This window comes from Eubalaena glacialis, chromosome 8 (assembly GCF_028564815.1).
Source record: "Eubalaena glacialis isolate mEubGla1 chromosome 8, mEubGla1.1.hap2.+ XY, whole genome shotgun sequence".
In the NCBI taxonomy this organism is placed as follows: Eukaryota; Metazoa; Chordata; class Mammalia; order Artiodactyla; family Balaenidae; genus Eubalaena; species Eubalaena glacialis.
Genome location: NC_083723.1, coordinates 110,168,584 through 110,416,687, shown reverse-complemented (window position 1 = coordinate 110,416,687; position 248,104 = coordinate 110,168,584). Strand labels below are relative to the sequence as shown.

General features: G+C 42.3%; 3 protein-coding genes and 1 long non-coding RNA gene across 13 annotated transcripts; 2 read left to right on the top strand and 2 right to left on the bottom strand.

The window, feature by feature from the left end:
- Positions 1–9,835: 9,835 nt before the first annotated feature.
- BPGM (bisphosphoglycerate mutase) lies at positions 9,836–42,566 on the bottom strand. The gene is made up of 3 exons (XM_061198066.1): positions 42,454–42,566; positions 31,013–31,674; positions 9,836–11,933 (listed from the first exon to the last, which is right to left on the bottom strand). The coding sequence occupies exons 2-3, from the start codon at positions 31,611–31,613 to the stop codon at positions 11,755–11,757; spliced, it is 780 nt and encodes a 259-aa protein (XP_061054049.1). The 5' UTR covers positions 31,614–31,674; positions 42,454–42,566; the 3' UTR covers positions 9,836–11,754.
- A 203-nt stretch (positions 42,567–42,769) lies between these two features.
- On the top strand, positions 42,770–160,453 carry LOC133096472 (uncharacterized). Of its 10 annotated transcripts, none has more exons than XR_009701786.1 (12): positions 42,770–42,973; positions 69,712–69,844; positions 79,795–80,009; positions 84,042–84,142; positions 84,839–84,930; positions 85,318–85,693; positions 86,419–86,551; positions 87,855–87,903; positions 90,812–91,030; positions 104,945–105,100; positions 131,660–131,795; positions 160,189–160,453. It is a non-coding gene; the product is annotated as an uncharacterized LOC133096472 (long non-coding RNA). The 10 variants fall into 10 exon arrangements; XR_009701784.1 differs by lacking the exon at positions 87,855–87,903 and adding an exon at positions 87,606–87,716; XR_009701789.1 differs by lacking the exon at positions 87,855–87,903 and having other exon boundaries at positions 85,514–85,693.
- LOC133097038 (aldo-keto reductase family 1 member B10-like) lies at positions 93,281–103,329 on the bottom strand. The gene is given in 12 exon segments (XM_061199022.1): positions 93,281–93,328; positions 93,431–93,530; positions 94,065–94,132; positions 94,292–94,310; positions 94,709–94,815; positions 94,985–94,996; positions 95,103–95,213; positions 98,698–98,814; positions 99,877–99,945; positions 99,947–100,035; positions 101,004–101,009; positions 103,260–103,329. Coding segments are annotated over 12 exon segments (816 nt in total).
- Positions 160,454–165,630: 5,177 nt separating the features above from the next.
- On the top strand, positions 165,631–182,602 carry LOC133096471 (aldo-keto reductase family 1 member B1). The gene is made up of 10 exons (XM_061198065.1): positions 165,631–165,802; positions 173,671–173,838; positions 174,571–174,687; positions 175,692–175,769; positions 176,073–176,195; positions 176,710–176,816; positions 177,137–177,218; positions 177,780–177,863; positions 179,528–179,610; positions 182,198–182,602. The coding sequence occupies exons 1-10, from the start codon at positions 165,737–165,739 to the stop codon at positions 182,238–182,240; spliced, it is 951 nt and encodes a 316-aa protein (XP_061054048.1). The 5' UTR covers positions 165,631–165,736; the 3' UTR covers positions 182,241–182,602.
- Positions 182,603–248,104: the final 65,502 nt, after the last annotated feature.

Here is a 248,104-nt window from a genome sequence, read left to right as displayed (position 1 = left end):
ATTTTTATAAAAGGTGTAAGTGTCCGACTTCATTCTTTTGCATGTGGATATCCAGTTTTCCCAGTGCCATTTGAGAAGAGACTGTCTTTTCCCCACTGTGTAGTCTTGGCACCATTATCAAAAATCATTTGGCCATATGTGCAAAGGCTTATTTCTGGACTCTCTATTCTGTTCCATTGGTCTCAACATCTGTCTCTTTGCCAGTCCCAATGGTCTTGATTACTGTTGCTTTGTAGTATGTTTTGAAATCAGGAAGTGCGAGGCCTCCAAATTTGCTCTTCTTTTTCAAGATTGTTTTAGCTATTGAAGGTCCTATGAGATTCAGCTTTAAGATTTTTTTTTTCCTACTTCTGCAAAGAATGCCATTGGGATTTTGATAGAGATTGCACTGAACCTATAGATCTCTTTTGGTAGTATGAACATTTTAACAACATTAAGTCTTCCCATCCATGAGCACTGATAACTTTCCATTTATTTGTATCTTCTTTGATTTCTTTTAGCAATATTTTGTAGTATTCAGTACACAAGTCTTTCTTCTCCTTAGTTACATTTATTCCCAAGCATTTTATTGTTTTTGATGTTACAGTAAACAGAGATTGTTTTTTTAATTTCCTTTTCAGATTGGTCATTATTAGTGTATAGAAACACAAGTGATTTTTATGTGTTGATTTTGTATCCTGCAACTTTGTTGAAATAATTTCTTAATTTTAACCATTTTTTTTGTGGACTCTTTAGGGTTTTCCACATATAAGATCATGTCATCTGTGAACAGAGATTATTTTACTTTTTCCTTTCCAATTTGGGTGGCTTTTATTTCTTTTTTGATATCAGAGTAATGCTGCCCTCATAGAATGAATTTGGAGTGTTCCGTCATTTGAAATTCTTTGGAAGAGTTTAAGAAGAATTGGTATTAATTCTTCTTTAAATGTCTGGTAGAGTTCTCCAGTGAAGGCATCTGGTCCTGGACTTTCCTTTGTTGGGAGGCTTTTGATTATTGATTTAATCTCCTTACTAGTTACATGTCTCTTCAGATTTTTTAATTTCTTATGATTCTGTGTTGGTAAGTTGTATGTTTCTAGGAATGTATCTTTTTCTTCCAGGTTATTCAATTTGTTGGCAAATAATTGTTCATAGTACTCTGTTATAATCCTTTTTATTTCTGAGACATTCTGAGTTGCAATGTCCCCCATTTCATTTCCAATTTTAGTTATTCGAGTCTCATTTTTTTCTTAGTTATTCTGCCTAAGGGTTTTTCAATTTTGTTGGTCTTTTCAAAAAAAAACCAGCTCTTATATATCTGGAGAAAACCATAATTTGAAAAGATACATGCACCCTAATATTCATTGCAGCACTATTTACAATAGCCAGGACATGGAAGCAACCTAAATGTCCATCAACAGAGGAATGGATAAAGAAGATGTGGTACATATATATAATGGGATATTACTCAGCCATAAAAAACGAACGAAATAATGTCATTTGCAGCAACATGGATGGACCTAGAGATTGTCATACTGAGTGAAGTAAGTCAGACAGAGAAAGACAAATATCATATGATATCGCTTGTATGTGGAATCTAAAAATGGTACAAATGAACTTATTTACAAAACAGAAATAGAGTCACAGATGTAGAAAACAAACTTATGGTTACTGTGGGGGAAGTGGGGTAGGGATAAATTGGGAGATTGGGATTGACATATACACTCTACTAGACATAAAGTAGATAACTAATAAGGACTTACTATATAGCACAGGAAACTCTTCTCAATACTCTTTAGTGACCTATATGGGAAAAGAATCATAAAAAGAGTGGATATATGTGTATGTATAACTGATTCACTTTGCTGTATGGCAGAAACTAACACAACATTTTAAATCAACTATACTCCAATAAAAATTTTTCAAAAAGCTCTTGATTTTAATTTTTTCTATTGTTTTCTATTCTCAATTTATCTCTGCTCTAATCTTTTTTATTCTCTTCTTTCTACTAACTTTTGGTTTAGTTTGTTCTTTTCTAGTTCCTTGAGATGTAAAATTAGGTTGTTGATTTGAGATTTCTTCTTTTTAATGTAAGCATTTGCCACTAAAACTTTCTTATTACTGCTTTCACTGTATTCCATACATTTTGGTATGTTGTGTTTTCACTTTATCTCCAGATAGCTTCTAAATTCCCTTGTGATTTCTTCTTTGACTTGCTGGTTGTTTGAGTCAATTATTTATTTCCACGTTTAGTGGATTTTACTGTTTTCTTCTTGCTATTGATTTCTAGTTCCATTCCATATGGTCAAAGAAGATATTTTATATGATTTCAACTTCTTAAATTTGTTAAGACTTGTTTTGTGGATTAACATATGGTCTATCATGGAGAATGTTCCATATGCACTTGAGAACATATTCTGCTGTTTGGGGTGGAGTGTTCTGTATGTGTCTGTTAAGTCTAATTGGTCTAACTGTGTTGTTCAAGCCCTCTGTTTCCTTATTGATCTTCTGTCTGGTTGTTCTATCCATAGCTGAAAGGAGGAATTAAAGTCTCCTACTATTATTATGTTGCTGTCCATTTCTCCCTTCAGTTCTGTCAATGATTCATACATTTGGGAGCCTTAATCTCTCTTTAAATAATATAGGATTTATGATTCTTATAGGGATTATATTTCTCAACAGTGGAATGTAAATGTTGCCTTGGGGAGAAAGTGTGTTCACGTAGCTGAAGCTCTTCAGTGGCAGTGAGGGCTTGGGCCACTGGACCACTCTTCTGTTTAGAAGAACTTCTGTATCTTCCATACACCCCACCATGGCCCAGTCTGGCTTCTGTCTACTTCTCCAATCCCATATCATGATGCTTCATTGCTCATAACCATTCTCGAGCTGTCCTGATATTATCTGTTATCTGTTTCTTAAACACCTTTTTCTGCCTCAGCACCCACACATGCATGCATGTGTACACACACATGCATGTGTACACACACACACATACACACCTCATTCAAGGTTTATTTTTGTTATGAAGATATATTTGTAAAGGTACATAAAATGTTAGCTTGATTGATATTTTAAAATATTTGGACAAATAGTATTGGGCCTCATAAACATTCAGGAAGGGCTTGGAGAGAAGTTATATGAACAGAATTAGTTATTATAGCAGAACATTGAAAGCATCTCATCGTTTCCCTTTGGGACATTTAAATTCTATCCAAATAATGGAATGGTATTTATCCATATAATAAGATTGTTTGAAGCCCATGAAGCATGGAGAAATGCTTATGATGAAGAAAAGCATACAAAATCAAATCTAAATTAAGAATATATCTATGTGAAAATGCATATAAGAAAGAAAAAAATGAAAGTTCTCAGGATTGTAGGATTAAGGAGTTTTCTCTAGTTATTTTCAAAATATTTATATTGCTACATTTAACTCTATAATTTGAATAAAAGGCAAGAACAGAACTCATTAAATAACCTGTTTCCACACCATTATAGCAGCTGCCTATGGAGAAATGCTCTGAGATGAAGGACTACTCAGCCTCACTTGCCTTCCTATCCACCAGCAGCAGGGTTTCCAGCTTTGCTTCCATGGATTCACACAGTGGGAAGACAGCCACAAAGCACAGGACAGATTAAGGTCAAATATCTCTAGACAAGAAATATTTTAAAATAAATCTACAAAAAAATGGACAGTTTAATGCTCAAGGGAGATAAATTTGGGGGATTCTTTTTAAAAGTTTTTTTAAAGTATTTATTTATTTTATTTATTTAGCTGTGTTGGGTCTTAGTTGCGGCGCACGGGATCTTCATCGTGGCGTGCGGGCTGCAGAGCACGCTGGCAGGCTTCTCTCTAGTTGTAGTGCATGGGCTCCAGAACGCACAGCCTCAGTAGTTGCGGCACGCAGGCTTAGTTGCCCTGTGGCATGTGGGATATTAGTTCCTCTACCAGGGATCAAACCCACATCCCCTGCATTGGAAGGCGGAGTCTTAACCACTGGACCACCAGGGAAGTCCCTGGGGGATTCTGAAGAGTAAGTTTGCATGACCTTGTCTGGCACCCAGCTTCATGAGGCAGAGAACTTGAATTAATTCAATTCTTCTGCCAGTGAAAAGACAAAGGAACAGGTGAGATCCAGCACAGGTAAATCACAGGCATCCATGGGAGGCTAAGAGCTCTGAGGGATAAGCAGATGTTAGACAGGAAATAAAAAGAAGGCAAAGTGGGGCAGGCGATGGAGGGGAGATGAATGCAAAAGCAGAGCCTTAAAAAATGCTCGTGTCTCTGAAAGTCTGCGTGAAGTTCTGTGTGGTAGACCTTGTGAAAAGTCACCCTGACAAATCTTGGAGAGGACTGGAGAAGAGTAAAAGCAGAGGCAGGAAGATCATCTAGAAGACTGTTGAAATGTTTAAGGAGAGACAAGATGAGGATGTGACTCAAGGCCTGAGCAATGGGGACAGAGAGGAGATGAATTTGAAAGGTATGAGGAGAGAGAACCAGCAGGACTCAATAAGTAATCAGAAGAAGGAAGGTCAAGGATGATGGCCAAATCCTGCCAAACATCTGAGTGCATCCGTAGGAACAACGTTGCCAGACAAGTCTCCAGAAACCAACAAGGACTTGGTATTAGTTTGTATTTTAGATTGAAAACTGTCTGCATCTTTCCCAGGTTACAATCCCATGGGGATCCACGATGTTTATATTTACACTTTATGTTTACCTAGGCTGAGCTCTGTAGTTACATAATCAGCGAAGGAAATCCCACAATCAATTCCAGGACTCTTTAGACATGACCTTTTGTAAATAGCCAGAGCTAGGTTTGCAGTCAAACCCAGAGGCATTTATGAATAAATACTGACCCCTAGTGTCTAGGTGCAGAAATAAAGATTAAAAATAAAGATAAAACACCAAGACTCTTAGGAGAGTACCTGGAATTCCAGCTACAAATAATGCTCCCTGCAATCCAATTCAGAATCCTGGGGTGCTTCAGAAACAAAAATACTGACTAGTATTTTACTATACCGATGGCTAGTGGCTGCCAGGAGAACTCTAGTGAATGTTCTATAGAATAAGTGTCAGAATGGATTTGGTCTCAATCATGGGTGTGTAACTATGTGATGGTCTTGGCCCTCTCTGCTCCAAGGTCCAGGTTTAACTACTCCAAAGAGTCTTCTCACTAAAAGAGTAGATTTTTATGCAATTAACTTGACTGATACAAACTCCAGCTGTGTCTTATTCCCCACCTAGGTCAGCATTACATCAAATGAAGTTTCCTCTCAAGTGGATGCAGGACAGTGTGGTTGGTGGATGTGCCCTTTTCAGTATGTGTGTGGCTAGAGTGAATTCATAAGAAATTCCTGAGTAAACTCTCTGCAGCAAAATAGCTCCTTCTGGACTTCCCTGGTGGCGCAGTGGTTAAGAATCCGCCTGCCAATGCAGGGGACACGGGTTTGAGCCCTGGTCCGGGAAGATCCCACATGCTGCGGAGCAACTAAGCCCGTCCACCACAACTACTGAGCCTGCGCTCTAGAGCCCATGACCCACAACTACTGAAGCCCGCACGCCTAGAGCCCGTGCTCTGCAACAAGAGAAGCCACCGCAATGAGAAGCCTGCATACTGCAACAAAGTGTAGCCCCGCTCGCCGCAGCTAGAGAAAGCCTGCGCACAGCAATGAAGACCCAACACAGCCAAAAATAAATAAATAAATTTATAAAAAGAAAAAAAAATAGCTCCTTCAGCTGCAGTTGCTGTCAAATGGCATATGTTTTTTGAAGACTGGAAATGGGGCACTGGCTGTTTGGAGACAAGCTTATGTCACTTTCTGGTCTATGCTGAAGTTTTTAAGAACTTGGCTTTGCAGAGAATTAAATGAAGCTGTCTTGAAAAGGTACAGTTTCCTTCATGAAAACACGATCGTTTTCGTGAATGTTGTTTTTAAAGTAAGAATAGACTTCAGGCTTAAGTGGTCAACCACAACATAAATAAAAGGCCAATCTTTAGTGCCAACAGAACCTATTTGACTTCTGCTTTGGGCAATGAGAAGCATTCACTACAGGCTATTGACCCTCAGCAGTCTTAGTAGAAGGAAGCATGGAGCAGCAGTAGAAATCATGGCTGCTTTGAGGTCACATGGATTCAAGCTGGGCGATGACACTGAGCTGAGTGACACAAGGGACACGGGAGGTGGCCGCTGCAGGGAGCTAAAATCGAAGGAAACGGAGGCCCAGAGATTAAGTAGAGTTTAGGAGCCAAACGGTGGCATTAAGAAGGGATGCCATCCTAAGGTACTAAAAGATTAAAGTAGAAGGTTTTGTATCAGGAGAAATTCTATTTGTTCAGCTACAAGGTGATGGCAATCATAATCCTATTTTTGACTTGTATTAGCAAAGAAGCTAATTGTCTGATACATAACTGTAGCACTAGACCTAGTAGAAAAAAATGAGTGTACAACTTGTTTCTTGACAATACAGACTAAAGAAGTTTTTCCTTTACTAACAAAAACTGAGATTTCAATAATAAAAAGTATAGAAACCAGGCACCTTTATCCAGTCACTGCATATAGCAAAACATGTTTTAGTGACTGTACTTAATACAAGGTTGTTTTAGTTGCTTCTTTGTCAATATTTATTTATTTGGGGGGGTTTTATCTTGGAAAATGTCAAACCTACAGAACAGCTGGAAGAATAGTACATTATTAACTCTTTCCTCATCAATTATAACATTTACTATATTTGTTTTCTGCGTCTCTTTAAATATATAGAAGCAATCGTGTTGGCTCAAACATTTTAATGTGAGCTGCAGACATAATGACACCTCACCCTTAAATTGTTCAGGCCCCCAAAATATCCTTTATAACTTTTAATTAAAATATCGAATTAAGGTTCAAATGTTAAAACCCTAATCCCCAGTGTGATGGTATTTGGAGGTGGGGCCTTTGGCAGGTGAGCAGATTTAGATGAGGTCGTGAGGGTGGATCCTTCATGATGAGAACAGTGTCCTTATAAGAGGAAGTGACCAGAGCCCCCTCCCTCTCTACCACGTGAGGACACAGCGAGAAGGTGTCTTTCTGAGCCCCAGAAAGAGGGTCCTTATCAGACACTAAATCTGCCAGTGCCTGGATCTTGGACTTCCCAGCCTCCAAAACTGTGAGAAATGTTTGTTATTTAAGCCACCCAGTCTGTGGTTGTTTTGTCACAACAGCCTGAACAGACTGAGACAAATGTTCTATAACCCATTATTGTTATTCTTTTCTTTCATCTCAAACGGTCCCAGATTTGGCATTTGAAGCCAATTTTTGTGTCCCACCAGTCTTTGGGCATTTTTTTCTTTTCTGACTCAAGATGTTCTAAGCTCACCTTATACTTCATCTGCCTCCAACCTGGAATCAACGATTTTCCCAAACATGCCTGGGTCTGTGGAACAGTATTTAGAAAACAAGATCAAGGGAACTACGTGTGCTCATTATTACTAGGTCATGGCTTCTAGGCCCTTTCAGAGCACAGAGCCAGAGCTGGGGTTGGGGGGTGGGGGAAAGGTGGGGTGGCGTTGGGAAGAAAGAGAGAGGAAAATGCACACACATTCCTACAGGTATCTCCAGCTCAAAACTAGTAACACGGGGGTCTTCTTTATCTTCCTCCACTTTCTATCTCCCTTCTCCCATTATGAGTAACCTAATTTACAATAACATCAACACATTTGCTCAATTTTTTAAATCTATGAGATTCAGAATTACATCCTAAAAACAGTCTCCGGAACATTTTCATCTTTAAACACTTGAATTTAACATCAGCGGTACCATATCATCCCAAATTATCCCGCAGAAGTCACACAGAGCAGACCAACAGCTCTTTAAACAGCAACGAGAGATAATGCACCTATATATAGGACTCGAATTGGACAACTTAGCAATGGCTGTTTCTTGAGAGGACCAAAGAGGACAAATTTAGAACAGATTACTGTGGCTTCTGCTTTAATTGGTTGAAGACTATTTGAGGTGTTTTCCTTTTCAAAATTTATCTTGTTTGATGTTTGGCATTTGTTTCAAAGCAATCCAGTGGACAGTGTGAGAAGATACACATACTGGTTAATGAGGTGGTAGTGGCTGATTGGTGAGTGTTCTTTGTGTTATTTATACTCTCAGCTCTTGTGGATGTTTAAAATTTTTTATAATAAAAAGATTTTTTAAAATACATTCCTGTCAGAGTAAGCATAAGCTTAAATGGCTAGCCCCAACTCAAATAAACGGCAAATAAGATGTGGCTCTATTATGTGAAAATACGAAGTACTGATGACAATCTAGCTTATCTTTAAAAAATTGTCTAAGGAACTTTCATTTTTTTTGGACTTAAGTTCCGTGTCTTAAAGGCTAGTCTACATAGCTAGATTATCCTCCAATAAATAAAACTTCACCAATTGTGGAAAGAGATTGACTTAAATTCTGCCTATCATTTTGCCAAATAGCTTTGTCACTAGAGGGAGATTGTATGATTAAAATATTCTTATAGTATGGATGTTTCATATTCCCCTTGGGATCAAAGTCCCCTCACAGACCGATGTGGAAACCATCAGGCTACAGCATAACATGGCATCTGCCACAGCCAGATCTTCTGAGAGCCCAGGCATGATTTAATACAACGAATAGTGTTACATAAGTGAGCCCCAAACTTGCAAAATCCAACCATGCAGAAGACAAAAACAGGAGAAACGATCAGGGTCTGCAATGTTGAGGCAATTTGAACATATGAAAGACTTTCCAGGTAAGAGGAAAGCTGAACTTTGAAAAGAGGCTTGCCACTTTATGTAAAAGCATAAAAATAATTAAAAATGACGCCGGGGATGATGAATCTTCTGTCTAGTAAAGCTGGTTCCCCTACCTCATTTTGTCATAAACACAAAGGAGCTAGAAAAATAAAAAACTATAACTACATAGTAGGAATGGGGGGAAATGTACATGACCTCTGACTTCTCTTTCCTGAGACTGTCATCATGATCAGGAGGATTTCTGCTTCTGGCCACCAAGTTGGCCAACTGCTGTCCGATGGGGATTGGCTTTAACCAGCTCACACACTGACCAAAAAAAAGCATTTTCACAACAAACCTATAGAGCCTGGGGAGGCTTCCCAGGCCGGAAGACAAATAACCACTGCCATTAATGTGCACATGGAGGGACTGCATTTTAATAAAAGTGGTCATGACCCAAGATGAGAAATAGTCTGCAAATTTGGAGCAAAAGAATCTGGCTGAGCTTGGAAATAGCCAGATCATGTTAAGAAATTTGCCTCGTACATCTTATCAAGGAAACATACACAACATTATGTACTCTAACCGAGGATGCTTTGTTAATTCAGTGCTCAAATTAGTACTGGATGATGCAAGAACTTCCATTTTCTGAGGCAGAATTTCTGTTCTTTCAGAAAAACAAAGTCTGAGTGTACTGGGATACACTACGCATCTGAGATATTTAAAAATTAAAACTCTAGGAGTAGCATCTTGCTATGGCTCTTTATCTTACCACACTGGACCTGCATGAAACAATCATTACAGCCTGGGCAAAAGAGACATGTCTAACTGGCTCCAGGGCAAGCCCAACCTGGCAGCAGGATGGGCTGCCCTCTCCAAGGACCAAATTTCTGGATAAGCTGTCTATCATTTTTTAAATTAAAAAACATCCCCATTTTTTGGTCCCAGCTTGACGTGGTACAGAAGGATGCCAAAATGAGGATGCAGGTTAGGCAGATTTCAAGATACCTACTTCAAAAATTCTGGATCCCTTGTAAGCCATGCAAAGAAAACAGATTCACTAGGTGGTCTCAAGGTTGAAGTGCTGGAGTCGTTAAAAATAATTTTACATCAAGTTTTCATAAACATCTCTTCATTTATTTCAGCCAAGATCTCAAAAACCAAATTGTACCAGAAAGCGTCAGCAAAAATGATCCCTCTCTTAGGAAGTCTGTAAGATTCCAAAGTGACTGGGTGTGAGCACAGCTGTGTGTGCAGGAGCACATCATGCTGCCAGGTGTCCACTGGAGGTGGATATCTAGATGCAGGACAAGGGAAGAATCCAACTCTAGGCTCTTGAGCTGTGTTAAGACATGGTCACTTCTTGGGCTGGAAAATTCAGACGCCAATTCCAGAGATGAAGCTGTTCAAAAATGGTCTGAGTTGAAGCTTAGCCATAGGTTTGGAATTCTAGGAAGATCTGGTAGTTGTATTCTTGGCCCTGATCTCTGAATTATAAACAGTGTTATTTGGTTAGGCAACAGAACTGTGAAAAGAAGGACTATGGCAAAAAAGCCAGTAGTTGGTCAGGAACGTCAAGCATCCACATTCCATGTCCTTATGCATCACAGATGCAGCCAGCTGTGAGCAAACCAGGTTCATTTCTTCTTTTCAGCCATCTTCATCAGCTGATGCTCTAAGTCTTGATTTAAGGATCAGTAGAGACCAAGCAGTAGCAAGGGTTTTAGAATTAGTTTCCTTCTAATGACAGTTTTACTATAAAATGGATACAAATAAACCAATCCACCAATGGAAAACCATGAAAAACTGGTGATATCTGTAACAGCTTTTATAGTTGTAAATTGTTTACATGACTTTATCACTGAAATATATGTCACTTGCTCTGAAATAAGGCAGTAGCTTAAAGAAATGATCACTTACCTATCTCCAGCATCTAAAAACATCCTATATCATTAAGATTGATAAGCAGTCAATTCTGTCTGTGGCCTACCCTGAATACTACAGACTACGTACCATAATGTTTTGCCCTCAGCAGATAAAGAACAAATGTATGTGACAAGTGCGAATATACCATTTCCCCTGTTCAAGTGAATAAAATTACACCCACTATATTCTACCTTCCCCCGACCCAAGCTTCAATTTTTAGAGAATTAGGCATGTCTATGTGTTGAAATAAGTACAACTCTTTGTGTTATAGGAAGATAACAGCAGAGAATAATTCAGCAGCCTATACTTAATATTTATGAATCATATGGAAATTCTTGGGATGGTACCATTTTCAGTCACAGAACTTATTTTTAAATTAATTTTAAAGACCCCAAAATTAAAGTTTAAAAAGCAAAAATAAAACAAAAAGAGAACACGAACAGCTATAGCTGTCTATATGCTGCTAATTCTAGCAGCCAGAGAGGAATTCCACCAAATGTCATGAGGCAAAGGGCCTTGGTGTTTGTTGTTGGCTGTCTTGGAGGAATCCATCCGTGACTCTCCCATTTAATGGGCCTCTGGTCTTAACCTATCAAAGCATCCCTTTCCCTAGAGGAAAAGACTAGTAATAAATACTTAAGTATAGTGTGTTATCTAACGCCCTTTATTATCATCCTAGAAAGTCTCAGTAAATATAAATGTGAACTACTTATTGGAGTAAGTAGTGCCTGTCAGTGGTCACTCTATACTGATTTATTGAATAAGGAATACCTTGAACTTGACCTCCACTTGTTGCTCCCCCATCTCGGAAACTCATGGCATTGATTAAGCCCCAATGGTGACTAACTTAGTGACTAATTCAAACAGGGCCGGCAGGGGCTAACGCATAAGGCTTATGACATTAGCACTCAGGCATCCTAAAGCCTTTATCTGGGCCAACATAAGTTACCTAGTTACTTATACAAACTCTACCCCACAGCCTAGATCTGGGAAAATCAGGAAAAATCAGCGGGGGGGGGAAAAAAAAAAAAAAAGCGAGATCAGCACCCATAACACACCGCATACCACTCCTTCTGCAGCTATCCCTAGCTAGCACGTGGGAAAGATTTTATTTGTCAGCGCGTTTCACTTTTCCTTGATCCTCTACTTTCTTAATGGCTGCTTGGATAGCCTCTTGGTTGCCCAGGAACTGGTGAGGTCCAACGGCATGCAGGTTCTCGTCCAGTTCCAGGAGAATGGGGACTCCAGTAGGAAGAGTAATGTTGATAATGTCTTCATCTGAGATACCTGGAGATTAAGGGAGGGAGGAGCAAGGCGTTAAAGACAACCCAGGAGGAAGCTGTGTTTACTTATTTAACTACACATTCACTTAGTCCCATATTAACTGCATGTCTGGAACCACACCAGGTACTGTGAGGGACTCCAGCTATAGTTGCTGGAAGCCAAGGGCATCCCAGAAGTTTTATTTATTTATTTACTTATTTATTTGGTTGTGCCAGGTCTTACTTGCTGCAGGCGGGCTCCTTAGTTGCGGCATGCGAACTCTTAGTTGCAGCATGTGGGATCTAGTTCCCTGACCAGGGATCAAACCCAGGGTCCCCTGCATTGGGAGCGCAGAGTCTTATGCACTGCGCCACCAAGGACGTCCCTCAGAAGTTTTTTTTTCTAAAAAAAAAGCTAAGACAGAAATTCAAATTACATTAAATCTTGGGACAGTAAATACCTTTTGGGGCAAATTGTTCCTGGTTGTTTCCTATCTAAATCTTAAAGGAATGAAAATTATTCTCTCCATGCTCACATGTGTGCTACTGGTTTTCCACAGAAATCAATCTTGAAAAATCTGAAAGTGAACTAGGGGGGTTTTCCAGTTTTTTTCCTTTTATATGTTGTCCCCAGGCTGGCTAAAATTAACCTCAAAATCTAGTTCAATTGATTAGAAAGTGGCTGGTTTTCCAACACTGAGTGAGCATGGGATGCCCTGGGCTAGACCCAGTCAAGGAGGAACCCTCCCCTAGGTGCTCAGGAAACACAATCAAGAGGAATCAAAAGAAGGTTGATCGACGAGCCTTGTAAACAGGTCTCGTTCTCCTGCTGTCCCTTAACAGCCCAACTGCTTGGACAGCAAGGTATGTGTAATGGACAAATCACCTTCAATTCTTTTTTTATTTTATTTTTTAAAATTTTTATTTATTTATTTACTTACTTACTTATTTATTTTCGGCATGCTGCGCGTCCTGCGGGATCTTAGTTCCCTGACCAGGGACTGAACGCACGCCCGAGGCAGTGAAAGCGTGGAGTCCTAACCACTGGACCACCAGGCAATTCCCTCAGTTCTTTTTTTTTTTTTTTAAACTTTGGGTTTATTTATTTATTTATTTATTTATGGCTGTGTTGGGTCTTCGTTTCTGTGCGAGGTCTTTCTCTAGTTGCGGCAAGCGGGGGCCACTCTTCATCGCGGTGCGCGGGCCTCTCACTATCGCGGCCTCTCTTGTTGCGGAGCACAGGCTCCAGACGCGCAGGCTCAGTAACTGTGGCTCACGGGCCTAGTTGCTCTGCGGCATGTGGGATCTTCCCAGACCAGGGCTCGAACCCGTGTCCCCTGCATTGGCAGGCAGACTCTCAACCACTGCGCCACCAGGGAAGCCCCCCTCAGTTCTTTTTTAAATAGCCTGAATCAGGGAATTCCCTGGTGGTCCAGTGGTTAGGACTCCGCGCTCTCACTGCCAAGGGCCCAGGTTCGATCCCTGGTCGGGGAGCTAAGATCCCACATGCCGTACAGTGCACTCCCACAAAATTCTTTTTAATAAATAGATAACCTGAATCATAGGTTGTTCAATTTTGACCAGAAGAGCTGGAGTTGTAGCAAGGGTGGTAGCAGCAGTGGTCGTGATAAGGTTTCTATTATTATGAGTGTTTTTAAAAAACAATGAACAGCTAACATGTACTGAGTACATTCCGCATGCCAGGTACTCTTCTAAGCACTTTATGTGTATTAACTTATTTAATCACCGTTGCAATCCTAGGAAGATATGCACCATTATTTTTCCATGTAACAATTTCTGACACAGAGAGGTTAAGCAAACAACTCAAGGTCACACAGGCAGTAAATAGCAAAGCCTGGATTTAAACCCAGGTGTCTGTAACTAGTGCACAATGTCTTTCAAGTTTCTCTGAGTTCAAAATGGGCAAAGAGAAGAGAGGAGACCTAAAGAGATGGAGTTAAGCTAATTAAAAGGTGACTGAAAGTATTCAAATTATCTACTTTAAAAACACACCTTTATTATATAGACTTCTAAATTCTAACCATATGCTTCTGTTCTTTATTAATAGAAAGGATCCAGGGTAGAGCAAGTTCTGAGGGTAGTGCAAGGGTCCATCTTGGAAGGTGAGAATGGCAGAATAAGTTAGTAGCAGTTAGTTATCAATGCACTTTGTCATTTTAACTTTGGTCATAACTATGAGCACTAGTCACAGAATCATAGCGCTGGATCTCAACCACTGGGGTGGTTCTTTATTAGAATTTCATTTCTAGGTCCAGAAGAGCTGCCTAAGAACTCTTACGCACAAACCGTATACTCAAACAGCTATGAAACAATGGGAAGGAGCACAACTTGGAAGTCAGGGTCTATTCTAAGTACACATCCCATCTCCTCCTCTGCTAGTCCCCTTCCAAATACTAACTAGCATAATATATAACTTTAGGCAAGTAACCTCTCTGGGCCTCCACTGCCTCTGTCTAATTAAAAAAAGAAACACACACTCTTCTCTACCACTATTACAAACCGTGTGGGGCAGGAGGAATGGACTTAAAAGAGAACATACATGAGAAAGTATAGCCCAACAAGTGTTTCTTCTTTCTCTACTACGAATTCTCTTCTAGGTAGAAGACTTAAAGGGTAGGCTACTAAAACACTACTTTGCCCTGCCAAGCCCCCATCCCCACACTGCAACCCTACACAAGATTACCATCCCAAACTAAAGCTGGCAAGAACAGATAAATTCAGACCAGACAGCCAGCTGTTTAGCTGGGAGATGACTGCCTTGGATTCTAAAAGCCCTCGGGCTCTCTCAGGTCAGATCTGTCAGCTGGACGCATAGTAGCTGCCACCCGCATCCCCTGGAGATAGCCAGAGCGGAATGCAACAGCACGTGGTTTAGAGCCAGGTGACCGCTAAGGATATAGAGAAACTGAAATCCTAATACACTGTAAAATTAAGAGTATAAAATCCTGTGGAATCTTTGGATAACAGTCTGGCAATTCCTCAAACAGGTAAGCACAGAATTACCATGGGACCCTGCAATTTCACTCCTAGGTATATATACCCAAGAGAAATGAAAACACATGTCCACACAAAAACCTGTACACGAACCCTCACAGCAGCATTATTCATAATAGACAGAAGACGTAAACAGTCTAAATGTCCATCAACTGATGAATGGGTAAATTAAATGTGGTAGATCCATGCAATGGAATATTATTTGGCAATAAAAAGGAAAGAAGTGCTGATGCATGCTAAACATTGACAACCCTTGAAAACATTATGCTAAGTGAAAGAAGCCAGTCACAGAGTACATATTGTATGAGTCCATTTATATGAAATGTCCAGAATAGGCAAATCTATAGTGACATTAATAGATCTGGGGTTGCTTAGGGCCAGAGGGAACGGGAGGACTGGGCAGCTAGGTATGGAGTTTCTTTTGAGGGTAATGAAAATGTTCTGAAATTGACTGTGGTGATAGATGGGTAACTCTGTGAATATACAACTCTGTGAAAACACAGCTCTGTGAAAAGCCACTGAGCTGTACACTTTAAATGGGTGAACTGTGTGTCATGTGAATTATACCTCAAGAAAGCTGTTTAAAAAACTACTAAACAGATCCAGAGACGTTAAATAAAACTCTTCGAGTCACCAGACTGTTAAGGTAGTAAAATTAGACCTTTTTTTTAAATTCCCAAATTCCAGGACTTCAACTCTGGTCATCTGACTTGTCTATGGCTATTTCCACCGCAGCCTAAGGAGAGAGGAGAATGTGTTCATGCTCTGCCCTTGGGAAGGGCTGGGTGCTAACTGGACACCAGCACCAAGTGTTCTCATGTTTTCAAGACTAGTAAAGGGATCAACAGATTTGTCTGATCCCCTTGAAATAGCTAACACACTGGGATCATGATGGGCCAGGTTGAGGGTTTGCAGTCTGTGACCTCAGAAAAAAGTTCTGGGTCTTTGGCAGGGGGCGAGGGGCACACATGGAACTCATCTGACCATGGCCTCAGATCTAACCAGATCTAACAAGCCCTTTCTTTAAGAGCACCACTCTCAAGCTCATGCCTATGGCTTAGATAAAAACCCACTTTTGTGTGGGACCAAATGGAAGAGCCAACTAACAAAGGCCACGAGAACTATAATGTTTCACCTATAAAGAAAGGAAGGCTCAACAAAAATAGAAATGTTTCCAATAAATAAAGTTGACATTCCACTTTAATGACTACTCAAGCCATTCACACAGCAGACTAATTACTTCCAAATATTTAAAATGCTTAGACTGGTTAATAATCAGTCAATGAGACTTAAGCGACTGGCTTTTTAAAATAGCAAATGAGGAAAAACCACAATGAAGCCATTACTCATTACTCAGTTTTGGCATAAGCCACATTCTTTGTCCTAAGAGAGTTAAGCAAGCAGAACTCCTAAGGCTAGAAAAATGCATCTGCATTGGATTAAACCAAACTGAATCAATACTATATTATGTAATATCGTATTACGAATTCATTAACTGGAACATCATATGAAAGTTAAAACGCATGGCCAGATATCACATCCTCTAATAATGGCTTAGATTGTTTTATACAGCATCCAAGAACGTTCTGAAGGGAAACATCTAATCCTGCATCAACCCATCTCTATCACTGCCCCTTCACCAACCCCCAACCATTGTCTTTAATTCTTGAATCTTCATGTAGGAGCGTCTGGGAGTTAACTGCCATCCATTTAAATGATTGGGATATTTTAAGTAAGAAATAATGAAAGTTTGGTGGTAAGTCAAAGGAGTAGCTCAAAGCCAAAACAGGAAGAAATTCAAACAACTTCATTTTCTGCATACAGGACTAACTTCAGAAAGTCAAATCTGCACCTTCGATAACTCCCCTGAGTCACTGTAGCAGGAACAGGAACCACAGACAGTAATTAAGATCACTGCACATATATACAGCACTCCCACTCGCCTTCTGTTAGAAGTGGCTGAGCAAATGCTCACTTCTCCCACTGGGATTATAAGGGACCATGTTTTATACATCCTTGTGTCACCCATGCTCTCAGAACAGTGCCTTATATGCTGCAAGACTTTAGTAAATGTTTGTTCTACTGTAAGGAATTCTATCATGTGTTGCTGCTAGGATCCAGAAATGATTTAGCTTTATGATCCAATATTACAACTATATGTATTATATGAATCTGCTTCTTACATACAAATAAAGGCTATTAGGAATAAAATGTTAACTAGAAACTCTAATGCCTAAAGCCTATATGTGAAAGCACTCTGAGGACTTTCTCGGAGGTACAGTACCGGCTACGTTTCAGAAGGAAATCAAAAGGGAGATGTATGCTCCTCAAAAGTAAGGACTTTGTATGTCCAATTCTAGGTGCTGTATCCCTGTACCAAGAATAGTACAGTACCTGATTTAATGGACCCTTGGCATATAGCTGAAATGAATGAATCTGAACTCTCTGAGCTTTCAAATTAAATCCAGTCCTTTACTGTTGAAGCCTTGGTTAAAGATTGTGTTTCCTTTATTACCTTATTAAGAAAAAAAGTCAAATTAAATTTGTCTTCTATATATATTTTCCTTGGTTTTCTCCAAACTGTGTGCTCAAAATCTTTGAATATCAGGAAACAGGAGGAAAGATGTTCAGGGAGACAGATCTGTTACAGGACAAGAGGAAACCCCAATTCCATAATGCTTATTTTTGAGGATGACGGAGAGAGAGGAAAACAGCTCCGATCAAATCATTCAGCTGTGAGGTTCCACCCATGCCCCGCTTCCCTTTCCCAATTGAGTTAGTCACAATCCAAATCCCACTGATGGGTGATCTGTGATAAGAGTACTGTATTCTTCTATTGCCAAAATAAGAGCTGACAGAAGAGATTCTGAATTTCATACACAGCTTACCTATTTTTAATTATAATTCTTTTAGGTTTGAATGCTATCCATGTACAACTTAAAGATTGGCTGGGGAACAATTGGAAATGGGTTATTTGAATCATGTAACATGATGACAGTATAACAGCCTCTAATTTAGAATAAGGCAGAGAGAAGAATCCATTCTACATATAATTTTATAGTTAAGTGGCCTACAACTTTTAAAAATGAAGGTTTCTATAAATCAATTATACTTATAATAAGAGAAAGCTTAGCCACACCACTAGATAAGCATTTGCTTCACAGAAGAGAGGCCTGACTGCTACTTCAGAAAATATCCCACTACAAAATGCCAAAGGTGACTGACTGGTCAGTCCCCATCCCCACAGCAAGTCCCAGCTGACCTTTCCTCCTTGAATCTCTAATTTCACCTCATCACTTCTTTGCCTTGTTATATGTGCAGCTGCACACAGTTCTTCAGGGGTCAAGTCTGTCTTGCATGCCACTCTTACTCCAAACTTGAAACTGCCTATTCCTTTCTTGAACCCAGACTAAACAATCCACTCCTGCTGGCAAGATGCAGACTACACCCAGTGCTTCAGTTCAGTACCTGGCTTCTCCTTCAATGTGGGCCGGCAGGAAACAAACAGGAAGTGACTACGCCAACCGCAGAGAAAGAAACACACGCCTGTCTGGAGCACTAAGGAACAGGGTGTTGTTAGACACTAAGCCTGGGTTAGGAGTGTTTGTGGTGGTGCTTGGTGAGAGGTGGGCCCTGCTGTAATCCGGACTTGTTAGGCAATTGTTTCTGCTGCCACAAATCAGTAAAGCAGTCCCTTAAGCAGGAATTTTCTCACTATATAATATTTCATATGTCGGTTTTAAGTCTTCTTTCTTCTGAAGGGATTAAGAACTACTATCAAGTTAAAAGTAAAGCATTCCATGGGACTACACCAAACTAAAAAGCTTTGGCACAGACAAGGAAGCTATCAACAAACCAAAAGGCAGTATTCTGAATGGGAGAAGATATTTGCAAACGATATATCCGATAAGGGGTTCATATCCAAAATATACAAGGAACTAATATACCTCAACATCAAAAAACCAAACAACCTGATTAAAAAATGTGCAGAGGACCTGAATAGACATTTTCCAAAGAGGAAATGCAGATGGCCAACAGACACATAAAAAGATGCTCAACAGTACTAATCATCAGGGAAATGCAAATTAAAACCACAATGATATATCACCTCACACCTGTCAGAACGGCTATCATCAAAAAGACAACAAATAACAACGGTTGGCAAGAATGTGCAGAAAAGGGAACCCTGTGCAATGCTGGTAGGATTGTAAATTGGTGCAGCCATTATAGAAAGCAGTATGGAGGTTCTTCAAAAAATTAAAAATAGAACTACCATATTATCTAGCAATTTCACTTCTGGATATTTATCCAAAGAAAACAAAAACACGAATTCAAAAAGATACATGGAATTCTCTGGTGGTCCACTGGTTAGGACTCTGCACTTTCACTGTCGAGGGCACGGGTTCAGTCCCTGGTCAGGGAACTAAGGTCCCACAAACCATATGGCGCAGCCAAGAAAAAAAATTTTTTTTTCAAAAAGACACACACACACCAATGTTCACTGCAGCATTATTTATAATAGCCAAGATATGGAAGCAACCTAAGTGTTCATTGATGAATGGATAAAGAAGATGTGGTGTATATATACAATAAAATATTACTCAGCCATTAAAAAAAAGAAAGCTTGCCATTTGTGATAACATGGATGGATCTAGAGGGTATTATGCTAAGTGAAATCAGAGAAAGGCAAATACCATACGATCTCACTTATATGTGGAATCTAAAAAACAAAACAAACAAACAAAATAAAATGCAAACAGTCAACAATTGCTCAAATGAAATTTAAAAAAGTGACTTAGCTACATTAAATAGCAGAGTAAAACAAAGTATTGAACAAAGTAAAAATACTGAACCATAGCTTTCCAGTGAGTTCAGAGACTTGTTCTAGTTCCTACAAGAAACACGATACATATGTAAAATGCCTAGAACTGCGTTTAGCACACAGTGTGCACTCAAAAAAGGGCCACCTGGTATAGCTATACTAGGGAGTGTCATTCACAGACCACAATGTTAGGGTAACAGCAATAATAATGTACGACTCAATTAGTTGCATGAAATTACCTTTTTATGGTTTACTTGCCAAAGATACTCTTGACTCAGCTTCTCACAACATACTATTCCAAACAGAATAGATAAACGTAAGGGCTACTTTTTAGAAAAAATTTAAAACAAAACAGCCCAGGCGGTAATTGTGTGTGGAGACTCAGTGAACTGGGTTTAGGCGGAGTTCATGACTCCAACTACTTATCGTGACCATGGCTAAGCCATCTGAGGTCTGTCTGGGTTTCATTTTCCTTCAACAGCATCTGTCTTCTTTCCCACAAATGGAAGAAGCGTCAGGCAGGACTTGACTGACTATAGGGTAAAATCATAGCACCAAATATTTGAAAAACAAAATAACATCTAAGGAACCAACAATACTCTCCACTGTTGAGGTACATACACTCTAGAGTAAATGAATAACTCTACTATACTCTTAGTCAAAGATCTTAAGGCACTTGGAGACTTCAGGGTAGACCAATTTCTTAATTAGCTATGTGACTGGGTCATCATTCTTCCTACTTCAAAGTTACAATAAAGTATTTTTAGGATAGGACAGTATGCTGTCATTGATGCTATCAGTTACCACACTCCTCCCCAGCAGAAGGTAAGATGCTTGAAGTCTGTCAAGCATTTTAAGGACAATATGGGGAAAAATTGCCCACTTCCTTGAAAGATCCTGTTTATACGGGAGAATCTTACATAAACATATCTAGAAAACATGACTAGGAATCAGATCAGTCTACAACCACATGCATTTTTACTTTTGTGATCAATGCAAAGAATTTAGCAACTTTCATATTTATAGGGAATATGCAATCTGGTCACACCCATTTCAAAGATTCATTCTTAATACAGATGAAAGCTAACTTCCTTATAACGTGACCACATAATCCTCCAAGCTGGGCACTTTTGAAAGTGAAAGGAGATGCTGTTAATAATTGCAGTGGGATAACAGGTATTAACCAGAAAATAGGGGAGTGTGTAGTCATATAAATACACTGTAAAAATAAATGGGCAATTAAGATGTTACACTTTATGACTTTTTTAACACAATAAACACATACAAACAAATAAATTAGCCAGTAATCTTTCCTATAAAACAAAAATCTATATTATCCCCTTAAAGTAAGGGAGATTCACTTAATATTTGGAGTCTTGGAAAGTCAGTATCCAAATTCAATAGGATGTTTTCTTTTAGGTTGAGAATTTGTCAAGTACCACAGGAAGCCTTCATACACGAACTCTTGAAAGTTAGACATGCGAGCAGAAGCAAGAAGAACTAAAATCTTCCAGCCTGTGGAACAAAAACCACATTCACAGAGAGATAGACAAGACGAAAAGGCAGAGGGCTATGTTCCAGATGAAGGAACAACATAAAACCCCAGAGAAACAACTAAATGAAATGGAGATAAGCAACCTTCCAGAAAAAGAATTCAGAATAACGATAGTGAGGATGATCCAGACCTCGGAAAAAGAATGGAGGCAAAGATTGAGAAGATGAAAGAAATGTTTAACAAAGATCTAGAAGAATTAAAGAACAAACAAACAGAGGTGAACAATACAATAACTGAAATGAAAAATACACTAGAAGGAATCAATAGCAGAATAACTGAGGCAGAAGAACGGATAAGTGACCTGGAAGACAGAACAGTGGAATTCACTGCTGTGGAACAGAATAAAGAAAAAAGAATGAAAAGAAATGAAGACAGCCTAAGAGACCTCTGGGACAACATTAAACGCAACAACATTCGCGTTATATGGGTCCCAGAAGGAGAAGAGAGAGAGAAAGGACCAGAGAAAATATTTGAAGAGATTATAGTCGAAAACTTCCCTAATGTGGGAAAGGAAGTAGCAACCTAAGTCAAGGAAGTGCAGAGAGTCCCATACATGATAAACCCAAGGAGAAACACGCCGAGACACATAGTAATCAAATTGGCAAAAATTAAAGACAAAGAAAAATTATTGAAAGCAGCAAGGGAAAAATGACAAATAACATACAAGGGAACTCCCATAAGGTTAAAAGCTGATTTCTCAGCAGAAACTCAACAAGCCAGAAGGGAGTGGCATGATATACTTAAAGTAATGAAAGGGAAGAACCTACAACCAAGATTACTCTACCCGGCAAGGATCTCATTCAGATTCGATGGAGAAATCAAAAGCTTTACAGACAAGCAAAAGCTAAGAGAATTCGGCACCACCAAACCAGCTCTACAACAAATGCTAAAGGAACTTCTCTAAGTGGGAAACACAAGAGAAGAAAAGGACCTACAAAAACAAACCCAAAACAATTAAGAAAATGCTCATAGGAACATACATATTGATAATTACCTTAAACGTGAATGGATTAAATGCTCCAACCAAAAGACACAGGCTTGCTGAATGGATGCAAAAAACAAGACCCATATATATGCTGTCTACAGGAGACCCACTTCAGACCTAGGGACACATACAGACTGAAAGTGAGGGGATGGAAAAAGATATTCCATGCAAATGGAAATCAAAAGAAAGCTGGAGTAGCAATACTCATATCAGATAAAATAGACTTTAAAATAAAGAATGTTACAAGAGACAAGGAAGGACACTACATAATGATCAAGGGATCAATCCAAGAAGAAGATATAACAACTATAAACATGTATGCACCCAATATAGGAGCACCTCAATACATAAGGACACTACTAACAGCTATAAAAGAGGAAATCAACAGTAACACAATAATAGTGGGGGACTTTCACACCTCACTTACACCAATGGACAGATCATCCAAAATGAAAAGAAATAAGGAAACAGAAGCTTTAAATGACACAATAGGCCAGATAGATTTAATTGATATTTATAGGACATTCCATCCAAAAACAGCAGATTACACTTTCTTCTCAAGTGTGCACGGAACATTCTTCAGGATAGATCACATCTTGGGTCACAAATCAAGCCTCAGTAAATTTAAGAAAACTGAAATCATATCAAGCATCTTTTCTGACCACAATGTTATGAGATTAGAAATCAATTACAGGGGAAAAAAATGGAAAATACACAAACACATGGAGGCTAAACAATACATCACTAAATAACCAAGAGATCACTGAAGAAATCAAAGAGGAAATCAAAAAATACCTAGAGACAAATGACAATGAAAACATGACGATTCAAAACCTATGGGATGCAGCAAAAGCAGTTCTAAGAGGGAATTTTATAGCTATACAAGCCTACCTCAAGAAACAAGAAAAATCTCAAATAAACAATCTAACCTTACACCTAAAGGAACTAGAGAAAGAAGAACAAACAAAACCCAAAGTTAGCAGAAGGAAAGAAATCATAAAGATCAGAACAGAAATAAATGAAATAGAAACAAAGAAAACAAGAGCAAAGATCAATAAAACTAAAAGCTGGTTCTTTGAGAAGATAAACAAAATTGATAAACCATTAGCCACACTCATCAAGGAAAAGAGGGAGAGGACTCAAATCAATAAAATTAGAAATAAAAAAGGAGAAGTTACAACAGACACCGCAGAAATACAAAGCATCCTAAGAGACTACTACAAGCAACTCTATGCCAATAAAATGGACAACCTGGAAGAAATGGACAAATTCTTAGAAAGGTATAACCTTCCAAGACTGAACCAGGAAGAAATAGAAAACATGAACAGACCAATCACAAGGAATGAAATTGAAACTGTGATTAAAAATATTCCAACAAACAAAAGTCCAGGGCCAGATGGCTTCACAAGTGAATTCTATCAAACATTCAGAGAAGAGCTAACACCCATCCTTCTCAAACTCTTCCAAAAAATTGCAGAGGAAGGGACACTCCCAAACTCATTCTATGAGGCCACCATCACCCTGATACCAAAACCAGACAAAGATACTACAAAAAAAGAAAATTACAGACCAATATCACTGATGAATATAGATGCAAAAATGCTCAACAAAATACTAGCAAACAGAATCCAGCAATACATTAAAAGGATCATACACCACGATCAAGTGGGATTTATCCCAGAGATGCAAGGATTCTTCAATATATGCAAATCAATCAATGTGATACACCACATTAACAAATTGAAGAATAAAAACCATATGATCATCTCAATAGATGCAGAGAAAGCTTTTGACAAAATTCAACACCCATTTATGATAAAAACTCTCCAGAAAGTGGGCATAGAGGGAACCTACTTCAACATAATAAAGGGCATATACGACAAACCCACAGCAAACATCAAAGCATATCCTCTAAGATCAGGAGCAAGACAAGGATGTCCACTCTCACCACTATTATTCAACATAGTTTTGGAAGTCCTAGCCATGGCAATCAGAGAAGAAAAAGAAATAAAAGGAATACAAATTGGAAAAGAAGAAATAAAACTGTCACTCTTTGCAGATGACAAGATACTATACATAGAGAATCCTAAAGATGCCACCAGAAAACTACTAGAGCTCATCAATGAATTTGGTAAAGTTGCAGGATACAAAATTAATGCACAGAAATCTCTTGCATTCCTATACACTAATGATGAAAACTCTGAAAGAGAAATTAAGGAAACACTCCCATTTACCACTGCAACAAAAAGAATAAAATACCTAGGAATAAACCTACCTAGGGAGAAAGAAGACCTGTACGCAGAAAACTATAAGACACTGATGAAAGAAATTAAAGATGATACCAACAGATGGAGAGATATACCATGTTCTTAGATTGGAAGAATCAATATTGTGAAAATGACTATACTACCCAAAGCAATCTACAGATTCAATGCAATCACTATCAAATTACCAATGGCATTTTTTACAGAACTAGAACAAAAAGTCTTAAAATTTGTATGGGGACTCAAAAGACCCCGAATAGCCAAAGCAGTCTTGAGGGAAAAAAACGGAGCTGGAGGAATCAGACTCCCTGACTTCAGACTATACTACAAAGCTACAGTAATCAAGACAATATGGTATTGGCACAAAAACAGAAACATAGATCAATGGAACAGGATAGAAAGCCCAGAGATAAACTCATGCACCTATGGTCAACTAATCTATGACAAAGGAGGCAAGGATATACAATGGAGAAAAGACAGTCTCTTCAATAAGTGGTGCTGGGAAAACTGGACAGCTACATGTAAAAGAATGAAATTAGAACACTCCCTAACATCATACACAAAAATTAACTCAAAATGGATTAGAGACCTAAATGTAAGACCAGGCACTATAAAACTCTTAGAGGAAAACATAGGAAGAACACTCTTTGACATAAATCACAGCAAGAGATTTTTTGATCCACCTCCTAGAGTAATGGAAATAAAAACAAAAATAAACAAATGGGACCTAATGAAACTTCAAAGCTTTTGCACAGCAAAGGAAACCATAAACACGACGAAAAGACAACCCTCAGAATGGGAGAAAATATTTGCAAATGAATCATCGGACAAAGGATTAATCTCCAAAATATATAAACAGCTCATGCAGCTCAATATTAAAAAAAACAAACAACCCAATCCAGAAATGGGCAGAAGACCTAAATAGACATTTCTCCAAAGAAGACATACAGATGGCCAAGAAGCACATGAAAAGCTGCTCAACATCACTAATTATTAGGGAAATGCAAATCAAAACTACAATGAGGTATCACCTCACACCAGTTAGAATGGGCATCATCAGAAAATCTACAAACAACAAATGCTGGAAAGGGTGTGGAGAAAAGGGAACCCTCCTGTACTGTTGGTGGGAATGTAAACTGATACAGCCACTATGGAGAACAGTATGGAGGTTCCTTAAAGAACTCAAAATAGAATTACCATATGACCCAGCAATCCCACTACTGGGCATATACCCAGAGAAAAGCATAATTCAAAAAGACACATGCACCCCAATGTTCAGTGCAGCACTATTTACAATAGACAGGTCATGGAAGCAACCTAAATGCCCATCGACAGACGAATGGATACAGAAGATGTGGTACATATATACAATGGAATATTACTCAGCCATTAAAAGGAACGAAACTGGATCATTTGTTGAGCCGTGGATGGATCTAGAGACTGTCATACAGAGTGAAGTAAGTCAGAAAGAGAGAAACAAGTATTGTATATTAACGCATATATGTGGAACCTAGAAAAATGGTACAGATGAACCGGTTTGCAGGGCAGAAATAGAGACACAGATGTAGAGAACAAACGTATGGACACCAAGGGGGGAAAGCGGTGGGGGGTGGCGGTGGTGGTGTGCTGAATTGGGAGATTGGGATTAACATGTATACACTGATGTGTGTAAAATGGATGACTAATAAGAAAAACAATAAATAAAAAATAAACATTAAAAAAAGAAAAAGTTAGACATGCAAGAGAAGAGGACAGATGTTAGTATTCTTATTCCAGTGAGCATATACATCTACAATAAATTTTAAAAGGGCTGAAATCTCACTAAATTAACAGAAATAATGGGAGAAATAACATACACTATTTCTTCTGATCTTTGGGAAAGTGACTTATGCTTAATTCTTAGAGCTGTGACATAGAATAGTTGGATCTTATTTTTCAGTACACACTGCAAGAGAATTCTATTAGTGGAGATTGGCCTTTAGAGGACCCCTAAAACAAAAGATGACAACTAATGTATGATGTGATCCTAAAATCTAGTCCAGTCTATTTCAGGCACATGAAGTAATTCTTCCATGTGAGGCATGGAAGTTACTACAGGGAATCTTAGCAACATCAAAGAATTTGATGAATCTTAACAACAGTACCACCAGGGGGTACTATAGGCCAAAAGGGAACAAAGTTGTTCTCCTCCCCAGGATGGCTGAGTTGAGACTACAAACCACTCTTATGTCTTCCTATGGACACACCGCAATCCTCACTCCACTTCGTTTGCTTCCCCAGCTATTGGCTTGTGCCTAGTGGTATATTCTGGCTTTTCTGCCCGTTTTTTTTTCCTGAATGTCCGCCATCCTCCCTGGCCACCAGCCCTACCATTTCTATTCCCTGTCTCCCTCCCATTCACTTCCCTTCTCCTCTCCTTCAGGCATCTGCCAGCCTCACACCTTTCTCTACACATACTTCCTACTCTTCATACAATTTACCTCTTCCAGTATGAACACCACTGTTTTAAATCAATTATCCCCCAAATAAAAACATTTTCTATATAGCCTATTTATAGTGATAGGGATAGGAGTTATAATTTAAGGTTGCTTCTATTTCATTAATCTCTGAAAGTTAATTTAGTTCTGTACATCCAAATTAAAAAAAAAAAAAAAAAAAAAAAAGACCTTCAGAAGAAAAGTTAAATGAAGCCTGAGGACAAATGCCTGCTTATTTCTCAGTAATCCCTGTAAATACATTTCTGCCCCAGTGGTCAAAGCTGTGTTTTAATTCTTTTCTTTATTCTATACTCCACATCCATGCATATCTCCTTTGTTATCTGTCACTTCCACGTATTTGCCCTAAACTATTGCTTTCTAGGCCAATGTCAAATCCTTTCATCTTTAAATCTCATTGGTTAAATTAGTTTGCAGCTTTAATGAGATAATTCACATACCATACAATTCACCCACTTAATGTATACAATGGCTTTTAGCATATTCAGAGTTGTACAACCATCACCACAATCAACTTTAGAACATTTTCGCCACCCCAATGAGAAACCCTGCACATATTAACAGTCACTCTTCAATCCACCCTCTTCCCCTCCACACCAGTCCTAGGAAACAAATCATCTATTTTCTGTCTATATAGATTTGCATATTCTGGAGATTTTATACAAATATAATCCTACAATACGTGATCCTTTGTGACTGGCTTCTTTCTTTCTTTCTTTTTTTTAAACAGGGCAGACTTTTTTTTTTCTTTTTTTAATAAATTTATTTACTTATTTATTTATTTTTGGTTGCATTGCGTCCTCGTTGCTGTGCGCGGGGCTTTCTCTAGTTGCGGCGAGCGGGGGCTACTCTTCGTTACAGTGTGCGGGCTTCTCATTGTGGTGGCTTCTCTTGTTGTGGAGCATGGGCTCTAGGTGTGCGGGCTTCAGTAGTTGTGGCTCGTGGGCTCTAGAGCTCAGGCTCAGCAGTTGTGGCGCACAGGCTTAAGTGCTCCACAGCATGTGGGATCTTCCCTGACCAGGGAGCGAACCCGTGTCCCCTGCATTGGCAGGCAGATTCTTAACCACTGCGCTACCAGAGAAGTCCTGGCTTCTTTCATGTAATCATGATTTCAAGATTCATCCATGTTATAGCATGTGTCAGTACTTCATTTTTTTTAAATGCAGAATGATATTTAATTGTATGGACATACCGCATTTAACTTATCTAATCACTTGTTGATGGGCATTTGGGTTGCTTCCACATTGTGGCTATTGTGAGTAATACTGCTTTGAAGGTTTGTATACAAGTTTTTGTGTGGACATATGTTTTCACTTCTCTTAGGTATTGTTATGAGTTGAACTGCATTCCCCCCAAAAAGATATACTGAAGTTAACCTCCAGTACCTCAGAACGTGACCTTTCTTGGAAACAGGTCTTTAGAGAGGTCATCAAGTTAAAATGAGGTCATTGGGGTAGGCCCTAGTCCAATATTATTGGTGTCCTTATAAATGGGAAAATTTGGACAAGAAGAAGAGACACACAGTGTCACCAAGTGAAGACGGAGGGTTGCACTGATGCATCTACAAACCAAGGAACGTTACAGATTTCTGGACTTCCCTCGAAGTCCAGTGGTTAAGCACGGTCCAGTGGTTCTACTGCAGGGGGCACAGGTTCGATCGCCAGTCAGGGAACTAAGATCCCACATGCTGCACAGCGCGGCCAAAAAAAAAAAAACATTTCTAGCAAACACCAGAAACTACAAGAGGCAAGAAAGGATTCTCTCCTAGAGTCATTAGAGAGAGCAGGACCCTGCCAATACTTCGATTTAGGAATTCCAGCTCCCAGAACTGTGAGACAATTATTATCTGTTTTTCTAAGCCACCCAGTTTTGGGTACTTTGTTACAGTAGCACTAGGAAATGAATACAGGTATGTACCTAGGAGTGGACCTGCTGGCTCATATGGTACCTCTATGTGTCACCGTCAAGGAGCTGCCAGATTGTTTTCCCAAGCAGCTATACCATTTGGTTGTTTTTCAATAAACTATTAATGGTTTCAAAACCTCCCTCAAATATAGACAGTCAGCTTTTCTATGTGTTACCTTGCCCTCGACAGGTAATCTTCCCTGCATCCCTACAATGGTGGCAGTCTTCTTCACCACCATTTGTTAAACCTTCCTATTTCTTTCAAAAATAACAGTAACAAATGGTTAAGTTACCAACACACTAATGGAAGGGGATATCTAGAATACGCTATGGTCGGGGCTGCAGAATAATCTTAGTGCTCTAAACCTGAAGATGGGTAAATGGTGCTAACCAGCAGGAAACTGTCTTTAAAAGGAGGATTTCCTAGCTGAGATGGGGAAGAAAAGAGGATCCTGAAGGAGATGATGGCCTTTTCTTAAGGGAAGGGAATCTGGCCACAAAGAGATCTAAGTCCCATCTCTGGAAAAAAGGACTTGGCATGGAGAGAGAGAATACATCTTCTGGCAGAAACTTTGAAATTCTGAATTTCAGTTTGTTGTTGTCCTAAGAGGAGCTTCAACTCTTCTTCAAACAATAAAGTACTATAATAAATCCAGTAATGATGAAGTTATATATAGATATTTAATCAAATACATGACTATTCTGAACAAGGAAGAATAATACCCTTTATATAGTTGAGTAAATAAGATATATACACATACACAAACAGATCAAGTGCCATGTCTGGCCAATGATGTTTTAAATAGCCAATAAAGCCTGTTAGATTTTAGATCTCTGCACAATGAATGGAGGTCAGGTATATGAGTAATGACTTGGCTCTTGGCCATGTTATAAAAATTAGGGGGGAAAAAAACACATGCTAAAAGGTTTACATTAAAATCTTATAAAGATCAGTTCATTTTGTTAACAATAACCTATCTTCACTTATTTCATGTGCAAGGTCAACTTTTTCATTTTTCACAGCCTCGTATAGAACAGTAAAGCAGGATGAAGAGGGAATGTTGGAGAAATGCATTCTAATGCCAGTGAGCTGACTGCTGACAGTGACGATAGACAGGAAAACACCAGACAGAGCAGATCACTCAAAATGCACAACCGTCCGCGATTATTTAGTGAAAGGGAGAGAGTGGAGGGAGAAACCCCCTGAAGGTGTCACTGTGCAATCACTGGTGCCCAAAACTGGTGAGCTCAAGTCCTCAGAGGAGTTCATTTAGTTCATGTCACTTAAGAGGAAGGTAACAACACAGTGCTTTCTAGAACATAACATCAAGGAGTTAAAAAATAAAATTAAGGCTACTAATTATCTCCAATAAGCCATCCTTTTATTTTCCTTCTCCTGAACTTTCTCCCAGTCGATGACTAAGCCTGGTCTGGAAAGAGAAGACTGGAACAAAACAATTATTCAGGAAACCTAGGCCTGAAAACACAGCAATGATTGTTTAAAGTTGGAAGAACGGGAGCAAAACTGAAGTCTATATGATTTTACTTATCTTGAAAGACTCAAAAGAAAAAAAAATTTACCTTGCATACCATTTCTACAAAAATTTCTTCCCTCCCTAGCCTCCTCTTACCTTGTTACAACAAAAGCCACAGAATCTTTTAGATCAGTGGTTCTCAAGCACTTGGAGAAGCCCAAGCATCAGTATCAGCAGCACCTGAAAATTCCTTAGAAATGCAAATTACTGGGCCACACCCCAGGCCTACAGACTGAGAAACTACAAGGGTGCGGCCAGAAACCAGTGGTGGTCCCAGCGCTCCCTCCCTCCAGGTGATTCTGATGCTTGCTGACGTTAGAGAATCACTGCTTCAGATAACACGAATGTAAAAGGCCCAGGATTTTTTGACTGACAGAACAAAAGGTTCCTGAAAAGACTGAAAGGACAAAAGGTAATAGGGAAGGAAAGTCTATTACGGAAACTGTGCATTATTAGCTTAGAAACCAGTTCCTTTCTAGATTAAGGCCCACTAGCAACCTTCAGTAAGTAGTAGCATAAAGATGGTACCTTCCAGATGTTTCAGGAGTGCCCGGCTGCTATTTCCATGAGCAGATATCAGAATGGTTTTACCACTTAATACTTCAGGAGCAATCCTTTCATTCCAATAAGGAAGGAGTCTCTCCAGAACATCCTTTAAGCTCTCGGATCGTGGCAGCTGATCCAAAGGAATGTCGCACACTTTATATCTCCGGTCGTTGTAGATTTCGTGGTAGTAAGGATGGGACTCCTCTATGGGCGGTGGGGTCACACTGTAGCTCCTTCTCCACAGCCTCACTTGTTCCTCGCCGTGATTCAAAGCCATTTGCTCCCTGTTGAGACTGATCAAGGCTCCATAGTGACGCTCATTGAGACGCCAGGAGCTTTCCACGGGAACCCACTCCTGCCCCAGCTCTTCCAGGATCAGCCAGGCTGTGTGGATGGATCGGTTCAGGATGGATGTGAACACAAGATCAAACTCAAAGTTTAGCGCTTTGAGTTGCTTCCCACAGTTCCGAGCTTCTTCCATTCCTTCACTGTTAAGTTTCTGATCCACCCAGCTACAAAAACGGTTCTCTTTATTCCAAGCACCCTCTCCATGTCTTAACATAATCAGTTTGTACTTGGACATACTGATGGCTGAGCTTCTCTAGTGCTTTCCAATGGGCCAGTGTTCAGTGACAGCAATACGTCTAGAAAGAGAAGAAACAAAAAGTATAAGTTATATTCTTCATTCAAGTAACTACCTTGGGGTGGAAGCACAACTTTTCAACAGCCAGTTTCTAAAACACACTGGAATGATTCCTTGAACAGTTCTGACATCAGACATCCGGCAACTCATACATACTATGGCACATACAGGCAGAGTCTACAGATAATTAATTACAGGGAACCTAGTTAGTTGACAAATCTTCTGATGGCTGCGTAGTAAGTTAATTGTATGGCATAAAACAACAGAACACTTCATTCTATTGGCATGCTACATTTCCACCAGATAAAAAGGCAGTTTCTGCTTACAGAAGACAGGATTTAATAGAATGAGTTGTAGGTGTCTAAAAGCATGACTTGTAGTTGGGAACTCCCAGGTCTGAGAAGCTGACTCGAGATTGAAGGCACCCTTCTCATTTTGTTTTCCCTCTGGTGGAGAAATAATTTACCATTCTTGTCTTATTATTGAAGTTATTAAACATGTTAATTCAATAAACCACCACATTCATCTGGTATGTAAATCATTGATTGGTGGCAACTAGTTCTTCAATGCCACAGGCTACACCACATACAAGAAAATCTAAGGTTCAACATTTAAACATTAAAATGATTTAAATCAACATTATCACCCAATATGGTACTCACCTAAATAATCTTTCACCTGCCTCAAGATAGAGTTTTGGGCAGGAATAAATCGGATGCAAAACAAGCTATCAAGTTAAGCAGCTGAGAGATGCTGCCTGTAGAAACAGATTACCAGGAGCAGGTTTGTAGGAGTGAGAGGAAGCACACTGATAAGGAGGCCTCCCTCTCCTTCTCCCAACCCTTCAGCTGTCCTACACATGCCAGCCACATCTCAGCAGGCGAAGACTCTAGTAAAGTGGGACAGGCAACCCTTAAGTGTTTCTGAACTTCCTAAGTGAAGCTGCCGGCCCAAAGATCTGCTGGGCCCACTCTGTCCCCTGGAGAATCTTCGGGCTGGCTGCATCAGCCTGCCTCGCTCTCCTTGCAGTGGACAGATCTACACTGACAAACGCTGCTCAGTTTACTTGCCCAGCACTTTCCACCACCAGCCCAGCACTTTCCACACTGGAGAGTAGAGATTATATGAACATCAGGGCCTGGTCTTCTGCCATTCTTGGCAACTTCTATTAACTGGAGATTTTCTGTCCCACTTAAACTGTGATTCACCCACAGTTATATAACAATCAATGACAAAGTTAATTGGAATCTAGATCTAATTTCTTCCTTTCTTTAGTAATTCCTAGAGATTCTCAAGGGGGAAAATGTCTTTAAAACAAAGCTTCCAATTTCAGTGGAGGGCCAACAGAGGACCCAAGGGAGGAAGCAGATTGAGGTGATTTGCAAGTGGTTGAAAGGCTACAATGGCTAGGTTTATGACTTCCCTTTCTCATCAGGCATCAATAAAATTTGATGCTTTATTTAGTGCATGTGGAGTGGGGAAGCATCAGGTCACTGGAAGAACCTGGGCTAAGGACTCAGGTGAAGGTACCTTGCAGAGCTAAGACTTTCCAGAGGGAAAGCAATGTCTCTATTCTCAGCCCAGATGGGCATCGGGTGGCAGAAGAACAGAGAATGGGATGAAAGACAACTGGGCAGTGTTTGGCTAGGTGATTACCAGTGCCCGGAAGAGGAATAATCATGAAACTAATGAAGCTCAAGCTTCAGGGCCCCTCACTTGAACAAACTCCTTCTAAGGCACTGGGAGAGACCAAATAATGAATTCACATGGATGAGAATGTGTGTGTGTGTGTGTGTGTGTGTGTGTGTGTGTGTGTGTGTGTGTTTAATCAGCAAAAGAAAGACACTTTTGTATTGCTTTTTTTTTTTAAAGGGCCCACCCCAATCCACTAAGTACTAGAAGTTTCAGGCCCATCAAAAACTGGATCCACGCCCATGCAACATTTACTGTTTTGTTTTTGGTGGTGGTTGAGGAGGGGGATGGAGAAAAGAGAAGCTATCAATTGTTCTCTACCTCAGCCCTTACTGTGTCTTGTCAAACAAGAAGCTCCTTAGGCTGATGAAGCTACTTTCCCTTCAAAGGAAGAAGGTGTGATGGACAAATATTATAGGCAGAGGCACTTCTCCATCATCTTTTGATTATAAACTATATGGAGGGAACAAAAAAAATGTAGCAATAATATCATGAACACTGAGGCAACTATCACCAAGCTCTGCAGTATTTTAATCTGCTCTATTTGCTTACTTTAAGAAATAAAACAATTTCTGTTTCTTCCCCTCAAAATATATATATTGGAGCAGAGAAATAGTGCTACAGCCACAAGGACTCTACAAATACACACCTGCGCCTTACTCCGGTGTACAGAGGGCGAATACAGGATAAGGTACCAAACTGGAGCATCTACCTCAGGTCAACAGGAAGTCCCTTCCCTCTCTCCTCCTTGCTATCAACTGATCTTTGCCATTTAATTAACTACTGATTATTCACAAAGGAGCTGTTGAGGTTTACAGTTTGCATTCTTTACGATTTAATCATTGTGGGAGCTGGTATGTCAAGTGTCAACAAACACAACACTGTAGTCAGTTTCATTTAAAGTTTCAGGCAGATCTGTGAGGAGCAGTGCTGCGGGGCTGCAAGGTGGCAGGAAAAGTGCTGAACTGCAGGGAACACACGCGCTTCTCTGATGGACGCAACTCGTGTGCCCGGACAAAGCATTTGTATAATCTGGTCTCGCTGAGCTAAGGGTACCATTCTAGAACTTTTCTGGAGAACAAGGAGAAGCTGGGGCTGCTGAAAACAAAGACTGGAGAGAACGCAAGACTCAGACCAGAGAGAACCTGTGGATTCTGTTTTGTTTTTAGGGTAAATAAATGTCTTTTTTTTTAATGTGATCATTTCAGCTCTTAGAAGCTCAAATGAAAAATGAAGGGAGTAGCTGCTACGTAGCTCCAGCCCATTTCTCTGTGACTAACATATGATCTATATAAAATTCTCAATGAGGTATTTTACTTTCTTTTTTTCTTAGTAAGTCTTTGAAACCTGATGTGTATTTTATACTTAAAGCACATCTCAATTTGGACTAACCACATTTCAAGGGCTCCACAGCCACACATGACCAGTGGCTACTGTACTGACTGGTGTAGCTTTAGCGCTTAGCTTAAATGTTATTTCCTCTAGGCTAGTCGTCCTCAAACTTTAATGTGCATCAGAATCACCAAGAGAACTGGTTCAAACAGGCTGCTGGGCCCCACTTCCAGAGCCTGAATGAGGAGGTCTGGGGTGGGCCTGAGAATCTGTATTTCTAACAAGCTTCCAGGTGATGCTGAGGCTGCTGGTCTGAGGACAATGCTTTTAGAGCCTCTGCAGACTTCTCTGCCCTTCTTTCCCACCCACTGGGAAGCGGTGAGGTGCCTCCACAGCCCCCTGCTTTAGGACACTGGGTGCCGTTGTGATGGGTCACTTGTGACAAATCACTTGTTCCACGTCTGTGTGCCCTGTTAGACTGTAAGCTGCATCAAGGTTGGTCTGACTCACTGCCCCATCTCTAGAACCCAGCATGACACCTGACACATACTAGGTACTTAGTAGGTGTGTTGGCTGAATCAAAGTTAGGCAAAAAGGATTAGCTTGTGCCAATAAGGCTAAGGCCTGACATTTTTAGGGGTAACTACCAAAGCAAAAACAGTCAGGCCCGAGACGTTAGGAGGCTTTAACTCAAGAATTCCAATGTATTTGATGGCAAAGGCAGAGCCAAGAATAATCATCCATTATATTTTTCTTTTGTTACAGTTTAGTATGTTCATGAACGGCCATAATAATCTCCACAGAGAAAAGAAAGACACTGATTGACTTGTCCAAAAACACACAGCCACTAAATGGAATTGGAGCTGCGATCCAGGTCTGTGCCTCTGACACCCGCACTCTTTCTACCTCACCACGGAAGATTTGTGAGTCTGGGTGTGAGCATCTAGGCTCACTAGGCGTTCCTTCACAGGAGCATCTCCAATCACAGCTTGTCTCCCCAACCCAGGCAGACATTTCATGAAATGCACACAAACAAGGTGAGTATAAAGGAGGGCTCGGCGTATGACTGCTCTTGAGAAGAACCTCAAATCACAAGGTCAAGTCAGGCAATAGTCACCCCCAACTTATAATAAGGTGCCACGCTAAGAATTAAAAACTATCCTTTTTAAAAATCAAGCTTTGTTTTTTTTGTGTTGCTTTTGGTAAAGCTCACCACGCTGGAGTTGGTTCTTAAAGGTCCTCATTTATCCGTTGGCAAGGGTTACTGGCACTTGAATTAAGCACTAATTTTAGTCAATGATTTACTTCATACTCCCAAAGGGCCACACGGGTCACTAAATTACCATACCCCAGGGTTCCTTCCTTTTTAAAGTATGGTGTGGCTCAAAGAAAAAATTTTACTAAACAAAACATATCTTTTACATGACTCTGCATCTCATCTTCCTGCCGCTTCCTCTTGGCTGTTTTTCCCTTCCTTCTGGCCATTACTTTTTTAGTCCTCTGACACCTAACTTATACCTTGCCCACTCTACTGAAATGCTCTCTCAAAAGACTGCTGATTAGTTACTTCTTACTAAGTGAAGACCATCTTCACGCAGGACTCACACTGCTTTGACCCCTCTGAAGCTGACTACTTCTATCAAGGGAAGAAAAAATCTTCTAAGATTTTGGTGCTGCATTTCTCCCAGCTCTTCTATTGTTACGTCCCGGTGTTGAATCTATATTTTCTTTTTTTTTTTTTAATTTAATTTAATTTATTTATTTTTTTATACAGCCGGGTTTTTTTTTTTAATTAATTAATTAATTTATTTATTTATTTTTGGCTGCATTGGGTCTTCGTTGCTGCACACGGGCTTTTCTCTAGTTGGGGCGAGCGGGGGCTACTCTTTGTTGTGGTGCACAGGCTTCTCATTGCGATGGCTTCTCCTGTTGTGGAGCACGGGCTCTAGGCGCACGGGCCTCAGTAGTTGTGGCTCACGGGCTCCAGGGCGCAGGCTCAGTAGTTGTGGTGCACGGGCCTAGGTTGCTCCACGGCATGTGGGATCTTCCCAGACCAGGGCTCAAACCCATGTCTCCTGCATTGGCAGGTGGATTCCCAACACTGCGCCATCAGGGAAGCCCTAGCAGGCTCTTATTAGTTGTCTATTTTATACATATTAGTGTATATATGTCAATCCCAATCTCCCAGTTCATCCCACCAACACCACCACCACCCCGCCCAGCCCCACCACTTTCCCCACTTGGTGTCCATACGTTTGTTCTCTACATCTGTGTCTCTATTTCTGCCTTGCAAACCGGTTCATCTGTACCATTTTTCTAGATTCCACATATATGCGTTAATATACGATATTTTTTTTTCTCTTTCTTACTGAATCTGTATTTTCTGCCCGCCAGCAACAGTACTATGACGATGAAGACAGCATATGACACCATAGCCGCTACCTTTCTCAGAGTGCTCACCGTGTGCTTGGGACTATTTAAATCCTCAACCACCATTGTGCGGAGAAGTTACTATGATTACTCTAGTTTTACAGATGCAGAAACCTAAGAGGTGAGGTTAACTTGCCCAAGATGACAAAGATTGTACTGGCAGAACTGGATTTCAATCTCAGGCAGGCTGGACCCCAAAGCCTATACATATGCCTTGAACCACTCTGCTCCACCGCCATATTGGCACCCAAGGCTCTGTCCTCAGTCCTTGGAAACCCAACTTTTCTCACTACTTAAATTACGTTAAAATGGATGATTTATACATTGACATTCCCAAATACTCATCAGTCTACCATGTCTGGTCAATTAACTCATTCTTCAAACTGTTACAAACTCCATTTGAACATGGCATAATGCTAGGCCTGTGAGGAATATAGAATCCAACATGAATGATGTCTCCAAGCGACTAATGGGGAAAAGGATACGTGTGTGTATCACTAAAGCAGAAAGTAAACCACAACATGAGAAACCAGTTCCTGTATAAGGGAGATGGGAAAGGAGAGATTTTTTTTCTTGAATAATGCTTCATGGACATGGCACTATTTAAGCTGGATTTGAAAAGATGTTTAAGATTCAGATTTATAGAAAAAAGAAAAGGAATTCCAGGATGATTAAGATTCAGATTTATAGAAAAAAGAAAAGGAATTCCAGCCTAAGGGAACAGTGAGTAGAGGGCAAGGGAATGGGTGTTTATGGAGAAATGGTGAGCCATTCAAACTGGTTTGCCTAGAACAGTCTTGCTTTAGGCCTGTTTCCCCAACATACTTATTATAGGGCCCCTTTCACACTTGAAGGTCCCATCTGGAAAATTGTATGATCACCTTAAACTAAGTATAGGGTATAACAAGGAAGTAGGAGGAGACTAGTCTAGAAAGATAAGGCTGAATAGTGGCCCCAAAAAGGGCCTTGTGCCAAAGAACGCAGGTTCTTCTGTAAGTACTGGGACATCATTAAAGGGTTAATAATGTGTATTTTAGGAGGATCAGGCAGCACCTACAAGTAAGAGAGATGGGAAAACCAGGGATTTGAATACTTGTGAGGCTTTTGCAACCATTCTGGTAACATTTAACGAAGACCTGGACAAGCATAATGGCTGTTGAAAAGGGATAAAGGCGATGATGTGAAAAACACTCCAGCTTAGCTCAGGTGGGGGCAACTTTTTCTGTAAAAGGCCAAAGAGTAAATTTTTTAGGCTTTGTGGGCTATGTGGTCTCTGTTACAATTACTCAATTCTGCTGAAAGCAGCCATAAACAATGCATGTATGAACAAATAAGGCTGTGTTCCAATAAACATACTGGAAACTTTTTTTGTCTTTTACATATGGACAAAGAAATTAGAATCTCATATAATTTTCATGCATGTGAAATACTGTTATACTTTGATTTATTTCAACCATTAAAATCCATTCATAGTTTGTGGGCTGTACAAAAACAGGTAGTGGGCCAGAAGGCCTTAGTTTGCCAAACCCTGGCCTAGCTGGGATTACTCAGATCTACTAATCACATCAGCATTTTGAACCTTTAAGCATCCTGTCATGGGATAATCCCAACATTATTAAATCACCTGCTTTCAGTCTTGACCAGAACTCCAAGTGCCTTGAATAATGGAATCCCATTCGTAACTGTTTTTATCCCTCACAGAAGACAGTACTGAGCACATTTAAATCAGTCTGAGTAGTTTATTTTGCTTCATCGAATTATTTAATAATGGGTTCAAGATAGAACAAGAGGGAAAAAGTTATTCATCTTGTTAACCAACTTCAAAAATATAATCTGTCATTTTGACATGCATTACTTTTATTAGACATCTTTATAAATGCTTCACACTTCAGGTGAATGTATACCTGCTCAGGAATGGGTGCTATGGAATTGCCTTGGCAAAAGAGAAACAAACAGGCGATTCGAAGAAAACACAATTTGCAGGTGACTCATATTTTCAAAGACCTTTTGAAATATATACACATATATGCATTTTTCCCCACCTAAATTGGCTACAGGGTAAAAAATATCCTTTCCATAAATGTCACCGTAAAATCGAGTTATGTTTCAAGATTAGCATCCTTTTGGCAAGGTAGGGATGGAGAGGGTGGGTAGGCAGGTAGGAGACTGGTACACATCAGGCCATTGCATTTACTGAGGTTACTTCTACAATACTTCCAGAATCTCTAGGCAGTATCAACAAACGTAGCTAATAATCTTGCTGCTGCCTCCTACACCTGCTCCTCATTAAACCATATAATTTCACGTACCTCTCCCTCACCCACCATAACTGAGTCTCATCCTCTCTCCCAAACCAATGCTCCTGGGACAGTGCTTCCTCCTTCCCTCAGGTGTTTGAAAAGTAATAATGTCTAATACTCTAGTATGGCAACTCATGAACAGGTGGGGAAAATTATAGGATAAAGTCCAGTCTAAACACTTAGTTTGTTTTCTGTTTCCAAAATTGAGTAAGAAACGTGATCAATGATATAATGTTGAAGTAATATAAAATAAGGCATGCAGAGCCAGAGTTGCTTTGAGCCAAAGCTTACCCTTAAATATTAAATATTCAAATCCTACCCTAGACCACTTGGATGTTTTCCCTGGTCCAAATCCTCACTACATACCTTTGAACAACTCTTAACCTCCACTGCATTAGGGATCTAACTCTATAAAGATAGGCTGGCTAGATTTGAGGATAGGAAAAAGAGAGGTTAACCGTGTTTCTGATAGATTAAAAAGGAACAGTTCTTAAGGGAAATGAAATCTGGAGCTCAGTTCCTTAGGGTCTTAAAATATGCCTTTCTCCAAGCCCAGCTCAATACGAAAAGTTCAAACATGACTATATCCAAAAGTACCTATTGTTCTATCATCTATTACTTTTCCTAAAGCTTTATGGTAACGTTTCCATTTGTATTTGCATTATAAGAACAACTCTTTACCAGGAGCAAACGCTATTACTTACAGGTGTTTTCCAGACACTATTACCCTGTCATTCTCCAACTTTATACCTATTAACCACTTGTTACAAAGGTAACAAACCATAGCAGGTAGACCCCTCTTCACAGGAAAGGGACACACATGTGTAATGACATATGTGTGTGCCTGGGGCATGTGGCCTGTTCCAGCCTGCGTGGCATCACCGATGTGCACAACACCCACTCATGACACCTCCTTCCTATCTAATTACTATTCTCAAGGGGCTATGAAGACTAAATGAGATTATGGTGAAGCGGTCTACCAAAGAGTGTGAGGTATTCTGGGTTGAATGGAGCAGACTTTGACTAACACATGAAGACTGACACAGACCTCAGGCCCTTGAGAGTGATCCTGCCTTGCTGATGGTATGAGCAGAAGCAAAAGCTGGGAATAAAGCAAAATGAGGGTGGCGGTAAGGAGAAAAGGTTAAATTAGACAGTGGAGGTAGGAATGCAATCAAATGTTGTGTGTTTCAGGAAAGAGGCGTTGACAGTAAGATACAGTCCTAGAAGCATACCAAATACTAAGCAATGTTCTACAATCCAAATGCTTCAGGGAAGTGGCTAACATTTATTTTACATTTTATAAACTATATTTTATCCATATTTGTGGCCAAGTTTCAGTTAAAGAGTTTTGTTATTAAGTGATACTTTTAGTCCTATTTCCCCATATAAATATCCCTTCACACCAGATTTCACTCCAAGGATGTTCAAGTGACCTAACAGTTCAGACACTGGCGTGTCCTCTGTGGTCTAGGCACCAGACACACAAAGATGAAGGCACAGCTGAATTTAGATGTCATTACTTAAAATGAAATGTGCCACTTAATTTCAACCAACCATAGAAGGCAAAAGAGGAAGAGAGACTGAAAGATCTACCCGGACACCAACAGTGGTTGCCTCTGAGTGATGGAATAAAGGATAACATTTTCTGCCACATTATACTTCTGTACAATGTTCATTCTGGACAGCGGCCAAATTTTCTACAATGATCCACTTGGTTTGGTTTAAATATGGACACAAAAGAACAGGTACTACCCTTGTAGCTGGGAACTTTTATTTGCTAACAGACTGGTTAGGAATTTACTGCAATGAGATTTTGCTGATGTACTTGTGGTGGAAAACGTCTAAGGATCTTTAGTTTAAAACAGACTTTGAACACAGGCATGGACCTTGGAAATAATCCAATGCGACTTCCACTTTTTAAAGATGAGAAAATTAAGAGCCAGAGAACTGAAATGATTTAAGATCACACAAATAGCTTCAAGACTAAAACCCAGGTGTCGTGACTGCCAACTCAGAGCTTCTTCCACGACACCATTTGTTTGAATTATGCTTCTCTCAACCCCACCACAATTGAGTAGCATCTGTGGTGTGTGAGGTGCTACAGGAACACAAAGATGGATCAAACCTAGTCCCCTGGCTTCAGGGAAGACAGTTTTAAAATAAAAGACAAAACGGCATGTGTTCTGCTTTCATTATAGAAAACCCTAGTAGCTACTGGTGAAAGATAGCATTTGATTTTTTTCCCCAAAAGTGTGCATTCAGTCAGTTAACATTCTGGTACCACTCACAAGCTATAAAGCCTCCATAATTTGGAAGGGAGGTGGTAGGGGAATGAGAGTTATAATAAGCTAACTAACAACCAATTATCCTTAAAACGTTAACTGTGAACTTCACTTCCATTACACATTTCTATTGTCCTTCTCCAGTAATACGGCCCCCATCCCTTCGAAAGGAGAAGAAATACTTACTTTTTCATTTGTAGTGGTTCGAAGAACCTCTGATTTAGCTCCAGACTAGAACTCTCCATGAAACCATTGCAGATATTCACCTTTCTCCTTTCATGACGTTCAAGTTTTTTCTATCTACTGAGACTTTTAGGGCCAGGTCTGCCATGGCCCTCAATATAGTGGCACAGCCCTGAAAACACACCGAGCTCCCTTCCAGTAGGAGCCGTACTATTGACGGGGCTCTGTCACCCCGTGCCTCAGACGTCCAGGGGAGTTGAGTTCATCACTCCCTTCAACCCCTGTTTATTCTTGCCGTCAAGGTGCCTGCACCAAGCGGAATTCTCCTTTCGGCTGTCAGACCAGAGAGGCTTATTCTGACAAAGGGACAGCTCAGCGGGACCTGGGGGATAAGTGAGGGTCGGAGCTTGAGGGGTCGACGCGCGAGTGCCAGACTCCCATCAAAGACTGAACCCGGGGAGGAAAGGAACTGGCCCTCCTGCACGCCAAAATAAACCACCACATCATTGAGAAATGGAAACGTTCGCAACAGCAATATTCCAAAACAAAACCACTCACCTGCAGAAAGACCACCAGCAGCAGCCGCTCCTCGGAACCGCCGAGCAGCCAGTGCCTCCCAAGACTCATCACTGCTGCCGGCATCGACTCTCTTTTCTAGCCCCGGAGCCAGAAGGGGCAGGCCCTATGGCTCTGACTATTGGAGGGTCAAGCTGTCACTCATTCACAGCCCCACCCTACTCCCAGGAACAGGTCGAGGGCTTTTCCGTTTTTCAAATCCCCGGCGTAGAAAGTAAGGCTCTGAATGGCTCGTTGAGGAGACGAGCACACTTCCGGACCAGTGAGGAGCTAGCTTTGACGCTAGCGGGCGGGCTTCTGCCTAGGGAAGTAGAAAAACAAAGCCGGGAGCGTCGCCACGGCAATTGGAAAACTTCAGGAGCTCTTAAGCGGTCGAGGTGCTAGAAAGTGTTTGGCGTCGTGAAGGAAATACCTGCCAACGTAGAGAAGGGTCGACGGGATCTTGGAATTGATGAGGTGATGCCTTCCTTTACTCTTGGGAAACTGCAGTCTGCGGATGAAGGTGGGCACTCCTCGCGGAGGAAAGCTCCTGCTTTCCTCTTGGTTTTAAGTCCTAAACGGTGATTAAAGCAAAAGCCTTTAAAGTGCCCGATTTATGGGCAGTAACTCGTCCTCACTCTCTCCTAGTGTTGATACTTTTATAGGGATTTCCCCCTAGGCAATCCCCTGACATTATTTTGGTTGGGGGAAGAACAGTGAACATGGAAGGCACTAAAAGCTTATAGGACAGACGAAGAGAGGATGGAGTGATATGAGAATGATAAATTGGGGGGCCACAGTTACTGAACAAGAGAAATCTATGAAAATACTCGAAGCTCGGCACAGGGCCTTGTAAGCTTCTTCAAGTAGGATTGAACTACCACACAAGCCTTTGAAGCATAAAGTGTCAGAACCTTTGGGTGGGGGTGAAAATAGTAAGGATTGGTTTGTTTGCCTGACCACATGGGTGGGAAATTCTGCTTCTTGATTTCTAAAAGCTGTCCTACCTAGTGTTTAGTATCCTCTTTTGAGTTTTTCCTATTTCATCCTCATAACAAGTCCAGTAGATACGTGATGGCCAAGCAGGTCCTCAGAATAATTAAACATAAATTTGAAAAGCTAATTTCCACGTTTTAAACCCTGTGACACATTATGTATTGAATTCGTTAAGATGTAAGCATTGGTAGTTAGTTCTGTATCTCCTTTATCCTTCTTAGAGCATAACAATTCCTCCTAGGGTGTCAAAGAACAGATCCTTACTTCTGGGAGAACACAAATCCAAGGCCTGACAGATCCCAGCAGGTGATAGGTACCATCTAGGGATAGTCAAATTAAACTTGTACGGGATTAACTAGAGGTCAGGTCAGAGCAACTGGAGGAGGCGGCTTCCGGGCTTGACTCCCAAGAATGCAGCTTCCAAATCCTATACTCTTACCCACTTCCTCTTCCTTTTCTCTGTACCAGGTGAGGACAAAGTGAGGGGAAACCTTTTCTGCTAGTGTAACATCAAAGCTTCCTACTTAGAGTGCCCACCATCCATACTCTGGAGGATAAAGACAGGATAAAGACAAGTGTCAGTCTTATAGCATTTAGCGATACTTACCTGGACTTAAGGGCTCACTGGATTTTGTTTTACTGTTACGTATACCTGTGGAATGCTGGTTTGTCACATAGAACATTAACAACATCAAACATCACCTGCCTTTTAGAATCTCCTTGTACAGGTGAGGAATCTGAAATTTAAGAAGTTTATTCAGAATTACTTAGCTGGTTGGGGGCAGAGCCTGGGCAAGGATCCAAGGTTGCTAATTCATAATTCTAGGGAAAATGCTTCCTCTCCTGCTGCCTCTTGCTCCCCCCTAGCACACACACACAAAAGCAATGTTTTTTTAAATCAAGATTACTAATTTAATAGTAATTTATTAGTAATTTTATGGAAAATTTATTTCCATTAAGACCGGTCATGAAAATTTACTTCTGATGTAGCAAACAGTATAGATAGTATGAAAATAACTCAGGGTCCCAGTTCACTACTTCAAACAGCTTTTGGTGTAGTCCCACTTTCATCCAAATAAGAAATGAAAATGCAGTAAATTATTATAGCCATGTTGTCTTTCTTTCTGTTATGTGAGTGTATCAAAAAGTCAATATTAACACATATAGTCCTTTAAGGATTAGTAGCAGATTGTCTTATTCAGAACCTGAATGAAATACAATTTTATGAAAGCCTACATACTGGGCCTAAATTTCACAGCCATTTACACAGGGCCTTTGCAGGTAGGGTTGAGCTGGTCCACCATGCATCAAAACATCATCCAGAGACCTAGGCTATTCTGCCTTGGCTCTCTCCTTCCCTCCAGCAAACTCCAGAAAGTAGTTGATCCTATATTCCCTTTACAGATTGTCTCCTTAACAATCTTATCATCATGACCTGGTTGTTTGCTGCTAGTATCTAGTCTCCCACCATACACTACCTTCTTTCAGGGTCAGATTAAAATCTGCTCCCCGTAATCTAGTGTAACAGGCCCAAAGTGTTTGGCTCCCACCATTGACCTATTCAGTACACGACCCCTCTACTGAAACCAAAAACTGGAAATGCCCTTTGGGATCAGCCATGTAGAACCTTAGAAGAGACTTTGAAGCCGTCTGTCTCTTCATTTTACAAGTTAAAACAGAATGCTCATCTCACAGAGTAGTGCAAAGAATAACTGAGGCCATTTTGAAATAGTTTTGCAATCTCTGAAGCACCTTACGTCTGGTACTTCCTTGCACTGGGAACTTAGGCACGTTGTCTGACCTCAGCCAGTGTCTTTATCTGTGAAATAGGGATAATACCTAAGTGGCCATTGTGAAAATTAAATGAGATAATGCGGATGTACACAAGGAAAGTGTTCAGTAAATGGTAGTTATTCTTAATAGCTACAGTCATTATAAATGTAAAGTGTTTTAACTACTTACACGTACTCTTGTTTTAAGAACTCAGGAAAGTCTGGGCTTTGTGCTTTCCTCCCCTTTCCCTGCTCTCTACTCACATGGAGACCTGGCCTCCTGCAGAGGCTATAGGACAGGAATTTCCTTAGTTATCTTGCTGCCACCCAGAGAGGTGACTGTCAAGATGTGATTGCCAAAGAGAGTACAGATGCACTGCGGGGCTGGGAGCCTCTGGTATTGGGAAGTCTGAACTATATGAAATTTCCCTACTGTACAACGTGGAGCATCATGGGGTGAACGAAGTTGTCATAATTTCTCCCTGTGGAGTTGTTTTTCAAATGCTATATCAGATGTATGTATTATACTTTATATTAAAAATATTATGTTTATTGCATAAGGCTTAGAAAAGAAAAAAATTTTAAACACCCACATTCCTACCACTTAGAATTTATTGTTAATTTTTATTTCCTTCTATTTTTTCCCTATAAATCAATTATTTTAAAAAGACAGGAATCCGTAGCATATATACTGGTTCATGGCAATATTTACTTAATTCATTATGAACATCTCCTCATGTCATTTAATATTCTTCTTCGATTACAATTCCATCAGGTGACTGTGCCTTTGGGTATTATGTCTCACAATTCAACCAGTTTCCTACTCTTGGGCGTTGAGGTTGTTTCAGTTTCTTTCAAAGATTCAGGGACGTAAATGGCCTGCTGCTTTCCTTAAATGACAGGGTGCTCTGGGAATGTCTGTTGAACCAAAGGTACTGGCTGCTAGCCTTCTCCGCAGAGAGGCTGATAAAGTCGCCAGGCATTCTTTTCTCTGTGCCCTGGAATTGCAGAGCTAAGAAAGCTGAAGCCAGGGAAGCCTGAAAGCTCCTGTAGGGTAGCCCCTTCACCCCTGCTCCCCCCAGAGTTTCCTGCTCTTCAACCTGAAGAAAAGGTATTGAGGTGAAAGAAATTGAGGGAAGGGTTGGAAATCAGGGCTCAATTAATAAAACCTCACAAAACTCCTGGCATATGTGTCTCCAATTTACAGATGAGGAAACTAAGGCACAGAGACAATCTGTACAAACCTGCACAGCTAATTAGAGAGTCCGAGTTTGACTTGGTTCTGAAATTTGAACTCTCCCCACCATGCTTCCTACTTCTTCTAAAAACCGATGGCTATAACTTCATTCTTCTTTTTTTTTTCTGTGAGAAATTTGTTGTCAGTCTCCTAAGATTTATTGGTTATCTGCTCCCTTAAAAAAAAAAATTCCCTCCTGACTGTCCAAGGATTTCTTCTGCCTCTGGATTTCCCAAGTTGGCTCCCTCTTTGCCAAAAGAATATATCCTCATTCTTTGATGAAGAATCAGACAACTTAGCTTTTGTTCCCCCTCCCCCCACATTTGCTAGTTTTCTTACCAAAGTGTCCTCACTATATGCATTGGAAGGTCAAACTCATAAAAGGATAGCTGCATAAAGTTAACAATGTTACACATAGTTCCTTAGCTTTTGGGATTTATAAAGTATGACTATATATAGAGCAATAAGTCTGTTTTTCTGGTTTGGTTATAACCTGGTTCTAAAGGAAGTTCTAAAAGAGGCTTTACAAAATTGTTTAGAGCCATGCAGCATCATTAAAATAGGTGTATAACCTACCAATATGACACTTTGAAGGCAGTAACACATATTTGGAAGTGTAATTTCTGGAATGTTTTGTTAAAGGCTCTCTATATAATCTAATCAGAATCAGTTTTAATCAAGAAGATACCTTTTCTCTCTTTTTTTTTGGTATTTATTTATTTATTTATTTATTTATTTTTTATTTTTAATATTTTATTTGTGCATATATCCAATATATTATCTTTTTTTTCACACACACACACACACACACACACACACACACACACACTGTATTTTATTTTTACAAGAGATAAATAGACTGACACCAAGCATTGTACATGGATGACCACAACAAAAGCAACAATGATTGCAATTGCCAAACATGAAACACACTCATACTATGTCATAATATTGACATTCAGTCCAGTAATCCTCCACTGTAACAGCTCCTTTACTTTGCAGTGAAAATTGATTTGTATATTCTTTGCCTCTGAGTCCTTGTGGGATTTTTTCTTTTTTTAAATTCAAACAGAAAGTCACAAAAATTATACTCATCCTCATCAGTTCACTCAGTCCCATGTAATTAATTTTTTTTTTATCTTGATCTTTTGTTAGCACTTTTATGAGCGCATCAGTTTTTCATTAGAGTTCTGAAAATGCTTATTCATTCAGTTCAGCAGTACAGTCAGGTACCAGAAACCTGTACTTGTCAGAGTCTTTTCCATGAATTTCCTGAAGATGAAACCCTTTTATAGGAACATATTTACAAAAGCATCAGAGTACACCCAGAACTGTCTGTAAATGACAAAAGACTTAAAAATGACCACGGTTAAAGATTTGATGAAAGTTCATAATAATGCAGTTGACAAGAAAATTAGTTATTTCTGAGATATACCTTTTAAAGTAATAACTAGGATTATGACTTATAACATTATACCAGAACATATAAGATTTTTAGAAATTTCATGTGATGTCCGAAACATTTATATTAACATATTTCCATACAAATAACCCAATGAAAGTTTAGTATTAGTTGTTTTGTTTGTTTGTTTGTTTATACTGCAGGTTCTTATTAGTCATCAATTTTATACACATCAGTGTATACATGTCAATCCCAATCGCTCAATTCAGCACACCACCATCCCCACCCCACCGCAGTTTTCCCCCCTTGGTGTCCATATGTCTGTTCTCTACATCTGTGTCTCAACTTCTGCCCTGCAAACCGGCTCATCTGTACCATTTTTCTAGGTTCCACATACATGCGTTAATATACGATATTTGTTTTTCTCTTTCTGACTTACTTCACTCTGTATGACAGTCTCTAGATCCATCCACGTCTCAACAAATGACTCAATTTCGTTTCTTTTTATGGCTGAGTAATATTCCATTGTATATATGTACCACATCTTCTTTATCCATTCATCTGTTGATGGGCATTTAGGTTGCTTCCATGACCTGGCTATCGTAAATAGTGCTGCAATGAACATTCGGGTGCATGTGTCTTTTTGAATTACGGTTTTCTCTGGGTATATGCCCAGTAGTGGGATTGCTGGGTCATATGGTAATTCTATTTTTAGTTTTTTAAGGAACTTCCATATTGTTCTCCATAGTGGCTGTATCAATTTACATTCTCACCAACAGTGCAAGAGGGTTCCCTTTTCTCCACACCCTCTCCAGCATTTGTTGTTTGTAGATTTTCTGATGATGCCCATTCTAACTGGTGTGAGGTGTTACCTCATTGTAGTTTTGATTTGCATTTCTCTAATAATTAGTGATGTTGAGCATCTTTTCATGTGTTTCGTGGCCGTCTGTATGTCTTCTTTGGAGAAATGTCTATTTAGATCTTCTGCCCATTTTTGGATTGGGGTGTTTGTTTCTTTAATATTGAGCTGAATGAGCTGTTTATATATTTTGGAGATTAATCCTTTGTCCGTTGATTCGTTTGCAAATATTTTCTCCCATTCTGAGGGTTGTCTTTTTGTCTTGTTTATGGTTTCCTTTGCTGTGCAAAAGCTTTTAAGTTTCATTAGGTCCCATTTGTTTATTTTTGTCTTTATTTTCATTACTCTAGGAGGTGGATCAAAAAATCTCTTGCTGTGATTTGGCTGTGCTGGGTCTTAGTTGCAGCACACGGGATCTTTGTTGTGGCCCGCGGGCTTCTCTCTAGTTGTGGCACGGGGGCTCCAGAGCGTGAAGTCTCAGTAGTTAGTTGTCCCGGGCATGTGGGATCTTAGTTGCCCAACCAGGGATCGAACCCGTGTCCCCTACACTGGAAGGCAGATTCTTAACCACTGGACCACCAGGGAAGTCCCAAGAAGATACCTTTTTTCCATCGTCCCTTCCCCACCCCCCATACTATACCAGCACCCTAGCCCAAACTACCATCACCTCTTGCATGGATTTTCTCAGTAGCTTCCTAACAAATCTTCCTGAATCCACCTGTGCTCTCTTTTAGCCAGGCAGGGTGATCTTTGTGATCATGGTACAGCTAATCCCCTCCTTCCCCCACCTTGAACACTGCAATAGCTTCCCACTGCCCCTGGGACTGGCCTTCTTTCCTCTTCCCTATGGCCATTAGACCTTGGCACAAGCATTTTCCCTACCTAGAATGCTCTTCCTTTCCAGGTAGTTAAAGCGCAGAATAAGAACCCAATTTTCCTAATTCCCAGGCTGAATCTCTAATGTAAGTGTGTTCCTGGGGATTAGTTGTTGTCCAGCAGGGGAAAACATGATTTGGAGGTTCAAAGGAAATTCAGTAACGCAGGGGATAAGAGTGTGGGCTTTGGGACCAGTCCGCCTGGGTTCCAGTCCAGTACTAACCATATGATCTTGGGCAAATTTTTTTTTTTAACACCCTTGCCTTATTTCTTCTGTTGTATAATGGGCCATGGTAAGGTTATCTACCTCATAAAGCTATATTGTTTAAATAAGTTAACACATGGAAAGAGCTCAGTAAATTTTAACTTTAATAGTGGTCTCAACAATAGATTAAGGGCCCAATATAATTTCTTATGTAGAGAGTAAAATCAACCTTGTTAATTTTCTCTTGTTTTCTTCTGGAGAAAAACAGATACAGCAAGCAACTGGGAGGCCCTCCTAGGGCAGCGAAAGGCTGGTCCTAGCAGATAAGGCTTCAGGGGCTGCACTATGTAGGGAAAGACGTATGATTACATAGTCAAAACAGGTGCCAGGCCACAAATGCTAGTGAGCTGAGATAACATGAAGCCTAAAGGGTTTAAAAAATACACAAGGAAAAATAAATTAAAGAAATCTAAAATAGTATTAAAAAAATCACAACAGCGGACAAAAGATAATCTGTTTACAGATGAAATCATTTTCAGCTTCTAAACTAAGCCCTGTCATATAAAATATCTTTTCCATGTATAATAAATATTTTGGAGGCTACCTGAGGTCCCAGAATTTTTTTACCAGAATGTTCTATGGTAGCTTTGAGATCTGTCATTTCTAGCTACTTCTAGGTACTATTTTGTACCTAGTAGAGAGAAGCTACTTTACCTATAGACTGTTACTCCAGCTTGAGTGAGACAAAGTTCTTTATATTCCCCATTTAAATCCTTACAGAATCCTTATTAAATAAATTTAGAAAATAGTTTGACTGCCTTCACTTATTAGTGAGTTTTCAAGTAAAGAATAATGAGAATACAGAATTTGTTACCAGTTTGGTAACCATCAGTGACTTACGGCCACTGGAGTGTCGGTCTCTTTATGCCAGTTGAGTCTCCTAACTAGTCTCTGCCATCATCTCTCTGTGAGGTCAGATAAGAGGAACAGGTAAGTCTCCTGTCGGTAGCCACAGGATATAAAAATTAGCAAGAAAGGCTATTCTCACACGTGGTGTTCTGTAGACTATTATTAGACTTACGAGTAATGGCAGAGGCTCTAACACTAGATGGTTCTTGGAGAGATGATGGGCTGAAACTCCGGTTGTTGTGATCCATGATTATTCAGTGACAGCTGAAGCAGAGAACTGCAATGCCAAATGACCTACATTTCTTCACCTTTGAAACTTTAAGCAATTATATAAAGGCCAGGCATCTATAGCTTGCTAAAACTTCCCTACTGTTGAAAATTATTTTTAGGACCATTAGGAAGGAACCTATGTTCTCAGATTCAAAGTCAGTTATATTAGGCAAAATATTAATAACAGACCAACTTTTAACAAAATATTATGGTAAATATTTCATTTTTTATCCAAAACTGGTAACTGCTGCTTATATATATATATATATATATATATATATATATATATATATATATATATATATATTCCTCTTTGCCTTAACACATATATTTTTTTATGCTTTGTTGCTTCTCTACCTTCTCTAAGATGGGTGAGAAAGAAGAACAAAAAAAGGAAAAGGAAGAAGGAGAAAATAAGTAAAACCTTCAGAAATGCACAGGTCTGGTCCCAACCAGCAAATCAATCCAAAAAGTAACCAGTTATTCATTGAATGTTGCCTAATGTTTAAGAAATTGTATTAAGAAGTTCTTAAACTTCCTAATTTTGAAATTTTGAAGGAAGAGAATTAACAATATTATTAATGCCTACCATAAGCTGTGCCAGGAGCAAGAGTTATTAAGATAAATGAAACATAATCTTTGTCCTCAAGGAGCATGGCCCAGTAAGAGAGAAACCAACTCATGAACTATGAATCACGGTCCAACAAATACATGCGCAAATGCAATCATTGAGGACTCACAGGGTGTTTTGTTTGGATGGGGGAGGGGGTGTTCTTAAGTGTGTGTGGGGAGGGGCTGGGAGTGAGAAGAGTTGGCAGTGATGTGAGAATTATAGATACATAATGGAAGAGGTAAAGTCTGAGCAATGTTAAGAAATGAGTAGACTTCCAGCCAGAATCCAAAACTGGATTGTGGTGATAGTTGCACAATTGTATTAAACTCGCTGAAACTCATTTGGATTATATGCTAAAAATGGGTAAATTTTATGGTATATAAATTATATCTCAAACTGTTGTTTTTTTCTTAAGAACACTGGCTTTAGAAACAGAAACACAGATTCCTGCAATTGGCTTGTTTCAGAGAGAAAGTGCATGAATGATCTTATCTGTAACGCCACTGCCCTTGCCCGATAGACCTCAGGGTCTAGTGCTGCCTGTCTGGGTGGATAGTCAGTCTGTCTAGGTCTGGGGATGGTATTAAGAAGCTTATTGTTGCCTCATACTTGAGCTACATTATCCAACAACTTTATCAGGCATACAGCTGATATTCTACTTCCTACCTTTATGACACCTATTTCTTTCCATACTTAGTTACCAATTTTACAACTTTGGACTGGTGAAAAATTTATGTTGAACTAAATTTAGACTGATAGAAAAGTTGCCGGAATAGTACAGAGTTTCATGTATCCTTCACCCAGCTTCCCCTAATGTTAACATGTGACATAAGCATACTACAATCGTCAGAATCAGGAAATTAACATTGGTACAGTACTACTAGCTAAACTGAAGACCTTATACAAATTTTGCCACTAATCTCCCACTAATGTCCCTTTTCTATTCCAAGATCTTATCTAGGATCTCACATTGCATTTAGTTGTTAGTTATCCTTGGTGCCCTGAGGTCTGCAATAGCTCCTCAGTCTTTCCTTGTCCTTCATGACCTTGATATTCTTGAAGAGTAGATGATTTTGCCAAATGTCTCTCAATTTGAGTTTGCCTAATGTTTTTTCATGATTGAACTCAGGTTCTGCAGTTTAGGTGAGAATACCATGAAATATTGTGTTCTCTTCACTGCATCGTATCACAGGGTTCATGATGTTGATATGTTTTATTATTGGTGGTATTAACCCTGATCACTTGGTTAACGTGGTTTCTGCCAAGTTTCTCCACCATAAAATTACATCTTTCCCTTTGTAATTAATAAGTATGTTGGGGGAGATCTTTTGAAGTCATGAAACTTTATTTCTCCTCAAACTTTTACCCACTAATTTTATCATCTATTGATGCAATTTGTCTACAACAGTTATTATTGTGATATTTCATGGTGATTTTATATTTTTCTCTTTCCTTTTACATTTATTAATTCAAGTTCTACCATAAGGAAGAGTTGTCCCATCTCTACCATTTATTTATTTCATTTATTATTTTTATCAGTGTGGACTCATTTATTTATGGATTATAATCTAATACTATAATTATATGTTTTGCTGCTCAAATTGTTCCAGCTCTGGCACTTAGGAGTTACTTTGCCCCTGTGTTTTGTTTTGTTTTTGGAGCATGTTCTTACTTTCTGGCAAAAGATGTTCTAGGCTCATCTTATATATTACCTGCCTTGGCCCTGGAATCAACTATTTCCCCAAGGAACTCTGGTTCCTTTTATTAGAGAGTGGTGTTTAGAATCCAAGATCTGAGCACAAGGTGTGAAATGGGCTAAGATTTCTCACAATTCCAGGTTGATGAAAATGGGGACTAATTGGAATTCATACGCTTATGGGAATTGGTACAATCAGTTTGGAAAACAATTTGGCATTAGCCACTAAAGCGTAGGTAGGTACATTCCATGAGTCAGTAATTTCACTGGAAGAACTCTTGCACATGTGCAACTGGAGTTGTATGCAGTTTTGTTTAGAATAACACATAACTGAAAACAACCCAAACGCCCATCAGGAGGAGAACAGATGAATAAAGTGCAGTATATTCATACAATGGAATATTCTAAAGCAGTGAAAATGAGCTACAGCTATACACATCAACAGGAATGAATCTCAGATGCATATTAGCCAAAAAGAATACAGACAGTATGATTCCATTTACAGAAAGTTCATCAATATGCAGAATAAAGCAATATAGATATTTGTAGGGATGCCTAAGTGATAAGATGATAAAACTGGAAAGAAAAGGTAACGATAACTACAAAATCCAGGATAGTGATTACAGTAGGGGGTGGAATGCATGGGGCTTCAGAAGTATTGGTAGTATCATATTTTTTAAGCTGAATGGTGGGTTAATGGGCATTCATTTTATTTAGATCAGACATATGTATACGTGAAATATTGCATAATGAAGAAAAAGGGGGAGGAGCTGGGGGAAGGGAAAGAAGAGAAAAGAAGAAAGGAAGAAAAGAAGGGAGGGAAGGAAATAAAAAGGGAAGGACAGAGGGAGGGAAAGAAAGAAACAAAAGAGCATTCCTGTACATGATGTCTTAAGATCTGGGTGGTAGTTCAGATTCTGACACCAAATATCTCTTTGGCTTTGAATGAGTCATTAAACTTTCCAGAGCCTCAATTTTCACACCAGTTAAATAGGTAAAATGTACTTTGTCCTGTGTACTTCACAGTGTTATTTTGAGGAAAAAATGAAATATGTATAGAATAGTACTTCAAAGAAGTAATAACGTATTATAAAATATAAAAGAAAAAGAAAGTTAATACCTCAAATTACCTTGCTTCCTAATGCCAGAAACCTAGTGTATCTCGATATTTATATATAATTTTATATTCAATCACTAACTTATATCCTGCCCACTCCTTGCTGAACTAACATATCAGGAGGAAAACAGATATTTTGCTTATGCCTTTCAAGAAGGTTGGTTTGCTCTTCTGACAAAATTCACAAAGAGTGGCTTAACCGGAGCATTTCTGAGGTCTCAGGCTGCAGAACTTAAGGGCATTTCTCACTTGGGAAGGGCAATGTTGATGTGCTCTCCGGTGGTCAGAGGAGAAAGCACGTGTGATGAAGGGGTTGGCGATTGGCCTCATTTTCAACAAATACAATAATAATCAATATAAGATAAGGGCTACTATGCCTTACTATGGGCCAGACTTTGTTCTAACTTCTTCATTTTCATTATCTCATTTAATTCTCATAACAACCCTGAGAGATATGTCACATTATCTCCATTTTACAGATGGGAATATAGACTCCGAGAGTTGAAGTAAATGACCCAAGGTCACCAAGTGAGTGACGAGGGCAGATTGCCTCCTCAGGGCCACCTGTAGCCAAAGCCCACTCTCGACATCTAACCCAAATGTCTGTTGATCAACTGAGTTCTCCTTAGAGATCTTAACATCTCATGGGTATAATCTCTGGGCTAATAGGACTTCTCACCACCAGCCAACTTCACAAAGAAATCTGTGATTTTATTAGATATTACTAATTTTTTTAAAATTCCAGCTGTACTGGTAGCACACCAATGGGAGCCTCATGGGGAATACTAAACAGCTTGAATTATTTGTGCTAGGAAGGATCTTCCTGTTGTAGTTGAAGGACCCCTAAGGGAAAAAGAAAAAACAACAGGGAAGATCACCAAATGTCTAATTTACAGACTCAACCTGTATACTTTAGTTTTCTCACTGTCCCTGCTGTTTGCTTGGAATAACCCTCTTCACCTGTTTTGACTGGACCCCCTGGCTGCTTCTTCAGCCTCTGATTTCTGCTATAATGACTGGTTCCTGATTTTCTGCTTTTTTTAATCTTCTATTCTATTAATAAAATTCATTGGTTGATCAGTTTATAGATATTCTAGTATTTAACTATCTTTTAATTTCTGAAGTAAAACATATTTGGGCTCACTGTGGTTTACAAATATGCCATTAGAATCAGTTGTTATATATTTTATTTATAATTTTTAGTTTATATTTTTTAAGAGGCTGTTCTACAGTTTTGAATGATTCTTGGCAAGATTTTGGTCCCGAGGTTATTCTAACCTTGTAAGATGAATTGGGAAAATGCCTTCTTTTCTGATGCTTTGGAATAATGTGAATATCACAGATACTACCTGCACTCTGAATGTTTTTTCTTTTTAAAAAAAAAAAATTAATTAATTAATTAATTTGGCTATGTCGGGTCTTAGTTGCGGCATGTGGGATCTTTTAGTTAAGGCATGTGGGATCTAGTTCCCCGACCAGGGATAGAACCCGGGCCCCCTGCATTGGGAGTGCAAAGTCTTAGCCACTGGACCACCAGGGAAGTCCCCTGAGTGTTTGATAGCATTCTTTTGATTAATCATTCTAGCTTGGAACTTTTTAGAGGGTAGACATTTTTACATACTTTTTACTCCTTCAATCCCACCTCTCACCCCTGGTGCAACCCAGTCTACTGAGGTTTTCTTTTTCTTCTTAAGTCAATTTTTGTAATTTGTGTTTCCTATGTAATCATCCATTTCTTTCAAGTTTACGGCACCAACATTTTATGTAGTGTTCTCTTAGAACATTCAGATATCTTTTTGACTGCACTTATAACCCTTTTGTTATTCAAGTTGGTATCATTTCACTTTGGCTGCAGTTACCTCCTGACTAGTCCCCCCATATCCACTCTAACCACACTCTCTCTGTGTGTATCTGCCCCATCTTTTATCATTCCCTGCTATATCCATCAGTGGCCCAATGGGACTATTTAAGTAGTAAAACAGGGGTAGTTTCTTTCTAGATGATCTGTTACAAATCCTGGCTGTGAGCTGTGGGACAGTCTTATGTCTATTCTTGGACATCCAGAGTTGTCATTATGTTACTTACATCTCTAGCTCTCCTCACCTATATATACATACACCTGTCCTTCATGGGTCCTTGCTCTACTCAGCCCAGCTGCATCTATCCTATACATCCTCCCCACCCTGCCTCCATAACTCATTTCTGTTACTGGGGAAGGAAATTAAGATGCCCTGTACATGTTCTCTTGGATTCCTAGTATTGTGTAAAACAACTGAGCACCTAATGGTCAAATGAGAGTTCATAGTGCTACAAGCAAACCCTCGACCATGTGGCAGCCTTTTACTAAAGAATCGCTAAGGAAACTCCAGTTCAGTTCTACTCAGTCTCACCATGAAGGGAGGTAGAAAATAGACAAAGATAGTGTACACTGAGTCTTCACCTCTTCAAAACTTCCCCCAAATCAGCTAAGCATATCCATCTTTTAGAATTTTAGGTCCCAGCCTGACTGCCTCACACATGTACAGCTCTTTCTTTCCCTCTTCACCTCTTTGCTATTTATGTCTCTGTCTGAGACACCGTGATTCTTATGCACAAATCAGCTCTTTCCTGATCTCTAACTGAAGTTCTATTTCTTGCTTACTCCTGGGCAGTATCCTTAACCACTGAGATTAGGAGTTGAACTATTACCAAAAAAATTTTTAAAAAATTTGGCCTTATGGTGCAAACTATTTTTTAAAAATATACAATAGAGTATTTATATTCATAGAAACTATGTGCTTCTTTCAGCAAACAAGGTTATGTATGAAGTCATCAGTTCTGTAAAAGGAAAAGAAGAAAAACAACTAGTTCAAAGAGAGGATTTTCCCCCTTCTTTTTGGTATGAAGTGCCATACACTTGAACAATTCATATTGACTCAATTCAATGATACAGTGTGGTGTAATACACAAGCATGGCCTGGAGTCAGGAGATTTGGGGTCTACCCCCACGATCTGCTATACTAGCTGTGTGACCTCAGGATAAATTGCTTAAAACTGTTATCCAAGTTATTTGTCTGTAAATTTAAGATGTTAAACTACATAACCTTTAAAGATCTTTTTAATATAGCAGTCTTGGATCCCACAGAGTACATAAGTACTTATCCTATGTTGGGGCCCTGCGTAGTATGGGAGAAATATAGTCTTTATTCTCAAGAAGCATATCATTTCATGAAAATGTGACTTGTTTTAAGTAGTCAGTTATAAGATGACATTTTTCTTTTTTGCTCTCTAGGGTGAATTTGGTTCAAGCCATTTTAGCCCCATTTATAACTAACTTTTCTTCATCTGTTCTGCTATCTCTCTTTCTAGCACCCAGAAAATGACACATGATACAATCATGGTCCAAGAAACCAAATCCTGTTATTCAGCACATCTACATGGCTTATTATTTGTTTCTCACTTCTTTTTTCTTCCAAAGTTACAACCTTCAACTGATATAGATTAAAATTTTTCTAATGCTTTTCACAGCTGAGATTATGATGGACTAGACAGAATGACTCTCCCACTACTAGATGACTAGAACCTGGATAAGTTTCAAGCATAGTTTTAATACATCACTGACATACAAGAAATAAGTGGTATCCGCATGTACCAAAAATGGAAAATGAAAACAACTAAATTTGGAATGATGAGCAGTTTAAACAAATGAAAAGGCTAGGATTGCCTTGAGGGAAAAATGTCAATACCAGCACTGGGATTAGAAAATTAAGCCTTGGGATTTCTGCAAAGTGGAGAAATAGAGACACAGATGTAGAGAACAAATGTATGGACACCAACGGGGGAAAGTTGTGGGGGGCGGGGGGGGATGGTGGTGGGTTGAATTGGGAGATTGGGATTGACACACATACACTAACATGTATAAAATGGATAACTAATAAGAACCTGCTGTATAAAAAAATAAATAAAATAAAATTCAAAAAAAAGGCATATTTCAAAAAAATAAATTAGAACCTTTATAAATAAAATATAATTATTGAAATTAATAACTCAATGGATGAAGTAAACAGCAGAATATATGCAGGTGAAGAGAGAATTAAATCTGAAGGAAATACTCAGACTATAATGCATAGAGACAAGGCAGTAAATTTGAAAGAGAGGTCAGCTACATGGAAGATATAATGAGAAAATATAACACATCTAATTGGAGTTCCAGAAGGAGAAAATAGAAAAAAAAAGGCAATATTTGAAGACACAAAGGCTGAGAATTTCCCAAAACTGATGAAAGGACATGAATCCACAGATAAGAGTCCAAGACAGAATAGATGCATAAAAAGAAAGTCATACCCAGATATATTTTAGTAAAACCAAAGAATATCAAAGACAGAGAAGATCTTAAAAACAGGCAGAGGAAAAAGGTAGATAATTTACAAAGGACAACAAGTAGATATCAGGTTCTCAATAGCAGCTATGGAATCCACAACACAGTAGAATGATAGCTTCAAAGTTCTGAAGAGAAAATAACCATCAACCTAGATTTGTAGGTTTAGCAAAACTTTTTTTCAAGGACAAGGGAAACAAAGACATAGTCAGACTGACATAGATTGAATTTACCTCCAAGAAACCTTCCTTAAAGGAACTTTTAAAAGAATGCACTTTAAAAAGAAGAAAAATGATTCTAAAATCAAGTTCAGGATACCCACATGCAAAAGAATGAAGTTGGACCCTTATCTTACACCACATACGAAAATTAACTCAAAATGGATCAAAGACCTAAATGTGAGAGTTAAAACCATAACACCTTTGGAAGAAAACATAGGGGTAAATCTTCATAATCTTGGAGTTGGCAATGGTTTCTTAGATATGACACCAAGCGCACAAGCAACAAAAGAGAAAATATACTGGACTTCATCAAAATTTAAAAATTTTGTGCATCAAAGGACATTATCAAGAAAGTGAAAAGACAACCACAGAGTGGGAGCTATTATTTGCAAATTATATAAATGATGTGTCTAGTATCCAGAATTTATAAAGAACTTGTACAACTCAACAACAAAAAGACAATCAAAAAGTGAGCAAATGAGTTGAATAGATATTTTTCTAAAGAGGATGTACAAATGGCCAACAAGCACATGAAAAGATATTCAGCATCATTAGTCATTAGAGAAATGCAAATCAAAACTGCAATGAGATACCACTTCATGCCCAGTAGAATGGCTATGATTATTTTTTAAATAAAAATAAATATCACAGGGACTCCTCTGGTGGCGCAGTGGTTAAGAATCCACCTGCCAATGCAGGAGACACAGGTTTGATCCCTGGTCCAGGAAGATCCTACATGCCGCGGAGCAACTAAGCCCGTGCGCCACAGCTACTGAGCCCTCGAGCCCGCGTGCTGCAACTAGTGAGCCCGTGCACCGCAACTACTGAGCCCAGGCACTGCAACTACTGAAGCCCGCACACTCTAGGACCCACGTGCCGCAACTGCTGAAGTCTGCACGCCTAGAGTCCATGCTCTGCAACAAGAGAAGCCACCGTGATTAGAAGCCTGTGCACCACAGAGTAGCCCCTGCTAGCTGCAACTAGAAGAAGCCCGCATGCAGCAACGAAGACCCAAAGCAGCCAAAAGTAAATAAATAAATAAACATCACAGATATAAAAAACAAACTTATGGTTATCAGGGGGAAAGCAGGGAGGGATAAATTGGGAGATTGGGATTGACATATACACACTACTATATATAAAATAGATAACTAATAAGGACCTACTGTATAGTACAGGAAACTCTACTTAATGCTCTGTAATGACCTATATGGGAAAAGAATCTTTAAAAGGGTGAATATATGTATATATATAACTGATTCACTTTGTTGTACACCTGAAACTAACACAACGTTGTAAATCAACTAGACTCCAATAAAAATTTAAAAAAAAAAACAACTATTGGTGAGGATGTGGATACATTGGAACCCTTGTACATTGCTGGTGGAAATTTTAAATGGTGCAGCCACTGTGGAAAAATGTTTGGTAGTTCTTCAAAAAGTTAAACGAAGAATTACCATATGACCCAGCAATTCCATTCCTAGGTATGTAACCCCCAAAACTGAAGACAGCTATTCAAACAGATAATTGGATACAAATGTTCATAGCAACATTATTCACAATAGCCAAAAGGTAAAAACAACCCATATGTCCATCAATGGATGATGGATAAATAGATCTGGTATATCCATACAATAAAACATTATTCACAAAAAAGGAATTAAGTACTGATGCTTGCTGTAATATGGATGACTCTCAAACACATGCTAAGTGAAAGAAGGCAGACACAAAAGGTCACATATTGTATGATTCCATTTGAAATGTCCAGAGTAGGCAAATCCATAGAGACAGCAGGTTACTGGTTGCCAGAGGCTGGGGAGAGGAAGGAATGGAGAGTAACTGCTTAACTGGCATGGATTTTCCTTTTGGGGTAGTGAAAATGTTCTGGAACCAGATAGTGATGATGGTTGCACATCATTGTGAATGTACTAAATGCCACTGAATTGTACACTGTAAAATGGTTAAAACTGTGAATTTTATGTGAGTTTCACTGTAGTAAAAAAAGTTCACAGATGTAATTAGCAAACGTGGGTAAATCCAGACATTGTATATTGTGATAAATGATTATTTGTGTTACTCTAAAAATGAGATAATAATAGTACCCAACACAACATGTGAGTTGAGAACGGGGTAATCAGTTAAAGCATTTTAAAGTCCTTATGAGACCCTATGAGAGCCATTGACTTTCAAGTGCTTTTGACTGTAATCCACAGTTAGAAAATTGCCACCCAGTGCACACACATACATATATGACTGAAACAAAAATTTCATAAAATAATGCTTGCTGTGTTATATGCTGATATTTTCTAATCTAATTAATTTCATTTTTTAAAATGCTGATTGTGTCCCATTTAAGTTGATTTCATGACCCACTAAACGGATTATAACCCACCACTTGAAAAAACTAGTGTAAAGAGCATGTGGTGACACCCAAGTAAAGATATGGGTAAGAAGAGAAAATAAAGAGAAGAAAGGGTCTTGAGCAGTTCAGTATTGACTCTAATAACTGTATCCACAAGCATCTGCAAGTGGTGAATTGGCAGTATTTTTCAAAATCTTTTGAAGATATCACCCTGTTCCAGTATTGGAATCTCCATGGGGCAAAATATTTCTACTAGTGCACTGGGAACCTTTTGAACAGTTGTGTATTTGTATAGTATTCAGTGAATTGCCAAGATAAAGTTATCTTGAGTTATTCAGTATGGATGTAGCTAATGGAAAGCATTTCATATCCATGCACATTGCCAAATAGTCTACTTCAATTTGAGGAAATCAGAAGGTCTGAGTGGTGGTCTTACACCTTGTTACCTTGGACAAGTCACTTCATTTCTCCTGGTTTCAGCTCCCTTATCTGTAAATTTTTTCCTAAAAAAGAAATCTGTAATTCACTCTAAGTCTACGGAAACCCCTGACTTCACACACTTACACATATACACACAAATGCATTGCATTGAGATTAAGGAAATTTAATGTAAACTCTTATGAACCACCCATGGCATTGGCAGTAATCTGTTTTAAAACAGAAAATGATGAGAAGTGATGATATATTAAGCATATTTTTTTCACATCTTTATTGGAGTATAATTGCTTTACAATGGTCTGTTAGTTTCTGCTTTATAACAAAGTGAATCAGCTATACATATACATATATCCCCATATCTCCTCCCTCTTGCGTCTTCATCCCACCCTCCCTATCCCACCCCTCTAGGTGGTCACAAAGCACCGAGATGATTTCCCTGTGCTATGTGGCTGCTTCCCACTAGCTATCTATTTTACATTTGGTAGTGTGTATATGTCAATGCTACTCTCTCACTTCGTCCCAGCTTACCCTTCCCCCTCCCTGTGTCCTCAAGTCCATTCTCTACATCTGCGTCTTTATTCCTGTCCTGCCCCTAGGTTCTTCAGAAACATTTTTTTTTTTTTTAGATTCCATATATATGCATTAGCATACAGTATTTGTTTTTATCTTTCTGACTTACTTCACCGTGTATGACAGACTCTAGGTCCATCCACCTCACTACAAATAACTCAATTTCGTTTCTTTTTATGGCTGAGTAATATTCCATTGTATATGTGGGCCACATCTTCTTTATCCATTCATCTGTCGATGGACACTTAGGTTGCTTCCATGTTCTGGCTATTGTAAATAGAGGTGCAGTGAACATTGTGGTACATGACTCTTTTTGAATAACGGTTTTCTCAGGGTATATGCCCAGTAGTGGGATTGCTGCATCATATGGTAGTTCTATTTTTAGTTTTTTAAGGAACCTCCATACTGTTCTCCATAGTGGCTGTATCAATTTACATTCCCACCAACAGTGCAAGAGGGTTCCCTTTTCTCCACACCCTCTCCAGCATTTACTGTTTGTAGATTTTTTGATGATGGCCATTCTGACTGGTGTGAGGTGATACCTCATTGTAGTTTTGATTTGCATTTCTCTAATGATTAATGATGTTGAGCATTCTTTCATGTGTTTGTTGGCAATCTGTGTATCTTCTTTGGAGAAATGTCTATTTAGGTCTTGTGCCCATTTTTGGATTGGGTTGTTTGTGTTTTTGATATTGAGTTGCATGAGCTGCTTGTAAATTTGGAGATTAATCCTTTGTCAGTTGCTTCATTTGCAAATATTTTCTCCCATTCTGAGGGTTGTCTTTTTGTCTTGTTTATGTTTTCTTTTGCTGTGCAAAATCTTTTAAGTTTCATTAGGTCCCATTTGTTTATTTTTGTTTTTATTTCCATTTCTCTAAGAGGTGGGTCAAAAAGGATTTTGCTGTGATTTATGTCATAGAGTGTTCTGCCTATGTTTTCCTCTAAGAGTTTTATAGTGTCTGGCCTTACATTTAGGTCTTTAATCCATTTTGAGTTTATTTTTGTGTATGGTGTTAGGGAGTGTTCTAATTTCATTCTTTTACATGTAGTGGTCCAGTTTTCCCAGCACCACTTATTGAAGAGGCTGTCTTTCCTCCATTGTATATTCTTGCCTCCTTTATCAAAAATAAGGTGACCGTATGTGCGTGGGTTTATATCTGGGCTTTCTATGCTGTTCCATTGATCTATGTTTCTGTTTTTGTGCCAGTACCATACTGTCTTGATTTCTGTAGCTTTGTAGTATAGTCTGAAGTCAGGGAGCCTGATTCCTCCAGCTTGGTGCTTTGTGATGACCTAGAGGGGTGGGATATATATCCCAATATATCCTTTGGGATAGGGAGAGTGGGAGGGAGGCTCAAGAGGGAGGGGATATGGGAATATATGTATGCATATAGCTGATTCACTTTGTTGTACAGCAAAAACTAACACAACATTGTAGAGCAATTATACTCCAATAAAGATGTATAAAAAAAATTTACAGCATGAGAAAGAAATATTATTTTCTTGGAATATAGGCACGAAGTTCCCATTGACAAGAAAGGCACTGCATTGTCTTGCTGGCTGTGCTTTGTAAAGCTCCTCCTCTGACCTGTTTCCAATGTCTTCTATGAAGACAAGCAGAAATTTTCTCAAGCCTGTCTTAGCCTGACCTTCAGTGACTGCCTGGGGGTTGAGGAGAGGCATGCAAGGATCTGTGTGGGAAGAAAGTAGGGCTGCTATCACAAAGATTACAGTTTATGCTTTCCTTATCTTGCCACCCTTTGTTGCTCTGTCCTTTTGGTTTCCTCCCATTAACAGGAAGCTTAAATAGTGTGTTTATAATCAGTTATGCCTCTGAAGTAGATACTTTTGGCACCACTCACATCCCCTTGGCACTCAGTATTCCTGTACTGTACAGGATACTGATTCCTGTATACTGATAGCTTTCTGTTGCCAGTACCTGCATCCCTTAGCCTGAGAGCTTCTCTGACCACACGAGCATGCTGGGTGCCAGGCTGACTGGAAGTGCCAGGGAGTTAACATCCTTGGGAACAGCTCCCATGACAGATGGGAGTTAGTAGCTAAATTCTCCATCTTTCTCATCCTTGGGGTGGGACAATTCTCAGGTGTGCTCTCCACCACCTCCCAGGGTTGCACAATAGAAATGAGCCCCAGTTCCCCATGGTAGTAACATACTTGTGAATGCATCCTCCTCTGGCTACCTTCCCTTCCCTGGCTCACTGACCCCTCCCCTACCAATGCTTCTGGAGATCATCTTCCAAATAAACTAGCCTCAATCCTAGTCTCAGGGTCTGTTCTGGAGAAACCTATTCTAGGCTAGTTTAATATCAAGCAAACTAATAAAATAATATTAGAATGAACATATTGGGACTTCCCTGGTGACGCAGTGATTAAGAATCTGCCTGCCAATTCAGGAGACACGGGTTCGAGCCCTGGTCCGGGAAGATTCCAAATGCCATGGAGCAACTAAGCCCGTGCGCCACAACCACTGAGCCTGCGCTCTAGAGCCCGCGAGCCATAACTACTGAAGCCCGCGTGCCCTAGAGCCCGTGCTCTGCAGCAAGAGAAGCCACCGCAATGAGAAGCCCACGCACCGCAATGAAAGAGTAGCCCCCGCTCCCCGCAACTAGAGAAAGCCCACGCGCAGCAACGAAGACCCAACACAGCCAAATAAATAAATAAATAATGAACATACTGTTAATAAATCTTCTAACAGTTTAAATGCTTCACTTCACATCCAGCAATCCTAAAGACCTAGAATTCGCTTCGAGTTTACCTGGTGTTATCCCTTAAGTATTATTGTTAGAGAATTCTTTTCAGGTAAAGACCGAGTTTAAGGAATAATCCCCAAACCAAGGAAGTCTGTCCCACATATTTGAGTTCAGATGGATAGTTAGCTACTTGCTTTCTCAAAGCAAATTCGTATAATGTATATTATTTCTCAGCATATTAAGATACTTCTGTGTATAATAAAAGACATTCTTAACGTATTGATGTTTTGGTTTTACTCACCTTTGCCCATTTTTGGAAACAAAAATGGAAAGCGAGGATAACTTTCTGAAGGAAGAGAGATGGCTGACGCTGGTGCATGTATAGGCATGTATGTATGTGTGGACCAGGAGTCCTCAGCATTCTTTGCCCTCCACGCTCTCTTCCTTCAAAAACATGAACACAGCGACAACTAAAATATCCTGGCAAGTTTAGGTTTATGGATGTGCCATGAGTTAAGTTTGGTAAACAGCTCCACTTAATATTTTTATAGGTCAAGAATCGTAAGAGTATCACAAAATTGAAACAACATCAGGGTCCCATGGCCCAAGATGCTAGAAATCTTCTAGCACCAAGATAAATTTTACTCCCCAGCCATTAAAATATTTCTTCTTCAATCCCAATCCCAAATCCAGAGATTCAGGCCTGAAGCTTAGTTCCGTAGCCCGCTTCGAATATTTGTCTTCCAGGTAATTTAATATTAATTTCACTGTTTTTTTTTAACAGTGTAATTGCTACCTGATAAGGACTGAACCTTATTCTAATTTCATGTTTAATTGAATTACATATACTCTATGGTTTATATGAAGAAGAAGAAGAAGAAAACTCCTAGTGCCACAGGTTTGTGTCATGATACTTTCAAAGAAATCCTTGAGTCAACATAGTACAGTGCAAAGATACCTACTGGTCCAGTCCCAGATTTTCTAATTCTCCATCTCTTTGCTCATCAATTCACAATGAAAGACTTTGTACGCTTTCTGTAACCAGTATCCTTGTAAACATAACACCTTTCTCGTCCTCCCTTCCCCACCCATGTCTTCTTTCCAGAGGAAACTGGGGCAGGCGTTAATAAACATCTATTCTGGTTATTGTTTGAGCCTCCCCAGATCCATTCTCTGTTCTCCTCTGCTCAGTTCTTTGTACTGGGAGGCTGGCCTATGTGAACTGTGTCACCCTCTGACCAGTGGGAGGCACCAGCAGTAGACCAGATTGTAGGAGGAGAGAGATGCCAGGGTGTTTATTCCCTCCCACTCACTCACTGCCTCAGTGTGGTTCTATCAGTGGCCTCATCACCAGAACTACAGCTGTGGTTGGGCAGTCCCCTCTTGACTCCAGCTGTCAACCAGGCTCTGGAAATAGGGTTGACTCCCCCTGCTGTTCAGGCCGGGGATTACAACAGCCCCCTCTGTCCCTAGTCTCTGGGGGAGTCTCAACATCCCTCGCTGGCTCCTCTAACTCTGCCTATATCTCTATAAATAGTTCCTTTATTGAAAAGCCTCTACACAATAAAGTTGGGTATGCTCTCTATTTCTTGCTGAGCCCCTGGCTAACAGCCTCCGACCTTCAAGTTTTCAGCAGTCCATGACACAGTGACAGATTTAGGGATCGCAATCATTTCTCTGAGCCTGGAATCAAGTAAGTACCTGTGCAAATAGGGACATCACATTTCCCTCTGAGCACTCCCAATGCTCAGAGGGAAACGATGTCAGAAATTTAGAAAAAAAAAAGAAAAATAGACCTGTTTGTCCGCAGCACACTGTGCCATTTGATCTAGAAGCTCATAGAAAAATATACTTGTATCTTTTAGGGTCAAGAATGGTATTTTCTGGGAACTGAAACAGAATTGGGGAAAATCTGGTCATTTATTTAGCTATTGGTATATATATCAGTTAGCTATGGCCCCCCAAATTCTGTGTAACAAACCACCCCAAAGCTCAGTACCTTAGAATAATAATCATTTAATCTCACAAAGCTGCAGGTCAGCTGGGCAGTGGCTCTTCACCCTCCTTAGATGGATGACTAATTAAGACATGCTCTTCTCATGGTGAAGACCAGAGGTACAAGAGGCAAGCCCAACCACTCAAGCACATTTCAAGCCCCTGTTTATGTCACATCTGCCAAAGCAAGTCACATGGCCAAGCCCAGGGTCAAGGGGTGAAAGGGAGAAGGTGTAAATATTTTTGACAATTATCTACCACAGCAGGTAAACTACAGGAAAGTCACTCAAAGGCAGGCTACAATTTGTTCAGTTAAAGGGAGGAGAATTTTGGTTTCAGTTTTCCTCTCATTCATCACAGGTGAACTAGAGTGACTTTTTAAAATAGGCTAAATTTCTTGGCATCTAGAAAGTTTCTTATTACAGAGATGATATTGCCCTAGAAATAGAGGCATTTGGAGGTTTCAAATATTAAGCAAATGTTATTGTTATGGAGGTTCCATTATCTGTTCATGACTAAACTGGGATTGCCAGACTTGAGACCTGAATCTAGCCTTGTCCATTTTTTTTTTCTTGCAAGGGTCAGATCCCAAAAGAATTACTCTCATTCTGAATCCTGGGCTGAGAATCAGCACATCGCACTGAATATCCCTGTTTGTGATTCCACAATCTGGATAGCCAAAAAGAGGTCAAAGGATCCAAAATGAATACTTTCATATCTACACAGGCTTTCCTTAATTAGTGACTAATTTGTACTATAACTGAGGTTTATTCAATTTGGAAGGGGTTAAAGTTGAAGATTCTAACAGCTCTCACCAGTTTAGTATCTACTAATCTTTCTTAGCCCAAGGAGAGGGGAAAAAGTGCTTCCCTTGCATAGTATTGAAAAGGAGCAAAAAGTCCTTAGTTATCTTGGTCATCTTTGGGAAGGAAAGAATTGTTTAAAATGGTGAGCCCAGCAAAGAAAACAGCTAGAAGATCTGCAAGAAATCTCCGTTATGCTCCCAGCACAGTGTGTGAAGCCAATGAGTGTTTATAAATGATAAGTTAATTTCAAAAGAAACATTAGCTTGGGATTCTAGCTGTCGAGGGACAGTATAGAAATTCAGAGTAGAGAGATACCAATATAGTTTGCAGTCATGACAAACCATGTAGTTCAGATGATACTGGGACTGGACTTGAATAAGTTGGTTTGAATAAAGAAAAAGGAAAATGCACTGGGAGACAGTATGAGTAAAGTTTGGAGTTATGAATAAACATGATACATGGGGTAGTCTGTAGGGGGTAGTGAGGAGACCATCTTGATCAAAATGGAGAAGCAGTCATGAATTAAGTGGGTCAGAGATTGTACTGCCAGATCGTGAGGGTCTTAATAGGTGAAGGCCATTTCGATGTTATGTGGTGGATATTAGAAGCTGTTGGATTTCTTGGTGGGGAGATTATTTAGTGCAAACATCTCCATTTGTCACAACAGGCTGGTTTTCCGTATGATGCTAGGACAGCTTTTGACTTGATAGTAATGATTGTGGTGGATGAAAAAGGAAATGATTCACATGTATTTTAACTTCTTTACAAACTTGTTTTTAGCCTGAATCATAGGAAGAGTCTGTAGCCTTTTCCCATGGTTTTTGTTGGCAGCAGCTGTATGTTCCCATGGGAACACACATACTTACCTATCCAAACCTTCCTCTTTTATTTATGCCCTCAGCTTCTGTTCACTTGGATGTTTTCATCTTTTCTATGGAGCATAGTCACATATAAGTTTAGAGCACAGCCCATTTTTCTTTTGCAACTGAGGATTCATTCTGAATATTTTCAAATATATAAAACTCCAGGTAAAACTCCAAACCAAATATGATGGGAGGAGGCATTTGGATAGACCATGGAGTGATAACATCACTTTGAACACCATCTGTGGTAAACATTTTAGCTTTCTTCAGTGACCAGATAAAGGAAAGATGGCTCAGAGTGCTTCTTTGGTGGCTAATTCTGGAAAGCCTTTGCTAAATTTTAATCCAAAATAGGAAGACTCTCCCTCCCTCGTGTTCAAGAAGCTTGCAGTGCTGGGGGTGACATTGCCCTTCTCATCTCCTGGAGAGAAGTTCTCCTCTGACCATAACAGCAAATCAGCAAACACTTACTGAACTCTTTACTCATAGAGGACACACTAATTTCTATGTTACTTTGTTCCTTGCCAAATTCCAATGGCTTGAAATCCAAAATAGATGAAGTTAAATAAGAGCAGTTGTATGTTTTCAAGAAACTCTTGAGTTTGGTTACTGTAGGTTTTCTAAGATATTGCTTTCTTTAGTTTATACCAAAAACATCTATTGAGCTAGCTTCTAGACTAAGTGCTGGTGATTCAGACATGAATAATACTTCCTCTGGAGTGTTTCAGGTAAGACAAATACATAATAAGCTATAATAAAATTTAATAAGTCCTTCAACAGAAGTGCACAAGTTCTGTGGGAATGTTGAAGAAAACAATTCCGTGGTTCCAGGGTGGCCTTCACAGAGCAGAAGGCATTTGGGCAAGTCTCAAAGGGTGAGCAGGGTCTCCCTAAGTGGAGTAGGAGCACTTAAGGCAGAGAAGAGAATGAATAAAAGCACCAGTACATCAAAGTGCAGTGCTGGCTATTATTTCTTTTCATTCCAGATGATGCAAGTCAGGAATCCAGGGAGAGACAAGTGTCTGAGAGGCTGCCCTCCTCAAGCATGGTCTTCCCAGCTCAGCCCTGCTGCAAGCAGAAATTTCAGGACTGCAGAATCAGGCTGATTAAATCATAAGGGTAGGACTTCCTGGGGAGCAAAATATTTGCAAACACTTTCATGGAAATGGGACAATGGACTCAAAATAACTGCAGGTTTTCCAGACTATCCGGAAACGTGATTTCTGGAGGAGGAGCCATACTCTTCTAGAAGGAATCTAAGGGAAATGCCACAAGGTTTTAAGAACTTCAGGTGGTCCCAGCCTCCTTCCATGGTCCCAGGAATGCTTCCTTGTGGTTTTCCTGACCATGTATTCTTCACTTTACTATGAGTTCACTCCCTGTATTGTTTTCCTAGGGCTACCATAACAAGTTACCACAGGCGTGGCTTAAAACAACAAATTTATTCTCTCACAGTTCAGGAGGCCAGAAGTCTGAAATCAAGGTGTCAGCAGGATTGGTTCCTTCTGACGACACTGAGGGAGAATCTGTTCCATGCCTCTCCCCTAGCTTCTGGTAATTACCAGCAATCCTTGGCCCTTATAGATGCAGCACTCCAGCCTCTGCCTCCATCTTCAAAATGCCTCCTTCCCTGTGTCTCTGTGTGTCTTAAAGCTCCCTCTCCCCTCTCTTTATATGGATACTAGTCATTAGATTTGGGGCCCATCCTAAATCCTGGATGATCTCATCCCAAGACTCTTAATTACATCTGCAAAGATCCTATTTTCAAGCAAGGTCATATTCACAGGTTCCAGGAATTAGAACTTGGACATACCTTTTGGGGGAACAGTATTCAACTCACTATGTCCCCCCTTTCATTGCCCACATCCGGTGGCTTCTGAGCACTTGTAGCTGGGCTGTTAGACCTTGTCCAGAAACTGGATACTGGGATGGAAAGACACAGTACCATAACTCCCATTGGCGAGGAGTAAAACAAAGGTCCAGATTATCCAGAGTTTTCTTACTAGAATCTTTGACCAGAGGCTCATCAAAGATGTGAGCTCTACCTGCAAAAGGACCAGAGTAAAAATTTTTACTAGAGAAAGGTGGGGCTACTTCCAACACACCTTTTTTGCTTTTTACAGTCTCTGTGGTTATCATATGTTCATCCTCTTGTGAATGGGAACAGATTATTTACAACACTAACAGTTAAATGGAATGTTGGCTTCTGATCCCTTAGCTAGTAGGCAGCTGCAGGGTCCACCAGAGCCAAGAGGCTCAGCGAGGAAGGCTAGTTCACAACATTTATTGAGGGTAGAAGGGTTAGCCAATTGCTTCCTGCAAAATCCCAGATCAGTTTTTGTAGAGCAACACTTTCAAAATGGATTGAGTAAAGCTACTTCTACCTTACTTTCCCACAAATCACTTTTCTCTCTTTGCTTATAGCATATTCCCAAGAATCTTGGAATTCAGGATGACTTTGCCAAGAAAGTTTTATTTCTTAGCTAATTACTATATAATTTCCTGGAGCAAAATTACAGGTTGGGGGTCATAAATAAAACCTGCTCAACCTTGGTCAAATCTAATTTCCCCTACTCCATGCCTGCATGCAACAGCTGAACATGGCTGGAGAAAGACCCAACCTTGCTGACTGCTCTCACTTTAAATTGTGATCACTAAGCTCAAGTGGGCCTTTGGTGCTACTTGGCCATCTCTCTCCATTTCTCTCATCTATTCCCAATCCTGAATGACTATCCCATACCTTCTTCTCTCTCCTCAATCCTCCAACAACTCTTCCTCCTCAATTCTGAAATACCAGCTGACTTCGTTGCTTCTGTGAAAAATATTGCAATTCAGAAGAGAATCTCTACACACTCCCCCACTCTCTACGTGGCCATAGCTTCTGCCTTCTCTCTTTTACTCTCGATGAACGTGTACTCCTAAGGAAGCCCCCTCCGGTTGTGCACTGATCCCATTCCCTCTCATTTACTAAGGATATCACTTCTGTAGTTTTCCCTCTTTTGCCTGCCTCATCAGTTTTTCCCTCTTGACTGGATCAGTCCCATCAACATGCAAATGTGCTGCAGCATTTCCCATTTTACACACACACACACACACACACACACACACACGCAGACTCTCTCTCTCTCTCTCTCTCTCACACACACACCCCCCTCTCTTTGAGCCCCACATCTCCCTCCAGCCACTGTTCAGTTTCTCCACAACAAAACTGTTTGAAAAAGTTGTCTATACAGGCTGTCGCCGATTTCTCTTCTCTTTGGAACTCACTCCCTATCCTGAAGCACACCTCCAAAATTGATCCTGCCAAGGTCACCATGGTCTGCAAATTGCTAAATCCAACCATCAGTCCTCAGTCCTCAACTTAGTTGGCCTTTCTGCAGCATGTGACACAGTCACTCTTCCTCCTGCTAGGAGCACTTTTTAAACTTGCCTTCCAGGACTCCACTCTCTTTTTCACCAGCCTCTCCTCAGTCTCCTTTGCTGGTTTCTTCTCATTTCCTTGACCTCTAAATGTTGGAATGCTATAGAGCTTTGGACAGCTTTTCTCGCTAACCTCACTCGCTTTTGGGGTGATGCTGGATCATTTCATGCTGTGGCCGCCCCACCTGTATCCCTTCAAGACTCGCCAGTACACACAGAAGGCTGCTTGTTGGCAACCTTTCTTCTGAGTCTCCCTGGGTTAGGGGAGGGGTTAATGGCCACCGGGGCGAGGGGCTCTCCTGTGAGGAAGCTGGAAGTGCTGGAGAGTTAATGCCCCCAGAGCAGCCCTCAACCGAAGATGGACGGTAGTTCGGTGGATAATTAACCTCGCTTTCCAATCCCTCAGTTAGGATACCTGTCACGGAGCCCAAGCTCGCTCTGCTCGCTGCACAACAGGCCAATAAATTGGGAGACGAGTTGTTGGGGCAAGGAATAACGACTTTAGTCAGAAAGCCGGCAGACCAAGAAGATGGCAGACTAGTGTCTCAAAAATACCGTCTTCTCTCAGTCCGAATTCGGGCTCCTTTTATACAGAGGAAGGGGGGCGGGGCCACCGGGATGCCAACCAATGGCTGAGCGGGACTGCTAACGGTCACTGGCTAACGGTCTCTTGCTAACAGTTGCTCCCTAACAGTTGCTCACTAACGGTCGCTCGTTTGGGAGAGGGGCCCACTGCGATGCCGACCAATGGCTGAGCGGGACTGCTAACATCGCTCGCTAACAGCCACGAGCCTGCCCCGCCCCTATTACATTCCTTGGAAGCCTGTTCTACACTCTCTCCCAGAATTCCACAATGGGACAAATTTCAGTTGCCGACGGAGATAACTTCTTTCGTAATGCACATTTTATTGATTCTCTTCCTTTTCCTGTCTCACTTCTCTTCTCTACTGGTAATTCTTGAACTCTCCTCACAGATAAACTACTTATGCTCAAATTCTTGTCAGGGTCTGCTTCTAGACAAGTAGACAAACTAAGACAAGTACTGTTTATATGCCCGTGACCACCACACTTACATCTCCGGTCCAAACATCTCCCAGCTCACTGTTCAATAGCCTTCCCCCACAGCTGTGTGTGGGTGTCTAATAGCCGTGTCACACTTCATATGTCCCTAAGTGAGCTCCTGGTTTCCCCTCCAAACCTGCACTCCTCAAGCTGAGGTCAGTTTGATGCCAGTCCTTCTTTCACATGCACGTATAACCCAACAACGACGTCTGTAGGCTCCATCTTCAACATAGATGCAAATCTTACCTCTCCTCTACCTGTTGGCCCTCACCCAAGCTACCTTGCCTCGATTATTGAGATAATTTCTAAACCGTTTTTTCTCTTGGTCTCTCACCCCATTAAAGTTTCTTTTCCTCACAGCAGCCACAAGGATCCTCTTAAACCATAGTCAGATCATGTCACTCCTCTGCTCAAAACTTGCCAATGACTTCATCTCAGAGCAAAAGCCAAAGCCCGTCGTATGGCATATAAAGCCCTATGTGGTCTGCTGGCCTGTCTTTCCCTCTGATCTCATCTCCTACCACTCCCGTGCTGTTTCTGTTGTAGGATCATTCGTTGCCTGTGCCCCTAAACATGCTCTTCCTAGGGCCTTTGCACTTTTTCTCCTGCAACCTGGAACATTTTTATTCCAAATATCTGCATGGTTTGCTTCTTTACTTCTTTAAAGTCTCTACTGAAATATCACCTTATTTAGAAGGGTCTTCTTTGTGTGGTATGAGGTGCATGTTCTCTGATCACGCCCTTGCTCAACTCTGCTTTCTCCTGCATGCTGCTTTTCTCAGACTCCTATGTTAGCTGGCTTCTGGTCAGATTCAATCAACTCACAAGCTTGGAGAGTTGGAGGAGGGAAAAGGGAGGGAGGGATATTTTCTCCTGTCTCAGGCTGCATCTCCAGGCAGCAGCGAGTCTCTCCTATGGCTCCAGTTCCCTTTGAACTAGCTTCTAGCTTCTTCCAGGAGACTCCAGCCTCCAGGATCTGATAGCACAGTATTTTTTGTCCCTCCATCATAGGAATGGTAGTGGCTTCCATGTGTTGCTGATTTCTGGGTTCCTTTACTCTTACTTATTTGGCATCTCAGGTCTTCCAATATCCATGTAACCAATTCTTTCCATTAAATTTCTCTCTTTTAAAATATTCAGAACTATTTCTATTTTATCCATTGAATCCTGATTGACAGCTTGTATCAGTTTCAGTCCCCAAAGGAAATTTGTAATTTGAGGAGAGTTTAATAAAAAGGACTATTTACATAGGCGTTGGTTTGGTTTTAGAAAAACAACAAGGGTTCGTACAGTAACTCTTGGCTAGTAACACGATCCAATACACAGTAAACCCTAAAGAATCCACAAAAAAACTACCAGATCTAATAGATGAAGCAAAGTGGCAAGGTACAAGATCAACACTAAAAAATTAGTCATGTTTCTATACACCAGCAATGAACAATTTGTTAAGAAAATTAAGAAAACAATTTCATTTACTATAGCATCAAAAGAATGAAGTACCTAGGAACAAATTAAACCAGAGAAGTTAAAGACTTGCCTACCAAGAACTACAAAACATTGTTGAAAAAATTAAAGAATACCTAAATAAATGAAAAGACATGTTCTGTGTTAATTGATAAATGACTTAATATTGTTAAGATGGCAGAATTACCCAAAGCATTCTACAGATTCAATGCAATCTGTATCAAAATTTTAATGACCATTTTTGCAAAAATAGAAAATCCACTTGTTAAATTTATATGGAATTTAAAGGGTCCCAAATAGCCAAAGTAGTACTGAAAGAGAAGAATAGAGTTGGAGGACTCACATTTCCCAATTTCAAGACTTATTACAAAGCTACAGTAATCAAAGCTGTGTTATTGGCATAAATATAGACAGATAGGCCAATGGAATAGAATTGAGGGTCCTTACTAAAACCCATACATCTATGGCCAATTAATTTTAGACAGAGGTACCAAGATCATTCAGTGGGGAAAGAATAAAAATCTCTTCAACAAATGGTACTGGAGCAATTTGATATCCACATGCAAAAAGATTGAAGTTGGACCTCTACCTCACACCATGTACAAAAAAATAAAATAGATCAACAATCTAAGTACAAGAGTTAAATCCATAAAACTGTTAGAAGAAAACATGGGTATAAATCTTCATGACCTTAGATTTGGCTACAGATTTGGGGTATGACACCAAAAGCATAAGAAATAAAAGAAAAAATAGATAAATTGGAGCTCATCAAATTTAAAAAACTTTGTGCATCAAAGGACATTATTGAGAAAGTGAAAAAACAATAAAGAGAATGGGATAATTTATTTGCTAATCATATAAATAATAAGAGTCTTAAAAAAAAAAAAAAAAGAGTCTAGTATCCAGAATATACAAAGAACTTTTAAAACTCAACAACCCAATTTAAAAACAGGCAAAGGACTTGAATAGACATTTCTCCAAAAAGGTATACAAATGGGGCTTCCCTGGTGGCACAGTGGTTAAGAATCCGCCTGCCAATGCAGGGGACACGGGTTCGAGCCCTGGTCCGGGAAGATCCCACATGCCGTGGAGCAACTAAGCCCATGCGCCACAACTACTGAGCCTGCGCTCTAGAGCCCTCAAGCCACAACTACTGAGCCCACGCACCACAACTACCGAAGCCTGGGGGCCTAGAGCCCGTTCTCTGCAACAAGAGAAGCCACCGCAATGAGAAGCCCACGCACCGCAACAACTAGAGAAAGCCCACGTGCAGCAACGAGGACCCAATGCAGCCAAAAATAAGTAAATAAATAAATTTATTAAAAAGATATACAAATGGACAACAAGCAAATGAAAAGATGCTCAGTATCATTAGTCATTAGGGAAATGCACATCAAAACTGCAGTGAGATACGACTTCACACCCACTAGGATGGCTATAATTTTAAAATGTAAAATAATTAGTGTTGGCAAGGATGTGGAGAAACTAGAACCCTCTTACAATGCTGGTGGGAATTTAAAATGGTGCAGCCGCTGTGGAAAACAGTTTGGTGGCTCCTCAAAAAACTAAACATAGAATTACCATATGAACCAGCAATTCCACTGCTAGGTACATACCCAAAAGAATTGAAAACATGTACTCAAATACATGTGCATGCATGTTCATAGCAACGCTATCTACAAGAGCTAAAAGGCGGGACAATCCAGTTTCCATCAGTGAATGGTAAATTGTGGATAAACAAATTGTGGCATATTCATATAATGGAATAATATTCAGCCATAAAAATAATGAAATTGATACACGTTACAACATGAATTGTAACAAAAACATTATGCTAAGTAAAAGAAACCAGGCACAAAATGTCACACATTGTATGATTCCATTTATATGAAATATCCAGGACAGATGCATCCACAGAGACAGAACACAGACTGGTGATTGCCCAAGCCTGGGAGGAGGGGGGATGGGGAGAAACTGCTTAATAGTATGGAGTTTCCTTCTGGGGTGAGGAAAATGTTCTGGAACTAGATAGAGGTGATGATTGCACAGCATCGTGAATGTACTAAATGCCACTGAATTAAAAATGGTGAATTTTATGTTATGTGAATTTTACCTCAATCGAAAAAAGTCAAGTATAAAATGCTCAGGAACTTAAAAGTTACCCCATTTTTTTTAATGGATTTTTTTCTAGTAAGAAGAAAGGTAGTAAAAAGTATTAAATTATTAATTTAATTATTTAGTGCTAATTAAGGTATTAAAATGATTTGGAAGAGGAAAGTATATGTGTGTTCATGTAAGATGGGGAGAGGGAACGGGGAGGGACAATATGGGGTAGGAGAAAAAAGGGTTATTATGGGATTATATGAAATCATCTGTGTGAAGCTTTTGAAAATTATGAAACACTATAGGGACTTCCCTGGTGGTCCACTGGCTGGGACTCCATACTCACAACGCCGGGAGCCCGGGTTCGATCCCTGATCAGGAATTAGATCCCACATGCCACAGCTAAAGATCCCGTGTGCTGTAACAAGACCCGACGCAGCCAAATAAATAAATAAATACTTTTAAAAAAGAAAATTATGAAGCACTATAGAATTTTTAAAATCTTTCATTCAAAAAAAAGTAAATAAATAAAAATATATAAATACTGGACTGTAATAAGAAATCATATGTTCTGGAGATTTAATATAGTCTCCTGAAAAAAAGTTTTGAGTCTAGCATGTTGGGAAGTTAACAGAGACTAACACTGGTGAGTTATATGGCTCGTGGGTCATTTTTGTTAAGAAAACTACAGCGTATGTCTTTTCTATGGTGTTTTGTTGTTGCTATACTCTGCTGCTAGAGGGGTTTTTGTGATTTGATGTTTTGGGCCTTAGTCTGACGTCTGTATGCCAATGCACTGCATTTAATTTTTCACTTACGTAACAAGAATTTTTATATTGTGATAGGCTAGAATGGAGAAAATTAATCTAACAAGATGGAATTTAACAGACATGAGAAGTCCTTTACTCAGATCTAGAACAACAAACAGCTGTCCAAGATCTGGGTGGGGGAGAGATGGTTTAACAGTATCACATGGAAAAAAAAAAAGGCTCAGGGGTTTCCGTTGGCTAGAAGCTGAATATGAGTCAATGGCAAGTTGTGGCTTCTTAACAAAACATAGCAAAACAAAACCCTAAAGAAATCTTAGCTTGGAAAAACGGAATTGTAGTATCTAGGCCAAGATGAAGAAACCTTTTTGTTTCTCCTTCACTAATCAGCCCGTACCTGGGGAACTGAGTACTGCTTCAGGCATTGCATCATAGAGGAACAGCATCAAGCCACAGGGGTCCAGAAGAAGGGGAAGGGAAGGTACAAGGCTCAAACCATCCACCTGCGTGTCCGCAGGAATGGCGAATATAGTGAGGGGTATATCTGCGCTGGGCAGGGAGGTTCAAGGAGGGAGTGTGTAAGAGATCAATTACCTACTCTGTGCCACTCCCTTCTATAGAAAAATGATAGAAAGGGAACTTAATATTGAGTGTCTACTCTGTGCCAGGAAGTGATAACCACTTTACACGTGCTGTCACATTACTTCCCTGCACCAACTCTCTAAGACAATTATCGATATGTTTTCAACACCTTAGCAGCATCCTAATAACTCTCTTCCATTTGAAGATCAAGTATATGCTTGCTAATGTAAGCATAGTCTTTTGATACTGGGCTCCAGTATTCAACGTGAAGGTTAAGCAATCAACTTCAGAAGAAGGCCCTTTGCTCCCAGGATCTGACACAGTGGTGTACCATTCACTTTCTGTACTCAGACCAGGAGCAGAGTGGGGCAGGGCCGGAGGTGGACTTCAAGGAGAGAGGGATTTACTGGAGGATGCCAAATCCAGAAGCAGTGCCTGAGTAAGAGGCGCCCGCCTCCTTCCACCTCAGCTGTTGCTGGCTGGTGGACAGAGACCGATCTTTAGGGCTCTCTCTGTTTGCCAGGTCATTCCCATCCGAGCGGCATGGTACAGCCACTCACCCCCCACCACCCCCCCTTCACTGCTCTGCTTCAGCAATTACCTGCCCACTGGCTCCTTAGCAGATTCTTACTCCCACTTGCTCTGTCTTGAGACTCGGTTTAAAAACAACTTGAAAATCATATTCAGGAAATTCTTTGAAAAATACTAGGGCAAGTATTTGAATTTCAATCAATCACTCCTATGCCTCCATGTGAAATATAAATCCTGCTCCCTGCTGTCCAGGACTCTCCAGGTACAAGTCAAATATGTTTTTTTCAGGCTTAGTTTTCCATGACATCCCTACGTGGATGTAATGTAATGTTTGCCATTACAGTCCTTGTTTCATCTAAATTGAATTTCTCATCCCTAGTAACACACTACTGTGCCTTTTCCTGTCGTTCGACTTGGAAAGACTTCTTTTTATATATCTTTCAAAATCATACTCAGCATTTCAAGTCCTTTTAAATATCATCTGCTTCATGAAAGCTTCTTTGACCAGCACCCGCCATATCATGGTTGAGGTTTACCCTTCATTGAGCTCCAGACCTCATGGCTAAGACCTTTGTATGGCCCTATGTCACTACTTCTCAACTTCTAAGACCGGTTCACATACTATGGTATGCAGATTTAATATATTTTGTTCCCTGTGTTTATAAAAACAGAATGCTTAGTGGTTTCACTTGCATAATGGCTCATTGTAGCCCACTTCCTAAATGGAAAAAACAACTCAAAGAACTAGAAGATAGCAACACAATTTTGCACTTCAACACTTTTGCAACTGGTTGTTTGAACCATTTATAATTGATAACGTACAATGAGGGAACTGCTCTATTTTTCTTTTACCTTTGCCTTCAAAAACACTGTTGGCTCTCCCTTCCCTCTTCCTCAGAGATACCATGGGTAGATCCAATGGCTCCCTGTTCACTTTCTATTCACTGTTGGGTATTAAATAGTCTGATTTTTCAGGTATTAAAAGGTACTCTCCGGCCAGAAACTTCAAATTGTCATCCATTTCAAAGTGTTTCCCCTCCCTCAGCTTAGAACTGATTTTGGGTTTGAGGATTTACCAGTGGGAAAAGCTATGTGGTCTGTTCTTTCACTCTCCTTGCTCTCTGCTTTCTCCTCCCCCAGCTTGTCCTAGCAAGGGCACCTGGAGCCACTCCTAATAAACTCCTGGAATATCTCCTCAAAGTTTGGGAAAAAATGATGCCTACAGTAAATGAGGTGGAGATGATGGAAATTCCTCGTCAGAGGAAGGGATCAAAGGCTCAGAAAGGCGGGCCTGTTAGAACTGACTTATTTGTGCAACACCAAAGAATCACCAGATGACTATGTTTCTCAGGAAGGTGAGTGAACTCTCTTTTCACTAAAGTAAGAAGTGATGCTTCATGAGGGAGACACTAGAACCTTAACAAACTCAGTGTTTTCTGTCCTCTGTAGGCCATGGTTGTAGGCCAAGTAGGAAATACTGCTGGGAAAACTGGGCTCCCTGGTGTCAAGGGGGATGATAGAATTCTGGAGTAGAAGAAGCAAGTTGAGAGCATATAATTGTCAGAGCGAAGGTAGGATTGGTGGAATTAATTTGCTGTGTTAATTGTTACAATAAGTCTAAAGGAAGACAGGTTGGTGTGATTATCCTAATGGATAACAAGGTCAGAGTGACGACCAAGGTGCCTTGAACCACAGGAATCTGTGCCAAAGACTAACAAACCATGGTATCCTAGGAACAAGCTATAAAGGCAGGCAATTGCTTGATTTATATATCCAGGAAAGATCTTGAGTCAGTCAGTACCACAATGGAAAATCATGGTCTCTTGTCTAGTTTCAAGAGTTGAGGCAGTTTTCAGACTCAGAATCCATTGATTGAAGAGGCATGTCCCCTTGAAGAAAGTCCCTGAAACACCATAGCAAGTAGTTATCATAGCCATGAACAATCCTTCCTCAAAAGGGCCTGCAGACATTTACCAGATTAACTACACACTGGGGAAAGTGAATATTCAGGTATTTTGAAGGCTGCGGATAAGTCAACATGAATACCAAGCAACCCAAAATAGCATCAGCCTCCTTATTAGAGTGGGGATGATTAGAGGACAATTGATAAATGGAGTCCTACCCCAAGTCAGGGGGCTGTGGAATATTTAGCAACTGGAAGAACCCTCACATTGGTTCTCTGTGGAATGAATCTTTATGGCAGGAAAGGCTAAGTGGAAACCCCTAAAAGTCCTCTCCTGATCTAAAAGATAGTAAATTGAAAGGACATCCTGCAGTGATTCATGTCACCCTCAACCACTTAAAGGATGCAGGAGTGATGCTCTCCATAGTACCCCATTCAGTTCACCAGTTTGATCATCACTTAAAGTATATAGATCATGGATGATAATGATGGACCTTGATTGCCTGGACATTCTGGTCACTGGTCCACTATATTGATGACACCATGGCAGTTGGACCCGGTAACAGCAAGTGGCAAGAGCTTTGAATGCCTAATTAAGAAATGTGCACCTCAGGTGATAGGAAATAAACCCTACAAAGATTCAGGAACCTGACAGATCTGTGGAACTTTTAGAGGTACAATGGTCTAGACCAGTGGTTGGCAAACTATGGCCTGTGGGCCAAATCTGTCTCTTTGGTATGGTCCACAAGCTAAGAATGGTTTTACATTTTTAAATGGTTTTTACAAATCAAAAGAAGAATATTTTGTGATGTGAAAAATATTTGAAATTAAGGGTTAGTATATGTAAATGAAGTTCTGTTGTAACACAGTCACACTCATTCACTTATGTATTATCTATGGATACATTTGAGTTTCAACAGCAGAGTTGAAAAGTTGCAACAGAGAGCATATGTGGAACTCTCATCACTTCATGCTTATCACTCAGTCATAACTCACTCAAAACAATGTTACAAATGCTAAGCATTTTGTTATACCATTTTATTTTATTTTATTTTGTTCTATTTTATGTTACCAGGACATATCCTTCATGTGTAAACAAGAAAAGTGGACTTCAAATGTTGCACTTTTAAATCACTGGTAGAGGGTGGTTTGTTTGTTATTGAATTATATTTATTAGGCAATGACACTATAACTGTGCTAAAATAACACAAGATATGTCAACATTTCCAGGTTAAGCACTCATCACAATATCCCAAACTCACAGGAAAGCAACAGTCGGAAAAATTAGGAAATTTAAAATGGAATACCTCTTTATAGCAGAATTTCTTCACAAGAATTAAAAATGTAAATGAGGCTGCAAACAAAGTGAGTTTCTGAGTGGCTCACTTGTTAGCAAGCAAGGAAAGCCATTTACCAATGGCAAGTTAATTAAATTGTGTTTGATCATAGAAGCTGAATAAATGTGTCCGGAGAAAATAAACCTGTTTAAGATGATCAGCCTTTTGATATGAACAGCTGTTCGGAGTTGAGGACCTTGGTAGCAACATCAATAGTTAGTTTAAAAAAAAAATGTTAATGGTTCTGCGTATTCTTCCTTGTATCTTCATGAATTGACAAGATGGTACTGATGCTGGTCAGCTGTTGTATACTTGGACGTGTCAATGCCAAGTTCGAAGTGACTGACGAACTGGCTTCTATGAATAGTCTGTGTTGAGCTACAAGCAAGAATATTTTCAAAGAAGTTGAGAAAATTTCGAATTTAGTACAACCTGCTAAGATGTATACAACTCCTGGTGATAAAAATTGGTGTGGAGCAGGAAAAGGCTTAGTTGGACAAGTTTACAAAGCTTGTGGAAAAGAAGGATATTAAAGATTGTGATTATTCTTTGTGTGACTCATCAGCAGATACTTCAAAGGCAATATTTGAATCTATCATGAGTTATTGAACCAATACTGTAAAAAAAAAATTAACTTTATTCACTCTTGTGGACTTAACACAACTTCAGTTCTATTAATTTTTGTCAGCAATAGAAGCTGAATATCCTGACTTGCTCAACTAAACAGCAGTTTGATAGCTTAGCAGTGGTAAAGTTTAATTGTGGTTTTTTTTTTCAGCTTGAAATTTTTCTGAACAAGAAAAACTACCCTCATCCACTATTTAACCCTGAATGACTCTGGGAATTTTTTGCTAATTTTTAGGTGGGAAGTGGTATTAAGAATTCTTATCTTTTAGAGATATATACTGATATATTTCCAGATGAGAGGATATGATGTTTCAGATTTGCTTTACAGTCTATTTTTTATATTTATTTATATTTAAAATTTATTTTCTTTATTTTTTTGGCTGCGTCAGGTCTTAGTTGGAGCACACGGGGTCTTCGTTGTGGCGCACAGGCTTCTCTCTAGTTGTGGCGTGCGGGTTTTCTCTCTCTAGTTGTGGCACGTGGGCTCCAGAGTGCATGGGGTCTGTAGTTTGCAGCACACGAGCTCTCTCATTGAGGCGCACGAGCTCAGTAGTTGTGGCGCACGGGCTTAGTTGCCCCGCGGCATGTGGGATCTTAGTTCCTCGACCAGGGATCAAACCCGCATCCCCTGCATTGGAAGGTGGATTCTTTACTACTGGACCACCAGGGAAGTCCCTTGGGTTTGCTTTAAAATAATCAGGGTGAGGAATGGAAAGCAAGGGGGTACAGATGAAATCATATTGGCCATAAAATTATAACTAAAGTTCAGTGATCTGTACATTACATTCAGTATACTATTTTCTATAATTTTGTATATGTTTGAAACTTTCCATGATAAAAAGTTAGAAAAAATAAACAATATCCATGATCGTATCTGACAAAGAGAGAAGTCATCTGATAGATAGGTTGGCCTGTAAAGATGTCTCAAGAATCAAGAGGCAACCAGAGTAGTCATCAAAGTGTTCACGGTAGCAGTCACCCTTCAGGCAACTAGGAGTCTGGAGAACCACTGCAAACTTTGGCTATTGAGCTAATGAGCCACAGGGAAATTAAATCAGAGGGTCAGCAAGAATGAGTCAAGCAGATGATTTGGGGCGAGCTCTCAGCAGAAATGTAGAATCCACTACGTAAGGAATTAAAATTCTCTAGAAATCGTCTACCCTTCAGGGAATAGAGAAGGGAATCCTTCTGGTTCGGCCAACGACCCAACTGACTGAGAACAGTGTGGTCAAGAGCAGAGCTACCCAGGAAGCAGAGGTACAGGAATTCCAAACTTCCCAGGAGAAGTATGGGAAAGTAGAGTAATTAACTTCCAAAAACTTTTACAAACTGAGAAAGGAGGAAAGAGGTGATGGAGTTTGAAGGGTACAGAAACTTGCCTGAGATCAAAGGAAGTCAAATTGCCTAAAGCCAGGGCTCTTCTTTCATAGGCCACACATTCCTTTAAGAATTATTACTTTTTTTTAATGAGAGAAAGTAAACAAATATTCACAAGCATAGAATTTTGCATTTGATTTCAGGGCCTCCCCAAAGCCTGGGATCCATGACCACTATGTTAAGAACGCCTGGATGAAAATCTTCCTTACAGAAAGTTCACAGTGGAAAATAAATGGCAGGGAAGGTAAGAAGGGCAATTCTGAGTGTGGTTTGCCCATTTCAGGCAATGAGCGCGTAGCAACATCGTGGATGGATGCATTCTCGCCCTAGGAGGATATACATGAAACTGTAAAGTACCACGTAAGGGGAGATTTTCCCAATGGCCATGTGTTGGAGCAGTGACTGAAAGGTTGAAAGCAGCTACTTAACTTGAGAAAGCCAAGTATTTGAAACTAGCTCAGCCAGATCCCAGTTGTCATCTCCACTCCACCCCCTGCAATCACCATTAGTGATTTTTCAACATTCAAACCAATTCAACCAACATTTTGTAGACAATGTGTTGGGAAGTGTGGGAGATGAAAAATATTATTGAAACATGGACTCTAACACAGGGACGTTCATCTCCAAGTGGAGAATGTGAATGGTGCTTGCGACAACCTGGCCATGGATTCTTTGACCTTCAACTTTATTGTCTTCAGGACATTTTTAGAAGCACACAACCACGGCTACTCCTTTGGTATTGATACTTAATACTCCTCTGTCATCAAGATTTTAAACTCTGAAATTCTGTTAGGCCACAAACTCTTATTTTTCTGTCTTTCTCATACCTACTAATTTTTTCTTTACCCTCATCATGAACTCCAGACCCCTTGAATGCTCATACCCGAGTATTCAGGTATGAGTATTCAGCTCTGTCTTGGTTTCACTTGCCTCTTCCTAGCTTGGATACCGTGGACATCTGAAGTGACCAAGGACCACCAGGTGGCAGCAGAGTCTCAACTAAACTGTCCACCAACTTGGGCATCAAGTCAGGTATGGTAATTGTTATTTATAATGGGAGCCTCAAGTTTGAAGGGGAAGTGGAATTAAACAAAGGATAGAGCATACAGGGAGATCAGCCAGCAGGGGACAAGAAGATCTTGATCCTCATATAAGTATAAACCAGAGAAGTGGCTAGACCCAAGCAATGGGGGAGACGGCAGGGTTCTCCCAGGTTCATTGTCTGTAACCATTTCATACCTATACACGTGGGTAGTCTCCTCCTGCTTTGAAACATCCCTTGCCCAACTGCTCTGCAGCTCTTTCTAGTTAAGGGTTAGTTACTTAATGTCAACAAGCCTCCTGGAATCCTTTGCTCTTAACTGCCTTGCCAATCCCCAGTGCTAGATGGAATCGACCCTCTTGTCTCTCTCCTTCCAGGCGGCCAGGTGCTCCTGCAGAAAATTACAAAAGTCTACACATTGGATCAACTCTAAATCCATAATATGTAACCTCAGTGGTAACCTCAAGGCTGCTGAAGTTTCCTCGTTTCATCCTTAGTTAATTCCTTGGGGCATTGCTCATAGAAGCAATTCTAAGCCTTCTCCACTCCCTGAAGTCCCTTTCTGCATTTCAGCTCCTCGACCACAGCAGATGACCTCACATCCTCCTTTGTCTGGAGGACTGGGACCATCCATCCAGTCCTCTGCAGGCCCTCTCCGCTGTAGACAGAGCACAAGACCTACAGAGTCCTCCATGGTACATTTCTTGAGCTGAATGGGAAAGACATCAGAAATTTCATCCTTTTCAAGGCAAAGTAAGAAAACAGCCTACATCTCATCTCAGAATCAACTTACTACTCTGAATGATATGTTACTCTCTTAGTCAGCTCAGGCTGACAAAATAACACAGCCTGGGTGGCTTAATCAATAGACATTTATCCTCACAGTTCTGGAGGCCAGGAAGTCCAAGGTCAAGGTGCCAGCCAGTTCGGTTCCTGGTGAACATCTTCTTCCTGGTTTGTAGACAGCCACCTTCTCCTTATGTTCTTATGTGGTTTTTCCTTGGGTGCATACAGAGCGAGAAAGAGGTCTCTCTCTCTCCTCTTCTTATAAGGCCACCAATCCCATCATGAGGGCTTCACCTTCATGATCTAATCTAACTCCTATGGCCTCATCTACAAATACCATCACATTGGGGATTAGGGTCTCGGCATATGAATTTGGGGGACACAAATATTTAGTCCAGAACAGTTAACAAATGTTGATGGCTGGAGTGTTTCCTAACTTAGTACTGGGGTGGCAGCTCTTACAAATCTCATCTGCAAAGACAGTGCTTTCAAACTTTTCATTGAAAAATTCACAAACTAACATAAAATCGATTCTGTCCAATTTTAATTGACCTTGTTCTTCCTGTGCAATGATTTCTGATTCATTTATTCAGTCATTCAATTAGTAAATACTTAACTGACTTGAGCCAAGACTCCTAACTACTACATACTGCCAAGTACAGACATGTGATGATGAAGCACATTTGTGGCAGATAAAGAATATTTGACAAGAAGAATCATTCATCCAGAATTTGTCAGACTCCCCCTTCAGCACTATGGAAAGAGAATCCACTCACTGGCCCACAGGCATAGGCCAGTGTGCTCAGCTGGGTGCTCAGTCAAGAGGTAAGTGCCTCAGGCTAAAGTTTTTTATAATCTTAATAACTATAAAGTTATTATAATTGCTCCCGATATTCAAGTAGTTTTCAAAGGCTTTCTATCTAATGAAAAGATAATGTGTGACTAGCAGATACATGTATGTTCTAGACTGCATGATGGGTACCTCTCTCAGAGCAGTCGCTTAGAATCCTGCCCCATTTATCTGTTTGTTATTAACTAGATTATTATGGATTATCCCAACTCAGATCACTCCTGAGTAAACTAACAAAGATGAACTTTTAAATTTGCAACACTGTAGACTAGACCTTGGCTTCAAAATGACCTCACCAATGCGCTGGCTGGCATCCTTGAAGGTTCAGCTTGATCCTTCTTGTCTCTTAAAGCTATCAGTACTAAATTAAAGACATGTCCAATTTAAACTGTATTAATTGAATTTAATTAATTTACTCTTTTGATTTAATATTAAAAATTAATTTATGAGATAATAAATTAAATTATTAAAATGAATTCATTAGTTTATTTTTTATTTTTTGAATTTTTGAATTTTATTTTCTTTATTTTTTTATGCAGCAGGTTCTTATTAGTTATCTATTTTATACATATTAGTGTATATATGTCAATCCTAATCTCCTAGTTCATCCCACTACCACCACCCCCCCACCAGTTTCCCCCCTTGGTGTCCATACGTTTGTTCTCTACATCTGTGTCTCAATTTCTGCCTTGCAAACCAGTTCATCTGTACCATTTTTCTAGGTTCCACATATATGCGTTAATATAGGATATTTGTTTTTCTCTTTCTGACTTACTTCACTCTGTATGACAGTCTCTAGGTCCATCCACATCTCTACAAATGACCCAATCTCATTCCTTTTTATGGCTGAGTAATATTCCATTGTATATATGTACCACATCTTCTTTATCCATTCGTCTGTATCAATTAATTGGTGATATTTACCCAAAACAACTGGGTATAACATAGGACTATAACAGCTATATCAAATATTTGGAGGGCTTTCACAGCATTACCAAGTCCAAACTCATACTTCTCGCTGCATGACAGGCCAATAAATTGAGAGACAAATTGCTGGAGCAAGGAAATAGCGACTTTATTCGGAAAGCCAGTAGACTGAGAAGATGGTGGACTAGTGTCCCAAAGAACTGTCTTGCCCAGGTTTGGATGCTAGTTTCTTTTATAGAACAAAGAGGGGGAGGTGAAGAGGTAAAGTAAAAAAAGCAATAAGTTGTTGCAAATATTTCCTGGTTCTGGCCAGACTCCCGAGGGGTTATGTTAATTTCTTCTTTCCTGCAGCCATTCACAGGTGGGCCTGGCCAGGATGTTTCCTGTGAGCTAAACAAAGGTATTTTAGCTTAATGCTCATTGCATGGGAGGCAGGGTTCCCAGAGATAGGCCATTATGTATATTTTAGGCTATAGGCAACATCCTTTTAGTGATTAACTTGTAGCAAAAGCAATAGAATACAAAGGTTAAAGTAAAAGAAACAGATCCAATATGGAGTCAGATTTCTTCTTCCTTATTACACAAGGATCAGGATGCTGTGTGGTCACAGCATACAGAATTGAGATCTATAGGTGGAAGATATAGGAAGGCACATTTTACCTCAGCATAAGAAAGACCTCTCTCAACACAAGATTTTTCTGAATACTAGTTGGCAGAAGTGAATTCCCGGCCACTAGAGAAGGCTGGGCATTAGCCAGACTGTGATGTTTGAAGACCTGGAAGACCTTCAGTGCCTCTAAGGCCCCACCAGCATTGATAGCCTGTGAGTCTAGCCTGGCTAGTACCAGGTGAATCTCTTAAATCAGCCCTATCATTTCTGCCACAGCCCAAAATGCACAGCTGCACTTTAGCCTTGGGGCTCCCTCAGTTGCTGTCTCTGGCGTACCTCATACACAGAAGCAGGGCATAACTCCAGGGAGACAAACCTATTTGTTCAGCAGAGCTTGTAGAGCATGCAGCTGTGAATGTGCCACTTATCCACTGGTAGATTTGCAAGCAGAAGAAGAGCAAAGAGTGTTTCACTCACCATCCAATTCTACGAATATTAACCCACTGCAGTGGCTGACCAACAGTGCATCCCTTACTTCAGACAGAAGAGACTAAGGCGATAACAGGGTGAAGAACTCTGTGCTCCAGACAGAGGAAATGAAGATGATAACAGGATGCTCTGTGCTTCTGACCAGCAGGCCCCTTAGATAGTTAGATGTATATCTCAGGAAGAACTTTAATGAATCCAGCTTCTTGCATTTTCCCATACATAGTAAAGCACTAAAATCATTGACTTGAGTTACCTGTTCTTTATGACTAGCAATCTTTTACCAAGATGCATACTTGACTGTGCATATTCCCCAGCACCCCCCCCCAAAACAAAAATCATATATGAACTAGCCTTCCCCCCTTCCTCTTCGGAGTACTTTCTCAGAGCTACCAAGAGGCCATAGTCTCCTGGGCTATAGTCCTCAGTAAGAACGTGAATATAACTTAACTCACAACCTTCACATTGTGTAGTTTTCTTTCAGTTCACAGATTCATAGTGGATGATGTTACACGGTTGATAGTTAGGATGAAGCAAATATTTAAATCCTTGTCTGGGTGCTTGGCTTCAGCTTATAGGTAGAAATGAAATAAGTTATGGAACATTAGCACACAACAGTTACAGCAGTGTTTTCTGCTTTTGAATATCACCTGTTGGTTTAGAAATAAACCAAGCAAATCTGAAAGACGCTGCACATTTGAAGTTCTGAAATCAGAGAAGAAAGAAGTAGAGGGATGTATTTTCCTGAGATCATTCTTTTTCCTCTGAAATCTCAAGCAGAAATTAAGGAATTAGTTCAGGAGTTCAAGGGCCTTTAGGACTAGCTGGTTTCAAATTTTTGCCAGGAAGTGGGAAGTGTGGGGTCCAGGAAGAGCTACGTCATCTGAGAGGCAGGCAGAAGAGAGGGAGCTTTATTTTGGCACATGTGCAATTATTAATACTTTCGGAAGAGTTGTAAGTTCTAACTTCAATCTACTAACCTGTTTCTGGACTTATAAGAAAATACTTGGTGTTTGATTTACTCTGAAGAATATATTTGGGTGATGTGTGTGTTGCTTTATTACAATAACTAACATCAGGAAAAAGAGGTTGTGAAAAGAAAGAATGACCTGGGGCTTGTGGATAATTTGATTTTCAGAGGCCTGCCGCCTCTGACTCCACTGCCCTTGCCTTGCTGGGAGAGAGAGCGACAGCCTTGGATCAGAAGGCCAAAGCCCCAGATTCAAAGACAGGGTGAGGAGGATGCATATGCAAAGTCATGGTGTGGGGAACTTGGCCAACCATGTAACAATTGATAAGGTTGTATTGATATTTGGACGTGGTAGTTAGTGCAAAGTGCAGAGAAACAATACACATAGAAAGCAGTGGGGCTGCTCAAAAAGTGGAACCTCATGACCTTGTTTCTGGTCATGTCTAGAGATTAAGGTCACCAAGACAATAAAAAAAAAAAAACAGGGTGATTTTTTTTAAAAAACAGAAACTAAAAAGTAGTCCTATGTATTTATTGCATGCTGAATTCTAGGAGAAATATGTTAAAAAAAATCAGTAAATATTAATTCCTTTTAAAATTAAAAAAAAACTATTTAAAACCCTGCTTATTGCAATATAAAGGAGTGGCCTGGGACCTTGACAAAACCCTTGGCATTTCTATGTACTTTGAAAAACATTAATTACATTCTTAATATGCTGTAGAAAGGAATACTCTATTTTTCCATCCCTTTGAGCTTCAGTTTTGCCATTTTGATACATGACCACTGATTTTGTCGAACAGCTCTCCTGATGGGATTGTTTGACGTTTCCTCATGTTTATATTCAAGTTATACAACTTTGGCAGGGATATCAGAGATGTGATGCTATCTTCTTCTCATTGCATCCTAGCAGGTGATACATAATTTCAATTTGTCCTATTACTGATAATGTTAAACTGGTCACTTGATTAAGGTGGGGTGGTAGGCAGAATTTTAGGATGGCCTTATGACCTTGGCCCGTGGTGTTGCTGCCATGATTTTGCTTAGTTATATGGCAAAAGGAAGATTATCTGGGTGGGCCTAGTCTAATCACATCAGCCCTTAAAAAGCAGAGTTTTCTCTGGCTGGTAGCAAAAGGGGAAGAAGTCAGAGAAATGCAAAGTGTGACAGGGATTCAACTCCAGGGAGGTCTATCTTGTTGAGTTGGAGAAAACCCGTGGCAAATAACTGTGATTGGCCTCCAGGATCTGAGAGCAGCCCCCAGCTGACAGCCACAGGGGAATGGGGACCTCAGTCCTACAGCTACAAGGAACAGAACTCTGCCAACAACCTGAATGAGTTGGAAGGAAAATTCTTCCCCAAAGCCTCCTGATGAAATTCCAGCCTGGCCAACACCTTGATTTCAGTCTTGGGGGACCTGAGCGCAGAACCCAGTTGGATCTGACTTACAGAGCTGTGAGATCGTAAGTGGATGTTGTTTCAAGCCATTTGTGATGATTTGTTACACAGCAGTAGAAAACTAATACCAGAGGTATCTGCCACCTTTCTCTGCCGTAAACTAACTCTTTCCCCTTAGTAACTGTTTTAGACAGCTTGGGCTACTATAACAAGTCACCATGGGCTAGAGGCGGCTTAAACAACAGGAATGTATTTCTCATAGTTCTGGAGGCTGCAAAGTCCAAGATCAAGGTGCCAGCAGATCTGGCACTTCCTGATTTGCAGATGGCCATCTTCTCATTGTATCTTCATATGGCAGAGAGCAGAGAGAGAGAGAGAGAGAGAGGGAGATCTCCTGTGTCTTCTTATAAGGGCACTAATCCCATTCATGAGGGTTCTACCCTCATGACCTAATCCCCTCCCAAAAATCATACCTCCTAATACCATCACATTAGGAGTTAGAATTTCAACATATGAATTACATAACAAACATTTAATCCATAACAGTAATTAATACAATTTATGATTAGTTGTAGAGTCCTTCATAGAATCACTTCAGCGTAGGTAGGTAGGTAGGCACCATGGGTTGTAACAATTAAGAGACCTGGTTTCAGTTTTCTCATCTGAAACATCCAGAATAAAAATAAAATAAAAATAAACAGACAAAAATTCCTGCTCTCATAGAGCTTACATTCTATTAGGTAGAAACAGAACAAGCAAGCAAGCAAACAACAAATAAATAAAATACATAATATGTTAGGTAAATAAATGCTATGGAAAAAAGGAAAACAGAGAGGAGAAAGAGGGAGCACCAGAGAAGATGGATTAATTTTAAATAGGGTGGGGAAAGAAGGGCTTCCTGAGAAGATGATAAATGAGCGGAAGACCTGAAGACTATGAGGCAGAGAATCACTCACACTATCTGAGGGTAGATAAAGCATCCCAGGCACTGAGAATAACCAGGGCAAAGGCCCTAGGCCACAAACACGGTGGTAACCTCAAACCACCTATCGTGTGTAACTTTTAAACAATGGTCAAAGTCTTCTCCTTGGTCTTTCCATCTCTCCCTAACTGACGTGGGGCCTGACCATTTTGAACCAACAAAAGTGCTCAAAGGCAGCACTTCCCTGGAGTTGCTGGGAAAACATTTACCCTACTGACAACAAATGAGAAAAAAACAAACTGGATAGAATTTTAAATACAATGTAATCAAATTCCACCCTGTAGTACACTCAGGGTGTTTGTTTTCTAAAGTTGAAAGACCAACTGAATGAAAATAACTTCAAGTAAAAATGTTTCTTTGATTTGACTTTCCCCATAGGTGTGTGAAATAACTGATTGAGTTGGATCCTTGTTATTTTTTTTTAATGCTTAAAAAATGTTTAATGTTTACATCTCTGATTGTAAACATGAATTTCCTATTTTAGAAAATATGAAAATTATGTAAGAGAATAACAAACATGAAATTCACTGGTTACCACATAGAAAAAAAAAACCTGCTTACATATTTATTTTGCTAGATAGATGTTTCTTTTATTTTAAGCTTTATTGATTTGATAGTGTAGATAGCTCATTATAATTTGCATTTTTGGTTACTAGTATGAATAACTTTTCATGTTGTTTATTGGCCAATTTTCATTCACCAACTTTTCTTTTGACATCTTAGATTTTTCTTACTGATTTGAATAAGCTTTTTTGATTGTAAGAAAATTACTCATCTGTTTTCTGTCACATTCATGGCAAATGGTTTTTTCCAAGATTCTTTACAGCCTATTATTTTTGCATGGTTTTTATGTTCAGTTTTATGTTTCACTCTTATATTCATGTGTGCTCAATATTAAAGCAAAAAAAAATGCTTATTTCCAACAATGTTCACTGATGAGGGTCCTTTCAAATTTTACTGGAAATTATTTTCTACAGGAGCCTCTCTCTAATCTGTACCCCTTTCAACTCTATAATGTATAGCAAAATCTCACCATAATGCAATAAGTAGGGTACAAAATTCTAGTCATGTAAAATGCAATTATTGCAAGTTAATGAATGACTAAAGCAGGCCTGAGAGGTTGGGCATTATGGGGTCTTATTGAGAAAGTCAAATCCCTCCAGGTCCCAGTTGGAGTTTGGCACCATCTGGCTGGCATTTACCAGATCTGACTTATTCTTTTAAATCTTCATATCCTCAAGATGGCAGAGTCCCCATGATCAAATCAGAGATACAGCTGTGCTCAGACCTGACAGGACCTCACCGGCTGCTCCCCCAGCCCATCCTTGGTCATTCATCTCAGCTCTGAGGTCAGCTCCCTGGCCTGAGAGATGGCAAGGTGCTGGGAAGGGGGAAAAGCCCACAGAAAACACAGGGACAGCATGAGAGGCCTGGTGAGGGAATCTCTCCCGTCCCCTCCTTCACTGAGAAAACCAGGACCAACCAGCTGGAATCTTACCTGAAAGTTCTCAGCGATGCGTGCTGGCGTCACAGACTTGGGAATTACGACCACGTTCCTCCGGATATGGAACCGGATCAGAACCCGTGCAGAAGGGAACGTGGTGTTTCCACTTATCTACAAGGACTGCTCCCTCTACTTTTTCAGAAAAATAAAACATCTCTGCCACTCACTGTATCTTTAGTACAACAGCTAGTGTTGACTGAGCACTTTATAACTATCAGACACCTGCCAGTCCTCTGCCAGTTATCTCCCTTAATCCTCACAACAACTCCATAATCTTCCTTTTTTAAAAATAAGGAAAGTGGCCTGGGACAGTGTTTGGGGTCATGAGGCTGATAAGTAGTGGAGCTGGGATCTGAACCCAAATCTTTTGGCTGCATAGCCATGCTCTTCTTCCTGGACAACAGGACTCAACAGAAGCCGTTAGATGCCATCCTTGTTTCAGTGATAACCATGGGATTTCCTGGAGTTCCAAACAAACAGGCTTTCAAGGAAGGGCCTTTAGTGGGCTTCCTTTCCTGTTTTTTTCACCTTCAAGGAGTTAGATGAAGACAACACAAGGAATAAAACACAAGACTGATCTGCTGGACGGAAAAGAAACTATATACCTGGTACCTGGGCTGTGGATTTTTTGTGCTTTGCAGCAATCTCCTTAATCTTGGGATCCTCCAGTAGGGAAGAGTCCTAGATTAAGGACCCTTGGCCCTAGAGGGAGAAAGATGGCTGGTGTGAATAATCATCATGGCTACCATATGTAGATGAATATTACTCCAGCGATGGTCCCAAGGCTGATCATCAATCAGTCTTCTCCATGTGGGAGACAAGGCAGGAGGATTTGAAAGCTTCATGTCTTACCCATGGGCTTTGAAGCATCAGTATTTTTGCAAAGGTTGGTCCAGTGCTGGGTGGCTGAACCGGAGTAATTCCAGAGGGTCAGGCATGTTGCTGTTTTTTTTTTAAGTTACCATATTTTCCCCACTGTTCCAATATTTATTGGAGTATAATTGGAGTATAATTTTATACTGTTTATTGGAGTATAGTGTTGTGTTAGTTTCTGCTGTACAACAAAGTGAATCAGCTATATGTACACATATATCCCCATATCCCCTCCCTCTTGAGCCTCCCTCCCACCCTCCCTATCCCACCCCTCTAGGTCATCACAAAGCGTTGAGCTGATCTCCCTGTGCTATGCAGCTGCTTCCCACTAGCCATCTGATGGCTTTTCTTAAAGAATGTCAAGAGGAAGATCAGATGCCTCGCCCAGGTCTATCTGGAGAGCCCAGAGGGCTGTAGGCCATGACAACGATGCCCTTGGACTGGCAGTACTGGATCAGTTTCTCCTGCCTGAGGAATGGGTGACACTCAGTCTGTAAAAGCGAACAATCCTCATCACTAGGAAAGTCCACCTGCTTTTTGAGCTGCTCACAGGGAGTTCTACACACAAAAAAAAGACTGTCAAGCAAAAGCCAAACACTGCCCACTGCTAGCCTGGCTAAACCAGACCCCAAGAGCTGTCTCACGTGACCAACGAAGTACCTGATGACTGACCTTCAAATGAGACTCGGTGCAAAGCATTGAACTTGCCTCCAAATGTTTAAGAAGTAATAGCGCAGGACCCTTACCCTTTACTAAACAGAATTTACCTGGTAAGCACTGGTTTGTATGTCAGTCTAGGTTTGTTCAAGAGCCTTTCGATCTGGAAGTGGTTGAAGTTGGAGATCCCAGTGTTTTTCACCAGCCCCTCATCCACCAGTTCCTCCATGGCCTGTCATAGAAAGGGACACCTTTGGGCAGTGCTAGAGGGACCCCAGGGATCCTGGCTTGGCTTAGTCCTCTCTGGGACAGGAGTACCTGGTACAGGATCCACCGTCGTAAGGATTAACCAAAGCGTGAAGAGGAATTTTCCATTCAGCCCATGGATAGAGAGGAAAGCAGGAGGAAAGGCTTTGAGGTGGGGATAAGCATGAGGTGTTCAGGGGACACTTCAGCCAGTGGTTCTCAAATGTGGCTGCAATTTGGAATCACCTGACAGCTTTAAAATATACTGATGCCCAGATCCTACCCCCAGAGTTTCTTACCAAACTGGTGTAGGATGTGGCCTCAGCGTTGGGATCTTTAAAACTCCCCAGGTGATTTTAATGCATAGAGGGCCACTAGGGGTAGATGATGTTGGTCTTCGAACTGGGCAAAAATGTTTACAATTGATGAGATCACAAGGTCCCTGAAACAACTGAGTTGGGCAATGGCACAATGTAACAGTTTCTGTGTACCATAGAGAAGGTATAGGTGGGTGTATGATACATCTTGACATCATTACACTTTTTTTCTCCCATCTGCTTCAGGGTGTTCAAGAAGGTTTCTATTGAACTGGTTGTGGGTCCACGTAAACATCAGTTGCTTCAGTCCTGCCTTTTCATCTTAGATCCTCTGACCTTGGTCATCAAAATCTTTTCACGCCCTCAAAATCTTTCATTTAGCAGTCATTCTCAAATCCATTCTAAGGATACAGCACTGTGAAAATCAGGGTACTTTTTACAGAGAACAATGACATAGTTGCCACAATGAATACTATTGTTACAAATGAGGGCAAAAACTCTTGTGGAACCAACACTAGAGGTGTGTTAGTCTACATACTCCACAAAGAATAATTCCTAAGATATTTCAGAGGTCATGTTTTACCAGGGTAATATATATGACAGAGCCTTCTCGTCAAATTTAGTGCAAAATCTGAGTCTACTGAAACCTTAGGCTATGTTGTAGGTTTTGCCACAATTTTCATTCTCAGGAATAAAACATTCATTGAGTTGAGTCCATATAATGCACATAAACCATTATATCATTCATTAAGTCATCATCGTGAAATATTTCTCTTACAGGAGGTTGTTCATGGTAGGAAAATAAATATGTTGCCTTTTTTTAAAATATAGTTAAGCACCAGAATTTGCATTTCTTTTTATGGCTACAATTTTGTCACTAGCAAAAAGAAAGTAATATATTTTCTTGAAGATCCAGGCTTAATATATTTATTTTAGTGAATATATCAAACAAGTATTTAAGACTATGTACTTGGATAATGACTTGTGTGGTCATTAAGGTAAAAATTAATATGTAAAAATAAGAAAAAACAGCATTTTTCAACTTGTAGTTTGAACCCACTTTTGAGTATGTGGGCTCAAACAGCTCATGCCTTTTACAGTAGTGATGTTCTGTCACATTTACCATGGATTTATATTTAATTATATGCTCAAGATAGCAGAATGTATGACAAATAGATGTCTTCGTAAGATTTTCCCAAGACTATTTGATTTACTTCCACGTATAGTCTCTTGCTCATGAGATATGATATTGCCAATAGGTTATTATTTAGTATGGCTCTTAATTACATAAATCATTGCTTTTTTTTTTTTTTTTTTAATTTTTTGGTTGCACCACACGGCACACGGGATCTTTAGTTCCCCGACCAGGGATTGAACCCTTACTCCCTGCAGTGGAAGCACGGAATCTTAACCACTGGACTGCCAGGGAAGTCCCTGCTCTTTTATTATTGCTAATTTTGACTTACAGAACCTAACTGCAAATGATAAATTCTTGTCGAGGAAATCAAATGGTAATTCTGAAGATCTTTATCATATGGCTCTTGATCCGGCTGGTAGTTTATGTTTCCTTTTTTGTTTTCCTTTTACATACAACCTAGAGAGCTTCATAACAGTCTTAAAAATTCACACATAGAAATTCAGGGAGTTTTCTCCATACCTCCTTTTAACAGCCTTTCTGCCGCTAGAAGGCATATTTAATGATTTACTTGCCAAAGACAATTCCCTTCAAATACATTTACAGGATTGCTCACCTTGCCATCATGAAATGATGGCTTCTCTGCCTCATAACCCTTTCCCTCCATCATCAAGTCAATTTTGCTACCTAAATTTTCTTACTGTTACTTGTTAAAATTCAAAGCCACAAGAATGCTGTGCTTACAAATAAATACCTTTGAACAAACAACCCACAGAAAAGTTATATTTCATTTAATTATAACAATTCTAAGATTTTCAGAGAGGTTAGGCTTAATACAGGTTTAACCTGTAAAACACAACACAAACTCATAATTACATGTGCCCCCAAACTGAAAGCTGGCAAAACGACACAATGAGCTCTTGGAGTTTTTGTCACTATTCATCTGCAGTTTGCTCATTCACTTTGTTATCTCCTAGCATTGGCAAGAGATAACAACGGTTTCAGAAAAAAATGATCAGAGAAAGACTTCCATTCCTTAATTCAGTTTTGAGTACGAATTAGGTGGAATAGGTCATTATTTGATCTGAGAAGCAGGACACTTCTCTCCCCTGATGTGTGAATGTGTATATTTACTGTGTGCTGAGCACCATGTTAAGGGTTTCAGTGGCTGTATTTTTGAGACAGAGACACTGCTCTGTCTCACACCATACGTGACCTGAAAAAGTCACCAATCTCTACGTCTCAATGTCCTCATTTGCAAATGAGGATGATGCCAGTAATTAAATAAGCTATGACTTCCTGCACTCCATATGTGTCAGCTATCTTAATATTTAAATTACCATATCCTAAAAGATATATATTATTAGTATCTATTAGAAGATTTTTTTTTAAGAGGCAGGAGAAACTGAGGCTTGGAGGAGTTACATAACCTATACTAGGTTACTTAGCTAATCAACACATGCAAACCCAGGTGAGAGAGCTGGGAATTCACGTCCCTCAGCCTCTCGGGCACAGGCAGGTGCAGAGCCCCAGGCAATGAGCTCTGTTTCTTCACTGAGGACTGGCTACCATACTTGGGCACGACCATACTTGGGCTCTTCCCCAAAATGGCATTCCCAGTGCTTTGGTTAATGAGAAGGTTGAGTCCTGAAAAATTATTATGTAAGAGCTGCCCTGGGAGGGGAACTCTCAGTGTGGAATCAGGACCAAGGAGACATGGCAGTTGTGGTTTGCCTGGGCTGCCAGAAATCATAGTTCTCTCAGACATAACAGAGAAAACCAAGGCACGTGGTCACCTCCACAGCAGTACATGGACTCGGCCTCCCTTTCAGGCCAGTGCCTTTCTGCTCCACTGTCGCATCCTGACAACCTTCCCATGAAGTCCTGAAGTGCAAGACCTCCTGCTTCGGCTCCCCCTGGTCTCCAGCCCCCAGCTCCCTGGCCCCCAGCCCTAGCAAAGGTGCTATTTTCCAGCACCTGCTTGGGAACTAGAGATTGGGACAGGGAGTAGCTTCAGCCTGTAATCCCTGTGGCCAGTGAATAAGATAGAGGTCCAGATAGTCCAGTTTCAAATCCTTGAGGGTCTTCTGACAGGCTTCCCTCACTAGATGCTTCTCCAAGAAGGTGGGCCACAACTGCAGAGAGCACAGCATTGAGGTATCAGCACGGGACAAAGAAGGGGCCATATCATACTCGCTCTCCCTGCTTTTTGACCTTCACCCTGATCTAACCCAGGGGCACGCTGTTTACAGCACAGTTGGTTAAGATGTACAATCCAGGGATCCAAGGTCACCAGGTCGCTCAGGAAGTCAATGACCTCTCAAGTGTCGAGGGCAAGTTATCTTTTCAACTCTCCTGGTGTTCTATGTATCTCTTACATTGCATAGCATATTTGGGCATGGATTCAGTGTTTGTTTACATGTACCTTTCTCTTCCTCAGCTGTAGGCTTTCTGAAGTCAGGAATTGCGACCAGCTTTTAAGTTCTTAAGCCTTTGGGAGCAGGTGGTCCTCTCTCTGCTCTCCCATGTGTCCAAGCCCATGGGCTCCAAGTGATGACGCTGTAAGGAGTTTATCCAGACTCAACCACTGCATACAGTGGAGTCTATTTGTCCCCCTATAGATACATGCACTTTCCAAGTACCTGTAACTAGTGCCTTTTAGCAAGTTGGATATAATACAGATTCAGTGATTCTCAACCCTCTCTCACTCAATCCCCCCACCTTTTAAATAACATTTTGTAACTTGCCTTTTACTAGACTGAACTAAAATGAAATTCATATATGACAATAAAAAACACTCCCACCATTTTCCAAAATACCTGCTGGCTGAGAACGTCTGGGCCACAACCACTGAGACCGCAGTGCTGAAAGGTGGAGTTTCAGGATCCATTTCTGACTGCAGCCTTAGCTTTTAACTGCCACGGGGCAGATGGAGCCCACTGATGGGGAACGGGGATGCTAAGGGCACTGCTATGGCTCAGTGGAGCCATCCCCACAAAGGGAAAACCCAGTCGAGATGGGTAGGGTAGCAGCAGCGTCTCTGCACACCAATACTGGGCTAGAGTGTGGATGTTTGTATCCAGGGATGTTATAAAGGCAGCAGGGGAAATGAAGATGGCTGGGGGAAATGACCAGAGTACTTAGAGCAAAGGCTGGCAGAGTTCTGGGTGCTGACCAAATCCAATACTTCCGCCTGCCTTGAAGTGCAGTCCTCCCACCTCCTGCTTCACTACCTTCTCTCGGATCTTCTCTTGGATGGCTTCCCCCCACCTCATGCTCGTTCTTGCAGGCATAAGCACAGTCCAAGTGGCGACATCCTACGTCAGTGGCCACCTTCACAGCCTCTCTGACTTTGCCTGGGGTAGACCAGAAGGAAAAAGAAAAGACCATCATAGACTCTTATCCCCAGACCACCTTCAACAGGCTCTCCTATACAGCCCAGCTTCTCCAAACCAAGGTTTCCCTGGGGTCCCCTTTTCCAGGGGACACCTGGGAAGAAAACGTGCTTTGGAAAACTTTTAAAGGAAAGTGAATTAACTTTATGATTATAGCCTCCTGTTGTATCCTAGCTCAAGCCCACTCCCTTCTAATCCAGGTTCACCCTCCAGCCAGGAAATGTCTCCAGGTGTGTGGAAGAGACTGCAAACTCCTAATGACCAGGCTGAAGGCTGGATTTTGAAGTAACTCAAAGGAATCTTCAGAGAGAGAAAATGGTCATTACTGCATAAATCCAGGCTCATCGCATACTAGGTGTGTGGCCTGAGCAGATTACTTAACTTCTCTAAACCTAGTCTACAAAATGGGAATAATAACAATAGCACCTGCCTCATGAGGTCGTTGTGTTAAGGGCCACAATGAATGTCATTTGCAGCACAGCACTGGGCACACACCTAAGGGTCAATGGATGCAAGGCATTATATAACTGTTGTTTCAGAAAAAGGAGAAATAGAAAACCTTGTAAGAACGGGGTTTATTCCTCCCCCCACCCCCACAAGGCAAGAAAGAAGAGAAAGAAAGAAAGAAAGAAAGAAAGAGAAAGAAAAAGAAAGAGAGGAAGAGGAAGAGAGAAAGGAAGAAAGAGAAAGGAAGAAAGAAAGAAAGAAAGGATGAAAGAGAGAAAGAAAGGAAGAAAGAGAAAGGAAGAAAGGGAGAAAGGAAGAAAGAAAAGAGAGGAGAGAAAGGGAGAAAGAGAGAAAGGAAGAAAGGAAGAAAAAAGGAAGAAAGAAAAAGAGAAAGGAGGGAAGGAAGGAAGGGAGGGAGGAAGGGCATTAAAAATACCACATTCTTTCTAACCTAGCAAAGCCAAACAATGAAAAAAAAGTACTTAATACTGATCTTTCACAAAATCTTTTTCAAACCTCTTCTGTCATCATGAAATAATAAACACATTCAGAAGCATCCCTGGGGACTTCCCTGGTGGTCCAGTGGTTAAGAATCCACCTACCAATGCAGGGGATGTGTGTTCCATCCCTGGTTGGGGAACTAAGATCCCACATGCTGTGGGGCAAGTAAGCCCGAGCGCTCTATAGCCCGCGCTCCGGAACCAAGAGCTCGCGCACCGCAACCTGCATGCCCCAACTAAGACCAAAAGCAGCCAAATATATAAATAAAAATAAAAGAAAGAAGCATCCCTGGATGCCCCTCCCAATCACTACACCCTACTTTACCTTCACTGGTAAACACATAAGCCATAAAAATTACATCATCCCTACGCCTTGAAAATGTTTCCCTTCATAATCCTTACATCTAATTCTGAAATTCTGAAAATAATTTTTTGGGTAAACTTTTTATTTATTTATTTATTTATTCCAGTGAAAAATCACTTATTAGAGTAGATCCAGTATTGCTTTGTAGGGCTAGAAGAAGAAATATTGACGAAGCATAGTTGAACTTAGTAATCCAACTTTTAAGTTGTCTTTTCAAAAGTAATTATTGTACAAAAATAAAGACCAAAAGCATATGGTATCTTTGATAAATACTTGGTATCAAATACTTGGCATCACATTGATTATATCTTTATACAATACTGCTTTGAGTGCTATATTCTTTTTTTTTCCGAATTTTTGAATTTTATTTATTTTTTTATACAGCAGGTTCTTATTAGTTATCCATTTTATACATATTAGTGTATATATGTCAATCCCAATCTCCCAATTCATCTAGCTTTATTTTTTTTCAGATTAGTGGGGTTTTTTAAATAAATTTATTTATTTATCTATTTTTGGCTGCGTTGGGTCTTCCTCGCTGTGCGCCGGCTTTCTCTAGTTGCCGCGTGCTGAAGCTACTCCTGATTGCCGTGCGTGGGCTTCTCACTGCGGTGATTTCTGTTGCGGAGCACGGGCTCTAGAGCGCAGGCTCAGTAGTTGTGGCACACGGGCTTAGTTACTCTGTGGCATGTGGGATCTTCCTGGACCAGGGCTCAAACCCGTGTCCCCTGCATTGGCAGGCGGATTCTTAACCACTGCGCCACCAGGGAAGTCCCCTTTTTGGGTAAATTTATACGAGGTGAGCAGATTCACTGGAGATCTGGAAGCAATTATTTGTCACATCTGTGTCAAAGTCAAAGCTCTGATTTGGAGAAAAGCAGCCCTGTTCAAGCAAGAGAAGCTGGGATGAATCAAGCTGGAATTAATCTGCTCGCCCAGATTATCCGGGAGAGCTTCCTGAGAATGACCCAGTCCCGGGACTAGGAGGGAGCCTACCTGCAAACCCAAGAGAGGAGATGAGAAAACCAGGTGCAGAGAAGGACAAAGTCAGAGGAGAAAGACTCAACAGAGGGACAAGAGAGAAGAAGGTATGTAGAGAACTGGAACTAGTTAGGATGGCGCCATCACGGACGGAAGTGAGAGCGAAGGCAGTTAGAAAATGATGGGAAGACACTTTAAACTTATCCTAAGAGAGGCTCGGGAATCTGCTTCCCTGAGCACTGGGAGTGCCTTTCTGGGTTTTGCCAGCTCACTCTAGCAACACCTGGGGAGCCCGAGCTCCCCGACTCCCAGCCCAGGCGCCCCTCTCTCTGGGACTGCCCTCCCTGTGGTCGCAGCCTTCTCAGATTCTACTATGCTCTGGAGATTGTTAAAGAACAGGTTCCAACTCAGTAGCCTGGGGTGGGGCCTCAGCTTCTGATTCTCAGCACTCTCCCCGGGAGTGCTGATGCTGCCCGGGCAGGTTCCACCCTAGGCAGCAGTGAAGTGCCAGAGCCTCCTGAGCCCTCCCAGCCCCTCCTACCAACCCCCCAGGCCACAGCAGCCAACCCAGGGCCCTCTAAGTGTCCCAGAGCCAGGGGGAGTTGAGAGGGAAAGGCTGCTGAGAGAGAAAGTGCCCAGGAAAGCAAGTGTGTTTTTTAGTCCCCAAACTGTTTAAAACTTGATACTTGCTAGCAAAGCTATCACCACTGCTGGAAAAAGCCAGTCTTGGAGCTTTGCAGCCTGAATCAGCCCTGAGAAAGCAAAGCAACCTCGGTCCTGCCTCCAGGGCCCAACATTTACCTCTCCAAACCCTTGCCTCTGAGCTTTCCCTACTGACAGGAGAAAATGCCCAAAGCCCCTCGAGGGAAGTAGGTGTCCAAATCCTTGCATACATTCCTTCCAGGTGCCCAGGCCCAAGATGGGCATCTTGGCCTTAGTACTGAGCTCCACAAAGGTTGCCATGGTGAGTGCAAAATAGTCGTGAGTGAGCAGATTAGTTGTCTTCTGCCCCGCTTAATGGTGCTGACTCTGGCTGCAGAGGGAGGAGCTAGAGGCTGGGTGTGGGCAGACACTTCCAACCCTGGAAGGAACAGGAAAGTCCTTTCAGCCTTTTGTAATACTGATTCATGTGAATGAACTTCAAATATTGCAACCTTGTGTCCAGTTCTCCCTGATTCAAAATGCATGGATTATTTTATGAGAGTGACACTTAGAGATTTTATCCATTTTTATTTTCTTTTGCTAGTTTAATAAATGGAAAATGAAAAAGGTGCATGTATTTTAATTTGTTCCTATCTAACTGCTCAACAGTTGTAAATTTTTTCCCCTCAGAACATGGAAATTACAGAAGTATAAGAATATGTTTATCTGTTAACCACCTGGACAGGATGCTAATACTCTTCGTATATTTATTTAGTGATTCTTGTCACTTCCTTAAAGAAAAAAAACTTTGTGATAACAAAATGATATATGCTCATTATAGTAAAACTAGAAAATGTAGATTATAAGTAAGGAAATATTAATCATCCATATTCTCACCACTCATGATACCATTACAAGAGTGCTGTTTCTGTGCATATATATACAGGGAAAAGAGGAAGGGGCTACGTGCTGAGGAGAGGCTTGTGGGGGGTGTGATCAGCTCATGGACATTCTTCTGATAGGGTGGTGGTGAGGAAATCGGGAGTCAACATCATCAACCTTATTGGTTCCAGCTGGTCTAGGGTCTCCGTGCTTGTGGGCGGCATACAATTAACTTCTTACACTTGATGGGGGTTTCAGTATCTGGAAAAGAGCTTGAAGGACCTGGCTCAGAACGTTATCTATAGCCCTTGAGGAGGAACTAAAGGTCCTTGACTTTGTTAAATGGTTAAACTATTATTATTGTTTCTTGCTTGACTATTTTCCTTTCTGCATCTTCTCACTTCTCTGATTAAATTTATTCTTTGGCTAAAGTTCTTCTACTGACAAGGGGCAGGCAGAGGACATGGGGGGAGGTCAGTTCCAAGAAGGCCCCATAGGGTCGTGCTCAGTTAACCATATAGTTTTAAACTTAGGACCACAAAATAAACTTTTCTATACGTTCATAAATACTCTTCTTAAAATTGTTTTTACATCAAACATTTTTAGTTGTTGTAAAAAATTCTGTTTTATGGTTATAATGTACTCAATCATTCCCCCTATGCTTAGACATTTAGTTTATTTCTAGTTTGTTTCTATTATAAATAATATTTCAAGGAATAGCATTGTGAGTAAAGCATTGGACACATTTTGATTAATTTTAGGCTTGCTCTCCAGAAGCAGGATTATGTGGTCAAAGGAAATTTGTTTTAGTTTATCATGTGAAATGTGGTTCAAAATTGAGGGGTTTTTTTTTTTTTTGCATTACCATTTATAGAATAACACACCCTACTGTTTGTGATGTTACAGTAATTATTTACAACTTTCATTTTTTAATATTATGTTCTTTGTAAAATATAAAAAGAAAAATCAGTAGAGAATGCAGAATAGATTAAGTAAGAAAATAAAACCCATCCATAGTCCCACATTTAGAGGTGATTATTGTTAATATCTTCAGGCATCTGTGGATACCCTGTTGAGTTGGGACGTCCCAAAGCAGAGGAGAACTGTGCCTCGTTTCCCGGGGTGAGGCTGTGGAGAAGACACCAAGTCTAGGATGGAATCTCCTGGTTCCCAAAACTGTCGGATTGCCACGACCACAGGAGGTGTCCAGGTGAGTGGGCCTGAGGTAGTCTCAGGGTGTCCCATGAGCCCCAGCCCAGTGCTGGGAGAGCAGCCGGGTTACTGACGTCCACTGGCAAAGTTGGCTGAAAGGAAGTGTAACCGAGCAAGTGGGGCTGTTGCCCTGTGTAACAGCAAGACCAAAAGAGGCAAAGGTCTTTTGCAGAAAGAGAAAGGCTTTATTGCAGGGCAACCAAGTGAGGAGACAGGAGGCATAGCTCAGCTCTGTCTCCCCAGTGGGCTTTTGAGTGGGGTATTTATCATGGAAGTAGGGAGCAAGACAGGGAGGGGGTTCGGAAACGATTGGTGGAAAGTAAGAGGAAGTTTCAGGAGTCCTCTCTGCAGGTGTGACTGTCCTTCATGTCTCTTCATGAGTGGCATGTGCAATATCGGGAGAGTTCCATATGTTACGCTTGGTAGATTTTCGGCATATGATGTCCAAATTTCATGATCAATCCTTCTAGTCCCTCAATGTGCCTGTGTGATGCTCAGTGGAAGGGGCTGTTAGTGCTTCCATACCTGGTTTCCCTGGTACTCTGCAAGACAAGCTTGGGGGTTTCTGTTAATTATTTTGTTTCTGCTTTATAGGCCTTGTGTGTGTAAGTTACAGGGTAAGGTTTCAGAAGGAGCGTGAGCCCCTGAACATCTCAAGGCTGAGGCTGTGAAAGCTGTGATGTGTACAAGTTCATCCTGCACATTATATTCAGGGGAGCTGGATGGAGGTTATAGAGTGGGCTGTATGGCTAGGGATTTGATGGGGATAAGGACATCTTGGATGACTGCACAAAGGGATGGATGATCACCCCTAAGCACCAGGTGTATGAGTCACATCTCACGGGAAGCCAATGTATAGATGGTGATCCACACCAGGTACCCTTCCCACTCTGTGGGATTTTGCAAGTCTCCCCTAAACCCTGCTGATACCTACAGAGAAGGAATCCTAAATGTAGTAGATTTTAATCCTGAAATACAAGGAAATCAAAGTAAAGACTTTGACCTAAAGGAGAAAGGCAGTGTAAGCTGGAGGTGTAACACAGAAAATTTTCAGAAGTGGATATAATCAGCCAGAAGCAGTTGCTTGCAGCCCATTTTTTAGTTCATGCCATCAGAAATTAATTTCAAACTCACTTATTAAAAAAAAGTAAGTTTTAGTTCCGTGATGAACCGAGGAATATCTGCTTCAGAATTTATCTCACAGGAAGAATGACGCAGGCACAAGTCTTACCTAGCTTAAAAGAAACAAGCAAAAAAAAGCCTTCATTGTCAGGTGAGGAGAGAGGTGATTCTGATTATGGTTTGCTATTATTGTTATTACTGTTAACAGGCCTGTGCTACGTAATATTACATGTATTTGCTCATTTGCTCATTTACTCTTCCAGTAGCCTCATGAGGTAGATACGTTTATTATCCCCATTTCATAGATGAGGAACTGACACATCGAGATGTTAAGTAATTTGTTCAAGGTAAATGGTGGAGCTGGGATTTGAATACAGATTATTGGGCTCTAGAGCCATTTATTTGTTTGTTTATAGTTAGGCGCTGTGCTAAGTGCCATACACATTCTCCAATTCAATTGTCACCGTGCTATAAGGTAGATATGATTATCAATCCCATTTTATACCAAGGAGAAAACTGAGAATTAAAGAGGTACAAGGTCAACTGGAAAAGCCAAGATGCAAACAGGCCTTCAGAGTCCAGAGGCTCCACGACTAACTCTTGTGCTATTCTGCTACCCTCACGCCCCAACCCCTGTATTCCACTCATTGCTACCCCTATAAACAAACACCAAAGAAGGAGAGAGACTGTAGCATCTGGTAGGGGATGGCACTGGGGATTCTTGGGGACACGATAACTAGTGGAGGTGGCTGACATGCCCAGGAGTGGTGCCAACGCCTGCAGGTTTTACACACTCATTGGACGGAGTGGTGGTGCCTGGCAGACGGCAGATGATGGTCAACAGGATGTGTCCACGAGCATGAGAAGGGTATTCTCTGCTGTATTCGTTATCTGCTGCTGCACGATAAATTATCCCCAAACCTAATGGTTTAAAGCAACACACATCTATTTTCTCATAGTTTGTGCGGGTTGATGACTTATAATGATCCATGACCAGCAACCCAGTCGTCCAAACTGATCAAGCACGTATTCAACTTTGTAATTAAGGAAGAATGAGTCATCTAGAGCATAAGAGAAAACATATTTGGGGAAAAGATTGCCAGAACAGGAGAAGGCTCTCAAGCTTCATTTCCGCTTCCCAGAAAACCATATTCTCATGAGAAGGGGTCCTCAGGTATGGGGGTCCCGGTAGTGTAGGAGGAAATCAACTGTATTGGATTCCTGAGCTTTTGTCTTTGTTTCCATAAAAAATATACATTTCTAAATATCAGTGTATGTTTTCTCATTCATGTGTTTCTGGGGGGTCAGGTGCATGAACTGACTCCATGGAATATGAACATCATTGTTTCATACAAAGCCCTCTTTGTCTGTTGGGTTTACATATTTATCCTGTTTTATTTCTATTGCTCATGCTCAGGCCATCATGCTAACATATTTGGTCAATGCTTTCATAACGCTTATTGGTATGGAGTGTGCCTGTGTTTGGAGTTTATGTAAACAGTGCTGTGTTATGCACATTTAGTCCACAAGGTGCTCCACCCCGTGCATTCACCACGTTATGCCTGCAAACTCCATCTTTATCCAGGTAAGGACACCCTTTCTTCTCAAGGAGGAAGACAGCCCAAATGGTAGAGGATCTCCTGAGAAAGTCTGTCAGGCAAGGGAGAAATCAGATAGAAGAGGAACCACCCTGGAGAAGGAGAGGAGGGATGCGGTCAGCATGATGCCGAGTGCTTTTGTGCAATTTTCCCATTTAACATCCAAAGTAACTTTACTGAGTAGACATGATTATCAACCTCCTATGATAGAGGAGGGGGCTCAGAGAGGTTAGGTAAACTGTTCAGGTCAGTCAGTTTATCTGAGGGGACAGTTTGTCACCTTAAAAGTCACACAATTAATAAGTGAAAGATCTTTGCTATAGACCCAGATTAGGCTTTTTCTAGAGCAGTGTTTCTCGACCTTAGCTGTACAATAGCATCACCTGGAAAATTCTAACTGCAGACACCTATGACCTCCCACCTACACGCGCCCACACTCACACAAGAAATTCAGATTTAACTGGACTTGGGTAGAGCCCAGACACTGACTTTTTTTGTTTTTTTTTTAGCCTTAAGTATTAATAGATATTTGGTTGAAGTTTAACATACCCTTCAAGACCGGTGCTCAGAACCTGGGCATAGGCTGATGAATTTCACACAGTGAACACTCCCATGTAACCACACCCACAGCAAGCAACTGAACATTACAGACACAGAAGCCCCCTCACGCCACCTCCCCAGACCCTCAAGGACAACCATTCTCCGCACTTCTAACACCATAGAGCAGTTGTGCCTCGTTTTGAACTTTACTTACATGTTTTAATGGAACCATACGTTGTGCATTCTTGTGTGTCTGGCCCCTTTCACCGAAAAGTATGCTTGTAAGATTCATCCATGTTGCTGGATAAAGTTGTAGTTTGTTTATTCCTATTGTTGTGTAGTATTCCACTCTTATGACATCTTGTTCCACGATTGATAAGCATTAGGATTTTTCCAGTTTGGGGATATTATGAAGTAGTGATGCTTTAAACAGTCTTGTATGTATCTTTTGGTGAATATTTCTGGTGGATATTTACATGGGAGTGGAATTGTTAAGTCTGAGGGTAAAACACTGGCATTGTAAAAAACTCCCTGGGGGATCCTAAGGTGCCCAAAAGGTGGAGAAACCCTTCCCTTCACTAGAGATTATACCTTGAGCACCATGAAGATACAGTAAGTTCCCTACATACAAACCTTCAAGTTGTGAACTTTCAAAGATGCAAACGTGGAGCTTACTAATGAAGACCTGATGGAACTGGAGGCCCAGAGAAAAGATGAAGAGAGACAAGAGAAAGAAGAAGTAACTGAAGAACCGAAGAGATTCACAACGCAGGAAATGGCAAGGGGATTTTCTTTATTTGAGGAGGCAGTGTTAGTTTTTGAGGCACAGCACCCGAACGTAGAACAGTACACGAAGGTTGCAGCAGTTGTTTAGAATGCAATCCAGTGCTACCGTGTTGTCCGTGGCGAGAAAAAAAGAGCTACTACCCAGACATCACTGGATTGTTTTTTCAAGAGGGTAGATAGAATTGAATCCAGCAAGGAACCAGAACCTGTGCCATCAACATCAGGCATGAATGAAACTGCAGCTCGCCCTCCGTCTCCTATTGCTGACGATCCTTCAGCTCTACCATCTCCCCCCTCCTCTCCCTCCTGCAGTCAGTAGCTCCTCTTGCCTGTTCACTCGATGCCAGCCCCTGTATGCCAGCTGTTATACTGTACTACTGTCCTTTTCAAGGTACTGTACTGTAAGATTAACAATGTTTTCTTTATTTTTTGTGTTTGTTTTTTATGTATTATTTGGGTGAAAAGTATTATAAACCTATGACGGTACAGTACTATATAGCCGATTGTGTTAGTTGGGTGCCTAGGCTAACTTAGTTAGACTTACGAACAAATTGGACCTATGAACGCGCTCTCGGAATGGAACTTGTTAGTATGTTGGGGATTTACTGTGTTTCTTACAATACGATCTACCAGTCACTGGCACCTAAACCAACTCAAATTCTTGTTAAAAATGAAGATTCCTGCATCTACTGAACCAAAATGGGGAGGGGGGAGGTGGTCCTTGGGAATCTACCTTTTTAACAACCCCCTAGGTGATTCTTACACACATCTAAGTTGGAGAACCACTGTATTATATCATATTGCAAAGAAGTCAGATCAGACCCAGTAGTATTTCTCGACCCAAGATCTTTTGAAACTGATGAAAATGCAACAACTAAATGGAATGATGGTTTTAATTGCCTTCAGTGAGGATTTATGGGTAAGACCTACTCCTCTCAGGCATTGCTAATTTTGAAAGTTTGCTACAAGAATGGAGACAAGACGTTTATAAGCTTTTGTAACTCATGAAAGCACTCTTTGGTTGGATTGCTTATCTCTGGGGCTGATAAAATATGCTTCATTTACTCACATAAAATGAGATGGATCTAAGTCAAGGCCGTAGCATTCTTATCTGTGATGGACGAAGAACACACACAGGTTTTCTGCCAGGAATGATTTCCTGTTTGTGTGTGTGTGTGTGTGTGTGTGTGTGTGTGTGTGAAACACAAACAACCACCAGAAGTGCTTTCCAGGCCTGTTCAGTCTCTACCCAGCCAGAGAGGAGTCTTTCCCTCTGGCATCCCCACACCCTGAGAACAGGACTCTTCTGTCTCAGCTGGTCTCTGCTTCCAGGAATCCAGCTCCCACCTGGAGGTTCCTGTGTAATTGGTACTTAATGCCTTAGTACCTCTGAGCCCAGCTTCTTATCCTACACAGAAAATACTCTAGCTTCCCACCCCCTGCCCCCAACCAGCCCCATTCTACTCCCGCTCATGCAGTTTCTAATTTGCTTTTTACCTTTTTTCCAGTAGGCTGTTTGCCCAGGCTTCTTCAAGAACAACCCCAGGCCCCTTCTTTTCTTAACAGCCCAGCTCTGTGTGAAGCTCTTAGCTCATTTCCAGCTGAGCCCCAGCCATGGAGCAGGCCCACACCCAAATTCACTGGGTATTATGTTTCACGCCCACACAGCAAGGACCTTAGTATAACATTTGTGGGCCCTGGACACTTGTGCCTTTATGAGCCCCTTCTCCCATCATATATTTTAAAGTATATTTTATGACTGAGGTGGTATAAAGCCTGGATTTATGATTATATTGGGCTGGCTGAAAAGTTCGTTCGGGTTTTTCTGTAACATCTTAAGGGAAGATGTTACAGAAAAACCCAGCCCAATATATGTATTATTATATCCATGTTTTCCTTCTGAGTTTTAAAGAAATTAAAATTAAAACATCTATGTGGGTCCCTAAAAAACATCATGGGCCCTAGACCCTGTGCCTGCTGGGCCTCATGGATCTGTGGGCCCTGCACGTAGCCCATTCCAGGACGGGACAGCCTCTTCCTTTTCTTATGACATTTTTTTTAATTAATAGGGTTCATTTTGGGGGGAAGTTTTAGGTTTACAGAAATTATCCATACATTATTATTAACTAAAGTCCATAGTTTATATTAAGGTTCACTCTTTACGTTGTACGTTCTATGGGTTTTGACAAATATATAACGACACGTATCCAACGTTAAAATACCATACAAAGTACTTTCACTGCCCTAAAATTCCTCTGTGCTCTGCCCATTCATCCCTACCCCTTTCCCCTCCAACCCCTGACAATCACTGATCTGTTTACTATCTCCATAGTTTTACCTCTTCCAGAATGTCATATAGTAGGAATCATACAGTATGCAGCCTTTTCAGGTTGGCTACTTTCACTTAGAAATACTCATTTAAGTTTCCTCCATGTCTTTTCATGGCTTGATAGCTCATTTCTTTCTTCACCAGTATCCATCGTATGGGTATATCACAGTTTGCTTACCCATTCACCTATTGAAGGACATCTTAGTTGCTTCCAAGTTTTGGCAATTCTGAGTAAAGCTGCTGTAAACATTCATGTGCAGGTTTTTGTGTGGACATAAGTTTTCAGCTCATTTGGGTAAATACCAAGGAGCAAAATTGCTGGGTCATATGGAAACAGTATGCTCGGTTTTATTCTTATGATATTTTTCTTTCCTGAAACCTTGCGTTTACTTTTTACACACCCAACGCACCTGTCCAAGGTATCAAAACACCCGCTGTGATTTTCTCTGAGAAGTGTGTGCTTGCTCCCACAATAAGAAGGCTTTCCCCTCAGCCCCAGCATTCCTTTTCGACTCCATCCTGCTGACAAGTCCATGGGGCTTCTAACTACATGGCCTCTTTATTGCTGTCTGGGGGATGCTATTTCACTGATGAAAACAGGGGAGAAACAAGATCTAAAGGGCCCATTTCTGTTCAGTCAGGTTTTTGCTAACAGACCTGAATTAAGTTTCAGAGCCCTAGATCACATGTGCAATAGAAGTTTCTATTTGTTCATGGTAAGGCAACAAAGTCAGTACAACTGGAAGTTGGAAAGGTGGACTTCTTTTGTGTAAAAGGATCTCAGCTAGAGGAGAGAGAGAGAGAAAGGGAGGGAGGGAGGGAGGAAGGAAGGAGGGGAGAAAGGGACTCTTCTTGCCTTGTGATTGTTTCCACTGTGAAATGGGGTCTAGAAGAGGAGAGAGGAATAGCAGTGCATCAGTGCTGAAGGTTGCAATTCCAGGCTTAGTTGTGAGATGGCCAAATCCTGATCTGATTCAAGTCAGCTGTGACTAGTTGGGTAGTCAGCAATACAGAGGACATGACAGAGACTCATGGCATGGCACAGCATAGATTTCAGCCTGCAGGTAGGGAGGTCTTCTGTCTTTGTGTTCTCACTTGTTTGTGAGTTGGCTTTGATTGACTCTTGAAGTGAACATTAACCTCTAGACTGTGGATTATGACATAGCTCGTTGGAGTCAATTGGCATGATATTTGCACCTATGAAGGGAAAATCTTCAGACTCCATTAATGTTTGTTAAATTATCTACTTCAATATCAGGTAACATATGCATGTCTCATAACTGTGGCCACTGGGTTTTAGTAAAATCTCGTGAATCCACATAGGGGCATCTTACTGTCCCAGCACATAATGACGACATGGCAATGCAAGTATTATTGAATTAGTAAATTCTTTGTGACTCACAGAATACAGAAAGGTGTGTGATCCCTCCTAATATTTCTTCTAGAACCACTTAAACTATGAGCCAGTGAGAAGGGAGATCTTTATTGGATAACTGGTATTAGGAAGGTGTATCAGCTGTTTCTTTGTAAAATATGAGCTCGTTATAACAACAACCATTTATTTGGTCATGATTTTGTGGGTTGGCAACTTGGGCTGAAATCTGTCAGTAATCCTGTCTCTGCTCCACGTGGTGTCAGCTGGGCTCACTCATGTGTTCAGCTTCATTTGGCTGCCGACTGCCAGCGATGACGGCTGAGACCCCTCTCCACACATCCGTCATCCTCCAGGAGGCTAACTTGGACTTGTTCATGAGACAGCAGCATTTTAGGACCTATTCTTAGAACATCTGCAGTGTTAATTACAACACATTCTATTAGTCAAAGCAGGTCATGGGGCCAACACAGATTCAAGATGTGGGAAAACAAACTCCACTTCTTGTTGAGAGTTGTTACAAAGAATTTGTGGCTATTTTTGATCAACGCCAGGAGGTTTAGTAAGAGCTTTGATTAGGTACTTTCCAGCTTCATGGTTTTATACTTTTAAGAAACTGAACTTCTCTTTTATTTGGTCTGAGGAATATGTATTTTTAATAAGTTTTACTTTGTGTAAAATAAATACAAGTTAAGAGAAAATTATTTTATAGAAGAATGAGTGAGGGGCAGTGACCATTTTTCACCCTCTGTAATATTCCCACATCAATGTATCCAAGAGGGAGAGGAAGCAGTAACTCATGTGTCTGATAGAAACAAGGAGGAAAGGAACAGTTCCAAGAATGGTGAGACACAGAACTTTCTGGGCAGAGGAATAGTATAAGCCAAGGTCCTGCGGTGAGAGACACTGAAATTCATTGGTGGAAGCCAGTGTGTGGATGCTCCAAGAGCAGAGCTAAGGATGAAGCCAGAGAAGTGTAAAGAAACCAGATGGTGCAGAGCCACGAAGTCATGTTCACAGAGGTAGATTTATGATGAAACTTAAGTTTCAGGTGCTCTTATCTTTTTTCTCAATAGACATTTTTATTTATTATTTTTTCAGATTTATTGAGGTATAATTGACAAGCACAATTATAAGATATTTAAACTGTACAACATGACAGTTTGATATACGTATACATTGTGAAAGGAGTCTGCTCATTGAGTTAGTTAACATATCCATCATTTCACATATTTACACTTTGTGTGTATGTGTGTGTGTGTGTGTGTGTGAGAGAGAGAACATTTAAGTTTTATTCTCTTAGCAAATTTCAATTATACAACACAGTGTTATCAACTATAGTCACCACGTTATACATTAGATCATCAGACCCTATTCATCTTTTTTTTCACTCAATAAATGTTTGTTATTTTTAAGTAAGCTAAAAATGCTTGTGATAAATGCTAAATTGGAAATGCACAGGTTTCTGGGATAGACAGTTCTGGGGCAAGGAGCTGTTACATATCACGTAAACCTACAGATATTTTTAGTTGGAGGAATTTTTTAAAAATTACTATCAATTCAAAAGAGAGCAAGAAAGACCAAAGAGAAGAAGTGGAACTAATAGAAAACAAAAAATAAGATGATGAAAATAAAACCAAAATAGCATTATTAAAATAATCATGACTGGTCTAAAAAACTCAGATATATCATGTTTAAAAGTGCCAACCCTGGAACATAAGACTGTATATACAAAGGTTCTAAATAAAATTATAGGAAAATATGTATCAGAACAAAGCATACAAAGGAATGAGCTAAAGTCTTTCACAAGGATGCAATAATCAAAATCCAGAATATGGGGAGGTGTATAGGAAAAACAAGACAGTTTTCAATAAATAAAATCCATGGAAAAAAAGAGAGAAGTTGGGAGCAGACATCTTAGATTAAAACAGACATGAGAGATATATTAAGCTATTGCAGTAAAAGGATCTTGTTTGGATTTAAGTTCAAACTAAGCATTTTAAAAGATGAGAAAATAAGTGATATTTGAACAATGATGGATATTTGATGATGTTAAGAAATTCAGACCTTATTCATCTTATAACTGAAAATTTGTACCCTTTTAATAACTTCTTCCTAATTCCCCCACCCCCCAGTCTCTGGCAACCACCATTCTATTCTGTTTCTATGAGTTTGGCTTTTCTCATAGATTCCATATATAAGCGATACCATGCAGTATTTGTCTTTCTCTGTCTTATTTCACTTAGCATAATGCCCTCAAGATCCACCCTTGTTGTTGCAAATGGCAGGATTTCCTTCTTTTTAAAGCTGAATGGTGTTCCATTTCATGTATGTACCACATCTTTATCCACTCATCTGTTGACATACACTTAGGTTGTTTCCATACGTTGGCTATTGTGAATAATGCTGCAATCAACATGGGAGTACAGATATATTTTTGAGATCCTGTTTCCATTTTCTTTGGATATATACCTAGAAGTGAGATTGCTGGATCATATGATAGTTCTATTTTTAATTTTTGAGGTGCCTCCATTTCCTTTTCTATTTGGCTGAACCTATTTACATTCCCACCAACAGTGTACAAGGGTTCCCTTTCCTCCACATGCTCACCTTGTGTCCTGTCTTCTTGATGATAGCCATGGTCTCTTTATCTTTGATTTTTGATAGGTTAATTATAATATGTCTTAGAGAAGGTCATTTTGCATTGAGATAAGGGGTGATTTATTAGCTTCCTGAACTTGGATGTTCATGTTTCTCCTCAGGGTGGGGAAGTTCTCAGCAATTATTTCTTGAAATAAACTTTCTGCTTCCTTCTCCCTCTCTTCTCCTTCTGGAAACCTGATTATTCTGATATTTGTATGTTTCATTGAGTCCCATAGATCATGTAGGATTTCTTCGCTCTTTTTCATTCACCCTTCTTTGTTCCTCTCTGGGTTATTTCAAAGTTCCTGTTCTCTAGGTAACTTATTCTGTCTTCCTTTTGATCTACTCTATTGCATTTTTCATTTCACTCATTGAACTCTTCAGCTCCAGAATTTCTGTTTGGTTCTTTTATTATGATTTATATCTCTTAGTTAAATTTCTCACTTTGTTCATGTATTTTTTTCCTGACATCATTGAATTGTCTTTCTGTTTCTTGTAGCTCATTTACTTTGTCAGAACAGCTATTTTTAATTCTTTAGCAGCTAGATCACAAGATTTTGTGCCTTTGAGCTCGGTTTTTGGAGGATTATTGTTATTTTTTGGTGCAACGTTTCCTTAATTCATCGTGTTCCTTATAGCTTTGCATTGCTGCTTTTGCACTTGAAGTAGCCGACTTCTCCTCAAAGCTTTACTAGTTGCCTTCAGATGGGGTGTATTTTTCATTGGGGCTATTACATCTGGGGTTTTCTGTCTGCCTTGATATGGATCTACCTGCTCCACACATCTTGTTTTCTTTTGTGGCAGGATTCTTAAGCTTTTCTGTCTTCTCCGGTTCTTAAAACTCACCTGGCTGGCTGCTGAAACCTCTCTTGTTTTCCAGAAGGTGGCGCTATAGCTCAAGTTTGTGGCTTCTCCCTTGCCCACAGATCCTGGTCCGTTTTTCTGATAGCACTGCTTTTACCAGACTCTCTCGCCACCACACTCAGAGCCAAGCCAGCAACAGAGTGAGGGGAGGTGTGTGTTTAGTCTTGGGGCCTTGGGGGTGCCTGTGGCTGGTGGAGAGATCCTCAGGGGAAGTGCTCCCAGTGGCTGGTGGGCCAGCTTCCTGCTGGAGTCCTGAGCTCAGTCAGCTGCAGCTGCATCCCTTAAATGGCCTTTGATGTTTTCATCTGCCCCGTTCCTGATCTCCTCCCTCCCACCCACCGTGGAGGTCCTGCCTCTGTGCACTGGGCGCTTCTGGAGAGAAATGGGTTTCTCCAGCTGTGTTCCTCACAGCTGGGGGTAGCTGGGCACTCACTCACTACTCCCCTTTCCCCGTGGGAGAGGTCCCCGAGGGATAGCTCAGCCCCTCACTGTGTTGTCCTGGGGGGAGAAGCAGCTCTGGCAAAGTTCCTCTTACCCTCTCCACTGTGTACAAACTCATATATCTTTTTTTCTAACAGCATGCTGGAATCTCCTCTTGGGAAGGCTGGACTTCAACAAATTCTCTCTCATCTTTGGGTATTTTCCCAAGTCAGCACTCTCCAGGTCTTCCCTGGCCACAGCCAAGAGCGTTTGGGGCAGGATTGCTGGCTCCCCTGGTCCCATGGCCCTTACTGAGGTCTGTGTATTACCAGATGCACAGGTGCGCAGACTCCTTTTGGGTCCCTTGGTGTATAATGCTGGATCCCACAACTCCCACAAGGCATTTTTATTCATGGATGGATGCCTAATTAGGTGCTTTAGAAAGGGACAAAAAGGGAGGGACATCCTATGCTGATATAAGAATTTTAAAAAGATGCCCACACATTACGTAAGTCAGAGAAAACGTTCAGTTCTCAGTTTTACCGAGTTACCTGAACCTTTTTATTTGGGACTTTAAAATATTTAAAAGAAGAATAGAATAATGTTGAAACAAGGTTGTAGAATTTCTTTGCAAACTTTAGAGTAAATTTTAGTCAGGAACTACATCGACTTTTCTTGTTTTTATGACTATAAATGCTATTTATAGATCAACTGACTGATTCCCTCTCAACCTCCTTTCCATTGAAACTGTACCACCATGTCCGTGTTCACCTGGATCCCTGAAATAGCTCCTAACTGGTCTCCATGGACCTATTCTTGGCTCTCTCAGAGCAGCAGTTCTCAGCAGAGTGGGCCCAGCCCAGTATCGGCATCACCTAGTATCTTAGTCAGGCTGCCATAACAAAGTACCACAGACTGGGTGGCTTAAACAACAGAAATTTATTTCTCACAATTCAAGAGCCTAGAAGCCCAAGATCAAGGTACCAGCATGGTTGGGCTCTGATAAGGGCTTGCTTCCTGACTTGTAGACAGCTGCCTTCTCACTGTGTCCTTACATGGCACAGAAAGTGAAAGAGATGTCTCTTCTTATAAGGGCACTAATCCCCTCATGGGGACCCCACCTTCATGACCTCACTGAATCCTAATTACCTCCCAAAGGCCCCATGTCCTAATGCCACCACACTGGGGGTTAGGGCTTCAACATACAAATTTGTGAGGGACACTATTCAGTCCATAGCACCTAGAACTTGTTAGAAATGCAAATTCTCAGGCCTCGCCCCAAACCTACTGATTCAGAAACACTGGAGGTGGGGCCCAGCAATCTGTGTTTTCCCTAGGTGGTTCTGATTCATGGTTAAGCTTGAGAACCACTGTTACAAACCATTCTCTTCACTATACCTTTTTAACAATGAAAATGGATTATGCTACTCCCTGCTTAAAAATGCATCAAGGAGTTCCCACTGCACTCACAGTGAAATACAGACTTCCACTAGAGCCTTCAAGGCCTCTGCACTTTGTCCCTTTACTGCCTTTCCTCCCTCATCTTGTGACTCCCTCCCTTGGCTTATCATGTGTCCCACTTGCAGGCTTCCTCGCTGTTCCTCAAAGATTCCAAGTTCTTTCCTGTCCTAGGGGTAAAGAAAAAAATGTTGCCTGCCATTCCAGTACTACAAAGATCAAACCATTAGCCCCTTCAGTCGCCTTCAGGGGAATTCAGGATGGAGAAAAACAGGAAGCATTCTGTGCTTTGAATATACCGGCCCCTAGATAGTTAAGATACATATCTAAGGAAAAATGTCCAATGACCCCAGAGTCTTACATTTCCCCATACATAGAAAAGCACTAAAATCATTAACTTGAGATGTCTGTTCTCTATGATTAGCAGTCATCTTTTGATGCCGGACTACATTTTTTTTCCAAGCAAAAAAGAGTTCAGAGACATCCTGGCTCCTCTCTTACCTCTTTGGAGCAGTTCCTCGGAGCTCTCTGAGTGGTTGTCTCCCAAGCTATAGTCCTCAGTAAGCTCCGTGAATAAAATTTAACTCACAACTTTTACATTGTGTGTTTTTCGTTTAGTCAACACAGGGCACAGGCAGTTGCTTTTCCCTCTGCCTGAAATCTTCTTGTCTGGCTCTTAGCAGAGCTGACTGCTCTCTGCCTGTCTCAGCAAAATTGTCTCCTCAACTGATGCTTCCTTCCTTGACCAACCCACGTAAAGTGGCATGATTACCCACTCCCCCCAACTACTCTCTACCATCAGGTTTATTTCTCACATCATCTCATTACCACCTGAATTAGTGTGTTTATTTGTTGTTTCTTTCTCCCATCACAAGAATGTAAACTCCACATGGAAGAAATCTTATCTGTCTTGTTCACCACCGTCACTGCCTGGGAGAGTACCTGGTACATAGCAGGTATTCAGTACATACTTCGTGTATGAATGAATGAATGAATGATTGTGGCTGGTGAATGTCTTGGTCTTCAAGGGAGTGGGCTACACAGCCTGCTATATTGCTTCAAAGTTTTGAGTCAGTGCAATTTTTAAAAAAATAGCCAACAACTCTGTCTTTCTGCTGCTTTACTCTGTATCTGTTATTTATCATTTTTTTCCATGATCAGAGGGAACTATTTACCCTCTGAAGCGGGTGCTCCCATTTCTTCTCTGTATGCAGCTGCCACCACCCAGCATGGCTGATAGTGGAAAGTTCCCAGAAGATAAATTTGGTATAAAAGGTGAAGGAAGGAGTATCCAAGAAAGAGCAAATAAAAACTGAATGAATGAATGGATTGTAGAACATCCAAACCAATAGAAAGAGAAACCATCAGGATTAAAGGAAACTTTTTTAATAGGGAAAAAGTCAGCAAAGCATGACAAAAATAAAGTAAGTTTAGATAATAGAAATTTGAAAAGTCATTACAATAATATGAATATGTTTAATTTACCTATTAAAAATCAAAGAAAACTGTCATCTTTATATGGGCAGGGACACTGTCTTATTCACAATTTATTATTACATAGAATAACCCTTGTTGAGCACTTACAGTTCTTCTGGAATTGTGCTAATGCTTGTAAAACAATCAATCTTTACAATAATCCTCTGGTATCTTTTAAGGATTATGCATGATAAATATTTATTGAATTAATATGATTAATTCAGTACATGATCAAAGCCTATCAAACTGGGTTAGAAAGCTAAATCTATACAACATGTTTTTAAGAGATAAATAAGGATGAGTTACAATAGCAAAAGAGCAACACCTCCCACTAGATTAATGAGGAAAACAACAAGGAAGTCACAAATACTTATCCCCAAAAATAAAAATGGAAAAATCACCACAGATACAGTGGAAATTTTAAATTTTTTTGAAATTATTTTACATAATTCCATACAAATAAATTTTAAATTGTGAAATATTTGTATGTATAAGTTGCTAAGGTGTACTAAAAAAAGTAGAAAACCTAAACCTATAACTAACTATGGAGAAGATGAGAAATTTGTCAAAGAGCAGTATCTCTTTCCCTCCCACCCCCTGAAAAATTACAGGTCCAAATGGGTTTAGAGGTCAATTCTCTTCTAACCTTTAACAAACGAATAATTCCTCTATGTTTTGATTTTACCAGAGAAAGAAGAAACGCTTCACAGTTTCTCTTATGAATTCATCATGACACTGTTACCAAAACTTCACAAAGATAGTTCACCAAAAGAAAACTACAGGCTCTGTGGCAACATGGATGGACCTTGAGGGTATGACGCTTAGTGAAGTAAGTCAGACAGAGAAAGACAGATACTGTATGATCTCACTTATATGTGGACTCTAAAAAAACCCCAAAAAACAAAACTCATAGAAAAAGAGATCAGATTTTTGGTTGCTAGAGGCAGAGGGTGGGTGTCGGGGGAACTGGTAAAGGGGGTCAAAAGGTACAGACTTCCAGTTATCAGATAAATAAATCCTGGGGATGTAATGTACAGCACTTGTAACTATAGCTAACATTGCTATATGGTATATTTGAAAGTTGCTAAGAGAGTAGATCCTAAAAGGTCTCATCACAAGGAACAAATTTTTTTTAGTAACTATGCGAGGTGATGGATGTTAACTAAACTCATTGCAGTAATCATTCCACAAGATATGCATATGTCCAGCTATCACGTTGTACACCTTAAACTTTGCGTTGTATGTCAGTTATATCTCAGTAAAACTGGAAGGAAAAAAAAAAAAACTACAAGCCAATACACGTATGGGTATTGGTGTAAAAATATAGAATTTTAACGATGTTAAAATATAGAATCTAACAACACTTTTTCAAAAATCTAGCTTATGATCAAAAGGAGTCCCATTCTTAGATCATGTTTTAATAGGTTAAAGGAGAGAAAAACATTATGATCTGGTGGCTGGGAGTGGAGGGGCCAGGAAGAGTGACAGGGTACCAGCACAAGGCTCCCACAGCTCTCAGAGGACACTGAAGGATTAAGTAGGGAGGAGACCAAACCCTCTCTCAGACTGGCTGCAGCCTGAAGAATTAGAGAACAACTCCAGCCCGGGAGAAGCAAGATAACTCCATGCCCCGGTGCTGGGGGCCCATGGCTTTTAGTATATTCCATAAAAACCCTGCCACCCTGATAGTGTTAACACAGGAGCTGGGGCAAGATGGTCAGAGGTCAGAGGGTGCCTCGATAGCTGTAGTGTGATGGCTGGAAAAGACCCAGGTGGGAGAAATGGAGCAGGCAGAGAAACAGGATGTTACTATCAGGCTGTTCCCCCTCCCCCAACACTTTTGGTAATGATCAAACATTTCCTTTGCTGAGTATCTGAGTTCAATTAAGGAAAGTCTCCTCTTAAATAAATTAAGTAGAGCACTTGACACAAAGGCCACCCCTTCCAAGATGTCAGTCCTCTTGCCCCCTTTACAAATAATTATCGCCTTGTAATAGTGCAGAACTACAGATGTCTGGGTGTTAGAGCTTTCTGTAACAATCACTGGTCTCGTGGTTCAGGCATTCCTTCTGCGCCTGCCCCCATCTCTTCCTGCCAGCCTTCAGATGATCTAATGTCATGATAAACTCCCATTGAATCTGGCTCCACTGTTTTGACTTCAGAAGAAAGGTCGCTTAATCAAAACTAGGAGCAATCTACAAGGCCAACAGCAAGCATGCATGTTCCTTCGTACTCCCCACTGCCCCTGGCCTTTCTCCCTCAGTCTCTCACTTCCTGTCCTTTTCTGTTCACCTGGCGAAAGATGGAACAGGCACACAGGTGATGGTGCTGCCACTCTCATCAACTCACTTTTTGCCTGACATTTATTAAGCCACCAAGTGTCCACCATGGGCCAGCCACTCAATGCCAGGCTGCAGTCCCAGCCCTCCAGAAGGTCATGGTTCCCCACACAGGTAGCGGAGGGGGATGAAGGGCTTGGGCCCATCCCTCCCCACAGGCCACAGCATGGCTTTGACTCCTCAAGGGCTGGGGGCCACCAAGAGCAGAGCTGTGGCGTCAGGACAGTGTTCTCCCAGAACAAGGCAGCCTGGACGGGACAGGGAGGCCAGGGCAGGAGGCCGAGGGCCCCCAGGTGCCTGAGCAGGCCCAGGCTCAGGCTGGTGAGCCTTGCAGTTTAGCCTACGTGACTTAGTGCAATCTAAGAGAAAGCATGACTTTAAGCTGTTATTTTGTTCAGAATCTCAAAAACAGGTATTCTTTATAAATGGTTCAGGGACAATCTTAAGGTCAGAAGAAAATAAGTGAAAAGGCTGTATTTAGGGAAGATTAGACGGCTCCACGGGACCAGGATCAGCTGTGGGGTTTTGACGGTGATGGTCCTGAGGGCAGGAGTGGGGCCTGGACCCGAGGAGGAGCAGCTGATAAGGACATTTCCAAGGGCCTTCCCCACGTGCTCGCCATATCTCCAGCTCTTCTCACTCGCCAGGATCAAAGACGGCCAAGTGCACTTTTCTGTGTTCGTTTTTTTGCTCTCACAGTTTCGTCCTTCCCTCATTCCTCCACTTTGCTCAGAGTTTCTGGCCCACTTGACATATAAGGCTGAAGTCCAATAATCAAAGAATCTTCCCTCCTTTCCAACATTCTGCTCAGAAACAAAGTGCAAACAGCAGCAGATGCAAAGCCCTCTTACAACCTTTTCCACAAACACCAACCCTGACCTTGGCTCAGGCCACAGTACATGAGCACACTGAAGGGAAATTTGTTGGCTGTCCCATTCTGTAATAACAAGAAATAACTGAAAACTTTATGAACCAAGGCAGAGTATGCTTGCTGATAGTTTTCTCGAAGACCTCATCAACAGAGCCGATGAGCTTTGCCCTCTCTCCTGTGAGAAGAGAACGAAGGTGGGTTTATCCAGCAATATATTCACACTGATCTGCTAGAGTTTTTGTTCAGCTCCCTCTCTGCCCTTCCCTGACCGGCAGGAGCACAGGCAGCAGCCTCATCAGATCTGGCAGCAGGCACTTAGTCTGCGCCCCAGATGGACTGGTCCAGCCTCTGCCGCCACAATCTTCTCCCCTTCAGTTGTCCCCATTCACTCCGATACGCAAATGTGTAGAATGGTCATGTTCTATCTCCCTGCCTCCTTCCTCACGTTCAAATATAGTTCTAGCATTATTGATTCTTTCTTTAAAGTGTTTCCTATCTCAATCCATACCTTTCTGTTCCACAGAAACAGAACCATATAGAATCACCCAAAACCACTGTCGTTGCCCTTTGCTTCTCTCTGGCCCTCTCTTCATCCCGCTGCCATTAGATTATTAGAGAGTTGCCAAAAGCGTGTCCCAGGGAATAGATGTTATGTGAAAAAAAAAAAAAAAAAAAAAAAAAGGATGTATGCAAAATTTTTTGGAAAATTCAGGGTTAAACAAGTGTAAACAGGTCACTTTTGCACAGGACTTGTCAGAGCCTTTAATACACTAATCATGTGCATTGTGAATCTTGAAGTGGAGGAATAGGTGTGGTTTTTCTAAACTTTTTTGATCCTGGAACACCATCCTCCCATTTCTACGTACTTTTGTTAGAAGATCATCCTTGACACGAGTGAACTGCAGAACACACGATGAGAAACAATACTAAAGAAAACTTATTCCTCAAAAGTTATGCTCTATAGTCCAGGGTGCTCTTATTACCTCCTTAGAATTTTGTGCTGTATGGAAATAGAAAGTATCCTTTGATACTTTATAATAAATAAAAATGCATACCACATTTCTTACCTACAAAAGAATAAACATAATGTACGAATAAGCTATAAAGACTAGATAACCAACAAAGACCTACGGTATAGCACAGGGAACTATGCTCAATATTTTATAATAACCTATAATGTATGTATAAAAATATGAAAAAATATATATATATAGAATAACATATAGAGAGAGAACTGAATCACTGTGCTGTACACGTGAAACTAACATGACATTGTAAATCAACTAGACTTCAATTTTTAAAAGCATTTTTTAAAAAGAATAAAATAAAGGATGCTTGTGCCTGCCGCCTCACCTCCACACCCCCAGCTTGATGAACTAAACCAGGGGGCAGAAAACTTCTTCTGTAAAAAGCCAAAACTTATCCAATGAGCAAATTAGCTTGGCCCATGTGGTGTCCACATATTCAACTCTGCTGTGCAGCATGAGAGCAGCTATGAACCATACGTAAATGAATTGGCGTGTTGCAAGAAAATGTTAGTTACAGAACAGGTGACAGGGACTTCCCTGGTGGTCCAGTGGTAAAGAATCCGCCTTCCAATGCAGGGGACGCGGGTTCCATCCCTGCTCAGGGAACTAAGATCCCACAGGCCGCGGGGCAGCTAAGCCCGCGCGCCGCTGCTACTGAGCTCACGCGCCTCCACTAGAGCCCGCGCGCCGCAAACCACAGAGCCCACGCGTCCCGGAGCCTGTGTGCCACAACTTGAGAGAAGCCCACGTGCCGCAGCGAAGATCTCGTGTGCTGCAACTAAGACCTGATGCAGCCAAAATAAATAAAATAAATAATAAATAAATAAATCTTAAAAAAAAACAAACAAAAAACAGATGACAGGCTAAATTTGGGCCATGGGCTGTAGTGTGCCAACCACTGCACTAGACCAGTTCTGGAGCTCCTGGGTACACCTGCCCTTTGGCATATTTTGCTCATGCCAAGGGTCAATCCTCTTAATGGACATTTGGTTTGTTACACTTAAAAAAAAAATTTTTTTTGTCTATTTTGAAAATGCTACTGTGAAAAATTTTGACAGTTCTTCTTATACACCTAAGTAAATTTCTTTAGGGCAATGCCTTCCAATTTTTCACACTTTTCCAAAGAGGATTTGGAAAAAAATATGAACCTTTCCACACTCTTTATGTTGAAATCTAATGTTTTTGTCCAAAGAAATGTTGCAAAATATATAATTTTTGAAAGAGTTGCAAAGGACATAATCCCAGTTGATTATCAATATTGACATTTTAAAACAAAAACATCACTCCTAAATGTAAGCTTTTCTTTAACATTTAGAAACTTTTCATCTTGCCTTTTGCTCCTTTAACTCATGATTCCAGGCTTCCACCCTCACGGAATTTTATCCTAATGTAGCACCTTTTTATGCTCGAAGCATTTTTCTTGTTCACTAGATCATGTTTCTCTCCAACAAAAATAGAGATTTAAAATTTTAATATGTTTTACTTCCTGTGACCATGAAATTTGAAAGATTAGGAAGTTTTTCTTCTGAATTGAGCTATCATTAGCATTAATAGTAGCACAAAAATGTTTTTTTAAAGAAACAAATATAATTTAAATTTTTTATAAGTCATTAAAATCTGTAAAATTTCACTGGAAATTCATCTCTAAAAAAGACAAATGGAGATTATTTAAAAAGCAGTTTATGTATCCATGTGTGCTGTGAGAGTTAACTCCATAGGCCTGAATGACATAAAATAATAAATGTGGCTACGTGGCGTGTGGCTATGTGTCACTGGGCATGAAAATAATGATTTAATAGTGTTGCTTTGTAACCTTGGGTCTGAGGACTTTCAAGACAGTTTATACCAGTTTGTCAGCATTGTTTGCTGACAACAGTGAAATCGATGATTTTACACCTCAGTGTAAATTTTCCTTTACTGCCAGTTATGTAAGCGAGAAAATGCTGATTAAGCCAGTAAGGTATAAGAAGCATTGTCTGAGAGCCCATTTGGACCCCCTCATTCCAAGGGATTCTGTACATAAGTTGGTGGTTCTTGATTCAGGAGACAAATTATGTCCTGGCACAGCCCTGATAGTGGGAGAAAAATGGGAGCTCAGGAGTCTCTGCAGACCCTCTGCTGTGAGGCAGGCTTTGGCTGTGATGGATATTCTTACTTTGATGCTGTTCTATACTGTATCCTTTTCCTACAATAACCTGTAGATTTGTGCATTGCCATTTTGGATCCTGTGAGTCTAATTTAGCATTTGAACCCCATCTGGCCATGTAAACCCAAGGCCTTTTACAAACATGAGGGTAAAATAGCCTGGGAGTGGACAAGAAACTCTTTCAAGTCTATTAGATGCAAGGGCAAGCTATACATTTCTGCCTGAGCCTCAAAATGAGCTATATGGGGAGATAGAATTAATTTAGGGAGACATGGGGGGGTGTTAATGTGGACCATTAATTGAGATAATGAAGGTTTAAGAAAGGTATTGGCATATAATGGTAGAAGGCTATCCACTGCCTGTCTCATCTGTCAGAATACTGTTTATAAAAATAGCTGTTGTGGGTAAAGAAATCCATGCAGAGGTAGAGGTACAATTAGTGTGCTTGGATCACTGACAAAGGAAAACAATTAGGTATAACTTGATGGGCTCACATGCCTCAGGATGAAAAGACAAAATTTCAGTGTGGTTGGCTATGAGGAGCTCTACAGTACACACAAACCAAAATTCGCTTAGGGGTCATTGCTACTCATATGATCTTAGCCTGAGGAACTCAGTCTCTCGGGGTCTTCACCTTATTTCCTAACTGTATTGAAACAGTTAGTACTCACCAGCAACAACATGTCTGGAGGATCAAACAGCATTCAGCCCACTCAAAATAAGAGACCTTAAGAGAATTAGGAGCTGGGCTAGGAGAAATGGGCCAGGCAGAATTCATTTTTCATGAGGAAAGACATATTGCAGAAAAAGACCTTATAACATAAATAGGGCACCTGGAAGGCATCCTATTCCAGGGAGGAAGACAAACATAGCAAGTCACCTGGTATGATAACACAGCACTGATAAAATGGGCCCTGTAATTAGGGCAGATATTAAGACAACATGCCCAAACCCAGCAATGAAAACAAGCTGGCAGGTCCACACAAGCTGGGTTATTAGATGTCTTCATGCGAATGGAGTCTGAGGTATCCCAGGCACCATGGCCAGGGGTGCTCAGAGCAGAAGCCCAAGTGAATGCTTGTGGGGGACTTATAGGCCCCCCATTCCATGAAAATGTTTAATTGGGGAATGCAGCCTATTGAGACCCTCTTTCCCAGAGTCAGCACCACGACTGAGCGCTAACAATTCTTTCCCCCATCGTGCAACTCATGGTAATTGGACACATTTTATTTACTTCTTTATTTGTTTTTGGATAATATCATGCACTTTTTTGACAACTTCTTTGCTGAACAATATCTTGGACATGTGAACATAATAGTACATGTAATATAACAAGGTGTGTACTGGAAAAGTAGTTAGAATTTTGGGTCTAAATTCATATGAGATTGGCCAATAGTTTTCTTTTCTTGCCCTACACTTTTTTTAACAGCATGTTGTTTATGGAATTTAAAAACACAGGCATCAAAACCCATCTTACAAGGTTGCAAATATACTAGAGTGCTGGCCCTTGACAAGGTCTGGGAAGGCGACACGGTGCTGGCAGTAGGGTTGAAGGGCAAAGGGAAAAAAATGAAAGTGAGAACAGATGACAAATTGAGGAGCCTTGCATGCGCCGGTGGGAATGTGCTGTGCACTGAATAATAGTTATTTGTTATTGGGTTTTCTAGTCTGATAAAACAATTGGCTGGCTTCTTTCAATGTCTCTTTTTTCTTCCCTGTATTTTGGAACAACTTATATGACATGACAATGATCTGTTCCTTGAAAGTTTCTAAAACTCATCCTTAACATTGTCTGGACCTGGTGCCCTTTTTATAGGTAGTTGTTTTATTACTCTTTCCACTGGACACATTTTAAACAGGACAAGAATGTTTCCCATGGATCCTGTTGTGGACCTTTCTCATTGGGCAGGAGTATTTATTTAAGCCATATACCCAGAGGAAAGGAATTTGGCTGTGTACTCAAGACTTTTTATTTTTTTACTCAGACATTTTGAATCCTGGAATAACAAAGACATGGCCTCAAGTTCCTACTCTGTTGAGAAATAATACATAAGGAATGGTAGGAGAAATAATGAAACCCCCAAAGGTATTCACGCCCTAATCCCTGGAACCTGTGAATATGTTAGGTTACACGGCACACGGGAATTAAGGTTGCAGATGAAATTAAGTTTGCTAATATGCTGACTTTGAGATGGGGAGACTACCCTCGATTATTCAGGTGGACCCAATGTCATCACATGGGTCCTTATAAGTGGAAGAGCTTAGGAAGAGAGATGAGAAGAGAATCCGAGAGATGGCAGCATGAGAAGGGCTCAGCCGAACATTGCTGGCTTTTGAAAATGGAGGAAGGAGGCCACGAGCCAAGGATGCAGGCAGCCTCTAGAAGCTAGAAAAGGCAAGGAAACAGAATCTCCCCTAGAGCCGCCAGACAAGAAAGCAGCCCTGCCAACACCTTGCTCTTAGCCCAGTGAGAACCATGTCAGACTTCTGACCTATAGAAGTGTAAGATAACAAATTTGCATTGCTGTAAGCCATTAAGTTTGTAGTCATTTATTACAGCAGCCTTAGAAAAGTAACTCATATACCATAGGCAAAGATAGATTTTGTTGAGAGGGAAAAAAATAATTATAATGTGCTTATATCTGTTTCAGATTGTAACCTTATATCCAGAGTACTACTTGCTATAATTCAGGAAGCATAGATAAAATTAATGTCATTGAAGCTAATGATACTTATGATAATACTGATGTTGATAATCACATTTACTGGGAAATTGAATTAAAGCCCCTGAAGGATGTTATCTCTATGGAGGAGAATTGGTCTGAAGATTTAGATTTAATTAATGATTGATTACAGTTCTTAACCATTCAACAGATGTATAGCATAAAGTGCATATAGCTAAAGATCAGGGAGGTAAAAGATTTGTAAAGTTACTACAAAAATATGAGATAGTTTGTGCTAGAATCCCTGAATGCTTCACCTATTTGTTTAAATCTAAAAAGAACCCCTCACCGGCTATTGAAAATGTTTGGAATCTGTATGTACTGTTTGATGTCTATCTGATTAGGCGATGTTACAAGGCAAATAAGCACTGTCAAACTAAGAGTGTTTGTTTTACCATCAAAAGGCCTTTGACTGCAGATTGGGGGTGGACTGTACTGTTAGGGTTAATTCCACCAGGCCTGGAATTAGCCTGAACAGTCTTACGAAATAAGAAATGCAACACCGTGATGATATGCATGATTTGCCCCTGGTATTGGTGAGGCCCCCAGAGGAGTATGGCACGGGGGCTGGTTACATAGCAAGAATGTCTACATGACCTGCTTAGGCAATGCTGGGGCTCCATGAGACTCTGGGAACTGATTCCCTTAAACTATTCTTGTTTTCTCATCCCTTAGGAAGTCCTCATTAGGACCCCAGTCATGTCTCCTTTTGCAACCGGAAGGAAGCTTCTCTTGGGTGTAGGACAGCAGAGGGGGGAGGTGGTGGACATGACAGTAGGGAGGAGGTGGTGCTTGTCCATTTTCTCCATGTATCAGTGTCTAAACATGCATGGAGATCATCCGCTAAATTTGAAAGGAAAAGTGTTGGTGATTTTAGGAGAAAGGAGAAGGCATAAAACAGTTTTGAAGGAGGGTAAGCAGTAAAAGACAGAGAGCAGAATTGGCCTCTTGGATTTTTTTTTTTTTTTCCACCAATCAATTTTCTTTTGCCTCTTTTCTCTTTGGCTGCTGGAAGCCGTACTGTCTTGGGCTTTTCTTTTTGGCCCTTTTCCCCACAATCCGTCAACAGGTCCCTTGTGGCCTGCTGGTGAATCTCTATTCACTGGGTTATGTGCACAAAGCTTAAGATCACAGCTGAAGTTGCCCTTCATCGTAAGATGGAAATTGAAGGATCTTGTTTTGATTATTTACAAGAAGAGGGGTTTCTCATGATCCCTTCCACCCCTGTCTCTCATGGTAATCTTTAAAGGAAAAGTCCTGGGGCTTAAATTCCCAGTTCTAGGGTTTCTCAGTGGTCATTACTAGCATTGTCCTTGACAAGGGAAGCCTGGAGACAGCCACAGCTGAGCTGCTGCATTAAAAATAATTAGGAGAGGCTGCCCCGCTGCCCGTTCTTCCCTCCTTCTGACCAAACAGATTTATTGGGCAGGAGGGGTTGGTGTAGCTCTGAAGGGGAGCTCATCCTAGTCTTGAAGGGGACTGACCAGCTCCTCACACAGAGCCATGACCTGGGCTCAAATGTGAGGGGGCAGATGACATGACAAGTTCTAGCGCCAGCTTTTCCACTGTCAACATGCCCTATCACTTAGCCTCTGTGAGCCCTCAGTTTCTTCATATGAAAAATAACAATGCTGTGGTGATTCTCAGCAGAGAGAAGGGACTGCCTGCCAGAACAGCTTGGAATGGTATTCTTGTCTCTTGGGAATAAAACTTCAGAGTCATTCTGACATACCCACCATCCAGTACTAAATGGCCATGAAGGGTCCCTAAGATATCTAACATGTAGTCTGGAGAACCAGCTCTGCAAAAGTAACCTGTGTTAAAGCTTGAAAATGTGGCTATCTAAAGGCTTGATACAGGGTGAACCTACGCGTTTGAAGGAATGAATCTAATGACTTTGGACATGGACCCAAAATTGCCCCATCCAGCTGAATGTGCATGCCAAACTTTGACCAGCAGAGGGCGGCACATACCTACATACCTGGCTTTCCAGACAAATCTGACACAAAACTGGCCCTCAGGTACTGTTTCTGGGGAGAGACAAACTAGCTTTAACGAAGGCTATTTGGGTGTATCAATTAAAAGCCATTTAGAACACAATCTGGAACTCAAGCCCAGGTCCAGAGCTAGACCAAGGCCATTTTCAGAACCGGGAAAATCTTGTCTTTGAATCCTCACCACCTCCTGTTTTGTCCCTCTTTTGCTTCTCAAAGTATGGTTGGGGGCCTGGCAGCATCAGCCTGAACTAGGAGTTTGTCAGAAATGCAGAATTTCAGGCCCCACCCCAGATCCACCGAGTCAGGTTCTGCATTTTCACAAGATTCCCAGGTGATTTGCGTTCGCATGGAAGTTTGAAAAACACTAGGGTAAACACCCCTTCTCTGCATACACCCCCCCACCCAGAAAGCCACCCGGTTCCCAGACCCCAGCCTCCCTCCCCACCCTCACCCACACACCCTACAACACCACAGAGGCTTTCCTGCTGGTTTCAGGCTGGAAGAGGGCCGGTGGTGTGGCCTGGAGTGAACAGCTGTGAGATTCCCTCTTCAGGACCTCAGAGTGTTTCCACCCATCCAGCTACGTTTGTCTTTAGGTAACTGCTGAGCAGGGGAACGCTGGGGCCAGATCCCCAAAGACACTGAAAGCCTGTCCACAGCCCACCGTCCAGAGCTGGTTTGCATAAATACAGAAATAAATGGCTTATGAGTCCAAAATGATTGCTTTGTGTATTACCATTTGGAACTTTATTCCTTAAAATAGTGGAAAGAAACAAGCCAGCCCCCTTTTCTTCCTTATGTCACCACAGGGAGCATGTCTCACACCTTGTGCTTTTCCTCCCCAGTTGCTCAGTGCATCTTTGAGGAAGGAGCTCTGTCCGGAAAGTTCCTCTCCCTGTCCAAAGCCTATGTTCTGGCAGAGAAGTTGCCATTAGCTTGCTGTGGAGGAGAAAGCAAACGGAAGCAAATTCCTCTTGGGGGGTGAGTACTTGTCAGGAGCTTCTTCGGGGGAGATTTGTCTTTCTGCAGAATAAGGGGTTTTAAGTTGTAGCCTCATAGTTATTTTGGTGAGAGAGTGTTTCCCCAGGACTGTCAGATGGGTCCTTGGAGATGGGTGCCCGGCCCCGGGACTGTGGGAGAGGCCTTTTGGGAAGAATGGCTGTCACCGTGGGAGCTGCTGCTGATACTGTGTGAATGCAGGGCACTGGCCTGGGAAGAGCTCGGCCTCTCCGAAGGCAGTGTGGGATGGAGGATGCCCCCACAGGTGCGAGACACTCTGTGCTTAGATAACAGAGGCAGGGCCTGCTGACACCTCCCCAGGCATCTTCCCCTCATTCCTCTCAGCCCTGCCTTTAGTCTGTGCCTTCCTTTCCTCTCCCTTTTGGAGGGAGATGGGGTGGGCAGCGGGGGTAGAAAAAGAATACAAGACAGGAAGAAAGCCACTGTATGAATTCCTGAATTCCCTTCCTTCAGGAAGTACACGCAGGAGAAGGGGAGGAACTGATAACAGGCCTGCTCCAGGCCCAGACTTGGAGGTATCTGTGAAATAGGAGCACTTTCTTTCTTCCTCCCTCCCTCCCCTCCTCCCTTCCCTCCTTCCTTCCCTCCCTTCTGTGTCCCTGTTCCCTCACGCTGGGCACTTTCTTCCCTGTTTCCTCTACACTAAGAAGCAATTACAACATGAACTCATCCTGTCAACAGGGCATGCCTTCGTGTGTCGTTTTCCCCAATCCCTCCTCCCTACAACTCACCTGAGTGTTCCAGGTCTCTCAAGCCTAGACCCATGGGTGCTCTGCTCTTTTCTTCATAATCAAACCCATTGGAAATGTATTCACCTTGAGCCATAAATGATCCATGGATCCTCAAGCTACATCTTTCCGGCTATTTGCATTTAAAAGCCTGGAGCTGATGGGACTTCCCTGGTGGTCCAGTGATTGGGACTCCGGGCTTCCACTGCAGGGGGCGGTGGGGAGGAGGGGAGGTTTGATCCCTGGTCGGGGAACTAAGATCCCACCTGCCAAGCAGCACAGCCAAAAATTAAAAAAAAAAAAAAAAAAAAGCCTGGAGCTGAGTTGAAATCTTGAGAGTGAATTGGTAGAGAAGGTCTGAGAGGTGAGGCAGGTCTGTTATTCCATCTGCAGAGAAGGCTGGATTCCAAGGGAGAGTATATGGGGAGGGGGTGCTGAGTACGTCACTCATCTCAAGGGTATTTGCCTCTTCCTATGGCCCCTGCTTTTGAATTTTCCCACCTGGAAAAGGGCTGGACCTAAGGTAGGCATTCAACCAATATTTCAAATGAAAAATAAAATGGAATATACAGTGGCAACAAAACTATAGTCACGGTGGTGATGGTGAGTTCTTGGGTAAATAATGTCTATTGAAAAAACTGACGTCGTGAACACTGAATTATCGATATGACATCAGAGATGGATGATGTGCATTGCCATCAACGTAGCAACCCTGGCCATTGAACCTCTGAGTCTAACAAGATTTGTCAGGGTAAACACATTACTTGTAAACAATCAGAGAAAAGTTGAGAAAGCTAGTTTTAGTGTTTGTGATATTCAGTACCGTGTTCCATGACATGTGGAAGGCCCTGCACCCCCGTGACAAACCCATGGCCTTTGCTTCTGTGACTCACACTGACGCCTTTGCATGGTCTTGCACAGCCCCTAACATGACTGCAGCTCTTCTGTGCAGGCCCAGGGCCTTGTGTTCTTTGCTTCCCCGCAGAGGGCCTGGGACAGGGCCTCACATAGAGTAAGTGCAGTCCTTGGGGAATGAATGGGCCCAGAGTCTTCTGCTTCCTGGGTGAGGATAGAAAACAGCCTGTGGGGGCTTCCCTGGTGGCGCAGTGGTTGAGAATCTGCCTGCCAGTGCAGGGGACACAGGTTCCAGCCCCGGTCTGGGAAGATCCCACATGCCGCGGAGCAACTAAGCCCGTGCGCCACAACTACTGAGCCTGTGCTCTAGAGCCCGTGAGCCACAACTACTGAGCCCACATGCCACAACTACTGAGCCCGCATGCCACAACTACTGAAGCCCATGTGCCACAACTACTGAGCCCGTGTGCCACAACTACTGAAGCCCGTGTGCCACAACTACTGAGCCCGTGTGCCACAACTACTGAAGCCCATGTGCCACAACTACTGAGCCCACGTGCCTAGAGCCCGCGCACCGCAATAAAGAGTAGCCCCTGCTCTCAGCAACTAGAGAAAACACACGTGCAGGAGGGAAGACCCAATGCAGCCAAAAATTAGATAAATGAATAAAATAAAATTTAAAAAATTTTTAAAGAAAGAGAAAAAGAAAACGGCCTGCATAGGGTGGAAAAATGCCTACAAGCAGGGGAAGAGGAGGCATCACTGGGCGGCCCCAGGGTGTTCAAGCCACCTGTCGGCTTTGAGGTCAGAGACTGCCTGGGCCGCGGTGGTGACAGTCCCATACCATTGGTGAGATCCCCAGTGACACCTGTCTTCGCCTTCCCTACCTGGCAAGGGTCTCTCGTCAGCTAGGTGTAGACACCATGTCTCCTCCCCTATGAGGCCCTTCCTGACCGCTCCGGGCAGCAGCCAGGAGTCAATCACTAAATCCTTTGTGCTTTCTCAGCATTTTGCTCAGACCACCTGAACCTTGCTAAGTGTGTGGGCTTTAGCCTCTTCCACTAGCCTGAAGCGTCCGAAGAGCAGGAGCCACGCGCAGTTACGTTCTCTCGGCTCAGCGCTCACTCGATGAAGACAGTCAACGTTATCTGATGGGTAGATGAACGAGTTAAGAACTGAATAGATACAGTAGCCATGGTGGGCACAGTGGGAAAGAGACTGGGGACACCTTTCCAGATGATCTTTAAAGGCTTTACAGAAGGAAACTGAGGAGATGCTGGCAAGGCACATAACGGATCATTCTTCAACCGCAGAAGCGCTTGAGGTAGATACAACCTGTGCTTTTTAGTAAAATCTGTGCCCCTTTATGGACACAGGCTGGGTCTGAATTTCTGTTCTACATCTCCATGGCTCTCCTACTCACTCTGACTTTCATCACATTCATCTCCTGGGTCAGACGTAGTACACCACATTCAAAGTCATGTTCATAGGTAGGCACAGCACATCATGTATAAGAGCAGCTCTGCTTCCCTTGCCAGCGCCTACCTCCAAGTAGATGCACCCAGACCAGTTATCAGTTCTTCAGAGAGAGACAGAGTAACCTGTGGCTAGGAGCTGACTTAGGACCAGAACTTTCCTGGATGACTCTGCCTTGTTACCAGTGTTACCCAGTGTTGGCTGGGTGTGAGAGCCCTCTTGGGAGGGGCATTTACCTGCAGCCAGGCTAGAGGCTGAAGCTCTCATTGCCAGAAGGCAAGATGCTGAGCAGGCCTTTCTGATAGGAACTTCAGGACACCCCTACAAGTGCCTGATGGCCAGCTCCCAGGGAAAGACAAGTTGGCCTAGGGAGACACTGTCCCCAAAGAGGTTGATGTGTTTTATTCATGGGGGATTGTTTGAGGTGTAGAATAAAGGTTCAAAGCTTGAACCGAAGCCGGCTCTGAGTGATAGGGGCACAGGGAAGAGGAAGTGTCCTCCCCAGCAGCCCTCTGCAGCCCACTGAGTCTGCTCCTTGGGTCAGGGTAGGCCCAATCTGAGAGGCCTGAACATAGTTTCTTATTATCCAAAAACTGATATAGGTTAACAGAAAAGAGTCGAGAAACGAAAACAGTCCTGTGTCTACTGTAGAATAAAGAAGCAGCTCAACCCTGCTCCCTCAGAAGAGTAAGCAAATAATCAATGCAGGGTGTTTCTGTAATTCTGGCATCTCTCTTCAGCATATAATCACATAAATTATATGAGCAAAACTAGATTAGGGCTTGGGGTAGAAATCGCTTTATACTTATAGTAACACCATGAAAATTGTTATCAGTGCAACTAAGCTGGGTCTTGGGAATTATTATAGATATTATTATTAGAGATCATTAAATGCAGTGGGATCCTGAGAAAGCATGATCTGCACCTGTGGGGACCCAGGTACATGCTGAGGGGGCCTCAAGAGCCTCTGCATGGTGCTATGATCCATTTGCTGGATAAAGCCATAAGGGGACATTTTGGAACCAATAGTCAGGTGTGAAAAGAGAAGGAAAGACCAGGCCTCACTTTTGAGGGGCAGTGTTTGGGGTGGGCAGGGAACTTTCCTGGGGTAGAAGCAAGTCGAGGTGTCAAGGCTTAGGGACACTGACTTGATTATGTATTCAAAGCATGACTGGGGGGCTTCCCTGGTGGCGCAGTGGTTGAGAATCTGCCTGCCAATGCAGGAGACACGGGTTCGAGCCCTGGTCTGGGAAGATCCCACATGCCACGGAGCAAATGGGCCCGTGAGCCACAATTACTGAGCCTGCGCGTCTGGAGCCTGTGCTCCGCAACAAGAGAGGCCACGATAGTGAGAGGCCCGCGCACCGTGATGAAGAGTGGCCCCCGCTTGCCGCAACTAGAGAAAGCCCTCGCGCAGAAACGAAGATCCAACACAGCCATTAATAAATAAATAAAGCACACCTAGTATAGTGTATTCAAAAAAAAAAAATTGATTTTCTCTAATAGATATAAGGCTATTCAGGTTATCTAATTCTTCTAAAAAAAAAGCATGACTGGGGTGGGAGAAATGTACTCTCGGGTCGTCCTCCATCTGGACCAACAAAACTAACTCCAAGTTTTAGAAGAGATGTGCTTGTCTGACACTGAGGGATGAGCTAAAGAAAAATCATTTTAAGAAACTAAAAGGGGGGCTTCCCTGGCAGTCCAGCAGTTAAGACTCTGCGCTCCCAATGTAGGGGGCACGGGTTCGATCCCTGGTTGGGGAACTAAGATCCCATATGCCAATCCGGCACACCACACGGCATGGCCAAAAAAAAAGACACTAAAAGGGAAAGCCCAATAAGAATTTTAGCGATGGCAGGAAGAGGACCCTTGGTGAGCATGGCCATAGAGTGACTTGGTCAACACAATGATGACGACTTTGGAAGGAAGGACACTGCAAGGGAAAGTAGGCCCACAACTGCTGAAGTCCCAAGCAGTGGAGCCACAGCAACACTGTGTGGAAAAGAACACCCCACACAGAAGGTGAGCACATGTCCAGCATCAGAAAATCAGCAGAGCCAGGGACTGACCTAGAGGTCCCAGCCAAACAGAGAACACCTAGAATCCTGGGGACATTGGGAGAGATGCCAGGGTACTTGTCATAGATGGGATCTGAATCTGAGAAAGTTTTTGTTTAATCTTAAAGGACAAGTTGTCCCCACCAAGCAGGAAGACTTGAGGACATAGAAGTATTAGCCACTATGACTATTATAGATACTATGGTTGTAAGGCATAACTGCCACAGGATTTCAGAGGTGTAAATTTAGCTGCTCACTTCTCTCTAGGCTTAGTTTGATCATCTGTAGCTCAATGAGTTTGACCGGACAATATCTGTTTCCTTCCAACTCTAATGGATTATGATGCTTAGAGTTTGGAAAGGAAGGAAACTCAGTAAAGTTGGATCCAATGAAAAAAACATGACAAGAGGCAGCAAAGGAGAGGTGAGCTTAAACTTCTTAAATAAATATGATAAGGTCACTTGTCAGGAATAATTCTTCCTAAGGTGTCCAAACTATCTCTGCCTGGGACCATGGAGAGTTCCTGATCACAGGACTTTCAGGGTTTTTTGTTTTTTTAAAATTTTATTTATTTATTATTTTTGGCTGCATTGGATCTTTGTTGCTGCGCGCAGGCTTTCTCTAGTTGCGGTGAGCTGGGGCTACTCTTCGTTGTGGTGTGCGGGCTTCTCATTGCGGTGGCTTCTCTTGTTGCAGAGCATAGGCTCTAGGCATGTGGGCTTCAGTAGTTGTGGCAAGCGGGCTGAGTAGTTGTGGCTCGAAGGCTCAGTAGTTGCGGCTCGAAGGCTCTAGAGCGCCGGCTCAGTAGTTGTGGTGCACGGGCTTAGTTGCTCCACGGCATGTGGGATCTTCCCGGACCAGGGATCGAACCTGTGTCCCCTGCATTGGCAGGCAGATTCTTAACCACTGCACCACCAGGGAAGTCCCAGGACTTTCAGTTTTAAAATCGGGAAAGTCCCAGGTAAACCAAGATGAATTAGCCACCCTACTTAGGACCTCAGATGCCCCCAAAATAATATTGCATGGAGTAAACATAGGAATGAGAACTAGGTACTTTAATACAAATAAATCGGAATTTGATAAATGAAGAATGTGTGTTCTTATAAGAAAGCACACTTAATAGAAAGATAACGCTGAACTAAAGAAGGAAAAAGCACACCTGAACAACAAATCTATGACTCTCAGAGAATATTTGGGTGTGAAAATAAAAGGAGAAAGAAATAGATATTGTATTATTCAGGGAGCATGCTTCCAAAAGCCCAGCCAGGCATATAATATGTATGATAGTTTACCAAGGCAAATCAAGAGCTTAAACAAACCCTAAGATTATTAGGCAAATTTAAACAATTATAAGAGTAATTGCCTTTCTGTTTTGAGTTGAAGGAAGAGGAGAGTAGGGTTTGCTTATTTTGTCTGGGGATCAGGAAAGTTGTTTTTCATGGGCTATTGCTGAGAGAGTATTACATTCCAAGTTCAGGATGGCACTGCTGGGACCTTCAACTTTTAGATTGCACATCTGAGGCATAAAGTTGTTTGTTGTGTACTATGTTTGGTATAAGTTTGTCTCACTGTTTCTCTACTAAGAACTCTTTTTAAATGCAGTTTGTTACTGTAGCACTTTTTACAACGAAACTCTACTTGAACAGTTCCAAACTGTACATACTGTATGAAGCTTCTCCTCTCAATGGGTTTCTTATTTCTATGTGGAATTTCATATCTTGCAGTGTCATGTAAATAAATGTTCTTGGATTGGAAGAATCAATATTGTGAAAATGACTATACTACCCAAAGCAATCTACAGATTCAATGCAATCCCTATCAAAGTACCAATGGCATTTTTTACAGAACTAGAACAAAAAGTCTTAAAATTTGTATGGAGACACAAAAGACCCCGAATAGCCGAAGCAGCCTTGAGGGAAAAAAACGGAGCTGGAGGAATCAGACTCCCTGACTTCAGACTATACTACAAAGCTACAGTAATCAAGACAATGTGGTACTGGCACAAAAACAGAAATATAGATCAATGGAAAAGGATAGAAAGCCCAGAGATAAACTCACACACCTATGGTCAACTAATCTATGACAAAGGAGGCAAGGATATACAATGGAGAAAAGACAGTCTCTTCAATAAGTGATGCTGGGAAAACTGGACAGCTACATGTAAAAGAATGAAATTAGAACACTCCCTAACACCATACACAAAAATAAACTCAAAATGGATTCGAGACCTAAATGTAAGACCGGACACTATAAAACTCTTAGAGGAAAACATAGGAAGAACACTCTTTGACATAAATCACAGCAAGATCTTTTTTGATCCACCTCCTAGAGAAATGGAAATAAAAACAAAAATAAACAAATGGGACCTAATGAAACTTCAAAGCTTTTGCACAGCAAAGGAAACCATAAACAAGACGAAAAGACAACCCTCAGAATGGGAGAAAATATTTGCAAACGAATCAACGGACAAAGGATTAATCTCCAAAATATATAAACAGCTCATGCAGCTCAATATTAAGAAAACAAACAACCCAATCCAAAAATGGGCAGAAGACCTAAATAGACATTTCTCCAAAGAAGACATACAGATGGCCAAGAAGCACATGAAAAGCTGTTCAACATCACTAATTATTAGAGAAATGCAAATCAAAACTACAGTGAGGTATCACCTCACACCAGTTAGAATGAGCATCATCAGAAAATCTACAAACAACAAATGCTGGAGAGGGTGTGGAGAAAAGGGAACCCTCTTGCACTGTTGGTGGGAATGTAAATTGATACAGCCACTATGGAGAACAGTATGGAGGTTCCTTAAAAAACTAAAAATAGAATTACCATATGACCCAGCAATCCCACACTGGGCATATACCCAGAGAAAACCATAATTCAAAAAGACACATGCACCCCAATGTTCATTGCAGCACTATTTACAATAGCCAGGTCATGGAAGCAACCTAAATGCCCATCGACAGATGAATGGATAAAGAAGATGTGGTACATATATACAATGGAATATTACTCAGCCATAAAAAGGAACGAAATTGGGTCATTTGTTGAGCCGTGGTTGGATCTAGAGACTGTCATACAGAGTGAAGTAAGTCAGAAAGAGAAAAACAAATATCGTATATTAACGCATGTATGTGGAACCTAGAAAAATGGTACAGATGAACCAGTTTGCAGAGCAGAAATTGAGACACAGATGTAGAGAACAAACGTATGGACACCAAGCAGGGAAAGCGGCGGGGGGGTGGGGATGGTGGTGTGATGAATTGGGCGATTGGGATTGACATGTATACACTGATGTGTATAAAATTGATTACTAATAAGAACCTGCTGTATAAAAAAATTTTTTTAAAAAGATTAAATTCCACCCTTTTCTTTACTTAAAAAAAAAAAAAAAGGGAGTAAGGCATTGCCCCATGTCCTCACCACCCCAGCTCCTTCCCTACTGCCTCCTGTCATGTGGGGTTGGTTTGAGCTCCTTTGGAGGAAGAGGTTAGATGTAAACATTGAAGAAGTTGCTTTGGTGAGAAACTTTGTAAGACTTAGGGCTCAAACAGTGGTGCTTCAGCACCCAAGTGGCAAAGTACAAGACAAAGTGGGCAGAGAACTTCCTCCCTACTTCAGTGTGGAACCCAGTTTCACGCTGGTTCCCTGAGAACTGGCAGCTTTGGGACCCTTAGGAGATGGCAAACTCCCCAAGGACATTGATACATCAGCAGTGAGGGGTGAGATGCCCTCAGGGGACTCTATGAAAAGTGTCATTAAGAATATACATAGGAAAATGATTCAGTTATACATACATATATGTGATGGCCATTATGACTGGTGTATACCACACTATCTTAATTACTGTGTAATAAGTCTTAAAACCAGTTAATGTTAATCCTCCAACTTTATTCTTTTTCAAAGCTGTTTGGCCATTCTATGTCCTTCCATATGAATGTGAGACTCAGTTTGTAAATTTCTATCAGTTTGTCAAAAACCCTGATGGGATTTTGATTGACATTGCATTAAACCCAGACATCAATTTGAGGAGAAATGATATCTTAAGAATATGAGTCTTCTAACCAATGGATACAGTTTATGAGTCTTCTAACCAATGGATACAGTTTATCTCTCCATTTATTTAGAACTTCTTTAATTTCTCTGAGCAATGTTCTGTCATTTTCAGTTTGTATCTTGTACATCTTTTGTCAGTTTGGTCCCTAAGTCATTCATATTTTTGCTAGTTTGCTGATAGTTTTATTCAGGAATGGATGTTGGATTTTTTCAAATGTGTTTCCTAAGACTATTGATATGATTGTGTATTTATTTCTTTTTTAGTTTATTTATGTGGTAAGTTAACTGATTTTCAAATGCTAAAGCAACTTTGCAGTCCTGGTATAACCCAATTTGGTCATGGGGTTTTATCCTTTTTATGTATTGTTGAATTTTATTTGTTACAATTTTGTTCAGAATTTTTGTATCCATTATCTTGAGCAATATTGGTCTGTAGTTTTTTTTTTTTTCCTGTAATATCTTTGACTAGTTTTGGTATCAGTATAAAGCTGGCTTCATAAAATGAGTTGGGAAGTATTCTCTTCTTCAGTTTTCTGAATGAATTTGTGTAAAGTGGATATTATTTTTTCCTTAAATGTTTGGTGAAATTCATCAATGGACCTGGAGGGTTTTTTGGCAGAGAGAGGTAGATTCAATTTCCTTAATAAATATGGGGCTATTCAGGTAACTATATCTTCTTGTGTGAGATTTGAGAGTTTGTTCCTTTTTCACAATTTGTTCATTTTATCTAAATCATCGTATTTATTGTCAAAATATTGTTCATAATACACTATTACCTTTTAATATCTGTAGAATGTGTGGTGGTATCACATCTCTCCTTCCTGATATTGGTAATCTGTGTCTTCTCTCTCTCTCTCTTTTTTTAAACCTGATTAATCTGGCTAGAGATTAAGCAATCTTATTGATCTACATTAAAAAAAAACATATTTTGGATTCATTGATTTTCTCTATTATTTTTCTGTAATCCATTTAATTTATTTCTGCTCTGACCTTTATTATTTCCTTTCTTCTCACCTCAAGTTTCAGGGTTTGTTTTTTCCCCTAGTTTTACATGGTAGAAATTAAGTTCATTAGTTTGAAAACTTTATTCTGTTTAATATAGGTATTAGCCTTTTAAATTTCCTTCCTAAGTACTGCTTTAACAGGATCCTATAAATTTTAGCATGGTATGTTTTCATTTTCATTCAGTTCTAAATACCTTCTAATTTACCTTTGATTTCTTCTTTAACCCATGAGTTATTTAGAAATGCATTATTTAGTTTCCAAATATTTATTTGAGGTTTCTCCAGAGATATTTCTGTTTTCTTTCTTCCTTTCTTTCTTCCTTCCTCCCTCCCTCCCTCCGTTCTTTCCTTCCTTCCTTCCTTTCTTCTTTCTTTCTTTCTTTTCTCCCCCTCTCTCTCTTTCCTTCTTTCCTTCCTTTCTTTCTGCACTCTCATGGGATTTATTTTGCCAGTTAAATAATACATCACCTTTGTGTCTGTATCAGATGGAATATAAGTATATTTTAACTGACAAATAATACAATATTATGGCATCTACTATAGGTTTGTGGGACTGGTTATGTTGTGAGGTTTTTAATTTAAAAAAATTTTTTAATTGAATGAAAGATTCTTTAAATTCTATAGTGCTTCACAATTTTCAAAAGTTTCACATACATGATTCCATAAAATCCCATAATAACCCTTTTTCCCCCTACACCTATGTTGTCCCTCCCCCTCCCCTTGCCCCACTGGTAACCACTAGTTTGTTCTCTATATCTGTGAGTGCTCTTTTTTGTTTTATTCACTAGTTTTTTGTATTTTTAAGATTCCACATATAAGTGATACCATCTGATATTTGTCTTTCTCCGTCTGACTTATTCCACTTAGCATAATACCCTCCAGGTTCATCCATGTTGCTGCAAATGACAAATTTTCATTCCTTTTTATGGCTGAGTAATATTCCATTGTATATATATGCCATATCTTCTTTATCCATTCATGTGTTGAAGGACATTTATGTTGCTTCCATAGCTTGGCAATTGTAAATACTGCTGCTATGAACATTGGGGTACATGTATTTTTTCTAATTGGTGTTTTTGTTTCTTTTGGATATATGCTCAGGAGTAGAACTGCTGGGGCATATGGTAGTTACTATTTTTAGTTTTGTTGGGAACCTCCATACTTTTTTCCACAGTAGCTGCATTCCCACCAACAATGTAGGAGAGCTCCCTTTTCTCCACATTCTCACCAACATTTATTATTTGCATCCTTTTTGATGATAGCCATTCTGACAGGTGTGAGGTGATATCTCATTGTGGTTTTTGTTTGCATTTCCCTGATGATCAGCAATGTTGAGCATCTTTTCATGAGCCTGCTTAATTCTGGTTTGGTCATAGAACATACTTTGTATGACTTGAATACTTCTAAATTTATTGAGACCTGTTTTATGGACAAGATTACTGTTTATCTTGGTAAATATTCCATATGCATTTTATAAGAATATATATTCTCCTGTTGTTGGGTGGGGTATTCTATAAATTTTTATTTGATCAAGTTGATCGTGTTGTTCAAGTTTTATATATCCTTACTGATTTTCTGACTACTTGTTCTATCAATTATTACAAAAGGAATATTGAAATCTCTAATAGTTGCAGATTTGTTTACTTTTCTTTTCCGTTCTATCAGTTTTTGCTGCACATATTTTAAAGGTCTATTACTGGGTACATAAAAGTTCAGTGTTGTTATACCTTCCTGATTAATTGACCTCTTTATCATTATGAAATAACCTTCTTTATCCATGAAATATCATCTGCTCTGAAGGTAAGTTTGTTTGATGTTAATATAGTCCCTCAAGCTTTCTTTTGATTAGTGTTAGCATGGAATATAATTCTCACCCTTTTTCTTTCCACCTAATTGCTTCCTTATAATTAAAATGCTTCTTATAAACAGCATATAAGGTGTATTGTGCTTTTTGTCCAATCTGATGATCTTTGCCTTTTAATAGGGGTGTTTAGACCATTTTCATTTAATGTGATTATTGAGGTAGTTAGGTTTAAATCTGTTACATTGCTATTTATTGTCTATTTGTCTCAGCTGTTCTTTGTTCTCTTTTTTCTTTTTCTGCATCTTTTAGATGAACTGAGTATCTTTTATGATTTCAGTCTATCTCTTTTGTGAGACTATTAGTTAAAACTCTTTGTTTTATTTTTTAGTGGTAGCTTTAGGATTTAAAGTATACATTTTTAACCTACACAGTCTCAATGCAACTTTTTCTTTTTTTTTGGCTGCATTGGGTCTTAGTTGCGGCAGGCGGGATCTTCGTTGCAGCCACAGGCTTCTCTCTAGTTGCGGCACACAGGCTTAGTTGCCCTGGGGCATGTGGGATCTTAGTTCCCCCACCAGAGATTGAACCCGTGTCCCCTGCATTGGAAGGCGGATTCTTAACCACCGGACCACCAGGGAAGGCCCTCAATGCAACTTTTAAAAAAGGTTTCATGGTCACTGAAATTTAGCAACATTAGTTTTAATTTGAGATTATTCTTCAGAGCAATTTATCCAAATGTGAAGAGTATAGCACACTAGCTAGCCTTTGTTAAAAGTTGTATTGAATGTTACTATTGTGAACAAAAAAAAAAAAACCCAAAGAGTGTTGTTTTAACCCACCAGTTAAAACACGCCAGCTTTAACTCACCAGTTCTACAAGGGTTAAATTGTAACCCACTGCAATTTCCAGACAGTGCACCCTGAGAGGAAGAAACACTGGATGAGGGTCCCTGTGCTTTGGATAAACAGGCCCTTATTTGGATGTATCTCAGGAAGAATTTCAATGACCCCAGATTCTTGCATCTTCCTATATATAGAAAAGCACTAAAATCCTTAACTTGAGATATCTGTTCTTTGTGATTGCAGTCATCTTTTACCAAGATGTATACTTGACTGCATGTATTTCCTAGCCAAAAAAATTCATATATAAACTGACTTCTCCCCTGCCTCTTTGAAGCAGTTCCCTCAGAGCTACTAGAAGCTGTCTCCTGGGCTATAGTCCTCAGTAAGTCCCTGAATAAAACTTAAACTCACAACTCTCATGTTGTGCATTTTTCTTTAAGTTGATACTATAGATATTGATTTTGGATTTTCAACTTAAAAGCTTGAGTTATTAAGTTGAGTTATTAAAGTCACCTGAATGGAGCAGACAGGGTTATGCTCTCCTACCTGGCCCTTGCGAGACACTCTGAAGGGTTTGTACACTTTGCCTTTGACAGGTGAGTGCCAAATAACTTTCACTTGCCCCACAACAAAGCCAATGAGATTCAAAGGTTAATTTAATAATTCCTGTTAGACAAATTCATCTGGGGGTCAAGATAACTATACATACACAGTACATTCAGTGCTTAAAATTAGATCTAGGAAGGAGGGTGAAGTAAGATGATTTGTTTAACATTTCTCTTTGGAGATAAAAGCCGGTAACGGACATTTTCCTGGTACAGTCATTTCAGGCAATTTGCCTAAAAGATAAGATTATTTCAGGAAATCCTAAAAAGATGTGAAACCGCTCCCCACTCCAGTTTTTACCCTTTCCACAGACACTGAATAGGTAGGTCATAATTATCAGTATTATCTAACTATTCTGTTTCTAATACAACATCAGTTTTTTGCTGGTTTACTTGCTTTAAAATTTCATATTCCAATTCCTTATTCCAAGAATGGAAGAAGATTAATAATGGAATAAAGTTTTGCCATTTTTCATTTAAGGGAAGATAAAAGATGTGCTATGCTAAAATTTGGGACCAAACCCAACACAATGATGTTTGAATCAGTGTTAGGGTTTAAAGACTCTATTGCACAAACACAGAATAGGAGAGATGGAGGGACCTAATTCTTGGAGAAATTCATAATAAAAAGAGATAAGGATTGGCTACCAGCAATTCAGTAAGAAAAATAATAGTATAAAAAAACAGAATGACCAATCAAGAAAGCTATTGCCTCATTACACTTGGCTCTGGTAAGATCCCTTTCCGGAGAAATTCTCTTTTCTTCCTATGTGTGCTGAGACCATGAAAAACTGAAGTGTGCTGATGAGAAGGTTAGAAATCATGTCAGACAGAGAATACACAAAAGAAATAGGAATAATATGCTTGGAGAATAAACTGCACAAGAGATGATACTGTCTTCAGAAATTGAAGAACTATCATACAATATGAAACTTTTATGACTGCAAGCACTAAGACCAAAAAGAAGATGTTTCCAGGAGTTCAATGGGGCACAAAATAGAGACATTATGACGTTATGATTGTCCGACAAACTGGCAAGCTACCTCCCAAACCTCTGAACTCATGATATTTTCTTGGGTTGGGTGGCCAACAGTGTGGGATGCCGGAAATGATTCCTCATTGAATGGGGAACAGTAGTAGAACTTTGTGGCTGTAGTTCTCAAACTTTTTGGTTTCAGGACCCCGTTATACGCTTAAAAATTATTGAGGACCCTAAAGGGCTTTAGTTTAATGTGTGCTATATTAACTAATATTTGCTATGTTAGAAATTAAAACTGAGAAAATTAAGAAGTCTTGATGTATTAGTTCATTAAAAAATAACAATAATAAAACCATTACATATTATACAAATAACACATTTTTAGGCAAAAATGACTATTTTCAAATACAAAAATTGAGTGAGAAGACTGGCATTATTTTACAAACTCTTTAATGTGTGGTTTAAGAGAAGACAGCCAAATTCTCATATCTTCTGCATTTAACTCTGTTGCAATATTGCATGCCATGTAGCCTCTGGAAACTCCACTGTATGCTTGTAAGAGAATGACAGTCAAAAAGGAAAATGCTGTCTTAGAAGTACTATGAAATAGTTTTGGCTTCATGAACCCCCTAAAAACATCTTGCACATACCAGCCACATTTTAACCCTTTTATTGTCTAATAACATCAACCCACTTTATCGAACAAATAATACTACATGAATAAGCCAGGCTCTCCTCTTTCAGTGCAGGACTGAGAGGATTCTTTCAATACTTTGGAAGAAAGCATCCACATGTGAATTCATCAAAATATAAAAGGATTGTTTATTGATTGATTGATTTTGCCACAATCGAGATGTATCAGCCTTCAACCAGGAGAAGTTCAATCCTCTTGACAGCATCATATCATTGGCTATTATAAATTCAAATGATTCACCTGTAGAGAAACTATCTTGAAAAAATGTTACAACTGGGTCATGTCAAAGTTGACACATTTATGAGGAAATTTAAATTTGAAGTTGTCCAAAAAGTAATTTCTTGATTCACAAATCTAAAAGCAAAGTGGATTTTCAATTCATAAGTAATTTTCCCTGTTTCCTCAGTTCCACATAAACTTTATTACAATTATTCTGTGAACCTGTTGGGATAAATACAAAGTTAAATTACAAATGAAGAACACTCCATCTTGTACTAAAATTTTTAAACTAAATTTAAACTTACATGTTTCCACAACACTAAAAATTTTCAGATCATATTTATGAGAATGCACTTGTTTATGCATGACAAAATTTATGTTTTTATAAATTTGCAAAAACATGTACTTACACATTATGCGTTAAACCTCTGGCAGATTGAGATGAAAATGTTGTGCTAATTTACAAACAATAAAAGCTTATTTCCACTGAAAGTATTAAACTGACCAGTCTAAATATTTGCTTTTGTGGTACCATATTACAAAAGCCCAATAACAAAACAAATTCCATTTCTCTACTTTTTAATACTGCTATAATATTTAGATTATTCTCAAAACAATCCAAGTTTATGGCCTAGTCCACAGCTTATTCTTAATAATTAGATAATAATCACAATATTTGTTTAGTAAAAGATGAGGTTGTCTAATCATTTTCCAAAAGGATCTAACTTCCTACACTCATTTTGCTTCTTCTCATTTGTTGCTAACAATTTCCATGCATCTCTCAAATTCTTTTTTTTACCTAGTCATCTGATTTTTCCTACTATTGCGATCTGATTTCTAGGCAAGGCTGCACATCAATCAATTCAATCACTTAAAACCTTTTCCCGCATACACTTTTCCAGCTCAAACCTTCATATTTCTACTAATTTAAGAGAAAGGCTTCTTTGGAATGCTAGGTCCCCAAAATAAGACCAAAACAACCTGCTGATAAGAGGATGCTGACCTGACCGAGGTAAGGGAGAATGCTGCCTCTATGGAGTCTCATTAGCATCTCAGGGGGGACAGGCAAAGTTGGAATATTTATTGAGACTTTTTTAAAAATGTATTTATTTGTTTATTTTTTGGCTGCGTCGGGTCTTAGTTGCGGCATGTGGGATCTTTCGTTTTGGCTCTAGTTGTCGTGCTGGCTCCAGAGCACGTGGGATCTGTAGTTGTGGCACATGGGCTCTCTAGTTGTGGTGTGCAGGCTTAGTTGCCCCATGGCATGTGGGATCTTAGTTCCCTGGCCAGGGATCGAACCGGCATCCCCTGCATTGCAAGACTGATTCTTAACCACTGGACCACCAGGGAAGTCCCTTATTGAGACTTTTGAAGTCTGGTCTTTTGAAGGAGGAGGGGGCAGAGGTGGAGCTTGATTAGAATTGGGGAAGAATCAGGATGTAACAGACTAGAATTGGTGGATCCAGGAAGGTAAAGATTTTGAGGATAGGATTTAAAGATTTTCAGGGTATAAACTGTCATTTAATGTTGGGTATTAATTAAGAGTTGATGGGTCTTTTATTGTCCTGACATGAGCAATAATGTTATCTTCAATTTTAATTTTCCTGGGCAAGAATCTCCTGGAAGAGTAGGCTGATGAATAAAGTAAATTCATGTTAATGTAGACATAGACAGTAGCTGTGTGTTATAGATGGTTTCAGTTCTCAGTGTGATTCTCATTAAAAGAAAACAGAGGACCACAAAATTTTTGTGGAGAAGAGGATGCCTAGTATATAAATATTTTAAATAAATTTTGTATTTTGAATATGTATTATATGTATAAATAATACACATTATAAAAAGAAATATATTTATAAATATGTATTTAGTGAATGAATGAATGAAAACTCTAGGTAGGGAGGAGAAACTGACCAAGCAGCCTGATTCAGTCCCCCAAGTTTCTCCTTCCTCCATGAGTTCTAACATTTAATGTCTTTGTCACCACCATGCCCAGATTTCCCTGAGTACAGTTTACAATTCCAGCCAATAAAGAACAAAAATATACTTTCTTTTGAATTCCCTTGGCATAGCTAAGTTAGGCAAGAATTTTAGAAATTGTTAGCTACTAAGAAAACATTGAGAGACGTGAACAAAGAAATAACCCTAACATTCAAACAAAAGAACGACACCTATAATAACCAATGGTATGTCCACTCACACCAATCAGTGCTGAGTAAACAGAACCATCCACTTACTTGGTGAAAATTCCATGGTTGTTTCCTCAAGGCAGCATTGCTGATAGCAGTTTAATCACTGCCTAGCAATGTACACACTCTGATTTTCTGAGACAATTCCCGTAATAGTGCACATCCACAAGATGAAGTTAAAGCGCCTTTGCTTGGCACTCAAGACCTATGCAGTCTGGACCAGTCTACCTTTCTGGCCACATTCTCTGTCCCTTCTCTTTCCCCAATGCCTTCCTGACCACTGATGCCAAGATACTTGCCATTTCCTGGACTTAGCATCTTCATTCATGTCAAGGTAACCACTTCTTAGAATGCCCTTCCCAAACCCTCTGTATCATGTTGCCCAATTTACCTAGTACAAATAGGACCCCCTCTGTGAAAATTTTCCCATCCCCCCTCCTGTGCATCCGTACTGCCCTTGCCCCGCCATCTCACAGTTAGTTCTGTACATTTGCTCTAAGCAGGTGGTTGGTGCACCGTTCAACACACATTGGTTGAACTGCATTAACTTGACTTGGTTTGGTTTAATTTAGCTTGACGTAAGCCTGCCACTTTGCACACTTCTATTGTTTTGCTGTATTTTTAACCCCTGTGGTGGTTTCCTTATTGCATTACAGAGTGAGCAGATGCATGAGAGAAAGGGAAAAAGAATAAGAACATCCAAGAAGTTCAACTCTAAGTTCCATGAGAACGACTCCCTGTCAAAGCTGTGTTTCTCTTGCTTCTGGTTTCCAGGCAGGAGACAAATAGAATCTTATTTAAAAATAGATATTATTAATGATTACTCTGTTTTTTCACCTAAAGAATAACTATCTCCCACCTATAGACAATTGATCCTGGATGTTAGGAATTGATCCAGGATGGAGAGCAGATTCCATTTTATGTGGTTTGAGACCCATGAATGGCTCTCTGCCCTTTCCCTCCAGAGAGTTGCCTGGGGTTAGGAAGGCATGTCAGGCAAAAGTGGCCTTCACAGGCTGATCATGGTGTTTCTTACTGTGAAAAAAAAATGTTTTTCCATGTCTCTCATTTCCCCCACCATCTTTGGGAACGCTTGCCTGCCTTCCTGGGTCCTATCTCTAGTACTTATGACAGCCACAACCCCTAGACCCCCTTGCCAATATGTGTATCAAGTATCATCTGCTTAGTGCAGCTGCCGTGTTGGGCAGCCCTGGAAGAGGGTCTAGGGGTACAAAGGGAGGAGTACATATATTTTTTTATGGTGCTTCATCTCAGCTGTGGCAGACAAGGGATTGGGAAGTGTTAGTGCCAAGCCCAAGTGGAAGGACCCATAGACTGGCCTAGGCAGAGGCAGGCCTTCATTGGGATCATCTAAGCCTTGCATTCCAGGAAAGATACTGTCCCCCATTGAGGCTGAGGGTCTATGTTACACCCATTGCTTTGCAAAATTCCTTCTTCAAGAGAGTGAGAGGGGGAAGCTTTGTCCTTAGCCCCATTTCCTACATAGACAAGAAAGCATGCAATCTGAGTAAAACGCAGAGCTAAATAACAATCTAGAAAGGAATCCATTATTTCTCTGTGTTGTTTATAACAATTTATATCCTGTAGTCATTGATAAAGAGACACTTCTTTTCACTGAGAAATACTATAACTTAATGACTCTTGAGAACAGAAGGCATCCCACGTTTATATTAATCGTTTTACTTTCACGAGTAATACCCTATGCTTATTGCATGTAGCTAGACTTTACCCTTTATTTTTATTCTTTTAGTTGTCTGCCTGACTTTTCTTTAATCTTTATTCCATTACTTATGAATTCTGTCAATTTTTATGGTTTTACTCCTTTGTTAATACTGGTGGAAAAAAGAAAACCCCCAGTTTCTTCTTGCATAGGATAAATAGAAGAGATGATGCCTGAGACCTAGAATGCTATGTGACTCACATTATAAATGGGAAGTGAAGCCTAGAAGAGTGTTGGCTCTGGAAACAGGGAGACCTGGTTAGAATCTCAGTTCAGTCACACAATAGCTTTGTGGCCTTGCTCAAACCCTCTGAAGCTTTCTCTTCATCAGTAAAATGCAGGTGATGAGAAACCTATTTCACAATAGCTTTGTGAGAGCTACATGAGATAATAAGTATCACCTCCTTACTCTATCATTATTACATTAAACCACATGAACTTGACATTTTCTGTATTTTAAAAAGCTGAATATTTATACATTTATATAGTTCAATCTTATGTTAGTTAGTAAGATGCAAAGCTGGAATCCAAACTCAAGCCTTCTGCGTCCCAGCCCCTTGCACTTCCATACTTTGCTAACTTTTGTTGTCAGTGCAACTTATTTTCAGTTGGACATGTAAAGAAAAAAAATGTTGCCTGCAATTCCAGTTCTACAAGGTTCAAGCCATTAGCCACTGTAGTTGCCCTGAGAGGAATTCAGGATGAAGAAAAACAGGAAGCATTTTGTGCTTTGGATATACCGGCCCTTAGATAGTTAAGATGCATATCTAAGGAAAATTTTCAAATTTCAAAAATTTCAAAACTTTCAAATTTCAAATTTCAAATGATAGTTAAGATGCATATCTAAGGAAAAATTTCAGATTCTTACGTCTTCCCGTACATAAAAAAGCACTAAAATCCTTAACTTGAGATGTCTGTTCTTTGCGATGAGCAGTAGCATTTTTGATGTTTGGGTACATGTTTTTTCCAGCAAAAAAAAAAAAATTCATATTTATCTTGGCTCCTCCCTTATCTCTTCCAAGCTGTTCCTCAGGGCTATCTGAGAGGCTGTCTCTGGGCTATACTCCTCAGTAAGGACCCCAAATAAAACTTAACTCACAGTTTTTATGTTGTGCATTTTTCTTTCAGTTGACAGACAAGTGTTGCCAAGTGGAATTATGGAGCAGCTTAATATAGGAGATGTGTGAAGAGAACAAATAGTAAGAATGGGAGAGAAAGAGAAGTTATGGGCTTGGTGCAAACATCTAGACTTTACGAATATAATGTTTGCCCAGTTATCCTGCCTCTCATAAGAGAGCAATGAGGTGTATGTGGTGGAAGATCTCAGTTATCTTTCTTAATGCCAATGTCATTGGTTAGGTAATGTGATGGTTAATTTTATGTGTTCACTGGACTAGGCCACGGGGTGCCCAGACATGTGATCAACATTAGTTTGGGTGTGTCTGGGGTGTCTCTGGATGAGATTCCATTTGAATTGGTAGACTGAGGAAAGCAGATTGCCCTCCACAATAAGGGTGAGCCTGGTCCAATCAGTTAAAGACCTGAATAGAAAAAAGGGCGGAGTAAGAGGGAATTCTGCCTACCTGACTGCTGGCACTGAGATGCCAGTCTTGTACTCTGACTGGAACCTACACCCCCAGCTCTCCTGAGTCTCCATCTTGCTGACTGCAGATCTTGGGACTTCCATGCAGCCTCCATAATCACATAATCACATTTATCCTTATAATAAATCTACCCCCCATCTATCTAGATACATGTAGATATATAGACACATTGATATCCTTGTGAGGGTTAAAGGAGATCTCTCTCTATATATATTCTCTCTATTGATCTAGCTAAAGGATCCTGATAAAGGTCAAAAAGAGAGAGAGACATTATAGCCTAATTTTGCAGGTTCTTTGAGGATTAAAGGAGATAATATATAATATATAGTAAAATATTTATTATATATTTATGTATATAGAGAGAAACAGAGAGAGTGTGTGTATATACATAGAGAGAGAGAGACAAAGAATGTATATCTATCTATCTATCTATGGAGAGAAATATATACATCCTATTGGTTCTGTTCTTAGGAGAACACTGACTTATACAGGGATGGATGCCAAAGGTTTCCTTTAACAATGCACTCTGGAGCTGCCATCCATAATTGTACCTAAGGGTTTTTGTTTGTTTGTTTGTTTGTTTGTTTGTTTTAAAGGTAATGGTGTTAGCCATCACTTTTAGATTTAGGTTTTCAAAGTCTGAGCACACAAACCCCCTAGTCTGTCTTTAGGCAGCAAGCTTTGTTTTGTCTGTGAGGCCATTATGCAAATAGAAAGGTTTCCTGTGGGTGAAGAGGAATGTGTCTCAGATTTCAGTGGCAGTGTCCAGGGCAGAGTTTGAGATGGTGTGTCATTTGAATTCTGCATTTGAATTCCAACTCTGCTATTTATTGGCTATAAGAAGTAACTTTTTTGAGCTTCGGCTTTTTCACCTGCAAAGTAAGCACAGCAAAAAGCAGCTCAGAGGGGTCTGGGAAACACTTAAGAGGACAATGTATGTGAACTGCTCATTGTAACTCAATAGTGTTTTAAGAATAGTAGTTGTTGGAATGTATTCTTGTATGTTGAAAGGAGTTTGGGTTTTGGACTTGTGTACTTAGGTTAGTTAATCTTTTTGAGTGTAAGGATCTTCATGTACTAAAGCTCAAAACGAGAGAGAGAAAGAGAGAGATTACAGCCTACTTTTGCTGGTTCTTGCGAGTATTAAAGAGAATAATGTATGAACCATCTCTAGCAAAAATCCTGGCAATGCATGTGCTTCCTTCTTCCTATAAAAGTATAACTCTTTATTAAATTAATAAACCATTAGTTACTTTAATGTTACTCTAAGTGTATATTTTTAAATAAAGAATAATCAGAGAACTGCTCACACCCAAGTTCTGGCAAGTGGTGTCTGTATGCATCTTCCACTGTCACCCGTCACTATCACCTCTTCCAGCTCCACAGAGCTTCTCACCCTGAACCCTTCTTGGCCCATCAAGAACCTGTAACTGTGAAACACAAGGCCCACAAAATTTTACCACAAGAAACAATTGTTGAGATGTATGGCTGACAGATATGTATTATCTCTGCTACCTGGTACTCAAGACTATCACATAGTTATGAGATTTCACAGGAAGGCGAAAGAGATTTCAGCTTTGAACACTTAGATGAGCCAGAAAAAGGAAAAAATTCTAAACTCATCACATATTCATAGCTCCCTGGCCATGATCCTTGTTTATTTATAGATCTTATAACCACTCTTACTGAGAGCTCTTAAGGTACAGATCAGTTAATGTTATACTCAACCTGGTTCAAGCTCTTGGAAGATCATTTTCTCCTTGGCAGTGAGATAAGAGGCAAAGAGAAGGGCATTTCTAAAATATTCAGTCCTGGCCTCATCCTCTTTTTAGCTCTGTATAGTCTGGGGCAGGTCACTTAACCCCTCTGAGGGTTAAAGACCTCACCTGTAAGGTAGCACTAATGCCTACCTACAGGCTGAATTAATAAAACCTGAATGTAAATAGGCTGCACAGAGGAGGCGATTTCACACACTCCCCTCTTCATTTTAGAACCCACTTTAAGGATGGAGAGAATGATGCATACTTGTGATTGAACAATGACTTGCACGTGACACTCCTTTGATGAGCTGGGTCCCCGATCCAAGATGGCCCTTGGTGACTGCTCTTCACACACTGGAATTGCCCGTGCAGTGTGGGGCTTCTGTATGGGGCCTCTGGAGTCAGACTACCTGTCACCTCCTCATATAAAACTCTTGGCGCATTGCCTTTCACTCGAGTCATCTTAGCAGGACCTCTAGGTTGTATGTCTCTAGATTCCACGTTGCCCCCACAAAGTAGGACAGTCTGCTCTCCGGCAACTCTTTAGAGGACAACATTCATTCCCTTTCACCTGCCCCTTCACTTACGCTTCCCTAAGGGTGGTGGAGTGACTTATTAGGTGAATCTAGGACTTTTCCTGAATTTGAATCGTGCATACTTGGGACAGCCTTTTCCAGATCTTCTCTCCCTCTCTCTCTCTCTCTCTCTGTGTGTGTGTCAGAGAAAGAAAGCCTGTCTTTGGGTTGCATGCATTTTCCACCAGGTAAATGACTAACCTCTGAAAGGGAGACACCGTGGTCCAGCTTTGCATGGCCCTGGTGGACACATTGAATCCGGGTGCATGGGGCGCATGATGGATCCTGGCTGCAAAATTCAAACCCTATTCTCCAACTCAGGCTTGTCAGAAACAAAGCTGATATTTGATTTCTGTATTCTTGTGTCTATGGCTCAATTTATTCTCAGCTCAGGAAATGAAGAGCAGTCACCCTCAAACTCCAATAGACTGTGACTAATACATGTTGACAATTACTTTGACTTTTGGTTGCCTAGGGATTTCCAGGCTAGGAACATACAATATGCTATTTTTCTGAACATCAGATAAGTGTTCGCTTCTCAAACAAGTTCTGATACTCTTAAAATAGACAAATACAACTTTCGTATATGGGGGCATTAAATTAGATTATGATCTGGGTAAATATCTTTCTAAGATTTGCTACAAGGGTAGCTCTCTTTGAGATTTTTTATTTTTTTATATTTTTATAAATTTATTTAGTTTTTTGGCTGCGTTGGGTCTTTGTTGCTGTGCGCAGGCTTTTCTCTAGTTGCGGTGAGTGGAGGCTACTCTTTGTTGAGGTGCGCAGGCTTCTCATTGGGTTGCTTCTCTTGTTGCAGGGCACGGGTTCTAGGCACGTGGGCTTCAGTAGTTGTGGCACTCGGGCTCAGTAGTTGTGGCTCGTGGGCTCTAGAGTGCAGGCTCAGTAGTTGTGGCTCACGGGCTTAGTTGCTCCGCAGCATGTGGGATCTTCCCGGACCAGGGCTCGAACCCGTGTCCCCTGCATTGGCAGGCGGATTCTTAACCACTGCGCCACCAGGGAAGCCCTCTTTGAGATTTTTTAAATGAATACTGAAGAGAATTTTTTGCAAATATTGGCTTCTGTTTCTGCCTTTTTAAAATTAATGTCTATATATAGTTTGGGCATTGGCAATGCTACAAAGCTGATCCCTCTTCAATGCCAGAGTTAAATCAAGGCCAACTCTGGGCACATGGTCCTAAATCAGGTTTACCCAGATGACTGATGCCTATTCACTGGACAAAAGCAGCCCTCTGAGAAAGGCTGTATCGCAGAGTGTTAGCAATGAATCCCAGGGTCAGATACCTGCCTTAGACCCTGGCTCCATCTTACTCGCTACGATCTGTGGTACCTTTTAACCTTCCCGTGCCTCAATTTCTTCTTTCACAAATTGGGGGAATAATAGTAACTGTGTTGTAAGTTTCCTGTAGGGATTACTTAAATTAACAGGCTTGGAATAATGCCTGGCACGGAGTAACAACACTGGTCCTGGAGCCAGACTGCCTAACTCAACCTGCCACCTACTCAACCTCTGTAGGTCTTGGCTTCCTCATCTATAAAACTGGTATAACAATACTTACCTCTTGGGGTGTTTACAATGCATAAGTGGGAACATCTGTGCAGAGTTTGTGGCAAGCAGTAGCATAAATAAGATGGAAGTTTATATTTTTCTATCATGAAAAAGAAGATTGAAGGAAGGCACTCCAGGTCTGATATGGCAGCGGCACCATTAAAAGAATCTAGGCTCCTTCTATCCTGTGGCTTTTTCCATGCTGTCTCATGATTCCAGCTGGCTGCTTGAGCTCCAGCATTACATCCACAATCCAGGCAGCAGAAGGGAAGAAGGGGCAAAGAAGGGATGGTATACACATAACCCTTTACTTAGTTGTTAGGTTTACCGAGAAATGTTCTCTTAGAAAACTCAATTCCCTTTGCTTGGTTAGCATGGAATTAGAGCCTTTTCTCAACTATAATTTTACTTCCTATAAAACTTGCTGGGGATTTTTCTGCATTCATAATCAGAACGAATCACATAGTTTCAGAAAACATTTTCCCCCAAGAAGTTTGCTGCAGTTGATGGGTTTATAGTATATATATTTGTCATTTACATTTTATGGAGGCTGCCCTCTGATAATCTTAACTTTTGGTGGGGGGTCAGAAACCCATTTGAGAATCTAAAAGAAAGCTTGGAAGTCCTCCCTGGAAGAATGCACATAAAAACATACACTCCTAATGGTGCATGTAGTGGGTTTTTATTGCATTGAAAATGTATTCCTTTCTCAGAAATAATATTAAAAAATGTACAATGATTTATGACTCATTCACTCTCATAAATGTTCAAGCTTGGCGAATTGTTTTGACAATGGGCTTTCCTTTTCTCTTAACAAAAGTCCGTGAGTTTCTCGGGAGCGTGCTCCCATTTCTCGACAAAGTCTTGTGATTCTACTGGTGATTCAAAGCCCTGATTCTGAGCAAACTGATGATGCCTGCAGCAGCAGACAAGGCTTCTTTCAGGATTTTCGCAGAGTACTCGAAATTTATAATGAAATGTGGGGCCTCCTCACATCCAAGGAGTCCCTCCCCCGCCCCGAGGCACTCCCCACCCCGTTATTCTTTCAACGTTGTTATCCCTATATGAAATCATCACATTCGTTTGTTTAATAAATTTATTTCTTTAAAAAATATCGTCTTAAAATCTTATTCATCGTGATTACTGAGTTTTTTGGCTCTGCATTAAATTGTGAGCGAGTGCCTCCCTTGACTCACCCTGATCTTGGCCCTCGAGGTTGGGCAGTTTGAAATAGGTTGGACTGAGGGGTGTGGGGAGGATTTACTCCACAGAAACTGGCAATCGCTGCAAATCAGACCTCCCCCACTCCCCGCTCCCCAGAGGCCTGGTTATTAAACACTATCAACAGACCACTGCCAACAAGCCTCATTACCAGAATCCCTTGTACTTTATCCTCCATCTCTTCTCTGAATGTTGGGTTCATGAACTTGCTGTAAGTGAAAACCACCGCCCCCTGGAGGACGATGCTTCCCCTGCAGCTTTCTTAAGAGGGGGGCTGTTTTTCGTCTGCCAGTCTTCATTCCACTGAGCCTAAAAGTGAGGTGAATACCCTCCTGAGATATTGCAGCTTTTCGTTTATTTCCTCTCTCAACATCTCAGATACTTTGAAGTACATGGCATCAAACTGTAAGCCCCACTATCCCTTCTACTGACCCCAGGGTCACTCTTCCACTTTTCACCACCCCTTCTGTAACCATTCTCCAAGACTTCCAACATCCATATAATTCTTGGTGCCTCTGATATCTCATTTAGTTGACCCCCTTCAATTGTTATGAACTTTTCCTCTCTTTACTGTTACTACCAATAAATCTCCTACCATTAAATCTCAAATTTCAGCATCGCATCCTGACCAATACCTCTTTCCTCTGCCTCTAACACTCATACTTCATTAATTCTTTGGCGCCATTAAGACCTCTGATCCACTAATCTTACCTCACTTCACTGTCCATCACCTCCACCTTCCCTAGACAGTCAGCATCCCCTCGTCCTTGATTCCCTCTTTATCCAGCTTAGATTCCATGGTCTATTGCAATAATTGTTCTTCGCATTTATGTTTAGCTGACAAATGGATTTTTTTCTGTTCCCACCAATAAAGAGGATCAAAGACATTTTGTATTCAGACAGAACAGACAACAGTATGCATTTACAGATTTTCCCCAGGGCTCAGTTAACTGTCTTTCTTTCTGGTGTAGTTCAAAGATATCTGGACCTCTGGACATCCCACCTTGATCCACTATACCAATGACAGCATGCTAATGGGACTGTCTGAGCAAGAAATGGCTAGCACATTGGAAAACCTGGAAAGAAACATGTACTCCAGAGGGTGGGAAATACACCCCATCAAGACTCAGGATGCATGCCACACCAGTAAAGTTTTTAGGGGTCCAGTGGTTGGGGCATTCTGGGACATTCCAGCCAAGGAAAGGAAAGCACAAATTATTGCATCTTGAAACTATCATAATGAAGATACTTTTTTTGGGAAGCAGCAAGAGTGCCATTAAATGATAAGCTCTGATTGTTGCTTAGGCATTTGGGGCATCTTGTGCCAGAGGACAAGCAACCAAGAAGAGTCACCATCTTTCCTTGCTTCTCCACCACTCCCCCTCCCCCCACCCCATGTACACACAAAACAACTCAGCCACCCTCAAGGTCCATGGAGGCCTCTTCTCACCTGCTGGAATGTGTCTCTCTAGGTATGCACATGCCTCATCTCCCTCTCCACCCTCCTTGCCAACGCTGCCAACCCTGCCCTCATCTCTATCCTGATCACCTCCTTTGTTTTCATCATATGGCTTAACATTATCTGGCCAGATATTACATTAGCTTGTTTTTAGGTATGTTTACTATTTATCTCTCTCCGCTAGAAAGGAAGCTGCATGTGATCAGAGACTGTCCTGTTTATCTCTGTAATCCCAGGACCTAAAACAGTAACTGTTGGCATTAAACATTCAGTAAATATTTATTGGATAAGTGAATGAATTTGTTGACTGAATACACTTCTTCCGTAAAGGTACCAAACTTGCTAATACTACATGTGCTTTACCTATGCACAGAGATCTTTTCTTCTAGTAGATTTTCTCAGGACAGGTATGGTGCTGGCCACTGAGGATGAAACAGGGGCTGGCAGCCAGGAAGTTATCGATCATGTCATCCAAGTCCATGCTCATGGGGAGTGACAAGCTGCCTACAAATACCAGAACCTGTGTTAGCAATTCTGTAGGTTCACTGACCTGCACCCACCCCACTCCACCCCTCCAAAACCAGGACCCCAGATAAATGAGGAGACCCCTCAATCTCACCAATAACCTATTACTAAATTGGAGTGCAGGAGACTTACTTATCTGCACTACTGTTGCAGCAAAAATAGAAATGAGACTTTTCTGATAAACAAGGAAAATAAGGAAACAATGAACAGGCTGGGGAAACAACATAAACAGGCCTGAAAGAGTTAAGCAATCTTGGTTATTCTTCAGCTGTTACTACTAACAAACACTTGTAGCTAGACTTGGCCTTCACAGGGCTGACTACTCTCTAACTCCATACAAATTACCATTTGCACCTGACATTTCTTCTCCCCCTACACTCCCTTGTAGCACTCTTCACTTCAGAAAGAAGGTCACGGGCCGATAACTTCAGGGACACCAGACCCGGTTGCAGAGCTACCTGATGTCAGCTTTGGCCATGAATTTGCAGAAGAAAAGAAATGCAAGACCTTCACTACTTTGATCCTTATCACATACCCCGGACTGCGGACTGCGAGCCCCACGTATAAAATCTTCTCCGATTCCCCAAGGAGGGAGGCACAGTTCTTGAGACGTTAGCCTACTGTGTCTTCCCTTGGCCTGGCAAAGAAAATAAAAAGCCTCTCTATTTCTTATCTTCCAATTCTCTGTCTCCGTATTGCTATTCGGCATTGGTGCACAGGGAGCCAGATTTGGCAACGCCACGTGGCCCATTCCCCTCGCAGTGACGGATGGGTAAGTCTCTCCTCTTGCCACTAGTGTACTAAGTCCCCTCGCTCAGAAAGCAGGAGCCGCAGGCCGCAGAGGTTCTCAGCCACAGGGCCACCCCACCTCAGGATAAAGAATTCATTAATGCCTTAGGCATTTCATACAATGCCTCCCTCAGTCACCTGCTTTCTCTTAGGTTTTTTTGACTGGAAGAAAAAGGGTGGAGTCACTGCTGCAGGGGCAGGAAACTGTGCCAAAGCCCACAGATGCGCACACGTGCTCTCACGCATGCGCTGTAAGAGTGTGGCCGGCACCAGTGCTCATGGTGTGGATAATGAATGCTCTGTGCGAATAACTCCACCCCTGGGGGTTGGTTCCTTTTTATTTTGATGCTCTTAGGCAATGTGGGGTGAGGGAGGCCTTTGCCTCTATGCGGAATTTAAGGGGAGGAGGGCGCCAAAAATCTCAGGAATCGAGATAGATTATATTTTAATGCAATATTTAAAAAATTGAAATTAATGCCAAAAAATCCATGATGAACAAAATATCAAAATTTTAAAAGAAGGCCACTTACTAACTTGTTGCTATTGGGCCAATTAATATTACCAAACCTCAGTTTCTTCAGTGCCCCAAATGGGAAAGGAATATAGTCAGTTGTCTTGACCAGGAGGTTGTAAGGGTCAAATCAGACAATGCATTTGAAGTGCCTGATACATGGAAGGCACCCATGGATATTATTATTCACAAGCATTTATTGAACAGTTGTGCTAAAGGTGACACAATGTTTGTTTCTCTCTCTCTTTTTTTTGCTATTCTGCAGTATCTATGAGTCTATGAGGAAGGTTAATATTGACAGTTCTCCCAATGATGTTTGCCATCTAAACCTCATCTTGCAAACAAACATAAATAAATATTGACACGGCTCCCCGACAGACCAGTTCCCTGAGCTTCTTATGTCCAGCCCACTCCATGACAGGAGCTGAAGCCTCTGTCCTTTTCCTGTGACCTCCACGCTCTTTCTCTTTTGTCTCTCCCTGCTTCCTACTTCCAGACGACCAATCTCAGGCGTTCTCATTCCAAACTGATGATTGCTCAGCCAAGGGTACCGAAGGATGGAGTGGGCAGAGGTGGGGAGAAAGACGCCTTTGTTGGCATGACAGGAATGCTCACCCTGTGGATTTCTCCTGGCGCTGCTGTTGTCAGGTGCCTGGTGTGTCGTTATCAGTTTTCCTGCTACCTGAAATGAGGAGTAGTGGTGAGGCCATGGTATGGATGGAGGGCAGAGTTCCAAACTGGAGACCATGACTCAGTAGTGGACCACGAAATCATTTATCATGGAATCAGGAGTGAATCATGGTTGCAATCAATACTAGAAAAATAAAACAAAACAGCATATGCAATATCAGAGTATGCCACACATAATAAGGATGAAAATTGTTTTGTGGGTCTTTTGTGTCTGTGATATATACATATATGTGCACTGTGTCACATATGTGAACGAAGAATGTCACCTGCCATATCGGTCAAAAAAGAATGTTGTGGCCATCAAGCCATCAGCCACTGGCAGCCACCCCCAACGGTGCACCCTGAGGGGATTCAGGATGGAAAAAAGCAGGATACTGTCGCTAGATAGCTAAGGTGCATATCAAAGGAATAACTTCAATGAGCCCAGACTCTTGCATCTTCCCATACATAGAAAATCGCTAAACTCCTTAACTTGAGCTATCTGGTTTTCTTTAATTAACCATAATCTTTTGATGTTCCGACTACCAGGTCTTTGTTGCAAAAACTCCTGCATATCCTGGCTCCTCCCTCACCTCTTTGGAGCAGTCCTCAGAGCTCTCGAAGAGGCTGTCTCCCTCAGCAAGTCTGCTGAATAAAACATAATTCTCAACTTTTAGGTTGTGCATTTTTTTTTCAGTTGACGCACATAACGTATTTCCTACTGTGAGTCATGGTAAAATAACTTGAAAGCCACCGGTGTAGTGGTTAAGAGTTCAGGTGCTATATAGTCAAACTTCTTGGGTTTAAATCTTGACCATGCCACTTACTTGCTATGAGACCTTAGCAATTTATTTCCCTTCTCTGTGCCTCAGTTTCCTCATGTGTAAAATGGATGAATAATAGTACCCACTGCAAAGAGTGGTTATGAAGATTAAATGATTTAATGCACACAACGCTTGTAGAATAGTGCCAGGCACATAGTAAGCTCAATAGAAATTAGCTATTATATTATTACTATCAGCAACAGCACCTTCATGTAATGTATGTAAAGTGCCTAAAGCAGTACCTGAAACATAATACGGGCTCAGTTTGTCCTTGTGGAAGAGACTTTGTTGCTTACTGTATTCTACTGTATTCTCTTCTCCTCTGCTTTCTGGCACCCAGGAAGATGACACTTGCCCATCTCACTGAAGATAGGCAGGACCTTGCAAGTAGGTCTGGCCAATAGATTGTAGATGGAAGTGATGTGTGCCACTTGCAGGCCTGAGCAATTCGTTACTCATTTGTGACTTCCTGGTGCTCTTTGGCTCTCCTGAGGCAAACCCTGAAGACTTGGGTTGGGGCAGCAGTGAAACAGTGTGGTGGAACTTCTAGCCTGGGTCCTTGAGAGACTGTGAATAAAGCCTACTACCTCCTTTCACCTCCAGCAGCCTGTGTGGACAGGTCGCATGTAACCTTTGTATGTTTGTTGATAACAGCTTTATGCAGATATAATTCACATGCCATCATAGGCACCCTATTAAAGTGTACAATTTGGTAGTTTCTCATATATTTACAGAATTATACTAGATTTCACAGGACCTGGAATGCCAAGCTAAAGAGTTTAAGTTTTATCCTGTAGTTAATAGGAAATTGTCTTTTAATTGCAAAAAATGTTTATTAATGAAATAATCTGACAAACAGTATCCTCCCTTGCATTTGGCTTTTTCCTAACTTTATCCATATGTTACATGTTTTTTTCATGTTTGTAATCATGTCCTATTTATGATTTTGTTTTCTACTTTCACCTTAGTGTTATTTTATATACACTTTTCTCTATATCTAAATTGTCTTCATTTTTAATGAAGACACTTCATCTCTTGCTATTATTGGACATTTACAGTTTTACATTATGTGTGTAGAACTGTTTTTCATCCATACAGGTGTGTGTGTGTGTGTGTGTGTGTGGCTAGACTGGGGTGAGGCAAGTGAAGTGCCAAGGGTAGAAAGTTTAAGGAGGTGTCCACATTCAGACCTGCAATTTTTCACCTAAGTACCTCACTTGCCTCACCCCAGTCCCAGCCCTATACCTATAGTACGGTGTGTGTGTGTGTGTGTGTGTGCGCGCGCACACGCATGTATGTGTGTTTTCCTTTCAAATTATTTCCTCAGGATGAGATTACTGGTTCTCATGATGGGATTATTGGTTTTGAGTACATTAAGATTCATATTGCTCTTAATAGGAATTACTAGAATGTTTCTCGGAAGAATTCCATTGATGGTTTTTTAAAGAATAATTTTGATATGCGTACAATGTCATTTTACAAAGATTACAGAGGCAACAGGGCCTATCAAAACAGTATGTCCCAAATACAGTACTACTGTTGCTATAGAAGATCCACAGGTCTGACTTTTTACATTTGATAGCCCAGTCAGAATACTCCATTTTTAGCCAGTTATGCTTTCATGCAGTCAACCTGTAAACTCAATCATCAAAGAAAGAACAACAAAGCCATTCATATTGAATCTATGTCCCTAACAGATAACCCCTCTGTGTATAGCAACCTGGTCACTCAGGGTGACTTTGGACAGCAACCTCTATGCCACCAAAGATCTTATGAATGAAGCGTGGTAGGCTACTGCTGTTTTACCACAAACCAAATTCCCAGTGGTAGGCTCAAATTAAAATTCTATTATTGGGGGGACAAATAGTATCAGAATTTGCCTACTAACAACAGTTTTTATAAAAGTCAAAAGGAAAAAATCTCTGGGCTAGTCTGTTTTGTATAAATTTTTCCTAGGGGGGCACTTTTTAGAAGTCACTAAACGGAAAATCACCAGAAAGGAGTTTAGAAAGGTCTGGTTCCTGAGTCATTACCGGGCAGAGGTAGTTCCCAGTATTGCATAATTAGGGGAAATATTAGAGGGAGATGGAGTAGAAAGATCAAATTTGAGGTAGGGTGCAACATCATGGAGAAGCGTTGTTGGAAAGAATCCAAAATTGTCTACAAAGCTCTTCCAGCAACTTTCCTCTGGTTATCTTGGAAACTAATGTGTTTTCCTACCTGCCAATTAAGGCCGATTAATTTATTATCTAGCACCTCCTAATTCGGAATATTTTGAAGCTACAATATTAAAGTTAACTTTTCTTTTGTGGGTTTCTGCCTTATTCATTTAGAGAGTTTCGCTAAGTTACCATGTATGAAATGTGCTGCTTTGATAGAGTCATACTTACCAAAGACTGAATGTCCTCTCTGTGTTCTGGATTAAGCTCATCAGGGATTTCTAACCTCAAGAGATGCTGGCTTTTGGAGGAAGGCTTGCTGAACCACACTCAGTGTGTACAGACACAGTTCACATCTAGGGTGGAGTGTGAAGTTAGCCCTAGGAGGCTACATACAGGATGGACAAACCCTAATCTCCAGATGACGTTTTGCAGCAAGATTGCAAGCCACTTCTCTGGCGTGCACCTTTCTAAGAGCAAAGTGTGCTAAACTACAGCAGCAGTCTGTGTGTTCCTACACATTAAAGACCCGGCTTTGGTCAAATTCCCAAAGAGCACGATACTGGTCTTGAACAATAGACAAATGTATCCATATGCGCTCTTTTAAAATATGAAACAAAAACCCCTTCCCAGGCTACCTATTTACGGGAAGTCTGTTACTTTTGCTAAAACATTCGCGTTTCCACGCTCCACAGCAGTTGCTTGAGCCAGCTGCGCCGCGTGGGGCATGGGCGAACCACCGGCTAGAAAAGAATCCGGTCCCGCTAGGACCTAGCAGGAGGAGCTTCCCCGCGGAGCCACCCCACCCCGGGCTAACCGAGGCGCTGCATCCTGATTGGCCGGCGGGCCAATCAGAAGCCGCCTTTGCGTAGCCGGGCGCCTATCGTACCCGCCGCTTCTGCGGGCCTCACCGGCTATATAAAGGACCGCGCTACAGCTTGCGCTGCATGGTCTTCTGGTCGGGGTCAGCGGAGCTCAGCAGTCATGGCCAACCACCTCGTGCTCTACACCGGCGCAAAGATGCCCATCCTGGGGCTGGGCACCTGGAAGGTAGGTGCCCTGAGGAGCGCAGTCCGGGGCTCGCTTCAGGCTCGGCGCGGCCTGGACCGGGGAGAGACCTACAGTGACCCTGAGCGACCCCGCCGCGGACGCCCCGCCTGGGAGGAGTCATGCTCGGGCTGGCCGGGCCGCCGGCGGGATGGGGCCTGCAGCGCGGGAACCTGGACGCCGAGGCGGGCAGGGCGCTGGCCTGCGGTTTCGGCCCAGGGGCCTTGCGTGGGGGGCTTGAGAACGCCTCACGGGCGGCCGACCCCGTAACCCCTGGTGCTTGGGACCCGCGGGCCGCACTTTGAATCCGACCCTAACTGGAAAGTCACTAACGGGGCGCCGAACGAAGGGGGCTTCCCGTGTCCCCGCCGCTGTGGCCCCGAGGATGGAGGTCGGGGGCGGCGCCTGAGAGATGGAGGGGAAAGAGCCTTGGGCTCCGGCGTCCCTCGCTCAACGGCACCTCTTAACGCCCGCTCCTTTGTCTTTCTTCGAAATAGTTTGTCCTTAATCGTTTTCGGTTTTGCTCCCTCAGGAATAAGCGTCCCAAGGTAAGCTCGGAGCCTGCAGGTGATTCAATTAGGCGGCACGAGTTTGCCCAGGACCCGTCTATTTACATGTCCCCAGACGCGAGCTGGGCGGAGAATCTGGGCCGGGAGGTTCCCGCCCGTGCAAAACTGCGAGCTGCCATCAGTAGTTAAACTGTCTTCGGAAACCTCGGTACCACTGAAATCTCTTCACAGAGTCCCCAAGAAGCGGTTAGGAGTCAAAAGGGTAGTCTGAGTATCTGAAAATTAGGGAGCGCAGAGGGGTGGTATTATGGGCGCCGAGGGAAAACCCAATAATTTTAAGCCGCTTGTAAGTTAGCTTCGGGTATTGTATATTACATTGCACAGCTGTGACCTGGGTTTTCCTTGGAAATTTGAATATAGGATTGGGTATTGGTTATTTACACACAGACAAGGAAAAGAAAAGACTGCATGGATTGAGGGCGCTGTGAAATGGTTTGAAATAGAGCAGCGGATGGTGCTTACCTCAACCCGAAAACCTGCAGTTGAAAATTTGTAAATATAAGGGTGAATACAGGGTCGTAGAGTTGTCTCACACAGAAAGTGTTTCTTGGCCAAAGTGATCAGAGTATATGTGACTTGCGTTTCCTTCCAAAAGCCCAGTGGTGGCTCTAAGGGTGTAATTGAATTATGACCATTGTACCAAGTTAAATTGCATCTGTCGCAGGTTATTCTCTTGGAATGGATGTGAACAGACACTTTCTTGGCAATGGCAAATTACAGTTTTTACGATGGTGAACCACCCAGACATACACATGTAACTGGAACAAAAGTTCCACAAACCAATACTTAAACCTTACTGGGTGGGATGCATTCCAATATTTTTATTCTAAACTCGTGGTTTCAGAAATTATGGTCCTGACCTTAAGTTCATCATTTCAGAATCACTAGGCTGGGGTAAATAAGGAGTAAAAGTTGATAAAAGCGGGTTTTAAATCATTTGCTTGAGCATTTAACACTCCCTCCACCAACCCCAAAGCTGTATATTTAGTTAAGATAGCTCTATAAAATCTGTACATTTAGATCATTCATTCCAGCAGACTAAGTTCTTTGAGGGCAACGGTAGCGTCTACCTTGGTCACAACTATTTACAGCATTGCTCAAGGTGCCTGGTAAATTGTAGGTACCCTAAAGATATGTGTTCAATTAATACGAAGAAGTAAGATAACTAGATTTTGGGGGCGGCGAGGAGATGTACGGAATTGTGTAGAGGCGTGGTAGGGGAGGTGACAGTGAAATGGTATAAGTATGGGCTTGGAGTAGATTTCCCTTTTTTTTCCAAGTAAAAAAGGTATATGAATAGTGTTTTAATACCTTTCCCCTGTGTGTGTGTATATATTCCTTCACAGATGCTGGACAAAAATGGGGTTACCTAAATACCGTTTGCTTATCTTTGTGAGAACTGGGGGAGGCTCTGGGAGTGGGTGCAGCACCTCGTTCCTATGGATCTTCCATGTGACGGTGGCTGTGTTGTATGTCCTTCAGACTCCTGGCGGGGCTCTGGGAATCTCCAATCACTGTTCCTTTGAAGGTCCTCACACTCTCCGTTCTCTCTTTGGAGGTGAAGGTTTCAGGCCGATGGGAGAGCATCTCTGCTGCAGAGCCTATGTGGCTTAGAGGCAGTTTCCCTTGGCAAGCTTGACTTCCCCAATGGACAGTAAATAAGCCACGAGCATTGTATTGCCAGGAAGCAACTAAAACAGAGATTACTTCTGATGCTGACCAGTGTCCTGTTGCTGATAAATGTTTGGCCCTAGCTGAAAAATTGATAGTAAATGGCCGTTGTAACTCACCCACATACTCGAAACCTAGGAAGGGAGGTAGAGTTTTTCCATCTCTTTTCCATTATCTCTGTATCTGCCCACACCCAGGAGCCTTTGAGACATTTTCCCCTAATTTCTAGCGCCCCCCCCGCCAGTAAAGTTCAACATCACAGATAGACTGTACATCTGTCTGTGTCCAGTGGCTCTTTGGCGGGCCACAAACCATTTTATAAGCTAAGATTTTTTTTTGCCACCGATAAACCAATTTTTGCCTCTTTGAGGGTGATATCACTTCCTTTAAGAATAGGAGAAAATGCTGAGAAAGAATTCAAGGCAAGTTCATGATGGCCTGAGATCCCGGCCTGGGGGAGAGGGGAGAGGGCAGAGGTGCTGGCACTGGAGCTAAAACAGTAGCTTGTTTTTCTGTTCACCAGCCTCATCTCCCTGCAGGCCTACACCTGGAGCTCTTCAAGGTCAAAGATACTTAAATAAGTCCTGCCTGCCCAGGGCCATTCCTGGTCCATCCCTATCTCAACCAAGTGGAGACAGTGATGTCTTGGAATTCAGGACAGATTGATTCACATTGAGCGGGAGGGAGTTAATCTTGGTTTCATTAGTTGGTCTGTGTTTGTTGCCAAACCGAGTTATGAGCTTTGATGTAAAAACCCTAGCCAGAATTGACTGTTTTCCTGTGATAAGGCAATGAAAAAGATTCTTCAGCAGAATGCTCTTTATCATTGGAAATTGTGGTTTACATTATTAAACTGTAAAATAAATTCGGACATAGTTGAACATGATAAGCCAAGTGAGGTTGGCTTCTCTGCACCAAACAATGAAAAGCGTCTCTGTTGATGTGAAAAATTGCACATTGTTGCCATTCTCCGGGTTCTGCCAGATGCTTATGTTGTTGGAGTCGTGTGAGTGTGGCAGATTTTAAGCCTTGTTGATACAAAACTGCCAGATCCAGGTCTCCCAGTTGTGCAGAGTGGGAGCGTTGTGTGTAAGCCCAGGGCAGGCGAGCAGGCCCAGCTCACTCAGGTTTACCCCAAGTTGATTGGGACTGTATTGTCAACTGATTAAATTAGAGCAGGGGCTAAAACCCTTTTAGTCCCCAGAATATCTGCATTCAATATCAGAATACCTTTTTATTATTGAGGGGATGAGTTGGAAGCCAGAATGTTATTTGTGAATAGGAGTTAGGACAAGTCAAGGCTGGGACTGTTGCCTAATCCCCATTTCTTTGTATGCTCTTCCAACAGCTCAGGGGTTGGTAAACCGCAGGCCACAGCCTGTTTTTGTAAATAAAGTTTTATTAGAACACATCGCATTCCTTTACATATTGTTTATGAGTATTTTTGTGCTGCTCCAGCAGCAGAGTTGAGCGGTTATGACAGACCATTTGGCCCACAAGGCCTAAAATATTTTCTGTCTGGCCACTTTCAGAAAAAGTTTGGCAACTCCTCTTCCAGAAGATTCTAAGTAAATTAATTGGAACCTGGAATACATTTTGAGAAATTAGGTCACAGATGTCTGTTTAACATGCATCTAGTTAAAATGCTTTATATTTACAATGAAAAACAAAATTATATTGTGACATCACTAGTATTTAAACAAAACCAATAATAAGAAATAAGCTTAGTTTCTCCTAAATGCAGGTTGAGTTTCTCTGAAGAAAAGCTGGTTTAATCAGAAGAGGTTAAACAGTGTCTTTCAGTGACAGCTTTTCCGGAATATGTTAGTTTTCAAGGCCTTAGAGGTTGATGCCCTATTTCTTTATTAATCTAAGTTCACATCAAAAGTTATGGTTACCTGTTTCTTGCTCCAGGGTTACCATTGGCACACTGTTCTCATACTTCTTACCCAGGATGGTTTTTCTTCCCCAAAGTGAAGTTTCCTTTGTTCCCTACCCACCTCCTTCATTACAAAGGCGATACCTGCTAACTAGAGAAAATTTCAAAAAAAAAAACGCCAGAAAAGACACAGTCCTCTCCTCCCAGAAATCCCCGTGTTAAAACTGCAGAGGATTCAATCTCTGAGACACTTTATTTTTACCAGTGACATTGTTTTATAACCTTTCTCCTTTGGATCTGCGGTGTTTTTGTTGTTGTGTTTTGTTTTTGAGTTGCAGAGGGACTAGAGGGAGGGATATTATCTTAAAGTAAATAACATGGGCTACAAGCAAAGTGGAAGATGATTCGGTTTTTAAAGGGTGCGAGAGAGAGAGAGAGAAAGAGACAGAGAGAGAGAGAGAGAGAGACAGAGAGAGAGAGAGAGAGAGAGACCGACAGTAGTTTTTCCGAGTTGGGACTACCTGGCCTGGGAGTGTTATATGAAAAGGAAATAGGCCCAGTTTGTGAAGCTGATGGGGGCCTCAGGGGCAGAGACTTGTCACCACTGTCACTTGGTGCCATCAGCGCAGAACATCAACAAGTTGCTGCCCAAGCTAGAGCTTTGGAGCTGTAAGGTCTGAGGGGGATGGGAATAGGTGCATGTGGCCAAGTCACAGGGCAGATTAGTGGCAGAAATGAATTTCAAACATGATTTTGTCGGTAGGATTTGTATTACTGTATTTGTATTATTATTATTTTTAAATAAATTTAAAGGATTTGTATAATTTGGTTATTTATAACTTGGGTGTTTCCTCTACTGGTTTTCTGCAGATTTCCTATTAGATGTATGGAAACAGATCTTTACGATTTATTTTCTTTTCAAAGTCTCAGTCTGGACCCCTGCCTTCCGTGGGCAGTTTTCAGTGTGGACATGGGATGGGGAGATGGTGTAATTGTATGTTAGCATTCCCAAGTTTATTGAGTCATTTTTTACCATATCGTAAAGTGATGAGAGAAGTTAGTTTAGTCTCTTTGTGGGAAGGGCTCTTGATTGAGATAGTATTGAACATAGTTTGTGGATTCTGGTATATTTTCATCTCAGAGGATGATTTTCCAAGCCCAGGAGACTTGTCCTCTCCCTGACCAGTGTCTCACAGCCTCTTGGGGTCCACCCCAGAGTACACAGACCTCTCAGCAGAGACTGGCTCTCAGGCCCTCGTGCCAGGGTTTGAATCCTGACATCTTACTGCACCATCATGGCCAGTTTCGTAACCTCTCTGCACCTTAGTTCCCTTATCCACAGAGATAACCATATCTACCAGGGTCGTGGTGAAGGTTCAATTCAATAATTGATCCATGACAAATGGCAGCTGTTGTTATTTTCAGTTTGAGCCATTGTGGGCTAAACACTGCACGGGGCAGGTTCCATTTTGTGACATATCTGCCCTGGCACAAGCCTCCTAGCAACCGGCATGCCTGTCCCAGAGCCGGGCCTGGCCCGCCCAGCCCAGGTGAGAGCCATTGGTTCCCGGCTGCACACAGAGCCGGTGGCCGCAGGCAGCCTTAATCCCCACTGCTGCAAAGGCTTCTCTGAAAAGGGGAGGCCGGCATGTAGCACCCGTTAGCAAGTCTTTTTATGAATTGCCACAGCTTGTACAAATTTAATTTGTAAGATACGTGACAGTCCTCGCTTCTGCTTTGCTTTCCCCTTTGAAAGCAGTTTGGGCTTAGCTTCTCAGCACGTGCTTCTCTAGCTAATCAGCCCTCTGTCCAGGGAAGGGTCAGGGAGCTGTAGCTTCTTCGTGACCTCTTGAAGGTCATTTCTGTCCTTGGCTTCTCTATAAAAACATCACAAGAATGTGTTTTTAAGTTTTTTTGTCAATTGTTCAGCAGCCTTGATTATCCTACTCTGCACTCTTCTGGTTCCAAGGAACTGAATAACCAATTTAATCTTAACCAGGAAAAAAATGTGTCCGGGTGGGGATTCATTGACTTACAAAATGATGTCAGGTGTACTAGATTCAAGGCTATAAAAGACGTGCCCAGGAGCCGTCTCTCACCAACCCTCATCTGTCCCTCAACCCCACTTTCCTCTAGCAGCTCCTGGCTCACATGTTTCCAGCACCAGGACCCCAGCAGAAGGAAATCTTGTCTTGGTAGCATCAGCTGAAGTCCAAAGATTGATTCTCATGATGGGCCTGGCTGGGGTCATGTCTCTGGCCCTGTGCCAGTCGCTGTGGCAGATGCAATGTGTGGCTGGGCTGGGCCTGGGAAAGGTTCCAGCCCCTCTGTTGGGGGCTGTGAGGTGCTGGGCTGGCACAGTACAGGACCGCAGAGAAATCCAGTCAGGGCGCCGTCAAGCCTGAAGAGAGTTGACGCGCGCCGGCAGCCAGTTCCCCGGCTGGGTCTCCTTAGCTGTTTTCTTTCCTGGGAAGGGGTGTGCTCTGCTCTCATCAGCAGCTGTGCCCAGGACGCCACAAGGAGGCCGTGGTACTTACTCCCTTCTGGTTATGCCGAGGTTTCCCTGCTCTGTTCCTTTAACCGAGAAGGGTGGGGGGAAGGCTGCAGGTGCAGCTCCTTGGGTCCTCCCGGGAACTAGGAGGTTGCCAGATTGTCTGAAGATGTTTTCTGATCTCATACCTGAGGTCAGCATCGCCCATCCACGCCCCCTACTCCCTCCGTGGTGGCCAGCGAGCTAGGCGAGGGTCCCCTGCTCCTCTGCCCTCGCCTGTTCACAACAGCTGATGTCACAACAGCAGATGTCTGCAGCTGCTCATGGCCCTGGGGCGTTTTCCTGGTCATTCTTTTCTACCCCAGCTCTCCAGAGGAATGCGCTCTGTGCACGCAGCAGTCTGATGCGCACACGTTTGCTTTCCACCTCTCCGGTCGGAGCAGGAGCATCGCGGAGATGAGTGTCTGTGCGGCCAGTCTGGGTGCTGAGGGCGCTCCCCACGCCTGTCCTGCTCACTCACACGCGCAGATGGTCCGGGCAGGGGCGCCGTTCAGTCTTTTTGCCGCTCTGACCACAAACCATATGGTGGTCTTCCACGGCTCCCATTTCCCCCTCCTGTCAATTCATTTCTGTCCCCTAATACCTCTGAGGGCCCATCTCCCACCTCCACCTCTTAAAGCAGATTCTTACACAGTGAGATTGGAGCACAGGCCTTTGAATCTGCACCAGTAATGTTCCTGACTTTGATACACTCAAAACTGCTTGAAAACAAGTGACGGCTAATACCAGAATCCATGCGTGGAAAGAGAAAATAAATCATAGGCATTCACTCACGGAACTCGGGAACCAAACGGGAATTGGAGTGACTATTTACAGCGCTTTTGAAATATTTTGAGCAGTTTGAAGGAAACGGTATCCCTTATTGTCTTGGGAACCTAATAGATTCAGAGAGTGGGGGATTTTTTATACTGTCAACGGGTTCTGAAGAAACAAGGAAGCGACAGGCTTTGGCCCATCTAGTTAAGGTGATCTGTGCTGCTAGTAAGTGGTTGTCAGATTTTCCTAAAATGAAGCAACATTGCATCTCACCTCGGGATGTTCAGACACTGACCGTGGCCTGCCTTTGCTGGCCGTAAAAGAAACGGGAGCCCCTGAGGAGCCGTGGGTTCCTGCCACCCTTGCTTCTGGGTTGTGTGCAAACTGTGTGTTTTGTTTCATTTTTGGTTTTATCCCCGTGCCTTCCATTTCCTGTTTCTTTCAGTCCCCTCCGGGCAAAGTGACGGAGGCTGTGAAGGTAGCGATTGACCTTGGGTACCGTCACATTGACTGTGCCCACGTGTACCAGAACGAGAACGAGGTGGGGTTGGCCATCCAGGAGAAGCTCCAGGAGCAGGTGGTGAAACGTGAGGACCTCTTCATCGTCAGCAAGGTACCCCGCTCTGCAGGGGAGCCTGAGGGAGGGCTCTTGTCCACATTCATCCAGGGGCAGCATTAGCTTCGGGGCCACGGCCACGCTCTGGGGCCTCCTGATACAGCTACGGTTATCACCCGGCAGGCAGTTCTTCCAGGGGAAGTGTGTTGACTCAAGGCCACGAGGGCTCTAAGGCTTGCCCGTCTGTGGTCGCCTGTCTGTTGGATGGTCATTCCGCCCGGACCCATTGGTTGGAGCCCCTTGCTGATGGGGCCAAAGCTGTGGGTTGGCGCCCCCTTTCCAGGGAGTTATCTTTGAGGACGGTACTTGGTTCCCATCTGCAGACTGATCTCCGCCGCTGGCCTCTGTCCTTTATCCAGAGGCTGGTGGTGCCCAAAGGGCACCAGGTGGGAGGGTGAGGCTGGCTCCACGAAGACCAGCCTGTGGGAGGGTAGGCCAGAGAGCTCATGTTTAGAGCCTGGGGCTGGCTTGCTGATCTGTCCATTCTACTTGGTGCCTTCAGTTTGGTCCTTGTGAAAGGTTTCCTTATCTGATCATCCTCCCTTCCTTTGGAAAAGTTAGGATCCACGTGTGAAATGGAATCTCCCTCCCCACTGTTTATAGCGTCACAGTGAAGTGGGTGGGTTGTGGGGAGAGGAAAGCAAGTCCTCTGTCCCCGAGCTGTCTGGCTCCCGGCCAGGAAAGCGCTTCCGGCACGCAGGGTAAGACATGTTCTCTCGCTGGCTTCAGCTGTGGTGCACGTTCCATGAGAAGGACCTGGTGAAAGGCGCCTGCCAGAAGACGCTCAGCGACCTGAAGCTGGACTACCTGGACCTCTACCTTATTCACTGGCCCACTGGCTTCAAGGTAGGTACCCGGGGCTCAGGTGTAGCCTTTGGCATCACCCTCTCCTGTTAGCAGGTCGTGAGCAGGTGGGCAGTCTGTGTGTGTCCTTGGTGCTCTGCTCAAGGTATGGTCCCTGGACCAGCCGCAATGGCGTCACCTGGGAGCTTGTTAGAACCCAGTCTCGGGCCCCATCCAGGCGCTCTGAATCTGAACCTCAGGGGACTCACCTGCACGTTTCAGAGTTTGAAGAGTGCTGCTCTGTTATGTGGTGATCGTATAACTTGAAACTTCGTGACAGTGAACATGGCTCAGGTGACACTCCTGCCCATGGCCATAAGATGTCATCGGTGACCGCCCTTCCGCCCTGCCTCAGGCACCTACACACATACCCATTCATACCCTGTACATGTTTGCGTGTGTCTCTACATTCCACACACGCCCCATCCTGCGGAAGCTTGATAAACCTCGGCAGCCTGCCTCTTCACAGAAAACTCTATAGAGTTATTATGTCCTTTGCCTCCTCTCTAGCCACGGGGCTCAGTTTTCTGCTTTGTCAGCCAGCTGGAAAGCATGCAGGTTTTACCCTATAACTCTATTTTATTGCCCTGTGGTATATCGGGGCCTTACTTTCATCCTTTGTTTTTCACAGTAAGCTGGCAGGGCTCGATGAGGTGGTGGTTTTGTAGGCTTGGATCCAGCCAGGACATGGGCCCTGTGAATCCTGGTCCTGAGCCCTCCCTGCCCATCCACACACTGCCATCCACGGCAGGGTTCATCTCACTGACCGAGAATTGTCCATCTCTGGTCAGCACCAACCCATTTGATAGAAAAAGGGTCTGGGGGCTTCAGGAGTTGTCTGCCGTTTCTTTTTCACACTGACACGGATTTGCTCTCGATTATCCTCTAAAAACGTAGCCAGCCATTGTAGCTTTGAATAATTGTTTTAGAACTTTGCTTTCAAAGATGCAACCCCCCCAGCAGATCTATGCAGGTCTGTTATTGATTGTTTTTGATTGTTACCACAGCCTGGGAAGGACTTCTTCCCATTGGATGGGGATGGCAACGTGGTTCCCAGTGACAACGATTTTGTGGACACCTGGACGGTAAGGCAGCCCCTGGCTTGGCCTCCCCTTCCTCGCCAGCTCCCCAGTCTTCTTGCGAGGGGCCAGGTGTGAATACTTTGCCCTTTCTTTTGCTGTAATTGTTCTTCTCTTACTGTTTTTTGTTCTTCCTGTCTCATTAAAGCCGACCTGGCTTTTGTCTTGGTGCCTCCTGTCTCCCCAAAGATCTGATTTGCTGTCACCGAATAGGGCAGGGCCTGTTAAGGTGGTGGGTGCGAGAGGTGCTTCTGCCCCTTGTCCTTTGGGGCACATGTCAGCAACAAGCAGACCCTCTTTGGTCTCTAGGCCATGGAAGAGCTGGTGGACGAAGGGCTGGTGAAAGCTATTGGAGTCTCCAACTTCAACCGTCTCCAGGTGGAGAAGATCTTAAACAAACCTGGCTTAAAATATAAGCCGGCGGTTAACCAGGTAACATCCGGCAGGGAAGCTGGTGTGCGTGGGAGGCTGTTTTGTTACTGTGTGATCCTAGCAGTTACTTTCTGCCCGTGTCACCTGGGGAGCAGCCAGGAGGCAGGTCCCTGGACGCTGGCAGAGTCCTGATTTATGGCTCAGAAAGATAGTGACACATCTGGGAGTGAAACTTGCAGGAGAGAAAGGGTTTGAGCCTGCCTTGTGAAGACTTGGGGTCTTGAGATGAGCTGTGTGCAGACACTGAGATCCTCAGACCTGTCGCAGTTGATAAATGGCCAAAGCCAGAAAAACCCTCAGGGCCCATGGCAACAATAACAAGATTATTATCCTTAATGTCAAGGACAGTTGCTGGGAAACAGAGACAGTTGTTACAGCTTATCTAGGAGTTGGGACATTGGTTACATACAACTTTATGTCTGGGGAGGGAAGGGCTTAGCGTGGGGAGACTTCCCGTGTGTCCCATGGCCCGTGCCCACAGTGGCGCCATCAGCCCTCCTGTTTGCATCTGCAGGTCGAGTGCCACCCGTACCTCACTCAGGAGAAGTTAATCCAGTACTGCCAGTCCAAAGGCATTGTAGTGACTGCCTACAGTCCCCTTGGCTCTCCCGACAGGCCCTGGTGAGTTTCCATGGGATTGTGTTCTCTTGTCAGCTAGTGACGGTTAGAAGTGGCTACAGAGAAGAATCCAGCATCAAGGAAAATGCTTCTGGGGCTGATGGGCAGACCTCCCCAGGAGCCTCCTGTTGGGTTCCTGGTTGGTGTTTCCAGTAGCAAGACGCCTACTCTTTTTCCAGCGGGTTGGGAGTTTGTAACTGAGCTCTGAATCAGAAGACAGGCGGGCTGCCCTCCAAGGTCGATGAGGGTTAGGGTTCGGGTTGCCGGCTGCCTGGAGTGGTGGCGATGATGGTTGCTCATGTAGACCGTGTTTCTGTTTCCAGGGCCAAGCCCGAGGACCCTTCCCTACTGGAGGATCCTAGGATCAAAGCGATTGCAGACAAGCACAATAAAACCACAGCCCAGGTACAGCCATTTCCAGGTGCTCATGACTGTTCCCAGAACTTCCTGCATTCGTGGTGGTGGTTCCCATTAGCCAGGGGGGAGAGTGACCGAGCCCTGTCAAGCGCTCCCTGGACGTGTGGCTCGGGTCCTGGAGTGTGTGGTGGAAAGGGACTTAGAAGACTGCGTGTGGTCTGGGGATAATCGGACCTGCCCTTCTACCTCCGAGCGCTGGCACGAGGGTCAGCACTCACCACTGTTTGGGAACACCCGTCTCTATACTCATAGAAGGCCACTCGTGATCAGCTGAGCGCTCCCAAATGGTAGAGTGAGTTCCCAGACAGGGAGTAATGTACCCGGCAGATGCAGAAGCACGTGGCGGGGAGGCTGAGGGCGGGGCTCGGGGGTCAGATCCTGAGCGCCTCCCCTCCCCCTTGCTGGGCATGACCCCATCACCTCTGAGCCTCGGCTTCCTCGCTGTGAAGTTCTGGGGTTTCTTTCTCCAGGTGACGGGTGTGTAAGATTAGGTGAGATGAGAGTGTAGAGCTGCTGGTATACGGACGCGCTCGGTCCCTCTGTTCACAGGTTCTGATCCGGTTCCCCATGCAGAGGAACTTGATCGTGATCCCCAAGTCTGTGACGCCTGAACGCATAGCTGAGAACTTCCAGGTAAGGTCCTGGCTGGTCGGCCCAGGGTCTCCTCGGTGAAGGAGGGGCCAGCTCTTCACAGGGCCTCTGGGCTGTCGTGTGTGGGCCCCCCCTCCCCCCGTCTCCTCTTGGAGTGGCAGGGAGCCCGCCGTGGACTCGGGACAGTGGTTCCTCTGGGAGGCGGTGCTGCGCCCGGTAGGCCCTGGGCCTCGGGCCCCTGTCTGCATGCACACACCTGTGCTGAGGCTCCTCAGGGAACTCGTCATTTGCCAAGAAATGTTGCTCTTGAGTGATGCTGCCTGGGTTTGCATCAGGGCTCCGTTAGTTACTGTGCCTCAGTTTCCCCATCTGTAAAATAGTACCTATTTCAAGAGTTGTCATGAAGATTAAAAAAGCTGCACCGAAGGGCTTCACACAATGCTTGATACCTTCATAAGCACTTAGCAAACACTGCTGTGCTGATAAGTCCGTGGCCTGCAGAGACCTTACAGGGCACCAGTGAGGTGTTCTCTGCGAGCACCTGCCAGAGCAGAGCAGACCTCCTGGCACCTCCTGCCTGCCTGCCTCTCATACCAGTGTTGGGGGCTGGGCTGGGAGAAGAGCTCTCCAGGAGGGTCCCTGCGCCCGTGAGCCTCTGCTGTCACTGAGCAGAGCAGCTCCGCCAGGACCCCCTCTGTCTTCACCTGAGCCCTGGTTCCCAGCAGCTCTTGTTTCCATAGCAAGCAGCTGATTTTTGCCTGCTCCACTGGCCAGGCTGTGGCTGTAACACGTGCTGCTGGTCCCTGGGGCCTGGGGAGGGTGAAGGAGATAAAGTGGTAAAATAGTGACCACGAGAAGCACATATCCTGCTAGAGATGGATGTTTTGTTTCATATTTTATTTTTTCAAGGTGTTAGAAAAGAAACATTATAAAATGACTGATCTCTAGTGCTAACATAATTATTTTGCATCTTACTGTGTAGTCTTTGCACATTTTTGCACAGTTGTGATCACAGAGTATGCAGCAGGCTTTCTTTCCGCACATTCCGCGATTATCCAAGCTGAGGGCCCTCCTCTGGTCCTGGGGTAGGCAAAGTTCTCCACCTGATACGCCTTTCTCGTCTTCTCTGTCAAGACCTTATCTGGCTTCTTAGGCCCATCTCAAATAGCATCTCCTTTGACCACATCCTTCAGCTCCCCAGCTGGAATTCCTTCCTGATTCCTCTGGATTCCCTGCGTGCTTTGTGGAGCATCTTTCCTGCAGTGTGCAGCTAATTACTCCCTGTAGCCTAGCTGTTGAATTACCTCGTCCTTTGCTTCATTGTAAACTGAGGCAAAGACACTTCTTACCCATCACTGTGTTCCGCCTGGTGCTTATCACAGTGGAAGTGCTCGGCAGAGGTTTTGAAATGAATGGAAGAAATAAATGGAAGAAAAAGTATCATTTTGTTCGGAGGTTCTGGAAGGGAAGGTCTGTTTTCATTGTTCACATAGTACCCAGACAAAACATGTGCGTCCTCTGAATAGTCATGTAAGAAACTTTCTCTGAGTTTAGTCTACCTTCCTGCCCCTCCGCACTCCAGGCAGCATCTCATCAGCGATCCTGCCTGGAGCTGCTTGTATGCTTTCCTGTTCTGTGTTTGATAGCTATTTACAGAGCTTATTGGAGGGTTGGTTTTTTTTTTTTCTTTTTCTTTTTCTTTTTAGGTCTTTGACTTTGAACTGAGCAGTGCGGATATGACCACCTTACTCAGCTACAACAGGAACTGGAGGGTCTGTGCCTTGGTGAGGTGAGTCCCGGGAGAGCCCCAGGAGGGTATCAGGTGCTGCAGATGAAAGAATAACTCCTGGAGGCCTTACTGTCCAAGTCCTGCTATTGCAGCGGCTCTGACTTGTGCATGTTACCTTGCCTGTTAACTTGCCTTCTCCTCCGTGTACAGCAGGAAACATTTACACTGTGTCAGCTGAGCCGCACTCAGCCCCCGGGAAATGCAGGGAGCTCTGCCCTAGATGTCTTCTCCTCCCGTTCCCATGCACTGTTGGCCTAACCTGCAGTAACCACATATATTGACTTTTAAATTTCAAAATTTAGTGGCACATCTGAAACCAGATGATCCCAGGTGGCTCGTGCCCCACCTTCTTGGAAAAATTTGCGTGCGACTCTTTATCTCTGATGACTAATGAAAGGGTTTTAGTCGGAAGACCATGGTGCTTGGGGCTTGTGTTCATCCCAGCTCTGACAGCGATTAAACCATGTGACTGAGAGAATCACTCGGCCCCTCCAGCTGTATATGTGCTGGTTCCTTGTATTCCCTCTGACTTGTAGTTTGGAATCTGAGGGAGATGACAAGGAAGGTTGTTTTTTCTCTTTTCGTTTTTGCACCACTGCATTAACTCCGTAAAGTTTAAAACTCGTTTTCTGCTTTCAGGAAGAATCTCCCCACTTCACAGTGGAGACTGAGAACTCCTCTCTCGTGATTTTTATCGTCCGACTTCTCTGTTTCTTCTCTTCTTCTCACGTAGTTACTCTTCTAAGCAAAATTCGAGCATTCCCTAAGGCCGGCTCGGGCGCTAGCTCTCTGCTTCCAGCCTCTGCTCTCTCTCCAGGTCTGGGTTGGCACCGCTGGTGGCTTCCCACCGGCCCGGCAGGTGTCCGCCAGGCGTGCGTCGTGGCCGGTAACTCTCTCCTGAGCTTCGGGCGAGCACGTGCCTGTGAGTGTGTTGCTGCCACGCCGTGGCCTCAGATCTGGAATAGGCCACAAGCAGAGTTTACCACTGGCCCTTTCTGATGTCCCTGTTTGTGTTAATGGTGCTTACCCTTTAGACATTAAAATCATTTTTGATCTAGTGGGCAAGGGAGAGAGAAGAGAGAAGTGAATCAGTCGCCAAGTTACATCTGTTCTGCTTTGAGAATCACTGATCGTTCATTCAGTTTCCTTTTCCCTTCCCGCTGCTGACGCAGCGTATTGAAGGGCAGACAAACCACAGGGGTTTTCTGTTCGGCCCCTTTATGCGTAGACTCCTTCTACTGTCTAGTGCTATTCTAGAAACAGCTGTCTGATTATCCTGCGGCCACTGATGTTTAATGGGTTAGGATTGGAGCGGGGAGGGAGCGGCTGGCTGCAACATCCCCAGGTCACCTAGGAAGCTTTTTCTAACCATGTGTACACATACATACGTACATACACGTTGCCCCAGTTTGGCGTCTGTTGCTATACTGAGCCCCTGTGGCTAATGGCAGTGTTACATTTCTCAGGTTTCATAGGATGCCAAAAAAAAGAAAAAGCCATGGAGAACTTTTGAATTGCCTAAATATTTGAGTAAGAGTTGTATGCCCCAAGCAGGGTTCACCCTGGGCCTTTCACACTCTGCCCAGCCAGACTTTCCAACACTATTGCCATTACATTCCCAACACAGGCCATTGGCCCTGCAGATGGGACCGTGAACCTTGGCCAACACATACGCCTGCATCAGTCCACCCCCAGCTCGACGTGCAGCCTGTCCCCTCTCCCTGTGCTTCCTGTAGCAAATCCTCACCTGCTCTCCTGGCCTCACTTCAGCTCCCACTGGTACCAGGAGGTTTGGGAGGTGACAGTGGCTTCTTGTTCCATGTGTTCGGAGCACTTGCTGTGTCACGTGTCCAGACTGTTAACATCTCTTATGTTATTATCACCCTCTTACTGTTTAAGGCAATAGGTGCTCTCTCTGGTCCTGCAACTAGACTGAGTTACCAGGCGGCAGGGATCGTGTCTTGCCACCCTGTACACCTTAGGCACAGTGCTGGACACACGGGGAGGGTGGTGTCCATCGCACAGGTGCTGATGGATGAGAGCCCCTGGCAGAGGACTGGAAGGTGGGCCACGACCCCAAGGGCAGACCCAGGATCTGCAGCCTCAGAAGAGGCTCGTGCCCTCTGAGGCCTCTATTTCTGCCTAAATGAGACACCATTTCTGACTTTTTTTTTTTTTTTTGAAGAAGTGTTTCTTTTTCCTTTTGCTTTTATTTATTTATTTATTTATTTATTATATTTATTTTTGGCTGCGTTGGGTCTTCGTTTCTGTGCGAGGGCTTTCTCCAGTTGCGGCGAGCAGGGGCCACTCTTCATCGTGGTGCGCGGGCCTCTCACTATCGCGGCCCCTCCCATTGCGGGGCACAGGTTCCAGACGCGCAGGCTCGGTAGTTGTGGCTCACGGACCTAGTTGCTCCGCGGCATGTGGGATCTTCCCAGACCAGGGCTCGAACCCGTGTCCCCTGCATTGGCAGGCAGATTCTCAACCACTGCGCCACCAGGGAAGCCCCATTTCTGACTTTTTGAAGTTTGTTATGGTCAAAATTTCTTCCTCAAAAAGCTAATGTTTTTCTGTTTTCTCCTGATAGCTGTGCCGCCCACAAGGATTATCCCTTTCACGAGGAGTTTTGAAGCTGTGGGCGCCTGCCCTTCCCCAGGTGACCTGCTTTTCCCCGCCTCACTTTTATTGTGTGTAGTATAGCTGGGCCTGTGTCCCTCAGCGGTGGGTCAGCGACTTACAGACGAACCAGCGAGGGCTCAGCCAGCTTGGTGTTGGGTCCGAAGAGCAGAATCAGTAGATTAGAAGTCTCTTCAGTTTTCTTTGCCCTTCTTCTTGTCCATCTGGGGAAAGCACAACCCGAATACCCTTTTCTAAATTGAATTTACAAAATCAAAATAGTGCCTCTAACAACTGCATTTTGATTGCTTGGAACTGTATTCCTTTCAGCTAGACTTTTCTTTGCCTCAAATAAAATGTGCTCTTACGAGTGTGATGCTGTTTATTTTGTTTTGGTTTGTTGAAACGATGTACCGCCTTCCCTGCCCCTCACCCTTCCTCCTGTTGATACCCATACAGCAGGCCACTCGGCTCTGCAACAGGAGGGAGGACTTGGTGTCGTTACTTTTAGGTGGGGACCCCTCACCTCGGTACTTCACCCATTTAGCTTTAGGGGTCTGGGTCTCATCCTGGCTGCACATCAGAGACACCTGGGTGGTTTTGAATGCTGGCGTGTCTGGTACTCATCCCTGGAAACTGATCTCATTTGTCCAGGCGTAACCGGGACATCAAGAGTTTGCAGGATCCCTGGGTGACTCTAATGTGTAGCCAAGGCTGAGAGCCTCAGCTCTACGGCCGAGCCAGAACACAAGTCCATTTGTTATTTCACAAATTACTTGGTTGTTCCTCCTACCTGTGAAGGCCAGAGTCCTATGGTTACTAAGCAGCACCACTCACAAGAAACTGCTTTCATGAAGCTCATTGTCTGGACCAGAGGGAAGAAAAGCATCAATAATTGGTATTAGCTTGGGCCACTCTAACAAAATATTGGGTTGGCCAAAAAGTTCGTTTGGGTTTTACATAAGATTTTACGGAAAAACCGGAATGAACTTTCTGGCCAACCCAATACTAGAGACTGGGTGGTTTAAACAACAGAAATGTATTTCTCAAGGCTCTGGAGGCCTGTAGTCCAAGATCAGGGTGCCAGCATGGTCCGGTTCTGCTGAGGGCCCTCTTTCTGGCTGGTAGACGGCCACCTTCTCGCTGTATCTTCAAGTGACAGAGATGGATGAATACTTTAAATAGGGTTACAAAAGTAAAGGCCTTTTATTACTTTTACAAATGCTGTTGCTTTTTAAAAAATTAATAATGTTTCCTTATCCAGAATTAACAAAGGCCAGGAAAGGAGGTCGGATAGACAAGTGTTGACTTCAAGTTTTACAAAGATAAGTTGCTTTGCTCCTGGCTTTGTTTATTGGATGATTATAGCCCCTATGGTTAGGTGACAACTGCTTTGCAGGTTATCCATGTGTCGGATGGATAGCGTTTAGTTGGGCAGCATTGGTTGCTGGGTCTCACCCAGGGATGCAGGAGAGCAGCCCAGCCCCTGAGCAGCTGGGGCAGAGCCAGGTGGGAGGCCCAGAGCACCAGGCACTGACCACTGCTCACTGCCTGGGCCCCTCGCTTTCTGGAACCTACTGGTCACTGTGGTACAGTCCCCCTTGCTGGATAGGCAGGTCCCACCTTATCCCAAGTCAAACTGCAAACCTCTTCAGTCACCCTCTAAATCACCAAGAGCAGACTATCATTTTATTAACAGCTGTGGCAAGTCCTCTGTGATCTAGTTCCCAAACGATTTCTCCAGGTAGTCAAGAGTTGGCTTAAGTGCACTTTGGAAAAACTTTGGGGTAATCACTAGTAAGAGATTTTAAATCAGATGCCTGCTTTCTAGATCCCTGCTTAAAATCTCTCAAAACAAGACCATTGAGAAGTCAGCCAGAAGCACAAACAAGATAAAGGGCCCTTTGCTAGCCCTCCTCCCTGCTTTCTAGAAGACCTCCGATTATATCTAAGAACTGTCCCTTGCCTGGGGTGAAGGAAGAGGAGGGGGATCAGAGCTGTCACAAAGGACTGGGGCTGCATTTTGAAGACAAGATAGAGGAGTATTTGCAGCATACGGCTGGAGCAGATAGACGCCAGAGGGTCTCCATGGGTAGAGATGCTGCATTCCCAGTGGAGAGCCCCTTTCCACCTTCCCTTTGGGGAACTAACCCCACCCCCATCCCCCCCTCCACTGTCCTGGGCAGGTTGCATCCCAGCCTCAGGACTCAGGTAAACTCCTGGTCACAAATGTACTGACCCTCCAGGGGCCAAGTTGGTGGGAGTTACAGAACACGGGTGTAGGTTCCTGCTTTGAGGAGCTCTGCTGGGGCCACGAAATACATTCATGGAACAGTTGGAATTTGACCAAAACAAAGTTCCAGCCAAAGAGTAGAATTGTTAAGATAATGAGACCGACTGAAAGATGGAACAAAATTTGATTGACTCTCATGGGCGATTAAGACCCGCACTTGAAAATCTGCTCTGAACAATAGTGGCACAGGTTGATTTCAGACAGCACAGGGTCTGATTTCACGTTTCTCAACGTGAAATTGTGTCCTGTGTGTTGACACAATTCCCAAATGAGCTGTCTCAGTGCAGTGTCTGTGGTGCTTGCTGACGGAGGGCCCCCTCGCTTACGGTGGAGCTGCCAGCAGAGCCCTGGGGGGACCACCACCAGGAAGAGCACCGCCTGTGTTGGGCTCAGCCCGGGAAGGCTTCCTAGGGGGACTGTCTTTGGAGGTTCAGGCTCTTGGGGTCCAGCTCCAGGTCACACTTAGTCTTTCTGACCCTTGAAGGCATGTTCTAGCTGTACTGCCAGAAAGACATTGGGCTCAGGAACCTGAAGGGAAGCTTCCCTTCCTTCCCTCCCCAGAGTTTGGCTTCTCAGGTCTTCCTCCAGCCCAACTCCCAGCTAAGCCCAAGGGAGCACCAGTGTCTGTTTTCCTTGCCCTTGTGTCCGCAGTGCCTAGAACCGTGCCTGGGCACACAGTGGGCGCTTGGTAATGGCAGTTGCATGTACGAGTGAGTTGATGAATGAAGAGCTTATCTTAAACGACTAACTATGAAAACCTCCTAGTGTGAAATCAGTGTACTTCAGACCCAAAGAGGGGCTGCTCAGTTCTGACTAGTGGCCTAAAATACGTGAGATGGTAACAAAAAATTGTATAAGTATAGAGGGACTGAATCTTCCTTGCAGCTCTGCTCTTCCTAATCCATGACTCTGGCGAATCGTTTAACCTACGTCTGTTTCCCCAATCTACAAATGCTTCCCTCCTAGCGGTCATAAGGATTAAATGAGGTCATGAATGTGAAACCCATCTCCCAGGCTTTGCACACAGCCCTCGATACATGCTAGTCATCATTGTTGATGTTGTTAATAGCGTCATTATTATTATAACAAAATGTGGGCAACAGAAGCAAACCCACTGTCCCCCCCCCAGTTTGTAGATGGTGCCCCAGGGGGTGGAGCTGTGTCCAGTGTGGGGCTCTCTCCTCTGCAGGACCAGCTCTTTCTCCACTGCCTGGACTCTGTCTAGCCTCATGCACAGGAAGGGCAACTCCTGATTCATTTATCTGTGTGCAGCACAGTGTGAATTTTTGTTTCCAACCTCAGGGATTGTGCTTCCTGGCAAGACGAGTGAGCCCTGAAGAAAATGCTGCCCATGTGTTTGTAAGAAGTTTTTTTTTTCATACTGTTAGATGGAATCATAGGGTGTTAGAGATCGTCTAATCCAGTGTGTCCTAGTCCAGTGTTTTCAAACATATTTTTGGCAGTAGACTCCTTTCTTTAAAATAAATCCTCTGTGAATTCTCAATATATACACTAGATGATGGCAGAGCTGCTGTGGTTTAAGTCGGGGAGGAGGCTGGGACCCAAATCAGTTATTACCCCCATACACAGCCCCCAGCCGTGAGGGCCCTGGAACACAACTTCAAAGCCTTGGCATCCAACCCTTTGTTTTTCTTTTGTTTGTGTGTGTGTGTGTGTGTGTGTGTGTGTTTTAACAGTTATAACACTTATTTCACACAGTTACTGGAGTCCAGGAATTCCGGAGCCGCTTTCCTGGGTAGTTTTGGATGGGGGAGTCTCTCAGTAAATGTGACGGTTGGGACTCATCATGCTAAGGCTCGGCTAAGGCTGGAGGATCTGATTCCAAGATGATGCACTCCGTCACTGGCAAGTCAGTACTGGGTATTGGCAGGAGGCCTCAGCTCCTCCCAACAAGTACCTTCCATAAAGCTGCTGGAATGTTCATGACATGGTGGCTGACTCTCCCTGAGTGAGTGATCCTGACTCTCCCTGAGTGAGTGATCCAAGAGTGCACAAAGTGGAAGCCATGATGTCTTCATTATCTAACCTCAGAAGTCAGACACCGTCATTTCCACCAAAGATCAACCCCATTCACTGGGACACCATGGAGGCTGGCTACCACAAATTGCAAACCTAGAACTCCATATTGTTTAGAAAGCATTTCAGAAATAACTACAAATGTGCAAATGATATTTCAAAAGAATATACGTTCAGATTGGCATGCCTAGCCAAGCAACACTTTGGTTTTACAACAAAAAAAACTCTGAGGATCAGAGAAGTGAAGCGACCAGCCAAAGCTCACAGAGCAATTTTTTAAATTTTATTGAAATGTAGTTGATTTACAGTGTTTTATTAGTTTCAGCTATACATCCTAAAAGAGATGAAATCACTATCTCAAAGAGATATCAATGATTGAGTGGATGAATGGATAAAGAAAAGAAAAAAAAATGTGTGTATATATATACACACACTAAAGGTCCTTGACTATGCTTAATGATTAAACTATTATTATTTGGTCTCCTTTGACTGTTTTCCTTTGTTTCTGCATTTTCTCACTTCTCTGATTAAACTTATTCTTTGGCTAAAGTTTTTTCACGGACAAAAGTCAGGCTGAGGACATGGGGTGGGCCAGGACCATAGGGTCCTGCTCCGTTTCAGTTCCATCTTCTCTTTCTGTGATCTGTCCACTAAATCGCACTGAAACTAATTTTTATGACTATTTCTGTTGCTATCTTAACTCTACACACAGAAAATCTAGCGTGCCGAACTGCAGTTATTGAGCAAAAGAAGTCAGATTCTTTAAACAGAATTATCTTTTAAAAATCAATGTTCTCTCCTACCGTCTTTAATTTTCTATGCTGGGTAGATAACATAGCCATTCACTAGTGATAAGCAAACTATGCAAGAGTTGCAGGCCAGGAAGTGAGAGGTGGTCAGACAAGAAACAGCAGATTTTGGAAGAGAATTCTAGGGGTATATGTATTAAAGCTGGGACCCTGGAAGGGAGAGTTAGCCTGAGGCCCCAGGCTAACAGAAGCCAGACATGTTTTTGTGGAACTGGAGCACAGGGTCACCAGAGACCAGAGAAGGGGGCACTGACCACAGGGGACAGGTCCCCCGGGCTCAGCATGGCAGGCAGGGCATGGAGGCCCAGCACGGGAGAAGGGGGAGGAAGAGCAGAGGGGCTATAAACTCACTCCTGCTGCACGGTTTCACGTGGGTCTGCAGCAGAGGCTCCGGGCCTGGACCTGGGCGCTAAGGAGAATTATGTGGCCTTCCCTCCCAGTCACCATGAGTCAGCAGTTTTGGACAAGAATGTCGGCTCTGGTAGGGCTCTCAGAGGTCATGTGGTCACAGCCTTCATTGTACAGAAGGGACCAAGTGACTCAGTCAACACGAGCCAGCCAATTAGTAGGACAGCCAGGATTAGAACTTCTATCTTTGGTTGTTTATCCAGTGTTCTTCTTCTATAGCTCACCTACACTGGTGTCCATCCTCTTAGTCTGGACACATCATTTTGGAAACCCCAAACCCTCAATCGGTGGCATAATCTGGACTAGAGACCAGACTGGCTTGTCAGCCTGTGGGAAGCCAAGGGGTTCAAACTGTGTTTGAAGGAAGCCTGGATTTGTGCACCAGGGCTGAGGTCGGGAAGGGGTGCCTAGGTCTCCTCTCTCCCTCCCGCCTCAACTGGAGCAAATTCCTTTTCATCTGCTTTGTTTGTTGGAATTATAAGATTTCGTTTGCAGAAAAGTGTTCTGATCCTTAGGAAAAAGGGTCAGAAAGATTACAATCATTCCATGGAGAACCAGATTGTATCTATTGGGGCTCTCTCTGCTCATTTCCCAAATTTTAGTACCTTTCAATAAAAATTCTTGGAGACCAGTCACACGTTCAGCTCTGTGGCATGTGCTAAGGGGCACAGAGAGGGAGATCACGCCATCCTCAAGGCACAGATCTACAAATGATTCCTGGGCTAGTCACTTGGAGAAGGGAAGCATTTTTTAAAAATTGTTATTTTTATTGAACTACAGTTGATTTACAATGTTTCAGGTGTACAGCAAAGTGATTCAGTTATATATATTCTTTTTCAGATTCTTTTCCATTAGAGGTTATTACAAGAGATTGAATATGGTTCCCTGCACTGTACAGTAGGTCCTTTTTGTTTGTCTATTTTATATAGAGTAGTGTGTATCTGTTAATCCCAAATTCCTAATTTATTCCCCCTTCCTTTTCCCTTTGGTAACCATAAGTTTGTTTTCTATGTTTGGGGAAGCATTTTCGAATGATACTTCTGCTTGCCTATTTCTCGCACCGTGTTCCTACCATCATCCTATTTAATTGCATCCCATTTCTTTGATGTCCTGGAGAAAGGTTGCAAAGGGATAAGGAGATAAGATCTTGGCATCTACAACTTGCTGACTTTCTGTCACTATAATAGGGATGATTGCTTTCCATGCGTGCACAGGAGCTCTATTTCAAAAGGTTTCCAGATGATTTTCTGTACAGGGTAACATAAGGCAATAACTTCATCGCGGTAGGATAAGGAAGGACAGAACAGGATGTCCTAGGTTGATGTTCCTAAATTGGGCACCCCTTGTGTAAGCCCTGTTGGCTCCTGGGAATACTTGGAGGACAGGTAAAAGTTTAGATAACAAGAAGAGTTGAAGGAGGGAGTATGTGAGAGTAAACTGATAAGCTCCCACTGTATCCAGAATTCTTCCCCGGACCCAGTACCCACGCCCCCCAATTATATGATTAAAATGCTGCTTGGATATTATGGGGCACACATAAACCGCCGGTCTCAGCCCAATCCCTGGCCTGCAGCCTCACCAGAACATTCCTGACAATGCTTCTTTGGTTTGGGTGGGCTTGACCCAAGAACAGAGACTGGACACACTTCTAGGCACTGTGGGTCAAACGGAGGTGGGGTGGGTGGCAGAAGGGACCTAGGTCATCTAGCTCATTGCCTGTGAGCAGATGGGGCGCTCCATCCACACTCACCCCTGCATTTTCTTTTCCTCCTAAGCTTATACTGCCGTGTGATATTTGCTGCCCCCTGCTGGCTACACATGAGTGAAGACCTATTTTAGCGACTGCGGGAGCCCTTGTTTACTATTGGCAGTTAGACCTTCATAGTAACCATCACCACAGTACTCTGGCCGAAACTATCAGTGGGGAACTTATAAAAGCATATCAGGCACTGTACAAAGCTTTTTACATACATTGTCTGATTTAATCTTCAAAGTGATTTTGTGAGGTAGGTATAAATATTCCCACTAAACAGAGGAGAAATTGAGTCACAGAACAATTAAATGGCTTGTGCAAAATCCATGCTGGTAAATGGCAGGGCTTGGATCCAAATCCAGTTGTGTCGGACTTCAAAGTCCACAAACTGAACCACTCTGCAAATTCATGTTCCCAGCAGGCTATGTCCTGGATGGGCTCACCTCTCCCATATTCGGTCAACACAGACAAGCCACAGACCCATGTGCCTTCTTACTCCATCCATCCACATCCTGGCAACCTCCCACATAGTTTTCTCCTCCATCACCAAGCCCACGACCATTCCAGTCTCTTCTTTCCTTCCTGGTCTTTGTACAATTTGCTTCCCACCTGCTGACCACAAACATCCACCCAAATCCAGGGAGCTCTGGATAGAATTCAAGAGGTCTTGGAACTTGGACAGGGAAAAAAATTATGCTCTACTGTGAATATAGAAAACAAACAGAAATGGTACCTGTGATTTTGTTGCTAAAAGAAATCACAGGCATTTCTGTATCATGTCACCATTGTCACACATATCTCAAAATATCATTGAAGCACATCACTTCTTTGAAATTACAATAGTTACTAAACCTGTCATTAGACCTGTTATTTAATTATTAATTAAAAAGCATGTGTATTACTACATCACAGATTTGGGTTTTTCAATATTTTGATTAGCATTCTTTCAAAATTATGGAATTTCTTTGTTATACTGTGCATTTAACGTTATTACTAAAAAATTCTACTTAGATGGGTGTCCAAAGTCTTCTGCAGCCTACCCAGGGGTCCTGGCATGATAAATGGTTAGGATCGCTGCCCTTGATTCTATGCTAGGCTTTGGGCCTCCTGACCCAGATCACATAATATAGCAGTGACAAGAGACAGGAGCAGTTGGAATTCTCCAAATAGGATGACCATGTGATTTATCTTCCAAACCAGGACCGTTTTGAGTTGAAAAGGGGCGCTATTAATAATTATGCTGGGACAAGTGTAAACTGAGACATTTGGTCACCCCACCCGAATAGCATGCATTCTGGAACCTGAGGAATTAGATAAGAAAATGCCAGGTGATTAAATGTAACTTAGAAACATCAACATAAAAACTCACCCCATCTATAAATATTGCTTCTGATAAAACTAGATTATCTCTTAAATTCCAACCAGAAAAAAATATAACTAATATAAAGTATACTGACTTCAAAATAAGTAATTACAGTATGTAATAATAATATAACATACTAATGTACCCCTTACTGTAGACCAAGCACTGTCTGCCCTAATTGGTAGGTACTATTATTATCCTCATCTTATAAAAGAGGAAAACTTGGCCAGCATCACACAGCTAGAAGGAAGCTGAGCAGAGTCACAAAACCACACACACTGGCTGCCGTGTCTGTGCTCCAAGCCATGGACTCCACTGCCTCTTTGAGACCTTGTAACATTAGGAAATTTCACGATCTGAATGTAATCCAGCAAAATAACAGATGGAATACAAGAGATTAGTCTTGTTTATCTCCAGCACTGTACAGGGTAGAAGCTGCTTTTATTCTAAATCACAAGATCCAGTTATTTGAAAGACATTCCCCAGAGAAGAAAGGGGAATCTGGAAGGTTCCCACAGAGCAATTCCTGTAAGACGTCTAAATTGTACGTAACTCTTCCCAGGCGTTCACCATTTTCTTTTGATTGCAACCGCTAGCTCCTGTTGGAGACGCAGTGATCGAGAGCATGGGCTTGAAGTTGAAATTCCGGGCACGTATTACCAAGCTAAGCAGCCTTGGGTAAGTCGCGTAGCCTTCTGGCCGCACTTTTCTCGTCTGCGGAATGGAAATAATGGTAAACCTCACTGGTGTTGGTGAGGAGTAAATGAGCCTGGTCAATATGTAACACACAGCAGCAATTATTATTATCATTATCATTTTATTCTAACCATTCTGTCCCCAAACGCATCTCTCTTTATTACTCTGAGTGTTTCCATGTGTTCTGGGATCTTCAGCTTTACTTCCTCTTCAACTTTTTTCTCACCATTCTGTAGCTATCTTTGGGTGACTGTGAGAACATGTGCTTATACAGCATTTGCACCAGAACTCATTTGGCTGATGCAACGTAAACTCTGACAGCTGCAAGTGAGACCAGGGTGGACGTGCTCTCAGGTTTATCACATCTTCTCGATTTGCCCACTCCGCAATAGCATTTGTGCCTGAGCTCTTTATTTGCATTTTGCTGAGCCGACATGAATTTTTATAAGTTCGGGGGTGTCTGGAGAATTCTTCAGTATGAATTGAGTTGACAAAAAACGGGATGGATCATTTGTCACCTTCGTGGAAACAAGATGAATTTCTGTTTTTAACTGAAATAAGAAATTACGAAAGATTGCTGGGCCTGACCGTGTGAAAAATTAAAATGGTAAAAAAGGAAGAAAATTCAAAATAAAAAGGGAAGACATAGCTTTGGAAATGTTCACATCAATGTGAAAAAGGGTTAATAAATATGGTTTTACAAGACCACTTTTTACAAACATTTTGGTTGCATCCTCCACGAAGAAAAATAACATTTTACATCATGACCCACTACATACATTGAAAAAAAAAAAAAAATTTCACACACAAAAAACTCACTATGTGTGGAATGGTATTTTTATTTTTATATAATTTTCTTATATTTTATTTTATTCTATTCTAATTTTGTCATTAATGCTGGTCATGAGCCACTTAATCAATTTCATAATCTACTAATGAATTGTGACTTGCAGCTGAGAAACCAGTGATCTCAAGAGCTCTTATAAACACATTACTGGATAAAGAATATACGCAGATATTTTTATGTGTAAAACAATTTTTTGCAATTTTTAAAATATGGAAAAACCATTTTTAAATAGAGAAAAATCTCAGCCTCAGTACTCACCCAAGACATACAAATTATAAGCAATGATAAAATACAATTTCACCGATTAAATTAATCGTTATAGTAAAGGTTTTTCTTTAATGCAGTTATTTATTTATACCCCACTTCAATTCAAAACAAATTTGAGGTGGTTTTATGCACCCAAACTACCAAACACAATGGATGGTAGAATCTATCGATGCAATTTTGAGAAGCAATTTGGTGGTACATTTGTGGAGTCATAAAAATGTTCGTGCCCAAAAGTAATTTCACTTCTGGGAATTTGTCCCAGTGAAGCAGCTCAAAGACAAAGGAAAATCTCTATGCACAACTTTTTATATATTACTTAAGTAGTAAAAAATGAGAAGCAGTCTAAATAGCCAAGTATAGCACCATATTTACATAAGCTATACTACATCAATTCAAAATATTTTGCAGCCAATAAGATGATAATTGTGACTATGAAGCAACATGAGTAAATGCTCATGCTAACAAATGCAAACAAAACTCTCTGCGTGTTCCAGTTACTATGGCTGCATAAAAAATTACCCTAAAACTTAGTGGCATGAAACAACCATTTATTATGGATCAGAAATTCAGACAGGACACAGCTGGATGGCTTATCCGAGGCTCATTAGATGACATGACTGGCAATTGACACTGGCTGTCAGCTAAAGCCTCAGCTGGATCTCTTGGCCGGGATACCTACATGTGGCTTGAGCTTTCTCAAAACGTGGTAGCTGGGTTCCAACGCCGAGAGTCCCCAGAGAGGGAGCCCGGCAGAAGTCAACTCACCTTACATGACCTAGTTTTGGAAATTATGCAGTGTCACCTCCATCTCCATTCATGGAGACAGTCACAAAGTCCCATCCAGTTTCAAAGGGGAAGGAAAAGAGACTCTACCTTGTCATGGGAGAGTGACCAGTTTCTAAACAAGCATGCAGGACTCGAAATGCTGCTGTGGCTGTTTTTCAGGAAATACAATCCGCTGAAATCTATGATCTGGTTAGAGCCACATAAAAGTCATAAAAGGATTAGGATTAAGACTGGGAAGAAACATGGAAAAATGAAATCTTGATTTCAAAGAAATCCTGTTGGGACTTCCCTGGTGGTGCAGTGGTTAAGACTCTGCGCTCCCAATGCAGGGGGCCCAGGTTCGATTCCTGGTCAGGGAACTAGATCCCACGTGCATGCTGCAACTAAGGAGCCTGCCTGCCTGCCACAACTGAGACCAGGTGCAACCAAATAAATAAACAAATATTTAAAATAAAAGAAATCCTATTATTGTTTTGGCAATGTTCTTTGGGTAATAAGTAAAAATTATTAATAAAATTATATGAACAAGGAATGAAGCTGACAAAGCTTCAGAAATTGTTCCCAGGAAAACCCCTGCTTCCCTTGACTCCTCCATTTCTAAAATTCCACTGTTCTCACTTGCAGTTGTCACAGCTTAACCCATTGCATCAGCAATGCCCCTCCTCTTATGAGAAGTGGGCCTGAAGCTGAGGCCCAAGCATCCAGTGGGCAGGTGCATCCCCCTTGCATCTTGCCCTCCCAATCCTTCATCACCAGATGTGTCCCCAGTTGGGTAGCCTCATCTACAGGTGACCTCACTTTTTACTTAGTAAAGGAAAATGGAAAGGGGGACATGTCTCATGTATTAATAAACCCTTGTCTCCACCTGAGAACACCTGTGTCCTCAATTGTCTTCCTTCCTGGAGATAGAGGTCCCTGCTTCCTTCACTGGGTCAGTCTCTCCACCTTGTTCTCCTGATCACCTTTCTCATCTTCTCCACACGATGTCCTGCTCAACCATCACACTCCAGCGTCCTCTCTCTCTCTCTCTTTTTTTTTTTTCTAGCATCTTTAATCTTTTCTCATTGACTGGATCCTTTCTCTCTACCTACAGTCACACCCAGGTCCTTTTACTCCCATTCATGCTACCCTCTCATATTGTCATCTGATGTATTCTTACTTGCCTACCCCATTAACAAACCTTCAAAGGAAACACTTACTCTGGCTGTTTGCATTTCATCACTCACTCACTCCTTAACACCAGTGATTTACCTGACGGGTTTCTTTCCCATCACTACCTCACCTGGCCTCTTAAATGTCATCTTGATGTCCTAATTGTCAAATCAAATGACTCTTTCTCCATCTTCATCCTCCCTTCCCTTTGCAACACTAAGTTGCCTTGTTCACCATCGTCTCCCTATAACCCAAACTTCCAGACTTCCCAGCCCCACTCTCTCTAATTTCTCCCCCACGTCTTTGACCAAATTTTCTGCTTCTTCAGCTCACTGGTCTCATTCCACTCACATTCCTTGGCTACATCCAATTATTCCAGAGCTTCTACTACCACCTAGTCACTCCTCCATGGATCTGGATATTTAACTCATACTACGTCTTGGATGTGCAGTATTAAAAATTCAGTTTTCAATGAGGCCTGTAACTGATGAAGTTTAATCAGGCAGGATAACTACAAAAGTCCTTTAGGTGTCTTCAGTCCTTCTTGGTCTAAAATGCTCAGTCGTTCAGCTAGCCTGGCCTATCTCTGCTGGGAGAAGAGGCCCCTGGCCTGGGGTGTGCTGGTCCAGCTCTCCAGTGGGGTCTTTTGCTCTCCAGGACGATGCTTTATTCTGGCCTCTTATGTGCTTTTATGGCCTCAGATCTTGAATAGCTGCTGTCTCGCTTGAGTTCTGCTCATTCAGGGCCTGGAGAGGTCTTTGGATGACAGGGCCCCATCTTATTTATTTATTTATTTTATTTATTTTATTTTTGGCTGCGTTGGGTCTTCGTTGCTGCACGCGGGCTTTCTCTAGTTGCGGCGAGCGGGGGCTACTCTTCATTGCGGTGCGTGGACTTCTCATTGTGGTGGCTTCTCTTGTTGCGGAGCACGGGCTCTAGGCGCACGGGTTTCAGTAGTTGTGGCTCGTGGGCTCTAGAGCTCAGGCCCAGTAGTTGTGGCACACGGGCTTAGTTGCTCCGCGGCATGTGGGATCTTCCTGGACCAGGGCTGGCGTATTCTTAACCACTGCGCCACCGGGGAAGTCCAGGGCCCCGTCTTAACTGTCACTGGCCGGGCACTCCTTAGCTTCTGCCCCATCCTGCTTCTCTCTTAAATCTCCGGATCCAGAAGAGGGCAGGGGGGCATGCTTTTTCTATACCTCCCTTATGTCATATTTATCCTTCCCCAGATTTCCACCTGAGCCTTAAAAACAGGGCAGGAGACTCACTGTTGATGAACCAGTGGGGAAAGAGGGAAGTAAAGGAATTTGGTGAATCCTCCCTCAAGATACTATCCTGGCTTGAAGACTCCTGTTCTGCCACATAATCGTATATCGAAAGTTGAAAGTTGACTGTCAACTTCGCCTTTCTCTAGGCAATCCTTCTATAAAAAATTCTATCTCTAACCAGACATATGGCTGCCTTTGGCAGACTGTGTGTAAAAGTCATAGACTCATGAAGACAAAAGAGAAAATCATATACAATTTCAAATCATTCCAGGAGTTATATTCTTGAATCACTAGATCCATCCCAACCCCAGCGGCTTCTCCCACCTCTAGCTTTTACGATCTCACTGCCTATTGGACATCTGCAAACACCTCTAAAGCCAAACTCATCATTTTCCCTCTACAAACCCCCTGGGTTTGCTGGTAGATCCTCGGGCAAGTTACTTTGTCGCTCTGTACCCCAGTTTCGCCATCTATAAAATGAAGGCTATAATAATACCTTAGAACTGTTATGAGGATTAGGCGAGATAACATGTCCGAACAGCCCAGGGTGCTGCCTGGCATGTGCAAGTGCTATGAAAATGCTTTGCATGCCTCAGTCTGGATGGTCGTCAGCTGGAATGATGACTCCTGCACACACAGTCCATTGCATGGGCCCCAGGCCCTTCCCTGCCCATCTCGTGCCCTTCTGTGATAAGGCTAAGTTGTCAGGCACATCGTCCCTCCAGGGCAAGATTTCCAGCAGATGTCCATGGCAGAGATGTGCCTCACTGGGCGGACATGCCCCGTCTTGGTGATTGACTCATGGTCCCTCTGCCTGGAATAGCCGCCGCCCCGCACCCACCCTTCCAAGTCCTATCCACCTGCACTGGCCATGCTTCCGCACAGCCCAGCCACAGGATTCCCTTCCTCTGGGTCCAGGATGCTCACGTCTGTATCACTCACTTGGCGACTGTATGTAAAAAGATACCAAGATCCTGGGTACCAGCAGGTCTAAAGCCAAGATGACCCCAGAAGATGGCCTAGCAGGGATGGGATAATATCAAGACTCAGATGAGGCTTTGCACTCAGGTATCATGCCAGCCAAGCTCTGAGGCAAGCTTTGGAGTACCTCTGAGGGGAGCTAGATTGTTCTGTTTGAGAGTCAGAGCCTACCTGATGGGGACATTTGACCCAGAGGAAGTACATTTCTGCCAGGCCGTTCTGATCTGTCCCACAGGCAGACCCCACTGTGTCCTATGGGGCCGGCAGGACTGAACTGCTAACCCCAGCTGCTCGTGGCCATGGAGAGCCATGCCCTCCAGAGGACAGGTCTCCCCTGGAGCCCTCAGTTTCTGGAGTGGCTTGTCAGGGACCATCTCTTTGGGCTTCTGTCTTTTCCTTCCACTTCCTCCTCTGCTGGCCTGGCTCCACCAAGCCTGCCTCAGGCCTACAGTTAGAAAGTGCCTGGGAAGGATTCCATGGATAGACACTACTGTGGCTTCATGGTCCTCTGGGGGGGTCAGGTGCTGCCACAGACCCCTTCTGACCACTAATGTCCCTGCTTCAAGAGCCTAAGACCAATATTAAAGGGTTAATAATCAAAACATATATAGCAAAATGGCTAGTGGGCTATTTCCTTAAAGTACCAGGGCACCGGAGCAGGGTCAGATGCTGCTGCAGAGAGAAGAGACCTCACACCCCCAAAGTCTCCCCTGCCCTGCCCCTGGCTCTGAGAACATTCTGGGGAGCTGAGCCTGCAGGGCTGCTTCTGCCGGTTGGGGCAGGATTCAGCGCCTCCTGCAGCCTCCAGGCTGGGATTTGCACCCGGCTGCGTGTAGGGCCCTGTGAGCTCCTGTCCCACACATGGATCTGAATTCACACGCTGACTGAAAAGAATTCCCTGGGCAAAAAAGGGATGCAAATTCTAACCTCCATTGTGTCTCAAGAATGAAAAAGCATGTCCTAAGATTCGGGTGACCTCAGACAAAGCCAAACTGAAAAGCCCTTGGAAGAGACCACAGGGCACATTCTGAGAGAGGAAGAGAGTGGCCTGTGACCCAAGCCAGACCCTGCAAAACCCAGGTGCCCACAGGCCCAGGGGCGGCTGGAGTCTCAGCCACACCACCCTGCACACTGGCCTTGAGAGAAATGGCTGTGTATGTGTGTGTGTGTGTGTATGTGTGTGTATGTATGTGTATGTGTTTGTATATGTGTATATGTGTGTATGTATGTGTATGTGTGTATGTATGTGTATGTGTGTATGTATGTGTATGTGTGTATACGTGTGTATGTGTATGTGTTTGTGTGTATATATGTGTACGTGTGTGTATACGTGTGTATGTGTATGTGTGTGTATGTGTTTGTGTGTGTACATGTGTACATGTGTATGTGTGTACGTATGTGTGTGTTTATGTGTGTATGTGTGTGTTTGTGTATGTGTGTATGTGTGTATGTATGTATACGTGTGTATATGTGTGTGTGTATATGTGTGTGTATGTGTGCGTGTGTGTGTGTGTGTGTGTGTGTGTAAAAGAGAGAGACACAGAAAGAGCCCTACCCTCAGAGCTGCAGCACCTGTGGCCTGGCCTGGCCCCCCCGGCTGAGGAATCCCCTGGGGGACGAGGACAAAGAGGCCACCAGCAGAGCCTCTCACCTCACGGGACTGTAGGCAGATCTGCCGAGGGCCGTTCCAAGGTCACAGGCACAGGCCATGGTGGGTTCAGGACCTCTGGGGGCCTCGGGCTGCCAGGGGCTTGAGAAGTGCTGGCAGCAAGGAGCCCCCAGGACTGAATCACAAACATTTGTGAGCACTTTTAGCAAAACTCAGAGATACTCAGGGTGAGGGCGTCTGCAGGAAGATCAGACTCCCCAGACTGAAGGGCTGGGCTCAGGGGTGTCGGTCGTAATGTGACTGTAAGCTGCTCGGTGATCCCAGGCTGAGGAAGACTGGGGCCTGGGGTGAGCCTCCTGCCCGTGTTTCCGACCCATGAGGGTGACCCGCCCTCGGGCCCTGTGCTCCCTGCCCAGACGCTCCAGCCCCACTGACAGCAAAGCACCCTCCGCTCCCTGGAGAGCAGAGTTTCTGGTACGGGGCGACTCTCCTCTCCTCCCACCCGCCCCCATGCCACCTGCCAAGGAGCTTCTGCTCAGTGGGGACGACGGCCTCTCCCCTGGGCTCAGTGAGTCCTCTCTGAAGCCACAGAAGGGCCTGGACTGGCCCGGCTTCCCAGGTGTCGGATGCCAGGTGGCCAGCTCTGTGGTCACGCACGGGCCTTCCAGCCTGACACCTGGGTCATCGGGACAGGTTACTGCTCCTACTGGGAGGCTGAGATAGCCGGGTGGTGGGTACGGTTCCTACAGGATCTAACCCTCGGTAACTCTGGGATGACTTGGACAGCAGCGCCCTCGGAGGCTGCTCAGGACCCCTCTGCCGGTGCCCAGCCTGGACGTGGCTTCATGGAAGGCCCAGGGCTGGACCCCTTCCCCACTGCGGCCGGGGCTTAGGGGGCCACAGAGGAGAGTGGGAAGCGAAGACACCAGAGGCCTGGGAGGCGGGTCCCACCAATTCTTCCCCCACCTTCAGTCTGTGCTCCAACCGCAGTGGAAATCTACACTCTAGTGGAATGGGTTTGTTTTTTTTTTTCTAAAACCTTTGTGCTTTTTTTGGTTCCCTAAGTTGCTGAGGAAAAGTTCCTTTTGGAAAATTCCAGCTCAGTCTCAGCTAAACAAAAAGGAAGAGGGGTTTTTCCACAAGGGGTTCTGGGTTGATAGGGGAACACAGAGCCCCCAGCTGTCACTTGTCTGAAAGCTGTAAAGAGCCAGAAGCTGGGATGGGTAGGAAGGAACTCCTGGCAGGGGCCAGACCTGAGGTCAGCCTGATGACACCTTGCTTCCCCTCTACTGCATCACCTCCCCCAGACAGGGGGAGTCTCACACTCCGACTTGCTCTCCTTCTAAGACCCAGCACTTGGGTTTCATCTGAACCCTAATTATCCAACATATTAAATCAGGTAATAAGATAACAGCACCCAGTTTGAATTTCTATTCCAAAAGGAAAACCCTCTGACAGGGGTTGGTCCAGGGAATCCTAGAACATTCTTTCACTTTCTCTCTACCCATGAGAGCCACTCTGATTTCTTCTCTTCTCCTCCTCCTCTTCCCCCTCCTCCTGTCTTCCTCCTTTTCTTCTCCTTCTTCAGTAAGTATTCAAAGGCTTTTAAAAATTGAGATATAATTCACCATTTTAAAATGTACAATGGAGTGGCTTTTAGTATATTCAGGATTCCAGGTGGGTTTTTATCCCATTGACATCCCCCCGGGGAGAGAGAGGAAAGGAGCTGGGGCTGGAAGTTTCCCTGACGTGCACCAAGGCGGCCCTGGCAGCTGACATCCGAAAGGTTGCTCCAGCCTGGTGACACAGGCACACCCCTCTCTAGAATGTCTGGGGAACCTGTCTGTGGAGCTGGAGTCCTGCCATTAATGGGACAGGTGGGTTCTTAGCTAAAGTTTTCCATGTATCGGAGCCTCTTACATCAGTGGTACCGGGATCAACCCATGAGGGGTTGGAGACCCCTGACCCTGTGATGAAGTCAAGCCCTGGGGAAGAGCTGACCAGGATAGGGCCCCAGATTGGGGGTCTTGGAGCCGATCGCTGTGGAAAGAGAGTCCTGGGATACTGGCAGAGCATTCAGAGTCATGAGACTCAAGGCCCTCCTCCTACAGATGGGGAAACTGAGGCCCAGAAACCATAAGATTGCACAACCTGGTAATAGCAGACCCAAGACCCAGCTCTTCTGACTCTGGGCCAGTGTAATTCACTCAACAGTAAGTAGTCATTGAACCCCTCCTATGGGCCAGGGACTTCATTGGGTGCTAAACAGGGACGGCTGGAAATCCGCATTCAGGAAGCCCACATCCTCCCAGCTCTAGGAAGGGGACCAGGGAGGGCTGAGGGAGGTGGCCACTCCACAGTCAGTGGAGGGTTAGCCCCGATAAGAAAACCCCTCAGTACGGCTTTGCCACCTGCCTGACATCTGCCTCAGAAAGTCCTTTCCTGAGAGTTATCTCATCAGCTCCTGTCAGCAGCCCCCTCTCCTGGCCTCCGTCTCCGGCCTTAAGTTAGTGGCAGAAGCTCCTTGGGGTAGAGTGATGATGTGTTGGGAACTGGCTCATACCAGCTCACGAGAGCTGATTTTCAGGAATTTTGCAAGAACACACTCATTTTAAAAATTAAACGATACAGACTTATAATTAAATAAATTATATTTGAAACAAAGGTAATACTCAGAACTCATCATTTCCTAATCATTTTATTACATTTTACTATTACCTATGCTCTTGGGGTGATTTATGACTAAATCTGTGTGGTGAAATACTATAAGAGTGTGCATTTCCTCTGTATTCAGTGATGTCTCATTGTGGCTGGAAATAGGCCACGGTGGGAGTATTTACACCATGGAAATAGGCAAATGCTACAAATGAAGGTTTGGTTTTGCTTTTACGTTTACCATCCACTAAAAATTCCTCAGACGAGCAAACAAAAATCCCCATCCACGTATTCAGCCAGTTGCACATATAGGACTCTGTGTGTGTGTGTGTGTGTGTGTGTGTGTGTGTGTGTAGCAATCTGCTCAGGCATACCTCATTTTATTGCAATTCACAGGTATTGCACTTTTTACAAATCGGTGGTTTGTGGCAACCCTGTGTTGTCAGCTGACAGTTACCATTTTTTTCATAAAGTATTTTTAAATTAAGGTAGGTACATTGTTTTTGTAGACATAATGCTATTGCACACTTAATAGACTACAGTATAGTGTAAACTTAACTTTTATAGGCACCGGGAAACCAAAAAAATTCCTGTGACTCACTTTATTGTGATATCTGCTGTATTGCCATGGTCTGGAACCGAACCCGCAGCTCTCCAAGGTCTGCCTGTATTCAGGATTCCCTTTCCCTTCAAGTTTCTGTCTGTTTTAAAAAGTGGTCATTCCTTTCCTGCTCATTGTCTTCATTTTCTCTTTTTATAGAATGAGCTCAGTGAGGCTTCAGGACTCCTTATTCATGGCTCTGGTCCCTTTTTTGGTCCCAAATTTTAACTTTCCCCCAACTCACCCAGGGTACTTGTTAAACATGCAGACTCCCAGACTCCATCCCCAGAGGGTCTGACTCAGTGGGTCTGGGGCAGGAATCTGCACCTTTACCAGGTTTTCCAGGTGATTCTGAGGCATGTGGTATAAGAACAGCAAAATATTTCCTCGTGTCACTGACAAGCTGTAAACAATAGGGTGTTTATTGCTTTTCCCTCTATAGAGGATTCATTTCTGCTACTCCATTCCCACTCTCTTTGTCACCCTCACTAGCACAGTTGTTTGACGTTCCTCTGTGTTAGCGTGGCCAGTCCCCGTGAGCCGGCTCCATCAACCACGCTCTGATGAGCCGGGCCTTGGATCAGGTACAGCCTGGTAGATAATGAAGTTAATGAAAAACCAGCAGTCAAAGCGGTCGTTTGCAGTTTCACCACTTGGTGGCGCCATTGCTCCATTTTCCACTCTGGTCAGTTTTTTTGATGGGCGTCCTGAAAATTCCTGCTTAATTTTGCTGATGGCTTAGAGGGAATATTTGTTGTTGTTCTGGTGTGTTTTTCGTCCTCTGTTATAATCTTTGATTCAGATAGACAGTGACACAATGAGGAGCCTAGAAAGAGGATTGCGTTTTGAAACTCTCACCCTCACCACAGGTTTTGGGGATACATTTTTGATAGAGTTAAAGAAGATGGTCCCAAAGCATCAACAAAGACCAGGATTAGTGACAACCAAGTCGGGAGGAGCGGACACACACGTCAGCGTCGTGGAGAATCATTCTTCTGCCTCCCCTCTAGGCCCTAACACAGAGCTTATGTATCCATGTAAGGAAGAGACCAAATATTACTTGATTATCTCCTGTGTGCCAAGCAATTTTCATCATCTCATTTAATCCTCACCATAACCCTGTATTTTATGTCTCTCAGGAGGGAAAATGGCAGGCCTGAGGAAGATGAGAATCAGAGAGATCGCTCCAAACCCCACACTCTTTCTGCACACAGCATCATCTCTGTTCATTCACTGATCAAACATTGATAACAAAGCAGATTTGCAAGCGATTCTATTTTGGACAAACCGATGAGGACTTGGGCCTCTGCCTACATTCAGGCAGGAAAATATTGAGCCCCCAGCTGCCAAGCAGTGGACACAGTGATTCACTTCTACTGTCAAGGGCGGAGCAGATTTAAAAAATAAATGAGAGGAAGGGAAATGTGGGACTTTCTAACGAATGGGTAAACATAGTCCCATCAGCAGCTAAAATCAATGAAGCAAAATAGATGGCTTTTGAGTGAGCAAGAATGAAGCCCAGAGGCCCACCTTGCCTTCAGTTCCCTAAGGACACCTCCTGTTCCTCTCACACCTGCAGACCTCTGCACCAAAAGGCACTGGAGGGGCGTCCAGCTGGAGCCACATGGGATAAACAAAACAGATGAGGTCCAAGCTCTCTGTATCCATCCCTTATCTCTAATGTGGGTACAGGCAGGATGGGGTTCCAGGTACAGATAGAACTTTAAAAGGGCTATATTTGGGAAGTACATAGTGTCATTAGGGGGACAATTAAAAGCGGGTCTGATCTGGTAGGATGGAGTCTTGTCTGAGCAAAACCATGAGAAGATGTAGAGACTGTTGAACTCAGGCCAATCCCGCAGCGGCTGGAGAAAGCACAGATGTGGTCCTGTTTAGGTGGGCAGCATATTTTATTTTAAATGCCTGCTGGGCTCTTTTGCCTCAGCTGTCTTCCATAAGCCTTCCACACATCCAGCTGGCCACCTGACCCCACTATGGGCAGCATCTAAGACCGTATCACGCCCTTTCCTGAGATCAGCTTATGTTATTCACATCCCTTTCCTCTGCCTTATGGCAGCCCTACTCTCAGGACTCCAAATCTGCCTAAACAAGGCAAAAAGGGGGAAACTCAGCTAACCAACGACCAGTTTGGATGATGTGCAGCTGAGTAACTATTTGACCAATTCGCTTAATACTAAACTGTGTATGTCAAGGTCATTTAACTGCAGCTTGGAAGGGTTGCACTATTTGGCCTCTCCATGGCCACTCATGAGCTGGGCTTTTGCTTCCATGTATTGGTCAATGGCCAAATCCAGATGCAGTATCATCCTGTGGATCCAGCCCACGTGTGCTGGGCACCACTGACACACTCCGTCACTCACGTGCTCCCCTGGACAAGGGCTGTTGAGTGTCTGCTCTGCTCCTGGCAGCCTTCTAGGCACTGGAGGTCACCACGGTGGGCCCGACAAGGAGGCCTGTGCCTTCACAGAGCTTGTGTTCTAGTGAAGGGAGACAAAGAATAAGCAAACAAACACGAATCAGGTGGTGATGAGAGCCAGGATGGAAGCAGGGAAACGTGGAGTGCCTGAGCGTGACCACGGGCTTGGCTGAGAGTGGGTGGGATCTCTCTCTCGAGGAGCCATGAAGACCTTCCCCAGTAGCATCCTTGCCTGGATCGACTCAGCGCTGGTTTCTGTAGGAGGAAAACCAAGGGACAGGCACCAGGGGCAATGGACGATGTCATTGCTTCTTGGTGATGCTGTAAGACCCTGGGGTGAGGATGTCTGAAGGCACCACCGCTCTCTCACCCTGTGGAGAGGAGGCTAGAGATCAGGGCTGATCCTCTGTTTCCCTGCCTCACAGACTACTCCAGGGCCAACCCTTCCCTTACAGGGGACAGAACTGAAGCTGGACAGGCAGAGGGCCTTCTCACATCACACAGCTGCCCATCACTTATCTGTTTTCCATTCCTCCCCGGGGCCCCCTTCTTTCCCGGAAAAGGAAGGGGGCATACAGAAAACTTGACAATAACTTCTTTGTTTTCCAGATTGCTGGCTCCCCTCCGCGTCCCCCCCATACAGGGCAGTGCTTGATTCGGCTTGGAAGAGAAGATTTCTAATGCTAATTTTGATGCAGCCCATAATAGGAGGCAGGCCTGTTGCTCTGCATTGGGAAGTGGAGCAGGACCGTTAAGTATCACGATAGCCACCACTTACTGAAGAGCTCCTGTGACAGAGAAACAGGCATGAGTTAGTTATCTCACACCTTTACATCCACGCTTCAAGTTGGGAGCTCACCTGTGAGGAGTCTGAGATTAAGGGAGGTTAAGTAAGTCACCTAAAGCACACACGGAAGTAGTAGAATTGAGATTTGAACTCAGACCTCTTTGACTCCAAAGCTTTGTCTTTTCTCCTACAGCGTGCCAGGGAGAGCGCTGGGGAAAAGGCGAGTAAGGAATTAACCTGTAAACTTTACTCAAGATATCAAAGCTCTGCGACCACATTATCACGGTTTTCTGCGAGTCGTGCACTCAGATGCTGGCACCCAGCGGCCCTGCAGCCATGGCCCCCGGCTCCGCTCCCATAGGACGGCCTGGACTCCCCGCTTGGGCTGCTAACATCCTGTGAAGTGGGAAAGCATCAGAGAATGTCACTTACTGGCCCAAGTTAGTGGTGAACAGTGGAGCCAAAACCCTGCCTCCAAGCTCTTTCCCTCCTATCCAGTCCATTCTCCATACACCAGCCAGAGTGACCCTTCGCAATGTCAGTCCTGTCATGGTCTCCATCAGGTTGAGAATGAACTCTGAGGTCCACATGAGGCCCCGGGCTGGCGTCTGCTGGCCTCCAGGACGGCATCCCTAGAACTCTCCCTCTCTCTCACTCTATTGCGGCCACACGGTCTTTCTGCTGTTCTTTGAACACAGGAGGTACACGCCTACCTCGGGCCCTCGCAGATTTGTTCCCACAGCCTGGGGACAGATTTTTACCCTAGAAATCCCTAGGGCTTGCCCCCTTGCTGTATTTAGGTCTCAGCTCAGATATTGCCTCAGAGGAAGAAGCCTTTTCTCACCATGTGATGGAAACCAGCCCTCCCCTCTTGCTCTCCCACTTCACTCTGCTCCAGTTTGCTTCCTAACACTTTTCATCACTAGCTATTTTTTTTTTAAATTAATTTATTTTATTTATTTATTTTTGTCTGAATTGGGTCTTTGTTGCTGTGCGCGGGCTTTCTCTAGTTGCGGCGAGCGAGTTCTACTCTTCGTTGTGGTGTGCGGGCTTCTCATTGCAGTGGCTTCTCTTGTTGCGGAGCACGGGCTCTAGGCACGCAGGCTTCAGTAATTGTGGCACGTGGACTCAGTAGTTGTGGCTCACGGGCTCTAGAGCGCAGGCTCAGTAGTTGTGGCACATGGGCTTAGTTGCTCCATGGCATGTGGGATCTTCCCGGACCAGGGATTGAACCCGTGTCCCCTGCACTGGCAGGCGGATTCTTAACCACTGCGCCACCAGGGAAGCCCCACTAGCTATTATTTTATAACTTTTCAATTATGTCTTGAGTGCCTGTCTCTTCTGCTAGAGCATAAGCTCCCTGAAGGCAGGGATTTTATATATAATCTTTTTCCCACCATGGGATCCACGAAGATCCGCAGCGCCTAGTATTCTGCAGACTCGACAATTGCTTGTTGAACAAATGAATGAGGAGCAGAAGCTCATTCTCCCATGAAACACGATGGGTTCTGAAGAAATTGAAGCCTTTTTGCAGGGAAACAGCCCCAGTCACTCTTTGGCTCCCCGACTGCAGTGGGAGACCCGTGCTCATGGCCTCGTTCTTCTCCTCAGAACCTCTTTCCAAAGTCCACCTCTCAGCGCCATCTGGGAAGCCTGGTCCCTGGATGCCAGCCTGCGGCGGGATCTCACCTGTCTCTGAAGCCTTCCCACCCCCACCCAGCTCTCAACCTCCTCTTCTTCCCACCCACCACCCTGGCAAGGGAGCTGCTTCCCCAGCTCCTGCTTTGGTTCAGGTCAAGACCAGCTCCCAGAAACATGCCTCCATCCTAGACAGCTTTGTTCTAAATGTCCATCACTGATAACGAGGAGGAAGAGCCTCACATGGAAAGGCGGGGGAGGGAAGGACAGACCAGAGGAAGCCATGTGGAGGTTGACTGCCCCTCTCAGACTCTTAGGATTTTTCCTTCTCTAACTAAGAAGGTGGAGTCACACTCTACTCCCTCCCCGGGGGAGGGGGTGGTTCCTGATGCGACCCCTTCACTCTTCAGGTTTCCTATTTTGGTCTCCAGGTCCCCCTTTTCAGAGGATGGTTCCTGATGAAGGCAAAGTCACCACAGACTCCATGTCCTTCTCCTTCAGGTGATGTCAAAGGTGACACTGAATGAATCTAGCAAAGGAGTATTTTATAAAGCTTTTGATTCTGAAATGGAATCATTCATAAAAGATTGAGCAAGATAGAGGCCAGAAAACCTAGTCTTCTCGGTTATTAATGAGGAAACAGGGGCACAGAGATCCTAGTTGACATGGAGCTGGTGAGGGGCACAACTAAGACTTGAAATCTCCTGACCCGCTGTCCAGCCCAGCTCTGAGGGTCCACCAAGATGATGCAAAGACAGTTTCTACCCCGTAGGAAGTCTCGTTTCCAGAATGCACATGGGTTCATTCAACCTTGCAAATAACTCCCCCAAATGGTCAAGCCTGCAAACATACCCCATCAGCCTAAATTGCTGCTTAAGGACCTGCCACATTGACTCCAAATTGTCATCCTCTTCCCCTCCCCTTCATTTCCTTTCATACTCTTTTCAAATCCAGCCCCCCTACGCCCAAGCTTTCAAATTGCTATTTAGAGTTTAGCGTCGGGCCCTCACTTGTACCAATCCAAGACTTGTGCCCATGTGACACCAGTTTATGGTTGGTGGTTATTTCTTCTCCCAGGGTCAGTGCCCTTCTCTCCCCACAGCTTCCCCTAAGGTCAGTAACTCCTGGGAGCTCTGGCTCTTAATTTGTGAAATCCTCTCCCCCTGGCAGTGTGTGAAGTGGCCATTGAACAGATGGCCTCACATGACTTCGCTTCTACAAAGCCAGTAATAAATTGCATTCATGGAAAATCTAAATTTCAGTAGTCACATTATTTACATTTCTCATTTATTAATCCTATTAGGAATATTCCCTCCAGGAGAAGAATAAAAGTGAAACAAAAAAGCAAGACAAATGGACAACTCTGAAAAAAACACCCCATTCAAAGGCCTGCTGTTTCCCTTGGGCACCAGCTTATATATCACCTGTGTGCAAAAAGGACGTCTGACTTGGTGCAGATATGAGAACATCTGCTGCTCAAAGTGGCTTCTGAATCCCCCCACCAAGACCCTGTGATGTCCCAGCCCACGGAGTCTATTTTTCAAGGGAAGCTGCAGCAAACATTTCTTTAAAATTTTGGTAATAGCCCTATCCAACGTTACAGGAAGTGTTGAAAAGACAAAATATGGTTAAAAAAAAAAAAAACCAATGGAAGAGCAAGCAAGCAGGGGCTGTTTAGTTGGCTGGCTGGTGATAATAAGTGTGCAGTTGGCTAAATATTGACCTGAATTCATCAGCAACACGTTGAATGCTACTGCCCTCATTTTAGCCCCGAGCCCGGCACTCAGTAAGCCTGGGATTATTGCTAGCCCACAAGCAATAATCATCTGTGGAGGAAACACAGCTCGTCCTTAGGGATCAGCTGCCTTTTCTGTTAAAGCATCCCGGCATCTGTGCCTGCTCTAAACTCCTGTTAAATGGGGCTCCACTTCTTTTCCCTAATGTTTGTTAGTTCTCTGCCTATTTTATATCCCTTATTGGACTGTTAGCTCCACAAGAACTGTGATTTTTATTCACCCTTTTTACCAGTCCCATGGCATTCAGTAGAGGCACAATAAATAAATGATGCAATCACGGAAGTTGGCAGCCACCATATTTTTTGTTTCTTTGTTGGTACATTAGTTTAATTTCTGCTTCCTAACTCTCGTATTGTAACTTTAGAGGTGGGAGAAAGATGCTATAAACCAGATATGCATAGGGAAGGGACATTCTTTTTCTCACTTGCCTTCATACTTCAGCCTTCTTGGGTTTTGAGAGAATAGAAAGGATCATGGTAAAAAAAATCAAGAAATGCAACCCATTCTTGGAATATAAAGTGGAGGCATAAGTTTCCAAAGTTACAGTATTTTCACCTCTAAGATGAATTCCTATTCTAACTACCTCACAGGGCTATCGTGAGGCTCAAATAAGATAATATGCATTTGAAAGCTCTTTGCTAGTAGGAAAGCATGATATGGGTGTAAGGTATTATTATCCCCTTAATCTTTCTATTCTCATAATGGAGAAAATTTTCCAAAGACAAATTGGGAGCTTATTTCAGGCTCTCAGCTGCCTCTTGCTACATGATGTCCATGACAATTAACGCTGCAGAAGAGTCTGGCTGAATTCAAATAAACAGCACGTGAAGCACATTTGTCAGTCCTCTAACACTGCTGAAATCGGGTGGGATTCTCCTGCAGGCCTCTAGGACTCATCGTGGGCTGAGAACACCACAGATGCCATTCCGGGTAAGACCTTAATTTCACGCATTCCTGTTTTCTGCCCTTACCAGGCCACCAAGGGCCGTTCTGCAGGAGACTGTGGCTGTTCCCTGGGATCGTAGAACACAAAGTCCCCAGAAGTGAATTCGGGGAGCTCTGCCCAGACCCTCCACCCCCTTTGGGACTGAGGGACCCGTTTCCCCAGCTGCTGGGAGCCATGGCAGCTGATGGCTCTTCATTAAGTCCTGATCTGGGCATGGCCCTCAGCCTGAGAGCCCCTGTTCCAAGGCCACATTCCCTCCCATACCCAGTGTCTGGTCAGAGTGGGGAGGGGCAGGAGAAAGGGCTGGCTCCCTTGTCTCAAAGTGGGACAACTCTGAAGGGCCATCCCTCTCCAGAGTTCCCGGGAGGATGCACTGAGGGCTCTGGGGCAATTTCATGGTCACCCAGCTTCTCCCTTTGCCCAGTGCTGTATCCCTCACCCCTCACAGGTGTCGTTCTTGAAAACACTCCTTAATAAAGCTCCTGTGTGCTGATCTCCAAGCAACTCTACCTATGAAACGGCTCGAACGGTTTTATGGTGAATGGGTTACTGGTCTGCAGGGATTGGTCCTCTCAGCCCTTGGAGAAGCTAGGTGGGTCCCACGTCAACCCATGTCCCCCAGCGAGTTGCCTTGGCCATGAGCCGCATTCTCCATTTACCCTATGTCGCCAAACAAGCCTTATTTTCTAGGTCCTATGATGCTAAAAAGGCTGGGAAGCACTAATGGAATGTGTAGCATGCTCAGAAATTAATCTCTTTTAACACAGTATGGTTGCCTTTCCGATACCCATTCCCTCTCTTCTTTACTAACTCTACCCTCATTTTAATTCCAGGCTGTCATTTTCTCAGCCTAAAGACAAAGCAAAACGAGCTCCCCACATTTCCCAGCCTCCTCTGCAGCCAGGGAGAACCACATCCGTAGTTCTTGCTCAGCGGAGAGAAGCGGGCATTTGTCACCCCTCTACCTTCCCCCATAAGGGCATCACCCCACTTGCTTTTTGGTCCCTTCTGTGTCTTCCTGCCTGGAACAGGGATGGGAGGCTGGTGAGCAAGAGGAGACCCATGTACTAGTGCATTCATCATCTACTGCTGCATTAAAACATTTACCCCCAAACTGGAAGCTTTAAACAAACATTTATTATCTCACAGTTTCTGTGGGTCAGAAACTATAGGGGAAGGGGTCACTTTTATATATTCTCAGGGTCCAACAGCCCAAAGGTGGTATAATGTGGGAGGGAACTACACAAGGCTGTAAATTCCAGGAGGCAGGGATCATGAAGGGCCCTCTTGGAGGCTGCCCAGCGCCATCACCAGCTGGTCCCCCGAGACACATCCATCCAGATGCAAAATATACTCACTCTCCCCCCGAATCTGCAGACATCTCATCCCACTGCAGCATCAACATACAGTTCAGAACCTCGTCCTTTAAGTCAGGTCCAGGTATGGATGAGGCCTGCAGCTCCTCCAGGGTGGTTCCACCCCACATCCCACGTGTTCTCTACGGCACAGCATTTCAGCCTCAAGCCTTACACATCAGTGTGTAAGGCAGAAGGGAAAAGAAAGATAATTAGGCTGTTATTTCAATCCTCTCTCTTCCTCCCCATCCGTTGCATGCTAAGACTAGAGGGTGACTATATGAACCTGTACACACACACACACACACACACACACACACACACTTCCTGCAAAGCACATTGTGAGAAATGGTGCTCTAACCAAATGGGCAAGACAAAGAAGAGAGCACTAAAGCAGGGATACCAAAACTGATATTTCTGTGATGAGAACAAGACTGTGAGCGGAAATGCTGCTCGCCAGTGGCTGATCCGGCAGAAGCCAACCGGGGATCCAAACTCTTCTTCAACCCTCCCCGAAGCTCCCCATAGAAAGTGGTGATGCAGCAAGAGTGGGACGGCACGGGAGATGCTGGCAAGCTTAGGACTGAGGCGGTAAGACTTGGGAGCAGGAAAGGAATGAATAGTAGAGAAGTTTCTAGGGCGGTGTGCCTGTCTTGCTTTAACCTTCCGAGGTGTTCTGCAAAGCCCTTTGCAGAACACAGAAACACCCCTCGGTGAGACTATCTTTAGTTGCTGAATTGTTTAACTGTGACCCGAGGTCCTTCTTTCCTATCTCGTTGATGGCACATCTCTGGCATTGCATTAATTTCTGATAACTCTCTCAGGCACGGCCAGCTAAGCGCTTTCTTCATTGTGCTGTCTGTGTGAAAAGTCACACTTACAGGTTCTCAGAGGATGATTCCAGGTACAGATATAAAAGCCAGCCCTGAATACCAATCTGCTGGCTTTGCTGTCTGTGCAGATGTTCCCAGAGATTCAATCACTCTCTCCGTGTTTTTAAAGTTCATTCTACAAAATTAACATTAATAACCAAATGAAACTCACTTGTGTTTTTCAACTGAGGCCACCAAACCAGATTTGAGGTTCAACCTTTTTCATTCTGTACCCAAGTAGGAAAAATTTAAGAGCATATAGCCAGTAGCTAGCATCAAATCACCTTGGCTATTAGTCTCTATCTGATCCTGGTCCCTCATTTCCAATAATTCCGCCTGCCTTGTTTCATCTGGCCACGGCTTTGCCGTGAGTCTCAGCTCCAACTGAATCCTGGCCTTGGTTTCAAGGACTTCAGCACATCCAAGAATAGGATAACACTTTATCTTGCATCCTCCGAGGACTGAGGTCCCATTTTGGAACCCAAATTCTTGAAGGGAATTGTTGACTTACCTGGCAAAAGTCCCCCCTGGTGCCTACTTGTTCCAGACTTGGAATTTGGGTTTGTTGGAATCCTAACTGTTCCCAGGTCAAGGTCGGTGGTCTTTCAACCACCTCACAAGTGTCCCTCACTTGTCCGACCACCTATGAGAAACATGGCTTTTACAGCTGAAAAGGACTTTAAATGTCATCTAGTTCAACCACTGCAATCTATCTTGCCTGACAATAAACTCAGGAAATTATTCAAACAACTCTTCAAATTCAGAGCTCTCCCCTTGTCATGCTGAATAAGAATGACTTAAAGTCAAACATTTCAAAAAATTTCTCTCTAATGCCAAGGGCCAGGGTTGCCTTGGAGGTCTAGGGATGCTACTGTTGGCCAAAAATTTCGTTCAAGTTTATCCTTAAGATGCTACAGAAAAACCCAAACAAACTTTTTGGCCAACCCAATATTTTTCAGATTGTTTTAATAACCGTCTAGCTAATGGGTAGAGGAAGCCTGGCCATCATGGTCAGACACACGGAGCCAAGTTTTAGACAGCAAAGAGGGGATGGGCGTGAGGGGGAGGCAACCCCACACACTTCGGACTTCTAGAGCCATGGCCAGCTTGTCCTCTCTGAGATGGGCAGGGACACCCCAGCTGCTCCTAATTCAGTCCTAGGATGAGGCCATCTCCTCAAATACTGTGGACAAGGCTCTTAACTAAAGAAGGAGGACAACCTTATGGGTTTCAGTTTTGCAGTTTGGGGATGATCTAGGAGTATGTGGACCTGCACTGCTCTAGATGGCCCTTTAAGATAAACAATAGCTTTCCTGACTCATGGTCAGCTCAGGAGCTATGGACAAGCTGTGCAAACAGGCCCCCACCTCCACCCTAAGCTTTAGAGCTTCTTTGCAACTCAACGACTCTCCCAGAATAGTCCTTGTAGGCTCCCCCTGGTTCAGTCACAGAGCTCAACACCAGTCCTAGACTCAGTCCTGGTCCCTATTTGTCTGAAATTGCACCCTCACAGACCGGCCAGGTCACAGGACCCCAGACAGGCTAGGTGGCCAAACTCATTAGGGGAGGCTGGGGTGTGGGCATACTGCATTTTGTAGACGTGGAGAAAGCCCAGTCAACTAAATCTGGGAAACCCATGAAGTGTGGCAGATTTGGGGCAAAGTAGAATCAACAGGGACAAAAATAATTCAGAAGACACCCTGCTGGGAGCTCCAAAGCTTCTAAGAGGAGGCTGCCTGACCGCACCAAAATCAACTTGACTGTCCTGCAAGTCAAGGGCACACTAGGTCATGGTGATGGCAATGCCTGGGCAGAGGAAGAAAGGCGTAGACCATACCACTCCGAAGCTTTGGCTGGGCCACTTCTAGAATATTTATTGAAGCAGGCGGTTTGGAGGTGTCTAGCCAAATCATGTCAAACTACTTAGTCATTCAACTAGATGTAAATATATCCCTGGGAAGGGATGGGGTTAACCCAAGACTTTTGTAGGGGCTGGGGGAGGGGCGGTGAAACTGTGCAGCTCTCAGCCAGTGTGTGGCCTGTCACACAGAGACCCCTGATGTCTGGGGGCCAGGAAATTCCAGTGGAACCCCAAGCACGGGGGAGACTCCGCAGGGCCTTCTGAGACCCATGGGCGGAGCACGCTCCTTCCCACCACTGGCACAGCAGGGCGTGGAATCGATGGGTCCCTCAGATCCGCAGAACGTAGCAGGGAAAGGCAATTCCAGGAGAGAGCAGGCCTGATTAATGCGCTGCAGCCTTTGAGAAGATTAATGTGTGGACAAGGGGAAACCAACGAATGTAATTTATTTAGACTTTCAAAAAGGCTCCACACTAAAGGCTATTTTTAAAAGTCACCGTGGAATCTCGGTTTTAAAGGACTAGCTTTTTGAGGTTAATGTCAACGAGACACCCACATTTTCCCTCTGCTCCTGCCACAAAATGTGGACGACTCGTGATTCTTACCCCACGGGGCATTTCTAAGCAGATTCCTACCTCCTCTGGCCCCTCCAGAAGTGATTTTCGATAGCTCCCTTATGAATTCCCATCTGGTTCCTCTCTCACTTAACACTTTCCACCTAATGTGTAATTGTATGTGTATATCTCGTCCCCCAATAGACTGGAACCCACCTGAAGACAGGGGCAGAGTCTTCCCATTTTTGCATCCTATCAGCCCTCTGACTGGGGTTCCCTCCCCCTGAATCAGAGAAGACACTGTGACCCCAGACCAGCAATCTTAACCACTATGGTTTACGTCTGGGGCTACGTCCCAAGCGCCTCAAATTCAGCATGGCCAGCCCTGCAGCCCTCGTCCCCAGCCCGTCACACAGGCTGCTCTTCCTGTGCCCCCTTTTGGTTAGTGGCATCGTTCCCCGCCCACCTGGCGGTGCCCACTTCTCTTCATCCTCACTGCACCCACCTTAGCCGGGGCCCTCACTGCTGCACTTGTATTACGACACCTTCCCACTGGTCAAATCCTTCAAAGGCCAGTGCACAGGGATCTCCATGTCCCCTCCTGATTTCCCGATTTCCCCTCCAGCCTCCCCTTCTGTCCTGTGTGTGCAAAGCTGGAGCCGCTGCCAGGTGGGGGCCCCTGCAGGGCCTTCACGCACCTTGATAACTCCTACTGTCCTCCTGTTACCTCCTGCTGCTCCTTGCCTTGCTTCTCCCAGCTTCTTCCTGTAGTGAAATCCTGCTTGTCCTTTATATACCAACTCAGGTGCTGTCTCCTCTGAGAAAATTTCTCCCAACCCCCAATCTGGGTTTATTGTGTTTCCTATGTGCTCCTTCGTTCAACTCAACAAACATTTCTCGAGCAGCTACTATGTAACAGGCATTATATTAGGCGAGGGTGATAAACCCACCCTCACAAAATGAAACATGGCTTACAGAGGTTCCTGCAAAGAAGTAACAGATTGAAGGTAATGCTAATAATGTAAGTACAAATGAATAAGAATTTTCTTCTGAACTGACGTTGCCTCATACAAGCTCTTTGTCAACCACATTATGAGATAAAAGCAATGATTTAATCAGACCTGACAAGAAAATTGCCAAAAGAATACAAAATTATCACCGAGTCTTCTTGAAATATGGATTTGCATCCTCTGTTGTTAAGGGCAAACCTTGCCCTATTTATAATTCTCATCTTGATATCTTAGTTAATGGTGATAATGCATGTGTACAATTTATAAATAAATATACATACCTTGGAGTATATACATAGCTCTCGCTCTCTCTCTCTCTCTCTCTCTATTTATATATATATAGGAGCCTAGAAGGTTTTGCTTATTTATTTGTTATTTTCTAGTTAAGGTGTACAATCAAGACTTTAGAAACCATTTCATTCAAGAACTGAAAGAAGACAATATGGTAGAACTGGGGAGTAGAGAAGAGAAATTAATCTAGCAAGGTAAGTGGGGCACATATCTCTATTTTAGTACTTATCAGACTATTTATAATTGTTTATTTTAGGGATTCTTAACCTGGTATGTAGGGTTAAATTATACCCAATAATTTATGTGTATGAGTATTTTGTGGAGATGATTCATAACCTTCATACAATTCTCTAAATGTCTATGTCTTAGTAAATGTTAACTATTGATTTAGTTAATGGTCTGCATCTCCCAACTAAACTGTGTTCCTTGTTGTCAAACACCTCACCTTTATGATCATCATAATAACAGGTATGAAACAGGAATTCAATAATTATTGGATGAATGAACGATTTACTTATTGCTTTCTCTTCCAGCATTGGAAGACAAAGAAACCAGAAAACCACATGCAGCCAAAGCAGTTCTTTCTCATAGAAAGAGAGTTTTGTAGGTTTTATTCAATACACGCTTACATAGCACTTCCTGTGTTCAGAGACTAGTCTAAGTCTTTGAACAATATTAACTCCTTAGTCCTTGTAATTAAACTGAGGGGGAAGGTACTATCATTGTCCTATTTCTTGAGTGGTGAAGCTGAGTCACAGAGAGGTTAAGTGGCCTGTTGAGGGAACACAGCTGGTAAGTGGCAGAGGTAGGGGTCAAACCCAAACAGTCTGGCTGTAGAGTCTGTGCTTGTGACCACCACACTGTGGCATAACCTGCATGTCAGCTCATGGGTAAAAGTGTCATGTCATCAGAAGATACTCAGTGTAACCTGACAGCAAAGACACCTGCTGTAACCTCCCTTACTCTGTGGCAAAGAATGCCCTTCGAAAGCAAAGTAGGAAAAAGCAGAGCTAGGTTCAAAGGGCTTGGGTTCCTATATCTATGAATGATGGGCTTGAGTGGATAGACGTACTTTGTAAGATAGCAAACTGCTGACAAAGTTGTGAGATTATATTTAACGTTTGATCGTGGAAATTCTCAAACATATCCAAAGGTGTAGAGAAAAATACAATGACCCTCCATGTACCCCTCACCCAGCCCAACAATTACGAACACGCGGCCAATCACATTTCATCCGTACTCTCACTTGCTCCCCCATTTTATTATTTTGAAGTAAACTAATACTGTGTGATTTCATAGTGGGACTTCAAAATATTGTACTACTCACTTAGAAACTGTCTAGCATTGAAGTCAGGAGACTTGAGTTTGAGCTTTGCCTCTACAACTTTCCAGCTGTGTCCTTGGGCAATAACGTCTCTGAGCCTCAGTTGCACCATCTGTAAATTATGGATGATAATACCTGTCTCACCGCATAGTTTTGAGGTTCAGATAATTCAACACATGTGAGAGTAATTTTTAAACTGTAAGGTCTTAATTGAACCTCAGTGTAACTCTGCTTCCATCCTGCCCCACCATGAGAACTGTGATGGTTAATTTTATACGTCAACTTGGCGAGACTATGGTGACCACTTATTTGGTCAAATACCTGTCTGAATGTTGCTGTAAAGGTATTTTTAAGGTGGGATTAACATTTACAATCAGTTGATTTTAAGTAAAGCAGACCACCCTCTATAATATGGGTGGGTCTCATCCAGCCAGTTGAAAGTCTTCAGAGAAGACTGAGGTTTCCTCCAAAAGAAGAAATTCTCCATCCAGATTGTAGCATAGAAATTCTCCCTGGTTTTTCAGCCTTTGGACTATAGGCTGCAATGTTAACTCTTACTCAAACTTGCAGCCTGCCACTCGACTATGGATTTTGGGCTTGCCAGCCACACCGTCATGTCTGACTTCAAATTGGGATTTGCCAATGGGAGTCAATAGCAGGCAATTGGAGGGAGAGAGAGGTTGGGGTATTTATTCCCTTGGCTTTCTCCTGGTAGGTTGTTCCAAGCTGCTCTTCCAAAGTGGTCTTCTCCACTGTCGAGGTTCAGTACTGCTTCCTCCCCTCCCCTCCAGGTGATGGGTGACAGTGCTCTCCCCACATTGTCCCCAGCCCCAGGTACTATCCCTTGTGGTTTCCTCACACTGTGCCCACACTTTTGCAAATAGTCCCTTTATTAAACTCTTCTCAATTACCCATTTGAGTATGCCATCTGTTTCCTATAGGGACCCCGAGTGATACACATGGTAGAAAAAGCAGTTTAACAGACAATCACATACTAGGTATGTGGATTAAACAAATTCACTAAGAATTCCATTAGGAACACTTCAAGTGCTCATCAGCATCACTTTTCCGGAGTCCCCAGACTGCCATGTTCCAAGATCTCCAGCTCTCTGGGAAACTCAGCGAATGCCTCCTCCACCCCCTCCCTCTCCAAGGTGTTCTTTACTGGGAGCTGGCACTCAGATACCTCAAGTCTGCCCTTGACCCTTTACTGCATCTTAGCAGGGGGGGAACCAACTCCTCCCCTTTCCCACAGTATCACTTCATCTCCTTCCTTCCACGCCACCTGCATCCTCTTTCCCCATCCTCTGAGCCTTGCTCCCTTTGGGACCAGCTAGCCCACAGCCTCTGAAACCAGCTCGGTCAAGGCCAGAGTTCCCCATCGATGCCTAATGATCACCTCTCCAGTTCACCCTCCCTCACGTACACATACAAATACAAAAACACTTTGGTTATTTAAGTTGCTACTGTCATTTTTCTTCTAGATGTGGTGACTCAACAGTTCAGCCATTTCTACAGGACTACACAGTTAATTTCCACGCAGAGCTAATTGGATATCCTTTCATTTCCCCACTAGTCCCCTAGCCTGGCTCCTGCCACCCCTCACTCCCATAAATATTTATAACTTCACTCCAAATATTAGCAGTATGTTTTGAAAAACACATCTAATTATACCAGGAATCTGATATTACATTCGAAGCTAGTCACAGCCTTTCCTTCCTTGGCAGCTTACTTTGAAAACTGGAAAACAAGCTTTCTTTTTTATAAAAATATTAATAAATAAAAACAAAAACAAAAACTTGCCCTCTATTCCACCAACAGTGTGTGGAAATTTTGCTTTAAATAATTAAAAATATTAATAAACTACAAAGCGAGAGATATCCATTTTAAGGAGACATTGATACAATGTAGTGATTTTGATATTCCCCTGATTTCATTAAAATGGGATTATGGGTAGGTGGGTGTGTGTAGCCATAAGAACAAACTCAAAGACCAAAAAGTACAAAAGCTCTTTGAAAGCTGGTTAAAATGGCCTTCAGGATTTGGGGAGCAGCAATAAAGTCAACACAATCTCCCTGCCAACTGCCCTCTCTGTCACAAACATGCAGTTTGGATTCAGCCAGCATTTCTGCTTTTGGAGTTTATTACTCAGCTGGTGAATGGCCCTTGGACACGAACATTACCCACCTCAGAGTCATCAGTCAGCAGGGCTCTCTTTGACATCTTTCTCCACCCAAACCTCCATTAGACCATGGCACCTGGAAATGGGGGACCTTCCCCGAGCAAATCCGCTCAGCCCGTGCGGCCAGGGATGGCTCTTCTACTCAATAGTGGGGAGAAGTAGCATGGGACAAGGCTGAGAGTCTCTGGGAACCAGGCCTGCTGGGGACCACAGCAGGGACCCAACCCCCCACCCAGCCTGACCCCCTCACCTGGCCTCACTCCCCACCTAGAAGAGGTGGCAGAAACCAGAAGGTCTCCACAAGCTTCACAGCTTTTAAGAGGCAAGTAGCTTTTCTTTGTCCTTATAAGCCATTAGCCTCCACACCTTGGGAGGCACTTAGACACAGTAGGTGAGAAGTAAAGAAATATGCCCAGACTTTCCCCTTCTGCACACACTTCACTATTCTACTCTCTAAACTCTTCTTCTCCAAACCCGCCTCCTTCACTTACTCCACCGTTTCTCTCAAACCCCCTTTGAAAGAGGGTATCAAACAGCCAAAGGAAAGAAAGAGGTTTTGCATGGAAATGTTTGTCTTCCACATTTTCTCTCTGGAATTAAACCCCAAGGCTGTGTGATGAGTGTATCTGTTGAGATGTTCAGTTCTTTCTACTAGTCTGTCTTTGCATGTCTTAGGAGGGGCCTGGGCTTCAGGATCAGGTAGATCTGGGTGCTATTAATTACTAGATGACTTAGCAATAGTATTTAACCTTTCTGGGCCTGCAGTTCCTCATTTGTCAATAGGGCCTCATAAGGGGATAATTATGAAGATTAAGTTTAATTAATGAATACAAAGAAACTATGGGCAGAACTTAGAATATTTCGGGTCTTCAATCACATAAAAGATACCATGCTATATACCCAAACCATTACAGGGGCACAGAATTTGCATATTCTTTTCAGATGAATAGTTAAGGCCCATTCTGAATGTAGACAGTATGAGACTTACCAAGGGGGAAACCCCAGCCTGGAAACTCCGAGAAACAGGCAGAGCGGCTTCACCGCAATACTCCCATCTCCTAGGTTTCTAAATCTCTCCTGACAATTAAATTCTCCCCATGAGTTTGCATTCTCCCAGCTGCACTGGGCCCCAGTGTCTTCTGTTATTTAAATGGATCAGAAGTTCAAATGCGGACACGATCCTATTTCTGTGTTTAGCTATGACACTTCTTCCCACCAAGTCTGCAGGACTTGCGTCAGGTCTCCCGGTTCCATTCTTGTCCCCACTACAGTCTGCACTCACAACAGTGGGAGGAAATTTCTTTTTTGTTGTTTTTTTTAACATCTTTATTGGAGTACAATTGCTTTACAGTGGTGTGTTAGTTTCTGCTGTATAACAAAGTAAATCAATTACACATATACATATATCCCCGTATCTCCTCCCTCTTGCGTCTCCCTCTCACCCTCCCTATTCCACCCCTCTAGGTGGTCACAGAGCACGAGCTGATCTCCCTGTGCTATGCAGCTGCTTCCCACCAGCTATCTATTTTATGTTTGGTAGTGTATATATGTCCATGCCACTCTCTCACTTCGTCCCAGCTTATCCTTCCCACTCCCCACGTCCTCAAGTCCATTCTCTAGTAGGTCTGAGTCTTTATTCCTGTCCTGCCCCTAGGTTCTTCATGACCTTTTTTTTTTTTTTTTTAAGATTCCATATATATGTGTTAGCATACGGTATTTGTTTTTCTCTTTCTGACTTACTTCACTCTGTATGACAGACTCTAGGTCCATCCACCTCACTACAAAGAGTTCAATTTCGTTTCTTTTTATGGCTGAGTAATATTCCATTGTGTATATATGCCGCATCTTCTTTATCCATTCATCTGTCGATGGACACCTAGGTTGCTTCCATGTCCTGGCTATTGTAAATAGAGCTGCAACGAACATTGTGGTACATGACTCTTTTTGAATTATGGTTTTTCTCAGGGTATATGCCCAATAGTGGGATTGCTGGGTCGTATGGTAGTTCAATTTTCAGTTTTTTAAGGAACCTCCATACTGTTCTCCATAGTGGCTGTATCAATTTACATTCCCACCAACAGTGCAAGAGGGTTCCCTTTTCTCCACACCCTCTCCAGCATTTATTGTTTGTAGATTTTTTGATGATGGCCATTCTGACCGGTGTGAGATGATACCTCATTGTAGTTTTGATTTGCATTTCTCTAATGATTAATGATGTTGAGCATTCTTCCATGTGTTTGTTGGCAATCTGCATATCTTCTGTGGAGAAATGTCTGTTTAAGTCTTCTGCCCATTTTTGGATTGGGTTGTTTGTTTTTTTGATATTGAGCTGCATGTAAATTTTGGAGATTAATCTTTTGTCAGTTGCTTCGTTTGCAAATATTTTCTCCCATTCTGAGGGTTGTCTTTTCGTCTTGTTTATGGTTTCCTTTGCTGTGCAAAAGCTTTGAAGTTTCATTAGTTCCCATTTGTTTATTTTTGTTTTTATTTCCATTTCTCTAGGAGGTGGGTCAAAAAGGATCTTGCTGTGATTTATGTCATAGAGTGTTCTGCCTATGTTTTCCTCTAAGAGTTTGATAGCGTCTGGCCTTACATTTAGATCTTTAGTCCATTTTGAGTTTATTTTTGTGTATGGTGTTAGGGAGTGTTCTAATTTCATTCTTTTACATGTAGCTGTCCAGTTTTCCCAGCACCACTTATTGAAGAGGCTGTCTTTTCTCCATTGTTTATTCTTGCCTCCTTTATCAAAAATAAGGTGACCATATGTGCGTGGGTTTATCTCTGGACTTTCTATCCTGTTCCATTGATCTATACTTCTGTTTTTGTGCCAGTACCATACTGTCTTGATTACTGTAGCTTCGTAGTATAGTCTGAAGTCCGGGAGGCTGATTCCTCCAGCTCCGTTTTTTGTTCTCAAGATTGCTTTGGCTATTTGGGGTCTTTTGTGTTTCCATACAAGTTGTGAAATTTTTTGTTCTAGTTCTGTGAAAAATGCCATTGGTAGTTTGATAGGGATTGCACTGAATCTGTAGATTGCTTTGGGTAGTATAGTCATTTTCACAATATTGATTCTTCCAATCCAAGAACATGGTGTATCTCTCCATCTGTTTGTATCATCTTTAATTTCTTTCATCAGTGTCTTATAGTTTTCTGCATACAGGTCTTTTGTCTCCTTAGGTAGGTTTATTCCTAGGTATTTTATTCTTTTTGTTGCAATGGTAAATGGGAGTGTTTCCTTAATTTCACTTTCAGGTTTTTCATCATCAGTGTATAGGCATGCAAGAGATTTCTGTGCATTAATTTTGTATCCTGCTACTTTACCAGATTCATTGATTAGCTCTAGTAGTGTTCTGGTAGCATCTTTAGGATTCTCTATGTATAGTATCATGTCATCTGCAAACATTGACAGCTTTACTTCTTCTTTCTGATTTGGATTCCTTTTATTTCTTTTTCTTCTCTGATTGTTGTGGCTAAAACTTCCTAAACAATGTTGAATAATAGTGGTAAGACTGGGCAACCTTGTCTTGTTCCTGATCTTAGTGGAAATGGTTTCAGTTTTTCACCATTGAGAACAATGTTGGCTGTGGGTGTGTCATATATGGGCTTTATTATGTTGAGGTAAGTTCCCTCTATGCCTACTTTCTGAAGGGTTTTTATCATAAATGGGTGTTGAATTTTGTCAAAAGCTTTTTCTGCATCTATTGAGATGACCATATGGTTTTTATTCTTCAATTTGTTAATATGGTGTATCACATTGATTGATTTGCATATATTGAAGAATCCTTGCATTCCTGGGATAAACCCCACCTGATCATTGTGTATGATCCTTTCAATGTGCTGTTGGATGCTGTTTGTTAGTATTTTGTTGAGGATTTTTGCATCTATGTTCATCAGTGATACTTGCCTGTAGTTTTCTTTTTTTGTGACATCTTTGTCTGGTTTTCGTATCAGGGTGATGGTGGCCTCGTAGAATCAGTTTGGGAGTGTTCCTCCCTCTGCTATATTTTGGAAGAGTTTGAGAAGGATAGGTGTTAGCTCTTCTCTAAATGTTTGATAGAATTCGTCTGTGAAGCCATCTGGTCCTGGCCTTTTGTTTGTTGGAAGATTTTTAATCACAGTTTCAATTTCAGTGCTTGTGATTGGTCTGTTTATATTTTCTATTTCTTCCAGGTTCAGTCTCGGAAGGTTGTGCTTTTCTAAGAATTTGTCCATTTCTTCCAGGTTATCCATTTTATTGGCATATAGTTGCTTATAGTAATCTCTCATGATCCTTTGTATTTCTGCCGTGTCAGTTGTTACTTCTCCTTTTTCATTTCTAATTCTATTGATTTGAGTTTTCTCCCTTTTTTTTTTGATGAGTCTGGCTAATGGTTTATCATTTTTGTTTATGTTCTCAAAGAACCAGCTTTTAGTTTTATTGATCTTTGCTATTGTTTCCTTCATTTCTTTTTCATTTATTTCTGATCTGATCTTTATGATTTCTTTCCTTCTGCTTAGGGTTTTTTTGTTCTTGTTTCTCTAATTGCTTTAGGTGTGAGGTTAGGTTGTTTATTTGAGATGTTTTTTGTTTCTTAAGGTAATATTGTATTGCTATAAACTTCCCTCTTAGAACTGCTTTTGCTGCATCCCATAGGTTTTGGGTCGTCGTGTTTTCATTGTCATTTGTTTCTAGGTATTTTTTGATTTCCTCAGTAATCTCTTGGTTATTAAGTAGTGTATTGTTTAGCATCCATGTGTTTGTATTTTTTACAGATTTTTTCCTGTAATTGATATCTAGTCTCACAGCATTGTGGTCCGAAAAGCTACCTGATACGATTTCAATTTTCTTAAATTTACCAAGGCTTGATTTGTGACCCAAGATATGATCTATCCTGGAGAATGTTGCATGAGCACTTGAGAAGAAAGTGTATTCTGTTGTTTTTGGATGCAATGTCCTATAAATATCAATTAAGTCCATCTTGTTTAATGTTTCATTTAAAGCTTGTGATTCCTTATTTATTTTCATTTTGGATGATCTGTCCATTGGTGAAAGTGGGGTGTTAAAGTCCCCTACTATGATTGTGTTACTGTCGATTTCCCCTTTTATGGCTGTTAGCATTTGCCTTACGTATTGAGGTGCTCCTATGTTGGGTGCATAAATATTTACAATTATTATATCTTCTTGTTGGATTGATCCCTTGATCATTATGTAGTGTCCTTTTTGTCTCTTGTAATAGTCTTTGTTGTAAAGTCTATTTTGTCTGATATGAGAATTGCTACTCCAGCTTTCTTTTGAGTTCCATTTGCATGGAATATCTTTTTCCATCCCCTCACTTTCAGTCTGTATGTGTCCCTAGGTCTGACGTGGGTCTCTTGTAGACAGCATATATAGGGGTCTTGTTTTTGTATCCATTCAGCCAGTCTATGTCTTTTGGTTGGAGCATTTAATCCATTTACATTTAAGGTAATTATTGATATGTATGTTCCAATTACTATTTTCTTAATTGTTTTGGGTTTGTTATTGTAGGTCTTTTCCTTCTCTTGTGTTTCCTGCCTAGAGAAGTTCCTTTACCATTTGTTGTAAAGCTGGTTTGGTGGTGCTGAATTGTCTTAGCTTTTGCTTGTCTGTAAAGGTTTTAATTTCTCCGTTGAATCTGAATGAGATCCTTGCTGGGTAGAGTAATCTTGGTTGTAGGTTTTTCCCTTTCATCACTTTGAATATGTCCAGCCACTCCCTTCTGGCTTGCAGAGTTTCTGCTGAAAGGTTAGCTATTAACCTTATGGGGATTCCCTTGTATGTTATTTGTTGCTTTTCCCTTGCTGCTTTTAAAATATATTTTTTGGTAGTTTGATTAATATGTGTCTTGGCGTGTTTCTCCTTGCATATATCCTGTATCGGACTCTCTGCACTTCCTGGACTTGATTAAGTATTTCCTTTCCCATATTAGGGAAGTTTTCAACTATAATCTCTTCAAGTATTTTCTCAGACCCTTTCTTTTTCTCTTCTTCTTCTGGGACCCCTATAATTCGAATGTTGGTGCGTTTAATGTTGTCCCAGAGGTCTCTGAGAGTGTCCTTAATTCTTTTCATTCTTTTTTCTTTATTCTGCTCTACAGTAGTTATTTCCACTATTTTATCTTCCAGGTCACTTATCCGTTCTTCTGCCTCACTTATTCTGCTATTGAGTCCTTCTAGAGAATTTTAAATTTCATTTATTGTGTTGTTCATCATTGTTTGTGTGCTCTTTAGTTCTTCTAGGCCCTTGTTAAACGTTTCTTTTATTTTCTCCATTCTATTTCCAAGATTTTGGATCATCTTTACTATCATTATTCTCACTTATTTTTCAGGTAGACTGCCTATTTCCTCTTCATTTGTTTGGTCTGGTGGGTTTTTACCTTGTTCCTTCATCTGCTGTGTGTTTCTCTTTCTTCTCATTTTGCTTAACTTACTTTGTTTGGGGTTTCCTTTTCGCAGGCTGCAGATTCGTAGTTCCTGTTGTTTTTGGTGTCTGCCCCAAGTGGCTAAGGTTGGTTCAGTGGGTTGTGTAGGCTTCCTAGTGGAGGGGACTGGTGCCTGTGTTCCTGTGGATGAGGCTGGATCTTGTCTTTTTGGTGGGCAGGTCCACGTTCGGTGGTGTGTTTTTGGGTGTCTGTGACCTCACTATGATTTTAGGCAGCCTCTCTGCTAATGGGTGGGGTGTGTTCCTGTCTTGCTAGTTGTTTGGCATAGGGTGTCTAGCACTGTAGCTTGCTGGTCATTGAGAGGAGCTGGGTCTTCGTGTTGAGATGGATATCTCTGGGAGAGCTTTCGCCATTTGATATTACGTGGATCTGGGAGGTCTCTGGTGGACCAATGTCCTGAGCTCAGTTCTCTCACCTCAGAGGCACAGACCTGACGTCCGGCCAGAGCACCAAGACCCTGTCATCCACATGGATCAGAATAAAAGGGAGAAAAAAAGAAAGACAGAAAGAAAAAATAAAATAAAATGAAATAAAGTTATTAAAATAAAAAATAAATATTAAAAATAAAAAAAATTTTAAGTAACAAAACAATATAAAAAAAGAAAGAAAGAAGAGAGCAACCAAACCAAAAAACAAATCCACCAATGATAACAAGTGTTAAAAACTATACTAAAAAAAGAAAAAAAACAAAAAACGGACAGACAGAACCCTAGGACAAATGGTAAAAGCAAAACTATACAGACAAAATCACACACAGAAGCATACACATACACACTCACAAAAAGAGAAAAAGAGGAAAAAAAATATATATCGTTGCTCCCAAAGTCCACCTCCTCAATTTGGGATGATTCGTTGTCTATTCAGGTATTCCACAGATGCAGCGTATATCAAGTTGATTGTGGAGATTTAATCCGCTGCTCCTGAGGCTGCTGGGAGAGATTTCCCTTTCTCTTCTTTGTTCATACAGCTCCCGGGGTTCAGCTTTGGATTTGGACCCGCCTCTGCATGTAGGTTGCCTGAGGGCGTCTGTTCCCGCTCAGACAGGGCGGGGTTAAAGGAGCAGCTGCTTCGGGGGCTCTGACTCACTCAGGCCGGGGTGGGGGGGGAGGGAGGGGTCCGGATGCGGGGCGAGCCTGCGGGGGAAGAGCCCAGCGTGACGTTGCACCAGCCTGAGGCGCGCTGTTTGTTCTCCCGGGTGAGTTGTCCGTGGTTCACGGGACCCTGGCAGTGGCGGGCTGCACAGGCTCCCAGGAGGGGCGGTGTGGAGAGTGACCTGTGCTCGCACACAGGCTTCTTGGTGGCGGCAGCAGCAGCCTTAGCGTCTCATGCCCTCCTCTGGGGTCCGCGCTGATAGCCGCGGCTCGCGCCCGTCTCTGGAGCTCGTTTAAGCGGCGCTCTGAATCCCCTCTCCTCGCGCACCAGGAAACAAAGAGGCAAGAAAAAGTCTCTTGCCTGTTCGGCAGCTCCAGACCTTTTCCCGGACTCCCTCCCGGCTAGCTGTGGCGCACTAGCCCCCTTCAGGCTGTGTTCACGCCGCCAACCCCAGTCCTCTCCCTGCGATCCGACCGAAGCCCGAACCTCAGCTCCCAGCCCCCGCCCGCCCCGGCGGGTGAGCAGACAAGCCTCTCGGGCTGGTGAGTGCTGGTCAGCACCGCTCCTCTGTGCGGGAATCTCTCCGCTTTGCCCTCCGCACCCCTGTGGCTGCGCTCTCCTCCGTGGCTCCGAAGCTTCCCCCCTCTGCCACCCGCCGTCTCTGCCCGCGAAGGGGCTTCCCAGTGTGTGGAAACCTTTCCTCCTTCACAGCTCCCTCCCACTGGTGCAGGTCCCGTCCCTATTCTTTTGTCTCTGTTATTTCTTTTTTCTTTTGCCCTAGCCAGGTACGTGGGGAGTTTCTTGCCTTTTGGGAGGTCTGAGGTCTTCTGCCAGCATTCAAGAGGTGTTCTGTAGGAGTTGTTCCACATGTAGATGTATTTCTGATGTATTTGTGGGGAGGAAGGTGATCTCCACTTCTTACTCTTCTGCCATCTTGAAGCTCCTCCGAGAGGAAATTTCTTAAAAATAAATCAGACCGTGTCTCTCCTCTGCTCATCATCCCCCAGGGGCTCCCATCTCCCTCGGGGTAAAATCCCAATTCTGCATAGTGACCTGCAAGGTGCTCCATGACATTGTCCTCCCCCACCCCACCCCTGCTGTCTCTTCCAGCTCATCCACTCCAGCCACGTTGACACCAAACACACCAAGCACATGCCAGCCACAAGGCCTTTGCACTTGCTTCCCTTGATCTGTAAGGGGTTGTGTTTTTTTTACACCAGAAGTTTGTATGACTTGCACCATCACTTTTTTAAGACTTCTCAAGCATCACATCATCAGTGAGGTCATCCCTAACCATCTAAAATATAAAATAGTTTGCACACACACACACACACCACACCATACCACACCACACCATTACTTCTATACCTGTGTGTTGCTTTATTTTTCTTCATAGCACACAACATCATCCAACATACTATGCGTTTTCAAATGAATAGACTTTATGTTTAGAACAGTTTAAGGTTTACAGAAAACTTGAGCAGAAGGTACATAAAGTTCATAGTTTACAGTAGGGTTCACTCTCTGTGTGGTACAGTTCTATGGGTTTTGACAAATGCATAGGTCATGTATCCACCGTTACATGTTATATATCCCCCGTTGTGGTATCATACAAATTGTTTCACTGCCCTAAAAATCCTCGTGCTCCACGCATTCTTCTCTCCTCCTTCCCCCAAATCCCTGGTAACCACTGATCTCTGTTCTGTCTCTGTAGTTTTGTCTTTTCCAGAATGTCATACAGTTGGAATCATACAATATGTAGTCTTTCAGATTGGCTTCTTTTACTTAGCAATATGCATTTAAGATTCCCCCATGTCATTTGGGTGGCTTAATAGCTCATTTATTTTTTTTAAATCACTGAATAATATTTCATTGTATGAATGGGTCACAGTTTGTTTATCCATTCACCTATTGAAGGACACTGTGGTTGCTTCCAATTTTGGGCAATTATGAATCAAGATGCTGTAAACATTTGTGTGCAGGGTTTTATGTGGATATAATTTTCAACTCATTTGGGAAAATACCAAGGAGCATGATTGTTGGCTCATACAGTAAGAATATGGTTAACTTTGTAAGAAACTACCAAACTGTCTTCCAAAGTGGCAGTATCATTTTGCCCTCCCACCAGCAACGAGTGAGAATTCCTATTGTGCCACATGCTCACCAGCATTTGGTGTTGTCAGTGTTTTGGATTTTAGCATTCTAATAGATGTGCATGATATCTTGTCGTTGTTTTAATTTGCAATTCCCTAATGATATATGACATTGAAAAAGCCTCTGTATTTTTTTCCTAGTTCATCAGCCCTATGGTATCAAAGAATCCTCTGTTTCACTCATTGCTATTTCCCCCAGGCCTCAGAACAGCATCTAAATAAGGTAGGCTCTTTGTAAGTGTTTGTTAAATTAATTAATTAATTTTAAGAAGAGCGGATTTTATAATTTTTAATTCTCAGTTGCACCTCATGTCCAAGATGACCCCCCAACATCTTGTGGAGACTGGTCTTCCACCCATAGACCACTGTGGACCTGACATTGTGAGACCGAACACAGCTCCAGAAGGGGCAGGGTGACAAAGGCAGTCTTTTTTATTTTTAAATTTTATTTAAAAAAAATTGTTTTAGTCTTTTTTATACTTGGGGAATGTGGTGGGCTGAATAATAGCCCCCTAACGATGCCCACATCTTAATCCCCAGAACCTGTGAATATGTTGCCTTAAGTGATAGAAGGGATTTTGCAGGTGTGATTAAATTGAGGCTCATGAGATGAGGAGAGTAGCCTGAATTAGCCAGGTGGGTCTATTAACCAAAAAGGTCTATACATAAGGGAGGCAGGTGGGTCAGAGTCATAAAGGTCACGTGATGATGGAAGCAGAGGTCAGAGTGTTGCAGGGCCATGAGCCAAGGAATATGGCAGCCTATAGAAGCTGGAAAAAGTGAAAAAAAAGGATTCTCTCCAAAGCCTCCAGAAGTAACACAGCCACACCGACCTCCAGACCGGTAAGAGAATAAATTTGTGTTGCTTTCAGCAATTATGTTAGTGGTAATCTGTTTCAGCAGCAATAGAAAACCAACACGGGAGGCACCTGCATATAAGAAAATAATGAAAATGTGTGAGAAATGCTAGAATCAAAACTCATCTCTGTGATAGACTGAGCTTGAAGATGAGGAAATGATTAAAACCTCTGTAGACTAAAGAATTGTATTTTCAACAGTGTGCTCAAAAGGCAAGGAGGAATAAGGAGTCAGTCCCCTGGAGCTCAGCCCACCAATGGTGCAGAGAAATTGAGCATTGGTTTCCCATAGACTGTGTGTTGTTTACCTCTGTACGCCCAGACCCTGCTGAAGCATTAGGCACGGAGTAGGTGCTCACTGAATGCGTCTGGAATGTGTGGAGTGACAGGGAATGGAATAGAAGGGAAAACTGGGGCAGAGGTAGAGGTCTTACTGGAAACGGGAGAGATTTAGTTACCGGCAGCTGTCCAGGTGCCAAGACTCCTCTGAGCCTGTAGAGGCCCCTCCTGGAAGAGGGAAGGGGACAGAACTACAAAGAAGGTCAGAGGAAGTGCTTGTTGAGGTCTGTTTTGCTTCCATTTTCAGTAGTGCCTGAATCGTTCTGTAGTTCCTAAGCTGCACCTACCCTGACCTACAAATCTGTCTGAGCTCATCCTGGGCCCTGATGGGGCACATCCCCTTGGGCTCAGTTTGTATAATCAAGGACCAGGTAGGCTGCACAGATTTGATTTCAGACAACGGACCTGGTATAGCTATGCAGATGGCAACTGGCCTGTCTCCCCTTCCTTTATCTGTTTCTGTGGCCTCTGTTTTGCCCAGACTCAGCATATGCACAAGGTTAGCCCCCATTCACTGGTTTCCATAAGAAATCCAAGCAAACCAAGCATTTTATGGTTTTTAATAATATTAGTGAAGAGGAATCCCACTGTGTAACCCATGATGTCCCACCATCTTGGTATCTTATTCTTCCTCCTTTTTACTCTCCTCTTTCCCATCTCCAAGACAAAATAAACACATAGATAAATAAGGTTTGCTTTCTTAAGCAGAGTAACTTTGGCTCTTTCCCTGAAACCTTGGCACCAGAGAACAGCTATGCTTCAAACGAATTGACTACATACGTGAGCTTATCAAGGCATTTTTCTCAAAAAGGCAAGTCTCTTCCTAAGATAAATTCTTGTACCAGCTACTAAGAGGATAGCATTTTTTTCATCTCATTGTGCCGGGGAACTGCAGCTGAGTGGAGTGAGTCATCTGTCACACAAACCATCCCCTCCTGGCTCGGACCCCAGGTGCTCATGGCTGAGCTCTGCAATAAAAGAGCAAGTCAAATCTCCCAGAGTTTTTCATCATTATCGCCACAGGGCTCTGAGAACACAAAACACCGCCGTACTGGTCCCAGCAGCTCTGCAATGGTGGAAGATAGCGCCAGGGACTTCAGAAGTGCCACATGAAAACTCCTTTGCTCAGATAGTTAGGCCTTCAAATCAGACATCAGCTAGTGGCAGCCGCAGTGGGGACCTAGGTGGAGAATTCATGCCTAGATGTTGCTTTTGGAGTTGACCCAATCTGGCATCATCCAATGAACAGGAAAAGGAAAACTGTACTTTGTAACCAAGATAACTAATGCATAGAATTCACATGAGACACCCTCACTCCAGGGTGCCTGGAATATTCTGGGAGGAATTTGAACTTTAAAAAGATTAACTGCCCTAGGTTCTCAGCAGGGGATAACAAGGGGACCCATTGGGGTCTCTCTGCTAGATTTCTATCATGAATGGGAAATAATCCATCAAATAAAACATGTGCTTTGTCAGTTCGTCTTCCATGGCACATAGCAGTGTGGCTTGTCTTGCTCAAGTTTATTTAAGAATAACTGCAAAATGTGGAGGAAAGAGAGCTTGGCTATCTTGGCCCGCTCTTACCTTCTCTAATGCTATCCTGTCTCTCTTTCTTCTTCCTCTCTGTGGGACACAGATATGGAGACAAAGCTTCTTTTTTGCTGATCCAGGAAAGGGCAGAGTTAGTTCCATCTCTGATTAAAGATACTCCTGAATTTTCATAACAAATTCCTTATCCCTCCATCTTTCCCACACCTCCCAGTCAACTCTGTTGATTCATGTGAGCTAAGATCTTGGTACCTTTGCATAATGGATGCTAAAAGCTACTTCCGTATGGTTAAAAGTCCTGTTTCTATAAACCTCCGATCAAGCCAGTGGCTTTATAGCCTGCTCAATCATATAATCATTTTTACAAAGTGTGAGGTAGAGCCCTTTCTTCCATTTACTCCACACTCATTATGTTGTCATCAATATCCTTCTAATCTCTTTAAGTTGTAAATAGATGAGCCACAAATTGGGAAAGATAAGAAATCTACTGGAAGAGAGTTGAAAGTTCAGTGCTATTGTAAGCTTTACTTGGTGTCAATACCAATTTATTTCATCTAATGATCTGCATGAAATAAGCATAAAGAGTGTAAGCATGTTTGTGCTCATGGTTATAAATCTTGTACTTGAGTTCACAGAGACCCTTTGGTCTGTGCCTGACTCTCTCCCATTGCTCGGGGTTGTTTGCGCCTTCCCACATGCATGGGAGCCACCAGACAGAGGTCACCCAGGCGCAGCAGGACCCTCTGACCTCATGCCATCTTCCCCTTCCTCCCCACAACTCTGTGTCCTCCCTAGCACATAGGAAGGAATGACGTCCTAACTGGCTTCTCAAAGGCTGGATGTTTTAGCATCAGCATCCTTTCTTTCTCCCAAAGCTGACTTGCCAGTGCTTCTCTGGACCATCCACTCTACCTGCCTTTTCTTCTTTACACCAAACTTCTATGGATTTTCTCTTCTGTGGGTTTATTAGTATTTTTAAACCAGCCTTAATATGTGTAGTTTTCCCCCATAGTGTACATCATATAATTTTTAATCTTTATTATTTTTATATTCTCTCTTCCTGCCCCATCACATGCATACAGTGAAAACATTATACCTCATACTTCACCTGTTAGAATTCCTTTTGCCTACCACATTTATGTATTTTCAACTCATTTTCTACCACCCTGTGATGAGAAACTTAGACTTACAATAACCACAGTCTTTTATATCAAGTAATATTGGCTACCATTTGTCTAGATCTGTGTAATACCTGATATAGAGACCAGGAACTTGGGAGTCTGTGTTTAAGGGACTTGTTTAACATTAGACTGCTAGCAAGTGGAGGAGCTGGGGCTAATTTCATGGTCTTTTTGACTCTAGAACACATTTTCTTAACCCATGGCCTGGTTACGGTATGGAGTATTTGAAATCAGCACTGATACTAACATTTGATTGTTTTACTACTCCCCCAGACTTTGAGACTCCCCGTCTTTCTGTATAACACTTGTCATTTTAGGAAGGTTGGAGGGAACTTGTGCATTCTGTCCCACCTTTATTCTACTAGCCCCAGGCGTCCTGAGCCTAGTCAATCCCACTCAGCAGTTTCCCCAAGCCACACCCCCGATCATCAAAACTCCTATCCTTTCCTTCAGATGGTGGAGGAAAGCAACCTGCTTTATTTTTAGACCTTAAGTATAAAACAAAACCTACTTGAGAATCATTCTAGCAGTCACTTTAGAAATTGTTTACAAATGGTAGTGTTTGTCCTTGAGCAATAAAGTTAAAATTTGAACATGACTTTCCCAGTCTTCCAAGCCTGAAGATGAGAAAAACCTATGGACTGAAAATAACCAAAAGGATTTGAAATGGCTTGTGCATGCCAGATCCCTTTTGTGATTAAAATAGACTTCAGTAAACACATATGATTCCACTTGAATAAGATCCAGAGATATTTATGGTTTAGGGTTTCACTGTTTTTCTGGGCTCGTTGAGGGACATTGAGCAATTTATTTTCAACCTGTCTTTCTGTTACTTGATTTGGAGGTCTGTGCATCAAAGAGGCAAAAATATCTAGAGCTGGGACTGAGTAGGTGTGAATTCCAGATTAATGACAATTAGTACTTTAATAAGGTATCAGGTTGAATAAGGTCCTTTTTATACTGATGTCACTCTGCTCTCAAAATAGCTTTTCTTCTGAATCTAGACTGTTCTGATGAATTTAATATTACTAGCATGTTTTCAAAACGTTCTTAGCTACTCTCACCTGTTCTTCAGATGAACCTTGTAATTACATTGCCAATTTCCCCAAAATAGTTCCATCAGCATATTGATTGGGTTTTTAATAAATTGATAAACTAATCTGAGAAAAAGTAACATTTTTACAGTATTCAGCCCTGCTATATAGAAGTATGCATATGTCTCCATCTTTTTAAAACTTAAATTTATAAGTAGTGAATATATTTTGCTGTTTCACCTCCAAAACTATACTAATTTTATGCTATTTTTTAAAAAAGTGATTTCTGCTTTTATCTCTGCCATTTTATTTCTTGTGTTTTCCTAACATTTGTTTTAATCTTATTATTTATTTTTTTAATTGAAGTGTAGTTAATTAATAAATATCATATTAGTTTTAGGTGTATAGCAGAATGATTCAGTATTTTTACAGATTATACTTCATTAAAAGTTATTACAAGATAATGGCTATAATTCCCTGTGCTGTACACTATATCCTTGTTGCTTATCTATTTTATACATAGTAGTTTGTACCTTTTAATCCCATCTTGCTTCTCCCCCTTTTCCTCTTCCACTGGTAACCACTAGTTTGTTTTCTATATCTGTGAGTCTGTTTCTGTTTTGCTTTATACATTAGTTTGTTTTACTTTTTAGATTCTACATATGAGTGATACAGTATTTGTCTTTCTCTGACCTATTTCACTAAGCATAATATTCTCTAGGTCCATCCATATTGCTGCAAGTGGCAGAATTTCATTCTTTTTATGCCCAAGTAATATTCCATTGTGTGTGTGTGTATGTATACATACATATTTTTTCCCCACATCCTCTTTATATCCATTTGTCTGTTGATGGACACTTGGGTCGTTTCCATATCTTGGCTATTGTAAATAGTGCTGCTATGAACATTGGGGTGCACGTATTTTTTTGAATTAGTGTTTTTGTTTTTTCCAGATATATACCCAGGAGTGGAATTGCTGGATCATATGGTTGTTCTAGTTTCCATTTTTTGAGGAACCTCCATATTGTTTTCCATAGTGGCTGCACCAATTTACATTCCCACCAACGGTGTACAAGGGTTCTCTTTTCTCCCCATCTTCACCATCATTTGTAATTTGTAGACTTTTCTGATGATAGCTATTCTGACAGGTGTGTGGTGATACCTCATTGTGGCTTTGATTTACATTTCTCTAAGAATTAGCAACATTGAGCATTTTTTCATGTGCCTGTTAGCCATCTGTATGTCTTCTTTGGAAAAAATGTCTATTCAGGTCTTCTGCCCATTTTTTGATTGGGTTGTTTTTTTGACATTGAGTTGTATGAACTATTCATATATGTTGGATATTAACCCTTTGCCAGTCATGTCATTTGCAAATATTTTCTCCCATCTGTAGGTTGTCTTTTCATTTTGTCGATGGTTTCCTTTGCTGTGCAAAAGCTTTTAAGTTTAATTAGATTCAATTTGTTTATTTTTGCTTTTTTTTTTTTTATCTTGGGAAACAGATCCAAGAAAATATTGCTATGATTTATGTCAAAGAGTGTTCTGCCTATGTTCTCTTCTAGGAATTTTATGGTATCATGTCATACATTTAAGTCTTTAATCCATTTTGAGTTTGTTTTTGTATATGGTGTGAGGAAATGTTCTAATCTCATTGCTTTACATATAGCTGTCCAGTAACTTACTGAAGAGACTGTTTTTCTCCACTGTATATTGTTACCTCCTTTGTGGTAGATTAATTGACCATAAGTGTGTGGGTTTGTTTCTGGGCTCTCTCTTCTGTTCCATTGATCTATGTGTGTGTTTTTGTGCCAGTACCATGCTGTTTTGATTACTGTAGCTTTGTAGTGTAGTCTGAAGTCTGGGAGGGTGATACCTCCAGCTATGTTCTTTTTTCTCAAGATTGCTTTGGCAATTCGGGGTCTTTTTTGTAGTTCCACATGAATTTTAGGATTATTTGTTCTAGTTCTCTGAAAAAATGCCATGGGCATTTTGATAGAGATTGTACTAAATCTGTAGATTGCTTTAGGTAGTATGGGCATTTTTAACAATATTTATTCTTCCAATCCAAGAGGACAAGATATCTTTCCATTTCTTTGTATCATTTCTTTGCATTCTTATTATTCTTTTTTTTTTCTTTTACAAAATAAAAAAATTGTTTGAGTCTCAGTTTACGCATTGGTAGTGCTTTGGCTGCCTTCCATTAGACTTTGTATCTTCATAGCTGATCTATTTTATTATTTTTCTCTTTAAACTTTTATTTGGGGTAAAAGAGGATGTGACCAAAAAATAATAACAATAGTAAAATTACCAATAGCTACTATGTATTGAGTGCTTATTATGTGCCAACCACTATAATAAGCTTGGTAAAACTCATTTTCTCCTCACAATACGCATAGAAGGTAGGTATTATTAATCCTCACGTTTTACAGATTAAGGAACCAAGGTTCAGTTAGTAAGCCAGAATGTGATGTCGAAGTTTCTGCATTATGTTTTCAATCCACATAATTTCCACTCATCTGAATTTATTGAGTTTGTCATTACGGTCTCGTATTTAAGTTCAGCATTGGTAATGCAGCATAGGTGCTTGATAGAATGCTGTTGAAACTTACAAGCTTTGAAGTAGATCTATTATAGGACATTCCCTTTGTCCTTATTTATATTGCCTCCCTCATCAAAGACTAAGAGGTTTATTAAAGTTTCAGTGATCATGTTTCTCTCTGTCTCCTGAATGTGCCTGGAACAACTAAGCCTTTTAAATTTAGTAAAGATCTGCCCCATCACTGAGCCTATTTTCCACAGTTTCAATTCTGTCCTTTATTGCCTCCAAAGTGAATTTTTAAAAATTCTTTAAAAATGAATGAATGAATAAATAAATAAACAAACAAATAAATAATTTTGCCTTTCGTTTCCCTGCAAGCCTATCTCCACTGTCTCCGTTTTTATTTCACCCTGTTGCCTTTTCATCTCAGTTTCTCCCATTACTTTATTCTGTTTTGTAGAGCCCATATCTTCTTACATACTACTAACAATATCACATTACCCACTAAAATTTTCCTCTGATTTCAGAGAACTGCCCTCCCACTGAGCCATGGAAATTGCATCCTTCTTTCTCCCTATGTTTTCTCTTTCTCTCTGTTTATTCCAAACTTGGTGCCTGCTAAGAGATAGGGCATGGGAGTATTGTTGGCCTTACTCTCTGACCCTTTCCTGCTCTGTATTTGGCTTGAGTGTCAATGTGCAGAATCCCTTCCCTGGTTCCTAGGTCCTTCAGGCTTTTTGTACTTAACTTTGCTGAACAGAGATGGGACCTCTGCTCTCCCACTGCTAAACTTTCTGATGCTCTGACTAGTGTGAACAGTAAAATACAGTCTATGCTTTCATGATGAATAGAGCTCTTCCTGTCTCCACCTTGGCTTCCAACAATTTTCCTCAAACATGGATCCAGAAATCCATGAGTTCTAGGAGAGTCTTAAAAGTCTGTCCTTTTATTTTTATGATAATCTAAAAGCATTTATTATTATAAAGATTAATTTCTGTTTCAGTAATAATTTGCCAATGAAAGATATCTGCATAAAATTAGGTTTCTTTTTTTACATCACAGTTCTTAAAATTATCATGAGTCATTATTAGGATAATTAGCAAGATTGGATTAGATAATAGTATTGTATCAATGTCAGATTTCCTGATTTTTGATAAATATTTTTTACAAAAAGAGAAAGTTCTTATCTCTAGGAAATAGACGTTGGAGTAATTATGAATGTGAATAAAGGCTGCAAACACCTTTCAAATGGCTCAGTGAATGTGTGTGTGTGTTTGTGTGTGTGTGTGTCTGTAGTAGGTTGGTAGATAGATGGATAGATGAGCAAATGGGGCAAAATGTCAACAATACGTTAACAATTGGTGAATCTGGGTAAAGGTTATATGGGAGTTCTTTGTATGTCTCACAATTTGTTTGTAAGTGTGAAATTATATAAAAATGAATTTTAAAAAAGCATCATGAATTTCATGGACCTTGGTCCCCTAAGTGCTCTTGGAGTGTATAAGAAAAAATTTTTTCCCTTAAAAGTTATTCAAGTTGAGAAACATGAATAAATCTTCCACTGTCCCACCAGGTTGATCGCTGGATAGACCAATTTTAGAAACCCCAACTATTTTACTTTCCTGCTTGGAATGTTCTGCTGGCTCCTGAGCACCGTGTTCCTAGCCTGGCCTACAAGACCCTCGTGACATAGCCCTTGCCCAGTCCCAACCGAGGCTACTCATTGCATTTAATTTACAAACAGTAAGTACTTGTGGCTTCCTGGGAGGACTCTGGTTTCACTCTTCTGTGCCTTTGGCCAGGTTACTCATGTTGTGCAAACTGCCACTCTCTAACTTGCTCCCCTTACACACCCGTCTCTCTTTAACGGGATAACTGTTAAGCATTTGTTAAAACCCAGTTCAGAGAGTTCCTCCTCCAAGAAGCCTTACTTGAATCCTCCCAGGCTAAGCATGTCCACTCTGGGCTCCAAGAGCCCCCCGTGGGACCCTCCGTCACAGTCCTCTTACTACTCTCTTGTCTCCACTAGACTGTGAGCTCCAAGAAGGTAGAGAAGTCTGCTCTCTCAGTGCCCTCCACACCTAGCACAGTGACCAGAAACAGAGAGGACATCAGTTGACCTGAGGAGTAGAGAAGCTTAGCAGGTGGCTCCATTGGTGGGGTCCTGCCATGTGTGCAAGAAGAGAACATAGCTGCTTTGTGATGGATGAGTTAAAAAGTTCCAGAAAAATCTGCCTCCTTCGAATGTCTTCTGTGGTCTTTTCCCCACAGTGTTCGAAATTTCCACGAAATTTCCACCAGTCCTTTGTTAGAAGTACTGGTTCTAGAAAGATAAAGTTTAGCTACACTTATGTTTTCTGGTATGGATAACTTATTAGTATGCATTATAACAGCATGGATTATCATCATTAATGAGTGTCCTATAGGTTTGTAGAGCACTTTATGATTTATAAACGATGTAAGTTTCTTGAGGGTCTCAACTGTCTTTACATATATTTTTGTTCCTTCCAGCCAAGCAAAGTCCCTAAACATAGTAAGTGCTCAATAAAAGTGTGTTGAATAAATAAATGAATGAACAACTTTCACATGTTATCGTAATAGATGCTCACATAAAAACGCAAAGCCAGGAGAGATCGTGACTACAAACCTCCTGATATCATTTACCTAGAGGAATGCTCTCTTTGGAGCCAGACAGGGGGCTACCCTGACGTGCCACACTTGTCTCATGGGTGTGCATGTTCGCTCACGAACTGGGGCTGGAGAGAGTAAACTCTTTGAAGAGGAAGGACAATGATGCATTTACCTGAGCCCAAAAGAGGTGCTGAGATACCTCTTCTGAATCTCGCCGATTCAGCAAGGGGTTAATGGAAGCTTTCAAGCTGGCTAGGTAATTAACAGGATTAAATCTCTACCTGTCAATTAAGCCAATATATTTGAGTATAATGCTATTTAATTCTGTACCAGGAACAGTGCAATAAATCAAAGTTTACAGATGTCTTCAGCAAGCCCTTGATGGATGAAACACTAACTCAGAGGTGCATAGAAAATCTCAAATAAGATAACCTCCCATGTGATTAATATAGCTGTCTGCATTGGCATTGGCTCCAGAAGGTTCTAATCCAAACATGTTTAACATCACCTACTTTATTGTGATAGATTTAGACACCTGAACTAACTAACCAGGCAAATGGTGCTTAATTATGCTGACTCATTATGGACCTCAGCAATAAAGCTGGGACATAGAATTAGGTGTTAATTCCCATCACACACAGTCACATACAGCACAAGCAGCCCAGTGCCCGGAGAGCCTTACAGGGTCTGGTGCACACAGCACAGAGTAGGGGAGCAATCCGATTCCTCTAAGGGACACTTTCCTTCTCTCTGTTCAATGGTGCTTGTTTGCAGGCCTCGTCCAGACCACCAAATACATATTACTGTTCGCAAGGGGAAAGAGCAAGTGGACATGAATGTGTCTATGAACATTTCCCCATTAAAAAACAAAAAGAATTGAGGTTCAAGTCTTTTTTTTTTTTTTTAATTTATTTATTTATTTTATTTTTGGCTGTGTTGGGTCCTCGTTGCTGTGCGAGGGCTTTCTCTAGTTGCGGCAAGCGGGGGCCACACTTCATCGCGGTGCGCGGGCCTCTCACTATCGCGGCCTCTCTTGTTGCGGAGCACAGGCTCCAGACGCGCAGGCTCAGTAATTGTGGCTCACGGGCTTAGTTGCTCCGAGGCATGTGGGATCTTCCCAGACCAGGGCTCGAACCCGTATCCCTTGCATTGGCAGGCGGATTCTCAACCACTGCGCCACCAGGGAAGCCCCTCAAGTCTTTTTTTATAAACAAAAGATGGTACGTACATATGCATGACTGGAACTCTGTTGTTGAAGAGGCTAAACCAAATGCTTGTCAACCTTCTGGATTTTTTTCTGGAATGCAATTCCAAAAGCATGGACTTCTCAACAGGTATACAGGTTTGAGTTATCAAAAGTGGGCTAGAAACATCCAGATACAAAACTCAACTCCCAGTCCTGTTTCTAAGCTTAACTTACTCAGAGGGGACCTCTCTCTGTCCCATATGAGTAGCAAAATGTGCACATATGATGTTAATTTTTCCAATAGGATCAGGTTGTTTGATTCCATCTGTGCTAATGTCACAGTGTAACCATGAGGAGTGGGTCTCAGTCATTGCTTGCTGATTGAAGGATCGATCAGGTGTGACAAATGTGCAAAGATGGTGTGGGACAGAAACGAAGCAGAACAATAGTCCCTGCTCTCAGGACATGCTTCATTTATTTGGGGAGAGCAGCTCAACACATATTAAGAATCAGTTGTGGTGTTGGCTATACCTGAAATAAGAATTCAGGGAGGAGAGGCCAGCGTGGGCTGGAGTTAACCAAGAAAACCTTCATGAAGAAGGTGAGTTTGAGATGGTTAAAGAAAGCGAAGGGTTCGGACAGACAGAGACAGTGAAATAGGATGTTCAAGATGGGAGATACAACACAGAAGTACGGAAACAGGGAATGATGTGTTCGGTGAGGGAAGCCGTGTGGAGAGCCACTTGAAGAGTGTGGGTTGCCTATTAGTGGTGGATGGGGTCCATGTGATAAAACCACCCAGACAGGTAGAAACACCCAGAGAAGTTTGCGTCTAAAACCAATGGCAAGAGAGAGACATTTGATGTAATTAGATAAAGATGTGACAACATGAGAAGCAGGTTTTAAGAACCTTCATCCAGCAGGAGATGTGTACAGTGGACTGGAGAAAAACAAGATGAGCCAGAGCACGCAGATGGGAAGTTATTGCAAAATCTTGACCTTGGTAGTGATAGAAGAATTAAGACACAAGGGATCAACTCAGGAGAATCAAAAGAAAAAATGACCCAGAACGTCTGTTTCTGTGACTGCAAAATGGAAATAGAGATAATGTCTGTGATAGACTCCCCAACGTCCATTCCACCCAAATGCTCACCCTCTTAAACCTGGCCTAATTGTTCTCAACCAATCATGACAATTTTATCCTTCTCACCAGTGATAGCTTCAGGATTGGGCATGTAACCACTTCTGGCCAATAAGAAGTAGCTTCTGGGAAATGTTTCCTCTCTTAAGTGAGAAACACAAGATGAGACGATCTCTTTTCTTCTGGGCATCATCCTATATGGATGTGGTGTCTGGATCTGCTGAACTACCTCGCTATCAGCTTTGGAAAATAATCTGAGTCCTTGATAACATGATTGAGCTGCTGGATGGGCTAGCCCAGAGCCCCACAAAGCCCACAGGCCCTCAGTAATGTGAGATAATTCACATCCTGACTATTTCAGCTAGTTTGGGTTGGGGGGGTTTTTGCTACTTGCAGCCAAAAGCATCCTGACTGATCCACAGTTCTATCTTCTTGAGCCGAGGATAGAAAACTTTTGTAATGCACTATACAAGGAAAAAGTAGGGGGGAAAAGGAGGAGGAAGTAATGATTCCGAAGTTACAACACAATTTAAGACTTTAAAAAAATTATTTATTTATTTATTTATTTATTTTTGGCTGCATTGGGTCTTCGTTGCTGCGCGTGGGCTTTCTCTAGTTGTGGCGAGCGGGGGCTACTCTTCGTTGTGGTGTGTGGGCTTCTCATTGCAGTGTCTTCTCTTGTTGCGGAGCACGGGCTATAGGCACGTGGGCTCAGTAGTTGTGGCTTGGGGGCTCTAGAGCGCAAGCTCAGTAGTTGTGGCGCACGGGCTTAGTTGCTCCGTGACATGTGGGATCTTCCCAGACTAGGGCTGGAACCCGTGTCCCCTGTACTGGCAGGCGGATTCTTAACCACTGCACCACCAGGGAAGTCCAAGACTTGTTTTTAAGTCATTTCATGAGTCTATTGCTAAACAAAAGATAAAATTTTAATTATGGCACAACAAACTTAGATTCTTTATTCCTCAGATTCACTAAAATTGGTATTTTCCTTCCATTCCCACCAACAGAGATGCCACTAACTCAAATGGATATTAGTGCCTTCCTGCTTACCTTGCGGGAGTAATTATAAATGATGGCAACTGATATTTTGATTATTCTTTACGAATGCTGTGGGATGGTGGCTGAGATTTTAACTTCTAATATTCTGTGTGATTTCAGTTCATTTTGAGAGTTGACTCTAGCTATAGCAAGCTAAAAGCCCACACTGTGACAGTTAGGATAAGCTAGGTGAAGCTGCAATAACAACATGAATATCTCAGGGGCTTAACAATAAACATTTCCTTCTCACTCACACAAAGTCCACTTCGAATCTAGAAAACTCTCTGGGCAGCTGTCCTCCACGTGGTGGCTCAGTGGTACCAGATACTCTTATGACTCTCCCCACACAGGCTTCCAAGATCATCATGGTAGGAGAAAAGAGGGCTGAAGTTTCTTACCCCAGCAAATAAACTTTCAGCCCTGGTGAATGACACCTCAGTTACAGCCCATTGACCAGCACTAATCACATGGTCTGCCTAACCGCCAGGAGAGCAAGAACGTGAAACTCACCCACATGTCCCCAAAGAGAGGAGAACTAGGTATGAGTGAGCACCAGAGTCTCTGTCACTCATCCTAACATGTGATGCACCCTACACATGCTCTTTTAGTTGTAAAGTTCTTTTTGAAATTTTTTTATTTTGTAAAGATTTGTTTTATTGAAGTATAGTTGATTTATAATGTTGTATTAATTTCTGCTATACAGCAAAATGATTCAGATGTATATATACATTCTTTTTCGTATTCTATTCCATTATGGTTTATCACAGGATGTTTAATATTGTTTCCTGTGCTACACAGTAGGACCTTGTTGTTTATCCATCCTATATATAATAGTTTGCATTTGCTAATCCCAAACTCCTAATCCATCCCTCCCTGACCCCCCTCGTCCTTGGCAATCACAGGTCTGTTCTCTATGTCTGTGAGTCTGTTTCTGTTTTGTAGATAAGTTCATTTGCGTCATACTTTAGATTCCACGTATAAGTGATATCATATGGTATTTGTCTTTCTCTTTCTGACTTATTTCACTTAGTATGATAATCTCTAGGTCCATCCATGTTGCTGCAAATGGCATTATTTCATTCTTTTTTATGGCTGAGTAGTATTGCATATTGTATTGTATATATGTACCACATCTTCTTTATCCACTCCTCTGTCAGTGGACATTTAGGTTGTTTCCATGTCTTGGCTATTGTGAATAGTGCTGCTGTGAACATAGGGGTGCATGTATCTTTTTGAATTATAGTTTTGTCTAGGTATTTGCCCAGGAGTGGGATTGCTGGATCATATGACAACTCTAATTTTAGTTCTTTGAGGAACCTCCATGCTGTTTTCCACAGTGACTGCACCAATTTACATTCCCACCAACAGTGTAGGGGGGTTCCCTTTTCTCTACACCCTCTCCAGCATTTGTTATTTGTAGGCCTTTTAACGATGGTCATTCTGATCGGTGTGAGATGGTACCTCATTGTAGTTTTGATTCGCATTTCTCTAATAATTAGCGATGTTGAGCATCTTTTCATGTGCCTGTTGGTCATCTATGTGTTCTTTGGAGAAATGTCTATTTAGGTCTTCTGCCCATTTTTTGGATTGGGTCGTTTGTTTTTCTGTTATTAGGTTGTAGGAGCTGTTTGTGTATTTTGGAAATTAAGCCCTGTCAGTCACATCATTGCAAATATTTTCTCCCAGTCTGTAGGTTGTCTTTTCATTTTGTTTATGGTTTCCTTTGCTGTGCAAAAGCTTATAAGTTTCACTAGGTCCCATTTGTTTATTTTTGCTTTTATTTCTGTTGCCTTGGGAGACTGACCTAAGAAAACATTGCTATGATTTATGTCAGAGAACGTTTTGCCTATGTTCTCTTCTAGGAGTTTTATGGTGTCATGTCTTATATTTAAGTCTTTAAGCCATTTTGAGTTTATTTTTATGTAGGGTGTGTTCTAACTTCATTAATATATGCAGCTGTCCAAAAGTTGTAAAGTTCCGAAGGGCATTGCCCCATCCTGCTAATTAGGTTCTGAAGAGAACTAAAAGGTCTTTAATAAAATGGACATGACTTGGGAATCTGAACCACTCCCATATAACTCTGGTCTTGATGGACTTTCAAAGTGCTGCCTTTCATTATTATTAGGTCTCCTCACTTGAACAGTTGTCCACCTTGACTATTGTCTTCCCTGTGACTCCTAATTCCCTGACTTCAGTACCTGTATGGAAAATAGAATCAGGGAAACAGTAAAGACAAGTTGGAACTGAATCTAGCTTGAGTGGGAGAGGTACTGGGAATAACGTACCCAAGGAAGTCAGATATCTCAGACTTTTAAAAGCTGTACCACGTGGGAAATGTCCTAGATTAGGCAGGCTCTGCTCCACATTCTCCTATTGACAAACTATGAAATGCTGTCAGTTGCTCTGTGAATGGACGTAATGCAGTGTGGTAGATTTCCCCCAGATTTCTCAGTATTTGGAGCAAAGAAGCTGTTCAGAAAAAGTCACCTTTCAGTCCTATGGGCTTCACGTAAGCAGGAGAATTTCTTTAACCAAATTCTTGAGGCACAGCCTTCAAAATGTCACTTCTACTTGATAGTTCATTGACATCATATTTTACCAAAATCTTTGAGTTTCCCTGGCAATCTTTCTTTAAGATGGTTAATAAAAATATAAAATAGTTCTCTCTGAGATTTGGGAGATTTCACTATTTATATTTCTCTTAGAGTCCAATGGAAATGTTGCTCAGATAGATATGAGTGTGTGAATGAGCCAGATGGAGGTGGTAAGGGGGAACCCTCTGCTCTGCCCCCTCCTCACATTTTCACCTCTGACCTCTTTTGCTGCTCTTACTAGCTCCTCCTCCCCAAGGACTGACTGACCGGAGAATAGGACACTCACTGAGCTGCATATTGGGATATCTGCATCTTGAGCCAGTATTGTGGGCTCTACTATCTCTCCTCCTGATTCTTGGGGGCTTCACTAACCATCAATAAAGTGAAAAGCTGAGGGAAAAAGAGGCCCATCTTGATCCGTTCTCCCACTGCAAGCAGCTAGCCTAGCCACAGCCTCTACAGAGCAGGAAGTAGACAGAAAACTCCCAGAACAATCTCTAAAAAGCATCTAGTCTATGTTTAAAGAAGGTTAATCTGCTGGATGTGTCACAAGGATCTACTACAGTGTCTGCCACTTAATAGATGCTCGCTAAACACTTTTTAAAAAACAAATAGCTGAGTAGGTAAATTGGATTTACATCTGATAATTTTTTTCTCTCTCGTAATGTAAACAAGCCTGTTGTGAATCCCAGCAGCACTTTGTGGCTTTGGGGAAATTATTTAGCCTCTCCAAGATTAGTTTTCACTTCTGTAAAGTGGAAATGAGGATGATGATGGTAAATACCTCACAGTGTTTTTGGGAGGACCAAATGAGGTAAAGTCTACAAAACTCCTGATAAGTAATCATAATAATGCTATGATAATAATGATAATAAACCTTAAGTGAGCTCTCCACCCTCTTTCCACAGTCAGTGGGTTTGGCTGGAGCACTTTTTGGTCATTCCTATCAGAGATCTTAATAATAGCAGAGCACTAGGTTTATTAGGTGATTGTGAGTTTGCCCCATGCCCTTTGTTATTAGAATTTCAGTTCTGTCATCAGTCATCTGGTAAACCAAGTCAGCTTCTATTTCCTAGCTACCTTTTCCAGTTTTTATTTGACAAAAGAAACCCAGGAGAGAGCTAGTCTTGGTTTTGTTTGTTTGTTTCCATTTTTAATTATTTTTAGGTAGATGATACATTGGGTCAAATATCAAAATGAATAAAAAGTCATACATTGAACAAGCTCATTCTCACCCCTGTCCTTGCCCACTTTGTTCCTCAGCTTCTGGCCTTCTCTGGTAATCATTTTTATTATTTTCTTGTATATTTGGGTTTTTCCCTTCCATATACAAATAGTAGCATACTTTATAAAGTGCTCTGAACCTTGCTTTTATCACCTAACAATATATCCTAGGGTTCTTCCATATTAAAACATACAGAGTTTCTGGATTTATTATTATTATTATTATTATTATTGTAACAGCTGCATGGGATCCCACTCTGTGGAGGTACCATGGTTTATTTAACCCATACCCTACTGTAAACATTTATGCTATTTCCAATCTTTTGCTCTTACAAAAAATACTGAAACAAATAATTTTGTACTTAAGTATTTCATGTGTGTGAAGATAATCAGGAGAATAAATTCTTAGAAGTGGTTTTGCTGGCCCAAAGGGTAAATGTCCTTATCATTTTTTTTGTTTTGTTTTGTTTTGTTTTTTGTTTTTTGTTTTTATTTATTTATGGCTGTGTTGGGTCTTCATTTCTTTGCAAGGGCTTTCTCTAGTTGCAGCAAGTGGGGGTCACTCTTCATCGCGGTGCGTGGGCCTCTCATTATCGCGGCCTCTCTTGTTGCGGAGCTCAGGCTCCAGACGCGCAGGCTCAGTAATTGTGGCTCACGGGCCTAGTTGCTCTGCGGCATGTGGGATCTTCCCAGACCAGGGCTCGAACCCATGTCCCCTGCATTGGCAGGCAGATTCTCAACCACTGCGCCACCAAGGAAGCCCTGTCCTTATCATTTTGATAGACATTGCCAACTTGGTCTTTATATGAATTCTACCATTTTCTACTCCAGTGTCTACAAGTGTGATACAAGCAATATTTGAAGCAATTTAACGAAGGATAAGTGAGGATAAATAACAAAAGTAAGCAAGACCATGGGTAAAGAGAATTGGCATATTGTAGACTAAAATTGCACTATCTATTAGAAATGGGGAAGTTGTGTGTTGATTGCATGGAAGGTGAGGAGATGAGATTTACAGCCCAAGCAGCACTTATACCACTTTCTATAACAACAACAGCAGCTCATTTGTGTGGTCCATCACAGCCTGCAAAGCTCTCTGTATACATTAGCTCAGTTTGACCTTCACAACATCACTGTGGAATATTTGAGGCAGGCAGAATTACTATTCCTATTTACAGAAAGGTCAAGAACTTGTCCAAGTGAAACAGCTGGATCCCAGCAGCTCTGTGACTTAAGACCCAGTCTTCTCATTCCAGATCCTGGACTCTTTCTTGAAAGAGAATCTAGGTAAAAGCCAAACAATCCTCCCACCACTAGTTCACACCCCCCCACACACATTTGCCACCCCCCATGCGTCTTCTCATCCAACTACTCACTGACTGTCCTGCCTGCTCTTCATGTCATTTTTTTCCTTGACCCCCAACCATCTTAACGGTGGTGAAGCAGACCCTTTGATGTCCAGGTGCCATCCACTCAGCCCACCTCTGATTTCAGCTGCCGCCTTGGAGGAGAGTTCCGGTGCACACCGTCTCCACCATTCCCACTTCCAACACTACCACGGCTCTTTACTTTTTTGCCTTGGGGCACCTTCTGAAGCCACAGGATCTCACTCAACCTGGAAATGCAGGGGCAAAGCTCTTGTGAGAGATCCTCAACCAATGGGGGCAGGAGTTGGCGGATCAATACCCCAGCTGCCATCCTTTGGAGGGAAATCTGAAGTGCATTTCACATGGTTCTCTGGAGGACCCCCAGCAGGACTGAGCCTCAGTTGTTACATCTGTAATCAGCTTTTCTCCTTCTTCATCTCACTGTCTCTACACTCTTATTCCTGCTTCCTGGGATCCTGTCCCAAAAGACTGCCCACACCAGAGTCCTCGTCCAGGTTCTGATTTCAGGGCAATTTCAACCAAGGCAGGTCAGCTCATGTTTCAACACACATCACAATGCATACTAATAAACTGGTGAGTTTTATGCATTAATAAACTGGTGAGTTTCTTGGGGTGGGAGGGTTGGAGAGGCAGCTGTAGAAGCTTTGGACCATCCTGGGACAGGCAAAAGCATGACCAGGAGTCCAGTAAGTTGAACTATTCTTGGTTTGCCTCTAAATTGTTTTGTGATATTGCACAAATCACTTCACTTCTCTGAGCCTCAGTTTCCTTGGATGTAGAATGGAGATAATAAATATTCCCTGCTGGAACTTCCCTGGTGGTGCAGTGATTAAGAATCCGCCTGCCAATGCAGGGGACATGGGTTTGAGCCCTGGTCCGGAAAGATCCCACGTGCCGTGGAGCAACTGAGCCCAT

Coding starts and splice junctions, on each gene's coding strand:
- BPGM (XM_061198066.1), bottom strand. CDS start 31,613: ATGTCCAAGTACAAACTGATTATGTTAAGACATGGAGAGGGTGCTTGG. Junction 11,934..31,012: donor ACTCCTGAAACATCTGGAAG/GTACCATCTTTA, acceptor CTTAATCTCCAG/GTATCTCAGATGAAGACATT.
- LOC133096471 (XM_061198065.1), top strand. CDS start 165,737: ATGGCCAACCACCTCGTGCTCTACACCGGCGCAAAGATGCCCATCCTG. Junction 176,196..176,709: donor ATAAGCCGGCGGTTAACCAG/GTAACATCCGGC, acceptor TTGCATCTGCAG/GTCGAGTGCCACCCGTACCT. Junction 176,817..177,136: donor GGCTCTCCCGACAGGCCCTG/GTGAGTTTCCAT, acceptor TTCTGTTTCCAG/GGCCAAGCCCGAGGACCCTT.